Source organism: Anabas testudineus, chromosome 6 (genome assembly GCF_900324465.2).
Source record: "Anabas testudineus chromosome 6, fAnaTes1.2, whole genome shotgun sequence".
Lineage (NCBI taxonomy): Eukaryota > Metazoa > Chordata > Actinopteri > Anabantiformes > Anabantidae > Anabas > Anabas testudineus.
This window is the reverse complement of record NC_046615.1, coordinates 11,123,711-11,373,830: the sequence shown is the minus strand read 5'-3', so window position 1 is coordinate 11,373,830 and position 250,120 is coordinate 11,123,711. Positions and strand designations below refer to the sequence as shown.

General features: G+C 39.7%; 14 protein-coding genes across 16 annotated transcripts in view; 8 read left to right on the top strand and 6 right to left on the bottom strand.

Annotated features, from left to right (window-relative positions):
• The window catches only part of shank3a (SH3 and multiple ankyrin repeat domains 3a), a 122,265-nt gene extending 24,267 nt beyond the window's left edge, over positions 1–97,998 (bottom strand). The window contains 13 exon segments of the mRNA XM_026366266.1: positions 12,772–12,885; positions 28,021–28,202; positions 36,933–37,131; positions 37,272–37,505; positions 38,268–38,334; positions 38,890–38,967; positions 42,659–42,775; positions 44,310–44,477; positions 45,036–45,187; positions 45,746–45,854; positions 68,773–68,844; positions 72,543–72,746; positions 97,674–97,998. Coding sequence (XP_026222051.1) covers positions 12,772–12,885; positions 28,021–28,202; positions 36,933–37,131; positions 37,272–37,505; positions 38,268–38,334; positions 38,890–38,967; positions 42,659–42,775; positions 44,310–44,477; positions 45,036–45,187; positions 45,746–45,854; positions 68,773–68,844; positions 72,543–72,746; positions 97,674–97,985 — 2,008 coding nt within the window. The 5' untranslated portion in view covers positions 97,986–97,998.
• A 51,938-nt stretch (positions 97,999–149,936) lies between these two features.
• arsa (arylsulfatase A) lies at positions 149,937–153,551 on the top strand (the record flags this gene model as incomplete). Its single annotated transcript, XM_026365377.1, has 9 exons — positions 149,937–150,012; positions 150,128–150,260; positions 151,036–151,276; positions 151,391–151,609; positions 151,829–151,998; positions 152,210–152,334; positions 152,479–152,606; positions 152,708–152,810; positions 152,897–153,551. Coding segments are annotated over 9 exons (1,491 nt in total), but the record flags the coding sequence as incomplete, so codon positions are not given.
• A 147-nt stretch (positions 153,552–153,698) lies between these two features.
• Positions 153,699–177,999, bottom strand: mapk8ip2 (mitogen-activated protein kinase 8 interacting protein 2). Of its 2 annotated transcripts, none has more exons than XM_026366127.1 (14): positions 177,654–177,999; positions 167,936–168,041; positions 162,756–162,995; positions 162,593–162,671; positions 162,013–162,216; positions 159,333–161,547; positions 159,041–159,249; positions 158,269–158,344; positions 157,654–157,826; positions 157,448–157,557; positions 157,187–157,309; positions 156,958–157,028; positions 156,769–156,867; positions 153,699–156,084 (listed from the first exon to the last, which is right to left on the bottom strand). In XM_026366127.1, the coding sequence occupies exons 1-14, from the start codon at positions 177,716–177,718 to the stop codon at positions 156,012–156,014; spliced, it is 3,843 nt and encodes a 1,280-aa protein (XP_026221912.1). In that variant the 5' UTR covers positions 177,719–177,999; the 3' UTR covers positions 153,699–156,011. The 2 variants fall into 2 exon arrangements, with proteins under 2 accessions (XP_026221912.1, XP_026221913.1); XM_026366128.1 differs by having other exon boundaries at positions 162,115–162,216.
• On the top strand, positions 169,927–172,229 carry LOC113166159 (gastricsin). Its single transcript, XM_026366129.1, has 9 exons — positions 169,927–169,982; positions 170,130–170,271; positions 170,402–170,519; positions 170,688–170,806; positions 170,905–171,104; positions 171,214–171,330; positions 171,504–171,651; positions 171,848–171,946; positions 172,065–172,229. The coding sequence occupies exons 1-9, from the start codon at positions 169,927–169,929 to the stop codon at positions 172,227–172,229; spliced, it is 1,164 nt and encodes a 387-aa protein (XP_026221914.1).
• A 1,240-nt stretch (positions 178,000–179,239) lies between the features above and the next one.
• Positions 179,240–181,960, bottom strand: LOC113165843 (zona pellucida sperm-binding protein 3-like). The gene is made up of 8 exons (XM_026365613.1): positions 181,444–181,960; positions 181,217–181,335; positions 180,991–181,094; positions 180,737–180,911; positions 180,537–180,654; positions 180,342–180,427; positions 179,807–180,258; positions 179,240–179,651 (listed from the first exon to the last, which is right to left on the bottom strand). The coding sequence occupies exons 1-8, from the start codon at positions 181,927–181,929 to the stop codon at positions 179,587–179,589; spliced, it is 1,605 nt and encodes a 534-aa protein (XP_026221398.1). The 5' UTR covers positions 181,930–181,960; the 3' UTR covers positions 179,240–179,586.
• A 2,116-nt stretch (positions 181,961–184,076) lies between these two features.
• Positions 184,077–192,128, top strand: chkb (choline kinase beta). The gene is made up of 11 exons (XM_026365614.1): positions 184,077–184,727; positions 185,008–185,116; positions 185,232–185,345; positions 185,625–185,758; positions 185,845–185,949; positions 188,627–188,685; positions 189,402–189,489; positions 189,642–189,750; positions 190,195–190,295; positions 190,398–190,479; positions 190,611–192,128. The coding sequence occupies exons 1-11, from the start codon at positions 184,204–184,206 to the stop codon at positions 190,665–190,667; spliced, it is 1,482 nt and encodes a 493-aa protein (XP_026221399.1). The 5' UTR covers positions 184,077–184,203; the 3' UTR covers positions 190,668–192,128.
• A 336-nt stretch (positions 192,129–192,464) lies between these two features.
• On the top strand, positions 192,465–206,794 carry LOC113165851 (actin-binding protein IPP). Its single transcript, XM_026365623.1, has 9 exons — positions 192,465–192,798; positions 200,671–200,819; positions 200,895–201,083; positions 201,186–201,370; positions 203,983–204,334; positions 204,472–204,617; positions 204,955–205,109; positions 206,020–206,177; positions 206,265–206,794. Exons 1-9 carry the CDS (start codon positions 192,687–192,689, stop codon positions 206,445–206,447), a joined length of 1,629 nt encoding a protein of 542 aa, XP_026221408.1. The 5' UTR covers positions 192,465–192,686; the 3' UTR covers positions 206,448–206,794.
• LOC113165848 lies at positions 194,174–195,210 on the bottom strand. Its single transcript, XM_026365620.1, has 2 exons — positions 194,999–195,210; positions 194,174–194,965 (listed from the first exon to the last, which is right to left on the bottom strand). The coding sequence occupies exons 1-2, from the start codon at positions 195,083–195,085 to the stop codon at positions 194,174–194,176; spliced, it is 879 nt and encodes a 292-aa protein (XP_026221405.1). The 5' UTR covers positions 195,086–195,210.
• Positions 196,967–199,198, top strand: LOC113165849 (choline/ethanolamine kinase-like). The gene is made up of 6 exons (XM_026365621.1): positions 196,967–197,024; positions 197,177–197,285; positions 197,721–197,798; positions 198,488–198,510; positions 198,617–198,698; positions 198,827–199,198. The coding sequence occupies exons 1-6, from the start codon at positions 196,987–196,989 to the stop codon at positions 198,881–198,883; spliced, it is 387 nt and encodes a 128-aa protein (XP_026221406.1). The 5' UTR covers positions 196,967–196,986; the 3' UTR covers positions 198,884–199,198.
• Positions 206,795–207,096: 302 nt separating the features above from the next.
• Positions 207,097–213,915, top strand: cpt1b (carnitine palmitoyltransferase 1B (muscle)). Its single transcript, XM_026365622.1, has 19 exons — positions 207,097–207,228; positions 208,082–208,234; positions 208,412–208,551; positions 208,749–208,920; positions 209,089–209,190; positions 209,700–209,837; positions 209,927–210,004; positions 210,251–210,358; positions 210,584–210,668; positions 210,931–211,126; positions 211,214–211,399; positions 211,492–211,597; positions 211,684–211,800; positions 211,947–212,111; positions 212,196–212,330; positions 212,636–212,788; positions 212,896–213,009; positions 213,125–213,217; positions 213,343–213,915. The coding sequence occupies exons 2-19, from the start codon at positions 208,094–208,096 to the stop codon at positions 213,472–213,474; spliced, it is 2,361 nt and encodes a 786-aa protein (XP_026221407.1). The 5' UTR covers positions 207,097–207,228; positions 208,082–208,093; the 3' UTR covers positions 213,475–213,915.
• A 122-nt stretch (positions 213,916–214,037) lies between these two features.
• On the bottom strand, positions 214,038–219,399 carry sephs1 (selenophosphate synthetase 1). Of its 2 annotated transcripts, none has more exons than XM_026365616.1 (10): positions 219,277–219,399; positions 217,548–217,670; positions 217,333–217,429; positions 216,959–217,062; positions 216,733–216,840; positions 216,422–216,576; positions 216,215–216,305; positions 216,031–216,130; positions 215,639–215,851; positions 214,038–215,254 (listed from the first exon to the last, which is right to left on the bottom strand). In XM_026365616.1, the coding sequence occupies exons 2-10, from the start codon at positions 217,641–217,643 to the stop codon at positions 215,040–215,042; spliced, it is 1,179 nt and encodes a 392-aa protein (XP_026221401.1). In that variant the 5' UTR covers positions 217,644–217,670; positions 219,277–219,399; the 3' UTR covers positions 214,038–215,039. The 2 variants fall into 2 exon arrangements, with proteins under 2 accessions (XP_026221401.1, XP_026221404.1); XM_026365619.1 differs by lacking the exon at positions 219,277–219,399 and adding an exon at positions 217,815–217,906.
• Positions 219,400–221,067: 1,668 nt separating this feature from the next.
• On the bottom strand, positions 221,068–224,751 carry bend7 (BEN domain containing 7). Its single transcript, XM_026365615.1, is given in 10 exon segments — positions 221,068–221,150; positions 221,153–221,236; positions 221,345–221,458; positions 221,566–221,683; positions 222,207–222,314; positions 222,653–223,008; positions 223,098–223,214; positions 223,429–223,779; positions 223,860–223,937; positions 224,482–224,751. Coding segments are annotated over 10 exon segments (1,479 nt in total). The 5' UTR covers positions 224,552–224,751.
• A 1,389-nt stretch (positions 224,752–226,140) lies between these two features.
• prpf18 (PRP18 pre-mRNA processing factor 18 homolog (yeast)) lies at positions 226,141–233,856 on the top strand. Its single transcript, XM_026366493.1, has 10 exons — positions 226,141–226,298; positions 226,997–227,074; positions 228,494–228,595; positions 228,689–228,802; positions 229,162–229,308; positions 229,559–229,627; positions 230,032–230,172; positions 230,266–230,337; positions 230,439–230,594; positions 231,832–233,856. The coding sequence occupies exons 1-10, from the start codon at positions 226,233–226,235 to the stop codon at positions 231,910–231,912; spliced, it is 1,026 nt and encodes a 341-aa protein (XP_026222278.1). The 5' UTR covers positions 226,141–226,232; the 3' UTR covers positions 231,913–233,856.
• Positions 233,857–236,189: 2,333 nt separating this feature from the next.
• On the top strand, positions 236,190–247,364 carry si:dkey-234i14.6. Its single transcript, XM_026365376.1, has 5 exons — positions 236,190–236,762; positions 242,222–242,398; positions 244,296–244,505; positions 245,572–245,785; positions 246,314–247,364. Exons 1-5 carry the CDS (start codon positions 236,277–236,279, stop codon positions 246,490–246,492), a joined length of 1,266 nt encoding a protein of 421 aa, XP_026221161.1. The 5' UTR covers positions 236,190–236,276; the 3' UTR covers positions 246,493–247,364.
• Positions 247,365–250,120: the final 2,756 nt, after the last annotated feature.

Genomic DNA, 250,120 nt, shown 5'->3' with positions numbered 1-250,120 from the left:
TCCATTTTTCTTGCTGCCTCCTCGTTCACGTTGTGCCCGTTAACCTCCTAAACAAGGTGGAAAGAAGACTAAGCAGGGGGTTGTAGTAAACTGCGGGAGATTACTACCGCAGGAATATTAAAACACTGTTTAAATGAATCCAAACTCTGGTGGTGTGATAGCTTCCTGAGACCCACACAGCCTGTGAGGAGATCCTCGTAATAAAGAGAGAATAACTCTCTTTCTTCCTCTTTTGTCCTGTCAAACAGTGTGCTTGTCAATCCACAGATCCAACATCAAATCACTGGACTTTGCAAGTGCATACAAGGCTAACCCAGTTCCACAGAAACTTTTTTCATCATTTAATGTTCCCATGTCCATCACTGATTTCCCATTCTTCTACCAAACAATTCTTGAATGAGACTTAAAAAAAAAAGTCAATTATTTTTTTTTCACTCCTGGTTAAAATGAGTCATGCTCACAATATGACGCTGTCACAAGGAGGAAAGTGAAGGAAAAAAGATCAATATGAAATAAAGAGCAATAAGAGTTTCAAATAAATTATACACATTCCTTTAGAACTATAGGATAAAATGTAACCCCTAATGTGGCAAAATATAAATGTGCACACACAGTTTATTATACGCATATTATACATGGTTGTGATACACCATTAAATGTTTTTGTCAAGCAGTCTGTCTGCAAACATGGACATTAAATGGTGAATGCAGGGTAATAATTATCTGGGAAGTGGGGAGTGTCAGTACAAAAAGAGAAAAATGAGAAAGAAAAGAATGCGCTAGAGTGGGACGACAGGGAGGACAGATTAAACAGAAGGCTGAAATGGAGAAAAAACAGAGCGAGAAGGCTGGAAGATAACAACAGACGGACAGTGAAAATATTTTTAAGAGATAGTATGTTTCTTTCCAAGTAGTCACAGTTGTATAAACAACTCGCTGACTCTTGTCTAAGGCTCCATTTCTGTACGAGGGTCTTGTCCTTAAGGTCCTCAAATTCTACTTTCAATAAAATGCATTTAATATATCTATTTAGTCATTTTCATTGTTAATGGAGGAGTCACCCTTTTCCTTGTTGCATTCACATGTAAAAAGAATTTACAAGAAAAGATGGGACTTACTCAAGACCTATATGTATAAAAAATGGATACACAAATATTAAAGAAAATAAAAACATTACATTAAATTATCACTTGTGGAGTAGGGTGGATGTAAGATGAAGAGGCAAAGGGCAACAAGAACAAAGGAAAAGTGATCGGACCTTCAATTATCAACAATGGGGACATTGAAACGGCTTTAAAGTGAATTTTTTATAATAATATTTATAATACTAAAAATTTAGTAGTCAAGTAGTGAAATACACACTCCGATTACACACTAACATTTGTAGTAGTAGTATACACAATCCTTAAAATGGAAATGTGTGTACACTTGTAGACAGCCACTGCTGTTTTGCCTTTACTACATTTCCCCTTATGCTGAGTCATATTGCAAGTTTCTCAGATTTACAAAAGACGAAGATATTTTTAGGTTCTCCTACAAGACCACCTTTTACCTTTGCATGCTATCTACTACAAGTGAGATGTCTAGTCAGTGTGCTGATGACACAACAGTGCAGAGAGTTGCAGGAAGCGACTTACCCCAGTACAGGTCACGACATTGGGAGTTTGGATGCTCTGCCTTTACAACTGTAACCACTCCATCTATCCTGCTACACAGCACAGGCAGATCTGACACCATGACTGGACAACAGTCCATTTTTCTTCTTTTAACTCATCTGGTCCATCCTCCAGCTTAAATCACTGATGAAAGCAGGGCCTGGACTCCCTCTCATCCTCGCCTAGAGATTATTAAAAGCACTCCAGGAACGTCCATTTTGTACAGACGGCTATTCCAAATATCTCAGCACTGATTTCCTGAAGAACTCCCAGTTTTCTACATTTTTATAGAGAGATGCAGTTTCCTGGATGAGTAGTACTGAAAACTGTCTCATTCTGTTTCAGCCTCCAGTATATAATTCACATCTTTGATTCTCTGTTTTCTTTCTTTGTCCTCCTCCTTTCTCTCAGAATTGGCTGGTTTGTTGACGAGCGTTCAGAGAGCTTGCTGTTATCATTTAAGTGTCAGGCAGAGAGCAACGCCTATAAATACCTCAGAAGAGAGTAGAAGAAGCCTTGAATACTTGCTGCTAATACCTAATGCTGCACTAAGACAAACACATATTCTAGCAAAACAAAGAAAACAAGTGTATCCAACACTAAATCCTGAAACAGTAAGTTAGGGTATAGTGACTGAAAGCATTTCTATCAGGATATACAGTATGTTACTTTCTACTAAAGAGCATTGTGATGGTTACAAGCAGTTCATACTGTACTATATTTCCTTTTTACTTATGTCCTTCTCAGCTTCCGTAGGGTTGGACACTGTGCCCTTCCAAAGCACACACTCAGTTTCAATTGGCATATTGGCAGATGTGTATATATACGCCCTCCTAAGCTATAGACGTCAATGTTAAATTGTCAAAGTCAGATGGGAAAAGTATCGTATGGAGGGTGAGAAAGTGACTCGTCCCTCCTCCCTTAAAGGATGACTCATGAGAAGTCTTACTCTGTTTTAAAGTGACTATAATTGTTCTAGTGTTTTTGGTGGATGTTTTCTTGCTTATTATTTTAGTGCAGTGTATAAAGGGGGGTGGTTTGAGACTTCACTCACTTCATCTAAAGCCCCTGCTGATTAGTGTTGGCAACAATCACTGAACTGATGCTCTATTATTGTCACACATCTTATTAAACAAATATTTTATTGATTTAAGTAAAATAAACATTGTTGAATTTTAATATTCAGATTTAATAAATTTAAATCTTAGGGATAAATTGTTTGTCTCTGTTCTTCTGCTGCTGCCTGTGTTCATCAAACGAATCTGTGGAGCTTATCTTGGATTTTTAGTGTGAATTTTTATTTTTTATATATTTTCAACAGTTACTAAATTCATAAACAAAAACTACAGTTCAGCACATTCTGAAACTAAATTCATCATGATTCAACCAAATTACACATACAAAAATTCCACCTTACAACTCTACAGCACAGTGGAAAACTGATGCTGAGAGCTGAGAGAGGGAGAGAGATCAAGAAATGGATAATGAAACAGGGAAAGAGCAAAACGGGGGCTTTTTGGACAGGCGTATGATTAGTCATGCCCAGTCAGTGGGATGCTTTACAACTCTGCCAGGTACGTTGCTCCATGTGTATGCATGTTGCCACATTTGTAGATGTGCCAGCCAACATAGTGAAAGAGTGAATGAGTTTATGTAAACAAAATGAATCAGCCAACTATGTCTGAGTGCTAGTAAGAACAAGTACTAGAGGTGAATATTGGGTTTAAGAGCAGCCATGACACTGTGACATAGACTTCCAGTGAGCAATGCAATAGCCTGTGTGTGTAGATGCTCGTTTATTTGAGTGCACGTGACCTGGTGTCATCTAATGCTGCCCCTGTCAAATGTGATATGTCTCTGCTCCACTGTGAGACCTGATTCAGCTTTGATTTATTGTTCTAATAGCATCGCCATCTATTATTTGATATGGGCCTGTCCTCCAGAGAGTGAGGAACGACTCAACACAATCTTGATTTCTGATGAAAAGTAGAGATAGTGGCCATCACTTTTCTATGAACAAACACAACACCCACATATTCACATCTTATGATATGTCACTGTAGGGTTTTTTTTTTTCAGCTGGACTCCTCTTAAACTGGCAGTCTATAACACTGACTCAGCTAAACCTTAATGCCAAAGATATGTCTTCCAACCAATGGTTTATACTCTCTCTCTCTCTCTCCTTCCTCCTCTTGCTCTGTCTTTCTAATAAGATGGATTAGTTGGCTATGCTAATCTATCTGCTGACTCCACACAGAATAACTGAAGTGTGTGTGTGTGTGTGTGTGTGTGTGTGTGCATAGGCATATACGCGTAAAAAAGTCTATTTGCATGCACATACAGTGCACTGTGGTGTCAGCATTTGCATACTCGCTTTGCATTTTACAAGTTGCCACTAGAGAGTTACCAACTGAACTCTATCTACACTATTTACAATCTGGTGACTAATTTATGGCAACGTCAAAGAACTTAACTGAGAATAACTTGTCACTGAAAGGTAAATCCTTTCTCTGTTTATTATGTTAATGCATTTGCTCAGCTTAACCTTTACATTTATGTTTTCACATTTAGTTATTTGACACTTGACCAACGCGATTTACAAGTGAGGTACAAAGCAAGAAAATATCTAAGCCAAGAACTTAGCCCTAAGAAGAGATGTTTCAGTTTCATGGGGTATAAGTTCAATTTTAAAAGGTTTAAAAGAAATATTTTGAAGAGTTCTGTTTTCAGCAAGTTTTTAAAATTGAGAGTGGGCCAGCTGAGTGTGCAGATGAGGGCAGGTCGTTCCACTATCGCGGAACCACTGAGCTGAACAGTTTTACCTGGAATTTTTTGAGGTGAGGTGAGACAACCACAATATGTCGTCTGCTGGCGGAGAGCACTGGGTGGGAGGAACTGTAGACCTGGATGAGGGAGTTCAGGTAGGCAGGTGCAGTTAAGTTGACCACTTTGTAGGCAAGGGTCAAGGCTTTGAACCTGTTGCTGACAGCTACAGGAAGCTAGTGCAGAGATCTGAAAATTGGTGTAATGTGTGTTCTTTTTGGCTTTTTAAATATAAGACGTGTTGCTGTATTTTTGATAATATGGAGGGATTTGGTGGTGCATGCCAGTAACTCCGTCAGTAGGATTTTGCAGTAGTCAAGCCGAGACATGACCAGAGCCTGCACAATGAGTTGTGTTGTACTGTATAGTCCAAAAGCTAGGCTCTGATCTTTCTGCTGTTGAAAAGGGCAAGAGACAGAACTTTCCACAAGGGAGGGGTCAGGAGTGGGGTGATCTGGGGTGGATTAATCATCCTCGGTCAGAGTGGCAAACTAGGTGAGTGATATGTTCTTAGATGAAGTTAGCACTATGTCTCTGTTCAATGAAGACATCTGGTAGCTTATAGCTCATGGTCATCAGCAGTGACATAGGTGGAAGGTGGTAGAGAAGGGATTTCAAAGTGGAGAAAAGCTTCCTGGTGTCAGTAGTGTTACTGTTCTGGGTAGTACTGTTTTTGCCCTAGTGACGCTGTGAGAAAATGATGCCAGCAGGCTCTGATATTCTGCTAGAGCAGATGGAGTCTTGGACTCGTGCCATTTCCTCTCAGCACTCCTGATCATGGTACGTTGTTCTCTGATCTGGTCAGTGAGCCATGAATTAGGAATTGATGTACGGGCAGGACTGGAAGACAGAGGGCAGAGATTATCCAGACAAGTTGAGAGTGGGGGGCATAATTTGTCAGTTGCTGTGTCCGTGTCAAGGGTAGAGAGGACCTATGGTGGGGGCTAGGATAGCAGATACCAGGTAAGAAAACTGCTGAGGATTGAAAGTCCTGAGGTTCTGGTGGAAGGTGACAACAACCTTTGAGAACAATAAAGCTGTGACCGAATAAATCTGAACAATAAATCCTAAAATACAGAACCAATGCTTTGAGAGAGCATTAACAGAGCACAATAGGGCTTGATTGTTAAATCAGGACACACCGGGAATCAAAGCAATACTGATTTTCATACTCAAAAAAATTTCTTATATAAAATCATAACTATTAATGAAAAGAATTATCAGATCGTTCCTGCATCTGGTATGGATGAACTTGTACGTACGAGTCAGTTAATTTCAATAATTCATTAATGTAAACCATCAACATGTGTCTTAGATCCCATCACTATTAGACTGCTCAAAAATGTTTTACCATAGATTAGCACATTCATATTAGATAAGATTAATCTATCTTTACTAGCAGGCTACCACAGCCTTTCAAGATTGCAGTAGTCAAACTTCTACCTCTTGGTTTTAAGAAATTATAATCCAATATCCAATCTGCCCTTTATCACCAAATCCAGGAATAACCTGCATGAAGATTGGCTGGAACATGTCATTAGGGTTAAAGGAACAGCACTAGGCTGGTTTAAATGAAAGATGAGTCTTCTATGCACACAAAAGTTAGCTATGCAGTTCCACAAGTTTCTGTGTTTGGACTAATACTTTTTCCTTTATATATGCCCCCCTTAGGCAAAATTATTAGAAAACACCCAATACATTTCCATTACTATGCAGATGATATCCAGCTTTATTTATCTATGAAACCAGAAGAAACGAATCAATTAATCAAATTTCAAGCATGCTTAAAAGACATAAAAGGCCTGGATGTCCTCATATTTTCATTAAAGGAAGTTTTTTTCTTTCTACTGTCACGTAGTGCTTGCTCAAGGGGGTTATTGGGTTTTCTATATAATTCTGTATACATTTTGTAAGGTTTTAAACCTTAAACACTGTAAAGTGCCTTGAGACATCGGTTGTGATTTAGTGCTATACAAATACATGAATTGAAATAAAAAAGACATTTACAACTTCTTATTTTCTATAGAACAAAGCAAAGCTTATAGGACTTCAGCATACACAGTTATAGTATTAAAAAAAAGTATGTATAAATGAAAAAAAGATAAATGACAACGCTTTCTGATTTCTCCACAGCAAGCAGAGGAAAAGAGAGTAATAGAAAGAAGCAGCAAGAACATGTCTTCAGTTTGTCTCTTCTATTTTAACAAGCAAACTAACAAAATGCAGTAGGCTCAAACCACATTGGCATTTCCATCATTAAAATATAGTCTGCAGCATTCAGTTTTCAAAGGTGACAGTGTCTGTAATTATGTTCCAAAGAATTATATTACTAATAATGTAAAAGTGTTAAGAAAAATGTGTACAACTGTTATTAGAAGAGCTTAAATAATAGCTGAAATCCATCACTGTAGCAGCAATAACCATTAAACTTGCATTTTGGATGAGAGAGGGGAAGTTACACAAGCTACAAAAAAGACTGACCACTGTTGATTAAACTACATTGATAGTGACCATATGACCATATGACTCCCTGAATTATCCTTCATCAATTTCATCTAATCTATCTATCCCTCCTTAGCTCTCTTCCAACTTACACCCCAACGCGCTTTGCCCATGTCAGTCTCAGCTGCTGCAGGGACGTTGATGTTTAAGCATTCTAAAGGAGTGCAGACACACTCCAAAACTTCTTAATGGGCTGGCTAAAAATAGCCCAGGCTGGATCTGACTGGGCTGATTCATGCGGCTGTGAGTCATTCAACTATGCCGTGGTGTGGGGAGAGCAAGGCAATGGAGTGAGCTAGCACAAAGAGAAAAGAAAAAAGTTTTCATGCTTGTTAAGATATAAAACCACTGAGAAAATCAAGCATAGCTTATCCCATCATGGAGAAGAATGTGTGTTATTATGTCCTGAGTGTGTGTGTGTGTATATACTGTGTCAAGGAAAACGTGGTTTTGTGCATTAATTTGTCATAAAATGTGATCTGATCTGATCTTCATCTAAGTCAAGAGTATGATGTACCTAAAAAAATAGCACATAGGAAATTCTGATCTTTCATATCTTTGTTGAGAACAACAATAAAAAACTGTTGTTCACATACTTAAATGTCCTCATTTAAGTATGTGAACCCTTGGAATATTGACCTTAAAAAAGCTACTTTGATTGACCAAAACTGCTCTCACATTTCAAGAAGATGCTTATGTGAGCCAAACCTCCCCAAAATACACTTTAAGAAGATCTATGATCTATGGTCACAAAGTGGTGAAGACTTTAGAAATCCACCAGTCTACAGGTAGACAAACAATCTACAAATGGAGACACTTTGGGACTGTGGCCACTCTACCAAAAAATGGCCAGTCAAAATGACCGCAAAAGCACAACAAGCACTCATTAATGAGGTAAAGAAACAACCCAGAGTGACAGCCAAAGATTTGAAGGCATCATTGGAACTGGCTAACATCTGTGTTCATAAGTGTGCTGTAGGTAAAACATTGAACTAGTTGGGTGGCTATGGTAGGACACCACAAAGGAAGCCGCTACTTACGAAAAAGAATGATGCAAAATGCCTGAAATTTGCAAAAAAGTACATTGACACTTAACAGCAGTATTTGCAAAATTTTGTGTGGACTGATGATACAAAGATTGAACTATTTGAAAAGTACACAGCACTAAATCTGGCATAAAAGGGCACATCATATCATCATGAAAACCTCATGGGAAACATCATTATTTGTGCCTGCCTTGATGCATCAGGGTCTGGCCAGCTTGCATTGATGAATGAATTCCCAAGTGTATCAAAAAAATTCTTCAGGATTCAGAGCTCAGAAGTCTACATCAGTTGAAATGTAGAAGTTGGGTAATGATACTGGACAATGATTCAAAACACACAACAGAGTGGCTTCAGAAAAACAAAATCCACCTTTTGAACTGTTCCATGCTATGGAATGACTTGAAGATAGACACACATGACATGTCAAAAGAATATGACCGATCTAAAGCAGTTCTGCCTGGAAGAATGGGCTAAAACTCCTTCTGATGTATGTACATACATACTTTTTTTCACTAGCACTATGAGGTTTTCATGGTTGGTCTCACTAAAGAAATAAAAGATTTTTTTTTATTTTTTTTTTTACTGTTTTTACAAATTAATGCAGAAAACCATTAAATTTCAAAAGCTATATATATATATCTATATATATATATATATATATATATATATATATATATATATATATATATATATATATATATATATAGTTCGCTATAATGTGCAATCTTTTTGGGGGAGAGAAGGACTAGGGTGGAGTTTTTAAGCTAGAGGGCTGTAAAATCCCAAGATATTTTGTAGATTAATGGTACTAGTGGTGAAAATGAGTGGCCCCTGGCAATTTGATAGCATCATTAGGAAGGGAAGAGCAGTTCATACTCACATCATTATTCCCTCCATTACTGCGGGTAAACATCTACTATTAACCTCCACACACAGAACAGCGACATATGTGTTGTGTGTGGGTGTCTGAGGTAGGGAGTGGGGAGATAAGAATATGTGAAGCGTATTCGATAGATTAAACAGTTGTTTAACTTTTTGAAATTATGCTCGGTCTCTGGGTAGTCTGGAGAGCACATTACAATTATTTTTAATAACGGGGTTACAGCGGACATCCACAACACACAAACATATATCAGCCATTTGCTTACAGCCAGCAGCATGGGCAAATGGCTACATCACTCATTGAAACTCTTAATGAACTCAATCAATAGTCTTTGCTCTTCAGTCTCGTTTTCTCCATCTGTCGCTAATGCTCCCCTCCTTCCCTTTTTTTTCTGCCTTTAGTATCTACACTTTGTTTACTCCCCATCTCTGTGTCCTCGAGCATCGGCTGAGGATGAACTGTTGGCCTCAAGTAGCTCAGTTCATGCTGAGAGAGACAAGAGCAGTGTGGTGATGGGTAACAGCCAGGAGAGTCAGAGATGGTAGAAAGTGTACCTTCTTCGCATGGACACTTGCTTTCTTACTTTTTCCTCTCTAATCCTCTGTGTCTATTGCCTCCTAACTGATTTTCCCATACCCATACCATACCATTTTCAATACCCCCTCTCCCCCAAAGACAAACAGCTTTCTTCCATTTTTTTCTACATCATTACTCTTTGAAACCTGGCAGAGGGTGAGAAAAACGAGATGGAGGGACAGATAGATAAAAAGGAGTAGCACTTTGAGAGTCATAACTTACGGGTGATGTAGAGTGGCAGAGAGAGAGAGAGAGAGAGAGAGAGAAAGAGAAAGAGAGCACAGAAGTATTGAGGTTACTTAATTGTAGACAGACTGCTTCACTAGGCTGAGACATATTGCCCTAACTGTCAGTGTCGCCTCAATGGTTGCCTTGAGATAAACAACTCTGTGTGTTTAAGTTTGTCTTGGTGTGTATTACTGTGTCATCCTGTGTAATTTTGCTGTCGTATTATTGTTGATAAGTTTAGGATTGAGGGTAAGATCAATTTTGAAATGCCTCAGTAGATTCAGAAATCAGTTTGTTTTTAATCATACTGTATAATTAATACAGTACATTGAACTGTGGTGTGTAGTAGTAGTAGTAGTAACACAAGTTTGAAACCAACTAACCATTCATAGGTCACAGTCTATGTTCATTTCTCAGACATCACGGCCTACAAATTGGAACTTCCATGAAATACCTTGGTTGGAGTTGGGGTGGTTTTGTGATTGTTTACTATTTCACTCAGAGTGCTTCCAAATTTAAACTGGCACACTCTGTATAGTTTTGATTGGATTGCAAAAAGTGGGCATGGCTCAGTAAAAACAGAGCTTTAGACAACAACTTGCCTCCACACACACCTTTCACCTACATCTCACCTGTGATAGGTCAGGAATAAATAATGATATATACAGGATTTGAAAAAAATGACCTCAACCTCATTTGTCAAACATGTTAAAGGTTTTGCCAACTGACATCCAAACACACCCATCTGAAATATCACACCAGTTACAACAGCCTCATAGATAAAGGTGCCATTTTGGATAATGGGATTAACAAGCTTCAAGTTCTCTCTATTAAGTACATTTTCATCCAGGAGTCATTATGGGCTCAATGATTATTCGGACCCCCTAACAAGTGTACTGGTGGTAATGTTTTAGGAAAATATAACTATATTTATATTATATTTTATAGCCCAATTAATTTTGTCCAGTTTGGCTAAAGTAAGCATTAACTACGTCTATAAAGTACGATATATTTGGATTGTACAGTCTTCCGGGTAGATAGCTTATTTAGTCTCTGGTGCACAATAGTGTTATTAGGTGGCACTGACCCTTTTTGTTATCAAACATAACTTTATGTCTCAATATTAAGTTAACATTAAGCAAGTAGCAAACATTTGGCAGTAAGATTTGGAGCAATGCTTGGGAAGTAACAAAGAATACTGTAACTGGAAAGGTAACAGGTGAGGTCGAGGCACAAGGCACTTTTTTTTATCCTGGAGAAATAGATTCTGAGTTTTTCAGGATTTATGTGTGAGTGGCCTCAATATCAGGCCAATCTCCCTCCCTCTCCTCACTTCTTTTCACTCTACCTCTCTCAAAGACATCCTCTGCCATCTCCACTTTGCTGTCCTTAAGAGTATGCTCCACCATCCGTCTCACTCGCTATCTGGCTTTTTCTTTCCCACCATCTTTTTCTCACAATGCATTTAAATAGGGTATTTAGAGATTCTGGCCTTTCTCATCTCTTCACACCTACTCTGAGGTAACCTCAATCCCTCAACAACTCTTTGAAAAGGAAAAATGCCCCAATTGCTCCAGAAATAGGTCCTAGGAGAAGCATGACAAACATGTAAGGAATAGGGAGATATTTATGACAAGCTCACCCTTGTCCTATTTCCAAAACTTGCAGCAGCATTTCACATCACTAAACCTTTTCACACAATAAACAGATGTTTTTTTTTCACAATGGCTGTTTTTGATGCTGCACAGAATTGAATCCAGTGTCAGTGCTGCACATGTTGTTTCCCCTGGAGACCACAGCAAACGAAATGTGCCATCTGCTAATTAAATGACAGTCTAAACGGGGATGTGGTCACATTAATCTGATGTACTCCCAACTGTTTACAAAGAGTTCCATTCAAATGTGTCACAATATCATGGATGGTATATATTTACAGTGTGCAATAAGGGGGATAAATAAAGCTGACCTTTAAATAGACTTGCAACAGTAATATTTTTCTATTTGCCTGCAGTCACAACTAAGAATGAATATTTTTCTCATTCTTAGTTGTGTACCTTCTAGGTAAAATTGCCTCACATAGATTATATCACACTGAGTCACTTGATTGCAGGACACACTGATCAGCTTTCATTTTCAACATCAGTGATGTCATTTTTTGTGATTTCTGCTAGCCTTACAAGCATTTATTGTTAAAATGACAAATCATAGTTTTGTTGTTGTCTTGCTGCATGATCCACTGTTTGTGAGTTTTTTCATGAATTGATACCTTGGTATTTTTTTGTAGAATGTCCTGTATAACTCTGAATTCATAGCTGTATCAGTGACAGCAAGCCATGACTCACATATAGGATAACATTCTTGTATGACACATATTAAATATCTGAACTCAAATTCAAGCCGATTCCTACATGGCTGTTGACAGACACTATGTGAAATAACTGACTATAGAAGTTGACAAGGCTGGGTTCAGTAATAGGCAATAATTCCAGCAATTGCACTCAATGTCACAAACTGGGGAGAATGTATGTTAATGGTGTGGGGGAATTTGAGAGTTTGAGTTCATTTTGTTCAATGAAAAAACCTGATTTACTGAATGCAGTTTAAACACTAAAATTGAAAGTGAATCTTTTTTACAATTAGAAAATGTATGCAAGAAAATGTGAATTAGGAAATGTTAACATGGCATGACATTTTGCAAGAAGTCTACTGCTAAATTTCCTATTTAAATGGTTTTAACAGAATGAACTGGTTGATCTTTCCTGTGCACCTGTGTTTATTTTGGTGCTAATTAAGTGCCCCTAAAAGCCTAACAATCCCAGGTGGAAAATTCAAGACAGTCAGAAGTCAGCACAGGAGGCAAAGAATTAAGGAGAAATATTGACTGAATAAAGGTCTGCAGTATATTTAAAAACAGAACGTGAAAATTACTTTTCTTTTCAGCACCATGGACAGAGCTACACACACCACGGCAGCACTCTTCAAGGGTGAAACTTGTTGGTCAGTATTGTGTTCAGTATTTGCATGTACAGTATGTGTGTGTGTGCATGGTGAAGTCTTACCTAACCGTGGATCATACTGCCTCATCTGGACTTCTTCAACACAGTCTGCTGGGAACCAGCCTGTCCTCCCTTTGACCGTGCCTTCCCAGAATCCTCCTTCGCCTATACTCAGCACTGTCAGAGAAAAGAATAGGGGGGGTATCTACATTAGTAAATATTGTCATAAAACACACATAGGTGTTACCATTCTGAGGTTGCAGACCCCGTGATGACTTTGGGAAGTGACAAAAAGGGCAAAGGGTCACATAGCAGAGTGAAGTATTCAGGTTTCTCTGTTTTAGATTTCAGAGTGTGCACAGAGGAAGAGAATATCAGTAAATACTGTACTCTACTATGCACTAATTCAACATACAGAGGTTATTCAGAGATAGGTTTCATGTTTTCACAGCTATAAATGATTTTTATATAAAAAAAAAATTGCTGGGAACGACAATGATTCAAAAGTAAGGAGTAATATTAGGAGAAACACAAATAGACAAACAAAAAAAAAAAGTGTGAGAAGTGAGAAGTGAAAGAGAGCAAGAGGGCGGAAAGGAGACTCCTCCTAAGTTCCGCTGTGGTAATTAGAGATGAATGTATAGTTGATATTGATCTTCCCTGCAGGACTGAGCCTGCATGCTCATTTCTACAACACTCATCCATTATCCCGGCAAACTAACATACACACACACGCACACACTCCTCAGAGATCACCAGCTGGAACTGAAGCTTTGCCTGAGCGAGCCCTTCTTCTAAACTGGTTGCTAGGAAACGACAGTGATGTTGCAGCCAGCAGACAGCCTGCTAAATGATGTAGTCTACTTGCTCCAAACTATATTCTACTCTGGCATGGGGACATGTCATGGTAATATAACCTGCAGCGCTTAAGAGAATCAGCCAACTGGATTTCATCTCTTGTGACATAATAGTAAATGATCGACTATCAGCAAATCACAGGATTTCTTACTGTATTGTGTAACAAATAAATACATTTCTCAAGAGTTTGCAGCTGCACTGTGTCCTACATCTTACATCCCCTAAATTTTCCCAATCTATGTTTAGAAACTCACATCCAGAAACAGGCCAAAGCAGCAGTGTGTTTCAGAACACTCTCCGGTCAGTCATGTTTGAATCAGCCCTGCTGGAAACATGAGGTTTACTCTATTATTCTCAAAGTATGCATTTTTCACATTTTGTCTTAGCTGACAGATGTCTCCTCTCCTGGCACGTTACATATTTAACAGTTTTGTAAAAATTACAAGAATTAATGCATAAATCTTGTGCCTGAAGAAGAAGAAGCAAATGGTTTTCATGAATGAAGATGCATATCTCAAGTAAATACAATATCCCTAAAATTACTATCCTACACTATTATTATATATACTAGTAATATATTAATTCATATTCCTCTGTCTTTTTAATTTATCTAAATGAATCACATACATGCATTTTTTGTTGTATATATGTATATATACGCATATATATGCACACGTCTGCCTGGCTAAACAAACACTAGTTAAGAGAGAAGTGGCATGCAAGAGGAAAGAATGGCTGTTTATCGACTCCCTGCTGTAAAAAACATGACACTGAGCATACAGAGGATCCATGGACTGATCCCCCTCTCTGATCTCAGCTTAACACAACTTTTCCCTGCCTTTCTCCTGAGAGCAGACTCCTTCTGACTGTTTAAACCCTTTACTCTCTCTCTCTCTCTCTCTGTATCCCCAGCTCACTACTATGCACGACTCTCTCTCTCTCACTTGCATTTGTTGTGTTTGTGAATGATTTTCCAGTCAATATCTCCAATCCCCCCTCTCCTCCCCAATCCCCCCACTTTCATGTCGCTGTCAGTGTGTCTGACTACACTATAATGGTGTCCCTGCAGAAGACAAGTGCTGGCTGTGCTCTCTGTTCCCCATTGACAGAAATGAAAGAAAAGGTGAGACCTCTGATTGAGCTTCTAGGCTGCCCTCACTCACTTCCCTCACTCCCTTATCCCCTGCACTGCTAATCCATTACTTGAGACCACTAGCCGACAATATGGACAGAATCAGTCATTATAGTTCAAACAATGCCTGAATAAAATAACTGACTTTATAATGTTAAATATATTTACATACACCTGCTCATTATGTAAAATCTTGTTAAGCTATACATACCAGCACATGATCTCTAAAGTCAAGAAAGGTCAATGAAATATGCACTAATATACACACAAAAATGTATTTTAATCCACAACATGCTTAATAATCTTTTCAATGCCTTCAATGTTTGACAGCAATGCATAAACACAGAGACACAAATACAGCAAACAAAATATCACAGTGCCACTGTGTCACTTAATAAATCATGTGTTTACAGTAAAAATACATGCTACATGTAAAATACTGTAGTTCTCATAATTACTTTCTTTGCATTATATCTGGCACAGTAGCCACTTGTATTTATACTATATGTACACGTACTGTAAAGTACATAAATCCATAATATAAATGTAAAAAGGTAATAAAATGTATTGTATATCCATTGTGCTCCCTGCTGTGTCAGTAGCTCTACCTTACACTGCCACTCTGTTTTGGTGCTTGCCAACACTGTGTTGGCATGAGAACTGTCCCTGTGAATCAGATGTGGGCTCACAGGAACCAAATGGCAGGAAGGAACTCAAACTGTGTATATCTGCTGTGCAGGAGAATTTACAAAATGTGTACCTTGTTGCTTTGTTTTTTTTTTACTACAGTTGTAGTCATGAGAAAATGTCACTGTTTACACTACGTCCCATCTATTACATGAAAAATATTATATTTCCTATTAAAATTTTTTTCATCACAATCAAATGATCCCCCCATTGTACCGATTTAACATTTCCCAAGTTAAAGATGTAATTTAACAAGCTCACATCTGGGATCTGTAATCTGGTGAAACTGCATTTGAAAGTTCAGAGTCTGTGGTTTCAAACTCTCTCCTGGTAACAGACTGAGACCAATGGTGACATCAAACAACTATATTTACACGTTCACTGTCAAAGTCCAATAAACTTCAAGCTGCCCTGATGCTCTTACAAGTTTGTGGATGAATCTGACAAACTTTAATAATGATTGTGACATTTTCCAAATTTCAAAATCTCGACTCAGACACTGCCAGGGACTGTAGTAAATACTGGATTGTTTGCTGTAGGTGAAGAAGTAGATGTATGCTGCACTCCTCAGATACTCAAAGCCACAACACAGAATCTGCCAGGACAGCTGAAACCATGCACTTTTTGATGAGTGTTTGATATAATAGATAACCATTGAGTATACCTTTGACAAAGAAAGACAGAGAAAGACAGTAAAAACTGAATTTGCACATATCTTAATTTGCAAATGAGCCCAAAGTGACGTGTGAAGTGTGGAAACAAAATACATCAAGCTACTCATGTATGCAAAGGAGACTGAAGACTTGACTTGTTTCACTGTATAACAGCAAAAAAGCTGTTTTCCTTACAGCATTGCTTCTCCTTCCTTTTACATACAGCAACTTAAAAAACAGTTCGTTACATAAGGCAATTAACACCTCGGTGGGACAGCAGCTTTTTCCCTCTGAGGTCTCGCCTATGTCAAATGTATCACTGTAAGCAGAGACGTGCCACACAGATTCATAATCACCTCCACAGGTGAACTAGTAGGAGCAAACACAGCATATGTCGACATGCATTTACACCTCTACTAGTACCACAAAGTGAGTTCAACTTAGTTTGGATAATTTTCAGTTATCTGGCTCTAGTGAACATAATACTGGCTGTCCTGGTTAACCAGTACTATAAAGTGGCTTATCAAGTGGCTCTGTGAAGTCCATTTCTGTGAATGAGCTAGTGTTGTTATTTATATGTGACATAATCAGAACAGTGATTGAAGTACAGCAGCTGCAATTTCACTAGCTGCACCGTCTCATTGATACCCGGCATACTCAAACTATTTAATGACAATATGACTCTTCTGACATGGCGCACCCTGCGGCTGGCAGTTTGGAAACGTTTTAGCCATATGGGAGAGAGTGGGGTCATCAACAGTCTTAATAAATGCTGTGCTGTTCAACCATTTGTCAGTGTGCATCAGGAACCCTAAGGTGCTTATTCCTAGCAAAACATCATTGCCCACTCCATCACACTGCCACCACCAACCTGTGCTGTTTATACTGAACAGAATGGGTCCCCGATTCTTTATTCATCAAAAATGTAAAAGGGACTGCATTTGCCTGACAAGCAACTCTATCACACTCCTCAGTGGTCCAGTTTTGATGTATCTGTGTCCACTGTCATTGTCATCCTATCTGGCAATGTCACATATGGCTGAGCAATATATCAAATGAAACCAGCATTTTGACTCTATTACCAATGAATCTGTTATTAGCCACTCCTGGTGTCTATAATATATATGAAGAAGACCTGAGACCACGAACAACCTATGGGTTACATGGCATGATCTTCTGTTCAGTACTGTATAGGTACTGTATAGTGTACTGTAATAGGACTGTATATGTACTGTAACTCAATAAATGAATGACGTATGTTTAGACAATCGCCCACTTATTAATGACCTCCCAAGAAGAGTGCCGTCTGGTAAAAAGTCAGGCACAGTGTTATTTTGTGTGTGTGTGTGTGTGTGTTACTTCAGCTTTGCCCTTGGTTGAGTCAGTCACGACTCATGGTTTAAAAATAGCATCAGTGAGAATGCAGAACTATTTATACTCTTCACACACCCTGTCTGCAAGCTTCAATGCATGCTCGCTTGAGTATGTGTGTGTGCTCGCTTGAGTATATGTTTACGTGACAACCAGCAGAGCTCATTTTAATGCTTGCTTTGCTTTGCTCTATTGCTTTAAGTTGAGTCATCCTTTTTTTCTTTCTCCTATTCTCATTGTCTTTGTTTCTCTGTACACCGAGATCCCCGAATCAACACACACACACACACACACACACACACACACCAACACACACACACAGATATAGACGTAGACAAATTGAGGTCAACTGAGGCAGCCGTCATGAATGAATGAATGACAGCTGGTGAGGAAAGGGGTGAACTTTTCAACAGTGGATGCATCAAAGTCCTGCATTTGCTTTCAGTAACAGACAGTGTTGCTGGTGGCTTTCTGCCACTGATGCACTCACACTGATTCAGACGGTGATGGCATGGAAGACTTGCCAAAGCTTACAGACAGCATGATTTTCCATGAAATACTACAGTGGTAGCAGAGTTTCTGCACATTGGATTGCTTGTCAAGAAACGCAGGGAAACTGTCTGATGTCGATATTTTAAATAATATATATTGATCAACCTATCTATAAAAAGTTTCCTTTCTAGCTACTGAATGATAATAGAGTGTTCCGACAACCTGCTTCTTAATGTATGCATTTCTAATGTAAGGTATTTAGCTCTAGAAATATCTGTCAGTTGACTTTTCAGTTTTTCAGTCTCCATTTTTAGCTGTGATTTTCAAGCAGATCTGTGGTTTTATAACAAAAAAGAAAACACTCAAAGTGAGGCAACGTACATTTTCTGCAGCAGCATTTTACAGTTACATAATGCAGACATAAACGCATAAGCAATGACAGAGCGTAAAGAAATGACAGCAATTAGCAATCTCTCTTGTAAATACACCTGGTACCTTGTTCTACTGTTGATAGAATCCACTTACGCACACATTTAAACAGTTGTAATCAGGAGCTGTCTGACAAAAGAAGATGGTATTTTTTTCACCATTCTGTTGCTGCTCCCTGCTGTTCACTTAATGCTCCGTGCTCTGCTTCTCAGTTTCCTGTCTCGTTAACATAATGGGTAAAACTATCAGCTTTCTGACCACTAATGCTAAGAGTTGTTAGCATATGAGAATCACAAAAACCCCAAGCTCTAGTGATTTTAACCAACAGGCTGAAGAATAAGCTCAAAGATTCTTACGTTCTCCTTTAAAAACATTAGGATCCATGTGTTGGATCCCTTAAACAGTGAAAAAAATATAATGTGAAACGAGGACTTGCTGAATAGGGCATTTTTGAATCAACACAGCACACTTCAGTCATGTGAGTGCATGTGCACATGTGTGTGTGTGTGCATGAAACAAAGTCAGTGGGAAGCTGGAGAGCATTCCAATATACAGAGTGCAGCTGTTATTAGATTTGGATCCCTGCACTCTTTATTAAACCTCAGTTCAATTCAGTGTAATAGAGAGACAGCAGAGTTTCATCTTTATGAGACAAGGGAACACAACATGCCAACACACTCCTACATAAACACACACAGCACAGCAGAGAAAGGGGGATGACCATCTATAGCTGTCCAGCAGAGATGGAGATGATTGTCAGAACTTAGGGGATGATAGATACAACCACAAAAAGAAAGGTTCTGAAGGGTCAAATAGGGTTTTAGTTGCTTCACAACTAAAGTCTGCTTGTCCTTCAGTAGTCCAGCCAAAGCTATATCTGTAGATAATGGGACAAAGTGCCCAAATCCAGGTGTGCAAAGCTTGTGGAGAAAATTAAATCTACATCACAATAAATTAAGCAAAATGTGAAGGAGTCACACTTTCTGAACTTTAGTGCAAACTGTAGTCTTAGTAAAAGACTATAAATGTTGTCAATGAAAAATCTAACAAACTGAATTAAATCAAAGGAATGAACGTAGGCATAGATTAGGAAAAGCAGAGGTGGCAGTTAAGAAGGTGATGTGGACAAGAGTGAGTGGACCCCAGAGTGGATACAACACTGAATGAAGTAGAGAGCTAATAAATAAGAAATCAGAAGGATAGTCACACTGTTCTAAGTCAAATGTGAGGTGGTTTGTTGTGTGTTCATCCTCACAGGACTACTTCTCCTTAGAAGAGGACAAGGGAGTGGTGCAGTCACTAGCTCATCAGTATTCAACTGAGAGAGGGAGAGTCAAAGGGGGAGAGAGAGATAGAGAACATGAAAGAAATAAAGACTTGACACGTTTATGAAAAAAGAAAGAAAAAAAAGAGAAACTGCTTTTTTGTGAATGACAGTAGGAAGCAGTAGAGCTAAAGAAGAGGAGAGCTGTAAATTCTAGTGGGAGGAGGAGGATGGAAAACTCCAAGGCTGACTCAGAGGGATCCCTCTTCTCTCTCTTCTCATCTCATCCCATCCCTCCCTTCCAAACTTAAGTGGGGTCACATGACATTCTTCTTCATTTACTCATTTGCTTTTATTGCCATCTCATTGTGTCTCTGCATTGATCGTCAGGTGGAAACAAAAGCAGGACAGGCTACCTAATAGTTACCCTGTGTCTTGGCTTCTTTTTTTCTTTTTTTTTTAACTGATGGTAACAGAAAGAGGACCAAAATCTATTTGATATATAATTTAATTATTACTAATACATGTGCATTGGTACACACAAAAAAGTTTACATAAAATTTGGACACATAATGATATGACAAAATCACACGTGGATGTGGTCACGTGGTTCACTGACCAGCAAGGAACAAAAATAGCGCAGTCCTATGTAAGATTAGGCAAGTGACTGATTAGCTGTAGACCAACCATTGTTTGTTGACTGGTGAAAGACTAGTGACAGACTGTTGGTGAGTCATAAATCACACTCTAATCATTTGACCGAACAGTCACATAAATGACAGTGTTTACCCCGTGATAAATGAACATGCTGTAATGAGCTGAACAGAATGCATGTTCTAGCCTCTGCTTCATCATATTACAAATGACAACACAGGTGTTGCCGACTGAAACTGCATGTGGCTGCGTGGAGGAGGTGACTTGGTAAGTGGTCATATAACTCACTTTAAGGAGACGAAGGAAATTGCAAATAAAACATAATCCACTTTTGTTTGCTTGTTTTTAGGAGAGACCTTAACAAGAAGAGGTCAAGACGCAGAGTACTTAAAGTAAGTAAAAATGTGTTAAAATGCTACTCTACCTGACACCACTGGGTAAGGACGTGACCTTTATATGCGCATTTTCACACCCACCCACTGCAAAGCAAGTTGTCACGGTGCAGGACAGAAAACGCCTGTTTATGACAGCCATCTGGAGTTCAGCAGTTTAGTCCTGCCCTTGCTTGTCCAGCTCAAACACTGCGCATGATAGAGTGATAGAAAAGTAAAAAGCATATCAGTGTTTCTGTTGAACATCAGTCAATGGCTCCTGTTTATGCAGCAGTGTTCCTGTTCATGTTTATTCATATACTGATTAACTCTGCAACTGCTGTTTCTGCTTTGTTTCTAATTAGCATTTTGTCTGTGACTACATCTCAGCAAATCAGACCTATGTTAGGCAAGCACAGGTTTTAATTTTAGTGAGAAGGCGGGATGATCCTGTGAGCCAGGATGCACTGTATGGGCATATTTTGGAAAACAAAACAAAACAAACTAACCAAAAGAGCAAGGGAATGAGAGTGTAACATTAGGACAGGTGGTTTGTTCAGCAGGGAGCGGGTAGGTGCGTGGGCAGGACTTTGCACCCTGCTGCTACTCTGATTGGACAGCCACAAGGTTAGCTGTGACATCAAAGTCCTTGCCCAAGGCTTGTGAACCTGTCCAGTATCAATAACATACACACACAAAAAGATGCACAATTCGAAGCATTATAAATGACGTGTCCATAAATGTCACAACATTTGTTGTTCCTGTGTGACACATAGCACACATTCAGAAACAAAAAAATGATTCAAATGTCCCCATGCCCTTTCACAAATATCTTTGTGGTACCTTTTTTTAATATCTATCATTCAGAAGAGTTTGGCTTTAGGAGTGTAGCTATTATGTAGGAAGAACATATAATTAGTGTTAATTTCTCTAAGTGAATCAAGTAAGGATTCTTTTGGGAAACAACTCACAAATCTATGTACATGCATAACAAGGTTCTTTTTTTGCCCTAAGAAAGATTATTTTAGGAACACAGAACACAGGATTTTAACCTGAGACAAACTGGGGAATAGCTAATTTAACAGTGCATGTGACTACACTTTCTCTATACTCTGTCCTATCCAGTGTCTTAGAGTAAAAACATCGGTAATCAAAAGGACTACGTTCTATGTATACTTTTTATTATCTCTGGTGATGACAGCAAACATAGTTTTTTTGCCAATTATATCTGAAAAAGTGATTATCTAATTTATCATTGAGCATCTCATATTAGCTTTAATGGATTATCAATTAATCAATTAATTGTTCAAAATGATCAGTATAAATACCCATATGTTCATTTTTTTTGGACTGATTAAACATACAAAAAATGTTTATTTTAATTTAAAGAGTGCACGTGTGCAACACAGACAAAAATTACTGCTGACTTTAAAACAAAAATAAATGTATGTTATGTCTGCACACGTGATGTACACGTGGTGTGCAAAGGCATTGCTCATATATAAAAAAAAAAAGATAAAGTGACAAACAAAAAGAGCTAGGGCAGAGAAAAGGTGTGGAGACAGACATTTCTTCCAAGTGTGCCTTTTATATTAGGACAGCCAGTTGCTGAACACTTGAAGGGTGCTGTTTATTTAACTTGTGGGAGGCAATTACTTACACTATGCTGCACAAAGACAAACACAAACAAGGGCAAGCACATAGACATACACTTCCACATTTACATGTGCATGCACCACAGACACCCTTGATACAAACAGCAATGGGAGATGGTCATGGTACACTACATGCTACTACCACACAAAGAGAAAGCGTAATGACTTCACTCTAAGGTCATTACTATATATATTTATGTTTAGTCTAAATTCAACACAAACAGACTCTCATCCAATCTGATTAGCAAGTAGCAGATGAAAAGAGAAAAAGGAGAAATACTTTGAAAATCAAACATAAATTCAGGTCAAAAGGATACTGTGACTCAGAACCAAGTAATTTTTAAACCCACTAAAGGCATAATTTCATGATTTTTATTCCTGTCTTGAAATGACATATCAGAGCTGTAATGCACTTAGTATCTGTTGCTTGGTAACAGACGGATGCATATGCATTTTAGTCTTAACAATAGCTAAAACTGTGTGGTCAAAAACATACTGCATTCTGCACTGCTTCATTTTTATAATCTAGTGACCATCTTCAATAAATCCTGTAAATCCAAATCAATATACATATGTGAACAGTAGCAGTCGTAGGGGTAGGGGTAGTAGGCTCATGAAGGAACATTAGAAGAAAAGCATGCTTTCAGACAATGGGTTCAATAGAAATTTTTTTGAGTTCAGTATGGCAGCATTAGTAAATGGCTGAGCCATACTGTGTGTTCCCAGAGATCAGAACAACAGTAATAGCTGTTTTCAGAGCCTGTGTGAAGGCAGACCTGGAATAATCCATTAAAACCACGTATACATTTGTATTGGTATAGCTAGTCCAGGTATCCTCCACAGTCCATAGCAGTGTTAATATTCTGCACACATTGGGTGCGGCCAAACTCCATTAATCATGTTTGTGAATGTCTAATCTCAATGTTACTTGCGCTGGTTTCATTTTCATGGCTGTCTCCAAGATTTATAATGGCGTTTGGAGAAGGAGTACATGGTATGTGAGTTGTAATACAGTGTTTCGGAAGCATGCTCTTAAATGTGTCACCTTGTTGAGGTGAAGAATGTCCTGAACATACAGTTAATGCTCCCCAGGGGGAACCAGCATGTTGATATACACATCTGTTTCTTTGAATGTGTTTCCCTTCTGTGTTTCCCTTGTGTTCCCATGTGTGTTGCATGTTCAGTCTGAAAAATTGTCCGCATGTGTTTGTATCTGTGCATGATTCTGTATGTGCACACAAGCGTGCAAAAGCTTGACCAGGTTATGGTGGTATGTGCCCCTGTTTGTTACCATGGTGACAGTAAATGGACTTTCATGAAATGTCCATCCGGATGATGAGATCAGATCACATCAATGACAGGAAAGTGCAGAAACAAACAGGGAGGAAAACAGATAAATGAGAATAGAGAAGGGTAATGCAAGAGGGTTGGGCTATGGCCCTGTGTGACCTGTTAATGGAGTGTAAACAAAGAGATCATCAAATACACATATAGACCTATACACACCATCACTGACAAAACACACACATACATGAAAATGCCCTATGTTACCTGCACAAGCATGTTAGTTTACTGGTCCAGTTGAAACGAAGAAGGACAAGCAGATCATTAGCCAAGCCTGTGCGCTTGAAGAGCTAGAGGTGGATGGCCCTGTTAAATGGTGGACAGTGGGGCTGTTTGTCTAGACAAAAGCTGTCTAGAGACATTGATCTCCAACAGCCGACCAGTGGACTGACAATCAAGGAGTAAAGACGTAGCAATTCTTGATAATGAATGAGAAACTGGTTGGATGAAACAAGTGGATCCCAGTATTTGATTCAGTCATTCTGTCAAACCAAGTATAACTCTCAACAACTGTTGCACATGTTGGCTACTGTAGGTTACATGTGCCTCTATCAGGGCTCGTCTAAGTGAATATGCAGGATGACAAAGTTGTGCAATTTTCAAATACTATACAAGTCTCTTTTTTACTTACACACTACTTCAGTTTTTAACATTTTGAAATTTGTTCACACTGCTTGTCATCATTGTAAACTTTAAAAAACTGGGCAGTTTGAACTACTTTGTCATCCTTCTTTAAACAATAGAAACATATAGTTGTTCTTTTACCTTTATTTTCAGCATCATCTTTAGTAGAGTAATTGTCTTCATCATCATTGCATGGAGTGTCAGCTATAAAGCATTAAGTAATACATAGTTGAAAAACTGATATAAACATTTATATGTACAGTAGGTATATCATATGTGTAGCAGCTAAATTACTAGCATACCAAATCACATATGCTACTGCCCTTTCACTTTTTGTACACTGAGCAGCACCTGCTGTTGTATCCGTTTAAAATAAACTCTGCAACAAAATAAAGTGTGCCAAAAGTGAAGGGGGCTGAATACGTTGATGAGGCCACTGGATGCTTCTATATTTAACTTTTATAACTTTTACAGGAAAGTCTTTCGTTGGCTTTTGCACACTGCCAAGGCTGCTGTGTAAAAAGCAATAACTAATTGAGGACGACTGTTCAAGTTTACCTAAAATGTTAATTTTAATAATAAGAGTGCAGCTGCAAAAGGAAGCTGATTAGCTGCGTTCCCTTACAAATTTTGTAATAAACATCCTGCAGTGAGCAAAAACCAAATGATAATCACAATATTAAGGCTTTGTGTTGGGAGATGTATTAGTCAATTGATATAATACAGTCTAGTACTATTTCTTATTTAAAACAGAATGCTAAGTGTTTTTAAAAAGCTATATTGTAATTACCATGTACGTCCAGAGAGTCATCCTTCACTACAAAAAAATAGAAAAACAGTTTTTATGTTTATCAAAAAGCTTGTACTCAAAAAGGCTTAACTAACATACTGGACCAAGAATGTTCTACAGTCTACTGAAGGGAAGTACAGAAGTACAGTCTTTTATTAGGTCAAAATCAATGATCTTCATTAATCTACACAGTACTGCAGTTTAACGCATCTCTCTGCACAGCATACAATATTCACTGCCTCTGTCGGACCTACTAACAAGGGAGCTAAAAGACAACTATGCTATGTATTTTGTTAAAATGTAAGCCTTGTTTCTAACACACACATCACACACACACAGAAAACAAACCATTTAGTAGGAATTACCTAGTCTGATCTCATCATAAGGATGGTCCTCTAGTGTGGCTAGTGATTAACAAGGGCATGAGGACAAGATGACAGGAATTAGTGATGAGTGTGTGTGTGTGTGTGTGTGTAGGGGTTAGGGGGGTAAGGAGGCTAATTATATAACAATAACTGAATAAACATGTTCATAATCTAAAACAGCATCAGTTGGCTTCAATCAACATCTCCTTTGATTTGTTTCTCACTTTAATCAGATGGGAAATGAAAAAGAAATAAATCCTACTACTTTTTTCCCCTGTCTTTCACGCGCCTTAACTCTTCCTGTCCTTCATTGCAAATGAGCCCTATTAGTATTAGCAACTCATCCATTTATGAATGCAGATTAGATGAAATACATTATGTATCAAACCAAGGGTCGTCCATCCCTTAAGGAAGTGGCTTCTTAAGCCCAGCAGCTTTGTATGCCAGGAGGGTTGGGCTTGAGATGCTAGGACTTGCAAGGACTACATAAAATGCATTGAACAGGATTTGGTTTCCATCACAAAACCTGAACTGCTAAAACACTTTCTTAGCAGTTTTTTTAACAATTGGCAATTATGTATTTCTCAGTTTATATTCTAGGACTACAGAAGCATAGTGAATGCAACACAGTAATGGCCATGATGGTCAGTGTTGCATAACAAAGCCAGATGGGTTACTTGGCAGAGTCATGGTGCTGGCAGCCATGAGACTAGAAGGCTGTTTCCTACATTCATCTTAGTAGCTGGTTGAGATGATGGTGATTTCTAACATCTAACAACTACAACAACTAAAACAACAGCTAATAACTAACATAACATTGCTACTAGCTAATAACTAAAACTGCCTGTCTGAGAGTATGTCAGGCAAACTCCTTTAGATAATTATGACAGGCTTTAGAAAACCCTTTTGAAAAACACTGCTCTTTATCCAATATTAAGGCTGGTAGCTGCCTTTAAAGAACATCATTTCCCATGGGCCCAGAGTGTTTGTGGGTTAAACATCACAGCTCACAGAACAGGCAAGTCCACGAATCGACATGTCTCAGAGAGGTCAGACATGCCAGTAATACCAGCAGGTCAGAGAGGAATGAATGCTGTAGATGTTTTTAGAAAGAGATTACACCTAGAATGCTGAAATTACTTTAAATGAATTACTTTAGATGCCAGCTCTGATGAGTTTTACAAACACTGAGACAAAACACTGTTCCAATGATCTAAATACCCATTCTGCTGCACTTGTAATTTATTTCATAGGAAGTGTTGTTTTTCTGATGTTATAACCTGAGTCACAGAATAACTTTCTGTGTCAAGATTTGTTAACATTTTGACATTTTGTGTCAACGGGACTATGCAGCACAGTTTTATTACACTTTGGATTATTCATTTGGACCTGTTTTAGTTCATCCTGTGCATTTGATAGTGACAGAGCTTCCATAAAAAAGAAACAACAAAGATACTATAAAGAAGAAGCTTCAGAGCATATAAGAGAGGATCTGCTAGTAAAGATGTGTAAGTTGGGAGATAACAAATTTCTAGGAAGACATGGGAATACTTCAATATGTATACAGTAAATGAGAAAGTGATCACAAGTGGGTTTAAACTACTGTTATGTGCATGTTATGTGCAAGTGAATGTTTCTAAGAAAGAGAGAGAGATAAGAAAATAGTCTGCATTTCCTGTCACTCTGTAGATCTGAAAGGAATGTGAGAGGTCTCTCTCTGCTGCGTTTCTCTGGACACGAGGGAACACTTTCCATTAAGCTAATGTGGGTTTGATCCATGATGATGTATGTGAAGTGGCAGGATGTAGGGTGTGAGGTCAATGTGGAGCTGGTTGCCTGTGGACAGGTGATAAGAGGAGGGAGAAAAGCAGCTGTGCATCGGGGGGAAGCACTCTCAGAGAGGAGGAAGGACAGTGTGTGTGTATGCATACCAACTACCACAAGTACACAGGACCTGTTTGAATTTGCATGCCCTCTCCTTGAAGTAATCATATATTTATACTGAGGTTGTAGACATATCTAGAGTGGATTCAAACAGGGCCAATAAGTTGCTACATTATAGGTGTAGGGTTCACACACAAAGGTGAATGGGAGAGATACGGGGTCAGAAGAATATTGTGGAGTTTACCTTCTATGTCATTACAGTCATAGTCTTGAGTGAAGCATGGATGGAGACAAAAGCACACACAAACACATGAAAGCGAAGCCACTGCATCTCTGTGTAAAGCAGAAAACAGCACATTTACAAAGTGGACCTGATGATAATTCTCAATGTCAAGTTCAAACGACACTGAAACGACTTCCAGGTTCAGAGATTACATAACTGCTTTGCAGCCGAACACAGTGAAGTAATGGTGTGCTTTGTATCTGACAAGTATGAGACATAGCAAGGTCTACTGGTTTTTACTCCGCTACAAACCCAACTCTGGCAGTCATGCAAGCCACATGTAGTCACGGGCTTCACAGGAGATCATAGACATAGTTAGTGGAAATGACAGATGCTGACGTACAATTTGGAAATACAGAAAATTAACAGCAGTTGTGTCAAGAAGTAGTAGTTGAAGCAGTAGGTTGAGCATGGGGACAAAACCTGTAGAAACTTAAAGTGAAGTAGACAACATACCTTTGACCCTCTCTCCGCGGTTCAGCTGGATCTCTCCCTCCCCCTGTGGTGTGTAGGGCTTGACCACGATGAAGGTACGTCCTGGGACAGCACTGTAGAGTTTCCGTTTGGGCCCGCGGGGGCCTGGCAGCGCTGGAGGGATGTGATGAGGGGGGCTTGGATCTCGCTGCACTGAGCCTGGGCTGTAAACAAACACATATGTTACTGTGGTGATTCCAGGGAGCTGGTAGCTGAAGCCTGTGGTCACAGACATGGTCGTCTGTGGGACAGCAACCTGGTGACTTCCCCTGGTTGTTTGGGTGACCAGGGAGGGGTGCACAAACAAGTCCCAGTGCCTGCTGATCAACAGTCAACAGTCAGTGTTCCATGGGAGAGTCATGAGAGGAGAGTACACTCCTCCCCACCACTGTCTCCCCCTCCTCTTCTTATTCCCTTTCTTCCTTCCTTAATAGCACAGACAATATCCTTCTTGCTCCCTTTTACCCTCTCCTTCTATCTCTTCCCTCTCCCCCGCATCCTTACCGAGGTAGAAGCAGAAATATTTAACGCTAAGAGAAAATGTACTGTTTCTGTCTCTGTGTGGGTCTGTTAGATCTGTCTGGAAGCCCCCCTTAGTCAAATACATCCTGAGTTGGGGCTCCAGCAGAAGCCCCCTCCAGAGAGGGACAGATATCCCTTGTGTGTCCCCCGTTCCAGCTGCTCCAGGTTGGGCTACAGATCCTGCCTTGTCCTTGGGTCCTGGTTCTCCTGCTGTGGAGGAGAGAGGCTGGGTCTGCTCCCCGACTCCCGCTCCTTCTCCCGGGAGTCCCGCCGTGTCTGCCTCTCCTCTCCCCTCCACCCCTCACACACACGCGCTCGCTCACACACACTCACACACACTCTGGCAGTGCTGCTGCTGCTACTGCTGCTGCTGCTGCTGCTGCACTCCGTGGCTCCCCTCCCCTTTGACGGATCGCTCACATTCACACACCACAAGCCCTCTATGTGCATTCTAGCCATGCGCACAGGCACATACGTACACAGACAGCCCCCTCCACTGCTAACATTGCACCTCCACTAGAATGACATACGCTACGACCAGCATGTCGCTAACACATCGCACATACACACACACACACAAGTCCCAGAGCCTGATTGATCTCCTCCTGCCTGTCTGCCTGTGAGCGTGCATGCGCCATGACTCCCTGAGACAGGCTGGGAGAGTATGCATGTGTGTGTGTCTGTGTGTGTGTGTGTGAGTGAGTGAGTGTGGGTGCTTGTGTGCAGTGGGGCGGGGGGCAAAAAGCTCCAGCCCATTTGGTTTAATTGTTGCTCCTCCCTCTTCTCCTTTGCCTCTGCGAATCCCCTCCCTCTCTCTCATTCTCTTGCTTCCATTTCTCCTTCTTTTCATTCTCCCGCTCAAGATTTCCTCACATTTCATCTTCACTCTCTCTCTCTCTCTTTCCTTCCCTGTCTGGCAGTGAATTCTAATACAGCAGCAGCTGAGCTCCGCCTAGTCTTCATTCATCACTACTTCAGCACTGCTGTGTAAGTTGCATTCAGCATCATTCTGCTGCTTGTGTTGTCAAAGCTTTCTGTGATGCATCTTTTCATTTAATACGTATGTACACACACATACACACACATACACACACACCGTTTATATTGAAAAAATCAGATGCATGCTTTTACCTGAGCTAGGATTTGCTTGAGTGCATGTTTCTGTGTACTACAGATATTCATTCATTGCAACAAGTGACTTGATTATGTCCTGAATTGGGACTTTAATGCTATTCTCAGCAACATTTCCTTGAAAGACTAGAAATCTCTAGACCCCTCCATGCCTGTCTGCCTTTCAGCCTCTTTCAGTGATTTGCCATTCCTCATCTGGCAAATTGTATCAGTCACTTTATAGCCTTCATTTTTTCATTCACCTGATTCTAGCCCCCTGTGCCCTTTCCCCCTTCCCCATCCTTCTGTCTACACCCTTCCTCATTTCAGGCATTATTTGTCTCTTTCTCTCTCCAACTCTCTATTGCTTTTCTTGCTCTCCCAATCTTGCCCAGCTTCTCTTTCTCTGTCCCCCTCTCCATCGAAACAACTGCTTGCTGACGGCTTTCCAATTACCGCAGGGACTGAGGGGCTGGGATGGCTGCCGCATGTTAATGCCTGAGCCTCGGCGCCAAACATCAGCAGCACACAGGAGGGATGTGATGAGGGGGGTTGTGTCTCACTGGGCAGGGAGATGAAGCTATGTCAAAGTGACACGGACAAGTAAAAAAAAGATCTCTTAAACAAGATATATTTCAGTGACTTAAATCTTTTTCTTAAACCACACACAAGCTCATACAAGCTGATACTGTACACCTACTGAGGAGTTAGGTAAACAGTTTGACCTGAGCTAGTCCCTGTACAGGAGCTTATTGTTGGGTTGACATATGTTGTGTCTGTGGCAGACATAAGGGTTAGATGGAGCTAGTTTGTGCTCTCTTCTTGCTTTTAATGACCTGTTTCATAGAATGGGGCTGAAACTGGCAGCTGCACTTCAGCATTACAACAAGCTACCATTGCAATTATTGGCATCATGGTATAACCCAAGGGTAGGCAACCCTGGTCCTAGAGAGCCGCAGCCATGCTTGTTTTCCAACTATGCCTGGCCTTTGCACTTCTGATTACCTGTGTGTTCAGCCAATCTGAAGCTGTAAGTGCAGGGATGGTTGGAAAACAAGCAGGGCTGCAGCTTCCAAGGACCAGGGTTGCCTACCCCTGGTCTACCCAGAATTGTTATTTTTCTTTTGGCTTGTCCAGTAGTGTTTGCCTTAATGGTTTACGCATACAATGCTTTAGTTAATACCCAAGATTTCCATGATACCCCATGCTGCTATTTCCTGTATTTCTATCTCTACCTGTAATTTATATATTAACAGCCCACTGTTAACTGTCTTGTCTACCAGAAAGCTTTGTACATTCAATTATAGATTAGCTTTCCCCCTTATATTGTGGCACTAGAGAAAGTAGAATACACTCTAGGCAGAGAGCCAGCAACTCACGCTCACACCTAGATTCTCAAATTAAATGTAACCTTTATGTTTTTGGACCTTGAGAGGAAACAGGTTCACTAACACAGGCACAGGCAGAACAAGCAAATTCAAACTCTGAATGTTTCTGCTGCGAAGCAACAGTGCCCATGTGACTCCTAAACTTTGTTCAGTTACTTTGAAATTAGACTAAATGAGAGGAGTGAGCAGATTTTCATTTGTTGTTATAGTGACTAGCTTTAAGGCACTGTTAAAAGATTTTTAATGTATTTCTTGTTTGCACTCAGGAGGGTCATGAGAAACATTTTGTGAGTATTTTTGTACTCTGACTTTATTGCATGTAGACTGTTGATCTCTATTTTTGACAGCAGGTTGATTGTTCACAATGTGTTTGGCCCTGTGTCCAAAAGGCTCTAGTGCTTTACGAACATGAAGAGGGATGACGAAAGATTGTACGTCTTGATATTTTGCAAAGGTTTCATGCCAACATGCCAGTGACTCACCATTTATATATGCAATCTAGCGCTGCATTTGACACAACAGCTTTTCTCCTGCTTATTTTGTTTCAGTGCATCTTTTCCTCTTTCACTGTGCCTCATTAAGACTGGCTTCTACAAGATACAGATGTAGAAGACATCAATTACACGCACACAAAAGTACCGACATACACACACAGAGCCGCAAAGTTCTAAAGCAGTCTATTACAAAAGCTCCATCGTTTCCTAGGACACCAGCCTTGTCTCTGTAACGATGGCAACTGTCAATAAAAGGAAAGAAAATAGAACCAACAAATGTATTGATACAGTAATTCAATAATATGAACTTGGATCTCTATAACAATTAATGTGTCACTAATCATTTGCCTTAAAACACATGGTTTAATTTCCCAGTTAACTATTTACTCCATTCTCATCTCACAATTGAGAAATCATGCTAAAAAATACTGTGCGCTACTCCTATAGAACGTAGTAATAGTAATTAAGCATAGATTAAACAAGATCATAGTGACCTTGACTAGCAGCGCTTCAAGTATCGTTTTACTGTTCATAGAAATAAAGAAATGTAAAATAAATTAAGATAAAAATATAAATATTTACATTAATCAGAATACAGTATGTGGACACTTCAACCTTTTAAATCTAAATAATTGAACAAACGAATTTCAGACATACCAGCTATCAGATGCATGATTAGGATCAATAAGCCCAATAAAAACAGGATAACATTTGAACAGCTTGTTAATGAGTTTCCTTATTTTGTGTTATAATCTATGAAATGCCTACACAACTCTGCAGATGCAACTGCAAATGTCATTAAATGCCATTTTCACAGATGCTATCAAACTAAGCTGCTCCAGTGTAGAATTTTCTCACATGACTGCCTTGCCTTTCCAGGTAAATGGCTTTTTCCTCAAATAGCCCAGCTTACTAAGGTGAGATGAGTCCATTATAAACACAGTCATAATCGGCATCATACTTTGCATCTTAATGATCACTGGTCTGTCCTTGCTTTGCTGCACCTGAATGAACACATGCTCTCTTTTTTTTTTTTTTTTCTTGCCCAGTGTGGGAGTGTTCATGGCCATCAAAGAGAAATTAGAATGTGCTCATTGGACAGGACATTTTAAGGCATTGAACCAAAAACCACCCTGTGCTTTATAGAGACTTTTACCATTAAGCAAAATTAGAAGAAAGGGTCAATTGGTGTGACTCTAAACATCCACTGGATCTCAGCTAGGGGAGGAGGCTTGGATAAATAAGCAACTTAGTTCATACTTGTAGTTGCTTTAGAATCTTCTTAGGGTGTGATTCATTACATTTAAAATGTTTTACCTTACCTTTCCCTTTCCTGATATACTACATTATACATAGTTTTTGTATGGTGTAAAGAAGCACCCTCATACAGTCCTATGTCTTGGATAATATGTATATGTTTGTCTTTACTTTTGGCAGCAGGGAAAATGTAAAATGTTGAAAACATGTCTGAAGTGCTTCTGTTGCCAGAAGGCTCTAAGAGCTTTAAGGACTTGAAGAAGGCTTTTAACAAAGTCCCTCAGGGTGTGTTGTAGGTGTGTGGAGGGAATAAGGGAAACCAGTGCCTTGCTTTGGACCACCCCGTCATTGAATACATCTATAAGAGAGTAAAAAAAAAAAACATAAACATCTAAAATTAAATTTTCGTATTTAGAATTTAAGTATCTTGTGGTCCCCTGTGGTCATTAGCTCTGGCAATTGACTGCAAGAATGAAATCATTGGTACAAGAAGGAAAAATAAGTTTCCTCTGCGGGATCTCTGGGCTAACCCTTAAGGAAAAAGTAAGATATGCAGGAGTTGAGAGTAAAACTTCATGGTTACATCAAACTGGAGGGCAGACGACATAGCAAATTTGGCCTGGTAATGCTTTGGATTCCCTCAGGAAGAACTGGAGAATACAGCTGGAAAAGCAAGCGCAGAGCTACCATAGTTATCAAGCTAATACAACATCCCAAATGGGTTGAATGGGTTAAACTACCTGAGGTACTGAGGGACCATATCTGCTATTTGTAAGCTGACCCTGATCAATACTTTAAATCAGCTGGACATATTTGTAATTACTGTGACACTCATAAAGGTCTCCATGCAACATGCTGTGACTGTAATGTTGTGTATTGTGTGTTGCCAGGTAGAGACACCATCAATGATCATCAATCATCAATGATGAACAAAAATGAAACATAAAAAGGCCGTAAAACAGTTAGTCTATCACGTTCTGACATGAATTATGTTGTTCATTAGATCAATACCACTGCCTTGTGTCTTTCTTTGATAAGTGAAGTCAAATGCTACCAACCTATTTCTGTTCATTTTTCTTATCTGGGTACCCCAGCCTTTTGGCTGAGCTAAAGCGCCATGGATAATTTACCTACCAACAGTCACTAGTGTGACTAACACAAAAAATAGAAAAGGATATGAGGTGAAAAAGTGGTGGGAGCAATAAACAAGGAATTGAAAGATAAAGTGAATGGGACAACCCTTAGACATGACACATAAGGTGTAATAATACTTCACAAGTACAAGAAATTACACAGTGTCATGTTCATTTGCATATCTGCCACTGCAACCTTACATGCAAAAATTATTTAAGTAATGCTGTGTCATTTGAAATAAAGAGTTGGTGTCTGTGACAACTATCCTCACACACTTTTCTTTTTCATGTTTGCAACTGCTGAAATATTTTAAATGTCAGAAGCAATGGTCAATTAGATTCAATTCTAAAGTGGGAATTAAAGAAGACCTAAGCTAGTGGTCATTTTACTCTTACAGCTTCTTCTCTGGTTTAAACCAATCAGAAGGCATAACATTTATTTTTACCTTACATACACTGGGGAAATGCTTATTTCACCATGGCAGATACAATGGAAGTTGTCTAGAAGTATAAAATCTATTTCTCTGTCATTGTAGGGAAAAGGAAAGAAGAACAATACAGTGGAAATAAAAAATGAGAAATGTTGGTATTGTCTTGTCAGTAACACGATTTTTATCCCGTTTCACAGCTTTTCTTCCCAACAGAGGTTGATAACTAGGTGTTAAACAGCACAGCCCTGTCAAGGCAGTGTCATCTTGATGATTGATTATCCCTTTGAACAGTAATGACAAAACACCACGGTAAGTAGCTGGTTAATCGCAGAATAAGTTTGTTTGAAGTAAAATTCTGCTCCACTAGTTGTTATCAAATCATCACCCAGCTTTGTTTGTTTGCTTTGATTTCATAGTATACATTCTCACAAAAAGTCCAATCGCATTTGCAGTACTTTAACAGTCTAACAGTTTCCTCCAGTTTCCCTCACAAAAGATAAAAACCTCCACTCATCATTGCAACAAATCAATAAAGCTAAATATCGGGTTTGTTATCTATTAATTCCCTTTTAGAAAATGAGTTACTTTTATCCAAACAGATTAACCAGCTGCGTCATTCTGTAATATATCATTTCCATTACATAAACTGTGTTGACCGAATCCTTCTGTTTACTTACTTGTTGTATAGCTGGTTTCAAATAATTTTTATAATACTGAACCCTGGCATCACTGTACACACCCAAGGAGGAGAAAGTGATGGTGAGTTCCACAGAAACTTGGTGGAATCTGCCGTTGGGCAGGCTGTTGACTGGCCAAGCTAATTTCACACTCCCTTGGTACTCATAATGCCTCTAGAGTTACCATGGGCATAAACACAAGGTCAGAGAGAGAAACAGAGGGAGGGAGGGAGAAATATTAGAGAGGAAATATTCAAGGACAGCATCAGTCTCACATGGGTGCAGGTTCAGGCCATGGAGACCAGCTGCTCTTTTTGTGCTTTTAATATATCCACCTCACTTGCTAATATTTGATATATGGGTAATTCACATTGACGAACAAGGTCTCGAATCTCTGTGTACAAAAGGCCTTTTAGGCCAGGACACAGTGGTTACACTGAACCTGCTTTTGTCCTTTGTCGTCTTCACTTTTCCTACTCGTTTTATATTCTTCGCATTCTAATTGACTACGTAAATGAGCAAAAGATGTGCATGTCTGTCAGTTTACAGTAATGCTAATGTAGTGCCAGATCCAACAGGGGAAGATTCACTTAATATAATTTGTTACTATAAAAGTACACAGTGTTTGACAGAGGTTGGTTCAAGACTGTAGTGCGAATTTAATAATGAACCAAATTTACTTCATATAATTTAAATTTGGACTGAACACTTGGGAGGTTTAGTTTCCAGGCTGTGTGATATGTGCATGCTACGTGATGTAATAAAGGATGTTGATTCCTCTCTGGCTGCAAACCATGGATTAATGAGTCTTTGATAGATGGAGTAAAGTGACAGGAACGTATTAAAGAAGAGACCGGTATGGCTGGAGCTGTGTCTGTAATGCAATTCCCCTGTCAGACATCTGACTATTTCACACAAACATACACATACACACGCTGTGTGGCATCCAGGAATCACATTAGGTGTTTGCTTTAAGCAGGTGATCTTGCTCTGAAATATGGTCATAATAAAAAGCTAAACAAACCAAGTGTCAGTAAACCACTTCTATCTTTTGCTCCGAGGTGTGATAAGAGCCCCAGTTTACAATGCATTTTGTCCAGTGATTCAGTCTCTAAAGGAGAGGATCTGTTCCAGCAACCAGTAACGAACCTGCATGTGCGGATTCATATATCAACTGTACATAGTTCTAATTTCAGAATGTATTCACTGTCTCTCAATCTCTCTCACACAAACTGAAATACACACAAATTCACAGCTTGACAGTCTTCAATTAGTCCCCATGGTGATAATTATTAGCCCCTTTCCATCTGTCTGCGTCTGAACTGAGTAAGCACTCAAGCACAGGCCTCGTGTCTACGCCAGATAAACACCAGGCCACTGATCACTGCCCTCCAACCCTAACAGGAGCATAAGCCACAGAACAGCCACATGCAATTATAGCTGACCTCCGAGTGATCAGTTCAATCTGCCACTATAAACCTCACAAGTAGATCACAAGTCACAGTCACACATGTCTCGGATTGCTGTATGAATAAATAAACAAGATTCTGCACTGACTGATGTTATGTTTATCAGCAGTGGCAGACGGTAACAGATGAACAAGATGCAGAAAGCTCCTTGGTGACTAACAAGTGACTCAAACACATCAAATGAAGCCTTTTGAAATTAGGTTTAAATATGAAAGCAGGTGCATAATCATGAGGGCTATCACAGATTATCTATTTAAAGTGAATAGCTGCCAAAACCCTAGAAGTGTAAGTCGTGAATTAGGAGCACGAGGAAAGAGCTGTGCCTTTTTAAAAAGCTCTTTAAAGCTTGTATAGTGGAGTAATCACTAGACATGACTTATGAATAAGCTGAGGTCAAAGCAAATCGTACAGACCTGAGTCTTCCACGAGGACCATATCCATGAGGGTAGCCATGGCTGTGGGACCTTCTGGGAATTGGTTTGTCCTCTTCATGCATGTGATGTAGCGATGGCGAGCGGGAATGTGAGGATCTTGAACTGCCAGTACTTTGGAGACTGCTGTCAGGGATCTCGCCATGACGGCTCTGTCATTGAGGAGAGAAAGAGACAAGTAGCATCCTTAAAGAGATGCAACATCACATAACATCACAATCTTTGTGTAATACATGAACTGAACGAAGGGCCTAGATAAAACTATTTATCTTTCTCAGTTCCTCGACTGTTCTCCTCTACCTACAATTCATCAGCTTCATCTCACCTCTCCAAGGCTGCTGTGCTGCTGCCCAAGAGCTGGCAGGCTGCACAGTGATGGGACAGGGGAGTGACCCTGGCGGCCACGAATTTCTTGGGGTGTCTGACCATGAATGTGATCGTGGTCTCCATTCAGGTTGTTGTCACTTGCAGAGCGGAGCAAAGAACGTGGCGAGGGCAGGGGGCCAGGCATCACGCGTCGACGGTTGGTGTAGGAGGGGGTCTCCCTAAAAGGCACTGAGAGGAGAAAAAGACATAAGCAATACAGGCCTAGAGAGCACCTCTGAACAGACTCAGCATTTCATACAAAGCTACTGTAGCCTGCAGTATGAGCATGCTGTGATAAAGAATTAACCACAATGCCAGCATTATGAAACCCCAGCAGTGCTTCAGACACTACACACCACATTTACCATGCTTTAATATGAACAAAGAATGAAAGAACAAAAAACAGAACAAAAAATAAAGCGCATCTTTGACACTGACATTTCTGGATTTTTATCATAGCTGTTAATTAAATCCTCTTCTGTTAAACATATCATCTTCTTTGTCTTTGGCAATAATAACTAACAATGCATGTTTACGTTCACACATAGGATTACCAGCTTGTATAAAATACCATCTTTTTTGTGCTCAGATTATTTCTTTAGAATGAATGAACCATTACAAACATGATTACAGTTTACAAGAAATAATGCTTTTTCACAAAGCAAAAGTAGGGTATTACATCCTGTCCACTCTAGATGGCAGAGTTTTCCTGTACGTTCTCATCAGAAAAAACTGCTCAACTCTGCAGGGATCCAACAACCCCTGAAACAATCTCCACATCTCTTGCATTTCCATTTCCTCTGCCTCATTTCGCCACACCTCTGTGTTCAATCTGTAATCACTTTCCTCAAGCTTCTCCACTGTCCATACCCAGCCACTGCTGAATTTTTCACTATCTGACAAGTTACATTAACTGAGTGTGGTGAAATGTTACCACTGTTGCCAACTTACCAACATCTGATGTTTTGTGGACCTTTATGATTTCAGCCAGATCAAAATTTCCTGCTATAATAGCTACCTAGAGGTAGAGAAAAGAGAGGAGAAGAGGTAAAGAAAACAGAGAGAAATGACTAAATATTAGCAACAGCAAAATATTTTTCTTTGGAAAAATGAGGAACAAAAAACCCTAGGACAAGTGAACATAAATACATTACCCATTTTCCCATTAATTCTCTGTTATTCTCCTAATAAATGTTTTACACATTTAGTCATTTGTTGTGTATGAAATCTGTATGTGTGGCACTGTTCTTGGGTAATGTGTGGACAGGCCTGCTTTGCGTACTCACAAATTAACTTTGATCAGCACTGGAAATCTTTGTCAGTGTTGATTTCACACAGACTTCATCAACCACAAAGGCTGCAATTCAAATAGAGACTACAATGTTTAGCCAGCGGGGGTGGAAGCTATTATGCTGCTTAAGGTTTTCATAGCAATCAACATATTCATTGTAGCAGCATAGGTCTGGGTAAATCAAGTCATTCCACCCATTCAGTTCTGATATTTCAAAGATGTAAGATATGATAAAACACACATCCAACGTCATACACACAGTGATTCCTAGACAGCATATACCTGAAAGGCAGTCTGGCTGTTGTAGTTCTTGATCTCTTTATTGGCCCCCCGGAACAGGAGAACTCGTGCACAGCTATCCTGAATCACAGAGAGATTTTTGCATTTGGCTACAAGTTTTAAGTGTCACTGTATTTGATTTTGACAAAAACTATATACAAATACACAGTCAAGCAAATGAATGCACATATTCACGTAAACACTCAATTGCACGTACACACAACACAGAAATATTAATGGAGCTCCTGAAGGTGTCATTTTCTAAGGTTCTGATTGGGCTCTTTATTAGTGCTGACACTATGCAATATATTAACTACAGTTTTATTACTGTAGGAAGCATCAAAAATAACTGACTGTTTGTGAACCACTGCAGATATTATGGTAGTATAGTACCAAATACCAAACGAATGATGCTGGTGCAGCAATGATGTAACCTGATGATGCAACATTCTTGTGCTGCATTGAAGTTATATTCAAACAAACTCTCACAAAGCTTTTTTTGTCCATACAATCCAGTCCCAGTTTCTGTAAAGATGCATTTAAGATGCATAAACCAGACATACTCATTTATTCACAACCACTTAATTTCTAGTGTGGCATAATTTTGCCATTTATTTTTGTGCGTAAATGAGCACAGGCCCCTCTGGCAAAAAAAAGCTAATTGTAGATTGATGGACAGGACAATATGTGGTCGATATGTAATTTAACAGAGGACAGACTTCCCAGGACCAGCCCACTGCTAGAATCAGAACGACTTTGGTAACTCCCACCATCATTGAGTCACACATTCAGAAACAAACACGCACAGATTGATTAAACATGTGGTTCAGCTAGTAACAGAAACAGTGTTTTGTGTTCAACTTGGTTTTGTCTGACAAACCACACAGACTGCTGTAGATACAAAGATACAAAATCCCCCCTAAACACAACTACTCATCATTAACTAATGATAATAATCAGTAAATTCAAATAAAATTTGATCAGCTAACTGTACATGACCTTGTATGTTTTAGATCAATCTGTGAGTAGAGGTGCAAATATAGTCAGAGGAGAAAAATGTTAGATGATTGAGACAGGAACCATGGAAAATTAATCAAGGTTGAAGAGAAGCAATAAAGGAATGTACTGCACACGTGTTAAAGCAAATATATTAAAAGGAAGAGGATAGAGACAAATACAAAAGGTACACTCAAGTAAAGTATACTAGCTGTAACAATAATATTTCCATCACCTTGACCATTTAAAGCCCCTTTTTTTGAAGAATAACATTTATCACTGTCTATTGTGCTATTTTTTGTGCACAGTAACAAGAAAACAAGGCAGCCTATTGCAATGTTTCATATTCTAATTCTCCTTTAAGCCATAGATCATGTAGGTGAGAAAAAAAAAAGAAACATTTGCTGTTTTAAATGCCCCAATACCATGGAGACACTACATGCTGTCAGTGTGTTATTCACAGCCTTTGTGACACTCTTGAATGTCTCTATTTACATGAATGTTACAGTCTCCCTTTGTATTCATTTGCACAGATTCTAAGCGTATACTTTATAGACATGCACACATGTAAAGGTCAATTACAGTGAGAGCTATCTGTCTTGTTCTTCCCTCCAAGACTGCCTAAAGAAATTAATTTGTAAAACTATTGCAGCAGTCATGACCCACGGTTCGCTAGATGTGATTACATTAGTCACAAAGGAATATATATTGACATGTCAATTACACTTCGATATTGATGTGAAGACAAGAGCGCGAGAGATTCTGAAATTATGTAAAATGGAGTGCTTGAAAACCGTTTATTTTGTTTTGTTATCAAAATCCTCCACTCAAAGTAGAATGGATTACACCAAATTGTGACTGACATCTAAAAGACATGACATGAATCACTGAAGCCTGAAACAAATGTTAATTTGCCATTCAGACCCCAGGAATGGGTCTCTCAAGTCATTGATCAAGCTTTTTCTATATCCTGCCAATTATACGAGATAACATATGGATCTAGTCATCTTTGTTGCTGGACTACAAGTTTCCTGATTCTTCTACCAGACTATTTCTTTTCTTTTCTTTTTCTTGGTTGTCTATAATCACCTGATCTAGTCCTATTTAGACTGGACTGGAACCCTGCTAAGAAGCACTGTTTCTGCGATCAATCGGATCAATGTGGTCTTCAGCTTATACACAGGATAACAGCTATCCTCAGTAGCGGTTGTAGACATGAGCTAAGAAAAGGGCCATTACCAGAATGCAGACTTCCAAGAAGTTGTGTAAGTAAGCAAAAACAAAACTATTCATCCATTCTATAATTGATTATACCACCTCTTGCTCCACACACAACTCCTTGTCTTGTGTCTCTTGTGAGAGGTTGAGCAGGTAATGACTTCAGTCACATGGATGTGTTACAAACAGCTTATTTTAAGTATTAATGGTGTGTTATTAATGCTCCCCACTGTGTGATTCCACCTGTGCATGTGTGTAAACAATGACCTGACCACAACAAACTAAACTTGAAATTATCATCCTCATCCTGCAGACAGAGACATACTGTATCTACTAAACACCTATCTTTTGTAGATATGTGATCAGTGATCCACACTGTTGCACTGGGTGTTGTGATCATCAACACATGCAATGTAGTTTATTATCCATTAATGCCACATAACACTGTTGCCATAAATACTCTAAATAGTGCACCAAATCTGTTAATTCACAGCTCAAAATAATCCTCATCAAATGTAATATTTTCTGTTTGAGTAATGTTAGTTAAGCATTAGTGCCCATCTGTCCTAACAAATGTCCCCTTCTTATTGTAAAGTAAAACTGTATTTATTTATATACTAGCTCTTCTGGCCTTGTCATCATTTTCTGTCCCTTCATAGAAAGAAAATAAGAAACAATGCTAGCCTTATACTAGAGATGCAGTGAGCAACAAGAAAATTACCTGAAATACAGATCAAGATAGAAATCCTCAGGTCTCGTGAACATGAACTGGATGTTACACTGCAGTTGTAATTACTATGTAAAGTACTCCACACATTGCTAACCTGGTCTTGACAGTCTATAAAAGCATATGTTACATTTTAAACATAAAGCAACAAAAATAATAAACCATTCATCTAAATTGGAACGAAGTGCATCACTTTGCACAGAGGATAATTGTGGGCATTTTAACTGCAGCCTGAAACTCTTTCTGTCCGTTATCACAACAGCCAACAAATACAGTGAAAAAGTGGATGACCAGGGTCAAAGATACCTTTGGTTCAGACTACCACTTCAGTACAAGCAAAACAAATCCTATGTAGAAACTGAAAGTCTCAGAATTGTAAAAGTGTCCTTGAGCAAGACATTAAATTCTAAGCCAGTTCAATGCCGAAGCACAGTGGCTGCTCCCACAGCTCTCAAACCGAGATCACCTTAGACACTTGCATATCTGCATAATGCCCACACAGAAATGTTACACACATATAGACATACAGACCACCCCAACCTTTATGCTAAAACAGAACAGTGATGCTGGATGATCCTTCAAAACAACTTCAGTGATAATAAAAGTAAATGTGTCACACGGTCATTTACTCTCTCGAGCTGTAAATTTGACACTTTCTCTTTCACTGGCACTGAACGCAGGCATTAGATGTAGATCGAACAATGCACAATTCCCTGATATCACAGACACACACACACACACACACACACACACACACACACACACACAAAGACACACACACAGCTACTCCTCAGCACATGAGCCACTGTAGATTTTTTTAATAACTGGTACCTGGTTGTAGAGAGCACACACATGCAGAGCCGTGTTTCCAGATGCATTCTGGGCGCTCATGTCAGCTCCATAGAACAGCAAGTGTTCCAGGTGCTGCACGTGGCCGTAGCGGCATGCCTGAAAGAAGAGATTCACATATGTTAATTAGAAAATTAACCCTCAATAATTCACCTTTAAGTCAAGAGGGAGAAACCACGAAGAGGCTCTAAAAGAGGACAGCACTCCACATTTGTATTATAGCAATTGGAATACAGTAGAAAACGTACACATGCTTAAACGCTGAAAAATGGTTGAGACCACCTGAATGTTACAGATACTAAATATCTAAACCCATAAAATCATTTTTCTTTTCTCCTTTTTACTTTGGGCTACTTCCTTTGTGAATTTTTCCTCTTATTTGTTAGCAGTATCTAAAAGTAAGCGACAACATTGTTTGTATCACATACAATACCTGAGGCAAAATGTAAATTTGAATACAACTTATTCTGGCAAGAGTGATGTCTCTTCTCTGTTTCTTTGTTTCACATATAACTGGGAGCAATAAACTTTTCATCTAATCAATCTCCTCTCTCTTATTTCCCTCCTACTCACTGGTTTTGTCTTGTGTCATTGACAAAGACATGCACCAACTCTCCCCAGCGATTGCTCTCTACCTCCTGTGCTCTGTCTCACCAGTGTGTGACAGCAGTGTGACAGCACACAAATGACGGTGGGAATGTTCCAAAGTAGATCCTATTGTACACAATATGTACTGCTCCACTAGAATACTAATGCTGGCAAGGACACAGGAAAAGGAGAAACTAGAGATAAATTAAAGTGAAACTGAACTAGGGAGAAAATGTTTATGGAAACAGATGTTATTGAAGACACCTGGATTTACTGTACTTACTTAAACCTATAAACACAGAAATATATATAATTCAGCATCCAGTTTGGAGTCCTTTCCTTCCTTAGTGGATACAAATCTTTAGCTGCTCAACAGTATTTTGCCTTTTCATGAAGCGTCATCTTTGCCTAGTGGTTGTGTTGTTAATTAATCTGCTAATTTTGGAATCAGAACTGTATTGTCTAAAAACCTTTGAGTTTCATTTTGCTTTTGTCCCAACTGCGCGTGTGTTACAGGCATCAAACTGGAAATTTGCTTATATTTAAAGCAGAATAAAAAATTGTGAAGTTGACAAATGATGTATTTTTATTTCAAGTAATGGCATTTTATTAGCTGCAATTAGGTGTTTGTGTTGGTGTACTGCAATCATAATGAATAAGCATGTCATACAATGCCATCTATCAGTCGTGTCCAACTGCAGCAGTTTTTGCAAATGCAAACATTTAATTTTCAGAAAAAGTGAATGTCTAAAATGTATTTGTTTCTTCCTTTCAATAACAGCATGGAAATGCAATCAGAAGGCATCTAAAGAATCCTTTAGACTAAAAAAACTGCATCCTTCTTAATCCTAAAATGAATCTTCCAACCAGCACATGACCCAACCAAAGTGTCTGACCACCTCAAAAGAAAATCACAAACTGAGAAAACAGAAAATCACATCAGTGAAACTCAGAAAAACAGACAGGACCTCTTACCCCACAACCTGCATTTGTATTCTGCATACAACCCATCAGTGTTGTGTATGTGCATGTTAGCGTGTATTACCTGGTGTATCTCCTGCCAGCCGTTCTCATCCACACAGCCGACCTGTGCATGATCATGCAGCAGCAGCTCACAGCAGTAGGGGTCTCCTCCTACCATGGAGCTGTGATAGAGAGGTGTTAACCCCCTGCTGTCTTTATAGTCAGGCGATGCACCCAAGTCCAACAGCGTCTGATGAGGAAGGTTTGGAGGGAATAATACTTTAACGCTTTAATTTTTTATACGATCTCCAGTCTCTATTTTGACAGTGGATGGGTATACTTCTATTACGTTTACATAGCTTTTAAAACCTGTCTCGCTTGTCTAATCAGAAGGAATTATTTACACAGTCACTATAAGAAACAGCAACATATGTATGTCCAAGTGAAATTGAATATTTGGATAATGGCAATGACTGAGTGGAAATAATCACTTTCAACAGTTCTAGCTCAACAGGAAATTAATTCTATGACTCATGTAAACCCTTTCATTTAGGTTACAAGCCTCCTCTACGCAGACAACATGCAAGGCCATTCAATGAATATGCCAACCCATTCAAAGTGGGCATGTTAAGCCTCACATGTTTAGTAATCACCCAAGCACCCTCTGCACTCAACTGCTCAAGCACCCTCTGCCAGAGATGACCCCCTTTTTTCCTGAGGGAAACTTTACGAGCAGGAACTGGTGTGGGAAAACAGATCAAACAAATGACTCAGCCTTATGGTATGATTGTGTGTGTGTCACACTCACTATGAGTGCTGTATGGTTCTTGCTGCGCACGGCCTTGTGTAGGGCAGTAATGCCATCTTTTGTCCTGAAGTCCAGATGCGCCCCTCCACTTTTTAGTACCTTGATGAGCTCCGCACAACCCTCCAGCTGTGCTGCCAGCGTTAAAGGACATTCTGTGAGATCCAAGGACAATGAAGCAAACAAAATCAAATCTCAGTGTATTTCCAATCATATGATTCTGAATTCCTCTTAGAAAATTTGTATTCAACATTTGAAGCTGTCGGTATTAGAACAAAAGTGCAGGTTTATATTTGCAGCGACTCTGCATTTCGATAACTGCCTAGGCTGTTATGATTGTCACATTTCAGTCTGTCTAAGTGGCTGCTTCCTGTTGGTGTTAAACCAACCTATTCTCATTTTCCCCTTGCTTCACTGTGCCTCTGTGTAACTACAGGTCAACCAACAGGGAAATCTCCTTTATGACTGGACAATCATTTGCATAAACATGAGGAGATTAGCAAAAACAGTAATCCAGCTTTATCCACCATGCAGAAGGCTTATTTCACAAAATCCATACATGGTCATTTTATAGTGAAGATACACAAAGAGAGAAAGAGAGAGGAGGATAAACAGAACAGAGGAAGAGAAGAAGAGGACCCATAAGAGAACAGACCAATCAAGGTTGAAAACTTGTGTAAGGATGGGACATTTCTTATAAGAGACTTCCTCACCTCCTGTGTCTGGATCATGGAAGTTGGGGTCAAGGCCTTTTTCCAGGAATCTGGAGACCTTTTCAATGTTCTTCTGCTGCACATACTCCATAAACTTCTTCAGGTTTGCCTAATAGAGAGAGACAAGGGGAAGAGAGGAAGGGGAAGCAGAGGAAGAGGCAGCTGTGAATGGGTGATGTCAGACTTGTGAGGATGGATATGTTTAATAATGCAGTGAAGAGATGAAAACTAAAGGTACTGCTCTCTCCTTCTGTACTTGAAGGTTTTATTTCTGTTCTGTCATGCTAAGCAAATGGACTGTGTGGATACATAAGCTGTTATAGCATGGACCAAAAAAGACAGGGAAAGAGCTGAGCAGGAACACTAAAATTAAAGGATGAAGACTGTTGTTTTTGAGATTAGTGCCAGGAAAATAATATCTTGACTCTAATGTAACATTTTGAGATCAAGTGTAATAGATATAACATTTTACAGTACCTGAGTGCAACGCTTTTACATCACCAGCTCTTACATTGACATTTAAAATCATATTCATAAAACAAGCACCTACCCATATGCAAATACTACCTATCCAAACTCTAATGAACACACAAATACATTTAATTTCCTCTGTGACTTATGATTAAAATATTCATCACCTCTGCTGATGGGTTTGAGCCTGTGGAGCACAGAGTGAAAAATGCAGCTGCAGTGTGCACAAAGTACCAGCACTAACATTTCTCAATAGATTACTTTAGCTTGAACTATTTATCTTGGGCTATCAGAGATATAACATTATAGCCTAGAATATTTATAATTACTATGTCTTGTACTAACAGAAGAAATTTACCAAAAAAAAATACAATTTACTATTCTATAGTTTGATATTGGAAGTAAAAATAGAAATGAAAACAAGGATGATAGCCTAATATCTGTCTTCAGGATGTAATTACATACTGTCTGCAGTATCCCAACGGAGCTTCACACAGAACTTTCATTACTATTGCATTCTCTCAAGCTTTCTCAGCCTCAGTCATTACATAACATCCACATGTGCGAAAGCCTCCAGACACACACACACACACACACATGTTCTACACAGCCTAATTACTTAGCACAATGCATGCAACATAACAAACTTTTAAATGCAAGAATGCAAACAGAATACAAAGCAGCTGCTTCGACACTCACCATGTGTGGCATCATATACTGGATATCCCTCATTCTGAAAAGTCACACTCAACAACACCTTCCCGAATTTCACATCACACACCCCCTTTCTTTTCGCACTGAGCCATCTGCAGCCCGCTTGCCTCTACAAGTCTGCTTCTAGTTCACACACCCCACACTGCCTGCAAGGAGCTGCCGACCGCTACTCTCACCATCTCCAAGTCAAACTGAGTGAGAGAAATCCAGTTTTTTTTTTTTTCAGATGTTCTGTGAGGCAGTTGTTATGGTGATGGGATACAAAGACAGCTGTGGCAGCCAATGTACATCAGTGGGAAGAGCACTGAGGTTGTATTTAGTGAGTGTGCCCTGCATAATCCCTAGGATAATGGTTTGGTGATGATTTTGCTGGATCGTTTGTGTGTTGTATTGTCTGTTGAACAGATAATTGATAAAAGGGTTTTGCAGTGTTATCTACTATCTGTAATTTATATCTACTTTGATAATTCTTTTAATAAACTCTGACTATTTCCTCCCTGTCTGTGCCTTTTTCTCTCTACTCACTGTCTTACAATGACATAAGTTAATAATTTTACCAAAGAACCGGTTGACATGTGTCATCTTTTGTGGCAATTGGGTGATTATTATGTTAATGATCAAATCTTATGCATGTATACCTAATAAACCTCCCTAAAACAACAACAGTTGGTGCAGTTAGGTGTGGGGAATCAGACTTGGAACACAGGTATACACCATAGAGAAAACATCATTGACTTTGGATAGGGACAAAGTCAATGATGTCAGCTCCACAGATAACATGCTAGTTCACTCATAAAATAAAATCATATAAACAAGCTCACAAATTCACCGTGTGTCATTCTTATGGAAATGTGGGAACATACATTGCTGCAACCCTTCTCCTGTCCATGGAGGAACGAAGCCCCAGCAAAGAGACAGAGAAGCCGATGAAATAAAAATGAGACATACAGAAGCAGGAGCAAGAAAGTGCACTTTGCAGCCAACGAATTCTTCTTTTCAAATGACAGAACCAAATGCAAGAAACAGCAAATTTCATCTGCCATTTAGAAATAGGGAAGATTTTTCCTTGCTTTAACTACAAAATAGATAAAAACAGAAAGCCATTTACTTTGTGGAAAGCAGGAATTAAAGTATGTGTGGAAAATCTCTTTCTAAATTTAGCTCTTAATTTTGTTATAACCTGAAGTAAAGGAAGCAAAACCTCTGAATTCACATCTACATGGATCTGATTGTCTGTCGACAAGATAGACAAAGACTCCTGTTCTGCTGAATGACAAAAAGTTGGCCACTGGTGGCCACAAAGTACATTGATTGTACTATACTACTAAGTGTTGAGAGCCACTTTGAGAGAAGCAAATCTAAGATGAAAGAACATTTCAAAGAAATCTTCACTCTTCAAAGCAGGTACAGATATAATTCATCACAGATACTGTACAAAAAGCCCCTCAGTCTTGTATCCTGACTTCTACGACGGCAGCACTGGGGTTATGAAAGAATCAGAGTCTCCTGTTTTCCTTAAGCAGGAAAGATGTGCTCTCAGTCGTTCCCTACTAATTTTGGCCAATAAAGGAGCTTCCTATCTCATTACAGTAGCCATTCAACAATGATTACCAAAACAGACGTAAACTGTGAGGTACAGTAGTTAATACCCGTATTCCTCTTTGAAACAGCCTCAGTCTCAGAATCTTTCACCTCAGTTTCTAGTTGAATCTCATTCACTTATAGGGAAGAGTTACATGAGTAACAAATGTACAACAAAACAAAAAAGATGAAAACTGAAAATAAATGAAACTACAGAAAATTGTTAGAATGTGCATACCAATTGTTTAATAATGGTCTGGTGATTAAATAGATTGACTGATTAATTGAATGTGTATATGGCATTGTTACATCCTGTGTGTCTGAATATCTCAGGTGGTTGTAGTGTACAGTTCATGCTCTGTTAGTGGAGAAAAGAAGAATGTGGGTCAGGCAGGGTAATTACAGCTAATTGGTTAATTTGAGTGCTCTTACTCATGCATCGAGGACAATAAACAAGAACAGAACATGAAAAAGACAGTTCTAGAGGCAAAGGGAGAATACTGATGTGGAGAAATCGCTGGTACTGGGTTTTGTTTTTTTTTTAGAGTGTGCACGAGCTAGAGGACAGCGCTCTGTTTCAGCTCAATAGGTCAGTTCATTTTGCCATCGACGTTCACATAACTCGGTTTGCAAATGTTTGCTGCTGTTGTTATGTGAGCTACAGCAGCTGGAGATTGTAGTGAGACAGAGGTGGAGTCTGGATGTTTTCTGGATGCATGAATGTTGCAGTTATGTGGTATGATTAGTGGGTTCTGCCTCTTATTTCTGTTTACATCTCATTCCATTTGTGTCTGTGGCTTGTGGTAGTTCTTCTATCTCCTACAAAAGTGGATGAATTTGTTGGTACTATTCCACGAAAAAAGAACACACAATTTTCTCTGAAATATCTAAAAAAAACTTTAAGAAAAAACTATTTTACACTTTAATTTTTCACTGCAAACAAGCAATTGCTGTAGCTTTGTGAGACTTCTGCGAGTGTCTGTGAGGTACTTTGGCCCACTCTTCCTGAGCAAATCATTCTAGCTGTTTTAGGTTTGTAGAGTGACCTGCAATTGAGACAGAGCTTTTTGAGACTGAAGTACACATAAAATCCTTTCATTTCATTTCATGATGGCCAGCAAATATTCAAGGTCCCAGACACAGCAAAGCAGACACAGTCTTTTTTTTACATTTGTCTTTCAACAGTGTAGGCCTCGCTCATAAAGTGACCTTTGGTACGATAAGACACAGATGATATAAGCTAGTATCTCTCTGGAAATTATCCATAGCTCTTGAATGTTGGGTCAATTTTAGTCTTGTTGCCACATCCAGGAATGCTGGTTACAGTCCCATAGGCCTTAAAAGTATTCATTATATTTATGACTATAGTCAAATGAACAACAAACTTTTGTCAGTTTCAAATTATTTTTGCTTGGAAGGGAAGGGTAAGTGGTCCATGTAAGTATCTGTCTCCCAGTTTGTGCAGCTTCTGTATATTCACTACAGGTTTAGCCTGCTGTGTTGAACCAAGAAGAAACTGACAGGACAAAAAAAAAAAAGAGAGAGAGAGAAAATAAAAGAAGAGAGAAATTAAAAACAGTGTCATCTCAGAGCAGAGGAGCAGAACAAAAACAGCAGAAATCACCTACTTCTTTATGAAAATTTACCAACTTGTTAAGCCAAGAAAACACCCTGCAGATTCGGTGTGAAGCTTGGCACGAGGTGTTCTTGCCTCTTCTCCGTTTGATTGAAATTCTTCTTGGTTTGATTAATGCTCTCTTTGATATGAAAATGTTTTTTGTTCCTGCTAATTATTTCCACAAATAACTACAAAACACCTGCTACCACTGCTGGAAATATCTAGGAATGAATCTGATAGAGTATTAGGAGTATTAAAGTATCAAAGTAATTTGTAATGTAACTAATTGATGACACTGCAACAACTAATACACTGCTCAAAAAATAAAGGGAACACTTAAACAGCACATCCTAGATGAATGAGATCTTCCAGTTGAATGTCTTTTTTCATTGCATAGTGAAATGTGTAGATAACAAAATAACAATGATCAATAGAAATCAAAATCATTATCCAATGGAGGTCTGGATTCAGACTTGTAGTCAAAATAAAAGTGGAAAAATCAGATCACAGGCTGATCCAACTTCTGTGGAAAATGAGGCTCAGTAGTGTTTGTTGCCTCCACGTGCCGGTATGCACTCACTACAACATCTGGGAATGCTTCTGATAAGACAATGGATGTTCTCCTGCAGGATCTCCTCCCAGACCTGGATCAAGGCATCAGTTAACTTTAAGACAGTCTGTGGTGTGACTTGACGTTGGTGGATAGAACAAGACATGATGTCCCAGAGGTGCTAGATTGGTTTCAGGTCTGGGGCCAGTCCATAGCATCAATATCTTCATCATGCAGGAACTGCTGACACACTCCAGCCACATGAGGCCAGGGGCTCACTGCACCAGCATATGGTCTTACAGTGGGTCTGAGGATACCAGTACCTAATGGCAGTCAGGGCACCTCTGGCTTGCATTCAGAGGTATGTGCGGCCCTCCAAGGAAATGTCTCCCTAGACCATCACTGACCCACCACCAAACCGGTCATGCTGGAGGAGGTTGCAGGCAGCAGAACGTTCTCCACCACGTCTCCAGACTCTGTCACATCAGTCACATGTGCTCAATGTGAACCTGCTCTCATCCGTGAAGAGCACAGGGAGCCAATGGCGAATCTGCCAATCCTGGTGTTCTCTGGTAAATGCCAATCAGCCTGCATGGTGCTGGGCTGTGAGCACAGCCCCCACTTGTGGACATTTCGCCCTCATACCACTCTTAGGCCTCTGGCAGTGCTCCTCCTCCTCCTTTATGTTTATTCACTAACCAATAACACAACCCCATGACACCCTAAAACACGATTTATATGCAGCATATACTCTACCACTTAAAGACTATCTAGTCAGTATCAAAACTTCAGACCTCTGACTAACTACTAACCACACTTTTTCAATAATGCCACATTTCCATGCAATACTATGCAGAACTCTGCAAAGTATCATCAATCAATCAGTGTCAGAAAATGAGTGGAACAGCTACTCCAGACAGATAAATCTGTCACATTTTTCCTTTTAATCCAGTAACCCCAGGAGCCTCGTCCAACACTAAAGGGGGATTATCTGCCACTACCTGATAAAAGCATGGGTGGGTGGCCAGAAATTAGGCGGCCAGATAAAATGACTACCACTGCATCAACTGCTGGTGAGCCCTGAATCCTTTAGCCACTGCCTGGATTTTGCTGCAAAGTTTTTTGTTTTTTTTTTATCTTCCTTCTATAGCATTTTGCCAGAGCTCTACAAAATGAAGTTTACACACATGCTATGTGACGTAATGTTCTGTTCAGTACATTATCTTTCTGTGGTCCATGTTGAGTGTGGTCCACACCGTGATATCAAACAACAAAGTGACCACATTTTACCCTTCAAATAGGCAGACTGACTGATTACATGTTTGAAGACACCTATGATGCTAATTACAGGACAGTTTAACATGTCCCTATGGTCATTTTTGTCCAGGCCAGTTTCGTTAAAAAAAAAAAAAACAAACTTCTGTTGTACCACAACGCAAAAGCAATCTCTGATGTTAATTTTTAGTTTAGTATTTATTACATTTATACTACTTTTGTAGTATTTCAGTGGCCATTGTGGGTTTTTCTTTCTTTAACTAAAGAGTACCAACATTTGTTTCCATATCTGCATGTGTGTCAGATACTTTCACTGCCCTACATTTACACTTATTACTACATGTTACCACACGGGTACATAGCCCCTGGTCCTTCACAACTGGCCTACACTACGTTGTGTCCTGGATGACTAGTAATTACAATGTTCACCAAAATGATGCTTATTCAGGAAGATCATACGCCAGCCTAATGTGAGCTGGCCTGTAAAATACACACATGCTCTAAAGCGTCACAACTGCTTAGGCAATAAACACAGTGAGCCAGTGCAGTGGGTCATGGGGATGCCCTGGGGACTGTCAGACATCAGGATGATATAAGCACAGCGTAAACAGTTGGGAAAGAGCAGAAGCCTTAAGCAGGGGCGGAAGTAATGATTTACCCTGTCAACACAGGGCCCTGTTGTCAGTGCCAGCTACTGCAGATTGTGTATTATGAAAAGAAGCATATTGTTAAAGATGTTCCCACACTTCCATCAATGTCTATTGTCTTTCTCCACATGTGATACACACTGGCATAAAAGAGTTGTATTTGGTTTTTTTATGGGTATTTTTCAATTAAATGTATGAATTAAATTTAATCAGAAGGCACACAAAAATAATAAGCACAGAATAATGGCCAACTCATGTAAAACATTACTCTCATTCCATGGTTTGTATGCTCGTTATTATTTTACAGATGAATAATGAACTGAATTCAAGTTTATCATGCTACAGGGTAATGTCAGGGTGGTTGTCCACGACTTTCAGATTAGAAGAAGTTGGGCGATGCAGCAGGACAACGACCCTAAAGATGGAAGTAAATCTACAGAATGACTTTAAAGACACAAAATCCACTGGGGTTGGTTCAGTCAGAGCACAGATCTCAATCTAACAGTGATGCTATGAATATGGCTGAGCTGAACCAGTTCTATTTACATTATTATTACATATTTACATTTACATTTTGTAATCATTTAGCAGACTCTTTTATCCAAAGCGACTTACAAGTCAGTACAAGGTACAAGGGTAGGCAGGGCAGCGTGAGGAGGACTTGCCTAAGGACCCTTACAGCCTCCAGCTGCCGCAGGTGGTTCAAAATGTTATTAAAACACTGATGCTATTATTTGTTCCACCATTGCTCTTTATGTTTAATGGGTGTGTTCAATGAAGACATAAAAGATCATCACTGTAGCGATTTCTTGATCAGCTCAGAAATATTGCTTTTGTTGCTATTTTCATGACCAATTACAAACAGTGCCTTTTATTTTTATTGTGAGTGTAAAATGCTATATTTAAAATTATATTATTAAGCCTCACAGTGGAACATGTTGAGATGAAGACTAAAAAGGTGTTAGTTAAGACAGGATTACCTTTTCAAAGTGTAATAAAAGGCATATGCTATGGCAGACGAGGTAGATGTTCTGTAAAATGGATGAGGTATAAGACATTTTTTAAGTAAGCAGTGGAAAAGAATAATAATAATAATAAACTATAATCCTACAGTTAAGGTAATGCAGTTTCACAAACATTGGCTTTGTTGATCATGTTTTATAAATATGGACTAATAGCAAGGAGCACAGACTCATGTCACAACCTGAAAATAAAGCGAAGCGTGCAGACGCTCTCAACTCCCAGCTTAGGGAGATAAAAGCGAGCAGCATCATGTAAGCATACTAAGTTGAACTTCAAGGCTTTGGCAAAACCCCAAAGCAAACAGAGAAAGTATAGACTGTATAGTGAAGCTGTCACTGGCGAACTGCAACTTCCATTTCACTCAAGTTTCACTTTCACATCAGAGGCTCCTCTTTCTAAACACTTTTGGAGAAGGAAAAACAGTCATATGGCTTAGCCACTTCTATTTGTGAGTTTATTCTATAATTCATGGATTTACTGCAGAGTATGAAGGTCTAGAAGCATATTCTTATTAAAAATGCAACACAATGACATTGTGTGGTAGAAAGACAAGAAAATGGAGTCACATGAGGGAAAGGAATGGAGTAGTAGAAAGACATGACAGAGGAAGATAAAAGGGAGAACAGAGTAGACCTGTTTTCTATTTACAACTTTAGTCTTGCTTATTCTGTGTGATATTGGTTTTCTTGTATAAAATGCCAAGTAAGTCCTCAGACAGAAACATCCCAATACAATGTGGAATTGTTGTGCTGTACTGTAATTTGTGAGTTTATTTATGAAGAAACCCTGGGTTTAGAGGCAGTTGATATTCAGTATGCTCATGTTTTTTTTTTTTCAATCCATCGCCTGTTCACTACATATAAGGCCTTGTTTACTGAAACTTCTACCAGGCTCCAAAGACCAGTAAAATGTGTTTTATGCATACTTACGTCAGTTAGGGTCACCACACACTGGCAAACAAGTAGTTTTGGATTGGATTTGAAATGTTGTTACAGTAGTATGGTCTATTCCCAGACTTTCCTCTTGCTGACCATGCTGCGTGCTACGTGACTGTGTGCCAATCTAATTATAGCAACAAAAAAAAAAAGGCTCCGTGTCAAACAGGCTCCTGGCTGGCTGTCTCTGACAATGGTTGAACACACAGCACTAGCATCTTAAATTCCCTGGGTTGAAAAACTGTAAGTTTAACAATGTGTGTGTCTTTATTTGGACAAACAAATACAGGGAAAGCATTTATTTTTTTTAAATGTTCCACCTGTGTTGTCAAATTGATGAATATGTTTCTGAGTTCTGTCTATTTGCGTTCGTGTTTTCTTAAGTTGAAATGTGTTGAGCTTTCAGTCACCACAGTGTTAGGTTTTGCATAAAATACAATCTGCAATATGCCTTTATTCCTTCCCTATAGCCTTCAGTGTTTATTTGTCACCATGGTGTTAGTGATAAATTACTGTAAACACGTTGAAGTTGTTTGTTTGTTAGTTTTCAAATGTTCCAAAAAGCTTTTTTTTTCTTGTAATACAGATATTTTGTTTGTAGCTCACGGAAGTGATTATTTGCATCATTTCAACTGAGGACTTTAATTTAATTGGATTGAATTTCATATTTTGAAACACGCACAATCCTCATTTAAATATGACCGCTATCACCTTGTTTATACCGCTTGTCAATTACTCAATTTTTCTTTCTGCAAAACACCCAACAACATAATGTTCAAGACTGCACACACAATTTAGAACTCACTGTCTGGGATTTTAGTAAATCAGGTCGTATGTCTATGTTTGTCAGAGTGAGCTTTAGAAATCTCTATAAAGTGTAATGCTAGGTCAGTGTACTATATGGCACAGTATAGCTTTCGCACACAGAGTAGGATTTTATGTGGGAGAACTGTGCTGAAAAATATAACCTAGGTATTTAAAAAAATCTGAATGTAGTAAAGCAGTAATGCACAAGCCAGCCATCCTTCACAACCAGTGATCGCTCAGGAAGTAGGACATGCCCTCTACTTAGTTTGCAATTGACCCTCTCCACACCCATTCCCCTGAACCAAAACCCACTCCCCCGGCACATGCTAATACAGTGACAGGAAGCTGTAGCTGCAAACCAACATAAATATCAAGACGAACAAGGACGTAATATAATGAAAAACAAATAAGAAAAAGAGAGATAAAGAAAAGGAGACAATGAGGCTGCAAATGCAGATGAACAAGTATCTTTTTTTCAAAGGTTGTACTTTTCATGTACATGTGTGTTTTTAATACAACAGTTTCAATGCCAGTGTTTCCTTTTGCAGTTTAAGCTTTCTTTTTCAATGCTCAATGTTATTTTCAACACAAAACTTTAAAGTCAATGTTATGGCTCCATAACTGTGTGACAACAAAAGCGACTCTTTTGGCACACATGAAAAAGCACTGGGAACAGGATGGAGGATGAAATTTGTTTTAATCACTCTCACCCATACTTAAACAAGCAATCATATACGTCTGCACCAAAACTACTTACTGATCATAATTTAGCACACTGAACATACAGATTTCAAGTATAGCGTATATAAATAAAATGGAAACTAAATGATCAGATTTATCACTGATCAGCAAAGAGCTTTCAATTAGTTTCACTTTATTTAAGTATATGTGAACTTTTACCACCTCTGATAATAAGGCAAATATTTGTGATGCTGCCCTTCTTACATAGACATAGTCCATTTATAATACATAGGACATCCACATTTTCTGTGGATGTACTTAATGTCATTCATCAGATAGTGATCATTCAACGGTGGTATCATATTATTAACACACTAATCTAAATATGGATGTTATATAGTTACATGTATAATGCACATGATTTACTGTATGCCAACAAAATTGTTGAACATGAAAGTAAACATGTGGCCACACATTTAACAGGAAGTCAAGAAAATGTAAACAAATTGTTAGAATTCAAATGCTGCTCATCACACCTCTTTTCTCAATGAGTATTTTAATAAGAACATTTCCAGAGGACTACCTACATAGCTCCATTGTGACAGTAACCTATATTTTCACTGGATTTCATGAGTCATTTTAGTAGTAGTGTGTTGTGTCTAACCTCTGTGGCCCGGCTCCTGGTAGCTCTCTCTGAACGCAGCAGCATCGTGCCTCCTGAGTAATCCTGTTCGGAAGCACTGCAATAATATGTGTTGAATCTATATCCTGTAATATCTAGTACTCCTCTTGATGCACTACAGTTTGGGCAGGCAGAACAGTGTGAGCTAGCTCTGAAAGGTTTGGCTAAAGGCTGGAACAAAGCGGGGAAAGCCACGGCCTCTTTCTCACTCATCAACACGCTCACAAACATGCAGAGCACAGGCTTATTGTAAGTGGACCCCTAAATACATTCTGCTTTATGCTCAACCAATTCTGCCCACCCTCCTGGCTCCACTCACAGTATGGCTTTGTCCAGCATTGTCCCTGCAGCAATTGGGTGCTTACTTACTTGCAAGCCCTTTTATGTAAAAAAATAAGAAGGCACTGGCAAACAAATATGAATATACAATGGATCCAATTTATTATATTTTCACATACAACCTGAAAATAATCAGCAAGCCTGAAGTATTTCTAGGTTATACATCTAAATATTTAATTAGTAGCACTGAACACGTTAACAAAAGGTCAGATCTGCATGTATTGAGATGAGTCTTGAATCAAGTGAATTTGGTGTTCTCATCAAATGCTTGATCAATAATTCAACTCACAAACATCATTCACCTGTTATAAACCTGGCTGTCTCAAGTTTTCAGATGAACAGAAGTGATGCTAGAAAGCTAGTGCACGCACAGAGGTCCCAGCGATGCCTTGAAAAGCCTCCATTTAATCCAAAATGCTGCAGCCAGAGTTCTGACTGGAATTAGCAAGAGAGATCACATTTCATTAGCTTCTCTTCATTGGCTCCCTGAAAAATCTCGAACAGAATTTAAAAAGCTTATCTTCACATATAAAGCACTTAATGATCAAACTCCCCAATATCTTTAAAGACCTCACAGTATCATATTATCCCAAAAGAACGCTGTTCTCCCAGGGATCAGGTCTACTTGAGTTTCTCAGACATATGCAGAATGGGAACCAGAGCCTTTAGCTAACAAGCCTCTCTCCTGTGGAACCCGTTCTTTGTCCAGGTTTGGGAAACAGATACTCTCCCTCCCTTTAAGACTAGACTTACAACTTCTTGGCTTAGGTAATTCTGAATCATCTCTTAGTTATTCTGCTATAAACTTACAGTTCTTTCATGCCTACAGGCTTTAGTCCTATTGAATCAAACAGAGTTCATTTCCCCTCTTGGTGCAGTTTATTGTGTCTGGTGTAAACACAGTAATCACATCAAAACAACTCCAGCAAGACCCCCAGAAAGAGGTGGTCTTCATCCGAATCTAGCAGTCCTCTTGGTGAGAAAGCATTCCGATAATATAACAGTACCAAAAGATATGAACTGCATGGCATTTGAGGACATTGGAGTATCTGTTGATTTTAATTTATTTCCTTTGTACACCCAGACCTGCTGCGGGATGAATGTGGAGTCATGCCGCAGACATTTGATGGGATGGCTGTGCAAGTAATGTAACATAATAAACATCAATCACTTGGGTGATGACCAAACAGTGTTAACCTATTACTGCGTGTAATTGTCTCTCCCCTGTCACAGAAACATGTATTAGTCTACAACACAAGATCTTCTTCCTGCATTTACTCTTTTGTTCCCCCAGCAGACACGTCAGCCCAAAAAGCAGAGGATATTCTCAAAGAGTTTGAAGTGACACATTTTTTATTTTTCTCTATCTAAAAATAAACAAAACTAAAGGGAAAATCCTATAATTTCACAAACTCATCAAGTGATTTAGAGTAAATGCACTGCGGTGTGAAAACGCCCTTAGAGGAACTCCCTTGATGAATTGCACTACACGTCTCTCTTCTACTATAAGCCAACATTGCTATTTGTGTCTTCTTTCTCCTGTAATTGTGCTTCTGCCTCTCTCTCACTCTCTCTCTTTCTGTACCTTTCTGCAGGTATCCCTGACCTCTGTGAGTTTCTGGTGTGCGGTTTCTGGCCCAACCAACCTGCCCAGTGCTTTTCTCTTGCTTGTAGTTCGCTTTGCTCTCCACTTTCCCCTCACTCCAACCAGTCCAGATGAGAACGTTTTTCCTCTACACTGTTGCCCAAAGGGGATTTGTTGGGATTCTATATAGTTCTCTATAGTTGTGAACTGTATGTTGTTTATATCATCCTGTACGGTCTTAACTTCACCATGTAAATTGCCTGAAGATCATTTTGTTGTGATTCGGTGTTATATAAATAAACTGAGTAGTAACTAAGAGGCAGAAGAACTATTATTCTAAGCAAACAGATGCTTTCTCAGCATCAAGTAATGGCTGGACCTAAGATGCTGTGCATGGCAATCTAACACATTTTGCAGTAACTGAACCTGAATTTTATCCAGAGCATGATCATGCAGACCCAAGTTTAATCCTGATTTTTTCCACCACTCTATAAAAACACAGATATTTATTATTTTAACATAAAACATGACAAAAGGCAGACCACTGCTTAAAATCTATATGTTGAGTATGAGTATGTTGAGCATGTGTCCAACATGTCACTTTTTAAAATCAATTATAAACACCACTGAAGATAACTGTGTAGTTGAGAACTGATAACTAAATGTAATCACGTAAAAGTCACTGTGGAGTGTAAGTTACATTGGAATTAATTCAGTAACATGAAATATGTCAACAGAGGTCTATTGTTAGTATGCATAACTATGTGTTTTGTGTGTTTGTGTTCATAAGCATGGTGGTCAGGGAAGAACAGGGGAATGCATGCTGTCATCAGAATAAAAGAACAGAAAGGAAGAGCTGAATCAGGTTCAGTCATGTGCTTTCAGACAGATACACAAACTGACACTGGGACACAGGCACATGGGGACAGAGCCAGGGAGATTAAACACAACTAAACAGACCAAATAAGCTCTGGAGTGCAGCCTACACTAATTAAGTAAAACTTGTGTCAAAATTCAGCTGAAAATATTTAGCAAAATTGTCCTCTCCTAAATGTGAGCCTTGGCTACAGACCTACAGGATGCAGGGAGTGAACAAAAAAAGGGCAGCCAGCAAGCTCCAGGCTGAGACAGGGGGTTTGTGGGTACTGTATTTATTCAGTCTGTTGATTATTAGAACTCTATTGTACTTTATGCCTCTGGCATCCTATTCTACAGTCAACTATTCATACTGCTTGACCTGGAATGATGGAGTCTCATGCTAGTGGGATGCTGATGTTAATGTACTCTATGCACCAAGAGCTATACAATGTGTTGTTTTATTGTGAAATGAACTTGGACAATGAGGCATAACAGCACGACCAAACAGCAAGTGCAGTTCTAGTTCAGTTAAACTGATGGATGGACGGATGTAAAATATCTGTGGTGAAAAATAATTTAAGTGGGCCTTCTTGCATGACAAATGTAGTTTTGTTGGGATTACATTATATGTAAACAGGAAAAAATAAGATATATTTTTCAAAGTGCACACATAAGGTTCTTGGGTGCATGACTGTGATCTATCACAGAAATGTGTGGACAGTGGCGGATGACAGACTTTATTGCCTAGTGAAAGCCAAGCTGGGAGATTTAAGCAAGTTGTGCTTGTTGGTTGTTGTCAGTTGATTATTTCCAACTCTACATAGACATTGGTTCCAGGTTTAACAAAATATATGATCTCCCTCGCAGTTTAAGCTTTTGTGACCAATCTGCTTATTTGTGAATTACCCATTTTTACATATCGATGCAGTCTTGTTACCAAACTGTTCCACAACACAAAGTAAACTGGTAATACTAAACCACCATCTCTCATTTTTTGCCGCTACACTGACACCATTCTTATCTTAAATTGTAAAAAAAGGAGCCCCAGAGTTAACATCAGCAGTTCATACAAGCCAAGATCCACACAGGGTTTACTGGGCTGTATTATGAACAGCCTGGAGCTATAGTGTCTCCATGGCCTGGTTTCAGAGCATACTCAACCAAAAAAGAATCAATTCCTTTCTAATCTGTTTAATCACTGTCTCGCTCTCCCTATCACACAGACACATACATTCATAACCTACTCAGTTTAAGTGACAAATTAAGATGGAAGATAAGACACTCTTGTGGTGAAAAGTGTAACACATTAGAGTACAGAGCTGCAATTTACTCAAATACTAGAAAAGTAGCAGCACATATATACATAAAGACATTTGGGTGTGAGCAGTATGAAGTGTACAACGATGACAACAATCCATAATTGCAAGATAACAGAAAGGACATGGTGTTACATAACAAACTGAACTAAACAACGAGTTAAACCCCACAGGTTCCATATATCCTGAATCAATAAATTGCCTAAGAGGGAGAAGTAAGACATGTTAGTGTGGGATATTTTGCAGACTGCCCAGTGGTGCAGCAGCTCAGGTCAGGGTGCCTACAGGGCATCCTGTTGACAGCTTCCACCTGCTGAACCCTCACTAACTGAGTTTGACAGCTCTGAGACTCTCAGAGGAGGTTCACAGAAGACACTGTATGTGACAGATACTTAGCTTAACAGGTTTCCCCACAGCTATTACTGTATGCTGCTGTCTTCTCAGCTTTGTCTTTCTCTGGCACAAACACAGACACGGGGAGGCCGTCTCCATCAGAGAGCATCAATAGCAGGATATGACAGCAATTTGAAACAAGCAGCACATTATTATAAAAACACAGGAAAGATCACAGACCAAGTTCTGTCTCCGAGAGACCCAAATGGCAGATCCTAACACACACATTGTCATGTGCATTCACAAGTGCACATGCACACACACTTTCATAGAGAAATATCTGCCAAACAGAGACACATACACACACTGTTCGCCTTACTTATTCAGGGCGGCCTTTCCTTTACTGGTTCAAAAGCGAAACCCAACAGCTGGCAATAGCCGGAGATAGACACAAACATCCACACATCCTCTAATGTATCAGGTGCACACACACACACACGCACACACACACAAACAAACATACTGATTCAAGCCCTCGGTTAGTAACTGAAGCAGTGCAGAGAAAAACATTAGCATTCTGTCAGGGTTTCAGACAGGACTGCACCAGCTCCTCACACAGCCAACATGCAGCAGAGCATAACAACTGAATGAAAGCCAGAAAGAGTGGAAGACTAGACAGGTAGACAGGGATAGGTTGGGGAGTATGAATAACTGGAGAGAGGAAGTGTCAAAGACAGAGACCCAAAAAGAAAAAGAAGCATTTACAGCAGAGATAATGGGAAAACAAAATTGAAAACATGATGAGAGCAATTGAAGTACCTTACTATTGAGTCTGGTCTTCCTGGCTTCTTTAGGTTTTCTTTCCCTTCTCTGAGCTGCTTGTCTTCTGCCCAGAGCGGATCCCATCTCACACACACACACATGCACACACACTCACTACCTGTCACACACGCACGCCCATAGGTCAGCTACAGTCCCAAAACATCCTCCACATGGCTACATCCAGTCCACTGGACTCCTCGTCTTTTCTCCTCTTGTTCTCTCTCTCTCTCTCTCTCGCCTCCTTTCTTACTATCTCTGGTCTTGTCAAAGTATCCAGACTCACATGGTCACTCACACAAACACTCACCCGAGCACAAAGCACACACTGATTCCTGTGCATGCACAGACAGACGGAGAGATGGTAAGGTGGTGATTTTGCAGGATGCTGGAGAGTACAGAGGGAGGGTGGGGAAAGAGTGAGCCAGACAACAGAGAGGGAATACAGAGGGGGGAGAGAAAGCGCAAATGTTGAGGGAGGAAAACTGAACAGGAATGAGGGGTGGATTCAAAGTGGGGATGTGGAAAGTGAGAAGAAATAAGAACAAAATAATGGCTGGATAAAAAGAAAAGAAAATCCTTAATAAATGTGAAAATACTACAGGGAACCGGTGCAATCTCTATAAGAGCTACAGTAATAATGTTAAAGCTATATGCTACACCAAGTGTTATATGACAGGGGGGCTTTAAGACTACTGGATATCACTATATTAGAGTGTTCTTTGAAATTTGGTTACATTGTCATGTGTGGATTTGGTTTTACTTACAGTATGGAAGAATAAAAGAATTTCTATTTGAAGAGCAACATTGCAACTGCAATTTAAGTTCATTTACTTGTGAATTGTTTACTGCAAATGAGCTGTAAATAAGAAGTAAGAAAATCAACGCAAAATTGAATAGGATACATCACACAACTGTTTTATGTCTCTCCTAGGGCTGAAGAACTCATCGTTCTCAATTGCAATTTTACAGAACCTGATTTTTAAACCGTGGGTCTGCTTTTCAAATAATACAGATTCTAACTAATCACAGAAGCATCATCATATGTACATGTACAGTATTAGAGGAGGTTGCTCGGAAGAAACAGGTGTGCAAAGTAGCACCACAGATCAGAATAAGAAGAATGAGATCATAAGAAAGGCTAACAACAAATATAAAACCTGAACAGAACAGTTCAGTGTTGCACTCAATAACAGTGTTGCACAATAATAATGTGGGAAAACCAGAACAGAACAGTTTTGTTCATGATGATGACCGATTGATGACTTGATTAGTTTAAATCCCAGTTCCATGTCTTTTTTTTTTATGTGTGTGTGTGTGTGTGTGTGTGTGTGTGTGTGTGTGTGTGTGAATGTGTCCGTGTGGTTTTGTAAAACTACACATTGTGAGCATTGGTGTGAATTTTACACAATGTGAGTGAAGACACTTTGGGAAAGTGGAGATCATTTTCCTGGTGCACACACCTTTGAAAAGCTGTTTAAGTGTTAAAGATACATATAAATTTTAGCTATGATTAAGAGAAGGTTTGGGATTAGACATTTAGTTGTGGAGGTTAAACAACATTAAACTGAGGCGCTAGGGAATGCAATGAATGCCCTCTGTACAAACGTGTGCGTGTGTGTGGAGTATATGCATGAATGAGTGTTCTACACAGATATGTCTGCACTTTGTTCAAAGTTAGAGGATTATATATAAGAGGATGGTTTTGTGTGAGGGATTCCCCACTGGAAATATTCTCTCATCCTGTGCCATGCAGTGATGAACTTGTGTGTGTGTGTGTGTGTGTGTGTGTGTGCATGTGTGTGTGTGTGTGTGTGTGTGTATTATGCAGAAATCCCACATCAAATTTCATGTTGGCTGGAGCTGCAATAACACTGCACTGATAGGAGGGTTTAGGCACTGTACAAATGCTTTGTGGGATCTGGCATCTCAAAACAATATCATACTAACATTCTCTCTGCAGTTTTATTGCAAATTGAAAATAATGCAGGAATTCTCATTCATAAGTAGAATAAGCAGCTAACAACAATACAAAGCCAGGGTGTAGGAGGAATAGCATTACTCTGCAATACGTTTCATAGGGAAGCCTTTTGTGAATTGTGCCTTCCTATAAATGTACACTTACAAAAATGTGTTATATTATGAGCAGTGGTTTAGCTGATCATACTGGACAATGACAAAGTTTAGAAGAAGAATATCTTATATTTTATACTGTGTGTGATTTCTTAACTACCTGGAAAAGTGAAAAGCCCTTGACTTTTGTGTCCTCTGCAGCATCGGTGACCACAATACCAAATTGAGTGAATAATTAAATGCGCTTTTATTATATAAGCCTCTCCTGTTAGCACCTCCACCCCAATCCCTCCAATCGTTCTCCATGGTGATGACGCATAGGACTTTCATTCATAATTATATATACTGTATATTTACAATTATGTCCATTAATTGCTAACTCATATGTGCCAATGTTGTGTGCATTCCTATAATTGATCCATACATTAACTATACTGCTTATGTTATAAAGAGTTGTTGGGGGATAAGGGTTAACACACAGCCATAGACAACTATTCACATATATGAGCAATTTATTTCCCATTGATATTATGCGTAGGTATAAACACATCTAGATTTTATAATTAAAACTCAGTATACAATAGGCATCATATACTTTGTAATAATACACAACTTATATACACACATAATTGTAATATATAAACAATAATAAACAACAATCTTTGTTTAGCATTTGCGTAAATTTAAATGTAAAATCAAGTTTTAGGTGTTAAACAGTTTATGTGTAAGATTATATTGATGGGAGGATTACTAATAAAAAAGAGAGACTGGTCGGTGTCTAGTAAAAGACGTTTAACACATTACGAGAAAAATAACCATTCTGCAGCTGTCACATAACTGGCCTCCTACACTAAACACCCACACATGCATTGTTTTTCCATACAGTATCCTATGCACATTTCCCATGCATCCACCCTGCAATCAGGACAGCTTTAGGTTCAGGAGGTCTCGTTGGGTCAGTTGAAGAAGAGACAAAATGAATGGGAAAATCCTATCAATTATGACCTAATTTTAGACTTTAGCCTGCAGCTAATGAGCTCCATACCAGCAATGTAGGCTAATGCTTGACCTCTGCCAAACAGAGCAGCTTTCTGCAGGATGAATGGTGAACATTGTGACTGCCAAGGCTGTAAATTTCACCCGTAACAGGAAGTTATGGCAACAAAGGCAAATTTATCCTTCAGAAAAAAATAAAGATGGACATGTTATGTTGTTCTATCACTTTGTAACATCACTTGCTTAGAGCTAATGCAAGCACAAGATCAATTTTTGTTTTGCTACTTAGACAGAGACAACAAAAAAGCCTAACATATAACTTATTAGTATTCTCTCGCTGCTATCAATAATTAATCTACCACGTTCAAAAGTCCATACAACTGCATATATGAAGCATAAATATTGTCTTAAGTCAGAGCCAACTGCTAACTTTGAGATGGCCATAAAATCAAATAGTATCATTAGATGAGTTGCATCCCTCCTACATTACTTTCCTTAAGGGTACAATGACTGCCAATTCCTATTACAGCAGACATATTGTTTCAATTAGATCTTTCAGATTATTCATGTAAATCTGTTTAAAATATTTCAAAGAACACTCAGGAGCACCAGTATTTTATACATATCTGCCATGATTTTTCCTATAATGATGTGTTTAGAGACTTGCAGCCCAACAACAGCTTGTAAAGCCAAATTACCATGTTCATTTTCTCCAGTAACCCAGTTGTCCTCAACAATCAGCAACTAATAGCTAAACAAAATATCTCAAATAGCATGAAGGCTTTCATAGCCTATTCACACTCAGTCAGACAGTGTACAAGTTCTACTTCTAGTGCCCTCCACAATAACAAATTATCCCTTTATATGTGATATATTCTGTCAGGGACCCTAACCCTAACCCTAAGAAACAGACATTTAACAGCATGACTCATCCTTCTCACGACTCCTTTTCTGTATCTTCCTCTCATTCACCTTTTCACTTACACTCTCAACATTTGCAAGTTGCAAAGTCCAGGACATGGACTTTATGAATTAGTATTTCCATACCATATTCTAGACAGATTCAGTGTTAAGAAGAGTCGTTGTCCTACTCGTTCTTTAAGCTTCAAGAAGCTGAGCAGGTGTAAAAGTAGCTGGATTTATTGCTGTGAACCAACACAACCGTTAAGTAATCAATAGTTTTATACCACACAATGTTCACTTGGCACTTTAGTTCCTCAAATTCTGGCTGGAAACATTAGCAACACAATAATATTTTCTCATGGGATATACAGTAGAACATATGGAGAAGACTACAAAGCTAAATCAGCAGTAAGCTGTTAAACTGTTCTCACTAGCATTAGTGTATTAACTACAAGAAAAGCAAGCCTAAGACCATTAGTCACACATAAGGGGGTGACAGCGGCTTGCTTTGTGGTTCAAATAGTGTTTCATTAATCAGATGTGCAGCACATTCCAATAGTGTTGTCATGATCCTGCTCCTCACTTCCTCACCCATGCAGTTAATTTGACTTTCACCTCTTTCCTAGCCCTGTCCTCACTTCTCCAGCCACATGTCATCATCCCTCTGGACTGCACCTGTTCTCCCCCTGCTACTGTTCACCATGATTAACCTCACATGTGTCACTCTCGTCACCACTTTGCCAGGTCGTCAGCATTTATACTGTTTTCACTCCGCCTCCCAGTCATGTCCGTGCCTTGGGTTTCCTGCCCCAGTCTTCTCCTACACTTTGCCTTTACCTTGTCCATTTGGATTTTTCCGGACTCCCGTTTTGGATTTTGTTACTGTTCTCCAGCCTTGTAACTTCTGCCTTGTTTCTTGTTCTGATTGTTCGGACCTCGTTTCTGCCTCGCCCTTTGAGAGACCGTTTATGGTTACCTGCGTTTTGGACCCCTGCTCTTCTAAAGACTGTGAGTTTAGAAATTTAGCAGTGATTTTCAGGTACTACTTTTCTGATAAATACACTTTACTCTAACACACTTACTTACTGAGTTGACAGTGTCAATTCTGTCTTTTGTAAATCATCTGCCCTCTGACAGGTTTGAACAAAAGTCTCATACACACATATACAAAGACAGTCAAAAACTCAACTGAGACCTGATCACAAACTATTGGTTTTATCTGTTCTATCTGTTATAAGTAAATACTGAAGTGGAAAATTAAAGTTAACACACAAGTGCCATTACAGCATCGCTGGTTATTAATCGAGAACAAGGTGAAGCATAATCTCAACGTAAGACCAACATAGCCACTAATAGCTATCAGCCAGCTTTACTAGTCTAGCAGTATTTCAATGTAGACTGATGTAAAGAACAAAAGTAAGCAAGACAAGGTGGGCATGCATGTCCTGCTGGTTACAACAATCATGTCAATCAAGTAGCTAATCGACATTAATGGCAAAATTATTCAACCTTAAAATAATATTTGTCAGATTGTGTAGGTTGCTCTGTTACCAGTCTTTGTCCTATTCAACCTGTCTAAATGATTATGTAACCACCTAGCTGCCCCAACCACTCCCCTGCCAGCAATAATGTTTCTGTTTGCTGGATTGCCTTTGTAGCTGTCTCTAAGAACTATGTCTATGCACCAAGAAAAAAATATACAATATTATTAGGCCAACAAGTATTTTGACAGTAATAATTAAACAGCATTGATAATAGGTAAGATAGAGTGACACGTGGTGGAAAATAGGTGACCACATAATGGCTTTAATCTTCTTCTGTTAATACCGATGTGTTTTAGTGGCACAAAACAGACCTGGTTAATGTCTGTGTGACATTCATCATGCTGTCATGTGTACAAGCACACGTTGTCCTCATGCAAGGCTCTTAGTGCTCTGCCTGGCCTCAAGAGAGTACTTCAATTACACATGAATGACCGAACAAACACAAAGCAGAGCTGTTACTGAGGTCCTCTTTTCAAGTATCTCCTAAAGATTAGAGAATAAAACTTGAAGCCTCCATCATGCATATTTGTCACTATGTGGAAGATAAGGCAAATGGAAAACAGTAACCCCAGCTGCATTTGATTTAGTATTTTACCTGTATATGTAGCTAGTATTTCACAGATAAGTAAATAAATGAAACATCTGAAAAAGAGGTGACACAGGCATAAGTGTACTGAATAGTTTGTATGAAAATTAAGTGAGTCATATGCTCCGGCTCCACTGTTATCAGATCTCAACATAGCTAAACACCTACAAATTTGGACCAGTGCCCCAGAGCAGAAAAGAGAAGAACAAAGCTTTGATGTCCCCTGGAGACAAAACTCTCCACCACCACCAGCACAATCAGCAGCAAAACACAAAAGAGGAAAAAAAAAATCCTGTTCATTGTTCAGAGGAGTGTTCTGAGACTTGATGAATCTATGCCACTGAGCAGAAGCTGTTCCAGAGACCTGGAGTGGCCCTGCACCTCACAAAGGCACTTTAATCAGTTTTTGTTGAGGTGTATTTGGACAGTTCAGCCAGATGATCCCATAGTAAATGGCATTCAATGTCCTGCTTAAAGACACACTGGAAAGCTGGGATGTGTGGCATGTTTAGGATAAGAGATGCTTTTGTTGATGTGTACACTCACGCTAACCACTGCACCGGAGTACTATCTGAGATATGAGTAACCAAAGATTGACATACTGTACTGGATATGTATCATTTGTTCATTTCACACAAAGAAAAAAACTCTTCAAATCAGGGTGATAGAGGGCACAGGTGTTTGGACTTACCTTGGTGTGGAGCTTAGAGAGTTGTTTTTCATCGAGGTAAGTCTGTGTGTAGACACGTCTTTTATAGCGAAACTGAAACACAAGAACAAACACATGATGCAAAGTAATGCAGTTTTTGTTTAGCTCGTCTAATGAGTTCTGCACAAATATTTAATAAAAATATAAAATAAAAATATGCTCCTTGTGCTATCCTTCCAAATGTATATCCTTTCTCTCATTATATCAAATAAACCAAAAAAAAGCAAAGCACAAATGAATACTGTTTATTATCAAAGTCTATATATATATATATATATATATATATATATATATATATATATAGATCACTACTGACTTTCACTACTGCAAAATCATTTGTCTTTTTCTCTTCTGTCATCTTTCTACTGTACAACTCTGACCTACAAACCTTTCCGGACTTGTCAAAAGCCACATCATTCTTTAAGTCCACTGCAAGCTGCTTGTTTAACAGACAAGTTTCAATGAACACTGACAAGCTGCAATAATGTAATAAAGAACTCGCAATGTATTTCAATTCTGTCTGCTAGTGTGTACATGTTCGCTTCTCCATTGATGTGTGCTGTTCACAAACAGGACAAATCTGTGAGAGGGCAGAGGGGTTTGAGCGGCTAATCCAAACCTGTCAATCATCTCTACACACGGGGGACCTAAGGGAATAACTGTTGGTCAATCAATGACACACGCAGTACTCCTACAGAGTAGTAGCAGACACTCTAACACAAATGTGAATACACAAATAGATGGGAGCCCATTATACCATAGCAAAACAATGGAAAATCGATTTTTACAAAAACCATATCACAACATAAACATCTCTCTCGCACATACCAAAATAAGACATTCTACCTCCTATGTAACATATACAGCTAAACTGTTGTTTAAATGCCTAAAATATTATTGTACAAAACAGCGTCACTAGCCTGCACAGCAACCAGCTATTGGGTGGATTAAGTAATAGTATTAGGATGTATTTGGGAAGCCTACTGGAGACAGTGAGGGGCACACAGCTTGAGAACACCAAAATGACATCACATAAAACCCGATCCTTGCCACGTACGACTTTGCTGCTGTTTTCCAACATAAGACTTAGCGGCTATGCAGAGTACCACTTATGATATTGTCCCTAAGTGTAGCGATATAGTAGACAGAGTTAATTGACAATGTGTTCTAGCAGCTTTTAGTATTAGTAATTATGTAAGAATTTAAAACCTATTCAAAGCCTAATATTCTAATGATATAAAATATGTCTGATGAAGTTGATGATGTTGTGTGAATGGCTAATGTTGATATTCAGATGCACTCACAGCTAACATGAGCCTTTTGTGTTATAGCAAATAATGTAATAATATCAACATCCAACCAAAATAACTTTATAATAGCATTTATTATGAAACATGCCTCCTCGAATCCTATGACAAATCTTTAAGGCTCGTGAAATCCTCAAGATCAAAGGTTTATTTTTGTCAGCTGACTGCAGCTAAGAGCCCAAATACTCAAAACTGGAACAGTAAATCAAACCCTGAAAGTACTAATAACATTAATAACAGTATCTCTCCCTGCATGGATGATTGGCATTAAATTAATGTTCAAGAGAAAAAATAAATCTTCATTATGCTCAACTTCTCTTGACAAAGCATAAAGCGGCCAGTCAGAAAAAATACCTGACATCCTTACACCATTTTCTGTAAAGTGACACTGCATCACTGCGATTCTCTCAGATCAAAAACCCATGATGGACAAGCACAACAATTATCTCAGACAGATGACAGCCACTACAGACAACACACTGTCACTGAGCACTGTGCTGGTGCTGTTAGGTTTGTATGTGTGTGTGTGTGCCTGTAATGCACAAATACAGGCATTACAGATAGCCTCAAAAAGACTACAGCAGATTCTTCAACAATGGCATATGGATAATTGACAAACAACAGGCTCTGCGTTAAGTTTATACGAAGAGGCCCTTAGGTGCAACATTAAAAAATGCTTTTCTCCAGTAATAATATAAACGCAAGCACGAAAAAACTTAAAAGATCATGGAAAAACAATGACATCAGCACTGTAAGAGAGAAGCCCTGTCAGTACTGTTGATCTCTGCTGACGTTAGCGAGCACTGCTTATTTCCCATATGGTAGCAAAGGGTAAGACTGCCATTTACTTTATAAAGTAGCTGTGAAAATATTAAAAAATACAAACAAACATGGGTAAGCATAAAAATAATCATCACTATCTTAGCCTAACAGTCCCACGCTGACAAATCTTAAAACAGAACCAACATCATTCTCTCATGGACTACACGAGAGAAACAGTAAAAATGTCTGTAGTAATGCTGCTCTCCTCTGAGTGAGTCTTGAGCTCCGTCAAAAATCCAAACTCCAAATCAATATATTTTATTCCATGTGAATAAGATTAATACCTTGCACTTGTGGTTAGAAACACATTTTAAATCCACGTCTGGAGCAGAATCCTAACATAACATAAATAAACTTAAATGATACAAGAAAGTGACAGCAATCAATTTGGTCTCCCTGTATGTTATACTCCAAAAGCTTCTTATAGTCACAGCAGTGTGTAACTCCTTGTGCAATAAGAAATATGAACGATGCCCCCTAATGTCAGCAAAAATAAGCCATCCTGGTAGGGACTTCTTTTTTTTTTAGATTAGCTTTATTTTTATAGCCTAAACTGCAACCATGGCTAAAGATGGCTTCACTTCTTTATACGTACAAATGGTTAAAACAAGCTACAAAAATGTAGACAGCACTCTGAATTTAATATTTAGTGCTGATGATGTGGATGTTATGTAGTACTGTAGATATCTTATGTGTTGCTGTTACAAGCAATAAGTTCCAGGATTAATATCTGCAGTCATCTAAGTTTTCCTCTTGACGCTGTATGTTATCTGCTGGTGTAGACCGGCAATTTGTCAAAGGTGTGTCCCAACTCTTGCTCAGTGTTAGCGGGAACTGGCTCAGGATAAGAGGTATAGCAAGTGGAAATAAACCCAGTGAACAATATTTCAGTCTATTTTAGTCAATGTGAGTGAATCAGCTTCCGAATCACTGCTCTGCAGAGCAAAGGGATGCAGACAGGGTGTGAACAATGGCAACAGTTGTTTCCTCAAATTGTGCATGTGCAGTATTCAATAGCCTGATATTAATGATGATGATATATATAAATTTGTAGATGCAGGGATGCATTTACACATTTCAGTGCTAGCACTGACCTTGTTTTAACAGTTTTAACAGCTTTTCAGCAATATTTACGGACTTAAACTACTACAAATGTATAATGTGGGAATGTGAGCGATCTGGGTTGTTAGCAAAGTATTCACAGAGTTCATCATATCATGTCAATAAACCTACCAGCTCTAAATCTGTGCTGTTAATGTGTAAATACATTAAAATACAATACAATCTTCTAATGCTATGCATGGGCCTACAGTGTAGTATACCATATTTATTTTTATTAACATTTTAGGCACAAATATTTGATAAATTCAGATTAAATAACTAAATTCATTGTCCTAACCCTTTCCACCATTTTACTCTTGTAATGTGTTGCAATATTTTTGCTGCTTATTTTCTTCATTTTTGGGTTGTCACCATCACTTGAGTAATTCTTATATTACTGACTCACTCAAACGCTCAATAATTATTTATGGTGTAGTTGCATATACCAGCTCTTTTTCGACCTTTCGTTCTTTCCTGCTGAGCCTCCTTATAGCCTCATACATACGCATGATACATACATACCTCTAGATAAGGTACAGGAGCAATGGATGGGAAGGGGTATTCCCTTAGCTGTCTCTCCTCATCCAGAAACTTGCCAGCCTTGCCGTTGTAAGCTGGCTGGAATAGGCCATAGTTGAGTACATCCTTCAGGCTCTGGTTGAGAGTGCACAGGATCCGCTGCTTGGACAGCCAGATAGGAGCATCCACATTGAATTTCATACATTTCTATGGAGACAAGAGTAAACGGAGGAAAGGGTTAGGTCATGTCATTTTTTTAAATATCGCATATTGGGCTTGAGTTAAATAAAACTAAAAGACTTAAGAGAAATGTACTTATTTAGATAAATTTCAAATTGAGATGCTGAAAAATATGCTAGAATATTAAAGGACCTCTTTCTTCAGAGGCATTAATTGAACTCCCAGTGACATGACCAGGGGAGAAGGGAGGCCCTTTAATTATAATGAGGAATTGACATTGGTACGGTAGTATTTCACCGTTATCTATCACTTTTCACAAAAGGTCATCCTGTCAGCAGCCACCTGTAGTTACCACACTAAACTAAACAAGACAATAATATAAACAAATACTCTTATAGAAACACTCAAGTGAGACATTTTTCAGCATCATAAATTTGAATGAGTCTGCATTATTCATGCTCTGAAAATTAAGCTGGGCAATATGTAGCACAACTAGCTGCAGGAGATTTGTATCCAGTCATACAAGAAACAGGACAGATACGGAAAAATGTGAAAAACTGAATAAAGAAATGCCTATTTATTACATTTAGATAATGGTTGGTATGCCGACTGAACCTCACAAATTGAGAATATCATGCTAACTTCATAAAATAAAATAAATTAGTAAGTATGCTGTTTTCCAATTCTGCCCAGAGTTTCAAAGACTACGGTTATTATGAAAAAACAGCACTTCCCTCTACCAACCACATTGTGGAGCCTGAGCCACAGACGGTAGAAAGATACAGGCGAGAGACAGTGAGTGAGGGGGAGTGCGCAAAACCCACAAGTAATAAATCAATCACTGTTGCCTGCAATATCGATTCAGAACCTCTACTCTATCCATTTCAGTGCCACTATGTTTCTGACACTCAGACACAACTGTTCTTCTCAAAGCAGTACAGCACAGCTATTAACCGCATGCAGATCCACACAGGCAGCTCTGACTGACACATTAACCGACAAAAAAGCAGCTACATTAAGTACACCTGCAGTAGTTGTATGTGTAATTGCATGAAAGCTTGTAGACTTCCTACATTAGAGTTCCCGCACTGTTGCTAAGAGATACGATTCTGACATATGAAATAAAAAAAATCATAACTAAACACATGTTTTTAGGTGTTGCTCTAGGTGTGGAGCAAATATAAAGAAAAACCTTACTTTAGCAAACCAAATGTTAGGGCTAAAGGGTAAAAGATGTCTGTATTTAATAGCTGGGATTTTTAGTTACCATTATCAAGATTCTTTTCATAGCTCAAAAGTCAAATGCTGTAAAACATCAATTACTTTCAGTACATAAGTGCTTATGTAGTGCAAGTGCATTGGTAATGTCGCTGGGTTCGAATGAATGTGAAGTATAAAGCAGGCATCATGTGTAGATAAAACACATCAAAAACCGATGTCACAGCAAATGATTAATGATTCCAATCATTTCCAAAGTATCACCAGCAAAGGAAAAGTCTGAAAATTATACTTGCAGCATGCCACATACTGCATAGAAAGAAAAATCTCCTGTTGTGCAAACAGGTATAAATCAGTCCATGGTACATTAAATCTTACCAAATTAACTTTTAGATAGTTAACACATTAGACACAGGATAGTTTGCTCAGTCGGGTCAAACAATGCACTGAACCCCACCATCAGCTATGCAGGACATGTTGTTGAGTTATTATTGCTGTGGCTTGGAAGGACCACTGACAAAGCTCAAGTGCTACTTCAGTATTTCGAAGAGAAAGAAGGTTGTAATGACAAGACGCTCAATAATAATACATTTCAGGCACAACCTTGCTAAGTCAAAGTTATCTAAGTACGTCAAAATTAGATCAATCTATGACAGTTTCATCAGATACCAAGCTACATTTATAATTTACTGTCACTGTCCACTAGAAAACCTAGGGAATACAAGATAAAAGGTATATGATAAGAAGATGTTGTACTTCCCAAATGAAACAAAACTAACATCAAATATGTCTTCTAGACCTTCATACTGACTTGGAGAGGTTGTCCTTTTTATTACTAAGACATACAATAAAGGGCTGGAGAGATTGAAGCTCTAGGATTAAGAAAACCACTCGGGACAGAAACTAGTCAAACTTATCCTGTACAAGTGCCACACGACAAAGAATGACCACACATTCGCTCACACAGAAACAAATCGATACACAGAATTGAAAGTAAAACGGCATCAAATGTTATAATATTTAATGGGCTGGCTGTTGTGTGTGTGCATATTTTGTTTTATTTATGTCCACATTTTTGATGTTGCAAAGGCATCAGATATCTTATACAGTATAAAGCCTTCCATTCGTAACACATATTTCACACTACTGGACATCAGCCTTTACAAATTCTCCTCATAACTACTGGGTAAGCCATGATAACACCCTTACAACAAGGGTAAACATAATCTACCCTTTAACACTGGCTTCGAACAAAAACTACAAAACCTATAACCTCAAGGATTGTTCACGACCAGGGCTTTGTTAAGTCACCGAGCAGACGGCAGCAGAGGTGGCAGTATTTCAATAAAAGAGACAGCAAATCAAAACAAAACAAGTCCTGTTTGTTCAGGGTAATGTCAATATAAAAATGTAATTTTTAAGGCCACTGTAACAAAATCAGCCCATAGGGTTCTCACAAAACTTCTAATAAAACACAGTTACACAGAGAGGGATCGGCAATATTCATTATTTATTAATATAGACTTAAAACAAGGGAGTGACATCAAAGATTTTTCATTTTGGCAACAAGAGACATTCTCTTATTGATGAATTTATTCATTGTTTATTTGTTGTTTTTGGAACATGTTTTCCATCTCCTGGTGTACAGTACAGAATGTGATTTGGATCTTCTGACAGGCCATTCAAAAGCATGTGAACCCTGCCATTTATTGTAAATGAAAGCTGGCTGTGCAGTCGTGTACACCCTGTGGAGTTTGAAATATTCAGAAAGAGCCCAGATACACTACATAGGAAAGTTGTGAAAGGATCAACTTTATGCAAATGTCCCCTGACACAGCCAGGGGACAGCCTCATGATTATCTTAATTCCAGCAGAAAGTGAAAAACGGCATTTAGTGTTCCATATAAACTAAGTTTAAACAAAATAGAGGATGAACAGATGTGTGCTGTTTCCTAATGCTTCACAAGGTGTCCTAAACATGTTACATAAGTTAAAGGGACAGAAAACCTGTCAATGCAGTTCTACCACAGAAGGAGCTGAGCGCTCGATGTCTCCTGGTGGTCTCTTTGTACACACGTCAATGCATGTGCGCACAGCATTTTCAAGCACACATTTAAACTGGAAAAGTGTTAAAACTCTATGGGGTGACTTTCCATTTTCTTATCAGCGTCATTTTCACTTGTTATGTTGTGCAAATAACCTTGATTTTAGCTCTCAAAGTGGCAGCAAAAGAAGTATGTTATGTAATTGTGGGTCCTTGAGTCTGTTTGCACCACTTGTCCTTGTTCATTTGTGTTTGACTGTGTCTGTGTGTAAATTGCGTTTACTAGAATCCACATAAGATACACAACTGACAGAAAAATCGAATACTGACACCTCATGCCTTGTAGTGCATGTTGATCCTAAGAGATGCACCAATACCAGTATTGGCTGATGTAGTGTTAGCACTTATTAATCATTAACTGATTAATTTGTAATTATGTTATCAATTATAATACAGAATAACTTATAATGGTACACGATAGCCATCACAAAATGTACAATGCACTGTATTCTCATGTAAGTGGTGCACAGATAGACACTATAGCCTGAAGGGCTGAATAAAACAAACATGCCTCTTTGCAATTAACAAGGAAGAATAAAGTATTAGTGTAGCAGGAAGTTGCTTTCTGACAGCTTCCAGATTTAGCTTTTGCTATGTGAGTCTCATGCTAGTGCCAAGCTTCAACAGGGTCTGATCACTATCGCAGAGAAGGAGCTGGGTGTAGTCTCTGTTGTTAACATTCAGGATCAGCTATTTTGTAATTCATTTAATTTTGTAATTAATCAACACAATGTGATTAACTGTTTAATCGACACATTGTGTATTTTAATGGTGGCATTAACTATCATAGGATTTACTTGACTGAAATTTAGTGTGACAGAATTTGTGCATCAACAGGCCTGTTTTTGTACATGCACTAGAAGCCTGAACGCTAGACATTAACCTGAGGAGATATATGTCAGCACGCAAATGTCAGTCAGCCCAGACATGTAATGAACATTGCCTTCATGTCTTTGAGGTTTTTAGGACCAAACAAAATGACCTCTGTCTGAATTTAGGAGTAGGAAATTAGGGGACATCCAGCCTTTTATGTCTTCTTTGAAATCTGACTAATTTATTTGTTTCATCTGGTTTCTTAGATAAATATAGCTGGGTATCGTCTGCATAGCAGTGTAAATGTATGTGTATTAGTGTTTCCTAATAATATTGTCTAAGGGGGGCATACTGCATATAGAGTGAAAAGAATCGGTCCAAGCACAGAACCTTGTGGAACTTGTTTTAATTTGCACGAAGGACTCTAACTAACAAGACGAGTATAGAGAGTAGTCCTTTGCCTGATGCTAATACAAGATCATTAGTGACCCTTTCTGAAGAGGTTTCTGTACTATGATATACTCTAAATCCTGACTGGAAATCTTCATTCTGGTTATCCCTGTGCGGGTGGTCACACAATTGCTTTGAGACCAGTTTTTCAAATATTTTAGAGATGGGCAGATTGTATATTGGTCTGTTATTTGCTAAAACCCATGAATGAAAAGTAGAAAAGTAGGCTTTTTTGAGCAGAGGTTTGACTACAGCTGCCTTAAAAGCCTGTGGTCTGTAGCCTGTTAGTACAGATAAATTGATGTGATCTAATATGGACGTGCTGATCAAAGGTAAAACATCTTTGAGCAGTCTAGTCGGGATGGGGTCTGGGAAACATGTTGATGGTGTAGATGAAATAATTATTTAAATTAACTCAGGATGAAGTACGGGGGAAGAAGAAGTCTGAGTACAATTGAGGTCTTAACTCCAGATAATGTCTGGATAATCAAATCCAGACAGGTCTGAAATTCATATTTGAAAACCGCTAAACAAACATAAAACATGAAAAATATGATGAAAAAATAAGGCAAATTATTCTAATTCAATAGCACACATCATCCATTATTATTGCACAAATTAGTTTTATCTCTGCACCCTCTGCCCCCTTCCCTGTTAAAATGTTGAGCTTCTGGAGCTTTTAAAGAAGGAACCCATGGGCGTTTCCTACTTGTTTTCACTAAAAAGTAAAAAAGTTTCTGTCTTTTCATTGACTCAACTGTTCTGGTACAAGTGGTTTGTTGACGTCACATTTTTTATCTACACTTTGTAGGGTCTTTAGAACAGGACATCAATTGTATTCTTTTTACAACAAAAAATATTTTTCAACAATTGTCTATTATATATTATTAATTCAATACCTAAACCCCTGAATCTGAAGCTGAAGGTCAAAGGACCCCATCTTTATCTTTCTACACTGGCCGACTTGTGTAGCTTGATATTAAATATACTTATAGCAGCACTGGCTCTGACCCTGTTGGTAGACAGTTTTTGTGTTGACATCCTAACACCCATTGTCAACATAAACTCTTCCATCACTTAAATATTTATAACTATATGAAATATTTAGGGATTCCACTGAAGCAACTCTTCAGTGAGTTTTAATTTTCAAAAATAGTTCACCTCCATGAGGCACTGTGAAGTCCTCAGAAAATAAAGTCAAACAACCTGCCAGACATTATTGTTTAATTTGTTGTTAATACATTTTAACACAATTTGCTCTGTTAAAATAGACATATCATTATACAGGGACAACTACAGTAACTTATACACTGAGTACAACAAATAGTATTTTAAGGAGTAAGCCACCTATGTGTTTCCTTGTCTTTACATACTTTTGAGATTAAATAAGTTAGAGCTATATAATTAAACCTTCCTCAAGATCATTCTGGGTCAACAATACATTTAAAAATCATGGCCTCTCATTCTGCATCTTCCCAGACACAAAGGGCTCTCTAGCTAAAAGAGTACTTGTTGCAGTGCAGTGGAACATTTCTACCTGCACCAACAATGTCAAAATAACCAGTACAAGCTCGTACAGCAGACAAGCCTAAGCCAATTGATCCCCACAGACCTTAATTGAGAACACATCCCAGTTTATCCACACTTTCTCATTTCAACTATTGTTTGTTTTGCAAAAGACAAAGGTCTAGCACTTAGTTTTCATGTTGTGTCAGTATTAAGGATGCAGTGGTCCCAGCTGAGCAGGTGTCTCCAGCAGCTAGACTAATGTCAATACACAGGTCATTAAAACCAGCCTACTGTGGTTAGAGTGGAGTCATCCTGTTTTTTTTAAAACATCAGTGACAAGGGCAGGAAACTGTAGAATATTAAATCATAATAATTCATTTAACTTGGTGTTTAGTTGACATATCCTTTAATATATTGGATCACCATGGTTAAAAATTACTATATTATAGATAGCTTCACTGGCCACCAAACTCTTAAATTATGAGCCTTAACTCTCTTGAAGGCTCAGTTTACATGGCCTCCTTTCGAGCCACTCTTCTCTAAACAACCACTGTAACCTCTCCATCTGCCATGCTTAGCACTGGAATTGTCAAGTGACTTGCTCCAGTCAAAATCTAACAGGAATGTTTGTTTTACTGGCACATCTTCTACTGTGACAATGATATTTTAATGTCTACAAATAGTGAGGAGGAAAGTGGAAAAAACAGAAAGTCAAATGCACATGGATGTAGTGGAAAAGATAGCTAAAGAAAAGTATCACAGCTCTTACTATTTAACATTTAAGTAATTTGGGGCAAATACATAATATTAATGAAGTATGTACTGTATATGTCTGTAATTGAGGGAGACTATTTCCTGACTGTAAACTGTCAGCATAAGTATCCACACATATTCACAAAAGTCGTTCTTCAATTAGAAAATACCAATGATTCAGACCAGCACAAAACAAATTTTACACGTTATGTTTGTTGATGGGGAAGGTTAGAGAAAGGGTCTGCATGATTACAAGAACGCTGTAGCACCCTTTACAGAACCAGTGCATGCGGCATTGTGGTTTCTGGCTGCTTTTTCTTGAATAAATATTTAGATGTCCTTGTATCTCAATGGCAAATGAATTAAAAAGTTGCTTATTGCAAAATGTTTGTCTGTGTTCATAAACCAATTAAATCAAAATGTCTAATAATGATTAATATTGTGGCAGGCGTTATTAAGGAAGACAAACATTTTATTTCGCGGACCTGAAACTAGTTTTTTTTATATATCATTTAATATTTTAAGGTCTCTAATTGTCTCTACTCTGCTTGCTTTTTTAACCATAATTTCCTTTCATTGTGCTGCCGTGCTCTACACACGCTTTGAGTGAACGGACATATCTGTCACTGTTTTGAAGTTGTTTCTTTGTGCCATTGAAAACAACAGTCTCCCCTCTAACTACAGGCTACCAATGAATCTTCCCTTCTCACTATTCGTGACTTTAAACTGCAATGCAGAGCCAACCAGACTGGATATAGCATTCAAAGCATGAGGCAGAGATTGCGAGTGCAGTAGAGAGAAATACTAACAAACACAGTGAATCAGAAAGAGAGAGAGCAAGAGCACGACATTGAAAAACCTTTAACACCAAGAACAATAGAGTGTAATTTCTGAATATATGCAACTGTGTGTGTTTGTGCGTATGCACATACACATATGTACCTGTCTGTTTTGACAGCACAATCACAACAGTCTTTGCAAAGACTTTAGATATAAAGAATATAAGGTGAATGTCAGTGACATTTATTTCTCCTACGTGTATCACAATGTCAATTAAGCTAAGACATTATTAAGTAAATATTCTGTACGCACATGTTTTTAATAAACATGCAAGCAGAGTCACAAAGTGATAATTCACAATTTAGCTGGGAAAAAAAGAAAGCTATAACCATTCAGGAAGTTCACTACTCATCATTTAAGTTTTCAGTGTGTTTGAAATTAAAACACCCATTTACTAAATTATGATGCATGAACAGTACCTAGTGTGTGGCAGCATGCCATGAGGAGTGACAGCAGGAAGGCTGTTTGAGCCACCAGTGGGATTTTGCTCTCACTCTCACGTGTAACAGCCAGATCTTGATATGTTGCCATATGTGACTATTTCCATTCAAATGTAACTAAAGTAACAGCCATATGTTAACTTTTGACATTTCCCATCATGCCATATTTAAAGAGACATTAATAAAAGAAATCTTACTGTTGGTAGTTTTCATCGTGTCGAGAAAGACAGACCATACAGCTCAATTCCCCAGATGCCAGTTATTTCTCTATGTCCCTCCTGATTTCTTGAAGAGGAACAAATAGGTCTGAGAATGATCCTGAGCATTTTAATAAAAGAGGGCATGCAGGAGAAGTATCAAAGAATCTAAGAGCAGCAGCTGCATAGTAATTTGCCACTCCTATCTCAGATAAGGATGAGTGAACTTTTTCAGCGTACTGCTATGAATCATCATGTGTCCACAACGAGCAAAACAAGCAAGCAAGAGCTAGCTTACTGAAATTAACTGGATTATTACATAGGGGTATACACTTTTTAACAAACAACCAACCAGACGAACCATATACTGAACCGTGCCTGATGACAAATAGCAAACTGACTCGGTATAAGCATCAGGAAATGTTGAGACATGGTACATACAGTATTCTGTACCTTGCAGGAATACAGCAGCTGTTCTGGTGTTGTTCTTTCATCATATCACAGTATGTCTGCAAACACACTGTGGACAGGATTTATATAACCAAATGAACACTGCAGGCACATTAGTGATTGGCTGTGGTTAAAGGCAGGCCAGCTGACCTATAACAACCCTATGACACTAAACTGATCATGGAGAAAGGATAAGAAAAGATATGAGCTAAAGACTTTGAGATTAGGTCATATTAGAGTAGTAGAATAAGCATTTATCATACAATATGTTTCTGTGGAGACAGTCATGTGAGATGCCTCCACAAGACCACAGAGACAGGGAAAGAGAAAGACACCTAAATGAAGTTTTCATGAGAAATGCTAAATTACATTCATCTGCCAAAGTGCATGTGTTAGTTCCTGTTTGTTTACATGTGAACCTAGTGTGGCCTTGCATTCCCATCTGTGTCAAACCCATTTACACACTGGTTGAGATCAGACACCCAGGGGTACGACATTCTTCTCATCAGTCTTCACACTCTTTCATCAAAAGCCAAGCCTTCATCTTTTGTCTGCTTAAATTAGAGACAAAAGTGAAGGATGATTGAACGGGAGAATATAGGCTTCAGGGAGGAGATGGGAGATAAACTGTAGGGTTATGCTGTACTTGGGGAGTAAGGTGGCACATTGAAGCGAGTAAAATGTGAAGGATATTGTGTCCGAGAAGGCTGCATGTCAATTAATTATTACAAGAGGTGTCTCGTGGCCTAATGTATAAGGCACATACTACATAACTCCAACGTCCATGGTTGGATTTCAAGCTGCAGGACATTTGTAGAGATAAAAAGCATTACATTCTTACTTAAACCTAACTGGTTTAGGCTATGGGTTGAGTTAGTTTAAGTGGGACGTAACGAATACAAGGTATGTGCAAACAGGTCAACTTAGTGGAAACACACATTACGTCATTCCAAACATCTTTGAATGGAAAACCTGGTCCAAAAGTGCCTTACTAATTAAGACATGTTTGTGTATGGTTGTTTGTCATTATCCAAGCAAGGATGATGCATGGAGCAGGACATGACAGTCCTATCTCTAAAGGCGCAGATGGCATCCATTGACAATAGAAAGAGACAGGGCATTGTTCTTGCCTTTTAGCAAGAAGTGATGCATCGACAGAGAAAAGAAAGAAGAGTGAAGCATAGTGGGGAAGTGTAGTGAAAGAAGAGAGAAGTGCTGAGATGATGGAGTGTAATGACTCTCACACAACCCTGTCTCCATCTCCCAAGACCTCTGGCTGTCGCTGCCCAGATGACATATGCACTAATTAACAGTGCTGAGCTTCCTACTGGATGTGGGGAGAGCTAAGAGTCCTGACCAATGTCGGAAAGGGATAAAAGCAATAATAAATGTTGTTAGTTTAACTAGCATGTTTGCAAACTGGATCATAGAATAGATATGTTTAACAGGATTGGTCCTACTGCATACAGTATATGTGCTCATTGTGCTTCCAATAGCACCAACTATGGACAAGCTTTGTTTTACGTGATTGACAGACTAAATGAACTGGCTCTGTCTTCTATCCCTCTTCTTCTTGTGTAGTTCTCTCCTCTTTGGCTATATTTGCATTTGATCAGTTTTGAGTCCAGAGGGATAACAGATGCATATGTTTCTCTGTCTCAATCTGAGCATCCCGTAGGAGTAGACTCAGCACCGGGATACAAACTAACATTGTTTCATCTTTCAGTCCTCCATATTTTATAGCACACTTAAAGTAGCAATTTATAATAGATAAGCAGAAAGAGGTAGCACATGTTAGTGCCTGATGTGTGAATGACTGGCCCACCGTCTCTTTTTTCCCACCCCCCTTACTGAGTCTGTTTATCTGTGCTTGCGTCTCTTTCTGTCTACAGCATGCTTATCTCAGTATGCTACCAACAAAGATCTTAAATAAACACTTTTTCTCAATGCATCTAAATGGAACCCTCTGTACCAACATCCTAATCTGGTTTCCAACTACAGAACCTAATCTATAGCTTTAAGGAGGTGCTGCAATCCAAATACATGTCATTTAGTACTGAAATGCTATCTTCAGAAGAGTACCAGTGTAGCAGAAATCCAGGTTAGGTCACACATTACTTTTAAACAGACATGCAACTTCTCATCAGAATGGTCTGTTCTACTGTTTTAATGGGAGAAAAATACATATTGTGAAACATTTTAATAACAAAGTGACTGGCATTTTTAGAATAACTAAGAAAGATTTAGCTGAATTTTGTTGAGGCGCATACATTTTCCTCAACAATGTGAGTGTTTACATCCAATAAACTTGGGTTTGTTGAACAAGCAACCAAATTCCAGACTTAACATTAAGCTGATGATCATTATCATTGACAAGAGTTGGGTGTGAGAAAACAGTAATTGTTTCACAAACACTCTCAAGTTTTTAAATAGTGTGACAAATTAAAATGGGGAACAGAAATCAGTCAGTTTGGGTTGGTGTAATTAAAAGTTAAACCACCCCAAAGTCAAATCTGCTAGCTGTTCACTGACGTGCGGAGCGCAGACACAGTCACTTAAGTGTGATGTGCCAATATGTTACACTAATTCGCTCCTCTCTTGTTAGCTGTATCCAACATCACAGACAAATGATTCAACCTCATTTTAAAGCACTGAAAAGACAAGAACTACACGTTATACAATTCTTTTTTTACTCCTTTAATTTATAGCCTGTCTCTTCAGAATTAATTCAAAATTAAGACCTAAGCATATTTAATGTGAGGTGTTAAAACCAATCTATCAATTTCAGATAAGTGTTCCTTTAAGCATCCTTGCATCAGCACAATATGTTCAGACAACTATGATGCTAATAACAACCATTTCTTTCTCATATTTCCATCACCGCACTGCAGTCAACCATGAAACATTGCTGCTACGAGTGAACATGTCATGAGGACACATCTGGCTACAGAGAAAATAATATAAACACAGCATGTCTCCATTTGTGTCTATCACAGCCAGAATCCACACACACACCTTGTAGCATGAGACAGCCTGATCCCTTTTGGTAATCACATACTACAGATGACACATACTCTTAACATACCATCTGTTTGATCAGTGTTATTATATATTAAATACTGTGAACAAGTCTCTCGCTTTAATCCCGATGGGAAACTAAGTGCACCTCTATAAACAGTGGGCTTTCTAGTCCACCTGCAAATCCAATAGCATAAAATGAACATAACCCCCGAGGGTCTACATCTGAACTATAACCATTGTACATCCCTTAGACAAGGAAGGGAAACAGCATTGATTCAATTAACTTGGATTAATGGGCTACCATCAAGATTCAGACACCTTGAAAGACACCTTGTGAACACACACACTGCACAAATTACACAGAAAATGCTGAACTCCCTAATAATGTACAGTGGTGTGTGATTCATGCTGTCCATTTGATACGAATAGTTGGCTTTAATTTGTGTTGAGGTGGCATGTTGTTGAGGGAAGCCAAACAACAGGAAGGAAAGGTGTGTGTAGGTAATACAAAGCACAAGTACAAAATTTATCTCAGTGACAAAAGAGCTTTTAACGCCTATATTACTTTATAAGATGCAGGAAAGTCTATTGACTAAAAAAGCTACTGCAACTTCAAAAGATGGGTGACAATTACTGCTCTAATGACAGAGGATATTGATTTTGTTAGACCTACTTTCTTCCAGTCAAATCTAAATTTCTTCAATTAACCAATGTCTGGTTATTGTGTTAAACATTCAAATACACCTTTGCTTTTTTTACTATGAAGCAGAGTGTCCACTGTTTTAATTGATTTGGTATAAATGTCTCTGCACCTATTGTAACTGTTGTCTGATCTTCAGTTACAGCAAAAACTTCAATTAAAGGTTTCCAGTAAGTGTTTAGCAGCCCTGTACATCACCACGGGGAAATGTTAGCCTATTCCTCCTTACTGAGCAACTTGGACTCAGGGATGTTGGTTGCACGAACTGCCTGCTTCTGAGGTTTCCACAGGATTTCTGAACTATTTGAATATCAAAATGTGCAAATGTATTTCTGCAAACCTTATACTTTTTGATATATAGAACAGATATTCAGAGCTTCATGCATGCTGTGCTGTGATCAACATGAAAAATTAGCATGAACAAAACCTGAAATGATATGGGAAATATTAGTCAAACTATATTGCATATTTTCAGGATGTGCCTTCAGGTTATTTGAAATAGCATTGTAGGCAAACTGTAGCTTGTACAACATTTGCTTCTTTACAACTTTATCTAGAGGATCCACAGTTTTGCCGTCTACTCACCAAAGTCAGAAGCATTTCCAAATCACCCTCTCTGCAGCCAAGCTGGGAGCCTTGATCCCCACATGGCTGTTGAATTATTTGCTTGTTTCTGTTTGACCCACATTTCAATTTTAATCAATGACTGTTGTGTGATTCCTGTCCATCATGCAGTGCAGTCTCTCACACTTTATTATTTGCTTTTTTTTACTATTCAATTACAGAATCAGATTTAGAGTATTCCATGACACCCTAATACGTAAGTGTGTAAAATCTCAATTTAACTTATTGAGTGTCCAGAGTGCTTTATTGGGATTAATAAATGCGTGAGCAAGGTCATGAATTTGCACACAACCAAATATTTCTTTAGAGTTTTTCTTACTTCACTGAAAAGAAAGGTTTGGAAGTGAAGAGAAGAAAGAGAGCAAGGGCGAGTGCTTCCATTAAAGGCTGTTTAATGCATAACTATATGAGACCAGAACAAGAAACACAGGGAATGTATTAGTGAAACAGGTTATATAGTTCTACAACTTTAACATGAGGATCCTTAAATGCTGAGACTCAGAGAAAACTTATCTTTCATCGGCAGAGAACCCAGGATCTGAATCTGTAAAGAGGTATCAGAGTGTGCACTCAAAAAATGATTCTTGGCCCTATTAAACATTAAACATTATTTTTAGTTATTTAGAAGAAAAATTAAATGATGAAGAAGAAAAGCAATGCCCCCGAAACAACCTGGTAGACCTCGCAAGTAAAAACACAGATACATAAGCCACAAAATAATTGCTCCAAAGAACTAAATAAATAAATTATTAAACCTCCCTTTGGATTTCTTTCTACCTAGGACATTTTAATAATGCTGGAAAACAGTTTGGAGAACTAAAGACAAACTGGAAGAAATCATACAGTCATTAAGAAATTCTGCTTTATTGTAGTACGCAATTTTTTCTCATTTGGGTCTGTATATTGTTGTGTATAAGTTAGTTAACCAACATAAAAACCAGAGAGCACATCTGTGAAACACAGTGGAAGTGATGTCATGGCTTGGGCTGCATGGCTTCTGCTGGGACAAGTTCAATACAATTACATTTACATTTAGTTTGTGCAGAGAAATTTTGCAAAATGTTCTGTTTTCAGCAGGTTTTTGAAAATTGAGAGCAAGGCAGCTGAGCATGCAGAGGTGGGCAGGTCGATCCACCATCGTGGAACCACTAAGCTGAAAAGTTTTGACTGGAATTTTTTGAAGTGAGGTGAGGGGGCTGCAAGACATTGTTCGCTTGCTACGTGCAGTGTTATACTTTTGCTGACATGAAAAATGGGTGGGTTCTAACAAAAGGTGCTATCTTCTAACTTGTTAATCAGGTCCAGATGTAAAAAACACCTGGAAATGAAAGCTGAAATGTTGATGTTATACTATAAAGCTTACAGTCAGAGCTTGATCAGGTGACTCTGAACCATCTCTTAGTTATGCTGCTACAGATTAGTCTGCAGGGGGACCTCTACTGATGCACTGAGCTCCTCTCCACCCCTCTCCTCTCTTCATCCAAATGCCACCATTGCATGTAATTAACTTTGTGTCTCTCCTGTTGTTGTGCTTCCTTCTCTCTGTACTTTTCTGCAGGTATCCTCAGCCTTGGAGCTTTATATTTGCGGAGTGCAGTTACTGGTCCTACCAACCTGCCCAGTGTTTTTTACACTGGGCACCCAAGTTTGATTCTGTTAGAGGTTTCTTTTGTTAAAGGGAATTTTTCCTCTCCTCTTCCTAGAGCTTAAGTGGGATTGTAGGGTTTTCTATATAATGAATAATTCCTTATACAGTTATATTTTGCAAAGTGTATTTTGTTGTGATTTGGTGCTATATAAATAAAATTGAATTTAATTAAATCTTTTGTCTTGTATTAATTCATCTTTTGATGTCTAACATAAATGTTGTTAGTCTACAGCAAAAATAATGAAAATGACTTCAGTTTTGCAATACTTTTAGCAGGGAGTGGTTTATACCAATTACCATTATCATTAATTACAATTACCATTTTAAATGTTGATAAGTGACAACTTACCTGTCAAGGAGATAATAGTATACCTTGACAAGTCAGTTTGTAGAGTCTGTTTGCTGAATAATGTCAGCACAAGCGTTATTTCTGGAATGTTATTTTGTGCACTGTTGCTACAAAGATACTTTTAAGAAACTTTACCATTTTCTCTATGCCAAACTTTTTGTCTGCCTCAATCTGTCTTGCACACAGCGTTGCACTCTCCCATGCAGGACCACAATAGCACAACACAGAGAACTATCTTGCATCTTAAAAACCACATAAAACAGGTGCAGCACAATGCTGCCTGCTGTCACTATACTGTGTTACACTGCAAACTTACAGTACAGTACATACAGAACCATTTACACATATCATAAAGACAGGAGCTGCGTCTTGCCTTTTTTCACTTTAGCCTCTGTTTCTTTAAATTTGCATATCATCAGCCAGTTACTCTCAGGGTGTGCCAAGGAACAGTGCACCCAAGCTAGTTGCCAAGGAAACTTGGTGAAATTTTCAAACTGGCCAATAGGGGTTTGGAGCTTTTAGAGCATATCAATTTCTTCAACCACTATTGAGTATGATGCTTCTCACAATATCTGTCCATTTGTGCAACAATGACCAAGTTTGTTAGACTAATAGTGCCTTTTCTATTTTCAAAGGAAAAGTCATTATTTGTTTCTATTTAGTTATTTAAAAAGAAAATTAAATGATGAAGATGAAATGCAATGCCTCCAAAACAACCTGGCAGACCATGCAGGTAAAACACAAATAAATAAGCCACAAAATAATTGCTCCAAAGAATTAAATAAATCAGTCTTTTCACTGTATCACCTGTCCACTATGAATCAAACAGTCAAATTCATCACACTGTAAATTGTAATAGTAATTGGTCCCAATGTTACCTCAATGTGCTACACAACCTCAAAACATTACAGTTATAGTAAATGTTCACCAATGTGGCACAAATTCGCATCTATGCATATACTGCACAGGTGAGAGTGCTCAGCTATTACCAACACTGGCCACAGGAACCACTTGTACAATCAATCTCTCAGATAATTACTGAACAAGCACACAGGCAGTTTTGCATTCAAGTGCATTCAGACACACACACTTATCTTACTACATAAAACATGATAAAAGGGGACATAACCAGAGTGGAGTCATCAAGAAACGTAGGACATTTACTCCAGTTGTATACTGGCATTCATAAACATGTCATTTGAGGTTTTTAGAAATAACAATGTAAAACATTTACAGTTAAAATTATAAAAACTTTATACAGCACTCATCAGACAAAGAGCAACATGCTGTACAATAAATACAGAATGGAAATAAAACAAGGTTTAAATCACATAAAACAAATTATATAAATCAACACAAATCTCACACAGAATACATCTTTTTCATTTTCCCTAAAAACCTAGATGTGGTTTATCAAGCTTTGCACATGACTAATTACAACCTTTGAGTGCACAATGTGCATCCATGCAACCAAATTGAGTTAAGAAGCAGGTAGACTCAGTGGGAGTACAAGCATTAAAGAAAAATTGTCTCTAAAACCACATACAGACCCACCTTTAAAAAGTTTAAAAGATGTTTTAAGATCTAAAATGTGAATACCCATTATTTAAAATTAAACAATGACAAACAACAGCTTTAGGTTCGTCTAAAATGGTAGCTGCAAGCGAAAACAATTAACTTCTAACTAGTTTATATCCGATCACAGCAAGACAAGAGTGAAAAACAAAGACATTCTACTTTTGCAGTGTACCTAACGAGAATCATTTCACTATGGCTATAAAAGTAGAGAATGATCTTCCCTGCTGTTAAGAGGGATTTAGCAAAGCACTATTGTAGCACAGCTTATTGGAAGTCTGTAAATTGCCAGGAGGTCTCCTTTTCCCATTGGCAGCAAGTAGAGAGTGTAGCATTACTGTATTGACTGCAAGGATCCTTTTCAAAGGCTCTTTGAGTGAGCTTGCCATTGTACATACAATTTCAGTACAACAGTGTACTCAGACATCTGAGGTCTCATTATAAAATACTACTCAGATGATTTCACCTCTTGGTGGAGCACACACAAACCGGCAAATGTCTAAAGAATGAATTTCATATAAATATCTAGTGTCCTGTCCTTTATGGGTATATATATATAGCATTACAATGGAGAGAGGTGTTCCTCTTGTGCAAAAACCAAATTATATCGCTAGTAGACCTGTGACAAAAGCTCAGTCTGGCAGGGCTAATATTACTGAATCCATCTATTCTCAGTCAGGCTCCCTCTCTTTCTGTCAGACTCAGAGAGAAAAGAAAAGAGACAAAGACAGAAAAACAACAGAGAAGTAGGAAATGCAGGAAAGGGCAAAAACAAAATATAGAAGCTATACAACTGTGTTAACCTGAACGGTAAATGGATCAATAAACCAGTCACAGTTTAGAATAAGAATTGCCTTTCCTTAAATTAATTAAATATAATTAAATGTACTACTAAATGGACTGTCCCTAAAACAGCATTCTCTTTAGTTCAGATCCCAAATGTTATTTTCTCCAATATATTATAATACCTGTCCTAAAGAAAGAACAAGCTTGTATCTGCATATGTCAGTCTTCATAAAAAGGCTTTAGAACAGGGTTTTATACTAATGTGTATTGGATCATAATGGTACTGGAACATGAGTGTTCTCAACAACAATACTGACAGTTTACTTGTTCTTATGTTTCCACTCGTTCCTCTCTCAATCTGTCTTTTGGCAGCATTTGATAGAGGGACACAGAGGTAGGGACAAAGATGAATGAATGGGGTGTGAGATGAGAATGAGGGTAAGGCAAGTTACACTGGGTCAAATGTCTCTCCATCTCCCTCACTCCCTTGATAGGTGTTTGGGGGCAGATGGGGGTACAAAATGCTAGCCACGTCTCGTGTCCACTGTGACTGAAGCTAAAAATAGCGACATGTAGACTTCAGATGCTTCCAAGAGAGATGCCCACCAATCACTGATACAACATAGCATATGTCAATCTGCGTGTGAGAGAGTGTGAGTGTAGCGTCTTGGGAAGTCAAACCAGCTGTCAAAACACTTTTGCATGAAAGTCTCAAACAGACATGGAGACTGGAAAATAATAGTGGAAAGAAAGAGAAGGCAGAAAGATAGAGGCAACAAGAAAGGGACCTAATGGAAACAAAGTGAGAAGTAGTGATAGATAAAACAATGGGTAAAAGGAGTACATAAATAAAAAAAAGTGTACTAATATTATGTACGTTGTATATACTATGATTCATAGGCAGACAAATATAAATATACAGACATACATTAATAAAACGCAAGACTGGTTCAACAGTATATAAGAAGTTACTAGAAGTAAGAAGTAAAAGGACAATTACGGCATTGTGGTTGTATTCTTCCACCAACCACTGAGGTTGTACTTTACATGCATGCCGAAATCCAAAACAGTTCATCCCTGAGTCCAAGTGGACATTTGTTATTATCTTCTGTTTCGCCACTTCATTTTGATCAAAACCCCCATATATTTAGAAAATACCAGTTTTTATGGCCACACCTTAAAGTGTCGTATCATTTTATTTTGCTGTATTTATCCGCCACACCTTAAAGGCCGGTCCATGAACTATTGTCTGACATTAAACCAGTCCGTGGCGCAAAAAAGGTTGGGGACCGCTACAGTGAACCTTCTAAAATGGGTGGTGTTGGGGTCTCGATGAATTATGGATCTGGACAGCTCTTTGCACTTGTTAACTTCCTGAGAAGGTGCCTGTTAATGACTTGCATTACCTGCTTATGCCAAACATCAGGAAGACACATTAATTACTACCTAGGGAACAGCAGAGAGAGGTTTCTGTTACTTAGCCTAGATACATTTAAATCATTGGCACAGACGAACACCTGTCATTATAATCCAATACAATGATCGTGATCTTTCATGTTTTTTTTTAAAAACACAAACATTAAACCCTTAACTTCAAAGTTAATCTACTACGGGATGGCTTTGGAGACACAAAATTATTTTGGAGTGGCCCAGTCAGAGTCCAGACATCAACTCAATAGAGATGTTGCGGACTAACCTCAAAAAAATTGTTCACACCAGGTGTCAGAGCTGAAGCAGTTCTCTGAGGAAGTAAATACATATACACTACCAGCCAAAAGTTTCTCTTTCTGCCAATATACTGTATTTTTTTAGGTTACCAGCTGTAATTTCCAGTCTCCTATGCTGATGAATATTGAAATATAGATCCCAGCTGTGTGGGAGTGCAGCACTAAAAAAAGTTCAATAAAGAAAGGATCAGAGTTTGATCAACTTTTTTTTAGCCAATATTAGTCCTTTAAAACGTGCATGGATTAGCAGGGATATGATTCTTTAGTTTGTTTCAGGACATTATTTAAACGTAACCGCACTGTAACTGTGTATTCAGACAGTATGCACAGAATGGCATCATGCTGTGTCTGAACACATAATAAGACCAGTGAGGTAGTTGGTTAGCTTTCTTCAACATGCATTGCCCATCCAAAAAATAACTCACTACCTCAATTTAACTAAGCAAATAGGTAAGAGCCTTCCATTGGATAATTACTGCATCGATGATTATGCTTTAGCTGACAACAAGTTATTTAACCCAAACTGCAGCTTCTCATTTGTTAAACAACCAAGTAGGAAGACACATCCTGTGGTCAAGGTGTTCATCTGTTTCAGAAGGTCAAATTATTGGCATGCTAGAGGACATTGCTGAAGCTACTAAAACTGGTTTAAGAACTGTTAAGCGCATTATTAAAAACCGGAAGGATAGTGGGATACCATCATCTTTGCAGAAGAAAGGTGATTGTAAAAGAAACTTGAATGGTCATCAAAAGGAATGTCAATAGGATAGAATTGGATATCTCTACCAGATAACTAAATGTAACTAAATGTAATGTAATTTAAATGATCGTGTGGTAAAATCAAATCGTAAAAACAGTAGAACATACAGCTGTGTTTAATTGTGAAAGTCAGAGCATTTCCACAAGCACAATGCAAAGGGAACTCAAGGGATTGTGACTAACTAGCTGTGTAGCCTTAAGAAAATCACTTATCAGTGAGGCTAATTGGAAAAAAGGCTTAAATTTGCTAAGATTTGACTCTAGAGCAATGGAAGAAGGTCATGTGGTCTGAGTCCAGATTTCCCCTGTTTCAAAGTGATGGGCGCACCAGGGTAAGAAGAGAAGCAAGTGAAGTGATGCACCCATCATACCTGGTGTCTACCGTACAAGCCTGCGGGGGCAGTGCTATGATCTGGGATAGCTGCAGTTGGTTAGGTCAAGGTTCAGCAACGTTATGTGCCCAAAGAATGAGGTCAGCTGACTTCCTGAATATACTGAATGACCAGGTTATTCCATCAATGGATTTTTTCATCAATATCATGTTCACACACGGATTGACCTCAACCCCATTGAGAATCTTTGTGATGTGCTAGAGAAGACTTTGCGCAGCGGCCCGACTCTTCCATCACCAATAAAAGATTTTGATGAATGAATTGATGCAACTTTGGGTGGAAATAAATGTTGTGACATTGCAAAAGCTTATTGAAATGATGCCACATTGAAAATGTGCTGTAATCAAAGCTAAAGGCGGTCCAACTAAATATTATAATATTATTACGAGTGTGTGACTTTTTTTTTTTTGGCAGGCAGTGTAATGACAGAACACGATGCAGAATGTTATCCCAATTCCAACATCCAGTGACTGTATGCCAGCTAGATAGTGAAGGGCTTCAAACCCTTAAAGACAGTGGACTGAATGAAACATGAAGCATCCATAAGTGCATCAGTAAAATTGCTCCTGAAAATAAACTCAGCCAATATTCCAAAACAGCGGCACATAGGAAGAATATTTGCAGAGAGGATAAGGGAGGTATCCTGGAAATCCAAACACTTGAGAAGACAGAAGAGATGGTAGATAAACAAAAATAGTACCCATTCCTGAAGGACACCACTGATGATGATATATGTCACCGTGGCACATAAATTGATATTTAACACCAATAACAACAATATGTAGACAAAATGTAAAATGAAAGTTCAACATAATGTATAAGAGTGTAAGACGTAAGCAGCAACAACATATCTTAGGCTAAATATGTAAATACATAAAATGCACCAATAAAGACTGCATGTTACGAATCAATTTTTGTTTCAAACAAATAGTTTTCCATACAGTAAATTACTGAATCCACAAATCTGCATCTATACATGCAGTCGCAAGAAGGTATACAGTGTCTCCCAGCATACTTTTTAACAGCATGGAGGAGATGCCAGGAAACTGGCATTACACCAGGAGAGCTGAGCTGCACAGGGCCGTAAAAGGGTTCCAGCAGCAGGACCAGTATCTGCTCCTTTAGGTAAGGAGAAACAACAGCAGCACTGCAAGTATCCTACAGAAAACCTCCAGCAAGTTACTGGTGTGCATGTTTTTGGCCAAACTATATGAAACAGACTCAATGATGGTGGCATGAGGCCCTGATGTCTTCAAGTACAATCTGTGCTTGCAGCCCAGCAGCATGAAGCTTAAATGGCATTCACTAGAAAACACCAAAATTGGCATGTCTGCCACTGGCACCCCTTTCTCTTCACACAAGTCCAGGTTTACACTGAGCACATGTGACAAGTGTGAAAGAGTATGAAGATGCCGTGGTGAATGTTACGGTGCCTGTAACATCATCAAGGATGGCTGGTTTAGTAGAGGGTGAGTGATTTTCTGGGTAGGCATATCCATGGAGGGCTGCACAGGCCTTTTTGCCATGCCAAACAGTACTGGCTGTTATGGGGATGAAATCCTTATCAGACCTTCGGCTGGCATAGCAGGCTCTGAGTTCCTTCTGGTGCAGGACAGTGCTTAACCATGCCCTGATTCAAGTATATGAGGAGATCCCCCAGCATACCATCTACTGACATGTCACTAGCATGTCCAGATGTTGTCGGGTGGGCATTAAGGTGAGCATGGACCACACACAATTCTGACTCACAAAATGACATTTTTAATGTCATTTTGTTCTGAACAAATTACATACAGTATACACTAGTAACTTAGTACAGTATACACTAGTAATAATGTGTTAAGATCCAATGTCGCCTTAATTCTACTGAGCAGTGTATTTTTACACTACTTTGTGTTAAAAGATGAATGATATCCATTAGAACTATTAGGAAGCTGTCTTACTTTGCTCAAATCATGAAACTGAGTGAAAGACAAATGACACATAAACTCAGAAAAAGCACAATCTTCAAATAATCTGTCCGTCACTCTTGATGGTATTATTAATTCCTAATGCAAATTTACTGTTGCCTACTGCTGAAACATAGTAGGTAGTTAAAGCCTCTCAACACATTTATGTAATAATGGATCCATGTCAAGTCCAGCACTTGATATTTCCATTTAGTTTATTCCACTTCACCATATCACTTATCACTTAGAATATATTTACACCATGTGTTTCTGCTTTGAAATAAATGAAGAATAATGCACATCAATTTTGTTCCAAGAATGCAAATTTTGTATGAAAACATACAAAACCAATACACCAAACTAATTAGCTAGCAAAAATGTTGCCAATTCAACATAAGAGACTAGGCACTGAAAAAGTATGTGTGAGAAATAAGTTGCTTTAGACTTATAGCATACCCCACACAAGGCTTCACTCCTCCCTTCTGTCCTGCTGATAAGGCAAAGTGTTGCCTGGTGTGGTCTTTGCATGGTGCTTCATTCCCCTGATCCAGGCTTGAAACACAGCAGGAGATGTGTAATCCTACTTCAGGCAGACTATTCTGGTGTAATCTGCTGCTCACTCAGAGTACACACAAGAATATTTGACTGTTCCATTAAAGATTCAAACTGTCAGTCTGGCCATCTGTCATCTGCCTATGTGTTTCTCTGTCAGACTTTCCAGCTCTGACATTTGTCTTTCTATCACTGTGACTACAGTATAGATGCTCTTGTCTGCTTGTCTGTATATTGGATTAATGTGACTACTTGAAAGAGAAACCAATGATCAGTTGAGCATCTTTATGTTACATAAGCACATTAAGGGAAGTCCCCGGGTAATAGGATTAAGATTTATGGACGTGCCTGTTTATGTGTGTTAGTGTGCATGCGTGTAAGAGCATGCATGTGTATATCTATGTGCATGCTTGAATATGTGTGTGTCAGTGTAAGTGCACAAGTCTGTGAGCTCAACTGAAAACCGTTTCTGTTCACAGACAGTGATCGTGAAGCACCTTTGGGGAATTCGCTGCCTTCTTTTCAATTCGTCTCCTTTTATTTCCAGTCTTTATTCCTGGCATGTGGTGCTGGAGCCTCACTAAGATACAATGGGCCATTACAGACAAGTAGCCAACAACAATGAGTTAATCAACGGTAACAAACACAAAAACAGCCTCTTGCCTTTGTCGTCGATGTCTGGAGAAAGAATCAAAAGGACGCTCAAAGTAAGCCAACTACAGAAAGCCAACTGAGCACTAGTATGCACTGACTGGCTGGAAAGGTTTAATCTGCATTTTGGTATATCTATGTAGAGGACATCATCGGTGGAAATGTGGAAAGAGGGTGAAAAGAGGACAGGTGAGTTAACTCAGAGGCATGTTAGTAATAAAAAGCTTGAAGCTTTGATGTTACAGAAAATGTCACATGGCCGTTCTCTAATAGTATGATTTTGTGTCTGCTGCTGACGAGAGAAGAAGGAGCAGGGAGAGACAGAGAATACGTGTATTGCATTTGATGCTGAATTGATAACACTCCGTTTCAAACCACAGCCAATGAAGGGTTTCTGTTTTTTGTTGTCTGTGTTTATCTGTAGCGTCAAGAAATCACTTTCTGTTCAAGAACATTTTAACTTGTGATTTGAAAAGAACATTTTTAAGGAAAGGTTGTCCCTAATTAACAATGCAGGATGAAGTAATCCACTGAAAAAAGCTATAGCCCAAAGAAACATGAGACAATACATTAATAATGGCCATTGTTGTAGTACTGAAATAATTACTGAAGGTATGTAAGTAGCAGTAAATTAAATAGGGTTTAGGATCTGGACAGTTAAGGATCTACCTTGATACATCCTTTGGTAACAAATGTAGGCAAAGATATACTTAGGTATAGTCATAGCAATGTCGTGACGACAGGACCCCTGCATACTGTACAAATAGTGAAATTAAGCAAACATCACTGTCACAGTCTAATGGTTCTGCATTTTTTCAGTGGCTGCAGTACTACACAGACACCGGCTATCTTAAGGGAAACTGCTGGGTAAAGATTTTAGTAAGACAAATGTAGGATTGGATATGTGTCTGTGCACAGAGCAGACAACAGGCAACAGCAGTGAGAGAGGGGATGAGGTAAAGTTTCACAGTTCAGGTATAACTATCTCGATTCTCTACTTTGTGTCTTCCTGTGGCTTTATAATGCAACTCACAGCTCTTTATATTCCTGATGCCTTTTCTCTTCCTCTCCCCTCCCTTCTTTCATGTCCCGCTCTCACCCTAAGTGGCCAGTTGTCAGAGTCAGCTGAAGCCCGGTTAATGAAGAGGTAGATTTATTAGCAAGGCATCGGTGCAATAGGCAGGGGGAATGGAACCCCCAGAAGCCAGCAGGCAAACAGAGCTTCAGAGTGTGCATACAAAATAGGAAAGAGAAGAAAAAGAGCAAAGAAAGAAAGAAAGATGGGATGAAGAAAACAAAGCAAACGCTGAGGAAATAAAAGAAATAAGACAAAATCCATAAAGCAGACAGCAGAGAAGTAGAAAGAACCCAATCAGAGAGGAAGGGGGATAGGCACCTTTCCTCTCTCTTATCCTCTCTCCAACAGGGGCTACAGAACAGCTCTTACCGTCTGTTGTAGGTCTGGGATTCCAATGCGGATGACCACAGTGTTGCCTGTCGGCTCCTCCATGGGTGCTCTTGCACTGTCGCTCCGCACTGCACCGGGATGGAAAGCCGCAACACAGACAGGAAAGGGAATGCCGCTGTCCTCTTCCCGGGAGCTGCTGCTGTCAGTGCTGGCCCCCTGGCTGCCGTTTGCTGTGTGTGTGTAAGGGTGTGTGAGTGTGTGTGAGTGTGTGTGTGTGTGTTGCTGTTGCTGCTGGTCCTGCCGTGGAGGGCTGGGTGGCTCATGTTTGCCGGCTGCCGAACGCAGAGGCATGCTCCGTGTTAGGGGCTCGGTCTGTGTCTCTCTCTCTTTCCACACACACTCACACTACACACACACACCACTTGCTGCGTTCATCACTGGCCTGGGAGAGAGGAGAGGGAGGGAGAAAGAGGCAGAGAAGGAGGATGGCAGTGAGAATGGGAAAAGAGGAGGGGGTAATAGGAGATTACAGAGAAAGATGGAGGGGAAAAAACACAAAGAGAAGATAAGTGCCACAGGAACTTGGAAATAAAATTGAGAGGTAAAGGAAAACTCTACACAAGATAATCAAAATGTAATCAGCAAAAAGCAGGAGCATTCAGCCTCTAAATAGAACAAAACTAATAAAACATGACAAATACCAGAATGGAGTAAGTCTATTAATCAACACTGCGTTAGTATTACCTGTTAGTGTGCCTAAACAGTGAAAACATATTTCACAATTATAATTGAAATACACACTATTCAGTATGCTCCATTCCCCATATGTGATATAACTTCACTAGTAATGCATTAAAATAAACTTCTGTGACATTGATGGTGTTTGTATACTGTGTTGACACTGTGGTGACCTCAGGACCTCAGGACAGGAGGGGGCACTGTTTGTTCAGATCAATGTCGGGCAGGATTTGGGTTTCTTGCTTCACTTCTGTAAGGGCATCACAGATCAAATGGCTCCCTATTAAACACAGAGCTTTTCATTAAAGTTCTTCTGATCAATGGCCATTCCCATAAGCTGTGCTGCTTTCATTTATTTCATCTTTCAAATCCTGTTCAAGCTGCAAAAGTGTGATTAAGAGCTAGGCAAATAACATTATTCTGACCTTGATTTTCAGTGTGTTGTAAAACATTCATCCCATTAAAGCAGTAGATTTTTGTTGACCAACCAACTTAAGATGCTGGTCTATTCATTTCAAGCTGGCATATTCAATTAAGCCCAAGATAACAGTAAAAATTCTTATCATATGAGATTAGTCCTTCTATGCAGTGTATTAGACAAATACTTGAGAGTTTGAATATTGGCACACAAGCCGTCATTTGAACAAGAGAACTTCCCATGCAAGGAAATGTGGCATGAAACATTTTAAGCAGGAATTTAAATTAATAATTGCGAGATTAAGTCACTGCTATGCTCCATTGTGTTTTCATTGTCATCATTGTTCAAGTTGACCTGACAGCCCCAAGGCAGCATTTTCCCATTGGGTGGAATTTTAGGCAAGCTCTTCAGGGAGAATATAAATGATGAGTGCTTTGAATTTGCTGTCACACAATATAAGGGCTAAGGTGAGATATTTAAGCTGACATACACATGCACATATACAATAATCTACAAAAATATGCACATACAAGGACACACATTTAAAGGAACACACAACAATATACTAAATACAGAAATATTTTCATAAGTACAATACACTAATGGGATGTCAGCTTTTGATACTGTCTTTCCCATGCATGGGTGATTTGTGTAGACAAAATGTTCATGTGTCACAAAATCAACATCCACACTTGTAATTTAAAAGTTCCAGATAAAACTACTGATTTCTCAGGTGATAATAATAAGCTCCATCAATCATCAGACATCAGGACGCGTTTGCAAAACTAGCTAAGAGAAAGCTGCTTATATCTTCCTCCCTTCATTTTTTTATGTGTTATGAGCTAACATATGGAATTATGTGACAGAAGAGCAAGATGAGTGACACAGAAAGACTGAGTTTCTGCCAGTGATAGTTCCTCTTACAAAGGTTCAGTGTGTCTCTGATTCCTGCAGAGAGCTTCCCTGAGAAAGGAGTTTAAAAACAAAGATGCTATCCTATATGTTCAACAACCCCATGGTCAGAGTGTATCACTCTGCTAATTTAGAGGTATTTATTTACTTTCAGCTTAGGTAAACACAAATTATTTTATATAAGATATTAAAACCACGTTCTTTTAATTGAAAATTATGGTCTACTTGTTGTATTCACACAGCAGAAGCTGTGAGCTCAATGCTTTTACCATCACTGCCAAGGCTTGGATGTGAGTGATCTTTCACTGCTGGACACTTTACAGTATGTAATCCCATTAGCACTGGAGAAAGCATGACAGGTAACCCTAATACACTGGAGGATTTAGCTGATCACTATCTCTATGCAACTTTAGCCTGCCAGGTGTTTAGTGCAAACAGATTTGATAACTCTAGTACACAACCTAGCCTTGTGGTTCATAACTTTAAGTGTGCAGGTTACAAAAAAAGATTTTCAATGACATATTTTCAATTAAATGATATCTAGAATTTTCGTCTGATGTCTTCAGTACTTGAGCAACATAATTACAATCAACAGATGATACGACTGGCAGGATTGAATTCTGGGAATGTGCAAAGGGACTTAAGATGGCTTGCCAATAAGCAATAATGATTCCCCTTGATAGTGGGGTAAGGCCAGGGAGAGATTTCATCCTACTTGCATCATACGCGGCTAAACTGTGTGGGCAACAGCTCTTGAAGAGATCTACATACAGGGTGTAGTTATGTGGTCGGACAAATGGCAAGAGAAAAAGTCAGGGAACAATAAATTAGGGTTAGAATGTTGTACGCTTAATAATATCCACATTAAGGTTCACCAGCACGATTTAAAGGCTTCTACAGTCTATCCTGTCAGATGTAAAATGTTTCAGACTGAGGAATAACTCTCGAGTGTATCCATGAGCAGAAGTGTAAAATTCTACAAGTAGAGTTAAAACAAGTGGTCAATTAACAAGATTAAATAGCAGAGAGAACATAAAATACAGTATATGTAACAGTTCTGATCGTTTATTCATTCATGAGTCAACTGCTTCAGTTATTATAAAGGAAAGGGAGCAAGCAGATTCTCAAATGTGACAAAACACACATTCTGACAACATCTTGGTTTACAGGAAACCTTGTTTTTTTCTATTTATGACTAAATTTGATTAATCGATCTAAAACAAACAAACAAACAAACGAACATCTTATATTTAGCACAGTGAACTGTATGAGTGGCTGTACAGACACTTACTGTATTATACAAATATACCGTATGATTAAGTTCATGCTATGTCACTGCATAAATTGAATAAATGATCAGTGCTTGGCAGTGGTTCAAAAGCTTAATGAAATATTTGTGCCCTTGCTTAAAATATTATAATCACTGACTCTATAACCATTTAATTACAAAGGTCACCCTAATGCGTAGTGTCTAATCTACATCTCCTACCTTTTTGGTGCCTTGGATGGCAAAAGAGCTAAGTTAAAAACATAGGGGAGCTGTGAGTGTACCTGTAGGTTAACACTGCAGCCCAGATTCACTAACTCCCACTCCTTGGGAACATTAAGAGAGTGGACTAGAATTATAAGGAGGCTAGCTCCCATGCATCAGCTAACAGCTACTGCCTATACTCTCTCCAGCTCAGATTTCTTTCACCCCACCCCCTCTCACCCAATCTCTTGTGCTCCAGCCCAGTGAAAACAAAGTGAATAATTCATGACCATACAGAGCAGTGTGCGTGGATCCAGTGCGATGAATGTGTGTATCTGAAACATCTACCAGGCTTTACAAGTCCTTGCCATAGAGCTATACAGGAGGACCTTCACAAGCCCAACTAAAATCCACTGCAAGCCACCAGCCATCCCTACCTCTAAGACATGCAGTCTGCAAAAAAAAAAAAAAAAACGGAGGCTGGGGCAGAGGGAGGGAAAAAGATAAAGGTAAGCAGTTGGCTGAGAAGGTATGAAGCAGAATGGGTCAGAGAGGATGTGACTGAGACAGTTACTCGGCCAAAAAAAAAAACACAGCGCAAAAGGAAGCATGGAAGGAAAAGGGAGGGTGGCAGAGTGACAACAAAAAAGGAAGCTGGAAGAGCAAGGAAGAGGGTGGGCAAGAGGGAGGGAGAGCATTACATACAGTCAGCTTTGACAAAACAGCCATATAGCCTGTGGCCTGGAGTAAATGTGATAACTGTTCACAGACCCCATCAGAGTCAGCTTCATGCTCCTCTACACCTGGTAAAGCAAATGTCATGCTCACTCACAAACTGAAGTCACTGGGGGCCGCATTTGTTCATGCACACACACACACACACACACACACACACACATTTTTGTATGGCAGTCAATGTGAGGACACTCATTGACATAATGCATTCCCTCTTCCACTACTGTTACAAAGGCCATGCTAATCTAGTCTGTTTCAATTTTTAATTTATCACATGTACTGCTTTACCCGAGCCCTAAACAAAACCTAATTGTAACCCTAACCCTAAAACCTAATCCTAAGCCTGAAATTGCTTTTTAAACACCCTTCTTATTGCTAGGATCGGCTAAAATGTCCTCACTTTGTAAAAATGTCCTCAGTCCAATGGTTAAAGATTTATCCTGGTCCTCACCATCGTAGCCATACAAACACATGCACATACACACACACTTGATCACTCTGTCTTTTACAAAGATTTTGATTCATTCTATCTTCCATTATTGGTTTCTCCCACCTCTCATCTAGAATTTGAATGAAGGTAATTCATTGGTAAGGTTGAGAAGCATCAAACAAAAGAGAATGAACCTATCTACTAATAGAGATTTGTCAGGCTACCAGGTGTAATTGGCTCATTTCTCAACACCTGAAAACAAAAAAGGGCAGATATTATTATAATAGATATAACTATCGTCAGATGTGCATTCCATAATTTACATAATTTAGCTGATAATCTACTTGTAGTTGGATTTGATTCTTTCAGTATCTTTATTCATTTTTATTATTTGTTTCTGAGTATTTTTCTCTTTCACTCTTTGCCGTAACATCCAGAATGACACTGCCTCGATCCAAAAAGTACAAGGGGTAATTAAACGGGTTGATAAACTGTATAAAAAAATAATGTGGATTGCATGCCATAGCCTTTGCAGTCAACAGATCTTAACCCAATTCCCAACATATGGGAATTTGGACCAATGTGCTAAGATAGCACTCTCCATCATCAAAATACCAAATGAAGGAAGGAATCGTGTTCCATCCCTTCAGTTGAGTCCAGAGACTTGTAGAATCAATGTCAATGTGCACTCAACTGTCTTACAAAGACACTTTTTCCCAATTCATTGTTAATGTTATAATTTAAGTAATTATATAACATTATGTCACTGTCCCATTTATGACTTGAGTAAGCTTGAGCTTACGCTTGAGCTACAATATGACGAGTCACAGCATAAGCCAATCTTAAAAATGGTCATCACATAGTTCTCTGTCTGGGAAGAATCCATTAAATCCTTCTCTCATGAAAGTAGGAGTTTATTTTGAGAAGTGCTTTCTGTTAATAACTAAATAAACTGAACAGAACCTGCGCCAGTACTGGCTCAAAGCCAAGGCAGGTGAGCCAAGCAGCAGGAGGCAAGGGATCCCACAGAGCTGTGGAAATGGTTGAGCTTACAACAGCAACAGCAACCACACAGAGCAACAGCGTGGCAACCAAACCAAGCTTCAAGACAGTGGGAGTCAAGAGCAGTCAGAGTGGATCAGCTGGTTAAATGAAGTTAGAGGTAAACTCAGTGCCTCCTTTATCCAGTCTGACAGTACCTGTTGCCAGTGATTATACATAACATACAGTGGCAAGAAAAATTATATGAACTTAGTGGAATTTTGTGGTTTTCTGCATTGATTTTTAATAAAATCGATCTGATCTTTATATAAGTCAAGAGCAGAGGTGGGTAGAGTAGCCAAAAATTGTACTCAAGTAAGAGTAGCTCTACTTCAAAATAATATTACTCAAGTAGAAGTAAAAAGTAGTCATCCAAAATATTAATCAAGTAAGAGTAAAAAAGTATTCGGTGAAAAGACTACTCAAGTACTGAATAACTGTTTCATTCATTCAGTAATGTCCGATTTATTTAGTTATTTTCTTAGAAACTATGTAAACACTGCAGTTAAAATGATAATGCAGACATTCCAAATAATAAAATAAAATCAATGAAATAAATAAAAACAAATGAGTAAAAACATATCACAACATAAAGCATACATTTTTGAACAATTCATTTTCCTGTGTACATTGAGTTGCCCTCCAAATGGCAGCAAACAAAAGAGGGCTCACTTTACAATAAACTGTGTCCGCATGTTTGGATTTTCATTCAGTGAAGTGATGGTTAAGTTTCACTAGTTGTTGGGTTTGAAGGTTCTTGGAGTGAAGAGTGTGAAGGAGGATCGATCGAAATAACAAGATCCACGACACAGACTCAAACGCTAACTGTCCGATATAGGATAAAAACATTATTAACGATATAATAAACAAAGCGTTTTACACAGTGACGCTACCACATGTCTGTAACTACTTATCCAGTAGAACAAGAAACTTATATTTTAAGCCTCTAGCTTACTTGCTAATTAAATATGCAAACATTGCAACACTAAATGAAACAGCTAAACTTACCGTGACATGTTTCCTCAGATTAAACGTAGAGTTTTATACTCTGAAATGTCTGTGTCTGTTTTGGCAGACAGAGAAGACACCACATGATGAAGCTGATGAACAAACTTTTAACATGAGGCGTCTGTAGCATCGCTGATAGAGAGCCCCGCCATTTTTGTTCCTACCAGGACTGACGACTTTTTTCCCGCTATGCTGAATGTTGCGGAGTAAGAGTAGAGTTTGTTCTTCACAACAATACTCAAGTAAAAGTAAATAGTATGGTGCAGTAAAACTACTCATAGAAGCACATTTCTTTCAAAAAGTTACTCAAGTACATGTAACGGAGTAAATGTAACGCGTTACAACCCACCTCTGGTCAAGAGTATTACTAAATATATTGTGCTTAAAATAATAACAGCAAAACAAATTCTGATATTTCATGTTGTCTTTATCGAGAACAACCACAAAAGTCACAAAAGTCTCATAGATCTGACCTTAAACTCCTCCTAAGTGGAGTCAGGTGCTCGCATACCTGGAGTCTTGTTAGAGAGACAGCCAAAGATTTGAAGGCATCACTGGAACCGGCTAACGTCTGTGTTCATCGGTGTTAATCAAGTCTACAGTAAGTAAACCATTGAACGAGCAGGGTGTCGATGGCAGAACACCACAAAGAAAACCGCTGCTTACTAAAAAAGAACATTGCTGCACAGCTGAAGTTTGCTAAAGAGCACACTGACGCTCCACAGCAGTATTGGCAAAATGTTTTGTGGACTGATGAAACTATATTGAACGATTTGGAAAGAACACACAGTTCCAAAAGTTCATATACGTTTTTTAACTAGTACTATGAAGTTTTTATGGTTGTTGTCAATAAAGAAGATTTTTTTGTGTGTGTGTGTGTGTGTGTGTCTGTGTGTGTTATTATTTTAGATTCATCGTATTTGTTAATACTCTTGAATTAGATCAGAAGATCAGATCATGTTTATGACACATGAATGCAGAAAACCACAAAATATTAAAAGGTTCACATACTTTTTCTTGCCACTCTATACTATAGACCTACTCACTCCCCTTTCTTACTGTCCACCTAACAAGCCTCTTCAGGTGAGGTGAGAAGTGAAACCACCCTGGAGGATAAATTTGAGGTCTCCTACAAACTTTCTTCAGACTGAAGAAGCTATTTGAATGAGTGGTGAAGTGTTTCGACCTAACGAGAAGGTCCAGCTGCCATGAGTCAGCTTCCAGAGACATAATTCTGTTTGTTCTTCCAAAACTATTTTACCTTCATTTCATCCGTTCACAAGACATTTTCACTGTGATGTTGTGGAGTGTGAGGGTAGCCATGGCAAACTTCAGGCATGCTGCAACATATTTTCTCTTTGTTTACAACGTTTGACATGTGGTTGACTCACGAACATAGATGTTAACTAGCTCAGATGAATTCTCGTTTAGCACATTGAACATTTGTTTGTGTAACTATGGACCTATTAACATCTGAACTCATCAGCTACAGCAAATCAAAAACTCTTTATCATAAGTCTTTGAGATCTCTTTTTTGTGAGGAACGGCTTGCATCAGCTGATGAGACTGTGTGTGTGTGTGTGTGTGTGTGTGTGTGTGTGTGTGTGTGTGTGTGTGTGTGTGCGACGTGTGTGAGCAAAATCAAAGTGTCAAAAGACACACATACTCGATTTCGCCCTCTCACTGACATGCACACATGCATGCACCGCCAGCTCACACGGATTAGCCACTGAGTGTAAACAAAACATTGCCTGACCCATTCAGAGCCCCAGGGCCACATTCAGAGGCCCCATATGGAAAATTAGCTATGCGCTAAAAGCTTTTGGAATCAATACTCTACAGTAGCTGCACCACATCCCAAAGCTACTGTCCCTATCCAGTTCGCATGGACTGACACAGCAAGCAGATGTACCCCTCCTTCTTTCTCTCACAGACTCACACACATTAGAGCACAAACACAGCTGACATATGTAAAAACTACAGTTATTCCTCATTTCACAACAGGGTAATGATAATGCTATATTGTTTATAGAGTTATAATATCAATATTTGTTTTGATTTGGTTAGAAAAGTCCAGCTTGGCAAGCTCCCGCACTGTGGCTTTTCAATCCGTCACGCATGCAGTCAACTACAAATGTGACAAACTGACAGGGAGAAACATTTTAATGTTACAGTTTGATCAGAAATTGTGACCCCTCCTTGACAAACATGACTCCCACCTCTCAGGCTCTAGGCTGCAGCCAGGGATACTTTTTCTCCTGTATTTGCTGTTATTGTTTTGTCTGTTTTTAGATTATCTCTTTATGGCCACAAAAAGTTATGGATGTACCTAATCTGTTGAACTCTGTGTTTCCAGGGTTGTTGTTGGAATAGTGGTTGGTGCAGTATACCTATTAATAATCAATGGGCCTCCTGAGAGATAACTTCATAAAGCCTGTCAGCCACTTTCCTGTTTCATAGCATGCACTGCATTTTGTTTTAACAAACCACCACATCTTAAAAAAGGCAGGCTTGGGATGTTAGTGAACTCAAAGATGTCACTTCACTCAAATTAATACTATGAAATATAAGCTACACTAGGCAAGTTTGTATCTTTTAGCACACAATACTGCCATATGCAGTTTCCCCCATTCTCGTGCTCAAGTGTTTGCAGATTACTTCTTCATTTGCAAAGAGTTGACATCACTGATCTACAGGTCTATATGGTACACACTTATATTTTCATATTTTCACAGAAAATGTCATATGCACTGCAGTGTAAAAACTATACTACAGCTTTCCTAATCTGTGTTCCTATAGGTACTAAAGGGAATAACTCTAAGCAAGTACATTTCATTAAATCACCTTCTACCTAAGCCTCCCTTCTGTTATTTTCACATACACCATGTAAGGGAATGCAACTACAAATTCAACAGAAGGGCTGTGGGGTAATCCCAATAAATCCCTGCAGTCATCACAGAAGAGGATCACAGAACCTGATATGATTGGCCTTTTTTGACTCCTGTCCCAATGATGTATTCTGTCTGTCTTCCATATTGCACCTTGTTGCACATAACAAGGCACACAAAACTGCAAAAAGGCACAACGCCTTCACCCAGAGAATTTAGACTTTCATCTTGTCTGCATTTAGTTTCAGGTTAGTTTTGGTGTTATTCTGTCGTGATTAAATGTTCCCTTAATTTTTTAGGGCAGTGTACAACTTTATGACTTAGATGTGAGACACTGTTCACCATATTCCTGCTGAAAAAGCAGGAACAGAAATTAAATAATAGTGGAGGGGGTTATTGTAGACACCTCTTTTGCGATAGTTGCTTGTAACTACAACAAGCTACCTGGGCAGCTGGGCTGGCATCCCACCCTCATACATCCAATACTTCATGCTGGTTACTGTATTGCTGCTATTTAGCCATTACTTTCTGTATTTGTTTGTACTTGCATGTACTCCTAACCACGCAAAATAAAAAAAGAAATAACATGTTGGGTTGGGGAGGAGAGGGGGTTATAATAAGAGGATAATAACATTCTCCTGTAATTTATTAGCACATATGTCGGGAAAAAAAGAGGAACAGGCTAAAATTGAACCACAATTCATAAGATCAATACCAAAACCGCAGATCATTACTAAGTCATACTGTTGTAAGCTTTTATGACTATTGATTTATATCAGTCATGAGCGAAACATACTGTATCTGGGTCACAATCCTGTCTAGTGGCAGTGTGACACATCAATAAAGTTTAGCTCTGATCTGGGATGTTGCGCATGTTGCGCATGACACCTAAAACTGTGACAACTGCCCAAAGAATGATCACAACTTTGTGCAAACACGCACACACACATGCACAATTGGCAACAAAAAACCCTGCTAGGAACGTCAGCAGTCTTGTCACATGCAAATAAATGTAAGTGAAAAGCACCATTAAACACTTTTATGCCAAATTTACCTAAATATAATTTAATATGCAAAAAAAAAAAATCCCCATTAGAGAGGTGCTTGTGGCTTGATTTTTGTTTGGATTACTGTTTTCAGGCTCTACAGATACATTAGTCAGTACTTGTAGTAGCCCCTTCAACTGTTTCTCCTTGTCATCTTCACTGATTAAAAAAACTGTTAAAGGTGAAAACAGTGTTTCAGTTTGAACCCATCTCCATGGGAGGAGAAGACAAAAGAGAAGATCATAACAGCTACACATGTAAAAGGGAATTTCTAACCAAAAAAGGCTGTTTGCCACAAAATGCTTTAGCAATCTAACAAGAAATTGTTAGATTGCATTCTGTTATGAGATACAGATGTAGCACTTAAAAGTGTCAGTCTTTGACGTGTGAACGGGCCACCTACACCGCATCTGCTCATCATTTGTGCAGCAGCGTGGCCTCTGTAGCAGTATGTCTGTAGGTGGCGCTCAGCTTCCAGTAAGAGCATCCTAAGCGTACACAAGTTGTAGCCCACGTCACGACGAACTACCGTTAAGAAACAGAACAAGGTTTAAAGCTCCTGTAAACTGTGGTTGTAACTGTGTGTGGATGTACTATCAGATTCACATTCTTTTGACATGACTTTTTTTTTTTTATACTAAATGCTGTAAAGTAGACCTATCTTAAAAAAAAAAAGTCATGAGCAACTGTTAGTTTTGACTTCAGTTCAAATAACCCAACCCGGTCTCCTACAAAAAATGCACAAAAAATACATTAACACAATTAATTAGCCGTTTTATGGGAAAATGTGGAAGTGACGCTGTCTGAAATAAGAATAGAAAAAAAGACTGATTTATCTTATAAAAGGTAAATGTGGTGGTTGGAGAAAGACGATCTGATGCATCATGACAAGAGGCAGCAATGAAACAAACAAATATCAGTAAGGTCTCGCTCTCTCTTTAGTTTATAGCACTGGTATAGCAGGAATCCGACAATTATAAGTCAATTTAGTAACTATCAGAGAGTTTTCAGACGAATCACAGAATCTGCATGATTTTGTCTGATCAACCAACTGTTCATCAGACACTTTGATTAAACAGAACATCTGAACATCAACCCTGTCTCTGCATTTCAGCACAAATATAGCTTCATTATTTACAGATAACAAACGTACGTCTGCAGCCATTGTCATTATTAACACTGCTAAACACCACAAACTCTGCTATGTTTCCTAACAGCTTTAGACTTTCCAATTGGTTGGAGTTCATTTTGCTTACATGTTTGCAGACAGGTGCACAGAAACCAGATGCAATAACATAAAAAAAAAGTTTCCCAGTGCTCCCGGTGGCAGCTACACCTGACCCAGCAGGTATCCTAAGGTGAGAATGTCCCAACTAAAACAACAATATAGGTTACAGTAACAATTAGCATATGTGTGGCTCTGACTTGTGTTGGGAGGTTGTAAAGTTGTAAAAGATTTTCTGTTACAGCTTGAAGGTTGTAGCCAAGGCCGCGCTGTTTTCCACTCAACTCAACCTCACTTAATTGAGGAATTAGTAACTTATCCCGTCCTGTTTCAATGTCATCACACATACTATGATGATGATGATGATGATCATGATCATGATACAGATACAGGAACATCCATCACAGAGTGTGACAAAGACAATATAAATACAGGTTTGTAGGAGACAGTTTAGTTACATGTAAACGTTTTAGTACAGTGAACAACGTTAAAATAGTATTTTAATCAAGTTGGTGCTGGTGTTAATTACATTTATTAGATGTTTGACTAAATATATCAAATCCAGTGTTATAAATAATAATCTGTATGATAGGACATATGGTGACAAGTCACAAGCCAACTACCGTTGTACTCTATGTACATTTACTCTGTAGAGTGGAGCCAAGGGAGCGACTTTGCGACGCCTGTTTGCAGAACGAAGAACTGCAGGTTGGATTGTTTTTAACCTGTGCAGGGTTCAAAATAGTATATGACTGACGCACTGCCAACAATAGCACACCACAGCAGAAAACGCTGATGCTCAAGCATTACTACTTCACTGAAGAAAAGATGGTATTTAGGTGCTTGGGGGGGCGGCATTGTTGGTTATAAACAAAGATGCTATGATTTAAAAAACGTAACATGTTAACACCACATTTTCAGTGCAAGCTCTTCATATCGTGAAATCAATGCATAAACCTTGTGTTAATTAATCCATGATTGACTTTCACTATGCTGCTGAGCATTTAGGCATTGATGTAACTATAGTTGTGCCTAAAACATAACTGATTCGAACTCTAGGATTTTCCAAAGGTTAATGTCTTCTTAGAAGATGCACAACTCGAGTGACGAATATGATCAACTTCACATTCTTAACCTAACATACCTGCAATTCTCCAATGCATTTAGTGCTTTCATCGTTTGGCAGGTGTCAGACAATTAATTTGCATACAAATGGATTCCAGTGACATAAAGATATTCAGTGACAAAAACTGTGTAATGTTGTGTTGATTGGTGTATAGAAATAAAGTAAAAGTATTTAATGTGAACCTATCCACAGTTATGCAAACAAGAAGCAGCATTTATACGCTCAAGATTTTAAGGAATCATAAAATACTCTGAAAAACAATGGAGCACGAGATGGTAACAAGATATCATTTGGAAGTAACTACAGTGTTGCACATGGAGTTGATGACAACTCCTTAGTCTTTGAGTGCCTTTGAGTGTCAATTCATTTCCCTGCCTGCAGTCATCATGCAATTATAGTGGATCTCACAAAACAAAGATACAGTCGATTTGATCACATTAATAATGTTGACAAATAAATCAGTACACCTTATACAAGACTGAGACAAAGCAATTCAAAATGCAAGTCCGAGTCCAAGACCTCCAAAAAATAATTTTACAATAACAATAATTTCTTTGCCACTTTATATCAAATCCAGATGTAAACACCTGGAAAGAAAAGGTGAAATATTTATCTTTTGTCTCATATCCATCTTTTGATGTCAAAACCAAATGTTTTCAGTCTACAGTAAAAGTACTGGCCTCACTTTTCAAATACTTCTGAAAGGGAGTGTATGTTTCGTTCTTCTAACCTTGAACTCCTTGTTGATCTGTTCAAAGTCTTTTTCCTTTTCATCCTCATTGAGCATTAAGAAAATGTGTCCTGAACCCTGCATTCCTAGTAAACGCATTAACAAAATGATCTTCTGAGAGGCATCATTGATTATGAAGCACTACTTCGGTCTTCTGCTTCTGCACATCAACATTACTGCTGCAGAGAGTATATTAAAGGGCGTGACTACAAATTAGAGTCGTGTCCCATCTGTTAGCTCTCCAGTGTTGCTGTATTCCTTTCACATAATTTTCGTTAGTGGGTGTTCAAATGTCCACCGTTGTTCTCTTTTGTTTTACTTCCTCATCAAAACATTTTTTTTCCTTTATTATTATGATAATTATTTATAGAAAATAAATATTGTTGAAATGGCTTTGAATGAAAGCTTTGATTTGAGTTGCTGACTTCACACAGTGCAGATGGTAATACAATGACTATACTACTTCAATATACAGTATATATAAATGAACTGTAATGTATAACTAAATTATAATGCAACTTAAACACAATGATGCTGCAGACCTGTGCACGAGAGGTTTTTCTCTATCTCGACCTCCTTAAATCATAATTAAGTACACTTGTTCTAAATTATACTCTAATATTATTAATTTCATAATTAATAATGTTTCTTTACTGAATAATTCCATTCTAATAAAATAAATTAACTATTAAATAACTTTTTTAAATTTCCCACATTCTCTCTCACTCACTTTTAAACAAATGACATAGTAAACTCTGCCCTACTGCAAGAATTTTCCCTTCTCATTAAGTTTATCTTATCTTGCCTTGAAATGTTAGTGAACCTCATTTAATTAGAAATTACCTATTTGAAATGCATGACACATTTTGTTCCTCTGAATGTTTGGCTTGTGAAGGACAAGTTACAGACACCCATGTTAATGGTGTCACTCACTACAAATTGAAACACTGGAAAACTTCATTATAAGATCACTACCTTTGACATTTGAGATTAGTGAAAACAACACTGTGATTTCAAGAGTAAAGATGGACATTTGTCTTCTTTTTAAACAAATTTTGAAAATATTCATTTACTGATACTGTAGAAAGTGAACATCTGTTGCTCTGTGTTGTCAAACAGCATGGTCACAGCATGGAAACATACATTAATCACTATAAACTAAATTTGAGACAGAGAGTAATGTTGATTCATTGCTGATACACTCATCAAGACCAACCAGCATCATGTGGTATCTCTTTAAAAACTAAGTTTTGACAAACGTTACAGTCTAATTGAATGTGCTTTTAAATTACATTACATTAAGTTAATAATCATTTTAGCTGGTCTCATCACTTATGGTCAGATGTATCATTGTGGTGATATGTGGTGTCATTACTCTCTTCATAGGAAAACAGCCTCACAAAGTGATTGATTCATTGAAATGAATTCTGCAGGTGATCGCATGTAGAAGATCTTAGGGACTAATCAGACTTGCAGTCACTGTCACTTTCATTATCATTTCCTAATTATTAATCAGTAAACCCAATGTGCCATGTGACATCAGGCCCACAAACAGGTAGACAAGCACACACACTCAGCATTAGTACAAACATAAGTCCATCTCCACCTGCATTCATGGATTTTCTTAAACTAAACTTTTCACAGTGCTGTAATATTTTTTTTCCAGTACAAGGCTGTGTGCCTTGTACTCTTTTTTCTTTTGCTCATCTCCTCCCCACACCCAAATCTGTCTGTTGCCGGTGTGTCGTGACTGTCTGCCAAGTGCAGTAATTACAGTACAACAGTATGAGCTGAGCAATGGAGAGAAGCATATCAAACATGACTTCATAGGGCAACTGGTGTAAAACTCTCTCACAGAACCCCAGAGCAACGACTCCAATGCGAATGTCTTCTAATGTATTTACTTGAAGATTATTAATATCACACAGTCATCGAAACAATTTTATAATGTATTGTATATTATTTAAAATGAGCCACAGATTAAATCTCTGACTAGCCCACTTACAGATTTTCCATCACACATCAGATGTAGTCCCTTGATAAAAAGATGTCTGTGAGACACCTAGTGATTCCAGACTATACATGCCCGCACAATGTCTGGAAATGCTGAGATATCACACACTGACTCACACAACCTCATTCACACACACACACCCACACACTTGTTGATGTATTGCCTATTACACTGCAATGACAGTACTGGCAGTGGGCCCAGAGCAGTGGATAGTTTATGATGTTGGGAATAATAGGCATGGTTAAAAATAACTTTATTATCAAATGCACCTCAGAGACAATAGTGGCGTAGGCAAAGGAGGCAGATTCTTTGACAAGAGATGAAGGGGAGTGTGGGCTGGTCTGTAATAGTTACAGCATAATGCACAGTCACATATTTGCCACACATTTAATTGTGTCCCTAAAACTACAGAGGAATCAGAGCCAACAATAAAGATGTGTAAGGAGGATATTATGAATGGTGGGATTACAGTTACAGTACCAGTGATAGTACAGTTGGAGTTTTACAGCATCATGACAAAACATACCACAACAAATAAACTACATAAACCATTATAAACACATTAGTCTCTTATGATTTTATGAAATGCCCCCAAAAAATAAATTTATGAATGAGGTTGGAAATGGCAAATCAATTTGTTATATTTTTCTTTTCCCACCTGTACTACAGATTTCAGATCTGTCACTATTGCATACCAGTCTTAAACTGTGGTATTTCCCTCATGAATATTAGGAAGGACGGTAATTTATCCTGATGGTCACTCACTAATGGACTGTCATTCAGTGACTGCCCCCTGGCTACACAGAGGTAGATTAACCAAAGAGAATTATTAATATGAAACAGGAGTCCTTGTGACTGCCCAATGGCTGACAAAGAGGACGAAATGAAAGGGTATTGCAAAAGAGGTTTATTCAATAATAATTATAGCAAACATGCATGAGTTTGGATACATGTACTAGGACATGAATGAATGTCTGAGTCTCTAACTATGTCACGTGACATGTTCATTATCATTATTTCATCCCACACAACAACTAAAAACAGGTAAGCAACTTGAATGTACTGTCCCCATCATTTAATGTTAAAGTTCAAGGCAACAGAGGTGGAGAGCAGTAGTGACTAAGGCTACTGCATACTACTCATATTCTAATTTTGTATTTATATCGGACAGTTTCTTAAGGATCCAATATACAGTGAAACTGGAAAAAAAAAACACATTCACAACTCTGCAAGGGGAAGGTTAATCAATAGCCTCTGGAGAGAGGTTGGAGAGGAAGTGTTCATTTCTCTAAACCCTAATAACTCCACTGGAGATCTGTACTTATGCGTGTTTTAATATATACATGTGTACGTGTGCTGTGACTGAATGTGTCTGTATGGGTGTGCACATGTGTACTTGCCTGCGTGTGAAATTGCAGTCCTTCAATCTCGTAGCCAGCAAAGAAAAAATGTTCCCCTCTTTCTCAGGGGCAGTGAATAAAGAGCTGTTGTGTCTAATACCTTTTCCTGCTTCACAAAGCACACCCACTCAGAACAGGAAAAAAACTACAGTAAGGTATGATTGCAGATAAAAGGAGAATGTGTAATACAACAAAAACACAAAGCGTAGCTATGTTCTCATAACAGCTTGGACCAGAACAGTATTGAAACACTGGCTGTGTCAGTATACATGTCAATTATCCTCCCACTGAATCAGAAGTTTACCACCAGTGTCTAAATGTGCATTTTGGTGTGTATATCTTTAGGATTTGAATTATTTTGTTCAAGTATATGCAAATTTTCACTATATTTATATTGTTTTCCAATTTCTGGCAGTTGCTTATGCCCGAAATGAACTGGCATGTTGTTCACTAAAATGCCACTCACTAAGCCTGTACTGGACAATTGGATAGTGCTAGCATTTCCAATTTTGATCCAAGCATATTTTTTGGAGCCCAGTCAGCATTATTACCCAGCGGCCCCATTTCCCAAACACACAGAATTTGCATACCATTTTCCTCCATTTTTCAATGTCCTCCACTGCCTCCCATTCACTTACACACACCATTTAGTCTACTTTCCATCACCCTATATCTTTTGGAAAATGAATATGCAAGTCAGAGGGGTTGTTATGGAAACCTAGCCCCACCAGAGGTTAAGACTTGTGTTTCCCAGTTGGGCTTGACTCCTCTTATCGTAAGAGATTGATCAAAATGAATAATGAGTGTGGCCATGCTAGTCTTGGGATTAACCTTATATGCATCATAATGTATGCAGGTTGGATTCCCTTGCCTGGATAATTAACAGACCTTTTCTAACACGAGGTCATCTTACTTGAGTGCTAAGAAGAGGAGGCACAGTAAGTAGAAACAGAGGATACACACACACACACACACACACACACAACATGAAGTTTAAAGTGAGTGATATTCAAGCAGATCAACTCATGCAGCTAGTTCAAACCAGTATTGGACCAGTATTGGATTCTGATGGTGTAATCACAGTTTCACAGTATTATGGAATCTGTAACAACAGTTAACTAAGCTGCAAAAATGCCTGTTAATCTATCTAGATAGATAGATAGATAGATAGATAGATAGATAGATAGATAGATAGATAGATAGATAGATAGACACGCATGTGCAGAAACACACACACACACACATTATTATAACTCCGTAAAACACAGCCAAAGAAACACCAGAGGATCAGCAGGCCGTGGTGGACGTGGTGGAAGACTTAAACTAAAGTACAGATACTTTGACTTTTGACTTTGACTTTATTGTCCCCAAGGAGAAATTCTTATCCACAACACTGCACTAGTTTGACAGAGTACAACAAATAATAACAATGACAATGATAACAACAATAACGACCGTAAACGACAGCAAACTGCATAGCTCAGCAGGATCTGTTATCATATATGTGATGACTGAGGAGATTAGGCTTCTTCCAAGATCAAGATATGATCAATTTTATTGTAGTACTAGCATAAAAATACTAAAAAGTACTAATTTCACAGGAACGTTATTATGTCTTTGCTCTTTTGGTAACTTTGGGGTGAAGCTTGTTGATGTTAGCTCCTTAATTAGTTGTGTTGTGGGTCTAGAAAAGCTTGTAGTATTTGATTTAACCAATGCAAGAGACAATAACTCTCAGAGTTGGTTGCAAAAGTTAATTTCAAGACAGCCTTATCTTAAAATTGGTAAAGAGTGATGAGTAGAGCTCCTGTAACTAGACGTGAAATCTTATTTTAATATTCAGTATTGCCTCCTTGCCAGCACATCCTGTGCATCAGGTGAAACTCCCTCCTCTACGCCGTGAACGTCTTTGTTTTTTCCGGTACTCAAACAACAGCTGAATCCGTCTATTGTTCAAACTTATCCACGGGGTGGATAAGTTTGGGGGTTCGCCTCCTTTGGCCATCATACAGAGCTGACCAACTGCTCTCACCACAAGAGGGGGAGGGGTTGTGTTACTGTATAATCTATGCTGCAAACAACCTGAGGGAGACTTATAAAACAGCTGATACCACAGGAATGGTATGAGCAAAATTTTAAAACCTTGGCTTTTTCAGATCTGAATATACCTTGTAACCACTGCCCAGGCCCAGTTCAGACTTAAATCAGTTTTTACTGGTACAGTGGATTGCTCAATCATAGAGGTGTTAGCCCTTAAGTTTAACAAATGCAATTAATTACAACAAACAACTAGTAGTAAAGTATAATCGGTTTGTACTGCATGTGTTGCTGCTGGCTACAAATTTGCACCTTTAGTTTGCTACAGGCTTTAGAAGAAGTGTTTCCACCAGACAGAGGCAGCTGAAAGAGCTTTCCCTTTGGCACCGGGAGACAAAAATACAGGCATGTCTCTTGTGTATACACATGTATACATCACATTAAACCTGCACACACAGCTCCCATAGGTGTATGTGAGAAAGTAATTAGTAGGGATAATTCAATAGAGCATCTCTTCTCTTGGTCAATGATGTCAATACTCTTAGCCCATGGTAATTACCTGTCACTCTCTTAAACTTGAGGACATTTGTTGTGTGAAATTATATTTTGTGTATGTGCATACATACTTATAATGACACTACTTGAAAATTGATGGTTAATCCCTTTGCTCAAGTACTCGCTAAGTTTTCCCTTTCGTCCAAGTTATCAGTCTCAAAACACCTCAGCTGACAAGCAGGAAATCTTCTACTGATATGGAAAGGTGGTCAAGATCTGCTTCTTGCTTAAACAACAATCAACAGATTGTCTATGTTTGCAGTTTCTTCATTTAGTGGGCATTACTTTGGAAATGAAAATAGCCATACACATAGTTACAGTGGCAAGACTTAATCCTGACTTAGATAAAGATCAGATCACATGTTTTGACAAATTAATACAGAAAACCATGAAATTCCAAAAGGTTCACATACCTTTTTATTACCACTATATACAACATGAAAGCTAAAAAAGAAAGAATACAAAATCTTTTATTCTACTTACTAAGGAAAAGTCCCAGATTGAGGTGGCAGATTTTGTATAAGAATGTGCTTTAGTGGAATAACTTCTAAGCCGGCACAGGCTTAGAAGTAGAAATAAACAGAGACAGAGCGAGAGGAAGATCAGTGATGAGAAACAAGGAAAATTAAGAAGCAGGAAAAAATAATAAAGCAGCATTTTCCAAAGAACTGGCCATGTTTAAATAATATAATGAGATTAGGGTGAGGTTTTGAAAAGAGTACATGGGAGTACACCCAAAAAGAACATTAATGAAGTTAGGGACATAATTGGATCTGATGTCCATAGAGTACAAATATAAATAAACAGATATTACTTCATGGCTTATACCAATAATTCCATTACTTAATATACAAGTAATTTCAGATGAATCAGGTATATTCGTTTCAGATCAGTGTGGGGCTATTCAGGACATTTATAAAAATTAATGCATCTGGTAAATCATATGCTGGTGTAATCCTTAAACCCCCTTAGGACAACACAGACCCCCACTGACACTCGTACTGTATACACAAGTGTATGTATCTCAAGTGTTGAGACATTTGTTAATCTTGTAAACATCCTTTCACTGATCTCTCATTAATGCAGCCCAGAGGATGACAAGGAAGGAGAGATCAAAAGAGAGGGAGGGAACGAGGGAGGAAAAGAGGGAGGACGGAAGAGAGAGAGAGAGAGAGAGAGAGAGGATCAGAGAAAGAGTGCAATGCATCTGAAATTGTGTAAAGGCTGATTTTCCCACTCTTCTACCAAAATGTTAAAATAAATCATACTCTCATAGGCTGTTGGAACACTTCGCAAGGGAAAGTCCTTATTACAGCGGTTTATAATTATTAATTAAAATATTTTGTGTGTCTATGGGACAATTTTCTGCAAGCAAGTGAAGAACTGTGGGGCCTAAAGCCAACCTTTAATATAAGAAAAACTATCTAACTAAATGGATAATTCACAATTAACTCACTGACAGCAGTGATATCCATGCAAAGTACAGTTGATCCTGTCTGTCCTGTTGGATGGAAAGCTACAAAAAAACACAGACTCTACAATACTTAAACAGAAAGTGTAGTTGGAGCAACGACCCTGGATTGTATAAGTAGCAGAGAAGCTGAAGGAGTCAACAAATATGTGCCATTTCTTTAGATAATTTATTGCACATATTTAAATCAACTCATTTTTGTTTGCTGATTTAGTGCTTGCCATTTTGCGCCTTGACCTAAAATGTTGCTTTAGGAAAATCCTATAGTAAGAAGTAAATACGGTACTCGTGCTGTATATGCCTGCTGTGTAAAACTGTAGAGGCTCCAGGATGTGATGCTCGTTCTACTTGGGTGCATCTGCAGGTCAGTCTGGCAGAAAGGGTTAGTCAAATCAGAGCACTGAGACAGATGGTGATTTTACACCAGCATGGGAAAAGAAATAGCTCTTTAGCATCAAACCTCAGCACATTACTTTGAAACCAGCTGGCCAGACGCAAAACGGGATTGTGAGTCTGTGGAAAGCAGCCAGACTCTTAAACAGAGGTGCAGGAGAAATGGCAAACGAGTCAAGATGGAAAGCAACCGTACCACACTATTTTCTAAGCTGCATAATTATGATTTAATTTGCATGTTCGGGAAGATAGTGACCACAACAAATGATAAAAGCAGGCACACAGAAGGAGTGAAGTGTGCCTTCTATTAATCAATTTATTCTTAACTTAAAACTAGGCCAGTAAAGCCAAGGAAACTAGTTAACAGTCCATTAACCACTATTAGCCATCTTCTTCTCGTTTTGTCACTCTCCAGTCTCGGAGCTTACATAGGCCTTTTACGCTGCCTTCCATCTTATCTACCCTTGCACTTGCTATCTCCTCGGTCTCATCTCTCCACACTCTCTGTACCCAACAACTGAAGTGACTTTGCATAATTATTGAATGTAAATGTCAGTCGATAGTTGGAAGATGAAAAACACAGAAAGAGCTGATGGCGAGTCTGATGAAGATAGCGATGTCCTGGCTAATGCCTCGCGGCAATAGATAATATAGTACATGCACATTTGTATGAACATCCTTGAATTGCAAAATTACATTAAGCCAAAAACAAGATGAGTCCTGTCGCCTCACAACAAGAAGGACTCCGGTTCAACTCCAGGCCATGTGACTCAAATTTGTCCACACAGTATATGTCAATGGTTGTCTGTCTCTGCATGTCGGCCCTGTGATTGACTAACAACCTGTTGAGGGTGTGCACAGCCTCTTGCCCAGTGATAGGCTTCAGCACTCCCACAACCCTTAGGAGGACAAACGGGTAGGATAATGGGTGGATGGTGTACTTGTACTCGCACAGCTAATGAAAGTGTCCTAACTAACTATGATTCATAATATTTCATAATGTGATAGACAGTGTGTGTACATTATCATTATCCCAAGACAACGCAGATTAATGCACTCTGAGTGTGCTTTTAGTCGGTAAAATGCATCTCCATTCTCGAGGTCTGAGTGATACTGAGCTACGTTAATGACCAATCACGCCTCATTTCATCACTTCATCTACCTTGGGATGAGGTAAGTGGCACTGCACCTCATCAACAAGCATATATTCTACATCTACATCGGATCTCCATAAAGCCAACACTGAATTCTCTGGACTATGTTTGTCAGCTGCTAAAAATGAGCAGAGACATGCCTTAGCTAGACACCCGATTAAAAATGATTGTGCTCCCTTAAATGTCAAAATCAGTAGGTCAAGATACAAGCTTTACTTTGAAATACAAATTAATCAGCCAAGACACTCAAGACACAATTTCTCATGCTGATTTAAATGAAGCACTAAGCAGTATGCTCAAAATCACCCGTGAAAACATTCAGAAGCAGCAGTCACCATTGAAGAACTATTGATGTCATGGATGTCTATCAAATTCTGACTTTTTATATAAACCTTCGTGATCAAAGTGCCGGAAACCATCAGAACAAGCACACTTAGTGAGAGACACACAATGCTTGCTCCACTTCGCCTCACTTCACTAGTCAATATACTGTAGCACCATAGAGAATACAGCAGCTGCTACACGGCTACTATGATCCTTGATGCATATGGAGCTGCACAACCACATAGCAGGCTTCCAGATCTAACCACTGTCCAGCAAAAAATTAAAACCACCAGGCAGATTTAATGTTGTGGCTCGTCAGTGTATATCACCACACAATTGAGTGAAACTTTTTACTTGCCAGGAAAATTAAAAAGAATGTCCCAGTATTTCCTTCAGACTTTGTAAAAGCTTTTTTTTCCCCTACTCATACTCAAACTGCCTTTAAAAGAAACAAAGATACTTCTAATTAACCAACCAAAAAGTAGATATGCAACATGAAACAGACTTGGAGAAAAAAGAAAAGTGCACATTTAACAAGATGATGAAAATGTCTCAAATCTGAAAGCCTCCTTTTAACAATCACTGCCATTTTGGAGCCAACCAATTAAACAGTTTAATTAAATGTTTTCATCTGTCATCAGCATTAATCTTTTTGTTCCAATTTCTAGTGCAGCTGTGGACGTTCATGCAAAACTTAAATGTCATTATCACATGTGTACATACAGTGTAAACTACCTGGTAATGATGTTTTGTTGAAGATTTTTGTCTGGTGCTCCTTATTGGTGGCACTGCATTAAAAAACAGCCATGATTCTACGGTGGACATCCCTGCATCGACTCAGAAACACTTCCAGAAATCACTGTCTGTGAACACAGTTCACTGTGGCAGGTTAAAGCTCTATCATGCAAAGACGAAGCCGTATGAACATCAATCAGAAATGCCACTGTCTTCTCTGGTCCAAAGCTCATTTAAAATGGTCTGTGGCCGAGTGGAAAATGTTTCTGTGGTTAGATAAATCGAAATACAACATTTTCTTTTTAAACTATGGGCCATTTCAGCTTGTTATCAGCATGGCTTCATAGTACAAGTAAGTCCAACAACGGGTCTCCTCACTTCCTGTTGTAAAAAGAAGAGAAGATGCCATGGAGCATTTTTTTCACTTTGGAGCTAAACATATCGTTTTTCTGCACATTTGTGATTTCTTAACATGTGTTTTGATAAATTACTCTTATTAATGGCTTTTTATTCACAGGGCTAAGATGATAATCGTAGATGGTGTCAACTAAAGTATTAAGTCGGACTTTCCTAGAGCTCCCTGATCAATTCGACCAGCAGTCAACTGTTCATCCACACTCCCCCATCTTCATCTCCTCCCGATGCACTTCCCGTATTTTCTCTAAATTTTAAATCACACTAAGAAGACAGACAACACCACTGATGCAAGCAGCAAATCATAACACCAAAGATCAACAAAATCCATCTTTTGAGACACGTACCATGACCTGTGCTCGGTCCTGCTTTCTGAATGGATAGGCAAGGAACACAGAGGTCTGCTCAGAGTTAATGAACAGAAAAACCAAAGCTGTCCATGTGTATCGTCTTCTGTGGGAATACAGGATCTGGAGGTAGACACACCGTGAAAAGTAACAGAGGTAATAGGATCACAGCTGTCCATCTGGCCTCATCCCAACACACGCCACAGTCTATAAATAACGCCTCAATGGCTAATACTGTTAATTTCCTAATACCACTCCTTCTACAAACACAATTCCCTGTGCTCATGCAGTGAAAGGAAAACAAATGACTGATTTGTGTGAAATATTTAACATATTTAATTTAATGACTTATGCATGAAAACCGCGACAGCTATAATCTTTTTGTAGTAGTAAAATTAATTTGCAATTTCTTCCTTTAATTGCCAAGTGATTCTTTACAACATTGACTCGGTGTCGTTCCAAATTGGTCACATTATGCCAATCACGTTCAGTGACTAACGAGGAAAAGTATCAGTTGGCTCATGAAGTGTTGTGACACTCTTAGTTACATAAAGTCTGTATAATTTAAAATATTTGAAGTCGCAATTATGAAAATTTCTTTTATGCTACACATTGTAAAGACCTGTAAAAATCTGTTGAATAATAAAAAATCTACTGTTCAACAACTATTCAAACATGAACTTACTTTAAATGTATATTTCTTGCTAAATTTCAATGGACCCACATTTCCATTCAAGAAAAATATCAAACTATCAGCTGTATAAAACCAGATTAGACCAAATTAGAACCAAAGCTTATCAGTTCATTTTAGAAGAGAAAATGACAATTCAATGCATGTGTTAATCTCATGACTGCACATCAAAGCTGACAAAACATTTAAGGCAGCACAGAATCGAGGTGGAGGACTTTACAGTGTTTGATGTCTTACAGTCTGAGAGCTAGTGACTCAGCAGCCAGTAGTAGTAGCACCTCCCAGGCACTTTCAGAAGCATGTGCTGCTGCAAAAACAGATGTCATAGAGAAAAATCTCAACTGTCAAACTATTCTTCTTATCACAGGGCACGTGTACGCCCCAAATCACTGTCATCTCCAGCACCTCACACAGACACACAATAATCGGATTCAAATCAAATTAAGGCTTGAGTAAGTGACAGCACCCCTGGTCCCTCAGGTCCATCACCTGTACTGAGGTCTTTGAGAGAGACAAGGCAGGATAAAGAGGAAGAGCCACAATGAGACAGAGAGAGGGAATACTGCTGTGAGAGGCACTTGATCTGCAATGTTGCCAGAGCCTTTGGTGTGTGCATGTCAAATGCCAGTGCACTCCATAGGAATACGATAACGAGGGCTGCACACAGAGGGAATGCCAAATGAGATATCAAACACTGAGCAGAACTGAGAAACACAGAGTACAGCACTGATCTATTTAATAAGACATAGATGGAGAGACTGCCTCCCTACAAAGGGGTTTCGATTCTCATGTTCATCTGGGCTGTGACACAACACAAAAAGTGGCACAGCAAGTAACATATAAATACCATATTACATAAACATCTGTTATCTCATGATGACGTCTCCTAGTTGAAGTGCATTTGTTATTCAGTGGTAGGTGTCCAAATATTCCACTAGAACTATTTAATTTTGTTGTACTGTAGCTGGCAGCTACCTTCGTAAGCAATAATTTAATAGAATGTGTCGACATAAGAATAATAAGAATAATAAGAATAATAAGAATAATAAGAATAATAAGAATAATAAGCTGCAGCGTGATTTGAATGCATCTCAAAACATGTGAGATCATCTTAACGCTATACTGTATACTGTGAACAGAAGCAACTGGTCAAATACATTTGCTATTATTAGCAAGTGTTATGATATGTCGATTGCAAAAGTATTATCTCACAATACTCCAATAAAACAAATTACATTAGGTTAAGTGAGTTCAGTCAATAAATCAATCATTAAATTGTTTTGTGTGTGCACATAGAGGACAGTTTTCCCTGAAAAGGTGTCCTGAAGCAACAAAACCCCTCAAACATGAAGCTAGAAGCCAGCACAGGTCAAGCACAGACTCCCATAAATAAAAGCATCATACTTCATTTTCACTGAAGCCACCCTTTTGAGGAAGACATGCAGAACTATTTTGTAAACACATTCTGAGGCTGCATACACCACGGTCAAAAGTGGAAAATAACTGAAAATATAAGAAAAGGGCTCACATACTTTTTCTTTTTATGGTTGCTCAATATAAACATAAACGATTTTTTGACAAATTAATGCAGCAAACCATGAAATTTCAAAAGGTTCACATACTTTTTTCTTGCCACTGTATTTTGTGTATTCTAGTTTTGTACCTCTTAAATTGGCTAAATTTGGAGCAAACATTACCTCTTGTGCCAAAATACCAATATAACAGAAGATTAAGGAGCAACTTAGATCCAGAATGGGTCTTTTTACCTATTGTGTATTTTATTCAAATACATAAATAAACTGTATGGTACAGCAACTCATATTTTAAATAATAGACCTAGTGTGCTTCACACATTTAATGGTGAAGAACCTTCTTCCCCCTTGTGCACAAAAACAAGGCATAAAAAGAAATAGGTTTGACTTGTAAAAAGCCCTGACTTCAAAACCATCAAACATCCTTATGATCATTTGAAAAATCAGCTCTTTGCCTGGCCTTATTGTCCTGCAGTGGCTGACTTGACTGATGCGAATGGGCTGTAGGAGCAAATCCATTCCCCCTGCCAGGTCCCAATTTTGTGGAAAAGCTAGCCAGACAAATTGAGGGTTGTCTATCAGCATATTATATGCTCAATTTGTCAATGAAAAGTGTTACAGGTGTCTGTACACTTTCTTTCAAACATATATTTGGTGATGGTTATTTTAACGTTGTTTCCTGTTAAAGGTCACAGGGAGCTGGAGCCAGTCCCAGCTGTCACTGGGTGAGATGTAAGGTACAACTGGGACAGGGCACCAGTCTGTGGGGGCTCAGATATTAACACAGCAAAACCATTCGCATTAACATCTACGGGCAATTTAGTCACTAGTAGCTCATTAATTCTCAAATGTTTTTCCATCTTCTGTTTTATCATCATATCTTAGCAACACTCTCTTTCAGCTTTAAATGATTAAAGTGGATGTGGGAATTTACCCATGAGGATTAGTTTAAATATTCATGTCATTTATAAACCTGGAATTACCTCGGTCAAATGATGTACTCTACAAGAAGGCCTATTCTAATATTAGATGTTTCCGTCACCACAGTCCCCACATATAGTGCAGGAAAGTTCAAATTAAATATTCACGCAAGCTTCTCGTCCTGGTATATACAGTATTGTGGTATTTATGAAAATGTTTGAGCATCTATACATAGCAGCTTTTACATTTTCACTTTTAAAGTTTAGACGCATTCAAAATTCTCCCTGTCATTTAAGATAGTTTGCTCGATGAGGAGAATAATATTTAATAAATGTTCATAAATAATTATAAATATGGTTTTCACCTAGAGAATTAAAACAATTGTTCAACAACAGTTCAACTTCGAGCTTCAATCTTCTATCAGACAGAAGAAACTGAGAAAAACACAAATGCACTAACCCCCAAAAGAATATTCCTGAATGCAATGTACTGTATCAAGTTAAGTGCTGCAGGGGAGAAATGTGTTTACAGCATCAGTGAAAAAGAAGAAAAGGGGACAGGAACTCTTCGGGTCCTTCTTTCCAACATAGCCAGCTTGTCTTTCTGACAAATTTGCTGTGACCCTTTTGAAATTGCATATCATAAGCTGCTTTGTATCGATGTGTGTTTGTGTGTGCGAATGTGAGCTTGTGAAAATTGTGTGTTTGAGTCGAAGTGTGCGTGTTGTGTGTGAGAACTCAAAGGGGAACACATGCTGGGCAGAAGGAGCTTTTGTGCATTTTAAGTTGACGCCAAAGTCAGCAAGTGCCAGACATCACCTGTACATAGTTTTCTGTATCCATGCCTTTTAAAAGACTTTGATAAAACAAGGAAGAGGACGCTTCAGAGATGATAACAGCAACTATTGAGTTTTCAACCTCCATGTAACACAAACCTACCAATTTCATTTCTCAATCAGGTCCTTTCATATGCATGCTTATTTAAATGGTGAACGGTTGATTGCTATTATTAATATCACCAGCTGCATCACTCTAAACAAGCTGATGCACCCTAGTCTACCCACCCAGAGGGAAAGGCAGATGCCATTCTCTCATTTGAGCACCTTGATTAGGACAATGTGGACATAAGGTTATTGCAGGGTCCCCTATAAAGGATGGGTTTTATTCTGCCTTTGATTATAATTCTCCTTGGGTCTGAAGGTACGAGGGAATATGGTGCCATTTAAACACTATTATGACAAGATGCACAATGCCCCCTCGAATGGGTCTTGGCTACTGAAATGATTGAAATGCATGTTGTGTCATATATTATGTCATCATGCCTTCAGGGCTTGGTTGGACTCCAAAAGGCTTTAGAGGAGAGAGGTTGGCTTTCTCAGTGATTAGCTGTTAACCAGCGAGTTGTCTATGGAGACAGATGGCTGTGCTCACTGTTATACTTGGCACCAGAGCCTCAACAATAGATCTATGATGTGGTCCTCTGCTGCCTGCTTAGAAACATGGGACCACTAACACAAATACAGGTACAAACTGTTCTCTGTGCTGCTTTGGCAGGAGCAACCCTCTGGGCAATTTTACAGTCCACCTCCACCCAACCCCTCTACTCCCTCTTCTCCTCAGTCCTTTCTCTGTCTCCATCTCTGAAGATCGTTGGACTGTTGCCCGGCAAGAAATGGAAAACCCCTTTTACAGCAATAGTAAAAGAGAGAAAAATAATGGCAGCAGTGTGAGGAGGAGGTCAGGTGAGTGCAGCGAAAAAAGCCCTGAGAAGGGAGATGAAGGTCTAAATAACTGTAAATAGAGCCAGTAGTACTGGTATGTGACCAAATTAAAACATAGCAGCGTGTTTAAATCTTCCTCACTACCCAGCATGCAACAATTTGGTTAAAATAACTTCTCTCAGGAGTAAAGACAACAGAACAGCTGGCTTAATTAGTGGCCTACATTTTTAAAAAAGCAGTTTGTCACTTTCTGTGGAGTTCAGTCTCCTGTGATGTCATAGTAATTTATAGTTTTTTAACCAGTCCTGTGTACCAGTACTGCGAAAGAAGCTTTACTGAGAAGAAAGGGTGTATACATATATATACTTAGACTGCAAATTGAGCTTGACCTTAAACTAGTATTGACGTCTTAACCAGTTACAAATATAAGAACACTGTAAATATAAGAATGCTGTGAGTCAATACTGCAGTCATTTAGACTATTGTGAATGAGCTCTAGAAGTAAATAAAGTACAATCATTGCTATCGATTTGAAAGTATATACTGTACAGTACGTACTGAGTAGGATAGTGTAAGTGATGAGTGTCTATAACAATGTTTTTGATCAGCTTTTGCCAGGCTCACTAGAAAAAAGCATATGCAAGATAACAAGGCGCATTGATCACAGTAAACAGGGGAAACAATGCTGAGGAAACAGGCACAGAGAGAGAATTAATGAATAGCATGAAGACAGAGCAGCATGCAGATGAGCCAGAGCAGGGTGGAGAAATGGAGAGAGGTAGATGAGTTGCACCTGGAAGGGAGAGATTGATTTGATTGGTGAAGATGGAGAAAAATGAAATAGATAATGGAAGGGAAACACAGGAATTAAAAACACAGAGAAATGATTGTCACAATAAGGTGGGAATATTGATAAAAGGTGATAAATGTGAGAAAATAACAGAATAAATGAGTCGTGTGATGAGTGAAATGAGAATTAAAGAATGAAAGCGAGGCAGAGAGAGAAGGAGAGGAAGTGAGGGATTTGGGTGGGAAGCATAATGACCAAAATCACAAGAGTCCATCTCCTCGGCTTTAAACCAGTCCTAGCGCCTTCCTCTGTTAATCCATCATCAACTGTTCTCACATCTCTGCTGCCAGACTGGAATGTGTGTAGTCCTGGGTGAATAAACAACCTGAGAAATGAAGGTCAGCACCAGACAAAGTACCCACTCTCAAAACTGCTGCTGTGGGGCCACAGGGGCCAGGTAAACCATTTACTGACCTTGGGTGTGGGGGCGTATGTCAATGTTTAAATAGGCACAGTTTGTCCCCTTTTTGGAGTGAATTAATGAATGTAAAACAGATTCTATTCTGTGTCTACCTCGTCTCAGATGGGCTGCGGTGTTTATGATGCCCACTTTTGACAGGTGTGAACAGCTGGTGGTGTAAATAAATTGGACTCTACTTTGTTCCACCGTGTGTGTTTGAGTCTGTGTGTGTTTTTTGTGCGGAAAGATAGATAGCTGGCTCTGCTGTGCGGCTCAGTGTTCAGCCATGCAGAACACAGGAACGGTAATCAAACAGAAAGGCAAAAACAAACCACCACTACAACTACGACCTGAAACACCTGCTATCGCACATTTGACTGGGCTTCACTGTCTTGCCCACCATCAAGGATTTGCTATGCAAATGGCTGAAGCATCCTGGGAATATGGTCAGCCATTAGTGAAGAACACTCATTTAAGAGGTTTAGCAAATACCACAGAGCCGCTCTGCACAAAGAGACTTTCAATTATTTAGACCTGAATTACAGACAAGAGATTACAGACAAGTGTAAATTGTTGTGTTCCTCTTTCCATCATAGTTTACTGAAAATCAGCAAAAAGAGCATATGGGAAATGCTGCCAAGTGTGTTATCCTAAATGTCAAGTCCGATGCCCACTATGGGAATTTCTCATTTAATTATTAATTGATCTATTGTTCAAACATGTGTCACCTTGTGAAGAAACCCAATTTTGCCTGACCCTGGTGTTTTCCTAAGTCAATTACATTTTATGTCACCTTGTCCAAAACAAATAGCAGCTATGTTACGAGCTGACGAAAAATGCAGTGAAACTTGAATTTCATACTTCTTTGTTCCTCCAGAGGAACAATCCAGATATTCTTCACTCATAACTTTGAAGTTAATTATTGGTTTAAAGGGCATAATGGAAATCAAAACAGTCGTCTCCAAGCAGGGGACGAGCACAGCTCCCCCTGAGTCCTACCTGAATTGAATTTTGATGTTGATTAGCACCGATGGAGATGATTATACATTATGTTGTGAATTTAACTCTTTTTGAAGGTGCTCGCAGCTCTCGTTGGAGCATTGCTTTGCAAGCATTCACTAGTCTCAAATAGCACACAACCACAAAAAGAGCTGAACTGAGTCTGACACGGCTGTCACCACAGTCAATAAACAATGCTAATATGCACCTTAGCACATACTCAACAACACATTCAAATTCACTTGTGCACACATACTGTACAGACATGGAGGAAACACACACGCTAATTGCTGATTAGCCTTATCAGCGTTACCAAATTTCAACTGATCACTATGTGGTAGATTACACAGACAACCATACCCATGATGATGATAATGGAAATGGAGAGTACTCATCATCAGCCATGAAACAGCCTCTGATTACAGTCATTATTAGTTATGGTGACTTGGACTGATTAATAATTTAAATAATCAACTTGATAAGTCTAACTAGGTGAAGTATGATGCTTATTAAATGTATTTTCCTTAGCTTCAAATACTTTCCATTGCAACCATTACAAAGAATTAGAAAAGTTCTATGATAAGTCACAGGTTTCAATGTAATGTTTCCATCCATCATACAAATTATAAATACGGTTTCAGTTTTATGTTATTTTATAAGACACTTCATATACGTGGGCCTGTGTTGAATAAGTGTGTGTGCGTGCATGCAGGTGTGTGAGTGTGTTTTGTTCCTTCACCCACAAATCGCTAAAGTAGCAGAGCCAAATGAGGTGCATTCTCATTAGCCTCATTAAGCTGAACCCTTGTTTTGTTAATTGACATAAAACAAACACTTGCTCACGAAAGAGATGATGCCAATTATCCACTACCCCCTCCTTGTTTTCATTGTCTTTCTCTATGTGCATGAGTTTATGAATTGAGGCCAACACATTCAAGCGTCACATGGATCCTTTATTGACCCCAGATTATACGGTTATATGCCTATGGGTTACAGTTTTTATTCATGATTATTCATCATTACCACATAAAAAAAGCAACCATTCCCACACCACAGCGAGTAAATAATGAAACTCTGACATCAGTGATATGATAAAGCTTTTAAAATAATCATTATTTTGAGTATTTCATCCTCAAGTAGACAGTTGACAGTGCTGAGAGAGATTATATTTGATAAATGTACTTGGCTGGATGAGAATCCAAGATGACATAAGCCCCAGGCAATAAAAACCTGAATGGAAAAAAAACCTTATGTTGCTGTCTCCAGGCACTAAAAGAGAAGTGAACGAAAAAGCTTTTTTGGCAAAAATCAGCTGACTCTCTTATATATGTGTATGTCTCAGGTCACTATATCAAACACTGTTTGATTTACCCACATGGGAGAATCTAGTTCTAGTGAAATTAAGAGCGAGAAACATGCTTGCTGGTAACCATGGAGACCCCACAGCTTTTCTAAGAGTGACTTTTGCCAGACAATTACACACACTGTGCAAATGACCCACTACTTTGTAAGTCTTACTCACACACACGGGCCAGATAATATACAGCTATCAGCAAAATAGAAAATCAATAATTGCAGTGCACCATGTAGAAATAAGGCTAGTGCTTGGAGCTGAAATGAACAAGCTCTAAACCTCTCTCTCTCCCTGTCTCTCTCTCTATCACCCTCAATGGGATTTCCTTTGAGTGGTTGCGATGCTGAGAAATGCATAGACCGAGTGCTGAGGAGAGAAATGAGATTTCTGTGAGGAATGCTTAATCTCTTTCGCACATGGTGCCAGATGACATCGCACAAAGAGAGACAAAATACCCCCAACACACACACGTACAGCTCATGCTCAGAAATCTGTGTGAACAGGAGGTGAACGGGCGAATCTCTTCAAATGGGACAAGTAGAGTGATTGAACATGGAACGACGTATCACCCATTCAACCTTGCTTGGATTTAAAAAAAAAAAAGATGACTTTGTGTCACGGGGTCGAAAAGAAAATGTGATGGCAGCAAGTTGCGTTGCACTAGATGGAGTTTGAGTGACATTTCTTTAGTCTCTCTAGAACATACAAGCAAAGCAACCCTTCAGCAATGTCAACTAAGACATGCACCAAAAAGACTCCTACTGTATGCAAACACAGGGCCACAGCTAACAAACGTCCTGGGTGATAAGCGGGGTGAGGGACTGGCCAAAGAATGTCTTTGCTTGACATTTGGAAACGATCCACAGAGAGAGGGAAAGAGAGAGAGAGAGGTCGATCAATGCACCTCTTTTGTCCATGATTGTGTGCTAAAGACGCTGTCAACACATGGCATTATCTGGCGTTTATCCTGTAAGAGATGTCAAAAGAAGCTCTGGTTGTAAAACACTGACTGCTGTAGAAAATAACTAGGAGGAGTTCTTTGAATACTGTACTGTAACTGCAACCATCAGTTACTTTAGTTTATGTTTATTTATTAATGTTTTAATGTTCTCAAAACGTTACAAAACATATGCCTATGTTTTAAAAGGCAGCATGCTTTTTTCTATAAAGGAAAACGCCTCACTATACTTTGACCAATACAATATGGAAACATTTTATTTTATTATGATAGATGATAATTTGGTAATATTATAATGTGTTGATAGGAATCTGAATGGCAAAATTACTATTACAGAACATATATATATATACATATATATATATTATCTGTTTTTGTTGATGATGATGATTAGGAAAAGCATCATTCATTTATCTACCATGGGTCTTATTTGTTCTCGTCTGTCTTGTGGTGGCATTGTGGAGAGTACAGACAGCAATAGAGAGAATAATGTGGAGAAGAGTAGCTATGGTAGCTTTGCTAATCTTTGTCTCGTGTGTCCATCTCTTGTTGCGTCTTCAGGGAGTTGGATATCAGGCTCTGAATATTCCCAGGAGATCCTGTTACTTAGAAAAGCCTATCTTCTGCACCTCCCCTGTGTATCTGCGGGGTTGTGTGTTTGTGCTTGTGGGTTAACGTAGCAGTATAGTGCTATGTGCTCTTATACCATAGATGTCATATTTAAAATTTACCATGTGCCTTCATAGAGGGTGGTGTGTTCCTATGTGTGTGTCTGTGTGTTCATTTATCCCCTTGGTTGTCTATGGCACAACCCCTATCTGAATCTTCATGCTGGTGAATAAGCTTATTAAAGTCAGTGTTCCCAGTGGTCCAGTGCATCAAAGACTACCAATTACCATCCACATTACAAAGATCGTGCTGATGTAAATGGATGCGTAGCTCTGCTTCATATCCTTTTAACCAGCGATTGTCACAGTGGCGCTGTGCACTGATGAGTCTAACAGGACTTTGATTAACCTGGCTGGGCTTTAATAATGAAAGAGTTGAAGTAACACCAGAAACCTGAGTTCCCGTGAACATTGTGATAAATACTGCATTAATTATGTCAATAATAAGTATTTGGTGTTCGTAGAGTTGATCACACACTTCTACCAAGGACTTTTATTCAAACACAGTAATTACTGTAAGTAAACAGCCTTCTCCAAATACACTGCTGTGAACGACAATGAGAGAGAGAATACCTCAAGATCGACTCTCCCCTCCTTTCTTTCTTGTCTCTCAGAGCTCGTACTTGCTGCAGAGCTTTCACCAGGTCGCTATGGTAACTCTCCTGCCAAGATCACTTCTAATGCACCAGATTTGACATTCCTCCTCTCTCCATTTCCTCCTTTTCCTCTCCTGTCCATCAATCTGTCTTCCCTTCCTGTTTTCACCTCTCTGTGACACACCTGGTTGTCATGGAGCAAGACGCACATCAGTAATCCACCGTAAACTCCAGCTGACATCAGTTAAGCTCAGATAGCCCTCAGTGGTCATCTTCCTCTAATGACCTCCTAGATCACAAAGTGGAACATTTTGCACACAAAATACACAAGTGCATTGTTTTAGATACAGTATTAAACAGATTATCACACACGCACGCAGATACCTGTCTTTGTCTCAGGCCATATGCTTGCAGAGTGCACAAGGAGTGTGCAAGTGTGGTCTTTGGACTTGAAAGGTGTAATTGTGTCAGATGTGTGTGGAATAGAGCCCCCGGTCAAACTGTGATTATTGAGGCATTTCTCTTCATGGTTTTTTTCAGGATGAACGATTCTATTCCAGAAGGGAAATCAAACTCCTTGTGCCTACCCTTCCTTGAAACCAAGCAGTTTTGACTTGGTTTCAATGTCAGTGGGTTGACTGACATTAAGGTGACAAAATACAGTTTCTACTTACTGGACATATTCGCATCACTGGTTCACTGGAACTCAGAAAAATAGCACTATATTGGAAATGGGTTCTTTATTTAAATCATGCACGACCCGTCAGTGTGGTTGTTTGGAGCATATGTGTCTTGGTGTTCTTTGTGGCTCTCTGTAGCTCTGTGTAGGCCAACAAGAGATGAATAATTGTGGCATTACTAGATTGAGGGAATAAAACTGCCTGGAACAAACACTGTATAGTGCCTGTATAAAGTATTTACCTCCCTTGGCCTCTAACTTGGCTTCACCTGTTTTGATTTAAGGGAGTTGCTCTAAAGAGGGTGAACACTTGTGCAATCAGCTGACCAGAGTCTGGAGGCAGATTCATGTACTTAGTGAGTGCCCAAAATGAATGACTAGTTATGGACTTCCATCAGTTTGTCGTCAAGGGGTGCAGCATTTTGAAGAAACTCTCAAAAATAAAGCATAGCAGCCTGAAAGGTGTGAGTTTTACTGCAAGCCAGCATGTAAACACATGTCAAGCTTTTGCGCCTCTGTCTATTTGTAACAAAGACACCCAACTTCACAAAAGTGTATATACAATATTAGACCCTGAAAAGCATAATAAGAGGGTGAGTAGTTTTTATATGTACTGTCTTTATAAATTAGTCCTTTCCCAGTGAAGGACTTCAGAAAGTATTCAACAGTAAGTTTTCAGTGGCTGCTGCGCTCTGACCTTGATGTCCAACGCTGTCACTTAGAAACAAATGCTGTACGGGACATTCAGAGGACAGAACCTGACTGAGGGACACGCTTAATAAAAGACATTGCAAACACTGCCCTAGTTTCCCAGGAGCATCTGCTCTGAAAGAAAACCACATTCTGAGGTCAGCAGGAAGACAGAGTCAACACACAGACACACACATACACACACCATACTGATATACGTTTACTTTCAAAATCCCACTCTCACAGGAGCCATCACAACTGCTGTGTTAGCTATAGCTGTACAAAAACTAACCTTTACCCCCTGGGAAGCCATTTTGCTAATGAGATCTGAAAACCACCCTATCCACTGTCCTTAGTTTTCTATTGTAGACGGGGCACAGTGAATCCAGAAGGATGAGCTGGTCCGGTCCTTTTTGTGTCTGTCTTACTAGGCTCACTTCCCCCTGTTTCTCCCCCCCGCACACGTTCACATACACACAAAAAAAAAATCCCACTTAAGTATGGTGCCGAGCACTAATTACTCCCCTTTTCAGCTTTGTCTCTTGTCTCGTAGAGTTATGGGCTGATAGTTTGATCGTATTGAGCCGCTGAGAGTCAGGAGAAGTGAGGAAAGAGATCTGCTGCTTCCAAAAGGATTGTCTGGACTCTCTGTGTGAGATGAGAGGTTATAAGACCTGTCCGCTAATGTCTGCCCAGTGCCCACTTCTGGCGAAGTGGAGACAGGCATTGAGGGCACAACTTGGGCCCAGATCTGATAAAGAGAAATACATCTGAGAGGTGTTATAAAAACAGGTTATACAGGATGGTAGGGCCAAGTTAACCTTGCCCGAACATAGATCTTAGGATTTGAAGCTGTGCAGTTGGTATAAAATTGTCAGCCAGAGGTTTCAAGACAACTGCAGAGAGAAATATATGTTTACTGTAGTTTCTAAATGCCTTTGTTGAAACCAGATTAAATTAAGAATGAAGTGAAGTTTATATTTAGGCAACAACAACAGGTCTTATTATCCTATCACACAGAACCAAGCATCACTGAGTCATGCACGCGCACAGACAGACACACACATGCTGTGTTTATTTCTGGAACTATTTGCAGCCTCACTTAAAAAAAAAAAAAAAAAAGAAAACCAACTGGAAGGGCAGAGGAGCAGTAATGAGTTTCTCTGTTTTCTTTGTTTTTGGCCAACAGCTGAGTCGTGATCAGAGTGAATGTGCTACCAAGGCACAGAGCACAAAAAGGAACCGCTCCACAGAAGAGACGCGTTTCTTTTTTTTTTTTCTAACTGCATGCAGAGGGCAAGACTTCAAAGACAAACCCTCAGAATTCAGCTTCAACGCTGTTAATTAGGTTAGGGCATTTTGTATGAAAACAAAACACAGAAATTCAATCAGAAATTTAATATGTCTCAGACTCCAATCATCTACTTCACATTATTACAGTAATTTTCTTCCATTTGTAATGGCTAAGCATTGTTGATATTGTTGATATTGAAAGTGTAACAACCGTATTGTTTTATATGCTCCCCTGTGGTTCGCTGTAATTGCATTTACTTCACTCACTCAGTGTGTGTTTGCTTGCATGTTTGTGCGTGGCTGCTGTCTCCCTGCCTGTTCCTCTGTCTGACTGGATACCTGGCTGTCTATCTCCTACATCCAGCATCCGATTCTGTGTTATTACTGATGTCTGTGCTGCATCCTACAGCAGCAGTTCTCTGTCCTGTTTCTGTGGGCATAAACCCCTATGAACAGAAGCTATGAGATTCAGAGAAACCTTGTTCCAGATCTCTGCAGCATGTAAATTGCAACTCTTCAATCAATGTCCAACTGTGCCTTTTCCCATTTCAGTGCCCAACTACACAGAGGCCAGTGAGTTCTTTCTGCATGTAAACAGCAGGTTATAGCTGCATCCATCAGTTCTATGATAACTCAGACTGCTGTTCCAGCTCTTACTGATTATAATGGAGCTACTTAATTGAGTTAACCACCACTGAGTGCTAGGGGCTGCTAATAAGCAGTGCAATAGATGGATGAAAAAGTAAACAACAGTGGTTAGATTTTTTTAACCTTAATTTTGTGCTTTTATGCACAGTGTTCCTCCATATAAGGCAAAACTGTGACACAAGCCCCAGCCACTCCATGGTTCCTCAGGTCAGTGAGTCTAATCAGCTGAAGACAAACAGCAACTCCTCACCTACTTTCCAAAATTATGCAGAAGAACAGGGGACAAGCCAACACAGTTCAGTTCCAAACTGTGGCTGCAGTTTGATAAATCTGCTGCACAAATATTCCACTGAACAAACCACTGAGGCATGGGACTGTGTGAAATACCATCGCATAGTGCAGAAGGACGACAGAGCAACAGGCCGCATATTTGAACAACCCAAGAAACAAATTTGTGTTGTGCTAATCTCACGGCAGGGAGTGCAAGCACCTCACGTCACCCTCATCAGCCCATGGAGTCCATAAGAGGAACTGTAAGAGAAGACAAGATGGTGCAGTTTCACTCCAGCTCTACTAGCACAGGTGGACTCATGTTGCTCGGCTGCTCCTTCAATGAGTATGAACTCGATGGCATATTTACAAGCCGAGTACGAAGGAAATATCTTATGTATGTTCTTAGGATAAAACTCACCTTAGTTGACGTAACTTGTTTGGGTTTTATATTACAGCCCCACTCTGGCACATGTATACACACATCCTATATATACTGCATGTTCCAACCAACAACAACATGATTCATCTGAGAGTTCTCTGATGGAGAACATTACATTCAATTACAGTTTGAGTGTTCACCATGAAAACAGCCTAGAGTTACATTTAACCATAATTCACCTTTCAGTGTGATGAAGCGAGAGAAAGTGGGGTAGTTTCAAGAGAATTACTATTTATTATAAAACAATCTTGACTCAATCATGACTTTATTAAATCTCTTGTTCTATTGATCTACTGATGTAAGCATATCTCGTGTCTCATCTACCACCAGTTATGGTATTCACCAGGCTCATATGTAAAGTATTGAATGAGAAGCTTGACTACTTTTAATCAACAGCAACACAGCTATTACATCAGACACATACAAACTAAATCCAAAGTGACCAGAGAAGGTTACCTAAAATTAAACTGAATAGAAATTGACGCAAATGGGGCGAAAGACACTTGAAGAAATTAAAGAAAGGCAGTAAAACGTCTAGAGCGGTGATGTTTTATTTGAGCAAATTCTTTGAGATCATCCTAAGGTTAAATGCCAAATCAATCCTTGAAGATAGAGGGATGGAGGGCAGGCGCGTAAAGCAAGAGAATGAGATGGAGAGACGAAATGACAGTGAAAATGAGAGAGACAGCGAAGCCGGCGGCAAAGTCAACACTGTCATTACAGTGACGATTGGATCAGCAGGAGGGGTGAAGCAGGGAGCACAGACACTAAACACCTCAGAAACAGCTGAGAGGCTCCAACAGGACCTCTATAAGTTAACCACTAATGCAAACACATGAAACCAATAAAGGTGGGATTTACAGGGTAGCTGTACGTTACTGTAAAATGACATGTGACATTATGTGACATTATGTGTTACATGGCAAGATAACCAATCAAATTATCTCCCAATAAAAATATTATCAGTTATAGTTTTAACAACATAACACTGAATATAACCCCATTTGGGTGTTAATTTTTTGTGCTGAAAAGATACCCTGTATGTCAGAAATTCAATTTTCTTGTAGTAGTACTATTAATAAAGGAACAATATCTTGATCAAGATATTAGTGACACTGTGTTGATAACACTGTACAAGAGACCACATCGTAAAGCTGTTTAATAATTTGTCCCACCTCTAATCTGCATGTTCAATTATTTAAACGTCTACATAAAAATGCTGAACTTTAAACCCTGGGAGCCTGTGTGCAGCGTTGCATTCGAGAAAAGATCATATCATGCCTGGAGAAAAATGAAAGTAATCAAATACTATCTGTTGCAAGAAGAGGCTAATAGCCAACTCTGTGCAAATACAACATCTCAGAATATATTTGAAAGTCTTTGTCTTTTTTTGTCTCTCTTTTTTTCTTATGATATGTTTCACAGTGCACTTCAGTTTGTTTCCACATGCACATGACTGAACTCATGTTGTTACCGGTCAGTGTAAGAGTTGGCGTTCACACGTCAACCAAAAATCACTGACCTCAGCCTCTGCCATCAGTCCTACACCTTAAATTTTGTAACAGCAATGACTGATGCTTTGGAGAGAAACAGAAGGTTTCAAAGTGACACATGAGTCTTACTCTTGCCTCAAAGTGATTGAGTCATACTTGCTATTGGGGGTGGGGGGGGTGGTGGGTGTCAGAGCCAAACAGTCAGTCATTCTTTGCAGTGGCTCCCGTCATAGGCATCTCTCAGCCAATGAGGGATGAAGCTTAGGCTGAGGTTCTGAATTAACCCCAGGCTTCATGTGTAGAGACAAATCAGCATCTCAGCTCTTCCATGGAAAGCCTAAATGTTTATTTCTGAGGGGAGAAAAATATGGGAAAATCCTAAAATTGGATAAAGCCTGTTTTTGTTTTTTATGATGCTTTATGATGCCTCACATTGCTCAGCCGCCCAATAGGCTTTCACCTGCATTCACCTTTTTTTGTTTATTTTTAGATTATGTAATCAGAAAATCATCATTCACAAGGTTGCACAATCACGGAAAACACTCAGAAGGATCAAGTCAGAAGGATTTTTATACAGCTTTGCAGCTTTCACTTTTGCAACACCTCCAAGAGTAATTAGTAATGAGTGCTGTGTGTGTGTGTGTGTGTGTGTGTGTGTGTGTGTGTGTGTGTGTGTGTGTGTGTGTGTGTTTGTGTGAGAGACAGAGCCTTAACATGTATATCTATGAATCTTTATCACACATCGGAGCATGATAATTTCCTTAATCAGGGAAGGATTCTCAGAGGAAGAGACTGTAATATAGCCAATTACTCTGCCTTCCACCATTAATAATGACAGATATTAGTTTGGGATGTAGCTAAAGATGGAGCAACATCCTCCTCTGTTGAAATGAAGAGCTGTAGAACACAGAACACGCCACCCTTTGGAAAATATGCACACTGCCTTTATTGCTAAGCTTTAAATGAGAAGATTCGTAGTACTCTCATGGGTGCATAAGTTAAAGCTAGGACACGGTTAGCTCAGCATAAAGACTGGAAATAGGTTTCCAGGCAACTAGCGAAGAAGTACCTGCTCTAAGCCAGGAAACTGTCTGGCACAAAACCCTGTAACACCACAGTTTGTCATTTTAAAACTTTGGATTTGGGTGTTTTGAAGAGATTAAACAAACAAAATGTTATGTGTAACAGTGAGCTTTTAGGTGGGGGTAGGTGGATCTGGTCACCTTTGGACAGAGCCAGACCAGCAACCTCTTATCACAGACCCTGTTAATTGCACATATGCTTTTAATTGCCAGACATTTTCTGTGTGGTCGCCTCCAAACATTCAGAAAAAAAAAAAAGAAAACACCTTGTTACTCTGCTGTGAGACTTAACAAGCTGTCTGCAGGCTTACCAGTGACCAGAGAGATAGAGAGTCATTAGTGTTTCTCTCTCTATATCTCCTCAGTGCTTGAGGGAGAATGTCATTAGCATCTCTCCCTGTGTCTGGCACAGAGTCAAAAGAGCATCTGCCTCCATTCTGCTGGTATTACATCCTCTATAACTCAACCCTCGAGGCCCTCAATGCTGTTGTGCCATTGGCTGACCTGACTGCCATTCATTAGGCCAATCACAAACGTTGAGATCCAGTGTTTCATTTTAGTGTTGGAGCATGGAAGTCAAAGAGAGTCCTTTGTTGGTAGAAGGTTGGAACACTTGTAACACACACGCACTATTTGCAGGGCACACAGATGTAGACATCTGAAGGCTTTTGATCACCTTCGTGGCTACATTGCCAGCAGCCTGGGAGCCTTTTGAGAACAGAGAGATGGATTCAGGTCTGAAATGACTGGGTTGCTTGTTCCTGTGCGGGAGCAGGGACACAGATTGGCAGACATCTGGGCCTGTATGTTCAATTATAAAACTGTTCAGAGTTAAAATTTGGCTCAAAGTTTGACAAATCTCTGAAAGCGATGCCAATTCAACTTTCAAAGGTTCAAAACACTAAGTAGGAATTTTGCATGTTCGTTTTCTGAACTTTTGAGACTTGAGATACGAAGGTAGAATACATCCCTCAGAAAGAATGATGTCATGGTGTACACACGTATGTAATAAAATAAATAATATACTCCATGAAGGTGCTTTGTGAACACCAGAACAAACACTAACACACTCTCACACATGCACAGTAGACAGAGAGGGAAACCCAGTGTGGTTGGGTTAGGGTGGAAGATGGGTGAGGGTAGGTGAGGGTGGATCAATACTCTATTGTGTCTTTGTTTGCTTGAGTCTGTATCTCTAAGGCTCTGATTGTCACCGACTGCGTGCCTCCTTGTGCGAAAATGGTCCCAGCAGCCCACAAACACTCTTGGCGGTTCCCTTACAGCAATGATAGTCTCATATTCTCACCTGTGACAGTGTACCCCCTAACAGGCACAGAGTGACTCCTGTTTGTCAGCTGTGTGCTACAGTATACTGTAGGTACACCTGCAGCTCCGAGCCTGTTTGATTGACCTCAACGCTCCATCCTGCTCTTTGGCTAATTGAAACAGATGGAGAAGTTGAGGAGGGTAAGACGGAGCCCTGAAAGCGGCAGTGATGAAAGGAGACAAGAGGCATAGAGCATGTCGAGGGTGTCAGGAGACGATGCAGAGAGAAGCCATTCACTTAACCAGTACATGTAAAAAAAACATCATTAGAGGCTTTTCAACGAGTCACACTCGAGTCATGAGACATACAGTATGACATGGAAGAAGATTTGTGTGAGCGTTCATGAAATTCTCATCACATCTTTTAAGCACTATTTATATTTAATATTCAGTGGATTTAAATTTGTCCCAAAGCTATTAAAGGTAATACCAAATATAGCATGGGAGGTTAACAGAAGCCAAAGGTCCTTATTAAAGATACCAAAGCTTGTGCTTGCTAAGCTCCAAGTTCATGTCCTCAGAGCAGCTTGGGAGATTAATGTAAGGGAAGTCACGGAGAAGAACTCCTTCCTCTCTTCCTGCTTCCAAATCTATTGTACTTCCTCCTGATGCTGACTTGAATTAAATAAACTTCAGTTTCTTTTTAGCATCCTTGATTTAATAATGGCACTTGAATATTTCTCACATATGTGTGATCGCGTGTATGTAGTAGCACTTTCAGTCCTTATACTTTTGTATAAGGTTTATTGTACAACACAATGTGTCACTGCTTTGCAGGACCAGAAGAAGAGGTTTTGAACCATCTCAAGATGCCAAAAGAAAAATAACCCCCAAAACCATTTAGGCTAAATTTAATAATAGAGAGAATTTGCCTTTGTCTTGTGTAAGTTGCTTTGGATAAAAGTGTCTGTGCAAAAAGGTAAATTGGTAAGACTACAGTGACAAAAAAATGACATTCACACATTAAATAACAATGCCAGTCAGTCTGCACACTGTAATGATTAGCTTTGAAAAGAACATGTGTTGATAATGATCATCAGCGTGATGAAAATGAAAAGAGACAATTAAACGACTCCAGTTTTCATTCATTCATCAGCTCTGTGCTCTGTCCTACCTGAGGAGATGGATGCCAAACAGCAGAGGGAGAGAACTGCTGAGTCCCACCAAAACCAAAACCAAACAAACTTTCTTCAGAACTACAAAAGGACAAAAGTACAGAATGAATGTGTGATGAAAAACCAGCAAACTCCATCCACCATGAAGAAAGCTTTAGCATCTGTTCATCTGAAAGTCTGGAAAAATCGCGATTTCCTTGCAGCTTTCTGGGCAAATGTCTGGGGAAAATGTGACGGCTGCTCTCAGGCTGTCGACCCAACCACTCTGTCTGTTCCTCTGTGTGTAAAAAGGATATGGCGGCCTCTCTTTATTGTCCGTGGTACTGTAAGAAGAGTAAGAGGATCCTGGCCTGTGAAACAATACCTGGCCTTTCAAATGGAGAGGCTAGAACAAACCAGACACAGGCAGAGGGAGGCCGAAGACTGAATACCTCCTCTGTGAAAAAATGAAGGAGGTAGCCTTTCAGCAACTGGCCTGTCATTAGCTATCAATGTGTGTTTGTCTGTTTGCATGTTTCACCATGAGGCGGGTTCAAAGGTCCTCTAGGTAAGTTAAAGTGGATGATATCGCTGAAGGAGTCTGATGGGATGAAAATGGAAATAGGAAATGGGGCAGATAGAGTCAAACAGGTCACTTTTTACCTTCATGTAAACTCTTCCTCTCTGCAGAGGTAATCCACACCCGCATTAATAATTGAGGAATGCAATGTGTGTGCCTGAGAAGAATCCAGCCATTGTTGATCTTTCTGCTGTGCATATCTGAGCCCTGTATTTTCCCTCCACATTGAAAATCAGCTAAATTCTGTTACTCTAGCTGGCAATTTACCAGATATGAATTAAGGGGATAAGGATTTACTTCTGATAATTACCACTCTCAAGCTGCAGTGTGACATCTTTATCAGCACAATTATATTTTACATGCACAAACACACTCACACACACACACACACACACACACATTCACATATGCTTGTTCAACAGTCCTAATATTCCTCTCACTCTCCCACCTGAGAAGGGCAGCGCCTGTCACTCATGTCAATGAGATTCCTGGGTATTTAACAGTCTCTGAGTCATTCCTCTTCAACCTCAAATTGATCTCATCTCAAATTGAGCCAAAAAGACAATTTACGTATTCATGATGAAACTGAACAATGCTGACTAAATCGGATGTAGGTCACCTTCTAGGAAAGCTGCAGCTGATTTCAGCTGATCAACTGCTGTAGGTGTAGATAGAAGAAGACAAAAAAGAGGACAGTTCATGGGGAAAACACAGGCGGACTAAAAACGAATGTCTCTACACACTTGAAGCAATATTATTTGCTCACTCACTAGTAAAATATTTAGTATAATGTGGTGGTAATTAAATGTAATATAATGTCAATTCAATTATTACTAATACATCCAATTAATTTTAACAATAGAATATGATGTTATTTCTGTTTTGTCTGTCCTTAACCCACTTCACAGCAATGCACGACATACAGTACTTCACCACTCTCAAAAGACCTTTTTGAATTTGTGTTTTTGTGTGCGTTTTTATACTATCACGACTTTATCCCCATGTGCAGCGGTTTCCTTTTGTTAACAATTTTATTTTGTCTGACAGTTTTATTTTGTTGACAGCAAGCGCTTGATGTACAAATCCATCCGTTTCACCAGGGACCACATAAGACTTTGTTGTCAGCATAGTAGCTGCTGCATTTTCATCAAGGAAAACATGTCACTGGCCTCTGTGCCCAGCAGAAAGGAAGACTGGTGAGGGAAGATTTATGGCATGTAGCAATGAATTGGATTTTGCTAGATTATGAGCACCGTGGGAAGAAACATCTAGGTTTGACTGAGCACTTGAACTGCAACTGCTCCTGATTAGATTCTTAGAGGTGAAGTGCTGAAAACATATATATCTGGCACAACATTCACTGTAATTAATATAATTACAGGAAAAAAACAAACTTTCTGCAGAGAGGAAGAAGTTGAATTCAGTTTGTGATGTGATGGCACCTAAATGATGACAGCTACACCTGCTGAAAGAGTCCTACCTGGCCAGATTTGTGAGCGACTTCACAGAATGTGAAATAACCAGTGCTTTAAAGATCTAGGAGACAAATGAGAAGCAGCTTCAGTGCAGAGAGACAGACATGGTAGAAAGATGGGGAATAGCTTTTATCGAGCGTGACACAGAAAAAAATGGGATCTGGGTTTGTGGGCATTGAAGTGGTAATTGATTCAAGAATCTAGATCTGCTCAGGGGCCAACCTCAGGAACATTGTTGTATTGGGAGCTGATATGCGGTGTGATAGCTTAAATACCCCTTTGACGGAGAACACGATTCAGTTCTGTGAAGAGTCACTCCTCAAACTGATGTAGCTAATAGCTTGCCATGCCAATTCAGAGTCAAAACTGTGATTAGACACTTTATAATGCTATGCTTGCTAATTCATTTACGGCACAACTCCGCTTCCTCTGAAAATGAATTCCATGTGATTAAAACAGTCTAGCACTGGAAGTGGTAACAAGGATGATGAAATGCACTGTACTCCGCTGTAGTTTAGAAACCGAGCCTCATTATGCAGCTGAGAAGTCCTAAAACTAAAATGGCACCATTTTATTTTAACTCCCTCTGATTAGCATTTATAAGCAGTATACAAGTAATTTATTAATAGTTTGCCCTCCAAATAATGCTCTGCTAAGTAACCACACAAAGTACATTTTATGTGTTGTCCTTTTTCGCCTCATTACTCTTCATGTAACTTTAAGTAAACACATTGTCAAGCCTTGAAAAGTATAATGTTTACATACGCTTAATAGTGTAGTTGGATAGTTGGGTAAGAGTTCTGAATAAAACCATTTTAGAGTGAACTGTAAATACATGAACACACACTGTGCTGCCTCTCTGCCGCAACTCACACGTGTAAAAATAAGTGATGTGTGTCTCTCTTTTTTAATGCTAATTCTCTACTCTTTATTTGTCAGGATGATCTGCAGAGGAAGTCACGACTACCAACAGCTGATCAAGCATTAAAAAGCTCTCAAATGGGAAAGTAATCATTATGTCAGCTCGTGCGTTTTCACATTCGCCATTGTTTGTGCCTCTCAAGTCATTAGGAGTGATCTGGTCGCACGCAGGAAACCGAGGGAAGCACTGAAGCAGCTAATGAAGAGCCTAACAAGCTTGTTCACATCTTCCACTGTGAAATATACGCTGCCTGCATTTATCTGCGGTGACAGCATGTGGTATCAGTTGGTTCTGTGTGATGAATGATGCATTTTTCTAAGTGAATATATTTAAATATGGTTTTCCAAATGGGTATGAAAATTAAGCACAAAGTAGCATAGCATGACAACGATGTGAAAAAGCAAATTGTCAACCTGAGTACTGCAAGTCAGAAGTGATTACATCCAAACAGTGCTCTGTGATACGTTTTCTTTTTTAAAAACAAGAAGCTTGGGGAGGAGCATGGTGCATCGTAGTGGGCTGGCTGTGTCTAGTCCAATTACAAATGATGACAATGCAGAATTCAAATTGGAAAATGAATGAAATTACCATTTTCTTTCCACAGCAGCATTTGCATGAATATGGAAATGTGGATGTGAGGAAGTGGTCTATGTGATTATACACTTGTGGCAGATGATAATAAATTCCGACAGAGTTGTTTACAATAAAAGCGGAAAGTTTTTTTGTCCCTGAGGACAAGCTGAGTCAAGGCACATCTCAAGGTGAGCGGAACAGTACATGGAGGAGCTGGGATGATAAATCTCAACATCCATACACAGATTATCTCGTGTAACACTAATCTGAATATTTTCAGTTTAGCTTGTAGCGTACCCCAGTTATCTCATATCACAATAAACGCAGCAGCAACTCCATTTTGAGGGTATGTCATTTTAAGCCTGTTCCTCTCTCATCTCTGCGTATCTCTCAGGCCCGTCTGTCTGTCTGACAAGGGTAAGGGTGACGCAGAAGTCAGCCTGAAAAGGAATAAATCACTTGTGGAAAGAGTTTTGCAGGGTGGCAGCGGATGACAGCCAGAGGGTAGCTGGAGGATGGCAAAGAGCACAAGGGCCACTCCCACTGCCTTTCTTTATCATGTTAGCAGACAGTTGTGGAGGAAATGGTTGCTAGGGCAGGTTGTGCTTACCGCCAGTAGTCCATCATATGAAAGCAGGGGCCACAAAGGGCCACAGCAACTGGATCACAGGAGGTGTTCCAGGCGCTGTGCGACAGTCACTGTGTATATGTAGGGGGTATAGGAGGTGAGTTAGTGTCAGAAAAGATACAATGACAGCGACATTCATTTTGACTGTAATGTTTCTTCAGTAGTTTGACCACAGGTGCCATGTCAGTGAAACGAACTTCTGCTCTAGGTTTAGTACAATGAGAGCTACAGTACGTGAGTCGGGAATGTCGACAATAGCGCACATTACCCCGGCAAGTCCTCAAACATTTATGAGTTCTTCAGCTCATATTGCTCTACAGAGGCCTGTTAGATTTCATTGCATAACTCTATGCTCTGTTCCAGCTTCTATTGTGCCAATGAACCTCTGTTTATTTGCCAGGATGTTTTCTATCACTGCTCCCCCAGCTCACACGGCAGAATAACAATGTCTTTCCATCACTGAAAGGACTCATACAGCAGACTATTGCAAATTGGGCTCACGCACCTGACTTTAGCCAACACCTCCAACTGCTTTCATTGTATCTTGACTGTAATCTTGTTGCTGAAACTAAACATCTATCTATCTATCTATCTATCTATCTATCTATCTCTTATTCTTATGTTCAAGTCTCTTTCAGGAATTTTCAAGTTACCAAAGTGAGAAAGCATAAGATGATGATTTTTCTTTATCCAGTGAAACTGCAGCAAGAGACAGAAGTGACTACATGAAAGCATGACACGGAGTTTCTTCCCTCGTATTATGTTAATGTTAACAGCAATGTGTGGCTGGAAGTAATCCGAACTGTGATCCAGTGATGCCCCCTAGTGCTAAAATAGTTGAGCCCCATTTTTTGGAGTTGATTTACTGCACAAAGATAAGTGGCCCTCACACAATACAGACTTATCCTTCACAGTTTAACTCACGGGTTCTGACTGTTAATAAGGTGTGAAATGACAAAAGCACCAAGAACACAAGAGGAAAATGTGTTTTTTCACAGTGGCCCTTTGGTGCTTGTTTACCATTGGCTCAGTACCAGCCGTTATCTGCTGTGCCTCTTGTGAAGCCAAAACTAGGATACAGAAAGTTGTGAGTAAGAGAAGGTGGTATGGAAATGAAGATGAAGGTATGAGGAATGAGGGTGTCCTCGCAGTTCAGCAGGGTCGTTTTGTACCACATCTCCATCTGCTTGAAACCATCACATCATGTGTACACACATGCACTTGTAAATGTACTCACATAAACACACGCAGACAGATGCTCATCTCCCCCCCCCACACACGCATGCATAAACACGTGCACACATAAGCCGGGGGAAAGACTTTTTTGTAGCTTGTGCTTCAAGCTACTTGTTCTGCACTGTATTTGTCAGTGACAAGAGTTTTCATTTACTTGCAGTAAAAGGTCAGAGCCGCCATCAGAGCCGGACTGTGTAGCACACAGACATTTATCAATTTCATTTATCCAAAGCAGCTCTTCTCATTGTCCTCCATGACACATGCTCGCTCATTAGATGGGTTGTCTGGCAAACAACCTCACGAATGATTAGTGGTGTCAAAACCGAAATAGCCACTGTCATGAAAATTGGCTCCAAATGTTGGCTGGGTGTTCAGATTCAGTACGGGATACTGGACTAACGACTGATTAATCATTCACATGAAACGAGCACGATGCTTAGAAACCATGTGTAGTCTTAAATTTAAAATGAACACCAGCCGTGGAAAAAAAAAGGGGAACGTCAGATGCCCCCCTTCAAAGCCTGTAGCTCAATTGTTCCCTGCAGAGATGTTTCCAGAGCACAGTGTTTCAGGTGATTAGATGTAGGTAGCTCCTGCAGTGAGGCTGTTTTTCAACTTCTCAGTGAGCATTTTCTCTTCTTCTTTAGTCTTTCCTGCATGCAACAGCTTTGTATTTCCACACACACCTTTTATGCGTGCATATGTATGCATTTGTGAATGTGTGTGTTTCTGTGTGTGATCTTTTTTGTGTAGTACACATGGGTGAAGTATGAAAGGTATTACTTTAAGCAGTGAGCCTGCTTTTCTGTTCCTTCTGGGCTTTTGCAGTTGGCTGTTTAGCATAAGTACAGCTACTGTATGCACCAATAAAGTGAGTGATTACACACATCTATGATTAGCTGTGTGTGTGTGATTTATTCTACAGCGTGAAAAACTATAAGATAGAGAAGCAAAACACCAGAGAAACAGAAAACGTCTGATAGAATTACTCCAACAGTTGTGGAGCATCTGCATCTTTTCATCTTTTATCTCCATTCTCTATCTTTCTCCATCCTCTCGCTCCCTTTTCTCTCTCTCACACTGACACACAGTAGCTGCTGAATGTAGGTCAGTGCTGCAGAGAGATGTTAAACTGAATTGTTAATCAAAACTATCAGCCGATGCCACAGCAGCACTTCCCTGAGGCTAAAGTGTGGTGCTGGACAGCGTGCAAGCCAACTGATACCATCGCCTTACACATGCAGACGCATACACACAAAGTGGTGGAAAGGTAAACTGGATATACAGTCCCTCATAATGAACTAAGCAAAAAGCTATTGTCTGAATTCACTCCTCAGTGCACCTGATGTCAGCATCATTTTCATCACAAAATCCCTTCGGATTCACCTGTTGAATAAAATCACCTGATATCCATCATACACACACAGTGTCAGCATTTTTTAGATGCAAGTAGCACTTTACCTCTTCTTTTTCTGTCCACCTCATAGGAGAATAGCTCTGGGAGTGAATAACTTTATGGTTGAAGTACCAGACTGGACTCTTATGCTACAAAATCAGCTGTGACATCCATTTCTCCTCAAACTCGTAGCTCCTGCAACACTGCACCAGAGATTTATCTCTCCTCCTGTTTGCGTAATTGACCATGTGTCAGGTCAAATGAGTGGCTAAACCAAGGGTGCTACAGAGGACAGAAACTCAGCTGCAGGTCCTTAAACTACCAGCTTCAGTGAAGAGGCGGACAAAACATCTGATGTGAAGGGTGCAAAAACAGCTCAGGGGATTCTGGACAGCCTCTGTCCTGCCACAGAATACAGGCAGGGACAAAATTGTTGATAATGTTTCGATTAAGAAAGAAAAACCCACAATACAGCAGTCACAGAAATAACTTGAACCTGACAAAAGTAATAATAAAGAAAAAAGTACTAAAAATGAATGAAAATCAGAGATTGCCTTTGAGTTGTGGTTTGTTAAAAACTACAAGTTCTTCAAACTTGTAATAAATCAGACTGGTGGTGGCTGGTATAATAATATGTACCACGCTGGACATGGAACACAGGAGACACAAGGAAAGAATGAGATGAGACAAAACTGGTGTCTTAAATCTGTGCAGGGTACAATGAAATCTCCAGGCTATCAAGATATTTTAGAGCAAAATGTGCTGCCCAGTGTCAGAAAGCTTAGTCTCAGTCACAGATCATGGTCGTCCAACAGTACAATATCCCAAAGTAACAAGTGTCAAAGTTCAACTGAGAATGAGAAAGCAGTAAATGGAATAAAATGGATATAACTGTTTGTGAAAAGAATGTGACCCGTGGGGGATTTCTTGTGACGATACACCGTTCTTCCAAATCCGAACCACCTATCCTCCCCTCACAGAAACACCATTGTGCACCATGAGTGTCTTTCAGAAGAGTGGCTGCGATTGTTGAAGGCTGTAGAAAAATTAGACAAAACAGGAATCTGACTCTTGGCTCTGCATTGTGCTGTGTAGTTCAAACCTGATCAGTAGGACTACATTTCCGAGTTGTGCGTGACGTCATGTTTACGCGACAGTTTCCAACAACACGTGATGTTTCGTTTTGGTTCCTCTTCGGGGACGAGCTGCTTCTTGTTCCTCTTGTTCTTCTTCCTTCTCGCGACTCAAATGTAAGCAGTTTGGGTGAACGACGCAGGATGGGTCGCAGCAGCCTCTTTGTTTTGAATATTTGTCTTTTTTGCACCTGTGCCGCTTCACCGCCGAACTTCGTCTTGCTTTTTGCAGATGATTTGGGTTTCGGGGACTTGGGCAGCTATGGACACCCCAGTTCACTCACTCCAAACCTGGACCGCCTGGCGGCAGAAGGACTCCGGTTTACAGATTTCTACTGCACCAGTCCCGTGTGCAGCCCGTCCAGGTACCCACACCTGTCCCACCTGTCCCACCTGTCCCACCTGACTGACAGCTCCGCTTAAATCCCCTTTTACATTTAGCCGCGCAGACGCGTTTGTCCAAAGCCTCAAAGTGAAGGACGGTGAGAGGAAGTGTTTTAGATATTGTTGTTGATATTGTTGGATTGGTGTCAGATATTTCACTTTACCATCGTGGACGATTCAGATCTTTAGCCCTGATGACAGTGTGGTTTTCAGTACACACCTGTCAAACCACTCACTACACTAATAGTTTCTCTTTACTTGATATTTTAATTTGTTGACCAAGTTAGACCTGATACTAATTAAACAGTTTTGATCACTCGATAAAACCTACTGTAATGTTACATCAGAGAGCCATGGATCAGTAAATGAACATCATACTTGTATATTATACTCAGTTTCTTCATGAACTACCAGTGACAAATAAAAATCTAATGACACAGAAGCTGCCCTGTCATTACCACTGTGGCCTTGACCACCTGACCACTTTCTCACCTGGTTCCTTCCCCTCTCTCTCTCTCTCTCCATCCTTATCTCCCCCTCTTTGTTCTGTCAACCAAAAGCAGAATTTATAACCTAATAAGATCCATATCAAGACATAATATGACATAACTTTCTCACATGAGCCTGTTAAAAACATTGTTTTTATGTAGATGAAAAAAATGTTATTATTTTATTATTATCTATTTTAGCTTGTATAGGAAATGCTTCGGACTTATTGCTACTGAAATATCTTGTTTTGTAATGATGGCTTTTCAGAGCATCGTTGCTGACGGGGCGCTATCAGACCCGTTCGGGTATCTACCCAGGAGTGCTGTACCCAGGCTCCATTGGTGGCCTTCCCCTGAATGAGACCACCATTGCTGAGGTCTTGAAGCCCCTGGGTTATGCTACCGCTGCAATAGGGAAGTGGCACCTGGGATTTGGGGACAAAGGGATGTTTCTTCCAACAAAACAAGGGTTTGACCATTTCCTGGGCATCCCCTACTCCCATGATATGGTCAGTATGATTGAGTTTTCATGTTTTTAAATTAATAAAAAGTAATATGTGATAGTATTTGTTAACAGTTGCTCTATGTAACCTCTATTCACCGTCTCCCTGTTCCTTTCCCAGGGCCCCTGTTGGAACCTAACCTGTTTTCCTCCAGATGTTAAATGTTTCGGCACATGTGATCTTGGCACTGTAACAGTCCCACTAATGCAAAATGAAGTCATCAAGCAACAACCTGTCAACTTTCTGAAGCTGGAAGAGGCTTACAGTGACTTTGCAACAAATTTTATTACCACGTCAGCCAACAAAAAACAGCCTTTCTTTCTCTACTATCCCTCACACGTAAGCAACAATACCAGTTTTTATTGTGAATACTTGTGAACAAGTTAACACCTGCAAGCAAAAGAACCCTCCTGTCATTAAGAAGATTAAAAATGTGTTTTCAAAATGACCATGTGAATTCTTCAGAGCATGAATTCCACTTTTCACTCCCCATCAATATATAATGAGAAATGACGTCAGTGCTTTAATAACTGTCCTGTCTTCTACGTCCTTGCCCAGCACACCCACTACCCTCAGTATGCAGGGCTAGGAGCAGCTGGGAAGTCTTTAAGGGGCCCCTATGGAGATGCTCTGTTGGAGTTTGACAACACTGTAGGAAACTTGCTGAAAACTCTGGAGAAGACAGGAGTCATTAAAAACACATTGGTTTTCTTTACATCTGACAATGGGTTCGTTTTCCCCTTTTTATTTTATGTCCAAATAAATCTATGACTTGTACAAGTAGTTATGTTCAGAGTTTCTTTCTAATCTGTCTACATTGTGGCTGTAATACACTCATTTATCTCTGTTCAAAGATCAAGTTACATAAAATCTTGATATCATCATAGCTTTTTTGGACTTTGCCTGCCACAACATATTGTGTTTTTGTTTTCCCTGTAGACCTGAACTGATGCGTATGTCTCGTGGAGGTAACTCCGGCTGTCTGAAATGTGGGAAAGGCACCACATATGAAGGGGGCATGAGAGAGCCGGCTATTGCCTATTGGCCAGGCACCATTAAACCAGGTGAGGGATATATTAGTCTATTTCCAACAAATATCATAGGTACCATGGGTTTCAGACTGATTACGTGCATTCCAAGCATCAAATACGCTCTTTTTATCTCATTACAAAATAAATTCCATCATTACATGAGGGCTTTTTGTTTAGGTGTGACTCATGAGTTGGCCAGTACTCTAGATATCCTGCCCACCATTGCTGGACTGGCAGGAGCCCAACTGCCCAAGGTGATGCTGGATGGAGTTGATATGACAGAAATCCTTGTCAACCAAGGAAAGGTGACGGCGTTACAATTCACACATTTCACTCTACATATAATTCACTGTAAAATAAAATAAAATCATTTTCAATAATATCATGCCTAATCCTTTCTTTGCAGAGTAAAAGGGAAACGATGATTTTCTACCCTACAGATCCCAGTGAAATGTATGGCTTGTTTGCTCTCAGGCTGGGGAAGTACAAGGCCCACTTCTATACACGAGGTAGTTTCATTTTTAAACATTATTTATTAAAAGGTTGAGATATGTAAAGTCAAGTTATAGTAACACTACTGCTGATTGTGCTTCAGGTGCTACCCACAGCTCTACTACCCCAGACAGTGATTGCTCAGTATTTGCAGTCCTCAAGCCTCATGACCCCCCTCTGATCTTTGACCTGGAGGCCGACCCTTCTGAAAACTACCCTCTCACTTTAAAGGGAAAACCTGATCTCCAAAATTTGCTGGAGAAAATCAAAAACGTCAAGAATCAATTTGAAGCCTCTATGGTGTTTGGAGAGAGCCAGATATCAAAAGGAACAAACCCCAATCTGGCACCTTGCTGCAATCCTCAGTGTAGCCCTAAACCCAGCTGCTGCCACTGTTGATGGGACAAACTCTGCTAATGAAGGCAGTCTGGAGAAGACTGCCGATACAGCACTGATACTGCCTAGTGAAGCACAAAATGTTGTGTAGATTTTGTAATTGCTACAGTATTGTTATTTCTTCGGGGCCAGACGTTTCCTAATTACTATTCATAATACAAACTAATTAGTTTCCTCAGTGAGGAAATTGTGTTTAGAACAGTTTTTATGTGTTTTTGTAATTTGAATTTTAACAATGTTTATTATTATAAAGGGCTTCATAAAAGTATGAATTAATTTCTATAATATTTATACGCTTCAATCGCAATCCATCAACAGTAGATCGGAACAATAAAGACAACAATAAAGGTTTTGGACATCAAGCATATATTTTATTCATAAGACCAAACCCATGACAAGGCAGAGTGATTTTTTTGTCTTTTTTCAGTTTTTCCCTTCATCCTTGTTTTTAAAGATACAAGATAGGATATGTTTGTTCTGTCACGTACTGTTTTGCTCTAGGTATACAGTGAAGAATCTTGTTAATGTAATAAAGTCAAAAGTTTGGTTTAACTGTTAATGTATGTCTCAGCGGCTATATGGGACAAGAGCATCCTCAGAGGTTTTTTTGTGTAGCTGTGTGGAAAGAAGGATTTTTACTAGACCATAACAAGATAGAAAAAAATAGATATAGATCAGAGGTGGATCACGCTGTTGGAGCTCAGAGGCGATTACTATAATCGGCAAGACACAATAATAGTTTCCAGTGGCAGCTGACTCAGTCACTATTCAGCTCTAATAGCAGATAGGTCAGTAATCTGGCAAGTGTGTCGCACACTAATGATGTCACGTCTCACAAATGTGCCCTAAATGTGCTGCAGAAGCCTGTCTGTAGAGAGTTCTGGCGCTGGCAGGAACCCAAATGCCACCTGTGTGAGAGACGCTGAGATAACACCTTTTGTAGAAATAGGAGACACTGAAATAAAATTATTGCAGATCACAGATAATTATGTGTATTCTTGTCTTTCAGGGGTTTTCGTCGTGGTTGTGATCTCTTTTTTAATTTTAATTCATGTACATAATTATTTCAGTAACATACTCAACATGAAGGACACAGCACTATCTTAGATTCGCTATTGTATATACATGATCTAACTGACAGCGATACATATGTAGATAACACCTTACTCACGTCTGCCTTATCAATGTTCAGTGAACATTTTAACACTCGAAACTGCAGCTCTGAGGTGTCGGTTCTGATGGACTGTGGCTGAAAGCGAGACGCTAAACAGTGTCTGAAAAAACAATGGGGATAGCAGGGTGTGGTAAACCCCAAAGCTTGAAATTCCACATAATAGTTCACTGTCGTGACTGCATCATTTCTAATTATACTGCCTCCCTTGTGTAAGGTGCTGGACTTTAAATTATGGTATGCTACCACAACCCCAGAGCAGGTTATTGTGTGTGACGTGAATGTCACTTCAAACCTTGACCAGACTAAAAGCAATAAATAAATGTGGTCAACACGTGGTCATTCCCTTCTGGCCATCATACTTAAAACCAGATTAAAGTTTAACCATTTACATACCTATAAAAATTCCCATTTAACGACATAGTAAAGGTTGGATTCCTCTGTGATACCAGGACCCCAAATAACACACTCACTGCAGAGTAGGCACACTGCCATATAGCATTACTGATACATGGCTACTGGTCAATGTAATCATTCCTTTTCCTGCATTGAAAATGCTGAGTCAAAAGTAAACGGAGGCTAGGAAATCACTGAAAACCAGAGTTGAACAGTCAGAGGTGTGAGAATATGGCTTTTCAGAGGCCCTTTACTTTCTTTACCCAGAAAGTCACATCGATCATAGCAAGCATACGGTGATCTACGATTTGCAGTTTGAACTGTTGAATGATTTCTTATTAAAGCGTGAAGGTCAGTGAGTGGTGTATTTTGAGGACGGCACAAAAGTAAAATGGTTCTGTGATGTCATCCGAATGTGCTGACAGTTACTGCGCCTAATCCAATCTGAATAAAAGTCATTCCAAGTCATTACAACCTCTCTGAAATCTCTTACACCTGCAGTTCCACCTGTCAGAATGAGGCAATAATACCTACAACAAAAATAAGACCCAGAATGCCCTCTATCAGACTCAACTGGGAGTGTTTCTTAATTCATCTGGATGAGGCGCCTGTATCTCTAATTTCTATACATATATTTACAACACACACTACGTCTTGTACGCGACACAGGGGTAAGCTCAGACCATGGACAGTTCACTGTACTCCCTCTACTTTGCTCCAATGTCACTATCAGTAGAAATCAAAATCAGCAGTTTGTCAATAATGAACAAATACATATTTACAGTTAATTAAACACCAACTCTTGATTCTACACCATTTCCTCACTGATTGTTGAGCTGCTCGCCATTCACTTGGATATGTGTATTTCTTGGTGTGCCTGTGTGCAGTAACCCTACTGGCCATGCATTGAAAAGTGAAACAGCAGTAGTAGGTATATTATTTTCATTTCAAAAGATGAACCTTTAAATAAACAATTGCTCAGCGTTTTAGTTTTATATCATAGAAAAAGACAAAAGAAACAGGCAATCGATCCATCAAGATGATGGAAATATGGAAATAAACAAAGAGAGAGAGAGATGAATGAAATCAGTCAAATGCCTAGCATACTGTAGAAATGGAGATCCCAGATTCAACGGGAGACGGAAGCGTATTTTACATTGGAGAGGAGACCCCCGTTGACAGCGCCCTCTGGTGGCAAACTTGATAAACACACACAGGCTGTAGAGGAACAAGGTGGTCATCGTGGTGATGCTTGTTACTCCAGGTAGATGTCCTCAGTGGGGCATGCGTACTCCAGATGTTCCTGGTAGTATTCCTGGAAGGCTCGTCTGCAGCAAAGACCAAAGAAGTGTGAGCATGACCAGCTCTTAGATCCAGAGTAATCATTCTTGTCGACAGATTTTACACAGTCATGCTCTGTTTCATTTCAAACGCTCTGTGTTGAAATGACGTAGTAGTACTAACGAAAAGAGTGCTTAGTAAACACAATGCTAGTGAAAACACAGAACCATTCTCTCTCAGTCAATCGTTTTTCACTAAGTTCTGTCTTCGAGCAGCTGATAGGTAAAAAAACTCTGCCGCTTGCCCTCATTCCATCCAGAGGCAGTGAACTATCGGCATTTTTAATTATTCAAACCCAACCCGGCCAAATCAGACATGATTAAGCCTCTGATAATTATTTAACCATACACACATGCACACATATAAAAATAAGCCTGGATTACTGCTCACTTATCCATATACAGATGTAAGTGATGCATAGTAAAGATGGGTTTTAATCTCTGAGATGACACAGACAACAAGACCATCGAAGAGTTTGTACAAGAGAGCTGTTGAAGAGCTGTTAGCATTTTCAGCATCTTGGCAATTAAAATGTTTTTAAAGTTGAAGTGGAATAAATATAGCTAATCAGACAGATAGACAGATGAAGAAGATGTAAAGTCAGTACTGCCCCCTGGTATATTCATACTATAGAGTAATTGATAAACTCTAACAATAGAATTTGGGCTCACCCAACACACTCTGCTACAGGTCGCATGGACTCCTGGGATACAAACACATGGCAAGCAAATCTGTTCAGCATTGGGTGCTTAGTAATGAAGCCGAAGTAACTGCAGAAAGAAGAAAACAACATGTTGCGATCAGTTAGATGTGAGACTGTATGCTGGTAACGTGAGGGCAGAAGGTCAGTGACTGTTTACCAGTTGTTCCTTGGATGGCATCCACAAAACGAGATGTTTTTCATCTGGAAGAAGTGACTACACCTGTCATACTGGAGACGTAGAGAGATGCAAAAACACACAGGAAGAGCAGTATTACGATTTATCCACATCCCAAATCTGTACAGCATTTAAGCCTCTAACCTCAAACCCAGCCCCCTACTCATAACTTGCTTCATACCAGTGCATTAGTTCATTCATTTGTCCATACCTCGTCGAGGGTGTCGTATTCATCCTCCAGGCTCATGATCAGTTTAACTCCTTGCAAACTAATCTCCAACTCACACAGAGATGGAGGTCGCACATGCACCGTCCGTTTCCTTGATATCGCAATCTAACAGGCGTTAGAAATACGGATGTTATATTGTTGTTCATGACAATATTTATTCATAGTACATACAGTATGCACATTTGTTTTTCATTATATTTTGTGTGGTTATGTTTTTATTCTTCTCTTTTCCACTTTTCTTACCTTCTGCATGGCAGCACAAAGGATGCCATTGCCTTGGTGATAAGGTACCTCAACAGATCCCAAAAACTGAACGGTGAAAGTCTCGATCCATGCTGGATTTCTTTTCATTCCTACAGGGTGTAATGTCAGCGTGAACAGATAACGTGAGTCTTCTAACACTCACAATGACACAGATGAAAAGACAGTGGATTAATCCCTTTACTCACCCAACAACTCCTTAGAATGACCTATGACCTCGTTGGCATAAAAGGCAGGGAAGATGCCCCGCTCCCCTGTCCGCATGTTGTAGCCTCTGTACCAATAGTCGTCCTCTTCTTCCTCCACATATAAAGGATCATCCACATCCAGCTCCAGCTCATCTGCATGTCTAGGAATGAACCTGCAGAGGGCAGCAGAGAGAGTGAGTGGAGGAGGGGGCACTATTACATGTGTCCTTAAATGGTATCTCTGTGGCTGAGCATCCTATAGACTGGCGTTAATTTGATCAGGAAGCATCTGTTTGAGTTTTTACGTGACTCCCACTGGAGAACAGAGACTGAGGAGTAGTGAGACAGCTGACAGAGAAAGATGGTGATGTGGGTGGAGGCTTACAGGGAGAGCTGTAAATGAGGGGATTTAGTTACAGAAAGAGGTCTGTGTCAAAGCAAATATGAATGCATACCGTTTATGTGTGCGCAAGGGAAGAGAATACAGCTTTCTCTCTCACATGTTCACATACAGTTTACACACATAGACACAGATGTTGCAGCACTAAAGCCGGACTTTAGCTTGAAAATCTGGCAAAATAAAAAATGGTATAAAAATACAGAAGGCTGTCTTACCTGTAGACTGCTCTGTGCGTCTGGTCCCTCTCCTCTCCATTGATGGTACAGGAGAACAGGCCAAAGGATTCTGTGCCTGTAAAAAAAAAATAACAGATAGACTGTATTAATGAAAACTACATTTTACAAACAATTGAAAAGAATACACTGAAATAAAAATAATTTTTGTCTAACCTTGAATGTTGCTGAGGAAAAAACTGTGATGTAAACTTTCTAGGAGGAAGTCTAAATAAAAACTAATCAGGTTTGTCAAAAAGAAATGACAATGAAAGCCTTTGTAATGAGCCTTTCATTATGCAAATCACCCTTCATTAGAAATATAAATCTTGAAGCGAGAGCATTGATTGATGATGGATGTACTGGGAAGCTAAGCCATCCCATAGCTTATGTGTGGGCTCACTGCCAAATTTAGATCATACGTTAATGCATCATGCTGACAGTAATGTGTAAAACTAATGCAGTACATTCAATCTGAGGACCACAACCTGCTTGGAGGACCACAACTTGTGGGATATACAGTTTCCATTAGTTAAAGGAGTTCAACATTTTTTACTGCTTCGCGTTCTTGTCAAGAGTTAGATCTGAAGCTCTAACAAGCTGATGTCTGAACAGTAGATATGAAGCTGCCTTTAGGGAATCATTAGCTTAGCCTAACATGAAGACTTAGGTTCTGAAGGTTATGTGTTGTACTGTACTATGTCTCGACCAATTGCAGTGACTTATGACACATTGAGATAAATTACAAACAAGATTGTTAAGACTTCTGACTTACTGGAGGAGCGGGAGGTGCTGTTGACGAACACATTGAGGAACTTCTTGGAGAAAGGAAGGTCGGCCTCCGGCGAAGAGTCCTCTGAAGAACTGAGAAGTTCTGGCCTCACTTCTTCATCGTCTTGACCATAGCCCACCTCGCCAGTTCTCAAATGCTCCTCGTCGCATAGTGTGGAAAGCTCACTGTCATCGCTCAGGACCGAGGTGCACCTGTGGAGATACGACTTGTCAGCTTCAAATGCCAGTTTGAGGCTAGACAGTCACACAAATTACACTAGATGTATATTACATACCTTCTGAGGCTGACTAGTTCCAGTGTAGTATTCTCATCCACCACTAGTGTGTACTTCATTGAGTCATAGGCCAGTCCGTCTTCTTCATTCGGCTGCCTCTGAGCCAACTCTTTCTCACACAGTGGGAGGTCATGATCGGATAAGGGATGCTCTTGCACACTGGAATCAATGGGGGGTGAACTATCAAGCTCTAAGTCACTACCCGTGTAAGACTGCTTCCTCACACCACCTAGGAATGGATACGAGTCCCCGTCGTCCTCTTCTTCATCATTGTCTGTGGAGTAGGTGAGGCTGAAGCAGCGGTTGGTCTGAGCGGTAGGGATGTCCAGTGTCAGGCTGTGTTTGACCTCAGTGATGCGCTCGAGAGAGGCTGAGGAACGGCTCGTTGGCCGCTCGCTGGGCTCAGTCTCCCGACCTTCATCCTTGTCGCTGACCACGCTCTCACTGAGGCTTGGGGAGTCCAGATCCTTCCTCCCTTCCAGCATCATCAAGTCATTGTTGGGCTCTCTATATTCCTCCTGTTTCCTGGAATTCTTTGATGGGGTGTCTGTAAAGATCTTCTCAGAGTCTGTAGTTGTATACAAGGTGCTGGTGTCTGTGGTTCCTCTCCCAATGTTTGCACAGTGCTCTAAAATCAGAGGCGTTATAATGTCACCAGTAGGGTTGCTTAAATAGAGACAACGATTTATCATTGCTTGTTCTTTTGAAGAGTCCACGCTTTTCAGTTCCTTTTTGTACCCTTCACTGTCTTTATCTTCTTCCTCTATCCCTTCTTTCTTCTCTTGGTCCTCATCATTGAAACCCTCTCCAATGTCTGAGGATGGCGAGATAGTGTCTGACACAGATGCCTTCCTCTTGAAGCAGTCCTCAGGACAGCTGATTGGATACGAACCCTCTGAGATCATTCGGTTCACCAAGTTGCTCAGCAGCCAGGGGGAGTCTGAGTTCTCGCTTAGGTCGTCTTCACTTTCTGATTCGGAGTCTCCTTCACTTGTTTCGTCATATTCATCTGCACTTGGCATTAGCCTGGGTCCCACTGGCAGGTAGAAGGAGCGTTTGAAGCTTTCCAGGCTGTGGTCTGGTTCTATCTGGAGCACCATCTGTCTGGACAGACTGTCTTCACAGCGTTGGGCAGGTGGCAGAGTCTCATCTGGGTCAGCCTGATGCTCACAGGACAGTTCATCATCCACACTCTGCAGCCCCATCAGAGCTTGACCATCATTATAGGACTCAGGGGGTAAAATGGGTGAGTCAACAGGAGATGGTGTAGCAATAGTGGGTGAAGGTAGAGGGGAGGGAGAGGGCAGAGGAGATCCTTCTTTGATTGGGTCAGGCTGTCCCAGAAGTAGAGATGCTTTCAGTCCAACAATTCCACTGTCTTGCTCTAACTCTGTATCTGGGTCCAGTTCCTGGTCTGATGTAGGCGAGCTGGCTTCTTCAATGGAGTTGGTGAGGTGTGATGAGCGTCCACTGCTACTGTCATCGCTAGTAAGGTCCAGCTCTGTCTCTGATATAGATGAAATCATGTTGGAGACTACAGGACCTCCACAGGCAAATGCAGCCTCAATCTCCCCTTCAATGTCAGAGTCAGAGCCTGGAGAGCTGAGGTCCTTGTCCTGGTCTGAAGTTATGTAACCTTGCTGGTTCATATCAGCTATCCCTGGGTCTGAGGATGGAGAGGTGGAGTCATTACCTACAGCCTCCATGGCAGAAGGTGCTGTAGCATCTGAACTGTTGAATTGGTCAAGAGCATCTGATCGGCTGGAGGACACATAGCTGGAGAAGGAGGCAAGCTCAGAGGGTTCAATGGAAGGGAATTCAACGTATGACGACTGATTCTCTTTACACACCATGTCGTATGTCTCCTTACACATGAACTCCACTTCAAAGTCCTTCTCCAGTTCTTCATCAGACAAGGGTGTGTCAGCGCCATCGTTGGCTCCCATGGGAGCAGTAGATGACAAGCAGCGACTGGTTCCATCTGGGTCTAGGTCATTCTCTGGCTCCATACCTGACTCGCTAGTGACCGTGTAGGTGTCAGTGGCACACCTGTTTGAGTGTTTGTGGTTGTGGTCGCTGTTGAGGTCATGGTCCACCTCTGTGTCTGAACACTGGGAGTGCTCGTCTACGGAGGGTACTCTGGTTTTCTGGGATGAAGGGTTAACCTTTGACTCGTCACCAGAGCAAGGGTGAGACTTATGTTGACCAAATGAGCCTGTGAAAATAAAAATGTGTAGAAAAACAAGAAAGGAAGGTAATGAAAATAGAGAATGCTGCTAAAGAGTATAAGGTACATTGTTTAGAGAATTCAAAAGGAGACAGGTCAGATGAGTTATTGGGGCCAGAGTAGCTCGAAATAATTATAGAGAGAAGATAAAACAAAAGAGCATAAAGACTTTTGAGTGAAGAGGAAGACAGGGTACGGCTCATAATCTGTTAATAAAAGAATGAGGGATGAGCAAGTTCAGCACAACTCTTCTTAATTAGTTAGACACTAATTTGATTCCCTAAAATAGACCATTGCAAATTGGTTTGTAGGAATCAACTTGACAGTGTTTTGCTGAACTTAAGGATCACTGAACAAGTCAAGTTCACATGTTTTTATTCAACACCACAGCACTACATGACACCGATGTTAATGGAATGAGCTCTAAGCTTGCTGGGCTGGCCTTCTTGTTACCGTATTCGGGCCTCTCCCGCCTGTTGCCCTCCATGTCGCACAGGAGGGGCCTGTGAGGGGACTGTGGGTTCCTGCCCTCCCCTGCCTGTTTTGGTGGAGTACCTTTGCTCTGAGACCCTGGTGCCTGGGAAACTGGAGAGGCTGGGCACTGGCCTGTCACATGGCTACCATCTTCCAGGCATGAGTGTGTTGGAGACAGACGGCCTGGAGGTAGAGTAGACATTTATATTCTAACTGTGTGCAATGCCTGTTGTTTTTACATTATAATTCATAACAGCTGATCTTAATTTGCAGGCAACAATGACACGGCCTAATAAAATAATAAATAAAAAGCCCTCGCACTTGCACATCTAGTATAATATACAAAGTTATTAATAAAGTTATTATTTATTAGGATTTAGCTCATCCTAATTTGAATTGTGGTGCCAAACTTTGTTTTATTATTTTTATTTTGTTATGTATATTATTTATAAAACAATGCCTTCATTTATTTATTTGCATTAAGCCTTTATGGGATGAAGAGACAAACAGGAAATGTGTAGAGAGACAAAGTATGACATGCATCAATATATATACTTACCCTGTGAGGCAGGGTTGCGTAAAGAGTCTTGCCAGCTTCCTTTCTTTGGGGACAGACTGCTGTTATTGTTTAGAGAATCCTAATAAGAAAAGAGTGGAAGGTATTTCACAAATCAGTACAAGACTACATAAACATGATTAGTGTTGAACTTCACTCTACTTACCTGTGACGCAGCAGTGGTGAGGTTAAGTGTGGTGGGTCTGCTCTTTAGAGTACCAAGAGTAGGGGAGGGTGGGGGAGAGGCAGAAGGAGATGGGGGAGCATCTGGGTCAACCTCTTCGTCCTCTTCCTCTTCCTCCTCCTCCTCCTCATCTTCATCATCAATCATCTCAAACTCTTGGAAGTCATCCTGGAAGGAGCAGACTGGGTGGTGCATGTCATTCTTCTCCAGAATGAGGGAATCCTGACTCCGCAAAAGAAAGGGAGATGAAGCGTTAATGAAGTGGATACAGTTAGGTCGTCTTACTACACTGTTATGTAGTATAATACCACAGACAAAAAAGCAGCTATCTTTCATCTCTTATATTCCACCTTAATTTAAAAGCTCTGCCAAGAAAAAGCCTGAGAATATAAAAATGAATATAACTACGAGAGCACAAATAAACAGCGTGCAGAGTAATGTACAACCCAATCCTACACAGAGGTGTGTAAAACACACTCAAATACACACTGTAGGAGACTGGTGTGTGTTTGTGAAAAGACGAAAGACACAGGGAGAAGGTGCGATGAAATGAGAGTGGATCAATCTAAGATCTCTCAGGTTTCAGCTGGTTTACCGGAAAGTGGTGCAGTAAATGATTTTGAGGTGTAAGAGACTCCTGCTCCAGGATGATGTGCGTTGCAGTGTAGCCTTTGTAAGACACATTTGATGTAGATGTTTAACTAGATGCTTGAACATTATTAAAACTCAAACAGTAAGGCCTCTCACATGCAGAGATTTTGCTATAATCAAAAAGAAAAAATTTAATCTCTCCTTGATTGACCTAAAAGCGCTGAGTGTGAATAGAAGCTGATATATTGACACCATTAGACAAACTGTTTGGTCATTACCACAAATATTTGTAGTTCATCTCTTCTCTACTTTGAATTTGATAATGCAAATAGAGGGATTGATTTATCTGGTTCCCAGTTTGAACAGCGCAGCGGTTTCTCTGCTGTTTTTTTTCAGTGCGGCCTTTTTAATGGACAAATCAAAGCTCACCCGAGCTCCCGCCCATCTACTGCACACAATTCTGCTGATGCCTGCTGCATCCACATTATGCTACAGCAACAGAAATCAACACTTATTCTATTACCTTGAGAGTGCACATGTATATCCAGACTACATTCTAATGATTTATATTTAATGTGAACTGTTTAATCTAATGTTTAATACATGTATGTTGTTGAAAGTACACCTTTCAACTGGTTATTATATGCTAATCTTAGTTCACAATGTGAAGATTCACAATGCTTTTTCCTCACACCAACATTATTATCCATCACAGGGGATATTTGACCTATAACTCCATGACGGTGTAAAAATCCAGATAAGCATCAGCACGGCTGTGAAAATGTCACATCTGAGCCTGAGAGAATAATCTGCTCAAGCAGGAGACATCCTTTGGAGGTAGTTAGGCCAGGCAGGCTTAAAGAAAGGCAAAGAACTATAAAAGAGAGTTGTGTGTTGGTGGGAATCGATCCCAATGGCCTCCAGTTCCCAAAGACATCCCATCCAGCACTGTGACTCTCCCTCTGCCGTCTATCTTACACAAGCATAAACTTCTTATGGCATTGTGAATGAAATACATTCACATAAATATCGGAGAGAACTAATACATTTAATGTGATTGTAACATTTTATTTCTTGTGTCATTCAAAAACACAGTTATGAACACAGGTATGTGCTGCTTAAATATTCTAATGACTAACAGCCATTACTGCTCTTCAACTGTAGCTTAGCAGGGCATTGCCTCTGGATGCTGATCACAAAGTGACAAGATGTCACTGTAACCAAAAAAGATGAAGGCAAAAACAGCTTTTTGCTGACTAATTAGCAGACCAGAAGCTTGTTCAGCAAGACTAATTCTATACTGACTGTGCTGCTGCTGCTGCTGCTGCACACTAGAATACTCTGTGATGGCTGCACCAGTCCCATCCTAAGCAGCAAGAAAAGAAGAGTTGATCTGTAGGGTCATCCCGCTTACTGAGCTGAGCAGCTGAGAGGTGAAAGCACCAGAAAAATGAATGAAACTGAGGACATGAACCTCAACTAAATAATGGCTGCAAGCCTTTGCAAACGAAGACGACACCAGGGACTCGTAAATCTTAGAGAAGAGATGTGAAGCATAATAATTAAGTGGGCTTTTTAAGATCTAACACACAGTAGATCAACTGAACGTGAAGATGGTGATGGTAAGCATCCTCAGCAACCTATATACAAATATCAATCAACCATGAATTTCAGTTAAGTTTCCACTGTATCTGTGTGTGGATGCATGTTAGCCCATTTACCAAATATACTGTAGCTGGTAATCTGGGTGAGTTTTTCACTGGAATATGACAGATGTTGATCAGTCTCTCTTTAATGAAGACCACCTAGTGAGTGGTGGCCTCCATCTATCAGTGATCCTTTAAATTTCCACATTTTAATCTAAGAATAGTACACGCAGCTGAGACATGAATTATACTGTACATGCACTCGCGGTGTTCAGTGAGGGACAGAGATGGATGACTTAGAGAGACAGGAAGTCAAGCATCAGGAGCAAGCTGAGGAGGAAAGCAGCAGGGTGCAGTGACAGTAGCAGAGACAAAAAAAAAAAGGGAAAGACTCCCTCTGTTGTGAAAAGAAAATCCCATGCTTGAAAACACATTGTCAAACCTAACCCCCAGTGACATCACAGATAGTAGAAAAGGACAGCCTGAGCCAGAACTGCCTCAGTGTTCTGGCATCTGACCAGTAATTACCATTTCCTCAGAGACAGGGCACAGAGACAGAGAAAATCAGACAACACCCCCATGTGAGTGATCTTTAATTGCCCGTCCCCAAATTCGGATGAGAGAACCAGCTACTTTAACGCTTCATGTGTGTTAGTTTGTTTTCATTCCAGTGTACGAGTGTCTTCCTGCCACACAGGCTAAGTACTGATCTAAAGGGTTATGGAGATTAAGACCTGAACCCCATAACGAACTGGAATTAATCAGAGTTGGGGATTGGGGCCAGAGGATAATCTCACTGTTTAGATTGGCTGTTTTTCCTAAACATCAAAGAGGATGTATGACCGCATCGTAAAAAACAAAAGCCATGCTCTGCATCAGCAGAGTGCAGTGCACGAGGGAGGGACTGCTCCTACTGACGAGCTGACAAAGTGTCGGCCACCCTACTGATGCAGGCAAAATCAAATAATGTCATAAAATTCTCCGTCTCGCCTTTCGTTCCCTGTTATTTAAATGTACACACATCTACACCGAGAGGGCAGCTGGGTGTGTCCTATCATCCCATGTCAGCAAGATTACTTCCTCTGGGCAACGATGTAATGTGATAAGGCCTGACACTGTCTCTGCCCTGTGCTTTTTTTGTTTGTCAAGTGAACAATCAGGTTGATGTGTTCATGCATGTGCATGTGTGGGGGAGACTAGAAAACCAGCTGTATGTATGCACAGTATGGCTGTATGATCACTTTCTGAAGTCTCCACACTACACAAAAACAGCTTTGAAGAAGGGCTTTGCTAGCTCTCCATAATGGGTTTTGTTGGTGGATTAAAGTGGAATGAGCAAAATATTTTGCACAGATTTATGACAAATGCTCAACCCCCAGAACCAACCATCCCTCTGCTAAATCCCTGTCCCCAGTCACCTCAGCAGAGAACAGACAGAGACAGAGGGTAGAAAGTCAGGGGAAGAGCGCTTTAAAGGGGAAGGGAGAGAGGAGAGGTGGAGGGAATGTGAGCTCTGTCTCTGAGCAACACTCTGCATAGGAGGGAGGGAGGGAGAAAAAGACAGCGCGAGGGAAGGGGGTTGTCTCTGCATAGCAGCAAACTGCACTGGGTCACCCGCCCTCTGCTGCAGCTGTGGCTCCAAGCCACCAGCATAAAACATTTAAATCCCACAGAGGGGAGAGAGAAAGAAAGAAAGAGAACGAGGGAGAGAGGATATGAGACAGTAGTTCTTAGAAATTGTGTAATTAAGGCCTAAGCTGGTTGGACATGTGGGATGATACAGCTAATGGCTCAATTATTTGCATACTTCATGACACAGTTACTTGAATAGGCTGCTCAGTGGAAGTGCTGCAAGGAATTTCTATTACACAGTGAGGAGTTTGGTGACTGTATGCTGCTCAGATGCGGTATGTGTGATATATGATGATCATCTGTAGGATCATGACCGTACATAAAGAGTGCTACACCCTGTTTATGAAAGACATTCAGGTTTCTCATTTTGTCCCTAGTGTTATAATATGAATATCCCAGTCTTTACTGTAATGGCTGCAATGCTGATAAGTCATGTAGCCTGCAGACAACAATCAGAATATACAGCAATGTTTACATAAAATGATGCCATATTAAAAAATGCAGTTTTCAACACTCAACAGCTTTTCAAATTAAGCTACGTTTCCTCCTTGACTCAACTACAGTATAATTTATGACAGTTTCTATAAACTATACAGGATCAACAACAGACAAACTGCTATTATTTAGTAAATAGAAAAATATACAAAAAAATATACATTATTTGTCATAAAACACCTGCTGGAAAGTACAGTGACAAGAAAAGGTAGGTGAACCTTTTGGTTTTCTGGATTAATTTGTCATAAAATGTGATCTGAAGTCAGGAGTATTAACAAATATTATGTGTCTAAAGCAATAACACATCTGCTCTTTCATGTCTTTATTAAGAACAACCATAAAAAACTAATAGTGCTAGCGGTTTGTCAACCCTTTAAGTAATGACCTCCAAAAAGCTAATTGGAGTCAGGCATTAACATACCTGGAAGAAAATGAGTTTATAGGTGTGGACTAGAGCTACTTCGACTGGGGAAATACCACTTAAACGTTTTGAGTTTGCTTCACAGAAGAAGAATACACTTAGCTGAGCCATACCTCACCATGATCTACGCTCAAGAATTGCTGATTAACATAAAGCTGGTTACAATGTCATGTCAAAGACTTTAGAAATCGATCAGAATTTCTTTTGTGTTATTAGTTTAGGCACATTATATTTGTTAATACTCTTGAATTAGATGAAGATCAGATCACATTTTATCAAAACTTAACGCAGAAAAAGGGTTCGCATATTTTTTTGTATGTAATAGATGTAATAAATGGCTGAATTATCAATTGGGTCAAGAGAAATAAAGTACTCACCTTCTCATATGGATCAGAGTCATAGTTGAGTCCAATCCCACAGTCATCTGTGATTTCAGAGAGATCTTCATCATCAAACTCCTCCAGGCTGATGTCATGGGCTGGCCTGGAAATACATGAAGCACAGGATATTCACTTAATGTTGGGGAAAAGTACAGATGTTAGGATATTTTCAATATTCCTTATTCATCAGACGGGAAATTCTCATTGATTTATGCTCACACACTGAGCCCTGTTTTAGGGGAAACCTGCTCTTTATGGGTCTGAGTCTCATATTGTGGACACCATGCAAACAGCCTCTGTCTTCTTTTGCTACTAACATCCACTAACATCGAATAACAACAACAACACATCAAGTACTGAAATTAAATTCAAGTGAATCCCATTTATTTGCTGAATCTGACGTGTTATATGTACATTTACTGTGATATACTGTATGTGTTTATTTTAGGTTTTTATTGACGAATTTTTGGCAGCTGGCTCCTACACCGGAGCTTCTGAACTGAACACTACAGCAGGGCAGTTTATCTCTGTGTCTCTGCAATGAGCCATGGCAAGTTTTCTACTCTTTCTAGACTCTATCTCATCTTTGCCCCATTAGTTTGAGCAGGCTCTCGGTTATACAGCAGCTTGCTAGCAGCGTGTTGAGGGAAATGCTGCATTGCAGGTTCCATACTAAGAAAACAACACTAGACTAATATAAATGGATGCAAGCTTACATCACACAGTCATATAGGGGTCTTGTCTACACAATGTCATTGGTCCTATGGAGCAAATGAGGACATGCTGATGCATCTGAAAGTAAAACAATGGGCGGTCATGTAAAAGTCACAGGCATCAGAGTGTCCTGACTACTACTAAGGTGCTACCGACAAAGAAAATGGGAAAAGGCTATTTAATGCATAAAAGAGTAGTTTTCAGTTAAAATGATATAGTGCAATGTGTCTGCTGCAGTAGTTCATTTCAGTCAAAGCACAAATAATACAATAAAATTAAATTCAAATGTAATTTTAATTTTTATGTTCTTAAGCTATAATAAAAGCTATAATGTATAATGGTATGATGTTTTTAATTCCAGTCTTTTTCAGTTTAATCAGAGTTTTGTGTTATCAAATTGAAACAATATTAAACGTTATGATAAGCCGAGTGGCATGAAAGTTTTTGATAAAATTATGCGGTTAAGGTGGTACTGATAACGAAACCTAGATATAACACATATGTTTCCATTTGTGGAAAACTACTGTGGCACAGAAACCACTGAGCTTGACCTTGCTGTTGATACGTACGTCTAATCAGATAAAATTGTGCTGAAATTGCATCATTTTAAGATTTACCTCTCTCTCCACAGGCTCCCTGTTTGTGTTGGGATTGATGTTAAGATAGCATTAATAAACCATAAAACTCTATATGTCCAGGCTCCAGTTTACACATCAGATCTTTTAATTCCATATGAACCTTCATGTAGTTTGATATCCTCCAGCAGCAGCTTCTGTCTGTACCAGCATCCTCACAAAAAATGTAGCGGTGGCCTTTTCCATAAGGGCTCAAAGCTCTGAAATGACCTGCCTGAGAAAACGGATGTCTTTCAGGTCTTGTCTTAAACACATTATTAACAAAATGCCTTTCTCCTACAGCAACAAAAGCTTTCAGTTTAAATTACGCTGATTTACACATAGAACAGTTAATGCTAATCTACAGTATGTACTTTAATTAATTTAAGTACGGAGGTGAGTTATTCAACTAGATTATTCTACCAGATTTTTTTGGAGGTTGTGTCTTTGTTTGTGTAGTGTAGCAGGTTAGATGTGCAAATACACAAAAACAATACGACTTCCATGAAAAAAGACTCTAAGGGTCACCCTGTCTGGACTGATATAACTGAGTTTTGATAACAGTTCGGCTGATATGGGACCAAACAGGTGTATATAAAGTCTGTCCAGATGCAGAATGAACTGTATCCATCCAGGAGTGCTGTGTGGACAGGAGGGATCATGAAGTGTCTTGTTGCTATTCTGGTCTGTGTGGTGCTCGCAGAGGGAATTGTCAAGTAAGAAAACTTTCACGCTGTATCTCATAATTATAACTTCTTTATTCCAGCATGAAAACATTGAACTTCAAGATGCACTCCTAAGGTCACCGCCAATAAAACCCATGACAAATCCAAACTCTTTGTTTTTGCTTCCACTTTACCCAGGATCCCTCTGCGGAAGCACAAGTCCATGCGCCAGGCCCTGAGAGAGAAAGGGATTGAGCTGCCTTACCAGGATCCAGCTCTCAAATACCAGCCCTATGTGTTAGCCGGCTCTGCCAACATGTACATCAACAACTATGCTGATGTAAGAAATCCTGGGTTAACACTACTTTTACATAATGCACACAATTATCATTATAAAAGCATCAGGTGATTGATGAAATTGTATGTTCTCTTTTCTGTTCATCTCTTTTTTCACATCTATCTGAATCAAGACCACCTACTATGGAGCCATCAGCATTGGAACACCCCCGCAGTCCTTCGAGGTGCTGTTTGACACCGGCTCTTCCAACCTGTGGGTGGACTCTGTCTACTGTACCACTCAGGCCTGCAGTGAGTACTAACACACTCCACCTATATACAGAGTTTGCAGTTTTTCATCTTTTTTCGTATAGCTCACATATTGTACATACAGGATATTTAGAGTGATATTTTGAGTCTAAATAGAGGCATGTTTATGGAAATGGTTCCAGAGGTAATCTAGATCTATGCCATTTACAGCCACACACACACAGTTCAACCCTCAGCAGTCCTCCACCTTCTCTTCCACGAGTCAGTCCTTCTACCTACCCTATGGAGCTGGAAGTCTTTATGGAGTCTTTGGATATGACACTGTCAATGTGAGTAAAAGCCATCAAACACATCAATAAATCTCTAGTATACTAGCATATAAAAGCATTTAAATCCATGGCTGCTATTGTTGGTTTTGGACTCATAGGTTGGCGGCATCGTGATCACAAACCAGGAGATTGGTCTGAGCACAAATGAGCCTGGTCAGAACTTTGTGGTGGCCCAGTTTGACGGCATCCTCGGACTGGCCTACCCATCTCTGGCAGCTGGAGGAGAGACCCCTGTCATGGACAACATGATTTCTCTAAACCTGTTGAATGCTGACATATTTGCTTTCTACCTGTCAAGGTACAACTTATCACCTATTAAGTAAAACACATTCTGTATCACCTATAGCACATAGTTCGTCAGCAATTACTTAACTTGCACCTATGTTTTGGTTTCTTGTCTGGTTTAGTGGGGAGCAGCAGGGCAGTGAGCTCTCTTTCGGAGGAGTGGATACCAACATGTACCAAGGCCAGATCTACTGGACCCCTGTCACCGCTGAGACCTACTGGCAGATCGGTGTTCAAGGGTCTGTGATTTTAAAATATTATCAACATGAAATATTGAAGTGCAATTTGATGACAACTGAACCTGCTTGATCTGGATGAATCTCACAGACGATGTCTTCATTATTGTTATTTTGGATCATACTTGTGATAATATAATTGGAAGTAAAATTAACATTTGTCATCTGTCATGCAGATTCCAGATCAATGGTCAAGAGACTGGCTGGTGCTCTCAGGGCTGCCAGTCCATTGTAGACACCGGAACCTCCATGCTGACAGCTCCAAGTCAGTTTATGGCTAGCATCATGCAGGCCATTGGAGCCCAAGAGAGCCAAAACGGAGCGGTAAGACAAATGGACATGTATAAACACAAATAGACAAATTTAAAGTGAGTAAGCCGCACATATTTTACCTCACGAAGAGCCAACTCTGCCAGTAAGGTGCCATTAGAGCTGAGGGCAAGGTCATAAAACATATGCTTACATCAAAAGAGGAGAAACAGGAATATAATTACAATATCACTCTTTTGTCTTGTTTCAGTATATGGTGGACTGCAGCCAGATCAACAACTTGCCAACTCTCAGCTTTGTTCTCAGTGGAGTTACCTTCCCTCTGCCTCCTTCTGCTTACATCATTCAGGTAAGTTAGTACATGCATGCTTAGCATAGGCATGTGTCGGTGTGACTGTGGATACACTTTTCAATACAAAAGCCATGCTTATTTGTTCCACTTTCCTTTCTCCTGTCTCCACCTACAGCAAAACCAGAATGGATACGAGTACTGCTCAGTGGGCATCACCCCCACCTACCTGCCCTCTCAGAATGGCCAGCCCCTCTGGATCTTCGGAGACGTGTTCCTCAGAGTGTACTACTCTGTCTTTGACCGTGCCAACAACCGCGTAGGCTTTGCTACAGCTGCCTAAGTGTCACCAGTGTAACTTAATCTGATCATAAATCTAATCAGATAATAAGTTAGTGTCAACTAAAACACTGACAACAGCCTCAAACATGCGCCCTAGGATAAATTTAAAAAGTGTTTGCAATGCAGTTCAGTTCAGTAGTTTCAATTAACATATGTGCCACTGTAAATTTATAGAACAAAATCAATCTTCAGGTTAATGTATACAAATCTTGACAAACATACTTTAGATGGATTTAAATAATCAAAAGTCATTCTGAAGCAGAATAAAGGTGAAAATGCTCACTGCAAGTGTTTTAACATTGTCTTTCTAAACTACGCCTCATTATTGTAACAATACAGACCCTGGGCTGAGGGACATCGAAGGAGTTTTTTTCCTTGTATAATTAACCTTAATACTGTGTGTGCCGTAGGTGTGTGTATCCAATTGTTTCCCATAACTAGTGGCTGGTAACAATGCAATCCAATCCTGGGTCATTCAAAGACATAACTCTGTTCCCCATACATAATGTAGTTTTCATGAAAAACCTCAGATGCCACCGATGTTACTGGAGTGTGGTGCAACTGGTGTCACTCACTGTGAAACAATAAATCAAGCAAATGAAGAGTACAATAATCACAACATGAGTCTCAGCCTAAGTGTGGGCTATGGGTCTGACTAAGGCATCAAGACCATTCCTCAGACACAGAGTCACTAAGACCAATTTCCTTGATATTATCCTATTCACCATCATTAAAATAAGTAATAGCACCTTAACCAATCCTGGAGGAGGAAAGGAAGCTGCTAATAAGATCCTAACCCATCCAAGTCTTTAGGGAGCGTTAGTGTAAGTGTGTGTGATTCACAATGGAAAAACACCACCAGCTGTATCCAAGGCAGCTGTCACCACCACACAGGTGCCATGTTCGATATTTGGAGTGAAAGGGTGGGAGAGATGAAGACACTAAAGGATACAGGAGACAGGAGAGGTGATCAAAGGAGTTGAGGTATACAAAGTGGGTGTAAGATGAAATAATGGGAACTGGGAATTCAAACTGTACTAGTGCAGTAGAGAGCCCCCCCCCCTCAATCCCTTTCCACCCCTACCCCACCCTACTGTATCTTACCAGACCCCATTTTGTGAGAGTGTGTTTTCATCTGCTCTGTGTTGCACTGTTCCTGTAACTCTGCAACACATGTGACAGCAAAGTGTGGCCCCATTTCCCCTAAACTGCAAAACCTAGCAAATGTGTATCAGTGAAAAACTGCAGACACAGAATATTGTGAAACCAAAACCACTGTTCTCTTTAGGAACATCAAAACATCAGCCGACTCTCATGCTCAACACTCTTACACCCCATTTGTCTTTAAGATCAACGAGCATTTCCCTATTCTTCTCTGTTCCCCCTTTCTTTAAGATGGTTTATATATTTAATTGAAATCATGTTTGTTAATTTCATTTTTCACTTCTTACATTAGATAGAGAAAACAAGTCAGAACTAAATTATTATAATTTACACACTACACACATTTACACACATTCTTTGCCATTACTAAAATCTTGCTTTTACTTCTGTGTGACTGTCGAGTTTTTTCTCCCTGATGCTCTCAAGCTTGACATCTCTTCAAATTTGCAGCAGTTATACTCGCTGATGCTGTCATGTCCCGAGTAGAAACTGTCAAACCAGCACACTGTCATCTCGGCTTGTCTCATACTATACAGTGACTGCATTGTAGCACATGCACTGTGCCATTTTTAAAATATAGGCTCACACATCTTTTGAGATAAGCAGCTTTTTCAGTTTTCTTGTACAGAAAAGCACATAAACAAAATAAATTTAATTTGTTGTTTTGTTATGTGCTACATTATATAGATTATAGTAAATTCTTTTTGGGATTTGGATTGTCAGAAAAGTTTTTTTTTTACTATGGTTTACCAAAATATGTTGAACTAATTGAGAATGTAACTAGCAGGCAAACCGATAATGAAAAAAAAAAATTATTTTACAGCATTGTTATTAAGAGCTATTTGTTGTTTGAACAATCAATCAGGATACATGTAGGTAACAAGAAGCTAATATTTTACTTTTAAAATACTCTTTTAAAATACTAAATTTAGGTAGTTTAATACAAAATGTGGTATATTGTATGTTGTTTAAGATACAAAGGTGTAAATATCATCAGGCAAAAAGTCGAAATTCTACATTGTCTTCTTGTATCCATCTTTTGATCTTAAACTGTTGTTAGATGTGTTAAAATGTTTCTAGAAAAAAACAAATGAGTTAGCCCTGACTTTATGAAAATAGCAAAACGACACCATAATTCATAATCAAAACATGAACTGATAGAAAAAAAAAGCACCTGATAAGAAATTAAATTGGCACTCTTATAACAAAGGCGTGACTACAAAGAGGGCTGGGCGGTCGGGTCTCTGATGTAATTAAGCTGCCTTTTAACCATGAGCACCTGCTTCATGGTGACATCATCATGTTTAAAAGGCAAGGACATCTGATGTGGTCACTACTGACTCATTAATGAGATCAATTTCCTAGGCTTTTCACCCACCATCAGTCTGCAGTAATACACAGACACACATGCCCAGACCCCAACACAAACACACACACACACACAAACACACACGCATGAGTCATACATTTAACCTCAGTGAAGCACTCTCTGTCATCTTTGTCAGATCCAAACCTGAAGATCACCCATGTTTTATTTGAAAGGTAGATACTGATGCGTTGTTTAGGATTAATTCACTTTTGTAAAATGTATACTGCTGATAGATGGGAAATATTCACCAGGGTCACGCTCCGGGAAAACAAATCTCATGCACTCCATAAATATGACTCATTTAATTAATGTTGGGAAAACAAGCTATGGCAACAAGAAGAGTGACAGGCGAAAACATGGCGTGGTTGTACGCAGTGAGGAAGGGGAAATACAAAAACACAAAGAGAGCGAGGAAGACAACAGCAGGGAGGCAGCGATGGAGCACTTTAGCTAAAATGGATCTGTACATAAGCTTCTTACCCCACTGGTAAATGTACCCACTACCCAACACCCTCCTCCTCCTACCTTCTCCAACAGCCTTCAAAGCTTCGAAAGGAAAAAGTGGAACTTCAACTGCTAAACACGTGAGATTCAGAGAGAGGGAAATCAAAAGGATGCTTGCTGGAAATTATGCCTAATCTAGTTGTAGAATGCAGTTGTGGAATAAAACTGGAACCATATCACCTTTTCAAACCCAAAACCTTTTTTGATAAATTGTTAAATCTGGGGTTCCAACAATAAATCTTTTCATTATATTTATGTGCATACTGTATATACCCGAGGTGATGTCATCAAGTGTCTTGTTTTTTGTGATAGAACATTAGGAAAATTAAAAAACTCACTCACTAGTCGTTTAATCAGTAAATCATTTCAGCCCTTTTTGAATCCATGTAGGTTTAGCATTGAGCATATTAAAATGGCAGAATTCATAAATGGCTGAAGACTGAGATTCAAATAACAAAAGCAGATATTTTGAGGGATAACTTACATGCTGGCTATGGTATTTAGCTAAATTAGTGTTCATGTTTTTTAGACTCAAAATACAATTTCCTAATTATAAAGTGATTTGTTGAACTTAGAGTTTAACATATAGTACCAGCTTGGAACCAGATCCAAACCAGTACCCAGGATTATGACTGCCGCCTCAATAAATCCACAGACATTGCAAACACGTCCTTTTACCACAATTAAACAATGAATTCTAGAGCGTTTGTGTGTAATAAATGCATATTATTTCTTTAAAAATTATGAGTGAACAGTACTGTCTTTGTACAGAGTCATGCAGTATGTATGAGTTCTATTTCCAGTGGAGAGACAGGTCCTTCAGTGCAGGAGAAATTATAGTCTGTCATAAATTTCTGCTGCCCAGGAGAGAAAGCGGGCTCTCTTATGGATTATGTTGCCCATTGGAAACTGTGTTAGGGTTATGTAAGACAGATTACTGTACCACACCATCACAACACTGGTGGTTTCATCTATGAATCAGTCACACACACAACACAACACAGGGCAAGAGCAACACACACACACACACACAGTAACTTTAAGAAAACTATGAACATATAAGCAAATGTGTGAATGCACTTATTATGCTTTCAAAGTCAATATTTAATCTGTTTAACTTGCTGGTATAATATATTTAAATTCATAATATTGATACAAAGGCCAAAGCCTGGCCTGTGCTCTGAGCTGAGGTCATTGGTAGTCATGCGAAAAATCAGCTCTATTGATCTGCTATGATCCACCCATGAGATGAAGCTACGGCGTGTAACTAAATCCTACGTAAGTGGATATAAAATCCACCGGGACCCTGCTGGCTAATGTGACTGCATTCTGTAGGAGATGCAACATGTGGAGGCAGACGATGAGAAGCTGCTGCATTACATGCATTAGTACTTACAAGGTATCATACAAACTGGTACTATTTTTGCCCTGTTGTCATCGTGTCAGCAAAACAATGTACTAGGAAGACAATCACAAGTGATTGTTATATTGGATTGGTATTCTGCATTTGATAGCAGAGGGGAAGCTTTACAGCCGCAGCAGTGGACATGGACATTGGATGGGTGTCATAACAATGTAAAAAGACAATGGCGTCTGTCATCAACCATTTGCTAATGCATTCAGGCAAAATCTGATTTGGATATTGCAGCAGTCTCCAGAGAAGTTCGTCCAAATCGCACTCACACTTGCTGCATATCAGGCCTAAGTTACACCCATAAACCAGTTACTCTTCAATACCTGCATGTCATGTCATCTAACCCATGAGAGTAACAACCTTGGAGGGAGTACTGGAGCTGTAGCACATGATTGTGCACTGGGTATTGATCTCTGGTAGCCAGTAGACTCCCAGTCACAAGAGAGGGGAGCTCACATTAGAGACATTTGAAACATCATTACCATATGCAGGGCTTCCGTAAATCACTGTTCAGCCACATGTCCTTGCCTGGGTTGGACTCAACAGGGCGTGGGCCTCACACAGCGAATGCGCAGGGTGGGTGATTATCGCGATAGGTAGCGATCACTCTTTTGCTGTTTATTTTGTCATTTGCCCTTATTTACTAGACTTTGCAGTAAAGAATAGGACACTTATTTACGAAATAAAAACAACAACAACATTGTCTTCATTATGCGCATCAGCTCGGAAACACAAACAAACAGCTCTGCTCAGCTGCAGCACCTACAGGCGCGACAGCGAGGCAGCAGCGGGCCTGACCGCTTCTCCAAAATCTCTATTCCTCACCCGTGGCTGGGGATGTGCGCTTTAGCGCAGTCATGAAAACAAACCCTGTGCATGTCTTTCCCCTGTCCTTAATGTCATTTTCTCATCCCATTAACCCAGCGCGTCGTCCCTCGTCCTCACTCCACTGTGCTCTACATGCAAACCCTTACCTGCAGCCAGGAGGAGAGAGGGAATGGAAAGTGGATAGGGAAAACATCTCAGCCCTGTCCGCCATCTTCTTCCACAAATGACTCAGAGCGACTGCAGAAAATCACTGAGGGAGCGCAGTCCATTCACAGTCACACGACAGAGGACGGACTCGGCCGTGGACAGAGGTTTGTCTTTCTGCGGCCCCACAGATGCCCCCCTGGCCGCAAGCCTTCAATCAGACGAGCCTGCTCAGCACCATCAAATTTGCAGTCAACCATCCACACAAGCAGAGTATCAGTGGGTGTCAAGTCCGAAATGATCTTTGGAGACAGCGCACAGCACGTCGGCAATTACAAAAAAAAAAAAAAAAAAAAAACCCAATCCTGTCCTCCACGTCCAGGAAAATGCCAAAGCGCTCGGCGTGTGACCGCAGTCCGGGCTCTCGCTCGCCAAATGTCTGCTGCTGCGATGCTGCCTGTGACACACAACGGATACGGGCCAGCAGTGCGGAGACAAGCAGAGACAGAGGAGGAGGAGGAGGAGGATGAGGAGGAGGGGGTGTGGAGCAGAGACGGTATAACGTCAGCGCCGTAGCTGCGAGAGCAGGCTGTCCTGAGCGGATGCGAGCAGAGCTGAAGCCTGCAGAGTCGACAGGCGACAAAACGGTGGCGCAGGAAAAACAATGTTTCCACTGACATTAGAGTCACAGTGCAACATGCAGCCAGCAGGAATCTTTCAGGGGCAATCCAGGAGTTCCCAGGAGGAGACATGCGTTGAGTTATATACGAGTATTGTTTGGTTATTTTCATTTGGCTCCATCAGACTCGTTTAGCTCTATTCTGATTTACCTAAAGGTAAAAGGCTGCAGACACAGAACAGACCAAAGTGCTGACAGCAGAGGAATAAAATAAAGAAGTTTAATTTCACTGTTCACTAACTGTGTATTTAAAACATTACAGGCTGGTGTGCAGTGTGTGTGTGTGCGTGTGTGTGTGTGAACTGTAGGTTATCATGAAAATAATAATACATGCAGTCTAATCAGTGATTCAAACTGGGTGTAAAAGTGAACAAATCATTGCCTCTGTATAGCCAATGGTACAAACACATAATAAATATGAATTAATAGTAATATCTAATAATAAATACTTAATCCATAGTTTTATTTTGGGCATACAATTTAGCTGATGGTTTTGTCTTGAGATTGACCTCTCCTTGAATTCATCAGGGGTAGAACGAGTTGCTTCTTTTCTATTTGCCACTGAATTACAGATTTTGAAAGACAAATCAATTAATAATAAGTCACACCTCGGGTTTGGGAGGAATCATGCTGAACTGATCATGCTTAATGTAGAGCTGTTCACTGCCTGTGGTGCTGAAACTGTGCCTCGTTGAGTTGCAGTTGACCATTTGTGCCACACGACGGCAGTAAAGGTTCACTCACTGTATGGAAACCTGACAAGTCTTTGACAGAAGGAGTAGATCCACACTGCAATAGACCACGCACTAACAATTAACAAACAGTGATGAAACTGAGAGTAAAGCCCAGTATTTACTAATAGGAGACTGTAAAGGGACAATTAGTGGAAAACATGGATACTGTGAAAAATGAAATTGCTTTATTTTTTTTTTTTATTTTATTGTAAATGACACAAGTTTTTCAGACAGTTGCATTTATTTCCACCAAACCAAATGATTTAAATCAATGAAACACATCAAAGCAGATGTCATCCATATACAGTATAATATTTCATTACGTTTTCATCTTCTCACACATTTTTATTAGCCTGAGTTTATGATGTGTCAATTCTGATTACATTTAATTGACTAAATGAAGTCAATCAACTTCCTTGTTTCAGCTGAACTAATACCCAGAAGGAAGAGAATAACACATAGACATTTACAAACCACTGATAATGTCCATTTTGAGAGTCATAGCCACAGCAGACCATTGCGTTACCCGCGCACCTTGTTTTCAATTTTTAAGGGGCCCATGCAGAGATCGGCTTCAAATTCAAAAACTGAGGAAGAAAAACAGAAAACATGCAAGCATGGAGTAAAAAGTTAACTTGGCATTTTGACAGTGCTAATATAACATAATCTGTGATAAAATATTGCAATATGTTGACAGCAATATTTGCATTATCTGATATAAAATATTTTAGATATAACATACATCCTTTGTTGGACACGTCGCGTGACTTCCTTGTTAAAGGAGAAAAAGGTGTAATTCCTTGATAATATGGAGCACCAAAGCCAGTTCCTGGGTACCTAGTTGCTTTGCCATGACCAGTTCCAGATGAAGAGCCAGGTAATGTAATTTCATAAGGAGAAGCAGCTGGAGCAAGTGAACCAGTATGAGCACCTGCAACAGACTGATATAACTGAGGATTCGGAAACGGAGAAGCCGGAGCTCCAGAACCCGCAGCTCCAGAACCCGCAGCTCCAGAACCTGCAGCTCCAGAACCTGCAGCTCCAGAAGCCAGAGCTCCAGAACCCGCAGCTCCAGACCCAGCACCTGAGGAACTAGTTGATTGGCCAGGCTGACCCACAACAGGTTTAGAGGCATCTTGTACAACAGTGTCACAGGTTCCACAAGCTGCGTCAGCACCATTAACCTCTCTCCACCTAAGAAGAAAAAGAGATTGAAGCAAGTTTTTATCAACTGTAGATCACACTTTCTCATCAACACATGCAGATTTCAGACTCACGCAGAATGGATGAAGGAACAAGCTCTATGCTGAGCATCAATTTGATTGGCAGCAGCTGTTGCTATCACGTGGCAGGTAATGTAGAGCTGTTGAAATAGCAGTTGATAGCATTGATTCATCCATAGATGTAATTTTGCAGCATTGGATGTAAAGTAGAAGACATTAGATAATTGACTCTGACTCTAGGATGCTCACAGTTCCGCTCTTTGCGCCCGGGAACATGAAGGCCTCCAACTGGAACTGAAGCTTGTTGTCCACAGAGCGCTGCATGAATTGTGAGCCAGAGCCAGTGAGAAAACCATCAACCATACATCTGCACACATGAGAAAAGAATGTATTGGTGTTTTTGATCATCTTTTATGATTATACAGAATAACTTCAATTAACTACCATACCCATTGTCAATGAAGACATAGCTGGGGCTGGAGCCAGTGTCAGGTGTAACGGTAGCTATACAGCTGTCCACATAAACACGGAGTGGTATGTGGAAATACTGCTCGACGGAAACTTGAACATTAATCATGTCGCCCAGGAAATATTTTCCATCTGGCCTCAAGTATTGCCAGTCAGCTGTGCAATTAAATAATGACATTTTGAGTCACAGTTCAATAAAAGTGGAAATGTGGAAATAAGTTGTGCTTTAACTCACCAGTCATGAGTGTCATGTTGAAGTATAAGAACTCCTCTGCCAACTTAACTGTGGAGAATGGTTTCCAGTAGGGATCAAGAGAAAGACTGCTCACATTTTGCATCCTAAATAATTAAACAAGTTTCCTTAGAACACGCAGAAATGAAAATCATTCTCAGAATAAGGCCTATCTACATGTCATTTTTTGGTAATCCATAGTTGCCACCACTCATAATAATCTACACACCTTGGGTAGCGGCATTCCACAATTATTGCAGCACTGCTGGTTCTCACCACAGGAGCACTTCCATGAGGTTGGGGATTGTAGTACAGGGTGAAGGTGTAGGTAAAGGTATCTGCCGTCATCTAGCAAAGAAATAGCATTATATGTGAACTTATTCTGTGAACACTGAATAATAATCTTTATAATATATTATTTGTTTACTAATTAATCACATTATTCATAGTTCTTACTGTTAATACGCTGCCACAGTCCTGGAGTTGAGGTTGAAAAATAAACACGTGAGCAAAGTTGTCCTGTGCAGAAACAGAACAGGGTCCCATGGTAAGGTCTGAAGGACTGATTATTTGACCAGTTGCAAAAAGATCCTCCTTGACTTCCACATAAGCGTCTGTCTCTCTGCACTGGACAGAAACAGATTGAGCAGAAACAGGAAGTTTTGGCACGCTAGGCCCCACAGGTATGCTCTCCGCTGTGGGACGAGCAGGGTAGGTCCATTTGAGAGGTGTCATAATTATCTGTTGCTGTTGCTGTTGCTGTTGCTGTTGCTGTTGCTGTTGCTGTTGGGTACCTTGAGGCACTTTTTGAAATGGTGGCGAAGTTCGTGGTCGAGGGTACATACGTGGAGAGGGTCTGTAAATTTCTCCCAACTGACCATCACAGAAGCTACCGAGCAAGCTCAGTGCCACAAGGCACACTAAAATATATTTCATTACCATGCCTTTTCAACAACAAGTGATCTGCACAGCTCACTAGTTGCTGTAAGGAGGGGGGAAATTTCCACCTGCTTTTATAAGAGTGAGCCTGTTTACTTCCATTAGGTTCCCGCCCCTCCTGTTGGTCATTCCTTGATGAGAATAAACTGAGCAAATGATTGCAGTTTTTAACAATGACAATATGGTACCTAACCCAGCTCTGCAGAGGCATGTTCAGCTGGGTTTAAATCAGTGATTCTTTTAATGCATAAAGCGTGACTGTGTTGAGAAAACACCATAGTTATATAAAATATTTGAAACAAAACCCTACATTTGCCAACAGGCATCAATATAAGGATAATAACCCACATCAAATATGTATTAGCATCGTAGGGTTCATCGTAGCAAAAGAATTGCTATTAATTTTTCTTTAACGTGCAAACGGCTGACAACCATGTACTCAGAGAGCAGTGGTCACAGAAAGCTAAGATGACCCTGGGTTAGGTCAACCTGCCCTCTACATGACACGTCAGACCCCGTATTTTGCCAAAGTACATTCTGTTAAGAGCTACAAATCAATATTGCTCCAAACAGTATCACATAAGATAAGTGTTCAGTGGGTTTCAAGCTACGGAAAATGAAGATGACAAATTAAACACATTTTTAAACAGGTAATGTTTTTGTGTAAAGCTAAATCATTGGTAAATGCAGCTACTAGTGTCCAACAAGACAAGATGCCGTCTAAGTTACTAGAAACAGACCTCACCTTGTTGACTTGAAGTGTACTGTGAAGACCGTACTGTGAGAATGTTTTAAAGACTAACTTGGATCTTTTCTCTAGATGGGAATTATACTGTCAATGTTTAATGTTTTAAAGTATTTGGAATAGACACACACACTATTTATATGAGAGACAATCAAAAAACTGTAGTTAAATAGTTACTAAATAGGCTTTAAATAAACTAAATTGCCCCAGATGGTCAAATACTGCTCGTTGCAGGAGTGACTTTTCACACGATGTGTATATATATTAGCTTAAATTTAAAGTTAAGGAAAAAAGTAACGTCTAACCTCTGCTGTAACATCCCATCCTTTCAACACCGACCAGTGTCACTCATAGAAAATAGCAAATTGTTGTCCTATTATTTAGCATGTGCTTGGTCATATTTGTTTATATTTATCACAATAAAGCTTCTTTAAGATAGAAGATCTTTAAGTTAGACCAATTTTTTTTTGCTGAATTCAAACCAAATGCCAGCTTAGAACATACAATCTCCCTGTTTTATGTCCTGTTTTGTGACTAAGACAGTGTCTAAAGACTTAATATGGTGTAATATGGATTTCTTTTCTTTGTCTTCAGTTCAGTTCCCAAACCTCATTATGTAACATTCTCCAAAACAGCTTTAATGGTAAAAGTAAAACCAATCACTTTACATTTTCTACAATTAGAGTTTTGTTGCATGTATTCATCATCATGTTTCTGATTTTTAGTGATGACAAATCAAAGAGGGGTTATTTGTGTTGTGCAGCCCTGCTGTGCAAATAGACCAAACTGCACTGTTTGGGTCATGCAGACCCTGTGAAGGTTTTTGTTTTGAGGTTGCTCAAACGAGCTAGAAAGTATTTAATTTAAGGATCAATAACTCTGCGGGTGTCTTTCAGCAAGCAGTGTGCAAACAGTGTCCAGTTGGCATTACCTTCAATCTCAAATTCAATTCCAATTGTGCAATTGTGAACAGCAAATAATAAAGTATGTGAGATACTCATACTCCACAAAAGTCTGTATGTTTTTTTCATCACATACTATGTTGTCTTGTGGAAAACTCGTTGTGCCTTTGAATAAGACAACAGAAATTCTGCCCAACAACACATGTGAAGGCCAAAGCCATCACAGAAAAACTTTTAACTGATTTTGGGGATAAGAGTTTCTTGAAAACCCAGCATTGGGTTTAATCAGGCCCATTCAAGGAATAACCTAAACAAACCTTTAGAATGAAACCACGGCCGTCATAAGCTTTACTATTCCTCACACCCATGGCTGCACCAAAAAATCTATTTTTAAAATTATTTATTAAGAGAATACATGCAGGTAAAGCATAGCTGAAAATAAACACTTCATTTCCCAGAAACCTTCAGCGAACGGGAAGCTGACGTGGAGAGTCACATCTTAGCAACGGCCAATGAAATGCGAGTGAACAGGGGCTCAAGCTGTGATTGGACGCTGGACCCGCCCGTCATGCTCAGGAAGTGAACCATCGGACTATATGACACTTTAATGGTTGCTATCAGTCGCCTCACATGGGATTCAGAGCGTGCGGCTATGTTTGGCTCTTCCGGTTAAGTAGCTTTACCGGCAAGCTGCGTTTGTCAGCGACTCCCTGCTTCCGTGTCAGCCCGACATATTACACCGGGTTTCCTTTACTCTTTGCGCGAAGACTCACGATGCAGTCGAGTGGACATGTAGCCAGCAGCGCCTCCGCTAGCAGCGGCGGCTGTGGAGGGGGAGACTCGGGCAGAGCAGACGAACCGGGGCCGGAGCTTCTCAGACACATCTCTACCGTCACAGCACAAAGCACCGGTCTCCTACTGGAGAAGAAGGGAGTAGTGGGCACGCTTGGTGTTAATGAGAGAAACGTGAGAACCCCGAGTCCTCTGTCTGGGGCCAACTGTGATGACGACTCGGAGGCAGAGTCTTTCCGGGATGGGAGAACCGAGGATGTCGACCGGGACACCAGGCTTAGAGCGTTCACATGGTGCCGAGACTTTCTGTCAGGGTCGTGGAAGACTATCCAAGAGGATGAGTTTCAAATCAGCATCATCAGGTAGATCCTTTTACAGGTGGTGTAAAACCCACTGTTAATCAACGAGGGGTTCAAAGTTTGTCTTATTTTGTCTCCAGTGATGACTTGTAGAGCTGTAAACGGTGTTTGTGTTAATCCTCAATGTGCTACGTTTGTACTTTTCCACTACAATCTGTTGTGACATGCATGTGTAAACACGAAGCAAATGCATTTTAAGCAAAACCTAATCTTTATGTCTGGTTTCTTCAGGGCCCACGTTTATGTGATGTAGTGATAATGGGATTTTATCTTTGTTTTTCAGCGGTGGATTGAGCAACCTGCTGTACTTGTGTAGTTTGCCTGATCATGTGCACCCTGTGGGAGAGGAACCCCACCGGGTGCTCCTCAGAATCTATGGAGCCATCTTACAGGTTGGTGTGTCAAGTAGGGCTCTGAAGGGAAATTACAATCGCCCACATATTTACTTGTCAGTCTGCTGTGTCATTGTTTTCATAGTGTGTCTGACTGTCTGTTTATCCATCACAGGGAGTGGACTCTCTGGTGTTGGAGAGCGTAATGTTTGCCATCCTGGCAGAAAGAACTCTGGGTCCGAGACTTTACGGCATTTTCCCCCAAGGACGCTTGGAGCAGTACCTTCCAGTATGATGCACACTTCATTGCACAGCACATGTACACAAACTGGATGTTTCTCTTGCTTCACACTGCTGCCATCTTCACCCCAAGTGCAGTAATACTCCACTGTAAATGTTTTGTGTGTTTGGAAGCTAAGTGGTACATGATCTTGACTTTCATTAGATACTAAATGCTATGTATTGTGGTGCAAAGGATTCAACGTGAGAGTCGGCGTATAATTTATAGAATTTAATGAAAACATGTTTTCTTATGTTAATACAATCCTACATCTCTCTGTTTCCTCAGAATACCCGCATGCTCACAAATCAACTTTCAGATCCAGCGATCTCAGGAGAAATTGCTACTAAGTTGGCACATTTCCATGCAATGCGTATGCCCTTCAACAAAGAACCTAAGTGGCTGTTTGGGACCATTGACAAGTAAGAATGCCTTGATTTAACTCTATTTCTGTGGCTGGAACTGTCTTTTCTAATGTATTGTATTGTCTGTTTTTGGCTTACTGTAGATACATGGATCAAGTGATGAAGCTTAACTTTGTACGGGAAGCACATTTGAAGAAGTACAAGAAGCTGATGAAGTTGAACTTGCCTGCTGAACTGGAGAGTCTACGGTAAGTTGGGGCTCTGGCTTCAGATGGTCAAATACTGCCCATCGCAGAAGTGACTTTTCACATGATGTACGATATATTAGCTTGAAAGTAAAGGTAAAAGTAGGTAACCTCTACTGTAACATCCCCTCCTTCCTTTCAGTACCCACCAGTGTCACTCATAGAGAAAGCATAGCTCTATTCCTAAGAATGCAAAATTTAGGCAACTAGAAAGTTTGTTGTCTTATCATTTAGCAGTGTAATATATGTTTTTCAATCTACTTTTAATTTAATTTAATTGATAATTCTACAATCTGGCTCCTAACAGCTGACAACCAGCACAAATATTTAGACACGTACACTATGTCCTCACCACCAGACAAGATAAGATTATCAATAAAAAGTATCATGGTGTTAAAGATCATACCAACAGTAGCTATCAAATAAAAAAAAAAAAAGCTGATTAACATAAAAAAATCAACATATGTTAACTAAATTAAACTGTAAAAATATAGTTGGATTTGTTTTTACACAGCAACAATAATAAGAATAATATAATAGTAATAATAATAATAATAAAAGTAGTAATAGTGGTAGTTTTTTTTTTTTTTGTTTCCAATCTATTGACTAACCTTTGTCCCAGCGCCACCATGACTGTCCACTTGGCAGTCTGACTTTGGTAACCAATAGAGAATGGCCCAGTATTTATTGCCTGTGTTTATCTGTGAACTCAATTCTTTATCTTGTACCAGTCTCCCACTGAAGCAAACATAGGATGCAATTGTCACAGCATGGAATTTCCTGGGTGTGATGTGTAACTTTTTAAGTTGATCAAGTAAGATGTGCTGATGCACTTTAGATCATCTGAAAAGATTTGTTTGGCGGGTAGTCCTAATAGTACCACATTGCAGTCAACAAGACAAGAGATGACAGTAGCCTATATGAGAGCTGTGTATGATCTTCAGGAAGGCAGGATCAAATCTTTCTGATGCTGTAGAAAGCAAGTTTACTTCCCAAACAGATGGAGAAAATGTGGTCAGCAAAGTTTAGTTGGTCATCACTGATCCCAGATATTGCATATAGTGGCAAAAAAAGTATGTGCATTTTGAAATCATAACCATAAAATAATAACACAAAAAATTCTGATCTTTCACGTCTTTATTGAAAACAACCATAAAAAAAACTCACAGTGCGAGAAAAAAAGTATGGGAACCCTTTGAATAATGACCTCAAAAAAAGCTTATTGTTAGCAAATGTTAAGAAAATTAGTCTGGAGGTTTGGACTAGAGCCACTTTGGCTGACAAAAACCACTCAAACTGTTTGAGTTCGCTCCGCACAAAAAGAATACGCTTATGTGAGACATACTTCTCCAAAAGGAGCTTTCAGAGGATCTACGATCAAGAACTATTGATTTACATAAAGCTGGAAAAGGTTACAAAGTGATGTCAAAGACTTCAGAAATTCACCAGTCTACAGTTAGATAAACAATCTACAAATGGAGACACATTGGGACTGTGGCCAGACTACCAAGAAGTAGGTGGCCAGTTAAAATGACCCCAGGAACACAACAAACACTCATTAATAAGGTAAAGGAGCAACCCCCGAGTGACAGCCACAGATTTAAAGGCATCATTGGAACTGGCTAACATCTGTGTTCAACTAGCTGGGCGTCTATGGCAGGACACCATGAAGAAGGCCGCTGCTTACTAAAAACAACATTGTTGTAGGCCTGAAGTTTTCAAAACAGCAGTATTGGCAAAATGTTTTGTAGATTGATGAAACTAAGATTGAACTATTTGGAAAGAACACACAGCACTACATCTGGTGGAAAAAGGGCACTGCGTATCATTATGACAACATCACCCTATTCGTAAAGTATGGTGGAGGAAACAGGATTTGTGCCTGCTTTGCTGCATCAGAGCCTGGTCAGCTTGTAGTGATTGGGGGAAAGATGAATTCCCAAGTGTATCAAAAAGGATAATGTAAGAATGTCTGTACCTCAGCTGAAGCTCTGTAGACATTGGGTGATGCAACAGAACAGTGAACATAAACATTGGAGCCATGTCCACAACAGAATGTCTTCAGAAAAAACAAAATCTGTCTTTTGGAGCAGCTAGGCTGGAGCCCAGACCTGAACCCAAAAGAGATGCTATGAAATGACTTGAAGAGAGCCACACATGAGACATCCAAAGAAAATGACAGAGCTAAAGCAGTTCTGCAGGGAGAACGGGCTAAAATCCCTCCTATATGTTGTGCAGGTCTGATGCACAGCTACAGGAAGCACCTGGTTAAGGTTATTGCTGCCAATCACTATGAGGTTTTTATGGTTCTCCTCAATAAAAACACGATCAGAATTTCTTTTGTGATATTATTTTAGGCACAATATATTTGTTAATACTCTGGACTTTGACATTCCAAAAGGTTCATCCTTTTTCTTGCCACTTATTAGTCTTAATACAGTTAGAGTTCATGCTTTAATCTCCAACAAGGGGGGGAAAAAACAGATCCTTTACAGTCACATGGAGGTTTGCTTTGCCTTCATACTCAGCAGATGTCAAGCTTTTTTGTTTTCTTTAGGTTTTTTATAGCTCTAACTTCTTTGTATGCATTCCTTATCATTATACATCAGTTGAATTACTAACAAGCTCTCTTATTCTCCTCTTCCTTTTTCTTGAACTACTGCATTCATCTGAACTACAGTGCATTGCTGGCAGCGACTCCATCACCGGTGGTGTTTTGCCATAATGATGTTCAGGAAGGTAAGAAATTGTTATCCTTCCCCAAAGTTTTTAACCTTGGTCTATTTGATCAGCTGTATATTGCATAAGTCACAGGGCAGCTGGGGTGTAGTTAATAATGTGGGCAGCTTGTATTTGTATTTAACAGAAAATGAGACAGCTGTCTAAACTTACTTACACCATTTAGGCAAACACATGTGGACAGCTCAACAACAAACCCCATGCGATTGTGATCTATGTGATTTCTAGTTAGATGAAAGTCACGTGCATGATAATGCACTTTCTGGGAAGCTCCCCACAGTGTGTCAGAACCTGCCTGCAGGGTTTTGCACTCGACTACCATGAGAACATAGTAACCTTTGGTGCTGGGTGCTAGGGCCATGCAGTCAGGTCATCACAGAGGTGTCAGATGGTTTAAAAACCTAATTTCATAAGACAAACTTTTCTTTGTGGACCTGGCTTTGTGCTATATGTCAGTGTCATATTGGAACAGGAAGGGCCTTTGTCAAACTATTACCACAAGGCTGGTGGTACGCTGTAGTCTGTCCCAATATGATTATGTCGAAATATGATTTAGAGCTTTTGTTTATCACTCAAAAAAGGTGAGACCACCACCACCAGACCACCATGTATACATCAGTCTGAATAGTTCACATACCCTCTGTTGTGATGCTAATGATTAAATAATCAAAGGGTGTGATTAATTGATTGGGTTTTCTTACTCGTTTTCATGGCAGGTAACATCCTCATGCTAGAAGAAAAGGGCAACACCTCCAGAGAAAGACTCATGCTGATCGACTTTGAATACAGCAGTTACAACTACAGGTAATGTGGTAACCCATAATTTTAAGGGTTTAGTTTTGCAGGTAGCAAACCAGAGCCCTAAAAATCCACAGTGATGTCTTATGTTTAGTGTTTTGGGCTCTAGTTTTAGATTGCACTATCGGGATTAACATAGTATAATTTCTTTTGTGTAGGGGTTTTGACTTTGGGAACCATTTCTGTGAGTGGATGTATGATTATACTTACAACCAGTGGCCTTTCTACAAAGCTACACCAGAGAATTACCCCACCAGAGAACAACAGGTCAGTCTGAAGATAGTGTCCACTTTTCTTTGCACTATTGTTTCTGTTCTTGCTACTAACAGACTCTTTTGAAAGTCAAGGTTATAAGTGGTCCTTTATTTACTTACTTGCTCAACATGTACGTGGTAGTCTGGTAAGACCCCATCTTAGTATTTAAAAGACCAGTCTACCATTAAAACATTTGAGAAGCATTTTATGTGTTACACAGAGATGGTGTAACATTTTCAGCCAAATGACATTAGATGTTAGAAAAAGGTCACAGTAGTTCAGGTCTCACAGCGCCATCTAGTGGTGCAGTCACTTAATGCAGGTTTGTATTGAAAATCTCGAAATACCAGCGTCCACATCACGCAACAGAAAATAGCCACTGTTACCACAAAAAAAGGAATGTGGCAGTTCTACATGCGTGTTATAGGTCACAAATAATTTTGCTTTTTATTACAGCTTCATTTTATCCGGAATTATTTGGCAGAACAGAGAAGACATTCAAACGTGACAGCGGACCAGACACAGATTGAAGAGGACATGATACTTGAAGCCAACAGGTGATACAGTGTTCTACTAATTGAACAGTGGTGCATATGTGTGATCGAACCTTATAGCACTTATATCACCGCAAGCTGTTTTGTTGTGATTGTCATTTGTAGATATGCATTAGCATCGCACTTTCTCTGGGGTCTGTGGTCCATCATTCAAGCCAAGATTTCCAAGATTGAATTTGGATATATGGTAAGGAGATTTATTTTCTCTTATAGTTTGATGCAAATGCCTGCTGCTTACTACATGTATTTCAAATTTCTACTTTTGTACATGTTTAATTTGACTATCCCCTTCTCACAATAGCCTATACTGTTTTGCAGGACTATGCTCAGTGTCGCTTTGAGGCCTACTTCAAGCAAAAAAAGCTCTTCTCCTGAAACCTGCCATTTAAGTCAGAATGTACCATCCCATGTTTTTCATTATCACTCTATAAGCTCACATTTGCCTGTTAAAATTCTTTTTAAGCAGCGTGTTATTAAAACTCCAGTCCTTCGCTGCTCTGCTTATGACAAGCAGTGTCGAGTGATAGGTTGACATTAGTTTCCTGTTATGTCATAATCACAGTCTAAGCATACATACAATCCAAATTAATGAGCATCTATCCATGTGGTGTGATGTAGTCAGAGCAGGTATAGCTCTACAGCACTGAAAGTTGTTGGCTTATCATTTACCAGGGTCAGTAAGTGTGATGCTCAATTATTGTATTGTTATTTATATCACCCATTTTAGATCCAATACACTTATTTGGACCACATTTAGACATTGTTAATTCTTTAGTTAGTCTTTAGTTGTAATTTCTGTGCAATGTCTCTTTATTTCAGACTGTAAAAATCACTTTGGTATCTGTATACTGAACTAGATCAGTATTGCTGATTGCCACAGAATTTGTGTCTTTCATTTCATTTTTGTATACTAAACCAGTAGTTGTTAGTTTAGTGTGGAAGGTTTTTGTATGTAACTTTTTTCTTTATTATTTTTAGTCATCCTACCTCACTTCTGTCTTCTGATGTTCATTCGTCATTCGAGTGCATAGATTCCATAAGGGCTGGTTGTAAGAGGAGAAGCAAATCATCTAACTACTCCACACGGTTACCGGTTGCATGTGTGAGATAGTTTTGCTCCTCACCAATGATTCCTCCTGAGCTACAGTAAAGTGATGTTAATAACGTACCTACGTTTAGCAAATTATTACACAAGAGCAGTTTTTACAGTATGACTGTAGTCAACAAAAGTGTTAGTTTAATCATTGCTACAGTTACAGTTTAAGCTGGTTATACTGACTGGCTACTACCTAGACCACCGCTAGATATCAGTTATTATTTGTACAGTTATTTAACTAACTGCCAAAGTTGAAAGCAGCTTGTTTAACCTTTTGTAATCTGTCATCATGCTGAATCAGTCAGATATTTCAAAGCGTTGTTGTTTTGTGCATTTTTTCTTTTTCTTTTCCAAGAACAGTAACTTGGAATCTTTGCCTATTATATTAGGTAAACTGAAATGTCCATCTGGCACATGGATGTAACCATTAATTGCCTACGTTAGCAACAACAAATGAAATGTCTCTTGGAATAACTTCCCTGTAGTCCATTTTAATGTGAAATAGGGTTTTTACTTCTACGATAAGATTTGTTGAAATACCTTAATGATTCTTTTATGTTGTGTGATTTATCTGAATTGTATAAATTTTAATTAATTTGACTACAACGTTAACTGTACTTCCTTAACTACAACTACTTTTTATTGCAAATGATCCCAATATAGTTTCACTCTGTTAATACAGCTCTGTTATGTTGCTCCTTTTTGCACTACTAAAACATTATTAAAAGCTAAGAAATGTGCTTAACATGTGCCAGTTCACTTATTTCAATAACTGTCCTATAAAATATATTTTTCCACAAATGGGGTTAGATATTTTGTTAAACCAGTCCCTCTCATATTGCAAAGTAACTTGAGCATCCCATGATGTCCAACCTCCACGTGCTAAGAATAGACGGGCAAAGAAAAAGTACACTACTCAGAGTTTGCAGAATACTCATGAATCGACTGAATCTCATGCAGAGCAAACAGGAATTCTGAATCAAAGAATAATTTTGCCAGCCTTTTATTCACCTTTTGCTATCTTTGCTAACATCTATTTTGTTGTTTGCCTTGGAAAGAGGCATGTGAGAAATGGAGATGGGGGTAGTGGTACAGAGGCTGCAGAAGGTGCTGTCCGTGACTGGAATTCTTTCTGGGGCTTTTTTTTTACCTTACATAAAGGCTTTAAAGGGGTATGATAAGAGCAGTGGTTGCATTTTATCCTTCAACTTTCATATTTTTAACAATCAAATAGCATCTGGTGTTGTTGATTGTTGGCAGTATTTAAATCTTCATTGTGGATTAACACTGCCGGTGAGATGAATCATTTGAAGGAATATTTTATGATACTGTTTGAATGGATAAGTGTATGGTTGAAAAGTAGACTCATGAGAATTTGGGAAGCTTTTCCAGACACCAGTACTTGGATATGTGGATTTGTGGGCTGGTGTGAAAATAACCACCTGATCCTAAACACCAGCAAGACAAAGGAGCTGGTTCTTGACTTGAGGAGGTCGCCTCCACCACACTCACCGGTGAACATCCAGGGCTCAGACATTGAGACTGTGGACACATTTAAATACCTGGGTGTTTACCTTAATAATAAACAAATAAAGACTTTTTATGACACTGTGGTGGCCTTCTATGACAAGTTTAAAGTCCCCCTGGAGGATTTGGGTACACACATACAGGTGTGCAAACAAAAATACTTGTTCCCATAGGAAAGCTCAGGATTTCCGCTGTGATTCAGGCCAAAAATAATCCACCATCTCTTGCTTCCTCTCTTTCTGAAGGTCAGCAGTTATCTCCTGGCTGAGGCATTTCTCTCACGGTGCTTGTCGGTCCTTGCTGATGAACTCAGGCCAGATAATTGTTTATCCTACCTGAACCTGGCTCAGGAGATCTGTTGTGCAGACATGGAGATGACTGTGTTCACCTACCTGAGTAGAAACATGTTGGAACTGTCTCACTTCATCAGGTATACACTGGCATTTGCAACAATGAAAAATATAACTTTATTCTACTTTAACAAATAGCTTCATTTTATAACTTTTTCTCGTGACACACTTGTGTTTCAGGTTCTTGTTTCACTATTTTTTTTTTAACTTAAGAAGCCTTTTTAATCCCCCACAGTTCATATGACATATAAACAGTGTTTTACACTACTTAAATATTTAAAATGATTTACCACCTTAACTATGACACATGACAGTGATTTTTAATTAATATTTTCTTTTTATTCATTATTTATTTTTATTTATTTTTTTACATTTTTTTTTTAAGCCAATTAAAAGTTGCTAATTTAAATGTTTGTGAGAGAAACCGGAGCTCCCGGAGTAAACCCACAGGTGTACGGGGAGAGATGTTATCTCCAGGATGCAGGCAGTAAAAGGCACTGTCACAGCAAGAAGTCCATGAACCCTCCTTCAGAAGGTTTAAGATTTACACCCTCTGCAAAAGAGTGTAAATCTTAAAACCTCCTTCAGGGGGTTTGAATCCTGAACATTCCTGCTGGGACATTGCTAACTGCTGCATCACTGTGTAATCTCCAGGATGCAGGTAGTAAAAAGCACTGTCACAGCAAGAAGTTCTTGAACCCTCCTTCAGAAGATTTAAGATTTACACCCCCTGAAAAAGAGTGTAAATCCTAAAACCTTGTTCAGAAGGTTTGAATCCAAAACCCTCCTTCAGAGGGTTTAGATCTTAAAACCCCCTTCAGGAGGTTTGAATGCTGAACATTCCTGCTGGGGCGGTGCTAACTGCTGCATCACCGTACACCATCTGGCCAAAAGGCAGTTTTTATCTGTTATTTGTAGCTGCAGCAGGCCTCAAGTGCCTGGTAGGCACATTTGAGGCAGGTTTGTGGGGCAGGACTGTAGCTAACACTGAGGGTGTTGACCACCGCAGCCACACCCACAGTGGCAATGCCAGCAAACAAACCTATTTTGAGGATTGTCTTTGGCAACCAACCCCATGAACTCCCAGCACCCTGTTGTTCAGGCTGGGGGGTGGAAGTTCTGTCCAGTATCTCCTCCTCCTTCTTCTTCTCCTGCTGGCTCCTAAGGTCACGGCCTGACTGTCTCAAGTCCTTTATGAGGGTAGATTGCTCTTCTATCGTTTGCCTCATATCAGCAATTTCTTTTGCTTGCTTTGATATTAGTTCTTTGTTTTCAATGATCACTGGTCTCGTCCTGTCCACTATGTCGCTTATGTCCGTGATGTTTTTCTGCAGATCGTGATTTTTTTTCCGAAGCCTTGCATTTGCTTCCAGCAATCCCTTTCTCTGAGAGTCAAGCCGATCTAGGCTGGCACTGAGGTTTTCTTTTTCCTCATTTATGATATTCATCTGATTCAGCAGAGCCCAATTCCTTTTCTGTAGTTGATCAACGTGTGCCAGACATTTCTCTGTCTGAGATTGAAGCTTGAGGAATGTTGAAAAAAGGTTGTTTTTCTCTTCAGTTAATTCTCGCACGTTAGTATGCAGATCACGAATTTGTTGCATCAGATCTTCAATTTCTGCCAACAGGTCTTTAATCCGAGTCTCCAGGAGGGCCTCACGTCTGTACACTACAGGTGCAGTCTTCAGGATGTCCTCAATTTTCTTCTCCTCCTTTTTGGTTATTTCAGCCATTTCTTTATCCACTGACAAATACTGCCTTTGTGAATCCAACGACGTTTCTGTGTTATGCAGAGAAGTGCAAAAATTATTCTGATACATACCTAAGTTACCTTTTAGGAAAACAGTAACAAAGACTCTTTGTCAGAAAATCAACTAATGATGGGATCTAAAAACTAAGGGTCTTAAAGTGTAGAAGTGGCTTTGATCTTGTGTGACGTCATCACATTCTATAGAAGGCTTCAAATGCCTTTCATTATATTCCAACGTGATGATGTTTTTTAGATTGTCTTTTATTTATTTCACAAATGTTTTGGAAAAATCTTTGCAAATCCTACAATTTTTGTGGGAAATCCATCAAATAAGAGCAAATAAAAACAAACACAACTATTAAAAACACACTCATTTATCCAAAATATTTCTTAGACCTGTGTATCATATATTCATATATATAATTTATATAATAACAGCAACAATAGCAATATGAAAAGTAGTAACAATAATAATAATAATGAATACATAAATAAAATATAAATGTATATTTGCTGTAATACACTGCTGTATTAATTGAGCTACTAATTTATAAACCTTTCATAATGTGCATAAACCATTTGAAGTAAGGGAATCTGTTTCCACAGATATGAATGGAGCACTGTGCTGTCCAAATTGATTTTTTTTGATGACTAGTAACAGTCATCAAATAGTGAAAAGTAATAGTGATGACTATTAATAATTACCTATCTGGCCAACATAGTCATGTGTCAAATACACTTTCAAAGCTAGAACCTGATGTTTGCATTTGATATGACAAACTGTCACAGAAAACGTGAAGTTTGGCCAAATGAGCTTGTGAAAAGTCACATGAATATCCATGTAGTCTTGCATAATGCAAATGTAAGAACGTGCTATTTCATTTTGCAGGGACGAAGTTACTTTAAATGTGCTGTTAAAAAAATTAAGAACATTTTATTGCGCTACCAATACTTTTATTTGGAGTATTATGCATTTACAAGTTGTAGTAAAAAGGGTATTATGCATTTACAAGTTGTGGTAATACAAACACAGCTCTAGTGTCATTTTACTCAACCTCAACCTGCTTAATACCATATCCAAGACTTTGAGTACATCGCTGATCTTTTCCTGACAATTCCTCCCTTGTTTCTCATCTTGATGTTTTTGGTCAACGAATTGATTTTAAAATATTTGTTAAGTTCAGCACTGATGTTAAAAAAGCAGCACAAAAATCACGGGAGACTTTGTACCCTAGGGTTATCATAACATGTTCTGTCAATGTGACCTGGCATAAAACCTGACCACCTGTTTGTGTTTTCATGTAAGATCTTGATGTTCGGTGTCATGTTTTTATTTTTTGTATATTAGAAAACTTTGCTGAATAAATCCTGGACATGGAGTAATAGAAGACTTGATCTGGATTTGATTTAGGAAAGATATTCAAATATTTGGTAATAGTTGATTGGGACAGGAACCATAAACATCCCAGCCACATGAAAAAATATGTTGCTGGGTGCTAGGGCCATGCAGTCAGCTCATCACAGAAGTTTTAGATGGTGTAAAAACATAATTTCACAGGACAAAGTTTTCTTTGTGGACCTGGCTTTGTGCTATATGTCAGTGTCATGTTGGAACAGGAAGGGCCTTTGTCAAACTGTTACCACAAGGATGGTGGTACACTGTAGTCTGTCCCAATATGATTATGTTGAAACTGTCCATAAATAGAACTAAACTAGACCCCAGAACAGAAGTACATCATTTACTAAGCACAATGTATTCATATGATTTAGAGCTTTTGTTTATCACTCAAAAACCACCACCACCACCACCCATGTATACATCAGTCTGAATAGTTCACATACCCTCTGTTGTGATGCTAATGATTAAATAATCAAAGGGTGTGATTAATTGATTGGGTTTTCTTACTCGTTTTCATGGCAGGTAACATCCTCGTGCTAGAAGAAAAAGGCAACACCTCCAGAGAAAGACTCATGCTGATCGACTTTGAATACAGCAGTTACAACTACAGGTAATGTGGTAACCCATAATTTTAAGGGTTTAGTTTTGCAGGTAGCAAACCAGAGCCCTAAAAATCCACAGTGATGTCTTATGTTTAGTGTTTTGGGCTCTAGTTTTAGATTGCACTATCTGGATTAACATAGTATAATTTCTTTTGTGTAGGGGTTTTGACTTTGGGAACCATTTCTGTGAGTGGATGTATGATTATACTTACAACCAGTGGCCTTTCTACAAAGCTACACCAGAGAATTACCCCACCAGAGAACAACAGGTCAGTCTGAGGATAGTGTCCACTTTTCTTTGCACTATTGTTTCTGTTCTTGCTACTAACAGACTCTTTTGAAAGTCAAGGTTATAAGTGGTCCTTTATTTACTTACTTGCTCAACATGTACGTGGTAGTCTGGTAAGACCCCATCTTAGTATTTAAAAGACCAGTCTACCATTAAAACATTTGAGAAGCATTTTATGTGTTACACAGAGATGGTGTAACATTTTCAGCCAAATGACATTAGATGTTAGAAAAAGGTCACAGTAGTTCAGGTCTCACAGCGCCATCTAGTGGTGCAGTCACTTAATGCAGGTTTGTATTGAAAATCTCGAAATACCAGCGTCCACATCACCCAACAGAAAATAGCCACTGTTACCACAAAAAAAGGAATGTGGCAGTTCTACATGCGTGTTATAGGTCACAAATAATTATTACAGCTTCATTTTATCAGGAATTATTTGGCAGAACAGAGAAGACATTCAAACGTGACAGTGGACCAGACACAGATTGAAGAGGAGTCAAGAGTCAAGAAGCTTTATTGTCATTCCAACCACATATAGCTGAAGCAGTACATAGTGAAATGAGACAACGTTTCTCCAGAACCATGGTGCTACATAAAACGGCAACAAGACAAACATGGGGCTGAGGACTGCTAAGTTGTCCTAGCAAAACACATAAAGTGCGTCCTGTGCAACCTAGTGCAAACAGTGCAAGAACACAAAGAAAAAGTGCAGACAGACATCAGAAGACAATGCAAAAACAGAACACAAAACACAAAACAGCAGCGACCAGTAGCGGAAATGAATACAATTTACAACTGAAAGATGGAAACATGTCAAATCCAGAGAGTGTGTGTGCTCAGTTCAGTTTGTTGTGTGTGTGTTGAGGAGCCTGATGGCTTGGGGGAAGAAACTGTTCAAAAGTCTGGTTGTGAGGGCCCGAATGCTCCGGAACCTCTTCCCTGATGGCAGAAGTGTGAAGATTGGGTGTGAGGGGTGGGTGGGGTCGTCCACAATGCAGGTAGCCTTGCGGATGCAGCGTGTGGTGTAAATGTCCGTGATGGAGGGGAGAGAGACTCCAATGATCTTTTCAGCTGTCCTCACTATCCGTTGTAGGGCCTTGCGATCCGAAACGGTGCAGTTCCCAAACCAGGCAGTGATGCAGCCGCTCAGGATGCTCTCAATGGTTCCCCTGTAAAATGTAGGACATGATACTTGAAGCCAACAGGTGATACAGTGTTCTACTAATTGAACAGTGGTGCACATGATGTTGATGTGATCGAACCTTATAGCAGAATCACCCCAAGCTGTTTTGTTGTGATTGTCATTTGTAGATATGCATTAGCATCGCACTTTCTCTGGGGTCTGTGGTCCATCATTCAAGCCAAGATTTCCAAGATTGAATTTGGATATATGGTAAAGAGATTTATTTTCTCTTATAGTTTGATGCAAATGCCTGCTGCTTACTACATGTATTTCAAATTTCTTTTGTACATGTTTAATTTGACTATCCCCTTCTCACAATAGCCTTTACTGTTTTCCAGGACTATGCTCAGTGTCGCTTTGAGGCCTACTTCAAGCAAAAAAAGCTCTTCTCCTGAAACCTGCCATTTAAGTCAGAATGTACCATCCCATGTTTTTCATTATCACTCTATAAGCTCACATTTGCCTGTTAAAATTCTTTTTAAGCAGCGTGTTATTAAAACTCCAGTCCTTCGCTGCTCTGCTTATGACAAGCAGTGTCGAGTGATAGGTTGACATTAGTTTCCTGTTATGTCATAATCACAGTCTAAGCATACATACAATCCAAATTAATGAGCACCTATCCATGTGGTGTGATGTAGTCAGAGCAGGTATAGCTCTACAGCACTGAAAGTTGTTGGCTTATCATTTACCAGGGTCAGTAAGTGTGATGCTCAATTGTATACTAAACCAGTAGTTGTTAGTTTAGTGTGGAAGGTTTTTGTATGTAACTTTTTTCTTTATTATTTTTAGTCATCCTACCTCACTTCTGTCTTCTGATGTTCATTCGTCATTCGAGTGCATAGATTCCATAAGGGCTGGTTGTAAGAGGAGAAGCAAATCATCTAACTACTCCACACGGTTACCTGTTGCATGTGTGAGATAGTTTTGCTCCTCACCAATGATTCCTCCTGAGATACAGTAAAGTGATGTTAATAACGTACCTACGTTTAGCAAATTATTACACAAGAGCAGTTTTTACAGTATGACTGTAGTCAACAAAAGTGTTAGTTTAATCATTGCTACAGTTACAGTTTAAGCTGGTTATACTGACTGGCTACTACCTAGACCACCGCTAGATATCAGTTATTATTTGTACAGTTATTTAACTAACTGCCAAAGTTGAAAGCAGCTTGTTTAACCTTTTGTAATCTGTCATCATGCTGAATCAGTCAGATATTTCAAAGCGTTGTTGTTTTGTGCATTTTTTCTTTTTCTTTTCCAAGAACAGTAACTTGGAATCTTTGCCTATTATATTAGGTAAACTGAAATGTCCATCTGGCACATGGATGTAACCATTAATTGCCTATATTAGCAACAACAAATGAAATGTCTCTTGGAATAACTTCCCTGTAGTCCATTTTAATGTGAAATAGGGTTTTGACTTCTACGATAAGAATTGTTGAAATACCTTAATGATTCTTTTATGTTGTGTGATTTATCTGAATTGTATAAATTTTAATTAATTTGACTACAACGTTAACTGTACTTCCTTAACTACAACTACTTTTTATTGCAAATGATCCCAATATAGTTTCACTCACTGTTAATACAGCTCTGTTATGTTGCTCCGTTTTGCACTACTAAAACATTATTAAAAGCTTAGAAATGTGCTTAACATGTGCCAGTTCACTTATTTCAATGACTGTCCCATAAAAAATATTTTTCCACAAATGGGGTTAGATATTTTGTTAAACCAGTTCCTCTCATATTGCAAAGTAACTTGAGCGTCCCGTGACGTCCAACCTCCACGTGCTAAGAATAGACGGGCAAAGAAAAAGTACACTACTCAGAGTTTGCAGAATACTCATGAATCGACTGAATCTCATGCAGAGCAAACAGGAATTCTGAATCAAAGAATAATTTTGCCAGCCTTTTATTCACCTTTTGCTATCTTTGCTTACATCTATTTTGTTGTTTGCCTTGGAAAGAGGCATGCGACTGAGAAATGGAGATGGGGGTAGTGGTACAGAGGCTGCAGAAGGTGCTGTCCGTGACTGGAATTCTTTCTGGGGCTTTTTTTACCTTACATAAAGGCTTTAAAGGGATGAGATGAATCATTTGAAGGAATATTTAATGATACTGTTTGAATGGATAAGTGTATGCTTGTAAAGTGGCCTCATGAGAATTTGGGAAGCTTTTCCAGACACCAGTACTTGGATGTCATCACCAGAAAGAAGATCATGCCAAGCGGACTCAGAAGAGTGGAAAACCAAAGAGGCACTCTGCACATATCACCTTGGAGATGGAGGTGAAACCATGGTTACTGTCCAAACAAGCACACATGCTTTCCATGTAAGTAAAAAGAAAAGGTTAATCAAAAACTAGCCTAAGGCTAAAGAAAACTGAGTTTAATAATTCATGTTTAAGGTGGATCTCAGAAGGCTGGCAGAGTGCAGTGAATACTTCAGAGCCTTGTCCCAGTCCAGAATGAGAGAGACCTCAGAGAGCCTCATCCAGCTGAACCACGTCTCCTCCTCCATCTTCTACAACCTCCTCGAGTTCTCCTTCTATGACAAGTTTAAAGTCCCCCTGGATGATTTGGGTACACACATACAGGTGTGCAAACAAAAATACATGTTCCCATAGGAAAGCTCAGGATTTCTGCTGTGATTCAGGCCAAAAATAATCCACCATCTCTTGCTTCCTCTCTTTCTGAAGGTCAGCAGTTATCTCCTGGCTGAGGCATTTCTCTCACGGTGCTTGTCGGTCCTTGCTGATGAACTCAGGCCAGATAATTGTTTATCCTACCTGAACCTGGCTCAGGAGATCTGTTGTGCAGACATGGAGATGACTGTGTTCACCTACCTGAGTAGAAACATGTTGGAACTGTCTCACTTCATCAGGTATACACTGGCATTTGCAACGATTAAAAATATAACATTTAATCTACTTTAACAAATAGCTTCATTTTTTAACTTTTTCTCGTGACACACTTGTGCTTCAGGTTCTTGTTTCACTATTTTTTTTCACTATTTTTTTTTTACTTAAGAAGCCTTTTGAATCCCAAGCAAGTCCAATTGCCACTGAGTAGCAACCACGTGATAACCATGACCTGCACAACTGTAAATCTTAAATATTTAAAATGATTTACCACCATAACAATGACACATGACAAAGATTTTAAATTTTTTTTTTATTTTTATAAAAATTTTTTTTTTTATTACAATTTTTAAAAAAGCCAATAAAAAGTTGCTAATTAAAATGTCTGTGGGAGAAACCAGAGCTCCCGGAGTAAACCCACACGTGTACGGGGAGAGACTGTCACAGCAAGAAGTTCTTGAACCCTCCTTCAGAAGGTTTGAATCCTGAATATTCTTGCTGTGACAGTGCTAACTGCTGCATCACGGTCCACCATCCAAATTGATTATTTGTTGGCCACCGCAGCCACCTCCACAGTGGCAACGCCAGCCAACAAACCTACTTTGAGTAGTTTCTTTGGTAATCAACCCCCTGAAGACTCAGCTGTTGTTCAGGCTGGGGGGTGGAAGGTGTGTCCAGTTGTTCTGTATTTTCAGTGAAAGTCTTTAATTCCTCACTGAGATTCTGTGTGCCAGCTAGTATCTCCTCCTCCTGCTTCTCCTCCTGCTGGCTCCTAAGGTCACGGACTGTCTGTCTCAAGTCTTTTATGAGGGTAGATTGCTCTTCTATCATTTGCCTCATATCAGCAATTTCTTTTATTTGTTTTGATATTAGTTCATTCTTTTCAATGATCCCTGGCCTTGTCCTCTCCACTAGGTCCCGAAGTTCTCGCAACTCCCTCTTGAAGTATACTTCCATGTTTTCCTGCAGATCATGATTTTCTTTCCGAAGCCCAACATTTGCTTCCGAGTCAACCCGATCTAGGCTGGCACTGTGGTTTTCTTTTTCATCATTTATGATTTTTATATGATCCTGCAGAGCTGAGAGATGTTTTTTTTGCAGATGGTCTGCCAGGCTTTTCAGTTCCTCAGATTGAAACTGGACATAAGAGGAAACAATGTCGTTTTTCTCTTCAGTTACCGGTAATTGTATCACGTGAGTCTGCAGATCACTATTTTTTTGCTTCAGATCTTCAATCTCTGCCAACAGGGTTTTTATCTCACTCTCCAGGAGGGTCTCACGTCTGTCCACCACAGTCTTCAGGATGTCCTCAGTTTTCTTCCTCTGCTGTTTTTTTTTGTTCAGCCATGTCTTTATCCACTGACAAATACTGACTTTGTGAATCCAACAACGTTTCTGTGTTCTGGAGAAAAGTGCAGACATGATAAATACTGAATCTGATAAATACTTCAGTTACACATGAATATCCATCCAGTCTTGGATAATGCAAATGTAAGAACATGCTATTTCATTTTGCAGGGAGGAAGTTACTTTAAATGTGCTGTTAAAAAAATTAAGAACAATAGATGTATATAACATTTTAGTATTTGACAGGTTTAACCCTACAGTGTAGATTTTATTGCGCTACCAATACTTTTATTTAGATAAGTATTATGCAATTACAGGTTGTGGTAATACAAACATAGCTCTGGTGTAATTTTACTCAACCTCAACCTGCTTACTACCATATCCAAGACTTTGAGTACATCGCTGATCTTTTTCCTGACAATTCCTCCCTTGTTTCTCATCTTGATGTTTTTGCCCAAAGAATTGATTTTAAATATTTGTTAAGTTCAGCACTGATGTTAAATAAAGCAGCACAAAAATCACGGGAGACTTTGTACCCTAGGGTTATCATAACATGTTTTGTCAATGCGACCTGGCATAAAACCTGACCACCTGTTTGTGTTTTCATGTAAGACCTTGATGTTCGGTGTCATGTTTTTATTTTTTGTATATTAGAAAACTTTGCTGAATAGATCCTGGACATGGAGTAGTAGAAGACTTGATCTTTGGCAAAGATATTCAAATAATTGGTCATAGTTGATTGGGACAGGAGCCATAAACATCCCTGCCACATAAGATAAGATAGACTTTATTTATCCCACGACAGGAAAATTCTTTACTTAACTCCACTAAAACATACCAGATCAATGTGAAACAATGTTGGCCATGACAGTTTTAAATGGAAGCTAATGTAAATATGGAGTATTTGCAAAAAAGCTGGGCTGTTCCTTTAAGTCTAGTATAAATAAGACAAATTGGCAGATAATATAATGCTGTGTAGTTGCACAAGAGACTTGAAATAATTCCACTCCACTCAACGTTTTGCCTTCAGGTCATAGTCAGTATGAAATTTTGATAAACAAGAATACGACAAAATTTACTGGTCAAGCAGAAATTTTTGACCTGCAACTAATAACAAGTCCATGCATGGAGGAGATATATATTCACCCAAAATAACACATTTTGTTTTTTTTTTACCTTAGTTTAAGGAGTTGGATTCAGTGCCTTTATTAAACCAACAGGCATATTTGGTGTACAATTACTTGAGTTTGCTACACGTTCTTATCTTGTCATTACATTTATACCTGAGGTGTCTGAATGATGAGGAGAAGGAGGAAGTTGTCCACCTGAGAACACAAGGAAATCGACGTCTCTGCAGTCTTAGGAAAGAGAACCTGAAGTCTTGGAAAGACCCAGAAACTGAACGTGCCCGACATATTTTCACCCTGAGAGGGTCAGAGGACAGCGGAGATTGGCATCCTGTTTCAGAACTTCCCTTCAGGGCTGATAAGTGGTGCTTTACTACAGTCATCCTGTATAACTACTTGTACATCATAGGAGGCTATAGGCACCGCATGAAGAGAGGCTGGGAGTTTAAAATGGCTTCCTTTAGGTATAATCCTTTCACTAATGAATGGGTCTCCACAGCTCCTCTAATTAAGGTGAGGCCTTGTTCTAATTTGTAAATCATAAATTAACATGTATGGATTGCATAGAGTTAAACTTGTTTTTCATGTATTTTGCAGTCATTTATACTGTATAACACTAATGAAAACAGTAACATCTGTTACGTCCACAGCACAGAAGGCACTTTAGTGCAGTGGCCTGTGAAGACTGTGTTTACGCTGTGGGAGGCTGGTACTTGGACTCCCTGGTGACCCCAGACTCCTGCACAGCTCTCTATACAGCTGTAGAATGCTATGATCCATGGGAAGACACCTGGAGGTTTGTGCCTGCTTTGTTAGTGTAAACCAGATGGCCATTTTTAGATGGTACTGAGAAATTATTTTGCCATTACTCCTAGACAGTATGCATTACTTACAATACTCCTCGATTTTATGGTCATTATTATTGTGTGAATAATCAGCTTGTAAGTTAGGTGTCACATCTTAAACAGAACCTGGTTGAAGCGCTTATCATGTAAGTTGACTGTGTTTTAGAAAAGCATATGCCCACATTCAACTTGCAACAGCTGTTGGCTTTTCCTGGTTAGTTATGTAGCTTGTTAGATCATTGTTATTGCAAAGACCAAGATATAACCATAATGCAATACAACCCTTAGGTTTGTCTCCTCCCTGCCGCTCACTGACTTCCAGTTCTCCATGTCTTTGTCCCATGATGTGCCCCTTGCTACAAGCCTTGGACACAACATCTATGTGCTTGGAAGCATCCAGAGAACAGGAGAGAAACTGCTGCTGCAGTATAACACGAGGCAAGGTGAGACACAACAGCACATGCTGCTATACTGTTGTACTACTGTTGTACTGTAGTAAATGTACTCATTTTAACTGTATTATTACTGTACTTGCATGGTGCTATATGCAGTACACTGCAGTTGTAACTGCAGTAGTGTTGTTTTGTTAACAGTACTTTGCTGCTGAGGCCTTAAACAGGATGTTGCTGTTAATACTTTGGCAGAAACTGACCAATCAGGAGCAAGAATGAGTCCCTGTATTGAAAACTAACTGATAACCAAGAAATGAAATTAAAATAAATAACACTAATAGTTCTGGTGGAACTAATTTACAAAATCAGGTAAGTTGAACATTCATGTTTTAAAATCATTTTTTAAAAGTGTTGCTTCTTTCTGCTGTATGACTACCTTACTAAACAGGTAGCTAACACACAGCTAGCATTGTTAGCTAATATCAACATGTTTGTCAACTGTTTAATATATTTATAACTTTGGTTAGAATCAATATAATTCCAAGAGGTTTAAGGCTTTAATGAAATGTCCACACAGTTTGTAAAAAACTGCAATGCTAATTGTAATTAGCGCCATAGCATGCTAATCGCATTAGCACGTCAGTTTGCTAGGGATGTTAGCAACCATTTTTAAAAACCATCTTCTATTTGTTACAGTAAGGATGTAATTCAGAAAACAACAAAATAACAACAATAATTGTGTAATATATGCTACAGTAAAATGTATAGATACTGTAATATAAATTATTATATACACACATTTGCTGGCTTATTGTTGCCAGCAACGTGCCGTTGTTATGACAACGATTTTCAACAGTGTAGATCTACTTGTCTGTGTGCTGTTGTTGGGTAAATGTTTCCTTAATCACATGTTCAGCTGGATTTATAAAACCAGAGCGTCTGTATTTCCTCTGTCTTTAAGACTCCTGGTCTGAGCTGCTTCCCACACTTACCAGAGCTGACGCAGACCTCCCCACTCTTTACTTCCTGGGTGCCACGGATAGGCTGCTTGTGATTGGTGGAAACAACTCAGAGAATGTGGTGACGTCATTCTGTGTGCATGCACAGAAATGGGGACAGGTCGAAAACTGACTTCTATGTTTTTGAAGCACAATCACATGGTGTCTATAATTTAATGAAGGTCATAATCTTTTGCTTTATCTCCAGGTGCACACAACTGAGAAGGTGGCATTTGCAGGACAGGGGACAGTTGCAGGTGATCAGGTTCTGTTACCCAGTGTAGAGCACAACACAGTTGCAAAAATGTTTCTCCACACTCTCTCCCTCAGAGCTCTTCCCCCTCTGCCAGTCTCCACCTGTTATGAATCTATCTTCTATCTTAATTTCTAATGTTAATGTTACTTATTAATACTGTAGGTCCTTGTTAAACTGTACATGTTCTGTGATTGTTATTTTGGCACTAGCTCCTGTATCATTCTCAAGCATGAGGTTATCAGCTCCCTCGGTGGATTATCACTTGTGTTCAGTACTTAAATTTAAAGTTTGTTTGTAAGAGCAGGACACAGTTAGACTTGTATTAAAATAATTAACTTCAGAACTAGACTTTATTGTTGTTTGTTTTTTTACAGTAAATACATTTTACGTACATTATTGTTGGATTTCAAAGTTGTGAGTTGTGATGTGATTTGTTTCACAATTTTTGTTCTCTCTTGATAAAAATTTTTTAACATCCTAAAGTAGGAATGCTAATAATTTTACTCACAGACACAGAGTGTAATTTTTTTTAAAACCTAGTTATATTTTTATTATCATACTGGTACTGTACTGTCAGTAGAAGACTGTCTGTTAGATCCTAACACAGTGCTGCAGCAGGTTCAGTTACAGAGCAGAGGCCTCCTGGCGCATGAGCCTAGACTCTGTCCATGTTTGGTGTCTTGTTACAAAAAGAAACTGTCAGTGGTGAGGGAGGGAGAGAGAGAGAGTTGGGGAAGAGGGAGAGAGGGCGTGAGACAGCAGCTCTGACCTCACTACCTGAGGAAAGCCACTTCAAGGGCACTGGAGTCACACAGAGAACACAAGCCAACATACAGAGGAATTTCACTGCCTCACTGACACAAACCAAAGTCGCAGCTTTGACTGCGTGGATTACACTGACTCTGCTCTGACACAGGTGAAGTATGGGTTTACTGTTCATCTGTTATACGTATTTACATCTTCATGTCATATTAGCCACATAGGTTTTTCTGATTGTAATTACAAATGTGTTGCAAATGCTACAATATGAATATCTTGTGTTGCATTGGTTGTGTGAAGCCATGTGTGTAAAGGTTTTGTAAAAGGTTTTACTGTAGTATAATCTCGCAATATGCTGTGATACTAAAGGGTTTAGCATTCATCTGTACTCTGTTTATATTTTTTTACCCAGCTGAGGTCTGCACACATGCTCAGCCGGTACACTGCTATATCTGGCCATTGAACTTTGTCCCACTTGGTGACTGTCCCGTCATATGACATGGAAAAAGAAATCCTAGACCTCTCATCCTGGTCATTGCATGGATCAGTTTGTACAGTCTAAACACTTTAGTAAAAATGTCACAAAGTCCCTACATTGAAAAGGAACTGGATCCCATTTATACAAACATTCATATACATATGGGATTAATGCTGACGTCTGTGAATCTGTGACCTTCTTTATCACGTTAAAAGTAAACACTACACACAAACAGTGCAACTTTCCTTTGAGTACTGTCTCAGCTCAAGTCAAGTCAAATCTGTGAAAGGTGTCTATTTTGAAATTTTATTTTTAGAATTATAATCTAAATACTAGTCAGTGAAATGTAAATTAATTTTTTGTTTATTATAAATAGCTTCATGATGATTGCTACTACAGTGTATTATTACACTGAAGCTCATTCGCAAGTGAAACATCTGGCTGCTTATGGTTTTTGGTCATTTAAAAAAATTTAGATTATAGATATATTCTATTCAGAAACTTGATGGTGTCACTTTATTTTCCATCTTAGTAATACATAGAGATGGCTGAGGCACACCAGGCGGTGGGCTTCCAGTTCACAGTGCGCCCAGATGGTGTGGACCTTAAATTGAGTCAAGAGGTCATCAAAAACATTTACCTGTCAGGAGTGACAGCGTGGAAGAAAAAAGCCATTTTATTCAAGGTACTATAACCACTGTCGATGTAACTAAGAAATGCTTAAAATGTGGAGTCGCTCCATAAGATTACAGACACATTGTGCTGTTTGAGATTTACATTTCTTTCAAATTGTCGTACAATACACAGGTCACCAAGATTGATTTTGTGTTGAGATTGAACCTTGTTCTTTTTCTATCGACAGAATGGTGTGTTAGCTGGAGTCTACCCTGCCAGTCCATCCAGCTGGCTGATAGTTGTGATTGCCATGATGAGTTCCTTGTATATACGCATAGACCCCTCTTTAGGAATGATCGACTCCATCAAGGATAACCTACCATACCGGTCAGAAATCCATCAGTGAAATCATGTTATATGCTGTTGTGTACAGTATTCAACTGTAACATACATTTTATTTAATGTTTATTTAAAAGATCTATTGTGTTATTCAGGATCTGTAATATCTACATTCATTATCTTTGCTGTATATCTATAACTTTGGCAACATAACAAGGAAGAGTGTTTGTGCCTTTTCTGAGCAGAGACTGTTTGTCAGCGCAGACCAGAGCAGTGCTGAGTGGCATCTTGTTTGCCACTGGACTGTGGCTCTTCCTTATCTACCTCCTGAGATACACTCTCAAAGTTCTACTTTCCTACCATGGCTGGATTTTTGAATCCCATGGAAAGATGAGCACATCTACAAAAGTGTGGCTGGTATGTGCCTCAATCCCCAATTATGCTATTTAGAATTTTCTGTCTGCCTGTCTGTCTGTTTAGTCTTTGTGTCCAGGGTTGAATGTTTTTGAAATAGGTTATAAAAGGCCGGCCGTCTTTTAAACTGTACATGTTTTATGATTGTTTTTTATGTTCTGGTGTGACCAGAGCCTGGTGAAGATGTTCTCTGGGCGCAGACCACTGCTCTACAGCTTCCAGGCCTCCTTACCCAGGCTCCCTGTACCAAGTGTGGATGATACCATTTGCAGGGTGTGTAACCAGAAACAATGTTCCCGGTAGTTTTGTTTTAATGATTGTGTTTACATACACATTAAGTATTGATAATAATCATGGAATATTGATGGAACACAAACCTGGTTACTCCTTGCACACGATTATACTCATATGCACATATCTGAAACAGAATGTGATGTTGACCTCCAGCATTTAAACTCAAAAACCTGATCATAACCAGAACCAATGAGTACACATAAACAACACTTGTTGACATGTAAACCTGACCATGATTTGTAACTATAACATTCATGGGGTTTGGTATAAACATCTCTCTTTATTCAGTTAATTGCACCTTTAAATAACCTAATATCTTCTAATATGATATGTCATGTTAGTGATACTACTACATTAGAAGCTCTGTTACATCTTTCCTGGGTGTCGTCGTGGTTTTCTCTTTGTTTCTCAGCTCTTCTATTATATCAGCTGTGTTTCTACAGCATATTGCTGTACTGCCCTGGCAACTCTCCATGTTTTTCACTCAGTATCTTGAGTCAATTCATCCTCTGCTGGACAATGAACAGTACAACCAAATGAAGATTTTGGCCAATGACTTTAGAGATTCAATAGCAGCCCAGCTGCAGAGATACTTGATGCTAAAATCCTGGTGGGCAACAAATTATGTGAGTAGTGTTCACAAATGATTCAATGTTGAAACTGAAATTCACTTTAATCAAAATATGATACAATAATAATGTGTTAACTGTTCTAGGTAAGTGACTGGTGGGAGGAATACATCTACCTCAGGAGCAGGAGTCCTATCATGGTGAACAATAACTTCTATATGATGGTAAGATTGAATGTGATTAGAGTAGCTTTTTATAGCAGTTATAGACGTGCAAAAATTATGATGAAAAAATTGGGAAAGGAATAGATACAATACACATTTTAAATTCTCTAAACTGCACCTTCTGCTGCACAAGTAATATTCATACAAATAATATTTATTAATAACATTATTTGCATTTATACTGTTAACTGTTTTTATACTGTTTTATACTATGAACTGTTTTGACTTCATGTGGGTTTTTTGAAGGATCTTTTGTACGTGACTCCAACACATCGACAGGCTGCACGGGCGGGAAACGTGGTCCATGCCATGCTGCAGTACAGACGCAAACTTGAACGTGGTGAACATGCACCGGTAATTCTTTCCACGAGCAGGTTTTGATTAAATATCACTTACGTGACTATTATCCTATTTTTACGTACTTGAAAAGAGAAGAACATAAGCAAAAACACAAATACAGAAAGTTCTCACATGAATCACACGATACTATTCAAACCTTGGCGAAAATAGTGTGTTCATATGTACCTTTGCAATTTTTTGTCACCCCAGTGATTTAACTTTTTTCCTTTTTCATCTCAGTTGAGGGCTTTAGGGATTGTTCCTATGTGTTCAACTCAGATGGAGAGGATGTTTAACACCACCCGCATTCCTGGCATAGAAACAGGTGAGCAACAGTTCATGACCATTTAATTTAAGGAGGGAATAAACATATGGGACAGACAGTTCCTGCTCTCCTTGAGTTGAAACTTTCCAGCATGTTAAAAGTGGTGAAAGCTAAATACCTGTTGGCACTAATAATTGATAGATGGCCCAAAGTGCAACTGTGTAAAGGTTTAAATCAGTAGAGAGCTGTTATTTGTCCAGTGTGTTTTTCAGTATTGATTGTACCTGGCTGACCTGTTTCTCTTACTGACCAATTACTGCAGACATTGTGCAGCACCTGACTGACCGTAAGCACCTAGTTGTTTACCACAAAGGTCGGTTCTTCCAGCTGTGGCTGTACACTGGAGGGCGCCACCTTTTACCCAGTGAACTTGAGACACAGTTTCAAAGGATCCTCAATGACACATCAGAGCCACAGCCAGGGGAACTCAAATTAGCTGCCCTTACTGCAGGAAACAGGTACAGTGTATACAAACATACACATACACACATTTACAGCACACATACTCACTCACTTAAATGAAAATGTCTTACTTTTATTTTTAGAGTTCTCTGGGCTCGGACTCGGATTAAATATTTCAGTCAGGGAGTAAACAAAGTGTCCCTGGATGCAATTGAGTCAGCTGCCTTCTTCCTGACGTTAGATGAGGAGCCCCAGGGTTATGACTCAACAAAAACCAATTCACTTGACAGTTACGCCAAGTCTCTGCTGCATGGAAAATGTTATGACAGGTAGGCAGAGAGGCTGAGGCGAGGCCTCGGCACAAACTCGACTACCTTTGGTTCATTTTCCCTAAGAAATGTTGTCCTTTCCTTTCTCACAGGTGGTTTGACAAATCCTTCACTTTGATTTCTTATCCAAATGGAAAAATGGGTATAAATGTTGAACATTCTTGGGCTGATGCACCAGTTGTTGGACATATGTGGGAGGTATGACATATATACTGTTATCATATGATTAAAGCAGCAATTCAAAGTTTGCCATGATCTGCAGCTGTCGCCTTCTGTCTGTGTAGTATGTGCTTGCAACAGATTGCTTCCATCTTGGCTACACAGAGGAGGGGCACTGTAAAGGGGATGTGAACAAAGCCTTGCCACATCCCAGTCGACTTCAGTGGCAATTTCCAAAGGAGGTACAGAAAAACCTTATATAATCTATAACTATCAACCTATTTGCTTTAATTGCTATAGTAAAAATAGATATTTTTATATTATAATATAATTATTATATTTTCATTACAAAATGAGTCAACGTGTCTTTCTGTTTTCCCCTATTTAGTGTCAAGAAGTCATCAAGACTTCATACGTGATAGCCAAGCAGATAGCTGATGACGTAGATCTCCATAGCTATCTGTTTACAGAGTTTGGGAAAGGCCTGATCAAGAAGTGCAGGACCAGTCCTGATGCCTTTATTCAGCTGGCCCTGCAGTTGGCCCAGTTCAGGGTAACAATATTGCTCCCTATTGTCTTTTAGATACTTTACTGTATTAACTGGCATCACTAAATCCGCCATGTATCTGTTTTAAAGGATCAAGGACTATTTTGTCTGACGTACGAGTCATCAATGACTCGTATGTTCAGAGATGGTCGGACAGAGACAGTACGCTCCTGCACATCTGAGGCTGTTGCATTCGTCAGAGCCATGGAGGACACTAGTGCAACGGTAAGCTGAACAGTAACACAACATAAAATGTCCATGAATGTTCAACAAATCAGGTATGAAGTGTGTGTGCTACCAAGTCACGATTAGTGACACGCTGTATCGTAAGAAAGGTCACATTGTTCTGCTTAGTGCGTAATCACCATGACCCTGAGGTAGTGTGTCTGTGTGTGTCAGTGGCCTGGACTTCAAACTACCTCACAGTTTAAAGTGAAACTGATGTTAACAGAAATAAAACGTTGCAGACCTGGATAGTATTCTTATTTGAAGAGTTAATCTGTCTGTTTGGCTGTTGGTCCTGTGATCAGAAAGCCCAGAGGCTTGCTCTGTTTCGGAAGGCAGCAGATAAGCATCAACACATGTGTCGTCTGGCCATGAAGGGTCCTGGCATCGACCGTCACCTCTTCTGTCTCTACATAATGTCTAAACACCTTGGTGTTGACTCGCCATTTCTTAAGAAGGTTAGAAATTGATCAAGTGGCATTGTATTTATTTGTTTACAGTTTTCTATCAAACTACATTTTACAACCATTCTTCTTTCTACAACATTTCACGTCTTTACTTTTAGGTGCTCTCAGAACCCTGGAAGTTGTCCACCAGCCAGACTCCGCAACAGCAGCTCAATTTAGTTGACATCAACAAGTTCCCTAAATATGTGGGTTCAGGTGGTGGATTTGGGCCTGTGAGTTGAAGCATTTTATATATTTAGAGATGTACACAAGTTAGCAATCAGAATTTCACCCTGTCGTCCTGATCTAGGAGGGCTATGTGCAATGATATCTCTTGTCCACCCCCAGGTGGCTGATGATGGTTATGGTGTGTCTTACATTATTGTCGGGGAAAACCTCATCACATTCCACATCTCCAGCAAGTTCTCCAGCCCTGATACAGTAAGAGCACAAACAAATCAGAGAATTGCTTATTATAGATCTACCTGTGTACAACTTATTTTTCAAAACTCAGCACTTTCTCCACCTCTTCATCTCTTTCTCCGTTTCCTCTGTGTAACATTCAGGATTCATACCGATTCGGGCGGCACATTCAGAAGGCCATGCTCGATATCCAAGCACTATTCCATCCTGAAAATGATAAGATGGTGGGAAACGGGGAGCATGTGCAGCTGGTAAATGGGAAAAAGCACTTGTAACACACACTATGGGACAACATGCTAAACTGTCTGACATGTAAGCTGTACGTCAGCTGGTCTTTGATTCATTAAAAAGTTTTGATGAGGTTTGCACTTTTTGCTTTTATGGTGGGTCACATTATAGGAAGTGGTCATTCCAATTAACTAAACAAAAGCAGCAGTTGTTACTTGTGTAGTTTATTGCTATTGTTTTTTCTATGTGCCTTCTAAGATGCTGTAAAATATGCTATCTTTTTTTTTTTGATTGGTTCTTCTTTAAGTGTAATAACCTGTATGTAAATCTGACGTAATAAATTAAATCTTTATGTATAGTATATGGTTCATGCATGTAAAGCTTGTAAAAATATCTCCATAAAGATTTCAGTAGTTTTAAAATCTAAATCGCCACCCTTTATGAATGTGTTACTTTTGAAATTTGGTTACAAAATAAAACACCCTTATGTACACATTACATACAATAACACACCCTGGCTTCTGTGCTATCAACAAATGTCATAAATTAAACCATATTTGTGACTTTCCATACACCAAGCAAACACAGCGAAAATGTACTGTAAGAGAAGTTTATTGTAAGAGGAAGGGGGGAAGTTATATCTTGTTCCTGATATCCATACATTTACAGAGGCCTTCCAGATTCATCTAAGGTATTGGGATAAACTAAATGATCTGGACTTCACTAAACGTCTGACTGCTCTCAGTACGTCCTCTGACAACACAGCAGGAGCAAAACTAAATGCAACACATCCTGAAACAAAGGCAACAGGCAACCAGCTCAGTGATTAGAGCACATTCTGTTTAACAACCAAGATTTCTTCTCATCTGTGACTTCAAAAGATTACATGATAGAGCAGCATCAGGTGCTTGTCGGGGAATAAAAATCAATCTACAGTTATGATGTAAGTAAAGTGCAGCTCATTTGATTTAGTCCCCTTCGGGTACTGCTCTGAAACAGCAAGAACAAACATCTTCTATTTGAATATTTATTAGTTTAGGTGTGGACAATACAAAAAGTCAAAGTAATAAAAAACAAACCATTCTGGTCACACGCAAGGCATCAGTTACAGCAATTAACTAAAACTAGGCTTTATAACTGTACAAAGTGAACGGACAAAGAAAAAAACACCATCACATGGTCTGCTTGCTTGATGAGAGCAATTTTTAAAAGAGGCAACAGACTCCAAACTTCCCAAGATTCAAAATGAATCAACAGTATCAGATTCTTGTCGTCATCATCATCACCATCACTCTTATCAGAAGCTGTCTGCCAGTCAAGCACATTTAAAAGAGCAGAAAACAACAGACACAAAAGGCAAATGGATTTTAAGCGTGTTCTATCTCTTACCAATTTTTATCATGAGGATACTGCAGGTTGAGTCCACTGAGTGATGGCATGCTCTCTGGGCCACTGTATGGGGCTATTTATCACGCAGACGCACACCAACCCAGTCTTTTCTGTGTACAAACTATTTTGTGTATATATTTCAACACTCTAGGATGGTTTTGTAGTTTATGTGTCTAAAATCACTCTGCAGAGCTTTTGGGTTCCTGTATTCAGCAACAGAGGATTAAGAAGTCGCACCAGGTGTTGGGTTGACATTCTGTGTGGCAGCTTGTGGTGCCACTTCTATGATCCGTGGCTTGTCTATGATGCGAGCAGTGCGGTTTCCTTTCTCTACAATCCCGATGATCCATGCTTGGTGGCCCTCTCCGTATTTTGGGGATTTGATTTCAGCACAGAAACGAGCAGCCTGCTCCCGGGGCAGACAGATAAGCAGGCCTCCTGTAAATCAATATTTATATGAAATTAATAATAATAATAAATTATGAAAATAAAGGTTTTTAATATGTAATGGTGCCCATGAGTTATATTTCAGTTTAAGCTAAGTCAGATTCTGAGCTGTTTGCCTTTATTTCATAGTACTAGAAGAGATACAAACAGGCAATGTGATAGTGGAAAGAGTTACAGCTTTTCTCTCAAATGTCTCCTGACTGGGGGTGAAGACACTGACATTGTGGGTAGATGGTACACACTGTTGTTATTTTTTTCCTCGTCTCTGTGTTGAGGCTAACTCTAAAGAAATAGTATGCAGTTTACTGTTAAGAATCATCACCTAGATGATTATGTTTGTTACATTAGGAGAAAAACAACCATGAAAACACACACCTGATGTTTCAGGGCAGGTGCCATGCATGAGACCAAACATGTTCCCACAGGCTTTGGACACAGCAGCCATCTTGGCGAGCACCGGGAGGTTGTGGATGACAAATGACACTTCACTTCGCTGTTGTCGTGCCAGTGTCTGAGCGTGTCCGAGTATGCCAAACCCTGTGATGTCGGTGGCTGCATGGGCATTGAAGGTGTGCATGAGGCTAGCCGCTACAAGCAATGACAGAGAGAGACTCTTTAAAGCAAAGTATTACGATGCCAGCTATTGTAATTAAATCCTAATTAGGTTTGTTAAATAGAATAATCTATCGCAAAATAGAAACTACAACAAATGTGAAGATGTAGAACACTGTACATAAATTCAAGTTACCAGAACTCAGTGGTTTTACCTGTCCTGTTGAGCCGAGCCATGTTCATCATGGCTTCATGGTAGGCCAGCTCTACATCTTCCTGGGTTACCACCAGTTTGATTTTGTTCCACTTTTCAGGCTAAGAGATACAAAACACATACAGCCGGTAACATGAATTAGCATAAACAGACTAAATAAAATTTGTGTGGATGAGCCAACTTACAATATCTAGCCACTGGTGTACTGCAACAGCCACTTGTGTTCCCAGGGGCTTGGTCAACACCAACACGTCTCCAGGCACTGCGTTGTCTGGCCTGCAATATGTCGAACATGGCGTTATTATAATTAGTAACAACTAAATTATTTATTTGAAGCAGCTGTGAGCAGCACTAACAGTATAAAGAATTATGTAGCACCAAGCCGCTCCTACATGATAAATTCGTTGGGCTGGCAGACTGTTGTAGCAACTCCGCCCATCACTACCCAGGGGTTAAGCACCGTCTGTCCTCCTGTTACAGATGTGCCAGCCTCCTCTGATGCATCCTTGAATCCCTGGATGATCAATGGCATGACTTTGTCTCTCTCCTGTAAGGATCCAAGAGAGTCAGACCAGACAGACCGGGCAAAATGTAATATAAAATATCTCTATATCAATGTTTTGCTTCAGCATTTGCACAACCGGTTCTCTGTAGATATTTGCCAGACAGAAGATCTAAAGGTGTATCAACACACTTCTCTTACCTTCTCTGACATTTTGTTGCTGACTCCCAGAAGCATCAACATGTTGTCACAATCTGTCACTCCCATGGCATACAGGTCACTTAAAACATTGGCACACGCGATTCGCCCCTACCAAACAGAAATACAGAAATGAAGCAATAAAAGGCTGGCCTATGCCATTGTTCGATTGCCACATGTGACTGCACTGGTAAAAGTGGTATTGCCCAAGAAAAGAGGAGATCCATACCATCATGTATGGGTCATCAACAATGGGGTAGATGTAATCTGTAGTCTGGACCAGAGAAAGGCCTCCGTGTCTGAGCGGGATCACACAGGTGTCCATGCCTATGCCTTCACATATTAACAAGTTCACTTTAATTAAGTGTTTTGTATCTTAACATATTGTTATTGTTAACAGTTATTCAAGACCTCTTTCTAAATCTGATTCTACTTTTTACATTTAAGCTTCACATACAATATATGCTGTTCAAGTGGACGCATGTTTCTTCATGAAGCAACATAAAAAAATTCACATGATTTTTCAGAGCTAATGTTGCCTAAATATCAAAGCTATCAAACTCTTTAGTTATTATTATGGTGTTAAGTGTATAACATAGTTACCTAATCGAGGCATCACTGCCCCCAGGAACTGTTCATCCTCTTGATAATGGTTTTCCTGTAGTGTTTCTAGCAGCTTCTGTAACACATCTTGGGGCACCTGTCACCAGAGAAAACAATCACTCATTAGTTTTTTTTACCATATTTATCACAAGGCAGAATGCTTATTAATTTAGACCAAAAAATATTGTATGCAATGCAGATCAAAGAGATCCAACCTTGCAGCCTGTGCCTTTCAGCTCAGCAAAACGTGTGAGCCTGAAGTTCTTGTCCAGCTCATAGCTTTCTGGGTTAAAAGATTCCCTCACAGACATGGCTGAAGAAACTCTGGGTCCTCACCACTGGATCCACGTCAGTAAAAAAAAGACAGAAAAATTACACAGATGATTAGAAACACAGCCTGTCACAAGGGGCAAGAAGAAAACTATAATAATATTAATCAATAACTTAATGATTAAAACATCCGGGCTTATTCACAACATTACCATCTGAGGTTATTCCAAATTGTGCCTCTTTTGCGCATCAAGAACAAGCGAGCTTGATCATCTGCACAATCTGAAACAAGACCACCGCAATGAATCCTGCATTTTTGTCGCTTTTACTATTTTAACACTGTGACAGAGAGTTGTTGATTTAACTCTGCAGTGTTTAGGGTTTGCACCTAAAGTGACTTTAAATGTTCAGTTCCAGTTGAATGAAATCACCTAATAACTGCTTCTTATTTTTGAAACTGTGCAAAAATCAAAAGATGATTATCTAAAGATTTAGATAAAACTGAAGCTGCAAACATGGGAGAGGATGACTAAAAACTGATTAACAATCAATTAACATCCTTGTTATTTTTTAATCTCTATGACAGACATTACTACACAGACTCAGCAGGAGTATGTAAAAACATTAGGTACACCTTACTAAAGCCACACTACACCAGACGCTGCACCCAGCACCTCTCTGGCAAATGATGAGTAATTTATTATTTGCAGGTGTTGCAGGTCTTTTCACACACGTATCAGGTGAAATTACAGTAATTAATAAATAAATGTTTCATTTTCAGGCAGGAAGCATGTGTCAGTTCAGTTCAGATTGTCTGAAGCTCTCACTAATGAGTTAGTACAAAACTGCATTGCACCATATTAAAAACTCTTCATTGATATTTCCCTCTCTTCCTGTTTCACTCACCGCTAATAACAAAACTTCACAGTGAGTGTCTTTGTGTCTTTATAAGTAAACAGACACAAATTAATTATAAGTTGCTGAGGGGACCTCGGTTAGTTCACTGTGGGAGTGTTCAAGAGACAAAATGCTGAGAAGTTCATTCAACCCTTGGGCACATGCTAACAATAACAGAGCTCACCACAGGTATAAGCTCGTCTGTTCGGCGTAATGCCCACATTAGAAACTATCGGATACTGCGCTTTCAGACGCATGCGATGACAGTGACAGCTACATCTGTCGGGTTTGTTGTTTTACTTTGATGAAATGCATGTTTTATTTTGGTGCTAGCCTCCTGCTAGCAAACGCTGATCCAAGCATGGGGTGAAGAGCATAAGCAGCTCCGTGCAACAAAGGGGGTAAGTGTCGGACTCGGGGGGGAGCTGCATTCATTTCTATACTGGCTCCGCGGACGCTACAGCCCAAATGTGAGACATAGACGTGAAGCACAGAGGCAGCTCGTTGCACATGTAAGTTAAAAAGTTGCAGCAGAGCGCCGAACAAAAATGTCGGCGGCGGAAAAAATTAACCCTTTCCTGTCCCTCGCCATGCGATGTGTGCAACATCAGAGTTAGTATCAATACAACAACGATCATCGTGCTACTTGTGCAAAGTCTGTAATGATATGATACAACATAGGTGTTTACAATTGTCCTAGATACGACTTTAGGACCAAAGCGGAGTTATATTCTTGCAACATTTCCCCTTTAATTGCTCTGACCAGTTTATCCTTACCAGCTTCACGTTAGCGGTGGATCCCGACAGAAGAGCGGGGACGGGACCACAATGCATTGGGGCAAGAATCGGGCGTCCACCGAGAAAGCCTGATCAAAACTCCGGAAAAGTTGTCTTTTAATTCAGCACTGCACCGCGGAAAAGTCGATCTACTGCGTATGGTGACATGTATTTGAACGCATACACATTTGTATTCATTGTTTGTCCTTATGAAGCACTAAATAATTTATAATATAAAGAGGAAACTAGCGAGATCTCAACGGGTCCTCTGCCTGCACAGTGGCGGCTTTAACATCCCCTTTAATGGTCTGTGAAGTCTGGCAACAAAATCTCTACAATGGCGTGTACCTTTAATTTACTGTTTTCCCTCCAATTGCACCTACACTAATATAACATTGCATGACTCGATGGGTACACATTTAACAAATGTTAAGGCTTATAAACCTGACTTTATGAACATGTATTTGGGTAATTATTATGTTACTATTGCAACAATGTGTTGATATACAGCTGTATGCAGCTGCTTACTATTACTTTCATGGAGCAATGCATTGCTTCTGTTGCAATCATTCTGTCTAGCACATAAATACACAAAAAACCTGTCAAGAAAACTTATTTAATCATGGAAACAACTATTCATTTCATATACACAATGAGTAGAAATAAAAGAAGAATTAGTAATTTCATCCCAATTAACAACTGCATTGATATGTTTTAAATAATAATAAAAATAAATATTATTCATTGAATACTGTTTATATATTTCCAGCCAGATGTAGTCTATTAACCTATTTGTAATTAGTTAGATTGCCCAAAAATACGTTAAATATTTAGGTTTGAATGTCATTTTTGAAATTGAGGTGGATGCTGCACTGCACATTACTCCCAGTGAAATACAGGTTACTTAAAAGGCACAATCCACAATGGACAACCTCCTTTAAAATGTAATTTGTGCAAAATATACGAATGCTATACTGTTACAGTACATCTTAGGCTTGTGAATCCTCCTAATAATTACATAATGGAACCAGGCAAGTATGCATTTAAAGCTGTAGCCTACAATGCAGTCACCTAAACAGTAAGTCACTTCTGAACAAGAAAATTACCTGACATGTCTTAACAACTGTGTTTGTTGGCACAAAGTCCCAGATCACAGTTGTTTAATATATGTCCCAAAGGCAGACTGTAGATATGTGGGTGAGAGTGTGGGGATATTAAGCAGGCTTGTTCTTCATTTGGTTCCATTGTTTTCCCCTTACATCCATAACATGTAACAGTTTACAGTTGCAAAGGAAATATGTAAAGTGGCAAAATGCATCAAGTTTGATTAGTAATGAAGACAATCAACAAAGATGGTGTAAGGCCATGGTTGCAGCCCTTGAATCAACCGGTCATGTTCACCGCTGTTCCCTCCATACTCCCAGGCTTCTTGTATTTGCAACCTAGAAAAGAAGGAAAAAGCACACAACATTATCAGAAGCCTCAGTTCAGGTGTGTATTGCATGTAAAGACAATTGTGTTTTGACATTTGGTGAATTCTATATGGGTCGCATAGCCTTTCTGGGAAAGAAGAACTGAGACGGCAGAAAGAGAAATGCTTTTTGTGACAGGAATGGTGAAGGGTGAAATGGTGAAAGAGAGGACATGGTGCATGGTGTGAAGATAATTAGCTGACATTTTGGGAAGCTGTGTGAGAATGTCAAATGTCACAGCGACAGCGTGACAAAGACATATGAGCCAGTTTGTGTGTGTTGTTACGGCAAAGTGGATCGAGGTACAGGCATTGTGCACTCAGAGGGGGGCTGATGGAAAGACGTTGTAGGATGGAGTACTGATGTGAGCGGAAAGGTGCAGACACATAAAAACCAAAAGTAGACTACAGGATGTCTGTCATCTGCTCGTAGTATGTATTTCATACTTGAGGAAGGTCCATTAAAGATTTCTTCAGTTTCTGCAGCATCTGAGGAACAAAAAGAAATAGATTTACCTCTCCTTTGACTGGTAACCTTTGTAAATTAGTAAAACTTACTTCTGGTCTTTAAAATATGATGCACTCAGGAGATAATACCTCTTTTCAGCCTCCTCCTGGCGAGTTTGATTTGATCTTGAAGGATCTGAACCCAGTCTCGTGGCCCAGGCAATTTTTCTATTCTGTGTTCTGTGCAGTATTTCTCTGTAAACACTGGATACAGTCACACAACTATATTAATGTTTCTCAAAAACACAGTATCATTATTTTATCCTGCTACAAAGAGACTAATTACACCTTGTACAGCTTCCTCTAAATACCTTTAATGGCTCCCACAATGTTCTGGTCCAAGCCCTTACGGTTATCATTAAGGCCTCTCTTTCGTTTACCATTTGGCAAGGAGTTAGCCAGGGTAGCATCGTCAAAGAAGGCACACACCTGAAAAAAGGTGTGGACCTCCATGTTAAAACAATACTTCACTTACGTAAGTTAGTGAAGTAAATCACTTGAAATGTGAAATGGTTTGACATAAAACACAGGTACCCAGTCATGCCACATACAGTAACTGTAATGTAAAACAACAACTAAAGGGAAAATACAGTGGCAAGAAAAAGTATGTGAATCTTTTGGAATGTCATGTTTTTTTGAGTCAAGAGTATTAACAAATATAAAGTGCCTAAAGTGTTAAAACACGAAAAATCTGATCTTTCAGTAGAAAAAGTATGTGAATAATGACCTCAACAAAGCTAACTCAAACCTTTTAAATTTGCTCCACACAAGAATCCGCTTTTTACGCCATTTCTCACGTAAAGTAGCTTTTTTAAAGCACATTATATTTGTTAATACTCTTGACTTAGATGAAGATCAGTTCACATTTTATGAAAAATAATGCAGAAAACCTCGATTTTCCAAATAGCTCACATACTTTTCTTTTTAGCTGATAAAAAACATAGATACCCACCAGTTTCCGGAAAAGCAGGCTGCCAGAGCGTGTATAGTTGACCAGAATCGAGTCTAGCTGGGCCTTTGATATAAACACATCATAATCCTCTGCAAGACGCACTTCAGACTGAAAAGGTATCAAATAACACGCCTTATGTGTGAATGACAAATGAACACAGAACAAAATTAGAACAGCACTTTCTACAGAAATCATTGTCATGGATAATAGACCTGCTAAGTCATTATGTTACACATTATTGTAAAATAAAGCTTAAATAGGGTCAAACGTAGTTAAAATCAAAGTTTACTTTCACATGTAATGTCTAATATCCTCAAACTGCCTGTTAGACTGAGTTAAAATAAAAACCAGCATCAGAAAAAGTTCCTTCAAAATAATAAGTATTGTTTCAAATCACAAATCAGGGCATATATGTGTTTATTTATGTGCACCACAGTGCAGATTACCTCTAATAACTGAGGTTCCTTTAATTGGTTCAGGAGAAGACCGTGGGTGTTGTTGACAGTTACTGGATTGCTCTGAGGTGGTAGCACAGAACCCTCAGAGGAGATGGGATCACTGCTGGATGAACACGAGTCTTGCTTTTTCTCAGACTCTTCCCTCTTTACGGGTGCAGGTACAGGTGCAGCTAAAGGTGTTGATGCATCCAGGGGGATAAGAGCAGTTCTTCTAGCAGTTGACACGGTCAGTGGTGCCACTTTATAGATTGGCCGCCTCTTACGGGGCCTACGACGAGGAGCGGGGCCCGGTCCAAGACGAGGTTGGCATGGTGATACAGCCTGTTCCTGTCTTTCCAAGGATGCTGGAAAAAACGATAGTAACACATTATATTTTCACCTCCCTCTCTTTCTGTTTCTCTCTCACAGTGTGAGTTTTTGTTCATTCACTGACCTTTTTGAGTCTGCATCAGCCTCCTCATGGCACGCAGCTCCTGCAAAATAGCCTGCAAGGTGCCCTTACAGTTACACATACAGCAGGGGGTTTCTGGCACAGCAGGAGGGACTACATCTGATGGAAAGTCAGGGGGGGGCGTTGGTTAGTCATTTTTCTCTCAAACATATGTGTGCATTCATGACACATCTCAGACAACAGGATGTTTACAAAGCGTATAAAAAGCTTGCCTGGTGATCAGCACTACACATCTTCCCTCTATTTTAAAAATGTTTGCTGTAGGAAATTTGTGTGTAGTGGTCTCCTCTTCAGACATACTGTGGTACCCTACCGTTAACTTCTTTCACTTTGATTAAATCATTTGTGCTGCTGAGGATCTTCAGGGTTTTGGATCGGGTGCTGTACTGGCCACAGCCTTGACCATTGAGGAGGGGGGTGGATATGGATAGAGGTGAAGGCCCTGGGTCTCCTGCAGAATTCCAGCTGTTGCTGTCCTCTGATCCAAGAGACAAAGGTGCAGGCTGATGGACCCAGGTCTCATGTCCATCGTGGGGGTTCACTGTCAAACTGTCCTGCTCTAATCCCACACGCTGGTATACCCTGCCGGTTTTGTCACTCAGAAGCCTCATCATTCCTGTAATTTGCCTCTTGATCTCCAGACCCTCATCGCCCAGCCAAACTACTTTGAGAGAGAAGGGCGGAAATATAATTAGGGAGATCTGGCACGATGCATCAGAAATTAATCCATGAAATGGCACATACCATCGGGTACAGCAGCATCGTTAGGCTCTCCAGTGGCATCTTTGCAGCTTGAATTCACCATGTATGAAGGATCAAAATCTGCAAGATAAAGGAATCGGATTGAAGAATAATGAAATAATGTTTTAATTCACAATAACACACAGGTGGTTGCAAGAAAGGTGTTTCAGCCTTTTGCATTTCAGGCTTGTGCAGGCTGAGAAGGACAGTGATGTCAACCAAAGCAGAACCCCCCCCCCTCCCATCCCACGCAGAAACCACCACCTGTAGGTGGTATAAAGTAGTGTAATAGAGAGAGGTAACCTGAAGCTTATGCCTTGAGAAATAAAAGTGAGCAGTTTAAGCTGCATATGTTGAGAGTGCGCACCGTCTTTTGGACTATTCGTTTACTTCATTCATTCTTAAAAATCTAACCACAGCTATACTGACACTAATATCCAGACAGATGTTTAATACACAGACTTGAATGCCTGTAACTGTTGGCTAAAACCGAGGCACAGACTATGGCCATTGTCGTAGCCATTGCTTTTGTTTACAGAGTCGTCTCTGCTGGCACACAGCGCCAGACAAACAGCCAGACACAGACGCGCGTCTTACAAGGTCTTGCATCCATTCAGCAGCCTACCTTCATCCGTGACCAGTTTAAAGCTCTGTGACTTCCTTCTTCTCTTCCTCTCCCCAAACTCCATCTTCATGGGAAATATTCAGTCGTGCAGTCAAAAATCGCTCTTCAGAAAGATGAAATCAGTAACTAGGATACACTCAGCGGAATCACTGTCCGTCTGCCTCATTAATCAGTTAAATTCCTCCTCAGGCTGCGCTACAGATCCTGTCATTGGCAGATTTTCATCGTGTTATTGTTAAACGGACCCGATAAAGGCTAGTGTGTGATCTATTCCCGTCCCCAACATGATGCAGGGTTGTTCCCCTTCGCCGTGTAAATAAATTAATGACTTTAATATTAAAATTCGTCACATATCCCTTTGCGCCACCTGATGGTATGTTCTCATCTAAAAGGTCGAGCCAGACGTTTGCCACCATAGTGTCCAGACAATGGATTGGCATTTTAACAGAGCAGGATGAGACCAGATTGCAAACATAAACTTTTTCTTCCATGTATTTCATCTGTGTCTTTGTTGTTGTTGTTGGAGTGACTCATTTTATTAAAACGTCATTCAGTGACTACACGTTTTTTGTCACTTGGTGTCTCATAGAAGGATCAATGTTGTAAAAATCCAGTTTTTTCAAGCTTAATGTGGTATCAAAGAATGATTTTATTCCCATGAATCATGACTTTACTGAGGCAACAAGTTCAACTGCAATTCTTTAAAAAAAAAAAGAAAAGGTTAATCAGGCTTTCTACAGCTTGACAACATGAGAACCAAAAGGTAGAACTTACAACTACAGTGCACAGACTTTAAGTGAAACATTATAAATCTGGGCTGTTAAATAAATAATATTTAATTAAATAGGACCTGCAGCTAAATCTAACAATTCAAGACAGACCTATGTATTAAAAACACTTTCTGAAAAGTCTGATTCTGAATATTTAAATACATATTCATACAAATAGCTTTTTCTATCCTGCATGTTAACCTGAATTTCCGTTTATGTAAAATTTTATAGTGCTTTAACAATACATGTGACTGTAAATACCAATTCAAACATATAGTGCCTATACCATTGAGCCCAACTAAGCTAGGCTGATGAACAACAACACCTAATTTGTAGAGGAGGAATGTGCCGAACAACACATTTCAAACATTATTGTTAGATGAAAGTACATCACCTAAATATTGCAGTGTGTAAAGGTGATCATATGTTTTTAATTTAACAATAGTGCTATAGAAATGCAGTGAAGCATAATATGTAATATAAATAATAAAGTGATGTGCAATGAAGTCTGCGTTCTGCGATGCACTCCTCAAAATTGTACTGCATACTGTGGTCAGTAATTGAGTTAATGTGCTCCTTATAATCTCTGAAGTTGGTTTTTGCAAGACAGAAGTAATGGTAGTTCTTAACCTTTGGAACACTTTTTTAACTGCAGTTCATGGTAGATTTTAGTGTTATACTGTGTATATATATATATATATATATATATATATATATATATATATATATATATATATAGAAAAATGTCCTTTAAAGGCCCAGTCAAGCCAAGTCGCCTTGTGTTTTTAAGGTTTTATTTTGAAACACCTTCAACATAATAAAATAGCAAATCACTGAGGACTCTTATACTGAAATCCAGTAGTCTGGTGTTTTTCGAATAACTTCCGGTTTCAATTTCACGCTGTAGCCTTGTTCCAACAGTTTCTCATGAGTGGTTATTTGTCCAAATAAACTAACAACGACCAATATTAATGTTCTGAAATGGATATACTCAAAGCTGAAATTGCTAGGAAGAGGAAACACGTAGAAGAAAAACAGCTAGTGGATGTGAGTAGCTGATGAAGTTGTTTGTTTTTGTTAGCTTGTTAGCTCTGCTGCTAATGTCGTCTTTCCAGAATCTTCCTCATTTTTACATGTAACTTATCAATTATCTGTGTTAAACACAGTTATAGCTAACAGATTATTAAGTCAGCAACTTTAACAAATACGTAGCGTTACATTAACATGTATTCGTCGCCTCGACAGCCTGCTTCTTAAACTCGTGTCGATGTTAGCGTTATTATAAATAGATACACAGATACTAAGATAAAGGGAACATAAATTCAGTGTTTCTGGTATCTTATATGTCTTTACTCTTTTATTCACCCTTTTATTAAATCTGATGAAGGATTTTATTGTTCTCTCCTTATCTCTCCATATCTTATGGGACCTCTAAAACATGCAGCAGTCAATCAGAGATGAACATCAGAACTGTAAATTGTGACATAAGATTTTGCTAAAAGAGGTGAATTAATTATGTTAAATGCAGATATGCTTAAATGCAGTATGTTTAGTACATTTAGTCAAACTCATATATAATATGAGTTATATAGAATAATAAATTATAAACTGCTACTGCTTATTAATATACCACTATAAAATATTTTCTACGACTACTGGCTTCACTACCAGTATTATGTTTTCATTCTGCTCTACTTCAAGTTTTATAAAAATGTTAAACAAGTCTTTTATCTGTCTGGTTTCAGGACTCCAAAAAATTCTTCAAAAGGGGCGATCTTGCACGCAAAGAGAGAGAAGATTACTTCAGAAGATGTGGATTTAAGGTTGATATTGAGATTAATTATCTTCTTTCTAACACTCATCGTCCTTTCTTCCGCTGATGCAGTAGTTCCATTTTTTTGCCAGGAAACAAAATAAGATCAGACATTGTTGTTGATCAGTTGTTGATTAGTGTTTGCACTTGTTTACTGTGCTGTTTTTCCCCAACCTGCCTCTGCTGCCTGCATCTGTAGGTTCAGAGAGAGACTCCTGAGAGCCAGGTATGGGTTTGCACAGTGAAAATAGCTGACAGGATGCATGATGAAAAAGATAAACACCCTGTGTTCCAAAGCTTCTGCTTCCTTGGTATTCCTTTTGAAAGTTGAAAGTCAGTGAGTATGAAAGTAGAAATAGCATGGTGGAGCTAACTTTGTTTTCAGTGCGGGTTGTTAGAAATGACATCTGGAGGGTTGACATATTTAGGTTCAAGCTGTTGAAATAAAGACAGATCAGTCACACTTAGACCATAATATACCCGTATATCTACACATAAATGACATTTCTTACCTGCCCTCCTAGTTTACTCTGCTATGTAAATGTATTCAGTAAGTATGCATTTACGTGTGCTGCAGTTATGCATTAAAAACTACTTACATACTTGGCAACAATCACTCAGAAAGCAAAGGAACAAGGAAAAGAAGCCACAAAACCAAAGTGGGACACATACTCAGTGTGCATTTCAGCATGGGATATTGAACTGTAATAAAAATTATTCTGTTTCCAAGCTGTGCTTTTTATTTTGCTCACAAACTGTGACAGCGGCTTTAATGTTTAGACCAACTATGAGATATTTCTGGTTTTGTCTTACTATTTTTCATGAAAAATGACATTTATGTTGTACTTGTGCAAAGCCTAAAATGTCAAATTTGTTAAGCTATTGTTTTTTGCATATATACAGGATGAAGTGTTTATTTGAACAAGGGCTGTTGTTTCATTCAGTTTCTGTTCATTCTTTGAGATTGTGCTAAAATCTAATAGCACCAGGATGCATGTGCCTACAACAGCATGATCTGGCAGAACACTTTAAGTTTGCTTGCAAAAAAGTCTGAATATGTTTTGCTTGTGATTAGGTTTTAGGTGGTACAATCAGCACATTCATTCCTAAATATTTAGAATGAATATTTTGTGTGCATCTATTTATTAAATGTTAAGTTTTTAGTGATCTGTGATTATGTAAGACCTGCAGGTAAGAGCAGTGTGAAGGAGTTCTGTTTAGTTTATCATAGTGATACACATTGACACTGTTCTCCCGAGGACTTTTCTCATGAAGACATTGCAGATGCTTTTCTCACAAGTTCTTTTCACTTATCCCAGTTGCATTAGTTTGATTGTCTCTTGAAATTAACAAATTCTAGACGTACCTGTACCTGTACACCTCTCCAGTAATCTGTGTGTATTTCTCTTTCCTCCACTTTGTCCTGAAGATTGATAAGGAGGAAGAAGATGAACCATCTACATCAGCTAATCCAGTGTTAGAACTGGAACTAACAGAGGAGAAGCTGCCAATGACACTGTCACGACAGGAAGTAAGTCAATATATAACATTAACACTCCCCTTTTTTCTTTTCAGATTCTGCTTTTCATATTGGTTAATTTTGTATTGTATTGTACTTGTCTAGGTTATTCGACGGCTTAGAGAACGAGGAGAGCCAATCCGACTGTTTGGAGAGTCCGACTATGATGCCTTCCAGAGACTCCGAAAGATTGAGATTCTGACTCCAGAAGTAAACAAGGTAAGACTGACGCTGTGTGGAAGTAGAAGACATCATCAAGTATCTAGATCCAGGCAGAAATTCACACCTAAGCCTTTACATTGGAAAACTGCATGTTATTACTCCTTACTTCTTTTTGATATCAGGCTTTCTAAATACACACCTTATGCAATACTGTTCTATAAACGTGTCACCTTACAGAATAAACAAAATCAAATTTTATTATGTTTCTGAACATAAATGTTATGTGAAGTGTTAAATCCAGGTACTCATGTTTTCTTGAGGAAAAGTGGAATTTACACAGATGCTGTTTTATCGTGTCATTAAAAAAAATCTTAAATTGTTTGGTCATAATGTTTGCTGTGCTTCTTTATATGTAGGGCTTGAGGAATGACCTGAAAGCAGCCATGGACAAGATCGACCAGCAGTACCTGAATGAAATTGTTGGAGGAACAGAGTCTGGAGAACTGGACACCCAGCATGACCTCAAAGTGCATGAGGAAAATACCACAATAGAAGAACTGGAGGTAAACCTCAGACCGTACTGCATCAGGGAGGATAAATAAGATCCCAGTAATTTGGTAGATGCTTTGATCCAAAGTGACTTACAAGTGAGATACATAGCACACAGCAAAGAAGATATTTAAAGCAAAGTGAGACATAAGAGCCAGATATTAAGGATACTTTTTTATGTTTATTTTGAATTTGTTAAATAATAACTTTTATCAATTGGTCATATTAATTGATTGTGTCTGGTATACTGAATTTCTTTCCTAGGCTCTTGGCAAAACCCTGGGCACAGGAGATGATGATGGAGACCAGGATGTTATTGACAAATTTTTGAGCGTAAGACAATAAAATCATGCTCTAACTTGGATCTAGAGGGTGCTGTTGTGTAAAAAATGTTTCTATCACTGGTGTACCAGCGATTTATATGCTTGTTCTTTCTTCTCTGTTTTTTTGATTATTTATATTGCTGTTAAATAAATGAAGAGATATATCAATGAGAATTAAATTCACCAGGTGGCTTTAATGTTGTGGACAGTGGTCAGCAATGGAAAAAATGTAACTCTGGTCATGAATGATAGGTGTCAGAACACAGCTTGTTAGTGTTATGGTGGTGGGCCCTGTCTATTATTCTGTCATTTCCAGTTGAAAACAAAGAATCATTATCTATTATGTTAATCACCACTGATATCACCATCTTTGCTGTTAATTTCATAATAGCGTTATCTCCTGTTGTTTTCTAGTTTCTTCTTGGTGTTTGGGCTAAAGATCTTAACAGCCGAGAGGACCATGTAAAGCGAAGTGTGCAGGGCAAGCTGGCTAGTGCAACACACTCACAGACCGAGTCTTATCTCAAACCACTTTTCAGGAAACTCAGAAAGAAGGTAATTCTTATGATGAGAGTAAAAATAAAGATGCAAGATGAGGTTTATGACACGTGAATTTAACACTTTTTACTTCATTATAATCTCTTTCAGAGCTTACCAGCGGACATTAAAGAGTCAATCACAGACATAATTAAATTCATGTTGGAGAGAGAATATGTCAAGGTATGTTATGGTCTACTCCGTATTACTGTTATTCACCAAATTAGTCCTTTCATTATTACAAATGTGTTACTACATGCTTAACTTTGCAACATTTCCCACAGGCAAATGATGCCTATCTGCAGATGGCCATTGGAAATGCTCCCTGGCCTATCGGTGTGACTATGGTGGGTATTCATGCTCGTACTGGACGAGAAAAGATCTTCTCCAAACATGTGGCCCATGTTCTCAACGATGAGACACAAAGGAAATACATTCAGGTAATACTCTGAGACATCAAATCCTTTTTAGAATGGCAAAGCTTTTGAAGCAAACTTCAAACAACATCAAATACAGTGTAATAACCACCAAGATTATGACACTAAAAATGTAATGATGTAATGATGGTTGGAAATCATGTCTGCACATTTCACAGTTACATTGTTGGGGGAATATTATTAATGCATATTCTGCTACATTATTGTTTTCAGTGTTGGCACCCCACTGTTAATGAAAGAAAAACCCAGAAAGGTCACTGAAATAACTTGAAACTGACAAAAGTAAAAATAAATAAAAATTTACTAAAAATCAACTTGTGAAAATCAGACATTGCTTTTTTGGCTCAACAGAATCATTTTAAAAAACAGACTAATGAAACAGGCCTGAACAAAAATGACGGGAGCCTTAACCCAATATTTTGTTGCACAACCTTTTGACGCAATCCCTGCAATCAAACAATTTCTGTAACTGTCAATGAGACTTCTGCACCTGTCGACAGGTACTTTAGCCCACTCTTCTTGAGCAAACTGCTCCAGCTGTCTCAGGTTTGAAGGGTGCCTTCTCTAGATGGCAGCTTCATACATAGATGTTCAGTGAGATTTAGATCAGGACTCATAGAAGGACAATTCAGAATAGTCCAATGTTTTGCTCTTATCCATTCTTGGGTGTTTTTAGCTGTGGTCATTGTCCTGTTGGAGCACCCACGACTGAGATCAAGCTTTCTGACACTAGGCAGCACATTTCTCTCCTGGATGATAGTCTTGAGATTTTCATTGTACCCTGCACAGATCGGTCCTTGGTCATCATCCATTAACTCTACTAAAGGGCAGTGCTATGATCTGGGGTTGCAGCAGTAGGTCAGGTCTAGGTTCAGCAACGTTATGTGCCCAAAGAATGAGGTCAGCTGACTTCCTGAATATACTGAATGACCAGCTTATTCCATAAATGGATTTCTTCTTCTTCTTCTGGGATGGGCTGGAGGAGACTTTGTGCAGTGGTCCGACATCAATACAAGATCTTGGTGAAAAATCAGTGCAACTTTAAACGGAAATAAATGTTGTGACATTGCGAATCTTATTCAAACAATGGCATGGCGAATATATGTCCTAATCAAAGCTAAAGGCGCTCCAATGAAATATTAGAGTGTGTGACTTCTTTTGGAACAGGCAGTGTAATTTACCCTTTTTAAAAATACTTTTCATTGACAACTTGCCGTGTTTTTTATTTTTCTTTCCACAGGGATTGAAGAGACTAATGACTATCTGCCAGAAACACTTCACAACTGACCCATCAAAGTGTGTTGAGTACAACGCTCTTTAGCTCCTGGATGGGAATAAGCACCTCAGTGATGGGCTTTGGTATGACTCAAGTGTGGTTGATCTTTGAGTACATCTGCATTTCATAAAGGATAACCATCAGAAGAAATGCATAATTTACATAGAAATGGGATGAATATATCCAGCAGAGTGACGCTAAATTATAAGTGTAATAAAAATACCTCAGATTTAGCTGGAGAACACTCGTCATCCCTTAAATTGCTGGGTAGACTGATGCACCTATTATTCCATGAATAGTCACAGATTTTCAGTCTGTGTGTGTTTAATGATGCTCAAAAGACAACGTCATTCACTGCTCTTGATCTTGCAAACGTATTCATTTAATGCCAGCTTGCGTATGCTTTACAAATGTTTATTTGATCTGGCATGTTTCATTTACATGTACCAAGAAAGATCCAGTTGTGTAAGTTTTCCACACCTGTATTATAGTTAACTCTGAATTACCATGTCAAAATCAATGGAGCTTTAGTTCTAGAAGTTTTTTGTCAGTAATTGTCATAAGTGCCCCTTTACCATCTCTGTGAGAAACATGTTTTTTTTTTCCAAGTATTAAGATCATGTGAAAAGTTAATTTTCCCCTTCACGATATATTTTCTACTTAAGTTGTGGAGATTTGCCTTTGTGCATTCGATTTTACAGCTGGATGGTTGAATGGGACTATCTTTAGCCTCTGCTGTTTTTTTGTTTGTTTTTGTTTGTTTTTTCTTCATTGAAAAATGTAACTGTAAGAAAGACAGTTCTTATCAAAGAGGTCTTCTCAGCAAATGTACTATGACATGCTTCAGTAAAGTTTGAATTGACGATTTGTATATTTGAATATAGTGTAAATGTGAAGGTAAAGGGATTGTTTTGCTGTTATGTGCTCTACTGGAAGGCATTGTAAAAAAAAACAAACTCAATTTCCAACAACTGATTGCTGATGGAAACCTTCCAGCTAAGATCGTAACATCCCGCGTCACACGCTGACCTTAGTGCACTGTGTAACCATGGTGATCTGATCTTAGTATGTTCTCGGGTGCCTGAGCTCACGTCACCACAGTTTCAGTCTGTCAGCTCTTAACACGTCACTACTTGAGACTCAGCTGGACAGCTTGACAGCTGGCAGCTCAAATATTGTGAACAAGTGCTTCATTTCCCTCCTAAAAGGCGCCCACAGCAAAGAAGACCGGTTTCTTTTAACAGAGTCTAGAATCATTTGGACTCAAGTTTGAAATAACCTGATCAGGAGTGATTACATCTGTCCTCCCATGGGAGCATTTCTCTGCCTGTCCTTGAGCTAAAGTAAGCCAAGTATTTTGGCTGTTTTCCATGCTAATCTGTCGTGTCACTGTCAGCTGTGAGGTTTACTTAACCGAGGCCTTGAAACGATGGTTCAGTGGAATGTACTTGCAGTTCACTGTAAGTTAACCAGAAAACTCTCTGTGTTTTCATACCTGGGGTTTTATGTGAGCTCTTTGTTAACCCCCAGATCAGAAAGTACATTTATTTTAGGTGGTCATCCTCAATAATACATTATAACATTTCAAAATACAACAAAGCTATAAATTTCAATTTGAGAATATTGTAATTACTCATATGCATGACATTCGAAGATAAAATGCTGTGAATGAATGAAACCACGAGCGCAACAGTGTGGTGAAAAATGTCAGTTACAGTACTCGGCCCACAACACATGCTGACACAGTGGGTAGTAACGATGTCGTGTCTGGCTTAGAGCAAGCACAGTGGGAGAGTAATTGTGCTGGAGTCTGTTTAGGGTGAGCACATGAAAAAATGACTTGATGAGAAAAAACAGGACTATGACGGGATTGCATTTTTGTTGAGTGTTTATGGTCATAACAAATACCCATGTGTGCCTCCCAATGTTTTCAGAGTATAAGAATGTCATCAAAATAGCTGATGTGTTTCTATTACAACGGTCACATTATGTTCATTGTCTCTGTCTTGATTTTCCTCTTCATTTCACTTCTGCTCACCCAAACTATTCATAGATGTTAGGAAGACTGGAGCCTACAGAAATACTTTATGTAGCCTCATTCCAATATGTGAATATGCTGATTTAATGTGACCTGGATTCCCTGACAACAACAAGGGTTGGTATTCATTATGTTGGGGCCTAACGTGTTTTTTTTTTTTTTTTCTTTCCTCTTCAGCCCCATTAATGGCTGTAAGATGTGGGAAAACTGATGAAAACCTTCTCTCTGTGGTCCTTTTGTTCAGACACAGAATTGTGTCGCACACGTGAGGGATCCACTCCGTGTCATTAACGCATTCAAATTTACAGCCTCTGTGGAAGGATTATCTCCACCACACCTGTGTGACTGCATATATTAGCATGCCAATGTGGAAATCAAAGCAAATGTGCTCTTTAGATGCTTAATTGTTTTCTAGCGTGTTATTCCATGATACGTCTCATTTTAGGTAAAACATTTTTTTTAAAGTTGCCACGCGGCCACTCTCCATTCATTCCTCTAAAAATGCCTGGTCTGCGGCTGCCTACTGGCTCGGAGCGCTAGCTGTAATTAGAGCTTTCTTTCTCTTTTCATCTGGACTGGCTGGACTGTATGATTGTTGCCAGGCACCTGAGCAGAGGTGGAAACCAATTACCGGTGGAGGCATAGTGTATCACACCAAGATGTTTCTATCTGTGTGTGTGTGTGTGTGTTTGTCTTTCCTTCCTCACTCTCCACCTCTTTGTCTGGATACCTGGCAATTTATATGGATTTATGGGTTCACACACTTTTCTTTAATGGTCATTGACACATAGACAAATACACCATAGGAGCCTCATCGTCAGCTGCCTGTGAAGGTTTTAGCTTATTATCAGGGAGTCACTTAGGTAAATTGATGTCACAAACACCTTCCCCGGCTTAGTTTGTTAGTGGCGCTCAAATGAGGCTTAAAGGTCAGATCATTAGTTCAAATGCTAAAACAATAATGATGATGATTCATGTTTTGCATTGGAGTTATTCATTTACTAAGGAGAAAAGGTGTGAGAGAATATCAGCGAATGCTGCTCATTGGTAATATAAAATACATTAGTTCATGTATTAAACTACACACACTTATAAAACAACAAACATGCAGCTACACTATCATTTCTCTTCTGCTTTTTTTGCATCATTACGTTCTATTTTCAGCAGCATCATCTTAGAAATGTGCCTTTTTTATATAAACTAAATTGACCTCGTCCTCTGAGGAGAAATCACCATGGTGAAATGTCTTAATGGCCTCAGCCTCCTGCAGTTCGGAGATGAAAGAAGAGGAGCGATAAAGAGAGAAGTCAAATCTGAGGCCGTGTACAACACTGGAGACGGACATTAGCATGCCCTTTAAAAGAAACAAAGTGCAAATTGAAATACCTGGAGTCAACGTCTCCCCAGTCCTGTGCAGTATATTGTGTTTATGTATGCATGTCTTTCTTTGGTACAGTGGACAGACAGTAGTTTGCTTGTTTGTTTGGTTCATTCATTCATTAATTGTGACGACATTTTAGCTGCTCTGCACAACTTCAAACGGTTAAAACCTGGTTTTAGGAGTAAGGTTAGAATTAGGGATAGACATTTAGTCTTAATGGTTAAGGGGCAATAATTTATTATGAAGACATAATGAGACAAACTTGTCTGTTTGTGTGTGACCTCGCTAAACTTCTCTAACATGGGAACAGTTTAGTTCCTAGGAATTGAGAATCACACGCCCACGGCTGGTTCAGAAATATGACTGATTTAAACATTTACTCATGTAGCCTGCTGCTGTTCTGTGCTGGAGCTCTTCAGACATCATCAGTCTGTGTGTGTGAGGGAGTGTGTGTGTTATGTGCATGCATTGATTTCTTTGTAATGACATTTTAGTCATGTGGGGTATTCGCAAATTCACTTCAAACACTTTTTGAAGACAGGGGGGTCAAGACCAGATTTTAGAGTTAGGATAAAGTTTAGGGTTAGAGGCATCATGTCAGTGAGAATCCTCACAAGTGTGGTGAGGTGAGACATGACTGTGTGTGTCTTCAGGTGAGTGTGTGTATAATATGTGTGTGTGAAAGAGAGAGAGAGAGAGGGAGAGGTGTGTGTGTGTGTGTGTGTGTGTGTGTGTGTGTGTGTGTGTGTGTGTGTGTGTGTGGAGGGGGGGAGTCCATTGTGCTGCAACAACTCAACTTGCAGCGGAGGGAGGGTGAGGACGCAGCTGGGCTGCCGTCTGCGTGCGTGGATGTGAAACCTGTTTCTCTCTCTCAATGAATGCGCGGATGATGAGAGAGGGCGCTCGGCTCTTGGATAAGCAAGGATAGTCTCCAGCACCCGGCAAAAACATCGCCTGACACACGCCACAGCATCGTTTCTTGCTCGCGGCATGGACGAGCTGCAGGCGCAGGATGCTGGAGTTGGAGGAATCGGGGGAAGCGCGGAGGAAAAGTACCGCGCTCTCGCCTACGACACCGCGCTCAGCACTCTGGTGGCTGTGGCCGTGTATGTGGTGGTGAAAGTGAGCCTGGACGGCATCAGACAGTGGCGGGCCAGGATGTCGGTGCTCATCGTGGGTTCGGGACCCGTGGGGCTCACGGCCGCCCTGGTCGCTGTCCGCTCCGGGAAAGTGCTGAAGCTGACCCTGCTGGATGAGAGGTACCGGAGCGCCCTGCTCTGCCGGCCCCAGCAGATCGCCCTGGATGCCCGCAGCGTGAAGTTTCTGCTGGGACTCGGGGTGGACTTTGACAACATGGAGGGCTGCTGGCACAACGAGCATTTCTTCACCAGAATAGGCGTGTTTCAGGAGTACCTGCTGAGCATCCTGGAGCAGAAGAAGCACAAGGTGGACGTCAAAGTGCAGCTGGGAACCAAGGTAGGAGCCTCTGAACAGGTGGCGCCCCAGTGTTTTTACAGTGTCATGTGCAGCCAGTGCTTCAAATGAATCAGCATGCTCTACTAATCAACAAATGTCACCATACATCCAGTGGCAGCTTCTTTATTAAATACCTCTTATGCAAACGCATCACAGCTACCCAGACGCCGCTGACCTGGAAACACTGTGTAATAACTTTGAGTGCAGACTCCAAGTCTCACGCTGTGTCATCATGCAAAAACACTGGGCTTTCATAGTCTGTTTAAAATCTGATCCTCCCTAAATAGCAGCTGTCAAAGAAAAAAGAGGCTGGTGTGTGTCTCCACTGCAGCAGAGGTCTGATAGCTCTGAGCAGTGATGGTGACGGAGATGTCTGCTCCCATGTCCAATCAGAGGCACCAGTCTTCTTGGACTCTGGTCTGCTCTTGTAGCATTTATTTAAAGGGCTTTTTGATTTTTGTGTTTACACCAACATGAGCCACTTTGCTGTGAAGACACCCCATAATAAAACTGTGTGTAGAGCTATGTTCTTATCATCAGGTATGCAGCACATATAATATTGTGCAATGCCCAAAGCTTCTCCTCACACAGTATTGTATAATGTCAGACTGAAAACAGGCTGATCAGTTGAAATAACCTGTTATGTAAACTGACCTTAAACCCGGGAGAATTTAGGCCAGTGGAAAGTAAAATCAGTATTATAGGGATATTCCGATCCAGACATAAACATATGTTGTACAGAAAAAACAGGGTATTCTACAGACAAGAGAGAGTTTTATTGTGTGCTCTGGCACCCGATTTCAAGTCAAGTCAAGTCAAGTCAAGAAGCTTTATTGTCATTCCAACCACATATAGCTGAAGCAGTACATAGTGAAATGAGACAACGTTTCTCCAGAACCATGGTGCTACATAAAACGGCAACAAGACAAACATGGGGCTGAGGACTGCTAAGTTGTCCTAGCAAAACACATAAAGTGCATCCTGTGCAACCTAGTGCAAACAGTGCAAGAACACAAAGAAAAAGTGCAGACAGACGTCAGAAGACAGTGCAAAAACAGAACACAAAACACAAAACAGCAGCGACCAGTAGCGGAAATGAATACAATTTACAACTGAAGGATGGAAACATGTCGAATCTAGCGAGTGTGTGTGCTCAGTTCAGTTTGTTGTGTGTGTGTTGAGGAGCCTGATGGCTTGGGGGAAGAAACTGTTCAAAAGTCTGGTTGTGAGGGCCCGAATGCTCCGGAACCTCTTCCCTGATGGCAGAAGTGTGAAGATTGGGTGTGAGGGGTGGGTGGGGTCGTCCACAATGCAGGTAGCCTTGCGGATGCAGCGTGTGGTGTAAATGTCCGTGATGGAGGGGAGAGAGACTCCAATGATCTTTTCAGCTGTCCTCACTATCCGTTGTAGGGCCTTGCGATCCGAAACGGTGCAGTTCCCAAACCAGGCAGTGATGCAGCCGCTCAGGATGCTCTCAATGGTTCCCCTGTAAAATGTAGTCAAAATGGGGGGCGGCAGATGGGCTTTCCTCAGCTTCCTCAGGAAGTAGAGACGCTGCTGGGCCTTTTTGCTGATGGAGCGGGTGTTGAGTGACCAGGTGAGGTTCTCCTCCAGATGGACACCAAGAAATTTGGTGCTCTTGACGATCTCCACTGACGCTCCATCGATGTTCAGTGGAGAGTGGTCACTCTTTGCTCTTCTAAAGTCAACAACCATCTCTTTAGTTTTCCCAACGTTCAGAGACAGGTTGTTGGCCTTGCACCAGGCTGAGAGCTGATGTACCTCCTCTCTGTACGCTGACTCGTCGTTCTTGCTGATGAGACCCACCACAGTCGTGTCATCAGCGAACTTGATGATCTGATTCGAGCTGTGCATCGCTACACAGTCGTGAGTCAGCAAAGTGAACAGCAGTGGACTGAGCACACAGCCCTGTGGGGCCCCAGTGCTCAGCATGGTGGTGCTGGAGATGCTGTTCCCGATCCGGACTGACTGGGGTCTCCCAGTCAGGAAGTCCAGGATCCAGTTGCAGAGGGAGGTGGTCAGACCCAGTCGGCTCAGCTTCCCAATCAGCTGCTGGGGAATGATGGTGTTGAATGCTGAGCTGAAGTCTATGAACAGCATTCGAACATATGAGTCTTTGTTGTCCAGATGGCTGAGAGCCAGGTGGAGAGTAGTGGTGATGGCATCGTCCGTGGAACGGTTTGGACGATACGCAAACTGCAGCGGGTCCAGTGAGGGTGGAAGCTGGGACTTGATGTGCCTCATGACCAGCCTCTCGAAGCACTTCATGATGATGGGTGTGAGTGCAACAGGGCGGTAGTCGTTGAGGCAGGAGACAGTAGACGTCTTCGGCACCGGCACGATGGTCGTTGACTTGAGGCATGTAGGAACAACGGCGCTGCTCAGGGAGATGTTGAAGATGTCAGTGAAGACATCCACGAGCTGATCTGCGCATTCCCTGAGGACCCTGCCAGGAACGTTGTCAGGACCAGCAGCCTTCCGTGGGTTGATTCTGCGTAGAGTCTTCCTCACGTCGGCTGTGGAGAGACAGAGCACCTGATCATTTGGGGGAAGGGTGGATTTCCTAGCTACCGTGTTATTCTTTACCTGTACCTCAAATCGGGCGTAGAAGTCGTTCAGCACATCTGGGAGGGAGGCATCGCTAACACAGACGGGTGGAGTTGTCTTGTAGTTAGTGATCGCCTGGATGCCCTGCCACATGCGCCGGCTGTCTCCGCTGTCCTCAAAGTGGCCGTGGATCCTCCTGGCGTGCGCGCGCTTCGCCTCTCTGATGGCTCGGGACAGTTCAGCCCTTGCTGTTCTTAAGGCCGTCATGTCTCCTGCTCTGAAGGCGGAGTCCCTCGACTTCAGCAGCGCACGCACCCTAGCAGTCATCCACGGTTTCTGGTTGGAGCGTGTAGTGACGGTCTTGGAGATGGTCACATCATCAACACACTTGCTGATGTAGCTGGTCACTGATGATGTGTACTCCTCCAAGTTGACGGAATCACCGGTGGTTGCAGCCTCCCTGAACATGTCCCAGTCGGTGCACTCAAAGCAGTCCTGAAGAGCAGAGATGGCTCCTGCTGGCCAGGTCTTTACCTGCTTCAGAACCGGTTGGGAGCGTCGGACAAGTGGTCTGTATGCTGGAATTAGCATAACAGAGATGTGGTCTGAGTATCCGAGGTGGGGGCGGGGCTCCGCTCGGTACGCGCCGGGGATGTTAGTGTAAACACGATCCAGCGCGTTCTCCCCCTCGTAGCAAAGTCCACATGCTGATGGAGTTTAGGGAGCACCAACTTGAGATTTACATGGTTGAAATCTCCGGCAATGATGACCAGGCCGTCAGGTTGGGCGTTCTGCACGTCGCTGATAGCTCCATGTAGTTCACCCAACGCCTCTTTGGCATTAACGCCAGGAGGGATGTAAACTCCAAAGATGAAAACAGTGGTGAATTCCCTCGGTAAATAAAAAGGTCTGCACCGAACAGTCACAAACTCCACAAGTGGTGAACAGTAGCTGGAAACCAGCACAGAGTCCTTACACCAGTCCATGTTAATAAAAACACACACACCACCGCCGCGACTCTTACCGCACAGAGCTGGGTTTCTGTCGGCTCGAAACGCGGTTAGGCCGTGTAGCTTGATGGCGGCGTCCGGGACTCTGTCGCTGAGCCACGTCTCTGTGAAGACAAAGACGCAGCAGTCTCTGTACTCACGCCGCGTAGTTCGCTGTAGTCGGATGTAGTCCAGTTTATTGTCCAGGGAGCAGACATTAGATAAAAACATGGACGGTAAAGCCGGCCGGCTAGGGTTAGCACTTAGCCTAGCCCGGACACCCGCCCGTTTGCCGCGTTTCCGCTTCCTCGAGCACCGCTTCCGATGTGCCTTCGCCCGGCCACCGGCCTCAGGCAAGGCCGGAGACTGGGGGCCTGGTGTTCGTGGCCGAAGTCGTAACCCGAGGTCGCGGAGGTCGTCCTGCAGATCATCATGCAGCTTGGTCGGTGCATTATACCTGAGTCGAAGCAGCGTCTGGCGATCGTAAACCCGAACACAACTGTTGTTGGTGTTCATTATTGTGTGTGGTCGTGCTAAAAACGCGGAAAACCACGAAAAGCACCATTGTTGGTCTCCGGAGAGGCCGCTGCGAGCTACTGCCGCGCCGCCATCTTGGATCAACTTTCAGTATAGGACAACAAAGAAGTAGCCTCAGAAGGCTTTCACTGAGTAAAGCAATGAGTGCTCAGAGTGAGCACACAGTAATTAAATGCTCAGTGAATATTTGTGTCATGGAAGGAAACCAGAGGCCACAGTCGCTGGGTATCGTGTGAAAGTGCTTTTATTACACTTGTGTGTTGCCACGCTTCCCTGGCTCTGACCAGCAGCTTTTCTCTCCTCTTCAGCTCCGGTGTGATTTCTGTTAGCTGCTGCTGTCTTCACTGCTCATCCAGTGACTTAGCAACCTTTGAAAAATGGAAGACAAGGTCAGGATGGCCTTTGATCACAACAAACTTCAGTTTCATTTAGAGTCACTGCCAAGTTTGCCATTACCTCTGGATTAGAGAGGACCCTGTGTTTGATGGCTTATTTTTTTACCCTCCTAACCTGTCAGTGCTTCAAAGGTCAGCGAATGTAAAATGAATCTTTTGTAAAGGCAGTATAAATGACTTAAATATAATTCTCACTGGTTCAGAGCCATTTTAGCCTATGTGAGATTCTTTTATTTTTCCTTTCAAGCTGCCAACTCACTCTGTCCTGCTCTTTCCTGTCTGCAAAGTCAAGTACCTGGTGTTTTACTGAGGGGCAGTGATGCACAGGCATAATAATAAATCTCTCTGACAGATGCACTGTTGCTAAGACAAGCACAACCTCTGGAGTCCATTTTAATGACTCGTATGGGTATGCTACAATACACCCTAACTGTCACAGGCAAGTCTTAGTGGAAGATTATTCAGTAATGAAACAGTAACATTTAGATGTTTGCAACCTATAAGAAGCCTGTTGTCTGGTCTATCTGTGTTATCTTAAAAACATTGAACACAAGATGAGGTATATTTTATAAGGCTCTTCAATGTTTTGCAAAGTCATTTGGGGTGACATATCTGCAGTATGAAGCTCTGCATATCCAATAATCAGTAATTCCTGTCATTTCAAACACTAAAACAGTGTCCAGACCCCCAGATCTTTTACTAAAGAACAATGTTTTCAATCAGTTATTTTTGACATTTTTGAATGAGGAAATAGCTTAGTCCTTTTTATAGGTAGCTCTCATTGTTATTTTTAGTGATGGGACTATGTTTCAACCCTGATGAAGAACCCGTGAGGCTGAGGTAGACTAGTATCTTAACTAATGTGACTAGATGAAGACTTTACACATTGTCACTCCTTCCTCTACCTAAGAGAGCCAGAAGAACCCTTTCTTTCCTTGTATCAGTAATTTTCTTCTTGTTGTTCTTGTAGTTCACAGAGGAATACCTGCGCCGTATCCCGCACGGTGACTGGCCACGTGTGATTGTAGTGGCTGATGGATCGTGTGGAGACACCTGCTCCGTACTGGGCATCAGCTCTGACTACACCGTGGAGTCCTGCCATGCCTACGGAGCTAATGCCACTATAGAGAGACTAGACCAGAGACAAGTCAGTGCACACTGTGTAAACATACAGTACATGAACATATATACAGTGATGATGCACTCACTCATGTGCACACACTGAGTTGATAACCAACTGATTACTGTTTGTGTAAAGAATGAAAGCCGTAGAAACAGGATATTGCAGTGAAGGCCACATAAAGCTGATTTGAGAAAACAGTGATGTGGACCAGCCACGAGCAGCTGAACACAATACCTGACTCTTATATAAACAGGCCGATTTCAGCAGATTGTTGGATCTTGTCAGCATCAACAATGCTCCTATTTAGATTCACTCACTGAATTTGATAACAGCTGTTGTTTTGATGGAGGCAGGCAATGGTGATGATAAAGCTTTCGATTCATTACGCCCCCTGGACAGACTCATAATCTCTTCCCTGCCAGGTGAATATGAATCAGGCTATCAGCAGTAATGTTTTTCACATAGCGCGCCAAAGGTCACTTATCATTAAAAAAGCACATGGTTCTTTGAGTGATATTACCAAGGCACCCACATAAGACCGAATAGATAAGTATGGAAATCTTCTAAAATAAGCCCCAGATTGATTTAATTATTATTAAGTGTGCAATATAAAATGCAGATTAAAGGATGGAGCAACAGTCAGGTGTCCATATGTGCATATAAACAGGTTTTGTTGCTGTAACTATTCTTCCTGGTATCACATTCAGAGATCCCTCCAAAACAAACCTCCTCTGTGAGTGCTTGGGGACAAAATCGCTCCATGCTAAAAGATATACATTTTTCTTTGATGACGATATAAGTATTCAATCTTCTTAGATTAAGTAGACATCTTCCAAAGTTGCAACATTTGTAGAACAAAAATCCTTCTCTCCAGTTTCTTTCATTGCCATTTAGCATAGAAAACACTGTCCACGAAAACATAATATTTAGCTCTAGGTAATCATTTGATGTGTTGACCCCGATCACTTTAATAATTTATTTAATTATTATTTTAATTAAGGAATGTTTTAGTGTTTAAACGGTGGATCTTTACTTTAAGACATAAAAACAAAAATAAGCTGAGTAATATGTACACAGGCACTTGTTCAGGCAGAAGTATTATTGAGAGAGTTGAGCAAACAAACATCACGTCCCTGCTGGTCCACTGGGGTGAAACCTTTCAATTGCAGACAAATGATATTTGCAGCAGAAGTCTGCTCTTCGTCCTGCTCAGATCACCAGCCGTGAGCCATCACTGGTAATTCTATAATTTCTACAGACTGACTTGAGTAGAAGGCTGCTCTTGGGATTTTATTCAGTGACTGTATCTGTACAACACAGAGGATTTTGGATAAACAGATAAAAAAAAAACCTCTGGTTTGATAACTAACTAATGGTGAACACAACATAGTCTTAGTACACATTCATGCCATGTTTTCTTTAGTGACTTTGCGGCTGCCTTTTATCGGGGCTTCGTCTCCCTGGCTGTTTCCTGTAGTGATTGAATTTACCTCCCAGCATATGACCTGACCAGCCCTACCGTTCCTTCCATCCTCTCTCCGTCTCTGCTCTGTTGCCTCATCTATTTCCCTCGGCTGCGCTAAATTCTGTTTGATCCCACTTGGCTGGTTTATGTCATTGAGAATAAAATTGATCCATTCTGGTTTGAGGTAAAACGGGAAGTCTCTGGCACATTGAACCACGGAATAAAAATCAAGTCATTTTTAATCTCCACTCCAGTGATAACACCCCACAGGCACAGAAAGGCAATATGTTTGACACATATCATAGGGTACATATATGTTTTAAATGATTCTTCCTGAGCAGATACATTGATATTGACCAAGTAAAGCTCATTGCTGCTTCTTGTATATCTTCACACATCTCAAATGATTTGATCTCCTCTCCTGTCTCTTCTTTCCCTCTCTCTCTCTTAACTCAGGTACCAACCCCTGAGATCCGTGCCCACAGCCTCTACTTTGATCTGTCTGCTTACGGAGTTGAGGCCCTCCGAGAACATCGAAACCCACCCTCTAAACCTGGCTTCCACCTCAAGATCTATGGCACCTTCAGAAACCGCTACATGGCCCTCGTCTGCCCCACTTCAGACACCAAGATGGTTCGCTTCCTCAGGCACACAGCCAACTCCTCTGTGAGACTCTTGTCCCCTTTTGATAAAATCTCTTTCAAACCTTTTGAATTCTGGCTGTGAACTATACCTGCGGATGCATTTCCACGTTAATGCTTTGGACAGTGCCGCCCTGCCTACTCATTTATTCCTCATGTTTCGTTTAGCAAATGGCCTTTGACTGCACTATTGTGGGAGTCCATTAGTGTCGGTGTTTGTTTGTGTGTGCATGTGTGAGTGCGTGCATGTGAGTGTTTAAGTCTGTGGGCGAACTTGAACATAAGCCAATGCGTCTTCAGCCAGAGATGAAGAAATAATGAAAGAGGATGAGGACAAAGTGGATCTCAGCAGTGTGTGTGTGTGTGTGTGTGTATCTGTGGAGGTCATCAGTACCCACATCAGTTAATAAATCCATGGCAGGTATTTTCCTTCCTGTGCTCAACAACAGTTACAACCTCTGTTTTATTGAAACTCTGCTCAGGTTATGTATAACCTGGACCCACAGCGTGTAGTGTAGCACACACACACTTTACAGGTGCATAGCCAGACCATTCTTGGAGAGCTTGTTGCTATGTGGGTGGCATTGAGATGCACTGTTACTTGGTAACAGATGACTGTGCAAGTATGGGTCGAAGAAGAGCAGAGTTGGCCGGTGAGAAAGAGCGACAGAGGCAGAGGGAGGCTTGTCACTCAGCCTCCAATTACTCTAGAATCACAGGGAAGGCACACAGCAATCAGAAGACAACTTCAACTTTTGATCTTCAGTGTTCATGCTTGAACATAAAATGATGGTGCTCTTTTATAAGTCACTTCAGATGGTGTATTAACAGGCCAGTGTTCTCGACCTCGCGACACAGCCTGAAGTCAGAGTGCTGTGGCATTTCCTGCAACGGTTCAACTGTAGCAGTGTGATTGAGAGTCAGACTCTCCGTACAGTACATGTGTGTAAAAGTAGCAATGTCTATAAGCAAATCAGCCTGTGACATTGGTGAATCTCAGGTAAGAGATTGGTGAATCTCTTACCTGTTTGCCTTAAATGATGCTCTAAACTATACCAAATATCTTCTAACTGTCTCTGTGTGCTGTGCAGATCATGAAGAACATTTTCCATCAGTCCTTCAATGCCTACAAGACGGACATAGAGCCTCGTCTCAGTGACGTGACGCTCCACCACATGCAGTGCAGCCGGCGTCTCTTTGAGATTCAATTATCGCACAGACGCATCAGCGCTGCCTACATTGAAGGGGATGATGTGGCGGTCACTGTGGAAGGGGAGGCAGCACGAGTCCTTAACTTTGACACAGGTATGCATGTCTATAGCACAGTATGCATTGTATTTTATTGCGTAGAACAGGAAGGGGCATTTGCTTTAAAGTGAAAAGTACCGATTCTAATATGTGCCATTCTGTGCATTTCATCATCTTAGTGTTGCTGAAGGTGAGAAATTATATCTAAAGATCTCTATTAGCAAATCAGAGAGCCCTTTGAACAAATGAGACAGAGTGAAAATGAGAGATTCACAGAAATGGAGACACAAGAAGAGTGTAAATTGTTTTTTATGCATGCAGTAGGGGTGTGTTCATGGCTGTATGACTCACTACTGCACTGGGTGGCCTTTCAGCTGACGAGTATCTAGTTGGTTTCCATGCTGCTCAATGTTTATTCATGTAACGATATCGCCTTTTCATCAAGGAGATAACTATGACTCCAAGGATACAGTTTAGTATTTGTCTTCAAAATTAGGAACAGTATTTATCTGCACATTAATGAGATCGATTAAATTTGAATGTGTTTGTGTGTATGTTTCTGTTTCTTTCCTCTTTATCTTCCAGGTTGTGGAGTAAATCTAGGTATGCGTGGTCTGGAGTCGATGGGGACATTCATTTACCGGACAGCAACTGCTGTGGACCAGAACGATATTCTAGAGGCGCTGTCAGCTAAGATGCAGCACTCCAGACAGGTGGCAGAGACCTTCAAGCAGACAGGACTTGCTGAATCAATGTTTGAATGAAACAGGAAGGATGACCTGATGAATCCATAATGCCACCTAGTGGAGAGCGGTGGATAATTTGTGTTTACAGTGAATGTTTACAATGCATCATGAAGTTTATGGGTAATACATGTAAACGTGTGGCCAAGTCTTCGTCACCTACAGTGGATCTACTCTCAGTAGACAGAGTGAGAGCAGCAATGCCCACATTTAGTTTGGTATATTTATAACAGGTTTGATTTTCAGGTTATCAAGCTTCATAATACAGGGAGCTGTGGCAGAAAGGGATACATAATATCTTATATTTGCAGTGAAACCATATATTTAGGCTATTATTGCACTGTGGATTTGGATTTCTCTGTAGTGTGACAAAATACAGGAAGGAAATTCAATCAGGTCTACCTAACAGACTGTGAGTCGTCGGAATAAATGAAAACTCAGCGGTCTTTACCTTTTTCATCACTGCTGTTTTTTTCTTATATTGGGGAAAGTATTTTCTTGATTTTCAAAATCTTGCTTATTGTGGTCTCTCGACACCACGTCAGTGGAAGTGTTGTAGCACAATTATCAGCTACTGCCGAGAATGAATGAAAGTGTTACAGTAAATGATTTACCACGGGAACCACACACGCAGAATTAGATAAAGTGAGGAGGCAGCTGCTCCAAAGTGTTATTATCAAGCCGGTTCTCTCTGTGTTTGTTTGACAGTGTGGTGATAATCGTGCTGGTGATTTGCTAGAGAAGCCTATTTTTGTGTGCTAGCTTGTAAATGAAGATTTTTTTATAAAAAAAAAAGGGGGGTACTATGTTTATATTATAGACCAACTACATTGTTACAAATTTCACTTGTGTCACTTTTTTTACTTTCCTTTTTTATATTTTGTCAGTGTGATTCCCAGTTCTATTTTATTTCAGATGAAGAAAAGTATGCTTACAATTTTGCTCCAGTTTAATTGCCAATAAAAATGGAGACACACTGATTTGAGAGAGTGATATGATTGGTCTTTTATTAAACAGTTACACATTATATTTAACAGTTAACAGTTAATGAAACACCATGTTAGATGCTCTTAGAGCTCGTCAGAGCTTCATTTGTAATAATGAAGTATAAAAGTGTATTTAATTCAGTTTTGCTTTAAATTATAACATGATGACAGACTAGAAGATGTATCAAGATTTTTAACAGTTTTAATTTTGTTTTTGAAATGCTTCATTGATCCCATGGGAAAACTGGTGTTGGGGTCGGACGTCATTTGAGGTGCTACTCGAGGGCATTTAAAATAGTTCTCACTGTTAGTTTATGTTGTTCAAATGCATGCATTACATATAATTATCAACCAAATCATTAAAACCATGTGTCTAACAGTGTGTAGGCCCCTATCAGGTTACCAGCTCCACAAACCCTGTGAGGGTGTGTCTGGCATAAATACATCAGCAGCAGAGTTGTGTTTGTTGAGAGGTGGGACCTCCTGGATTTGACTCCTGCAGTGCAGCCTAAAATGATCAGTCATCCAGGTGAGATTTCCAGTGTTTATTTCTCCATCACTCTCTTTCAGTGTCAACAACATGCAGTATTGTTACTCATCCCGCAGTTAATTGTAGGAATTAATTGTAAAACCCAACTTGAGGGGAAATTTAATGCAAATATAAAAGATCCATTACCTCTGAGTATTAGAGGAAAAGCAGATTATATAGGTAAACAGTGAATTTTCTGTTAATGTACATGATGCAACATTACAAATGACTAGAGCTCAAGTGCCCTTCTGCATGAACTTAACAGTGATAAGTTTTGAGCTGTAGTCAATAAAGGTGAGACACGGTGACCTGCTGAGATCTATTAAACTGCTCCATGCCAACCTGTCCCAGCCTCTAGCCTAACAGACAACTAAGGCTCTCCTACCCAAAGCTGTTTGCTCTGTCTAATTAAAAACATCCATTCACTAGCTGTGCCCCCCAAGGTCAATAATCTGGACCTCTGCTCTGGCCTCTGCTGTAGCACAAGGTCTTTCATTAGATTAAATACAATAATGAGAAAATCTTTTATCTTTGCATATAATTAAAGCTTGGATAAAGGACAACTTAATCAATGATGTGGAATGACAAGTTCGTAAATGAATTAGATCTGCCAATTGGGGCTTGGCCGCAATCAATGACAAATGTTAAGCAGAGACTGGATGGGCTGTAGTCACAGCAAGGGGCATCTATCACTCCAAACAAGCCTATCTAATGCTGGGGGCATAGAACGAGATTTAGCAGGATTACTGCTCAACTTTGGTGGTTGTGCAACTGTGGTGTGACATTAATTCAATTCAATTTAATTCAATTCTATTTGTATAGTGCCAAATCACAATAGAAGTCATCTCAAGGCACTTTACAGTGTAAGGTTTAAGACCTTATAAATTGTAGCTGTATACAGAATTATATAGAAAACCCAACAACCCCACTAGGAGACAGTGGAGAGAAAAAAACTCCCTATGGAGAAAGGCCTCGACTGAGTGGAAAGAGGAGAGAAAAGAGCAGCAGGCAACAAAAAAACAACGACAACTAGCAGCAAAAATACTGGACAGGTTGGTAGGACCAGTAACTGCACTCTGGAGATGTACAGAGAATACCTGAGGATTACAGAGTAAGAGAGACAGAGAGGAGGATGCACAACTACAGGAGAGAGAAGACACAAAGTTAATGACATGCAACGGTAGAGTTTGAATGGAGGGAGGAGAGGAGGAGCTCAGAGTATCAGTAGAGGTCCCCCTATGAGGTCTTTAAGATATGATGGAGCTTGGTTATTGAGTGCTTTAAATGTTAGAAGTGTTTTAAACTCTATTCTGGATTTCACAGGGAGCCAATGGTAAGTGAGCAAAGTATTAATTGAGAGAGAAACTGTGACTTCATGATTGTCATTAATTACTAGAAACATATTTACATGATTACAACTGCATCCAAAGCCAACACAGCTTTTTGGATGACTTCCATGATCCCAAAGAGCCACTACTGTATAAAGTCTGCATGGATGCCAGGTTTAATAATATTATCCAGCCATAGGAGGGCAGTGTTGTCCTGTGTAATGGAGTTAAGCCAAGTGAGCCAAAGGACAACACAGGATGAGGACTTGAAAAAATGATTGACAGAATAGATGGCTGCACTGCTGTGCTGTCAAACATTACTAATAAAACTATTATTAAAAATAAGTTAATTTATTTTTTTTATTAAGAACAATAGTCTCCTGTAGTGATGTGGAGTCTGACAAGTCTGCTGAAACAAACTCGCCCTTTGGCCTTAGATCTTCAAATGTTCTTATTAATGTGAATTATATTAGTAACTTGTGAAAATTGTAATTGTTGTAGTCTGAAGTTTCACTTTGATAAGAGATTAAACAAGAAAGTGGTTTTCACGGTTCTCGACTGGCCCTGGCGTGAGTTTGTGTTTCAGGAGATGGGAAAGGATGTGAGCACGGGTTTGTATTGACAAGCCTTCAGTTGCTGTCTGACATACAGACAGGAAGTCACTGTCACATGACTGAGATATCGGCACCTTGTCCGATTGCACAGAGAGCCTCTTATGTTTGCTGCCAGCACAAATACAGGCCAAGTCATTCATATACACACACACACCCACAAAGAGAGAGAGAGAGAGACAGGATGAGAACACA

What these genes read in the sequence shown, in the direction of transcription:
- si:dkey-234i14.6 (XM_026365376.1), top strand. Translation starts at nt 236,277, where the DNA reads ATGGACGAGCTGCAGGCGCAGGATGCTGGAGTTGGAGGAATCGGGGGA. An exon ending in GGCACACAGCCAACTCCTCT is followed by an intron (nt 244,506 to 245,571) that starts GTGAGACTCTTG and finishes TGTGCTGTGCAG; the next exon opens with ATCATGAAGAACATTTTCCA. An exon ending in AGTCCTTAACTTTGACACAG is followed by an intron (nt 245,786 to 246,313) that starts GTATGCATGTCT and finishes TTTATCTTCCAG; the next exon opens with GTTGTGGAGTAAATCTAGGT.
- LOC113165851 (XM_026365623.1), top strand. Translation starts at nt 192,687, where the DNA reads ATGAATCATTTGAAGGAATATTTTATGATACTGTTTGAATGGATAAGT. An exon ending in GCAGTATAACACGAGGCAAG is followed by an intron (nt 205,110 to 206,019) that starts GTGAGACACAAC and finishes TCTGTCTTTAAG; the next exon opens with ACTCCTGGTCTGAGCTGCTT. An exon ending in ATGCACAGAAATGGGGACAG is followed by an intron (nt 206,178 to 206,264) that starts GTCGAAAACTGA and finishes CTTTATCTCCAG; the next exon opens with GTGCACACAACTGAGAAGGT.
- LOC113165848 (XM_026365620.1), bottom strand. Translation starts at nt 195,085, where the DNA reads ATGTATCAGAATAATTTTTGCACTTCTCTGCATAACACAGAAACGTCG. An exon ending in ATTTGTCAGTGGATAAAGAA is followed by an intron (nt 194,966 to 194,998) that starts ATGGCTGAAATA and finishes GAGGAGAAGAAA; the next exon opens with ATTGAGGACATCCTGAAGAC.
- chkb (XM_026365614.1), top strand. Translation starts at nt 184,204, where the DNA reads ATGGGATTCAGAGCGTGCGGCTATGTTTGGCTCTTCCGGTTAAGTAGC. An exon ending in TCTATGGAGCCATCTTACAG is followed by an intron (nt 185,117 to 185,231) that starts GTTGGTGTGTCA and finishes TATCCATCACAG; the next exon opens with GGAGTGGACTCTCTGGTGTT. An exon ending in GCTGAACTGGAGAGTCTACG is followed by an intron (nt 185,950 to 188,626) that starts GTAAGTTGGGGC and finishes TCTGAACTACAG; the next exon opens with TGCATTGCTGGCAGCGACTC.
- prpf18 (XM_026366493.1), top strand. Translation starts at nt 226,233, where the DNA reads ATGGATATACTCAAAGCTGAAATTGCTAGGAAGAGGAAACACGTAGAA. An exon ending in AAGAAAAACAGCTAGTGGAT is followed by an intron (nt 226,299 to 226,996) that starts GTGAGTAGCTGA and finishes GTCTGGTTTCAG; the next exon opens with GACTCCAAAAAATTCTTCAA. An exon ending in CACAAAGGAAATACATTCAG is followed by an intron (nt 230,595 to 231,831) that starts GTAATACTCTGA and finishes TTCTTTCCACAG; the next exon opens with GGATTGAAGAGACTAATGAC.
- LOC113166159 (XM_026366129.1), top strand. Translation starts at nt 169,927, where the DNA reads ATGAAGTGTCTTGTTGCTATTCTGGTCTGTGTGGTGCTCGCAGAGGGA. An exon ending in ACATCAACAACTATGCTGAT is followed by an intron (nt 170,272 to 170,401) that starts GTAAGAAATCCT and finishes ATCTGAATCAAG; the next exon opens with ACCACCTACTATGGAGCCAT. An exon ending in AAGAGAGCCAAAACGGAGCG is followed by an intron (nt 171,652 to 171,847) that starts GTAAGACAAATG and finishes GTCTTGTTTCAG; the next exon opens with TATATGGTGGACTGCAGCCA.
- mapk8ip2 (XM_026366127.1), bottom strand. Translation starts at nt 177,718, where the DNA reads ATGGCGGACAGGGCTGAGATGTTTTCCCTATCCACTTTCCATTCCCTC. An exon ending in TCACCACTGCTGCGTCACAG is followed by an intron (nt 162,672 to 162,755) that starts GTAAGTAGAGTG and finishes TTTTCTTATTAG; the next exon opens with GATTCTCTAAACAATAACAG. An exon ending in CCTGTAGCAGAGTGTGTTGG is followed by an intron (nt 156,085 to 156,768) that starts GTGAGCCCAAAT and finishes TCTTTGCTGCAG; the next exon opens with ACGAGCCTTCCAGGAATACT.
- cpt1b (XM_026365622.1), top strand. Translation starts at nt 208,094, where the DNA reads ATGGCTGAGGCACACCAGGCGGTGGGCTTCCAGTTCACAGTGCGCCCA. An exon ending in CATTCCTGGCATAGAAACAG is followed by an intron (nt 210,669 to 210,930) that starts GTGAGCAACAGT and finishes CAATTACTGCAG; the next exon opens with ACATTGTGCAGCACCTGACT. An exon ending in TGGAGGACACTAGTGCAACG is followed by an intron (nt 212,331 to 212,635) that starts GTAAGCTGAACA and finishes TCCTGTGATCAG; the next exon opens with AAAGCCCAGAGGCTTGCTCT.
- LOC113165849 (XM_026365621.1), top strand. Translation starts at nt 196,987, where the DNA reads ATGCTGATCGACTTTGAATACAGCAGTTACAACTACAG. An exon ending in TACAGCAGTTACAACTACAG is followed by an intron (nt 197,025 to 197,176) that starts GTAATGTGGTAA and finishes TCTTTTGTGTAG; the next exon opens with GGGTTTTGACTTTGGGAACC. An exon ending in ACCCCACCAGAGAACAACAG is followed by an intron (nt 197,286 to 197,720) that starts GTCAGTCTGAGG and finishes TAATTATTACAG; the next exon opens with CTTCATTTTATCAGGAATTA.
- LOC113165843 (XM_026365613.1), bottom strand. Translation starts at nt 181,929, where the DNA reads ATGGTAATGAAATATATTTTAGTGTGCCTTGTGGCACTGAGCTTGCTC. An exon ending in CAACATGACACTCATGACTG is followed by an intron (nt 180,912 to 180,990) that starts GTGAGTTAAAGC and finishes TTAATTGCACAG; the next exon opens with CTGACTGGCAATACTTGAGG. An exon ending in CGACGTGTCCAACAAAGGAT is followed by an intron (nt 179,652 to 179,806) that starts GTATGTTATATC and finishes TTTCTTCCTCAG; the next exon opens with TTTTTGAATTTGAAGCCGAT.
- sephs1 (XM_026365616.1), bottom strand. Translation starts at nt 217,643, where the DNA reads ATGTCTGTGAGGGAATCTTTTAACCCAGAAAGCTATGAGCTGGACAAG. An exon ending in TACACCAGTGGCTAGATATT is followed by an intron (nt 216,131 to 216,214) that starts GTAAGTTGGCTC and finishes TGTATCTCTTAG; the next exon opens with CCTGAAAAGTGGAACAAAAT. An exon ending in GGCTCGGCTCAACAGGACAG is followed by an intron (nt 215,852 to 216,030) that starts GTAAAACCACTG and finishes CATTGCTTGTAG; the next exon opens with CGGCTAGCCTCATGCACACC.